General features: G+C 40.9%; 1 long non-coding RNA gene, 2 other non-coding genes and 4 pseudogenes across 6 annotated transcripts, besides 11 other annotated features; 1 reads left to right on the top strand and 6 right to left on the bottom strand.

Moving 5' to 3' along the window:
• Window positions 264–28736, bottom strand: GTF2IP5 (general transcription factor IIi pseudogene 5; annotated as a pseudogene).
• Window positions 25965–26464: an enhancer, noted in NCBI's record as "H3K4me1 hESC enhancer chr7:65240879-65241378 (GRCh37/hg19 assembly coordinates)". NCBI's record gives its function as "activates a minimal SCP1, AML or CMV promoter by ChIP-STARR-seq in naive H9 embryonic stem cells {active_cell/tissue: H9 hESC(naive)}" and the evidence as "EXISTENCE:reporter gene assay evidence [ECO:0000049][PMID:30033119]".
• Window positions 26465–26966: an enhancer, noted in NCBI's record as "H3K4me1 hESC enhancer chr7:65240377-65240878 (GRCh37/hg19 assembly coordinates)". NCBI's record gives its function as "activates a minimal SCP1, AML or CMV promoter by ChIP-STARR-seq in naive and primed H9 embryonic stem cells {active_cell/tissue: H9 hESC(naive and primed)}" and the evidence as "EXISTENCE:reporter gene assay evidence [ECO:0000049][PMID:30033119]".
• Window positions 31395–31644: an enhancer, noted in NCBI's record as "active region_26075". NCBI's record gives its function as "activates an Ori minimal core promoter by ATAC-STARR-seq in GM12878 lymphoblastoid cells {active_cell/tissue: GM12878}" and the evidence as "EXISTENCE:reporter gene assay evidence [ECO:0000049][PMID:35858748]".
• On the top strand, window positions 31546–155346 carry LINC03006 (long intergenic non-protein coding RNA 3006). 2 transcript variants are annotated; one of them, NR_038378.4, is made up of 8 exons: window positions 31546–31889; window positions 39339–39425; window positions 75248–75301; window positions 131117–131205; window positions 152806–152938; window positions 153375–153511; window positions 153936–154021; window positions 154315–155346. It is a non-coding gene; the product is annotated as a long intergenic non-protein coding RNA 3006 (long non-coding RNA). The 2 variants fall into 2 exon arrangements; NR_103527.2 differs by lacking the exons at window positions 31546–31889; window positions 39339–39425; window positions 131117–131205; ... (2 more) ...; window positions 153936–154021; window positions 154315–155346 and adding exons at window positions 51432–51473; window positions 75412–75585; window positions 86508–87745.
• Window positions 31891–32513: an enhancer, noted in NCBI's record as "NANOG-H3K27ac-H3K4me1 hESC enhancer chr7:65234830-65235452 (GRCh37/hg19 assembly coordinates)". NCBI's record gives its function as "activates a minimal SCP1, AML or CMV promoter by ChIP-STARR-seq in naive H9 embryonic stem cells {active_cell/tissue: H9 hESC(naive)}" and the evidence as "EXISTENCE:reporter gene assay evidence [ECO:0000049][PMID:30033119]".
• Window positions 32514–33137: an enhancer, noted in NCBI's record as "H3K4me1 hESC enhancer chr7:65234206-65234829 (GRCh37/hg19 assembly coordinates)". NCBI's record gives its function as "activates a minimal SCP1, AML or CMV promoter by ChIP-STARR-seq in naive H9 embryonic stem cells {active_cell/tissue: H9 hESC(naive)}" and the evidence as "EXISTENCE:reporter gene assay evidence [ECO:0000049][PMID:30033119]".
• Window positions 38681–51251, bottom strand: CCT6P1 (chaperonin containing TCP1 subunit 6 pseudogene 1; annotated as a pseudogene). Its single transcript, NR_003110.2, has 12 exons — window positions 51078–51251; window positions 47695–47829; window positions 46404–46576; window positions 45782–45887; window positions 44219–44373; window positions 44039–44120; window positions 43085–43181; window positions 42358–42496; window positions 41800–41932; window positions 40608–40710; window positions 39336–39409; window positions 38681–39075 (listed from the first exon to the last, which is right to left on the bottom strand). The product of NR_003110.2 is annotated as a chaperonin containing TCP1 subunit 6 pseudogene 1 (transcript).
• Window positions 42170–42304, bottom strand: SNORA15B-2 (small nucleolar RNA, H/ACA box 15B-2). The gene has a single exon (NR_145713.1). It is a non-coding gene; the product is annotated as a small nucleolar RNA, H/ACA box 15B-2 (small nucleolar RNA).
• SNORA22 (small nucleolar RNA, H/ACA box 22) lies at window positions 46697–46830 on the bottom strand. Its single transcript, NR_002961.1, has one exon. It is a non-coding gene; the product is annotated as a small nucleolar RNA, H/ACA box 22 (small nucleolar RNA).
• Window positions 51040–51109: an enhancer, noted in NCBI's record as "active region_26074". NCBI's record gives its function as "activates an Ori minimal core promoter by ATAC-STARR-seq in GM12878 lymphoblastoid cells {active_cell/tissue: GM12878}" and the evidence as "EXISTENCE:reporter gene assay evidence [ECO:0000049][PMID:35858748]".
• Window positions 51230–51449: a silencer, noted in NCBI's record as "silent region_18199". NCBI's record gives its function as "represses an Ori minimal core promoter by ATAC-STARR-seq in GM12878 lymphoblastoid cells {active_cell/tissue: GM12878}" and the evidence as "EXISTENCE:reporter gene assay evidence [ECO:0000049][PMID:35858748]".
• Window positions 51470–51739: an enhancer, noted in NCBI's record as "active region_26073". NCBI's record gives its function as "activates an Ori minimal core promoter by ATAC-STARR-seq in GM12878 lymphoblastoid cells {active_cell/tissue: GM12878}" and the evidence as "EXISTENCE:reporter gene assay evidence [ECO:0000049][PMID:35858748]".
• Window positions 51770–51879: an enhancer, noted in NCBI's record as "active region_26072". NCBI's record gives its function as "activates an Ori minimal core promoter by ATAC-STARR-seq in GM12878 lymphoblastoid cells {active_cell/tissue: GM12878}" and the evidence as "EXISTENCE:reporter gene assay evidence [ECO:0000049][PMID:35858748]".
• INTS4P2 (integrator complex subunit 4 pseudogene 2) lies at window positions 83668–154502 on the bottom strand (annotated as a pseudogene). Its single transcript, NR_027392.2, has 13 exons — window positions 154309–154502; window positions 142556–142676; window positions 127900–127971; window positions 125373–125547; window positions 116549–116754; window positions 112906–113048; window positions 110513–110628; window positions 109500–109633; window positions 107191–107348; window positions 95930–96010; window positions 86649–86708; window positions 84034–84193; window positions 83668–83815 (listed from the first exon to the last, which is right to left on the bottom strand). The product of NR_027392.2 is annotated as an integrator complex subunit 4 pseudogene 2 (transcript).
• Window positions 102386–102680: a silencer, noted in NCBI's record as "tiled region #6763; HepG2 Repressive non-DNase unmatched - State 2:TssF". NCBI's record gives its function as "represses a minimal TATA promoter and a strong SV40 promoter by Sharpr-MPRA in HepG2 cells {active_cell/tissue: HepG2}" and the evidence as "EXISTENCE:reporter gene assay evidence [ECO:0000049][PMID:27701403]".
• Window positions 162905–163463: an enhancer, noted in NCBI's record as "NANOG hESC enhancer chr7:65103805-65104363 (GRCh37/hg19 assembly coordinates)". NCBI's record gives its function as "activates a minimal SCP1, AML or CMV promoter by ChIP-STARR-seq in primed H9 embryonic stem cells {active_cell/tissue: H9 hESC(primed)}" and the evidence as "EXISTENCE:reporter gene assay evidence [ECO:0000049][PMID:30033119]".
• Window positions 183202–185279, bottom strand: LOC402279 (glutamate metabotropic receptor 8 pseudogene; annotated as a pseudogene).

Raw genomic sequence — 243793 nt, 5'->3', positions numbered from 1 at the left:
TTGTCGAGGCAGAGTCTCACTCTGTCGCCCAGGCTAGAGTACAGTGCTGTGATCTGGGCTCACTGCAGCCTCTGCCTCCCAGATTCAAGCGATTCTCCTGCTTCAGGCTCCCAAGTAGCTGGGATTACAGGCACCAGCCAACATGCCTGGCTAATTTTTAACATTTTTAGTAGATATGTTGGTCAGGCTGGTCTTGAACTCCTGACCTCAGGTGATTCACCTGCCTTGGCCTCCCAAAGTGCTGGGATTACAGGCGTGAGCCACCATACCTGGCCTGGAACTTACTTTTTAACAACAAACTTGGTTTTATTACTCCACAGACGATCCTTTCAAGTCATGGAATTCCAAACCAGGTAGGGCTTGGAAAGGAAATTCTGTCTGGCAAGCCTTCTACATACAGGAACTCGGGGTTTGATTCAAACACAGAATATGGTACTTTTACTGCCTCAGTGAGTCCAAGAGCTTGAGCTGAAAGTGCAGGAGAACATAATTTGTAGAAGATAAAATTTGACACACACATTCTTTTATTTGTATCTGCATTCTCAAGTACATTATGAACAAGTTCCCTACAATCGAGCAATAGTCACTTCATATTGAAGGCATTTTGCTTAGCATATTGGGCAAATCTGAAGAACAAGCCTAAAAGATAAGTACTTTCAGGAGGAATATTTTAACACTTTTCTTTGTTTTTTTTTTCTTTGAGATGGAGTCTTGCTCTCTTGCCTAGGCTAGAGTGCAGTGGTGTGATCTCAGTTCACTGTAATCTCCACCTCCCGGGTTCACGTGATTCTCCTGCCTCAGCCTCCCAAGTAGCTGGGACTACAGTCACACGTCAACACACCCAGCTAATTTTTTGTATTTTTAGTAGAGATGAGGTTTCACCATGTTAGCCAGGATGGTCTCAATCTCCTGACCTCAAGTGATCCATCTGCCTCGGCCTCCCAAAGTGCTGGGATTACAGGCATGAGCCATCGTGCCCGGCCCATGTTAACACTTTCAATCAAAAGGAGAGTTATGTTATCAGTCAAAATGACCTCTGTGTTCTAAGAAGAGATGACCGAAGGCCATTCCATACAGCAGTGGCCCTTAGCAGCCTTTGCATTCTCATCAAGAGGCAGGGTAGCTGTTCAAAGACAGGTGGTATCTATGACGCAACTAAGCAGTACTCAGTAAGTTCAAGTCATCAGACACAGAGTAGTCAGGATTCCTGATAAGGGGCAGGAAACGTCAGCACCAGGTATTGAGATAATGGACAGGAATGTCCGGGAATGCTGCAAGTGCTCCCCACTCCTTACTTCCTTCTCCATGACAGATACACCCAATCAACTGAAACACACTTTCTTGCTAAACCTCCTCAGAATTGTTCAAGACAGCAGTCCAGGAAACTGCTGTCAACAAATCTCAGTATTTTTCACACGTGTGTTAGCCAGATTAGAAGTACAGACGGTGGAATGACACTTATCCCAATGCCTCCCTTCCTCTCCCATTCTGACACATGAGAAAGCTGAATCCAAGAGAAATGAAGTTGTCTGCTTGGTTTCAATAGCAAGTGTAGTAGTAGAAATAAACCAAAGCCCGGTTTCTGGGACCTTCCTTTTTTAGGTCCTGAATTTCTATAATTCATTCAGACATGACCCTTCATTGATATGTTATTAAATTAAAGACATATTGTAGGGGAAGGACTATGAGTCCCTTCATGTCTACATCAAAGAGCAAGACTCTTGTCTCCAGAAAATAAAAAATACAAAAATGTTTTAATTTAAAAAAAAGTGTGATGGTTTTTGGCAATGTTTAAATAGAAGATAAGAGTATCACTTTCAAATAAGCTGACACTTTCTGAACATGTAATAACCAGGGTCACAGAATCACAGAGGCCAGTGAGAACATTAAAAAGTACCCCTGTGAGCCCCAGTGACACATACACCACCAGGAAAATTTCCTGTTCCTGTCGCTCCAACGAATCCACAGCAACATAATATCAGCAAGTAGCACGATCTGCCTCCCCTACCTCCAGGAAGCCACAGGGAAAGTGGAGAGCAAAGGGACCATTCCCTGTGTCACTGATAAGTGAGGCTCAATGGGAAACATGAGGCATGAGGGGCATCCAAAGGTAGGTGACAAGTTCAGTGTCTCCCCTTTGTCTTCCTGCTTCATGTATTATCGGCATCTTCTGCTCTTTTCATGATAAGGAAGGAGGCAGCAACAGCATGTCTACTGTGGAAATGTGGGACTACTCATCGGGCATCATGGAACTTAATGTAGAAGTTTATACAGCCCTGGGAAGCTTTCAGAACCTGGTCTCCTAAGGCTCCTGGTTTTCTAAGGCTCTTGAACAGGCAGTAGACTGTGAACCCCCAGGAGTTCACACTGGTTTTCTAGGGTCTTCACACTGCTAACCGCAGTCATGGCAACTCCCTCATTTCCTTTTTAAACAATTGTTTTCCCAATTATCCCTTTAAAATTGGGCAGTTTAGGCTGGGCATGGTGACTCACACCTATAATCCCAGCACTTTGGGAGGCTGAGGCAGGCAGATCACTTGAGGTCAGGAGTTTGAGACCAGCCTGGCTGACAATGTAAAACCCCATCTGTACTAAAAAATACAATAATTAGCTGTGTGTGGTGGTGGATACCTGTAATCCCAGCTGCTTGGGAAGTTGAGGCATGAGAATCCCTTGAACCCAGGAGGCAGAGGTTGCAGTGAGCGGAGATTGTGCCACTGTACTCCAGCTTGGGCAATAGAGCAAAACTCAATCTAAAAAAAAAAAAAATTGGGTAGTTTAGAGCCTCTGGTATAGCGAGTGTGCACAATGATTCGTGATGATGAGCTATTAAACATCATTAACTAGGCTATGGTGGTTTTTTAAAATCGTGACTGGCTAGGCGAGGTGGCTCATGTCTGCAATCCCAGCACTTTGGGAGGCTGAGGCGGACGGATCACCTGAGGTTGAGAGTTAGAGACCAGTCTGACCAACATGGAGAAACACTGTCTCTAGAAAAAATACAAAATTAGCTGGGTGTGGTGGCGCATGCCTGTAATCCCAGCTACTCAGGAGGCTGAGGCAGGAGAATCACTTGAATCCAGGAGGTGGAGGTTGCGGTGAGCCAAGATTGCGCCATTGCACTCCAGCCTAAGCAACAAGAGTGAAACTCTGTCTTAAAAAAAAAAAAAAAAGAAAAAGAAAAAAAAGAAAAATCAATACCCAGCAGATGGTGAGACATCCATAATGTGACCAGGTGCCAAGGAATGTCCATAAGGATGGAACTGCAGTCAAGTCTCCTGAATTTCCTTCCTTGGGCCCCTTCCCTGGGCCCACCCCCTACCCATATAACCACATCCTCACTTTTCTCCCCTAAACACAAATCGAGGGACACTCAAAGCAAGCATAGTACTCACTTCTTAACCAATCCATCCCTTCTTCCATCCCCAACACATGGAGAGAACTTATGTTAGCCTTGTAAATAAGAAATACTTACCATCCCACAGTTATTTTTCCAGTCTGCCTTTTTTTAACCACTCACCTGGCAGAAACTTATTCTCCTGGCCAGTAGCTATTTGTAAAACTGGTCTGCCTCCCTATTTTCACATCAAAGATACTAATTCTTTAGTAGAAAGGGGAGTATTCTAAATCAGACAATTAGCAGATCACCTAGAATTTCCACCCCCTCCACAGAGGCACACAAACAAGAGAATTAACCCAATTTGCTGTCTATAATAAACAGGATGTTCTACTCACCACTGAGCCCCAGAGGTTGTTACTAGATGACTAATCCCTAGCAGTAATGGCTACAATGGCCCAGTTCCCTATTGTATTACTGTGTGCAGAAATTTGAAAGGCACTCTTCTCCCACCCCCATCTTCCCTAACATACTTTTGCACATCAATCCATTAAGAATCTGAAGTGTAATTTATCTTATTCACTATTATCCTGTTAAATTGCTCTACAGCTGCCATGGGAGTAATTGCGGTGATTAGTGACTCAGACTTCTTGAGCAAAGGGCCTTAAGTAGGTTTCATTATTAAAACTTCCAAAGGTTTTATTATTGAAATAAACCTGAGATAGAGCAGTATGCCTCCATAGGGCAGTCATACTAATGATTCTTAAGTTACGAAGGGATGTCAGACCCATCAACAATGTTGCGCTTGTGAGTATGACTAACTGGGAATTTATCAACGAATAAAACCAACTGGCATTCTAAGAATGAAGAAGAATAATCTCATTTTAAGTAGCATATGAAGTGCTGTGCAACCCTTTAAAAAGCTGCCTTTGGCTGGGCGCGGTGGCTCATGTCTGTAATCCCAGCACTTTGGGAGCCTGAGGCAGGCAGATCACCTGAGGTCAGCAAATAGAGACCATCCTGACTAACACGGTGAAACTCCGTTTCTACTAAAAATACAAAAAATTAGCCAGGTGTGATGGCACATGACTGTAATCCCAGCTACTCGGGAGGCCGAGGCAGGAGAATCACTTGAACCCAGGAGGCGGAGGTTGCAGTGAGCCAAGATCATGCCATTGCACTCCAGCCTGGGCAACAAAAGCAAAACTCCATCTAAAAAAACAAAAACAAAAACAAAAACACCTGCCTTTGGCCAGGCACAGTGGCTCAGGCCTGTAATTCCAGCATTTTGGGAGGCCGAGGCAGGTGGATCATATTTACCTCCTAAATATCTCTCAAAACCTCGCTTCCCCTTCATATTCACTGGCACCTCCTATTCAGCATCTCATCACTCATTCAACAATATTTAATGAGTATGAAGCATAGCTAGGTGTTTTTAAACAGAATAAAAACAGTGTGATCTTTGTTTTCTGGTGGCTCAACATCTAGTTATTTCTTTTTTCTTTTTTTTCCAAGACAGAGTCTTGTTCTGTCACCCAGGCTGCAGTACAGTGGCGCGATCTCGGCTCACTGCAACTTCCGCCTCCTGGATTCAAGCAATTCTTCTACCTCAGCCTCCCAAGGAACTGGGAATACAGGTGTGCACCACCACGCCCAGCTAATTTTTCTATTTTTAGTAGAGATGGGATTTCATCATGTTGGCCAGGCTGGTCTCCATCTCCTGACCTCGTGATCCACATGCCTCAGCCTCCCAAAGTGCTAGGATTGCAGGCGTGAGCCACCGCACCCAGCAAACATCTAGTTATTTCTTATCTGAACTATTCACGTACACTCTTGTCTCTTACCATTCATTCACAGAGTAATACCCAGTCTGGGAATGGTAAGAGACAAAAGTATACCTGGGTACACCATGCCAATAGTACCCAGAGTGTCTCCTCCTCAAAACTGAGATTTTATTCAGGGGTCAGTAAACTTTTTCTATAAAAACCAGAGAGTAAATATTTTAGGCTTCTGGGCCATATGTTCTCTGTTGAAACTACTCAACTCTGCTCTTGTAACATTAAAAACAGCCATGGACAATATGTAAACCCATGGGTGAGACTGTGTTCCAATATGGTTTATTCATAAAAAAAGGCATCAGGCTAGATTTGACCCATGGGCCACAGAGTTTGCCGACCCCTGATTTAATTGCAGTGCTTCTTACTCCATTGGAATTATCCAGATTCCTTTCCATAGCCTAGAAGGTGCTCCATCCTCATCTGAGTATTACTTGCTTCTCCAGGATCCACTATGCTCCAGCCACCCTGACCATCTTTATGGTGCTTAAACACCGTGCCAAGTCCACTCACATCTCAGGTCCCTGCACTTCATGTTCTACCCATCACAACCACTCTTGCCCAGTGAGCTGCCTCAGCTCAAATGTCACCTCCTCAGAGAGGTCTTCACTGCCCACCCCAATAGGTCAGTGCCCATCCTAATGCCCAAACTTTCTAACTCCCAAAGCTCTATTTATTTTCTTCAAATTACTTATCACCGTCTGAACACATATCATTTGTTGCATGTATATAGCCTGCTTCTCCACCACCACACCACCACCACTAGAACGGAAGCTCCCCGAGAAAAGAGACTGTCTTACTCATTCTCCCCTTAGTTCCCAGCACCTAGATCTGTGCCTGGCACTTGGCAGGGGCTCAAAAAATATCTGTTATTGGCTGGGCACAGTGGCTCATGCCTGTAATTCCAGCACTTTGGGAAGCTGAGGTAGGCAGATCACCTGAGGTCAGGGGTTCGAGACCAACCTGGCCAACATGGTAAAACCCCATCTCTACTTAAAAAATAGAAAAATTAGCGGGGCATGGTGGTACACACCTGTATTCCCAGCTACTCGGGAGGCTGAGGAAGGAGAATCACTTGAATCCGGGAGGCAGAGGTTGCGGTAAGCCAAGATCACACCATTACACTCCAGCATGGGCAACAAGAGTAAAACTCCATCTAAAAAAAAAGAAAGGAAAGAAAGAAAGAAAGAAAAGCAAAGGAAAGAAAAGGAAAGAAAAGAAAAAAGAATATGAACAGTTGGCGAGATCAAGACTTCCGGCCCAAAGGGCCTGCAGCTGGTCTGACCATTCATCAAAAAATCTGAATTTAAATGGAGACACATTGGACTGTCACATGCAATAAAAGAACTGAAGCAGCAAATGGTCTTGATTTGGGTTTCGTCCACCCTACATGACTCCAGCAAATGGAGGAGTGAGCGTGCCTGCGGTGCTCCTGACACATCTAGGGTAGTTCCTATTCACAGTGGTCAACCTTTGGGATTTTCCACACCTCACAGGGTCATCATCCATCTAGGCTAACCTAGAATGTCCAGATAGAAGCTCCTGTTTAGAGACTGGAGAGAAAATTGTCAAACCTGAAAGCCCATGAACTGTCTCAGCCAGGGGAGAACTCACGTAGGAAAGACTACAGAGTGATGTCAGAAGCCTAATTTCAGATTGACCTGTACAGCTTTACGATTGTGAGTAATTAACTTACTTTTGCTAGGCTCTGTTAGTCTCACATCAATAATGAGAAAGCGAACCGAATAGTCTCCCAAATCCCTTTCAATTTTAACATCCTCTGACTTTATGATTAAAGAGTGATACTAATAAGGCTAAAACTGTGGCTTAACCCCAATAGGAGCCTGCTGGGATTATGCTAAGCAAAACTATTCCACACAGACAGAGCCATTCTGACCATGTCCCTCCCTACACCAGCTAACATACAGATATGCACCACTGGTGTGAGAAGTCCCTCCTACAGAGGACATTGACTGATTCAATAATAGGCTGATTTAGTCATTCAACCAAGAAATATTTACTGAGCACCTTCTAGGTATTTAGGGATACAACAGAACAAAACAGACAAAATCCCTTTCCTTATGGAGCTTACGTTTTAGTGAAGAAGAGTGGGGGAGTCAGACATCAAATAGGAAATGAGTTGAGGATACATTTTACGCAGAGCACCCTGGAGGCACTTTTGATAAGGTGATTTTTGAGCCTCAATCCAAAGCAGTGAGACAGTGAGCCATGCAGACACTAGGGGAAGAATGTTCCAGGCAGAGGGAACAGCAAGGCCCAGAGACAGGACAGGGTCAAGCATGCCTGGAATGTTAAAGGAAACGCCATGAGCTCAGTGTTTATACAGAGGAGTAAGAGCAGAATAGCAGGAAGCACAGTGAGACAGGTAGTAGGGGGCAAGATCATGTAGAAAACAGAAAGCCACTGGAGAGTTTGAACAGAGGGGTAAACATGATCTAAATTCCACTGAAAAATGACTGTTCTAGCTGTTGTGTTGAGAGTAGACAGGCTGGGTGCAGTGGCTCACACCTGTAATCCCAACGCTTTGGGAGGCTGAGGCAGGCGGATCACTCGAGGCCAGGAGTTCAAGACCAGTCTGGCCAACATGTCAAAACCCTGTCTCTACTAAAAATACAAAAGAATTAGCCAGGCATGGTGGTTTGTGCCTGTAATCCCAGCTACTAGGGAGGCTGAGGCAGGAGAATCGCTTGAACCTGGGAGGCGGAGGTTACAGTAAGCAGAGATCACAGCATTGTACTCCAGCCTTGGTGAGAGAGCAAGACTCTGTCTCAAAAAAGAAAAAAAAAAAGACAGAATAGACTGAAGGAGGCAAGCATGGAAACAAGAAAACCAGTTAGGAGACTACTGAGATAAACCAGGTGAGAGATGATGGCAGATGGATCCAGGGTGGCAGCAGTGAGGAATGAAGAGGGACAGACTCTGGGATATATTCTGAAGTTGAATCAACAGGACACTGGAGGACAGGATGATCTTGGAAAATCTTGGGACTACTGCAGAATTGAATGAGGCTAAATGGCACTAAATTCCAACATCCACTGTGAAATCCTGGGATTAGGGATTTGTTCATCTCTGTCACCTACTGTCCCACCCAGTACTTGGCACATAATGAAGATATAAAAAGTCCTCAATTCTTGAATAAATGTGGAACTGAATATATTACAAAGCCAGAAAACCCTGCAGTTTGATAGGTCATTAGGAGACCAAAAAGCATCTGGTACTAGACATATTTTACTAACAGAGTCTTGCCCTGTCGCCCAGGCTGGCAATGGCATGATGTCAGCTCACTGCAACCTCCGCCTCCCAGGCTCAAGCAATTCTCATGCCTCAGCCTCCCCAGTAGCTGGGACTACAGGCACTCACCACTAAGCCCAGCTAATTTTTTTGTTTTGTTTTGATTTTTGTATTTTAGTAGAGATGGGGTTTCACCATGTTGCCGAGGGTGGTCTCAAACTCCTGAGCTCAGGCAATCCACCCACTTTGGCCTCCCAAAGTGCTAGGATTACAGGTGTGAGCCACTGCACTCGGCCTAAATCTATTTCTTTTTATAAAAAATTTTCCTTACTATGGCCAGACACGGTAGCTCATGCCTGTAATCCCAGCACTTTCGGAGGCCGAAGCAGGCATATCATGAGGTCAGGAGATTGAGACCATCCTGGCTAACACGGTGAAACCCCGTCTCTACTAAAAATAAAAAAATAAAAATAAAAATTTCCCTTTATAACTCATTTCACAGTAGTAACCAATGAAGCTGACAAACAACTTCACATTATACAGGTGAGATGTGAACAACTTGGCCATTTCCCTGAGAGGCCAGATGTAGTCACCAAACCTCAGCAACTCCCACCTAAAATACAGGGATAAGTATTACACAAGTAGTAAGCCCATGTTCTTATAAATAGTAAATCATGGGCCGGGCACAGTGGCTCACGCCTGTGATCCCAGCACTTTGGGAGGCTGAGGCGGGTGGATCACGAGGTCAGGAGCTCAAGACCAGCCTGGCCAACATGGTGAAACCCCGTCTCTACTAAAAATACAAAAATTAGCCAGGTGTGGTGGTGGGTGCCTGTAATCCCAGCTACTCAGGAGGCTGAGGCAGAGAAATGCTGGAACCCGGGAGGTGGAGGTTGCAGTAAGCCAAGATTGTGCCACTGCACTCCAGCCAGGGCAACAGAGGGAGACTCCATCTCTAAAATAAAATAAAATAAATAAAATAAAATAAAAAAATAAAATAAAATAATAAAATAAAATAAAATAAAATAAAATAAAAAAATAAAGACAAAGGATGTCACTTACATGGACACGTGTTCAGGGCTTGTGTGGAGGAGTTGTGGATGATGACGAAAGTCGACCTGGAGACAATGGAGTCTGACTGGAGTTACTGGATGAGGAAAGGAGAGAAAGAGAGAGAAAAGGAAAAGGGTAAGGGAAGTGGAAGATTGCCTCAGTGTGAAGGTCATCTCTGATTGCTGACAAAGGCAGTGGAAAATGTTGGAGAAGGTCTGAAAATACTGCTAAAGGTTGGTGGTTTCAGAAAATCTTGTAACATTTCCTTTACTTTAAAACTTAGCATCTCAAGGGTTTTTAGTATGAGTTTTTTTTTGTTTTGTTTTGTTTTTCCCCATGGATTTCAGAGTAGTTGAACCATTCAGCCACAGAAAATAACTCCGGTATCAACCACATTAGAATATTACCAATAAAGACATGGGACTCTCCTCCTCTGAGGTCGAGCACGTCTATTCACTTGCTGCTCAGCCTCCTCTTCTGCCCACCCTCACCTCCTTTTCTGGCATCTGCTCCTCCCAGGGAGGACTTCACACCCTCCTCACAGAGCCAGCTGCCACCTCCCACTCTTCGAGGCTCCATCACATGCCTGGCTCCACCACCTTCTCGTGTGTGACATCTACCTTTCACCAAGCTGAGGACACAGTGCACCCATGGTGTGTTTAAGGAGACAGTTCTGATGGCCACAAAATTCTTTTGTTATGTGGTCTGTGATTTGAATTGCCCTGTCCAAAGACTAATGCATGGTTCATGGTCAGGCCAAGTAAGGTTATGCTGGAATGAGAAACCACCAAGCACCTTTAATTCCTTCCAAGATCTTTTAGGAGTGGGACAAAGTCAAGTGCTGGGTTAGTGATGGCAAGAGAGGAGATTCTCTCTGCTGCACTCTGGTGATGATGGCAGGTCCAGCACTGCTCCAGCACCCAATCCTTGCAGTGTCTTCTATGGCACTTGCACATTCTTTATATAATACGGGCTTTGCAGTCTCAGTTTCTGCAATCACTGTCACAACTGCCCCTAACAAAAGCAGTGACTGCATTCCTCACAACCTTGAATTTGAGCTTTGTCTTGAGAAATGAAGGTTTCTACAGGTTTCTTCATGTTCACATTAATCCAAACTGAAGATTTACCTCCAGGAATATTTTTCTTTCTCTATTACTTCCCTTAGCAAAAAATGTGTAACTTCCAATCTTCAATTCTTCACCAATGCTTTGATTCTTTGGCTAAATCAAACGCATGCTGAGGGCCAGGCACAGTGGTTCACACCTGTAATCTCAGCACTTTGGGAGACTAAGGCAGGCTGATCACAAGGTCAGGAGCTCAAGACCAGCCGGGCCAACATGGTGAAACCCCATCTCTTCTAAAAATACAAAAATTAGCCAGCATGGTGGTGTGCACCTGTAATCCCAGGTACTGGGAGGCTGAGGCAAGAGAACTGCTTGAACCCAGGAGGTGAAGGTTACAGTGAGCCAAAATCATGCCACTGCACTCCAGCCTGGGCAACAAAGCAAGACTCTGTCTCAAAAAAAAAAAAAAAGAAAGAAAAAACATGCTTAACCTATGAGTTAAGCACTGAGTTTTGTCTTCTCCACTGCAGGACTCCTGGACAAGGATTATTTTCTTACCCTACTATAGAATTTCTCAACCACTTTCCATGCCATACTCCACACAAAATCTATTTGGCACACTGACTGACCTTCACTAATTGCCCCAAGATACTGTGAGAGCTGAAGGAGCAGTATTTCAGGACACACCCATTAACCCAACTTGAGAACATTTATTCACTGTAGTATTAATGAGAATGATTAACTGCACAAATTTGTAAAGACCTAATATGCACACATAATTCATACTTGATTCCCAACACTTATTTCCTGACAATAAAAACCTTCATACTAAATGGCTAGTTATTGGTTCTTGGCAACTTAAATTCCTAAGGTGGTAGATAATCTACAAATTGTGGTCACTTACTCTGACAGTGCACAATGGCAAACAAAAAGATGGGAAAGAAAGAAAGCTCTAATAAAGAGCTCTAACAAAGAAAATAGGCTGGGCACGGTGGTTCACACCTGTAATCTTAACACTTTGGGAGGCCAAGGTGGCAGATCACCTGAGGTCAGGGGTCCAAGACCAGCCTGGCCAACATGGCGAAACCCTGCCTCTACCAAAAATACAAAAATTAGTTAGGCATGGTGGCACAGGCCTGTAATCCCAGGTACTTGGGAGGCTGAGGCAGGAGAATTGCTTGAACCCAGGAGGCGGAGGTTGCGGTGAGCCAAGATCGCACCATTGTACTCCAGCCTGGGAAACAAGAGCAAAACTTCGTCTCAAAAAAAAGAAAGAAAAGAACATTGTTTGTTCAGTGGGGACTTCTTAGATCTTTCCTATTAGGCTGTGATATTCGTGTGCAGGCCAGAGTTACAGTATTTGCCATTTTAGGAACAGGGCTCATATGAATAAACATTAAGGTCCAAATGCGGACAGTAACTGCTATCCCTGAACAGTTGTGTGGCTACTTGAAACTGAAATATGCTGTGAGTATGAAAGACACATCAATTATCAACAAAAAGAACATACGCAAATGAAGTAAAGAATGTTAAATACTTCATTGTGTATTTATTTATAATGATTTCAGGTTGAACTCGAAAATGTAAAATTATGTATGTGGCTTGCATTTGCAGCACACATTGTATTTCTCTTGGATACCACTGGCCAAAGTTCAAAGCTTAATGCTGGGTGCGGTGACTCACATCTATAATCCCAGCACTTTGGGAGGCTCAGGCAGAAGGATCACCTGAGCCTAGGAGTTTGAGACCAGCCTGGCCAAAATGGTGAAACCTTGTCTCTACACAAAATACAAAACTTAGCCAGGCATGGTGGCGCACGCCTGTAATCCCAGGTACTCAGGAGGCTGAGGAAGGAGAATTGCTTGAGCCTGGTTGCAGTGAGCCAAGATCACACCACTGCACTCCAGCCTGGGTGACAGAGTGAGACTCTGTATCAAAAAAAGGAAGAAAGAAAAAAAGCTTCAGTTATCCCTACACTGCATATGTGCATATTGATAAATCAAGAAGTGCCTGTATTGAGCTTCTGCAAAAGATTTTTTGGGGAGGTGAAGGAAGGAGCAGTTCCATCATTTTAAAAGATTAATTTTTAAAAGCTTCAAGATTAACCTGTGCTTTTAAAAAGGATTTCACAACTATTTTACCTGTTGTATTTGTTCTTGGCTGAGTAACTACAGTTGTATTGTGAGTAAGAAGTTCTGGACCATAAATACATAGTTGATATTAATATTATAATAAAGCATTTAGAAGAAATTTACAGGCCTTTCTCACACAGTTGTGCACTGCTAATTATTATTATTATTATTATTTGAGACAGAGTCTCATCCTGTTGTCCAGGCTGGAGTACAGTGGTGCGATCTCGACTCACTGCAACTTCCGCCTCCCAGGTTCAAGCAATTATCCTGCCTCAGCCTCCCGAGTAGCTGGAACCACAAGTGCACGCCACCACACCTGGCTAATTTTTGTATTTTTAGTAGACATGGGGTTTTGCAATGTTGGCAAGGCTGGTCTTGAACTCCTGACCTCAGGTGATCCACCCACCTCAGCCTCCCAAAGTGCTGGGATTACAAGCGTAAGCCACTGTGCCTGGCCAATTTTTAAACATAATCCATTCTGCCTTCATTTTATAGTGAAAATAATCATTTTGGTGACTTGAATTTTGAAAATAGCAATTTTCAGACATTCAGGTGAGACCAGCTGGATGTCTCCAAAGTCATCTTTTTTTAAGATAAATATGCAAAAGTCACTTTTCCCCCAAACCAGCTCAATTCTGTTTCTGAATCTTAGATGAACGGTCTCATAGCAGAGCCAGAAGCAGCTTGCTGTATCATCTTAAACCTTTCCCCTCCATATACAACTCAGTCCCAATGAATACACACAGATGCACAACCTCAATCAGTAAGCAAGACTCAACCCACTTCAACATTCCTTTCACGAGTAGAGAGAGGCCTTCTGTTCCTATCCCCAACACTCAAACTACCCATGTATTACCCTTCAAAATTAAGCCAGAATAACCTTTCTAAAGGGTAGATCCAAATTATTTTAAGAGGGAACTGCTATGAGACCATTTAATGACTGCCACTGCTTTTGTAGGATCTAAGGCCTTCCTCCATTTGGCCACCCAAGTCTATCTATGCAATCCCACCATGCCCACATGGCACTCCTCCCTCCACACAGAATGGGTGAGGTATGTGAATATGTGGGCATATTTGACATCTCCCTGCCTTTACTCATATTTGGAACACGTTCCCTCCCTTCTGGATGCACAAATGACTGATCTGGGTATGCCATCCTTGCCTTCTCCCCTAAAAATGCTCAATAACTCTTCATTGCATTTTTCATAATATTAAGCCTCCCAAGGACAGGGTTCTTGCTAGACCCAATTTTGCACATCTGATACTTATACTAAATACATGTTTGTTCAATAAGTGAATCTAAATGTTAATTGTAAATATAAGGAAGTCATAATGAGAGGGGAACAAAAGGCCCTTCCTCATCGAATTAATCTCTCCTTAGGGAAGACACTGAATTTGTTTCTGCAGATTATCATCTTACCTTTTAATAAGAAATTTAATTCGATTGCCCACTTGAATGATGTTTTCCAGCCTTGGGATTCCATACCACGAGGGACTTCTGAAAGGAATGTTTTCTGGTAGTCCTTCCGCATACAGATCATTCGCATGGCCTTCAAATTTTTGGTACAGTAGAACCTTGGCTTCAGTGCTCCCCAAGGCTTCAGCTGAACAAAACCAAAGCAATTCAGGAGACTATGCTTGTGTTGAAATCAGATTTTAGTACAATCCAAAGCAAGGTGCAGGTCAATTTTTTTAAATTGGAAAAACTCTAGAAACATATTTACTAACTATTGAAGCAGGCTTAAAGCAAAGGCAAGTATAAATGACCCATTATTAGACAGATCAATGAGACAGAAAATTAACAAGGATATTAAGGACTTGAAGTCAGTTCTGGACCAAGCAGACTTAAGACATCTACAGAATTTTCCACCCCAAATCCACAGAATATACGTTCTTCTCAGCACCACATCACACTTATTCTAAAACTGACCACATAATTAGAAGTAAAACACTCCTCAGCAAATGCAAAAGAATGGAAATAATAACAAACAGGCTCTCACTGCATAGTGCAATTAAATTAGATCTCAAAATTAAGAAACTCACTCAAAACCGCACTACATGGAAACTGAACAACCTGCTCCTGAATGAGAACTGGGTAAATAACGAAATTAAGGCAGAAATAAAGATGTCCTTTGAAACCAGTAAGAACAAAGACACAACATATCAGAATCTCTGGGACACGTTTAAAGCAGTGTTTAGAGGGAAATTTATAGCACTAAATGACTAATGCACTAAATGCCCATAAGAGAAAGCAGGAATAATCTAAAATATAATATTTATGCAGCTAACAAACATGAAAAAATGCTCATCACTGGTCATTAGAGAAATGCAAATCAAAAACAATGAGATACCATCTCATGTCAGTTAAAATGGCAAACAATAAAAAGTCAGGAAACAACAGATGCTGGAGAGGATGTGGAGAAATAGGAACGCTTTTATACTTTTGGTGGGAGTGTAAATTAGTTCAATCATTGTGGAAGACAGTGTAATGATTCCTCAAGGACCTAGAACCAGAAATAACATTTGACCCAGCAATCCCATTACTGGGTATATACCCAAAGGATTATAAATCATTCTACCATAAAGACACATGCACATGTATGTTTATTGCGGCACTATTCACAATAGCAAAAACTTGGAACCAACCTAAATGCCCATCAATGATAGACTGGATAAAGAAAATGTGGTACATATACACTATGAAATACTATGCAGACATGAAAAAGGATGAGTTCATGTCCTTTGCAGGAACATGGATGAAGCTGGAAACCATCATTCTCAGCAAACTAACACAAGAACAGAAAACCAACAACTGCATGTTCTCACTCATAAGTGGGAGTTGAACAATGAGAACACATGGACATGGAGGGGAACATCACACACCAGGGCCTCTCGGGGAGTGCAGGGTTAGGGGAGGGACAGCATTAGGAGAAATACCTAATGTAGATGACAGGCTGATGGGTGCAGCAAACCACGATGGTACGTGTAACAAACCTGTACGTTCTGCACATGTACCCCAGAACTTAAAGTATAATAAAAAATAATAATAACCAAATCCTGCCCCCAATCCAAGGCCACAAATAATTTAATTAAAGCCTATAAAATAGGACACACAGAAAAGTCACTCTGTTTCCTTGACTCCACAACTTGTATGTGTGGCTTATAATGCATTTACTTTATTATCAGTCTCGATAAACTCTGGGGGAGAAAGCCGGGGGTAACACACCTAATCCTTTCATGAAATGTCTAACATGCCATTGAGTGTGTGGGATCTTTTCTCAAGCCCCCATGCCTGAGTGCCATTTGCTGATGGCCCTTCCCCATGATTGAGGAAGCTGGGTCACTAGTTGAACACTAAGTACAAGACAGCATGAGAGTCATGCTTGCAGCTGCAGTTAGCTGGAGGGCTGGTATAAGGCACTGCTCCATGATTGTATATACTGAGTTCTGCCATCTTAGTGATATCTGTATATGTTTTCTATCTTTGAAGATACTTGCATTTTTACATATCAGAATCTCAAGGCTGAGAAATAAAAATTTTAAAAATTAAAAAAAAATAATAAAAATAAATGACCCATTATTACCAACCAGATTTTGGCAGATTTAAGTGTCCTGATCCTAAGACAATCTTAATAACTCTAAGATCTTAAAATATTAAACTTTGTTTTTCAATATTCTTAGGAAGAAGAGAAAAAAATTATAGACGATAAAGAACACAACCTGAATACTATTTGTTTTTTTTTGTTTGTTTTTTTTTTTGTTGTTTTGTTTTGTTTTTTTCCAAGATGGAGTCTCGCTCTGTCACCCAGGCTGGAGTGCAGTGGCATGATCTCGGTTCATTGCAAGCTCCGCCTCCTGGGTTCAAGTGATTCTCCTGCCTCAGCCTCCTGAGTAGCTAAGATTACAGGTGCCCGCCACCACGCCTGGCTAATTTTTGTACTTTTCAGTAGAGATGGGGTTTTACCATGTTGGCCAGGCTGGTCTCAAACTCCTGACCTCAAGCGATCTGCTCACCTTGACCTCCCAAAGTGCTGGGATTACAGGTGTGAGCCACCGCAGCTGGCCTGCAAATACTATTTGGAAGCAGCCTTTTGCCACTATCTGCTTGTGAAATTAATAACCCTCCTCCACTGGCTGCTGCAAACAGGCATATTTCAGGCTGAATTTTCATCCACACTGCAACCACAAGATCAATGTTCTTTACCCCTTCAACCTCATGAGCATGCTGTTTTAAAAGAAATAACTTTCCACAAAGAATTCATGAAATGGGAAATAAAAATAGTAAGCAGAGGCCAGTTTTGATTAAAAGAGGCATAACAACCAAAGTTAGCACATGAAGACTGTTTGGACCCAGATTTAAAGCAAAATTTTTCAGATAATGAGGAAATGAGATACTGTTCAGGTAAGAGTAAGGAAACTTGGCCAGGCATGGTGGCTCACACCTGTAATCGCAGCACTTGGGGAGGACGAGGTGGGCAGATTACCTGAGGTCAGGAGTTCGAGATCAGCCTGGCCAACATGGTGAAACCCTGTCTCTACTAAAAATACAAAAATTAGCTGGGCATGGTGGCGTGCGCCTGTAATCCCAGCTACCCAGGAGGCTGAGGCAGGAGAATTGTTGGAGCCCAGGGGGCAGAGGCTGCTGTGAGCTGAGATTGCACTCCAGCCTAGGGTGACACAGCAAGACTTTGTCTCCAAAAAAAAAAAAGAGTGAGGAAACTCAACTAAGGGTTACAGATGAGCTGACACCAAAAAATCATTGTAATTTTGTCAGATGTGATGAGATAGTAGCTGTGTAAGAAAATGTTAATGCTGTTCGGGGATGCACACTGAACAGATAAAATGATGGTGATGACTGATTTGCTTTACAATATTCCTGCAAAGGGAGGTAAAGGAATAGAAGAACAAAATGTGGGACAATCTTAATGATCACAGAAATTGAGGAATGGGTATTTTAGCGTTCACTGTACTATTTTCTCTACTTTTGAATAGGTATAAAAACTGTAATTTAAAAATGTAAAACAAGGGCCAGGAGCGATGGCTCATGCCTGTAATCCCAACACTTTGGGAGGCTGAGGCAGGTGGATCACTTGGGTCAGGAGTTCAAGACCAGCCTGGCCAACATGGTGAAAGCCTGTCTCTACCAAAAAAAAAAATCAGCCGGGTGTTGTGGCAGGCACCTGTAGTCCCAGCTACTCAGAAGGCTGAGGCAAGAGAATTGCTTGAACCTGGGAGGCAGAGGCTGCAGTGAGCCAAGATCGTGACACTGCACTCCAGCCTGGGCGACAGAATGAGAATCCACCAAAAAAAAAAGTAAAAATGAATTGACTAATCCCTGCTCTGAAGCCACATCCAAACAAAACTCTAAAAAGAAAGATTCAAGCAATTTATATCGTGCTATTTATATATAGATCTCCCTTGTACCTCTGTATGTAACATTTAAATATTTTGCAGCCTGATGGTTGGGAGTGGCTCAAAGCTGGGCATGGTGGCATGTGCCTGTAGCCCCAGCTATTTAGGAGACTGAGGCAGGAGGATAACTTGAGCCCAGGAGTTCTAGTCCATCCCAGACAACATAAGACCCTGTTTCTTTGTTTCTTTTCTTTTTCTTTGTTTTTTTTTTTTTTTGAGATGGAGTTTCATTCTTGTTGTCCAGGCTGGAGTGCAATGGTGCAATCTTGGCTCACTGCAACCTCTGCCTCCTGGGTTCAAGTGATTCTCCTGCCTCAGCCTCCCAAGTAGCTGGGATTACAGGTGCATGCCACCACGCCCCGCTAACTGAGTATTTTTAGTAGAGATGGGATTTCTCCATGTTGGTCAGGCTGGTCTTGAACCCCCCACTTCAGGTGATCCACCTGCCTCAGCCTCCCAAAATGCTGGGATTACAGGTGTGAGCCACCGCACCCAGTGGACCCTGTTTCTTTAAAAAGAAAAGTCGGGGAGCTCTCAGGGAGCTCACTGATGAATTATTTTGGTGATATCAACAATTGCTATCAAAACACAACTATAAAATCCAAAATTATAGGCTGGGCATGGTGGCTCACACCTGTAATCCCAGCACTTTGGGAGGCTGAGGCAGGCGGATCACGAGGTCAGGAGATCGAGACCATCTTGGCTAACACGGTGAAACCCTGTCTCTACTAAAAATACAAAAAAAAATTAGCTGGGCATGTGGTGGGCACCTGTAGTCCCAGCTACTTGGGAGGCTGAGGCAGGAGAATGGCGTGAACCCGGGAGGCGGAACTTGCAGTGAGCCGAGATCGCACCACTGCACTCCAGCCTGGGTGACAGAGCGAGACTCCGTCTCAAAAAAAACAAAACAAAAAAACAAAAAAACAAAAAAACCCAAAATCCAAAATTATATCTATTGCCAGATCTTTCTCCTTACTTCCAGACTTATTTATCCAACTGTCTCCTTCACCTCCACACCTCAACTTAAATGTCAACTTGAAATTAATTAATTAATAAATAATTTAATTATTTATTAATAATTAATGTCTTTGTTCTTAGATCGGCTTTCCTCTAACATCTCAAGATTTGTCTCAAATTCTTACTTCATGATATTAGCACCAAATCTGAAGGGCTCTAGTACAGGAACTCTCTGAGATCAGAAACACATGTATTTTTGAGAAACCACACAAAATGAAATAATTATCATAGCTGTAAAAAGAAATATGCCCATAAACAAATCATAGTAAAGGATTAGAGGCTTTCAGTCACACTAGAGAGTGATGTTAAATAAAATTATTCTGTTAATTCAACAAGGAAATATATAAGCCTAATTCTAACAAAGTTTTTATAAAATAAAAAAGAACCAATTGGAGTTGAGAGTAAAAAGTGAAGTTTAGAAAGAGGCGAGGCCAACTACAGAACGTGCTCATCACATATCATCAAGGCTGCCCCAATCACAACCCCTGCTTCCCCATTCCCCTTATTCTACTTAATTCTTTCCCAGACCTTATATCTTCTTACAGAGTAAATATCCCCTACTTACTATACGTTTCCCCAGCAGATTGAATGCTCCAGAATGCACGGGGCAGGGCACTGTCTTCTGCACTGCCCAGCTCCCCCCGCACCTGACTCACAGGTAACAAATGACTGCAGGATTATGAGGTTGGAAGTAGTGAATATTTCTTGAATACTTGCAGTGGTTCCCAGCAATGACAAATCTAAGATTTCCTCTCTCCCTTTCAGGAACCTTAAAGAAAGCAGCAATACTGTCAGAGGTGTTTGAACGAGAACCACTTGATCTTAAATAGAAGCTGGGTAAAATGAGGCTGAGACCTACTGAGCTGCATTCCTAGATGGTTAAGGCATTCTAAGTCACAGGGTGAGAGACGAGATCAGCACAAGATACAGGTCATAAAGACCTTGTTGATAAAATGAGTTGCAGTAAAGAATTCAGCCAAAACCCATAGAAACCAAGATGGTGACAAGAGTGACCTCTGGTTGTCCTCAATGCTACACTCCCACCAACACCATGACAGTTTATAAATGCCATGGCAACATCAGGAAGTTACCCTATATGGTCTAAAAAGGGGAACCATAAAAATAATCCACTCCTGGCCAGGTGCGGTGGCTCACACCTGTAATCTCAGCATTCTGGGATGCCAAGGTAGGTGGATCACCTGAGGTCAGGAGTTTGAGACCAGCCTGGCAACGTGGTAAAACCCCGTCTCTACTAAAAATACAAAAACAAATTAGTTGGGTGTGGTGGTATGCACCTGTGATCCCAGCTACTAGGGAGGCTGAGGCAGGAGAATTGCTTGAACCCAGGAGGCAAGGTTGTAGTGAACCAAGATCACACCACTGCACTCCGGCCTGGACTCCATCTCAAAAAAAAAAAAGAAAATAGTAAGAGAGGCTGGGCGTGGTGGCTCACAATTGTAATTCCAGCACGTTGGGAGGCTGAGGTGGGTGGATCACCTAAGGTCAGGAATTCGAGACCAGCTTGGCCCACAAGGTGAAACTACATCTCTACTAAAAATACAAAAATTAGCTGGGCATGGTGGCAGGTGCCAGTAATCCCGGCTACTTGGGAGACTGAGGCAGGAGAATTGCTTGAATCTGGGAGGCGGAGGTTGCAGTGACCTGAGACTGCGCCACTGCACTCCAGCCTGGGTAACATGAGCGAAACTCCGTCTCAAAACAGTAAGAAAAAACTGGAGCTGAGTCCTGCTCATTATATTTACTTTCCTAAAATAAAACAACATTATAAAAAACATTACTCAGTAATATACTTTAGTTGAAAGGGGAAAAAAGAGACTTACCAAATTTTTTTGCAGAAAAGCTGATCCACCATCTTTCTTCATTTAGTGATTCTGGCATACCATTCTTCCTTTACTGTCGAAATCACAGGAATACAAGTTTTCTCAATTTAATGGGTTTAATAGCTCGGGTTATTAAATATTGTTATTATAAAATAGTATTATTTTTTCTTTTCCTGTGACTAAAATTATTTCTAATATCCAGAATGTATTTATTACTGAAACAATGCTGACACACACTGCACAAAAAAGGAAGAACCAGACATTCATTAAAGCTGGGAAAAAGCAGAACTCAGTGTGCTCAAGAACCACTAGCAGGCCGGGTGCAGTGGCTCACACCTGTAATCCCAGCACTTTGGGAGGCTGAGGCGGACAGATCACCTGAGGTTGGGAGTTCAAGAAGAGCCTGGCCAACATGGTGACACCCCAGCTCTACTACAAATACAAAAATTAGGCAGGCGTGGTGGCAGGTGCCTGTAATCCCAGCTACTTGGGAGCCTGAGGCAGGGAGAATTGCTTGAACCTGGGAGGTGGAGGGTGCAATGAGTTGAGATCACACCACTGCACTCCAGCATGGGCGACAAAGCAAAACTCCATCTCAAACAAACAAACAAACAAAAAACAGCTAGCAGGTGCCATTTGCTATGGGGAGACTAGGGATATAATCTTGCAGCAATCCTTCCATTTCAGTAAATCTAAACAGTGTGATTCCATTCTGTTTTGTCCCCACTCTACTCCAGAGCCAAAACAAATAAGAAAATCCGTTATATTTCTATTTCTTTCAAAACACATCTAACAATTAAGAGATGATATGCATGGCTCCATACTCTAAAAGGAAGCCTCTTATGTCCTGGGTATCATGGACATTTGAGGAATGTTTGTTCAGTTGTCTGGTGCAAGCTTCAATAATAACCTGTTCAATGCATTATGCCAGACAACTTTTGCATCTCAAAAGTAGGAAAAATATTGTTCTTTTAGTTCTGTCTACCCATAAATGCAACATTTACATGTATTTATAATGGGTTAATACAAATAAAATGAGTTTACTGTTCTAGAGAGTATTAGAATTTTGACAACATGAATTCTCCTGTCCTGGCATGTAATTAAATGTTAGAGGAATATTATTTCATGTGGAAGATACCATTAAAAAATCAATGTTAAGCATTAAATAATTATTTCACATAATCTTCTAATCTGACTTAAGACTGAAGACCTACCTCCTGAAGCTGGTTTATCAAGTTGTAAATCTTCACGTGTTGAATTCACAAGTTCATGTCTGCAAGGTGAGAATAAATACTTAATATTCACTAGGCAATATTCAGCAAAGTAATATCCACTAGTACATATTTAACATTTAATCACCAAGGGTGGCTTTGGAAAGAAAAGACAGGCTGGGCACGGTGGCTCATGACTGTAATCCCAACACTTTGAAAGGCTGAGGCAGGCAGATCATGAGGTCAGGAGTTCGAGACCAGCCTGGCCAACATGGTAAAACCCATCTCTACTAAAAATACAAAAATTAGCCAGGCATTGTGGCAGGTGCTTGTATTCCCAGCTACTCAGGAGGCTGAGCTAGGAGAATCACTTGAACTTGGGAAGCAGGGGTTACAGTGAGCCGAGATCACACCATTGCACTCCAGCATGGGTGACAACAGCGGAACTCCAGCTGAAGAAAAAAAAAAAAGAAAAAGAAAAAAAGAAATATCCCATTACTTTAAGGCAATGCAGATACAGCCAGAATTTCTACAGAAATCTGAACCACATTATAAAGCCAAAAAAATACCAGCTAATATCATTTAAAACATATAGTACTAAATGGAATAGGTAATATTTTCATTTTTTTTTTTTTTTTTGATACAGAGTCTTGGAGTGCAACGGCACGATCTTGGCTCACTGCAACCTCTGCCTCCTGGGTTCAAGCAATTCTCCTGTTTCAGCCTCCCGAGTAGCTGGGACTACAGGCGCCCACCACCATGCCCGACTAGTTTTTTTTATTTTTAGTAGAGATTGGGTTTCACCATATTGGTCAGGCTAGTCTTGAACTCCTGACCTCAGGTGATCCACCCACCTCAGCCTCCCAAAGTGCTGGGATTTCAGGTGTGAGCTACCGCACCCGGCTGGAAAAGGTAATATTTTCCACACATAAACATTAGTGTAACTATTGGACTTAAAAAAATACTTTTTTTTAGTAAGAGAAGCAGAAGATGCTCCTGAACTGCATCATTTCAACTAGCATTTATTTACTCATGATTAAAATACTACAACAACTATAAAAAGTCAAGTGATGGCCAGGTGCAGTGACTCATGCCTGTAACCCCAACACTCTGGGGGGCCAAGGCGGGTGGAGCACCTGAGGTCAGGAGTTTGAGACCAGCCTGGCCAACATGGCAAAACCCCGTCTCTACTAAAAATACAAAAATTAGCTGGGCATGGTGGCTCTCACCTGTAGTCCCAGCTACTAGGGAGGCTGAGGCGGCAGGATCGCTTGAACCTGAGAGGTGGAGGTTGCAGTGAGCCATGATCACGCTGCTGCACTCCAGCCTGGGTGACAAAGCAAGACTCTGTCTCAAAGGAAAAAAAGAAAAAGTCAAGAGCATAGGGAGTATTAAAATCAGACATAACCAATGGTCTCTCATCTGAACAGCTCCATTTTTTTGCTATCATTATGTGTTAAGGTCTATTTGCTAAACATTACTATTTGTACTAAAGTTTCAAGTGTATCCTATAACACATTAGTGCTGACTTAGGTTTAATGTCCTTTGCTGTACACTATACTTGAATATCATACTTATATATCACAACAAAAGTATCTTTCTCTAAGGCAATTACCATTAATACTGCTTTAAAATTACAAAATGTGGGCCAGGTGTGGTGGCTCGCGCCTGTAATCCCAGCACTTTGGGAGACCAGGGCAGGTAGATGACGAGGTCAAGAGATCAAGACCATCCTGGCCAACATGGTGAAACCCTGTCTCTACTAAAAGTACAAAAATTACCTGCGCGTGGTGGTGCACACCTGTAGTCCTAGCTACTCTGGAGGTTGAGGCAGGAGAATCGCTTGAACCTAGGAGGCGGAGGTTGCGGTGAGCCGAGATTGCGCCATTGCACTCCAGCCAGAACAACAAAAGCGAAACTGTCTCAAAAAAAATATATATATATATATAAAATGTGAAGATTGTTTTTATAGTTTCACAACAACTGAATATTAATGTCTTTAAATAGTAAATCACCATCACAACAAAAGCCCCACAACATAATCTGTTTCATTTTATAAAAAGCACTGACATTTATAAAATTGTCATAGTCAATTTATAAAACTGTAATAGCAAATTATTTTTACTCAGAATAGTACTAAATTAACAATATAATAAAAACATAGGCCGGGTGTGGTGGCTCACACCTGTAATCCCAGCACTTTGGGAGGCCGAGGAGAATGGATCATTTGAGGTCAGGAGTTCGAGACCAGCCTGGCCAACATGGTGAAACCCTGTCTCTACAAAAATATAAAAATTAGCTGGGCCTGGTGACACACCCCTGTAATCCCAGCTACTTGGGAGGATGAGGCAACAGAATCGCCTGTAATCCCAACTATTCGGGAGGCTGAGGCAGGAGAATCGCTTGAACCTAGGAGGTGGAGGTTTTAGTGAGCTGAGATTGCACCAATACACCGCAGTCTGGGCAACAGTGTGAGACTCTAACTCAAAAAAAAAAAAAAAAAGGATAAAAGTAGAGACAATAGAGGCATCTTGGTGAATACCGAATTTAACAAAGCAGATTAAGAGAAACAATTAGTTTCAAAAAATAATATTCAATTAAATCTCTAAGATCCAGGGCTTTGCAATAAACATGTAAATAAATCCCCAATATCCATGCTGAAAGTTTAAAAGAAATGCTAAAGAAATAAAACTTTTCCTTAGTTTTGCAGTAATCTAGAAACAAAGAATGTTTCTAATATTTAGACAGAAACTACAAAGCACCTTACAAGGAGAGACGTGTAAGGATGGCAGGATTCACCAGCAGCCCTGGGCTTGTCCACAGTACTCCCATGATGAACAATAACTCCATTGTGTAAATGCTTATGAACAAAGTATTACAGGACTTTTCCAATTTAAACATACCATATTTTCTGTCAGACAATTCTTCAACTTGTTTACATAGATCAGCGATATGATTATTCCACTTCTCTGAAAACTGAGCAAAAGTTGATTCTCAATAATATGTCCCTATGTCAGAGCAGCAATAATATATAATGACTTATTTCCTATATTTTACATACTAACAGTCCATATCATTTTACTGCTTTCGAAAACATTTTTCCCTTTTTTGGTGGTTCTTAGAATTAGTTTAATAGGAGACTACAAGAGAAGTTTTAAAGTTTAATGCCTTTTTTTAGCCTTTAATTTCTGAAAAGGAGGGCAGAAAAGATCAATCAAATTAAACACGACAACAGGGAGGCCACAATGAGGAGGTCTCCAGAGGCCTTTTCGCAAACTTCCTAAAACATGTCTCAGCTGTGTGGAAATAAGGCTTTACAGCAGCTGGGTGCAGTGGTGCAGGCCTGTAATCCTAGCACTTTGAGAGCAGAGGTGGGCAGATTATCACTTCGAGCTCCGGGCAACAAAGCAAAATCCCCCCTCCCCTCCCCAACCCCCTGCCTCCGCCCCCGTCTATGCCAAAAATATAAAACTTAGCCAGACATGGTGGCAGGTGCCTGTAGTCCCAGCTACTCAGGAGGTTGAGGCAGGAGAATCACTTGAACCCAGGAGGCGGACGTTGCAGTGAGCCGAGGCCATGCCACTGCCAGCCTGGGTGACAGAGCAAGACTCCGTCTCAAAAAAGAAAAAAAAAAAAGATTAAGTAAGAGGGACACCAGACCTTAAAAATACAAGTTTAAGAGGGACCCTGACTCAGCGTGGTGGCTCATGCCTGGGACTTTGGGAGGCCGAGGCGGGCGGGTCACGAAGTCAAGGGATCTAGACCATCCTGGCCAACATGGTGAAACCCTATCTCTACTAAAAATACAAAAAATTAGCTGAGAGTGGTAGGTGCGCATCTGTAGTCCCAGCTACTCAGGAGGCTGAGGCAGGAGAATTGCGTGAACCCAGCAGGCGGAGGTTGCAGTGAGCTGAGGTTGGGCCACTGCACTCCAGCCTGGGCAACAGAGCAAGACTCTATTGAGGCAAGGTTTCTCATTCTCAGGTCCGAGGGGTTCAATAACTGGGCCCTTAGGGAGGTGTGAGCCCCCTGAAACGATGCAAGGTTTTGTGTGGAGAGTGTGCACATGCGTTTCCGGGAAAACAGCCCACAGTTCTCATTCTCAGCAGGCTCCACACTCAAAAAAGGTTAGACTCTTGCTACAGAGCTGTGGGAGCAGCTAGGTGAGGGGCCTGCCAAGGGCACTCTGGGGACTACCTGGGCAGTCTTGAGCCCACCTGGGCAGTCCTGAGCCCACTGTCCCCTAGGCAGGCTGCGCTGCTTGGTATTTGCAGAGCTGAGGGGGTGGGGCATGCGGGACTGTGAAATCGCCCTGAGATGACCCACAGCACTCAGCTGGGAAGTGAGGGGTGTGTATCCTGCAGCATCCTCCATCCCTAGGGCCATGGGGCCAGGAGAACTGACCCTTGCAGCAAGTGAAAAGCCTATCATTGACTCCCTCCCTGGCCATGCAGACAATGAACCAAAGGCACTCAAATCAAGTAAATGCCTTGGTCTCTGTGACCGACGTGACCAGTAGGCATTCCCAGGTGCAGGGAAGGTCCTGACACCAAGATATGCACCTGGTTGCCTGAGGAAAGCGAAAGGACTATCCAAGGGGTTGGGGCTGAGCTGGGTGTGGAGTGGTCCTTGTGGGTCATGGTGAGTGGGAGGGGGAGCAGCATGAGCCAGGCCTCGGGGCAGGAGGACAACCAGGAGATGGCCTGGAAAAAGTGCTGGACCCACGAGGGTTCAAGGCTGGCCAGAGAGGGAGGTGGGATAGGCTGGGAAGTCCCGAGGTCTGAAGATTGGCCCTGGCAGGCAGAAACCAGGAAAGGTGGGCAGTTACCTGCACCCTGGGGGCCAGATGCATCCTTAGCCTAGAGCAGGTGCCAAGATTTCTGGCTCTGGGTGTGACCTAATTCTGGGGAAAAGCCCCAACCCCCACCAGGACCACCTGCCCCCCAAACTACTTCAGATGCTGAGCCCAAGCCAGGAGCAGGAAGCTGGACTGATGCCTAGGGTAATCCCGACAAAGTCCCTGACTCCCCCCAGCTATGGGGCTGAAGGGGAATTACAGCCCAAACCCCAGATGCTGGCTCTCAAACTAACCCTGAGCCCTCAGTGCCCAAAGGGAGACTCAATCAGCACACTTTCCAGATGGGGAAACGGGCTCAGAGAAGTGCAAGAGCCTTGCCCAGTGCCCCAGACCAGGACTCTAGGCCCAGAGTGTTCTTTTGTCACTGTGTCCAGAGGGTAGCAGCTGCTCTGATATAGCCACCTGAGCCTGGCAACTTTCTCCAACTTTGGAAGCCCAGGAGCATGACCTGTGCCCACAGATGCACCTGGCATGAGGTGCACCCAGAGGGACAGAGGCAGATGAGTTTTGCCTCCTCCACTGGATTGTGAAGGCCTCCAAGGAGACAAGGATCTGCTTGAGAAGGCAGCAGATAGTCAGCAACCTGGGGTGGTTTAACTCTGGATGGATCTGCAGTGCCTGGATGGGACCTGGCTCAGACAGAGCTCAGTTCTGCAGGTCACTGAGGCATGGAAAGGTCACAGCTACCAAGTGTAGGAGTCTGGATTCAAAGCCAACAGCGTGACTCCAAAGTCCCTGCCCTAGCCCCTGGACCACCCACCTCTCGGAGTCACCCTTGCAAGCTCATCAGATGTTCAGGCCAGCAGCACAACCAGCCAGGGCCAGGGAAACTTGGGGAGCCTCATTCCAACATAATCCTTGCACCCTTGCCCCTCACCATCTTTCTTCCTGCGTTAACCTCACCCCCTACACAGAGCCTGGGCCACTTAACTTGGCATCAAACAGATGCCTCAATAAATCAGAGTCTGATCTTCTCGGAAAAAAAAAAAAAAAGACTTAACAGATATACAGTTGCAAGTTAGAATGTTAAAGAACATAAGCATACAACAACTTAATGTACATATAAATTCAATATGTAGCCAATCATTGTGACTATGACACAACAGAATATTAACATACTATTTTCAAAATGTATACAAGCTTAATGATCTATTTATATTCAAAATATGAATCATCAACATAATTTGCCATTAATATCTCATTCAGTCCCTTCACAGGACACATGATCCACTGGGAGTTAACACAATAGCAGCTGGCAGGCAGTGACACACAGCAAAAACGAAAACCAACAGGTGAAATAGTTCTGAAATAAAGAAGGTTTTAAAGCTAAGAGAAACCATTGAATTCCTAAGTCATTAGGACTAATTTTGAGCCAACTAATTAATATGAGATGAAACAATGTCCTATGCTTTGGTAAATTCAAACCATGTTTAAACAATGTCTATAATGGGACTTTCAAAAAGCTCCTGGCTTTACAAAGGTGAGATTATAACATAGTAATACATGCTAAAGCATTTCCCCCTGCAGATGAGCATGTTGTAACTTTCATCAGCCACATTGAGAGTCCAGAAGATGAGGGAAAAGGTTGTGGATTTCACTGAGAACTTACCAGAGTTGAACTCCCTCACTTTCCGTTGCCCATCATTGGCAGGTTCCGGAACTGGTGGCTGTGGTAGTTTGTTGGTCTTTGGTCTCTTAGAAGGTGGAGAATCATCATCATGTTGAAAAAGAAAATGGTCATTACTGAAGGAACAATTCTAGGTTACAGCCACCTCCTGGTAAATTCCCAACATTCAAAAGGTGAGCGGCTTTAAAGCTATTTTGAATATTAATAATTATTCCTGTACTATGATCTTCAGCATACATTTTTCTAGTTACATTTGAAATTTTATTCTTTTGGGATGTGCTCAAGTGAATACTGCTTTATCCTCTGTCTTGCTTCATTACTTTTTAGTTTGCTTCATTTGAATCATCATTATAAATCTCCCCTTGCCCTCAAATAACTCTGAAATTGCTGCCAATAACTATATTGTTTTAAGGCTTTTCAGAAAAAACTTTCAACAAAGACAGCCACCTAAAGTTATACAAATATAGAAGAAAGGGAATATAATAAAGCTTAGATTGGAAAAAATATTTAAGCTTATACAAAATTCAAACATACATAAACAAGGGAAGCTGGATAATTTTATGTTCAAATACTTTTAACAAGTGCAAAATGTATATGCTTAAAGAAATAGGGTTGGCCGGGCATGTTGGCTTATGCCTGTAATTCCAACACTTTAGGAGGCCAAGGCAGGCAGATCACTTGAGGTCAGGAATTCAAGACCATCCTGGCCAACATGGTGAAACCCCATCTCTACTAAAAATACAAAAATTAGGCTGGGCGCGGTGGCTCACACCTGTCACTTTGGGAAGCTGAGGTGGCCGGATCACCTGAGGTAGGGAGTTCAAGACCAGCCTGACCAACATGGAGAAACCCTGTCTCTACTAAAAATACAAAGTTAGCCAGGCGTGGTGGCACATGCCTGTAATCCCAGCTACTAGGGAGGCTGAGGCAGGAGAATCGCTTGAACCCGGGAGGTGGAGGTTGCAGTAAGCCGAGATGGCGACATTGCACTCTAGCCTGGGCAACAAGAGCGAACTCCGTCTCAAAAACAAAAACAAAAAGATATTAGCCAGATATGGTGGCGCCTGTAATCCCAGTTATTCAGGAAGCTGAGGCAGGAGAATCGCTTGAACCCAGGAGGCGGTAGTTATGGTGAGCAGAGATCATGCCACTGCACTCCAGCCCAGGTAACAGAGCAAGACCCTGTCTCAAAAAAAATAGGGCTACATTATTTATGAAACAGATACTGTTGACTCAGTCACCAGAAAGCGAAGGTCGCCAACATCAGACAAATTCACTGGAGGACCTATGTATGTGCTTTGAAAGACAACACTGTTTTGGTAAAGAATACTGTATTTCAGAAAAACATAATCATATTAACAACTAATAACACTGTAAAATGCTGATGTGTTGAATGCTACTTTAGAAAAACATGTTCAAGTCTAGGAAAAAGATTTCCGATAGAAAACTACGTATCAATTACCTAGCTAGCTAGCTATCTAGAGACAAGGTTTCATTCTATTGCTCAGGATGGAGAGCAGTGGGATGACCATAGCTCACTGCAGCCTTCAGCTCCTGGCCTCAAGTTATCCTCCTGCCTCAGACTCTTAAGTAGTGGGGCCACAGGTGGACACAGGTACACCTGGCTTTTTTTGTTTGTTTTTTATAAACAGGGTTTCACTACATGGCCCAGGCTGGTCTCAAGCTCTGGAGTCTTGCTCTGTCGCCCAGACTGGGGTGCAGTGATGCTTCTCGGCTCACTGCAACCTCCGCCTCCTGGGTTCAAGAGACTCTCCTGTCTTAGCCTCCTGAGTAGCTGGGACTACAGGCATGCACCACCACGCCCGGCTAATTTTGTATTTTTAGTAGAGATGGGGTTTCTCCATGTTGGTCAGGCTGGTCTTGAACTCCCAACCTCAGGTGATCGGCCCGCCTCAGCTTCCCAAAGTGCTGAGATTACAGGTGTGAGCCACCGCGCCCAGCCTAATTTTTGTATTTTTTTGTAGAGACTGGGTTTCACCATATTGGCAAGGATGGTCTCAAACTCCTGACCTCAGGTGATCCACCCGCCTCGGCCTCCCAAAGTGTTGGGATTACAGGCGTGAGCCACCGCACTTTCTTATGTTATTAAATAGCCTAGCCCAGGAGGGTACGGTGGCTCACGCCTGTAATCCCAACAACTCTAAAGGCCAAGGTGAGAAGATCGCTTGAACCCAGGAGTTCGAGACCGGCCCGGGCAACATAGCAAGACCCCCCCCATCTCTACGGAAGATACAAAAATTAGGCCAAGCGTGCACCGCGCCTGGCTAATCTTTGTATCTTTCGTAGAGACGGGGTTGCGTCATGTTGTCCAGGCGCATCTCGAACTCCTGAACCCAAGCCATCCTCCTGCCTCGGCCTCCCAAAGTGCCGGGATAGCACGGCCCAGGGAGCCTCATGTGTTCTTTAAGCAGTCCCTCCCGGTTGTACACTTGGATAGTTTTCTTTTTTATTTTTTTATACAGGGTTTACCTCAGTCTCGCAGGCAGGAGTGCTGTGGTGAGATCACAGCTCATTGGAGCCTTGAATCTTGGGGTTCAAGTAGCTGGGAGGCTGAGGTTGGACTACAGAGGTGGGGTTGCGCCATATTGCTAGGCTGCTCTTGGCCTGAAGGAATCCTCCTTCCTGGGCCGTGCCCGGACACATAGTTTTCCATTTTTGACCGACATAAATACTGTGCTGGGTGGGAGTTTGTCAACTACCCCTTTCCAGCCAGCAACACACAGGAACTGGCGGGGAGGTCGCGGTTACCAGGCTCCACTCTGAGAAGACTGCCCAGCTCCAGGAACTGTACAGCCCTTGTGACGTGGCAGAAGGCCCGCCCCTGTGACGTCACCGAAGGCGCCCCCAAGATGTCGCAAAGGCCCGCCCCTCACGCAGAGCCAATCGGAACTCCAGGTGCTGGGTCTTCCAGGAGCGCGCCTGCGCGGGAGGGTGACCACAGGCGGCCGGGCGGGATGTCCTGTCCGCAGTCTTCAGCCCAGCCGCCGCCACCCATAAGCTATGAGGAGGAGTTTACGACCACCTGGACTACTACCACCTGCGTGACTTCCCGGCCTGCGGGGTCCGCGCAGCAAAGGCTTGACGCTGCTGGAGCAGGCGCTGCGCACCTACTGGCTGGCGCCTGGTAGGCACGAGCGCAGGGTCGCCCAGAAGCTCCTCAATGGCCTGAGCAAGTACCAGCCAGCGCCAGCTGCAGCCCTGGCCGCGCACTCGCCTCAGCTGAGCCTGGGTATGTGCACCCCCCAACACTTCCCCCAGCCATGTTCCGGGGACCTCGAGAGCGTCCCCCACCGCCCGGTGCCATTCGTGCTGGGCAGGGTCGGCCCCCTTTGAGGCTGCCCCGCGTTAGGGAGCTGCACCGCACCCCCCCAGCTTGACCTCTGACTGCCGTTGCAATAGTATTAAAGCCTTTGGAACTTTGTAGGTGGGTAGAAGGGGCTAGGAAACGAAGAAAACATCTTTTTAAAAATTTATATAAGGGACTGGCCGGGTGCGGTGGCTCACACCTGTAATCCCAGCACTTTAGGAGGCCGAGTGGGTGGATCACCAGGTCAGGAGTTGAAGACCAGCCTGGCCAGCATGGTGAAACCCCGTCTCTACTAAAAATACAAAAATTAGCTAGGGGTGGTGGCGGGCGCCTGTAATCCCAGCTACTCGGGAGGCTGAGGCAGAGAATTGCTTGAACCCGGGAGGTGGAGGTTGCAGTGAGCCGAGACCGCGCCATTGCACTCCAGCCTGGGCAACAAGAGCAAAACTCTGTCTCTAAATAAATAAATAAGATTTTCAAGGCGAGGCATGGTGGGTCACACCTAAATAAGTAAATAAATAAATAAAATGGATTTTCGGCTGGGCATGGTGGCTCACGCCTGTAATCCCAGCACTTTGGGAGGCCGAGGCGGGCGGTTCACGAGGTCAGGAGATCGAGACCATCCTGGCTAACACGGTGAAACCCCGTCTCTACTGAAAATACAAAAAAAAAAAAAAAATTACCCAGGCGTGATGGCGCGCGCCTGTAGTCCCAGCTACTGGGAAGGCTGAGGCAGGAGAATGGCGTGAACCCGGGAGGCATAGTTTGCAATGAGCCAAGACTGTGCCACTGCACTTCAGCCTGGGTGACAGTGAGACTCCGTCTCAAAAAAATAAATAAATTATAAAAAATGAAATAAAATGGATTTTCAAGGCCAGGCATAGTGGGTCACACCTATAATCCCAGCACTTTGGGAGGCCAAGGCAGAAGGATTGCTTGAGCCCAGGAGTTCGAGACCAGCCTGGGCAACAGGGCAAAACCCTGTCTCTATCAAAAGCACAAAATAACCTGGGCATTATAGTGCACACCTGTAGTCCGAGCTACTCAGGAGGCTGAGATGGGAGGATGGTTTGAGCCCGGGAGGCAGAGGCTGTATTGAGCTGAGATCATACCACTGAACTTCAGCCTGGGTGACGAGCCAGACCCTGTCTCAAAAAATAATAATAATAATAAAAATAAATTCATATAGTTTGGTATGGTTTAGTAAGTTTTAGCAGGCAGATTGTCAGGGTAAGATGGATTGTTATATATACATTTATATATATAATATGTATATTTATATACTTATTTATTTTAGCAGAGATAGGGTCTCCCTATGTTGCCAGGCTGGTCTTAGACTCCTGAGCTCAAGCAATCCTGCCTCGGGTTCCTAAAGGAAGCTCACGTTGCAGGTGTGAGCCACCACACCTGGCCTATAAGGGGAATTTAAGGGACTCTCTACTATGATGTCCCTTCTCCCAATCCCTTTCCGCATGTAGAAGAGGGTTCTGTTGAGTGACTGGCATTTGCTTATATTTCTCAGTGCTATGCCCAGTGTAATGGAAAATGCACAGACTGGCTCAAGAGCCCAGGGATTTCAGTTCCAGGCCAAGCTCATCCACTGACTGACAGAGTCAGTCAAACTTGTTTGGATTTCAGATTCTTCATCTGAATAACGTAGATAACACTTATCCCATAGTACACTGCAAAGATGACACGTGACAGTGAAAAAGTTAGTTTCCCTTTAAATGTTAAGAATTAGGCCAGGCGCAGTGGCTCACACCTGTAACCCCAACACTTTGGGAGGCCGAGGCAAGTGGATCACAAAGTCAGGAGTTTGAGACCAGCCTGGCCAATATGGTGAAACCCCGTCTCTACTAAAAATACAAAAATTAGGTGGGTGTGGTGGCAGGCGCCTCTAATCCCAGCTACTTGGGAGGCTGAGGCAAGAGAGTCACTTGAACCCGGGAGGCGGAGGTTGCAGTGAGCGAAATTGCGCCATTGCACTCCAGCGCCTGGGTGACAGAGTGAGACTCAGTCTAAAAAAAAGAAAGGAAAAAAGAATGAGATTAGAGAGGGCCTTCATTCCTCCTGGAAGAACATCTGATGTACCTGAAATCTTTGTTGGTGACAGGAAATGTGTCGATAGCATAGGGTTTCACTGTCGCCTCCCACACAGGGCCTTCACCATCTCTGCCATCTGGAGAATTTGTTCCCATCAGGAATCTCCCACCTGGCAGTGGGACCATGCTAGTAGCCTGTCCATTTCCTGCAGATAAAAAGGAGAGATATCGGTAATACATGCATATATATAAAACAAGTGGTAATATTTGGATCGTATGCAATACTCATGATGGTATGACAAAACAAAACAAAAAATGTGGAGGCTTAAAAATCTGGCTTTAAATTCCTTTTGCATTTTGTTTGCCTTCACATTCTTGTTCTGCCACTTAGTTTGATGGGAAACCTTAGGCAAATTTCTTAATCTGAGATTCAATTTCTTTTCTTTTTTCTTTTTTTTTTTTGTGACAGGATCTCACTCTGTCACCCAGGCTGGAGTGCAGTCATGCAGTCTTGGCTCACTACAGCCTCTGCCCCCGTGGGCTCAAGCAATCCTCCCACCTCAGCCTCCTGAGTAGCTGGGACCACAAGTGTGCACCACCACGCCTGGCTAATTTTTGTATTTTTTGTAGAGATGGGGTTTTGTTATGTTGCCCAGGCTGGTCTCAAACTCCTGAGATCAAGTGATCCTTCCACCTCAGCCTCCCAAAGTGCTGGAATTACAGGTGTGAGCCAACACGCCCGGCTGAGATTCAGTTTCTTCATCTGAAAAATGAGGATACCTATGGACAACTGTAGCTTGTTCATAAAAGAAAAATAAGTATGAAAAATGGGGATAATATCTCACTATCTCTTAGGTAGTAGCTGTATCAATTAAAGTAACACGGAACCAGGTGCAATGGCTCAGAGACAGGGTGCAGAAGCTAAGGCAGGAGGATTGCTTGAGCCCAGGAGTTCAAGGTTGCGGTGAGCTATGATCATGTCACTGCACTCCAGCCTGGGTGACAGAGTGAGACCCTGTCTCAAAAAATAAAAAATAAAAAGATAGTAATAAAATAGCATGGGTGAAATGTTGCGCACATGATAGATTTGCACTTACCTCTTTCTTCCTCTACACAAACCCTTGCCCCAGCTAGGCGAATTTAGACACTCTACCCTAAAATACATCTAGCACTTTCTACCCATCCTTCTGCTCATGCTGTTTCTCTGCCTCTTCCTCTCCATTTACTGAACTCTTATCAGTTCTTGGTGATTCTCACCATTATATGCTCCAGAAGGGAAGTATATAATACATATATATTTTTGACAGTATATCCCTGGCCCCTGCCATAAATGCGCAATGATTATCGCCATATAGTTAAATGAGCACCTTTAGACTTGTTTGAATGCCTCAGAAAAATCATAGAATTAAAAAGGACCGGCCAGGCATGGTGGCTCACGTCTGGAATCCCAGCACTTTGGGAGGCAGAGGTGGGCAGATCACCTGAGGTCAAGAGTTAGAGACCAGCCTGGCCAACATGGCGAAACCCCGTCTCTATTAAAAATACAAAAATTAGGCTGGGTGCGGTGGCTCACACCTGTAATCCCAGCACTTTGGGAGGCCGAGGTGGGCGGATCACGAGGTCAGGAGATCAAGACCATCCTGGCTAACAAGGTGAAACCCCGTCTCTACTAAAAACTACAAAAAAATTAGCTGGGCGTGGTGGCGGGCACCCGTAGTCCCAGCTACTCGGGAGGCTGAGGCAGGAGAATGGCATGAACCCAGGAGGTGGAGCTTGCAGTGAGCTAAGATTGTGCCACTGCATTCCAGCCTGGGCAACAGAGCGAGACTCCATCTCAAAAAAAAAAAAAAAAAAAAAAAAAGCCAGGCATGATGGTGCACACCAGTAATCCCAGCTACTTGGGAGGCTGAGGCAGGAGAATCACTTGAACCTGGGAGGCGGAGGTTGTAGTGAGCCAAGATCGTGCCACTGCCCTCCAGCTTGGGGGACAGAGTGAGACTCTGTCTCAAAATAAATAAAAAAGGGTCTGTGCTTCAAACTCCTTATTCCACAGGAGGAAACCAAGACCCAAAAAATAAATATGACTTAAAGAGCTGGTTAGTAGGTGACAGGACTAGATTTGGGTCTCTTTACGGTACTGTTTCCAGTAGGCCACACTTCTTCAGCTTGATGCACCACTTCAGTGTCTTTCCAAGAAAGGATGTCTAAGCACTGTAACTTCTTTCAAGGCAGAGTCCTGGTCTTTTGATGTTCCTCAAGATCCTGTCTTTGGCTCTCTTATTCTGACACATTCACACTGATTTCATCCATTTTCTTTTTCTTTCTTTTTGTTTTTTTTTTTTTTAGGCAGAGCCTTGCCCTGTTGCCCAGGCCAGAGTGCAGTGGCATGATCTCGGCTCACTGCAACCTCTGTCTCCTGGGTTTAAGCGATTCTCCTGCCTCAGCCTCCTGAGTAGCTAAGACTACAGGTGTGTGCCAACACTCCCAGCTAATTTTTTGTATTTTTAGTAGAGATGGGGTTTCACCATATTGGCCAGGCTGGTCTTGAACTCCTGACCTTGTGGTCCACCCGCCTTGGCCTCTCAAAGTGCTGGGATGACAGGCTTGAGCCACCGCGCCTGGCCTATTTTCAGTTTCTTCAACAAATATATCACCAAGGGGAAAAAATGGATCATCCTGGCATGGTGTCTCAGGCCTGTAATCCCAGCACTTTGGGAAGCTGAGGCAGGGATTGCTTGAGGCCACAGTGAGCTATGATGGCACCACTGCACTCCAGCCTGGGCAACACGGTGAGACCTTGCCCCCCCGCCCCACCAAAAAAACAAATAAATAAAAGGAGTAAGTAGGGAAATAATCAGATTGAATCGGAATTAAGAAATAACATACAATTGCAATGTATGAGCTTTATTTTGTCCCTAATTCAGCCAGCAAACGTTAAAAACCCTTTATGGGATAATAGATGAATTTGAACAGATTGGATATATTATTAAGCAGCACTGCCAGTTTTTTAGTTGAGAAAGGGTAATTATTTTTTCGTGACTTCTTTTGACTATTCCAGCTGAAGGTTTAGAATAAAATGGGTTATGTCTGGACCCACTTCAAAATGGCTCCAGGAGACGGGGAGAGTGCGATTCCACAGGAGCAGGACTGGCCACAAACTGGCAGCTCTTTAAGGTGGCCCACGAGTACGTGAGGGCAGGGGTCGTTCCTCGTTACATTCTCCTCTTTCCCTTTTTTTTTTTTTTTGAGATGAAGTCTCGCTCTATCTCCCAGGCTGGAGTGCAGTGGCAGAATCTCGGCTCACTGCAGCCTCCGCCCCCTGGCTTCAAGGGATTCTTCTGCCTCAGCGTCCTGAGTAGCTGGGATTACAGGCCTACGCCACCACACCCGGCTAATTTTTTGTATTTTTGTGGAGACGGGGTTTCACCATGTTGGCCAGGCTGGTCTCCAACTCCTAACCTCAAGTGATCCACCCGTCTCAGCCTCCCAAAGTGCTGGGATTATAGGCATGAGCCACCGCGCCCGGCCTCTCTTTCCCTTTTATAAGATTGAAAGATTCCAGAGCAAGAAGTTGAAAGCACAAGGCGGTGAGGCACCCTGCGCACCGAGAGCGACCTCCCCAGCCGGCGGCTGCAGGCGCATCCCGGAAGCGGGCAGAGGGGCCTCAGGCTCTCTCCCGCCAGGGCGGAGGGCCCCATCCCCTTTCCCAGCGCCTCCGGCGTGGCCGGCGGTTCAGTGACCTAGCTTGAGCCACGCACCAACCAGGAGCGACAGCAGGGACAGCAGCGGTGATGAACAACCCATGCTGGCATCAGGACTGGCGCGCCACGCCGCGCACACCCACGGCCCCGCTGCTCATCCGCCCTCACGCACCACGGTGGCAGTCGCCTCCTCCACACATGCGCATGCTGCTCCACCACCGCCCCTCACCCAACGGTTCAGCGGGGGAAACTGACGGACACGAGGTGTAGGACTGGCCATACCACCTGCAAGGCTGCCCAGGGAAGTAAGGAAAAGCAGGTTGAGGGTCCCTAGAGGCCCCTTCACTACTTTTTGAACCTTTGGACAGCTTTCATTCCCTTTAAGATTGCTTCTGTGTGTCAAACCATTGCAAGACCACAAAGGAGGTTTCAACTTAACATTTATTTGCACACTCCAGGTCACTGCTGAGCCCCCAAAACCCACAGCCTAGTAACACCAACTTCACTTTCAAGGACCGCAGAGATAGACCAACTATATAAATCTTGTGGAAACATAGTAATTTGGGTGAGGAAACTATGACGCTAGAGGCTTTGGGATGAATATTTTGCATAAGCAAAAGTTCAGAAGCTTGAAAATATAGTCAGCCTACAAATCTCAAATTTCACCTGATAACCGTAGCCCTTAGCCACCATGCCTTCCAGCTCTCTCAACTCCCTTGCCTCTAGTTTACTCCTCTTCCCATTTCCTACAACTTTGTAGGGGGAGCATTTTAGCAAAGCTATTTCAAAAGCGTGAAAAGTCCAACTGATCAATAAATTTACTCAGAAATTTACACTAACGGGATGCTTCCAAAATTTTAAATTACTAAGCGTTATTTATATTAGCATAAAAATTTTAAAACCAGATGCTTAACAATAGGGTACTGCTGAATAATTTAACATATGTCCACATAAAATTAAACCATTAAAATCTGCTTTTTCAAGGAATATTTAATAAGGTAGGTAATATATGCTTATTTAACATGGAATTTTATGTCACTGCTGCTAAAGCAAAACATCCTGTTCACTGGGTGAAAGACCTGCTTTATCTGTGTACACTTCAGTGCAATTTTTAAAAAATACTGTGATTATAATTTCAGAACTTCCGAATTTCAACAGATGCCAGTGTTCTCTCCTTTTTTCACATGGGAAAATTCCCTTGAAACTCATTTGAAGCTTGGACAAAAATTCCACAGCTGTATTCTTCAGGATCACTTTGCAGAGTCTTCAAGACTCAGATACAGAGGAAGCTTCAATTCAACCTTTCAGAGAAGATTCCAGCTCGCATGATCTCATCAACCAAGAGAATGTTGGTGGCAACCAGTGCTGAAAGGGGGATAAAAATTAGATAGCTCAGATGATTAGGAGCCCTAATTCGACTCAACTTCCCACTTCCAACTAAGCTGCACACGTTAACATCCAATTAAATTTCCCCCTTCCCCTCTACACATCAGAGGGCTAGTTCGGTTTCCATACTTTCAGCTGATTACATTATTCATGGGGGAAAATGAGCAACTAAACAGAAAACACCAAATGAAGAGTATGATGATTCTCTAACAGTTTAGTTTTCATTTTCCCAAACTTACCAGGAATGAAGAAGCTGTTTCTTTACACAATCGTTATCCCATAATGCCTGCTTCTGCTGCTACCACGGGCTCACCTAAAAGGCAACCAAAGTAAATTCAGTCAATAAGAACCAACAATATTGTGTGTGGCTTTGCTTATCACCGATGACTCATTTCCTCCAGTATTAACTATGGGAATTCAAAGCTTCTCTGTTAGCCCAATTTTCTACTCTAAACCATGACCCCTGTCCACAATATTTGAGGAGTGTCTGACTTCTACTTAGAAGACCTGAACACCCCTCTCTCCTTCTGGATACATTTCTGTTTACCCATACTAAAGTACAGCACTGCAACTCTAATCTGGCTAAAATGGACTGATCATTTCCCTCATTCCAGAAATCTTTTTTATTAAATAATAATGTTGACAGCAATAGGTCTTGCACATACTGCATGGATGTACCTGTTATCTGTCTCCTACTTTGTACTTAATTTGTGTTGTTTTGTTACAGGGGCCTAAGATCAGGGCTGTCACCATTTCATTAGATTTCTAGATCCCCTCTTCTGGCATTATTTGCTATCTTTAGCTGTTTTTCACCCATGAATATAATCACCCAATCTATTTTCTTATCATAGTACTTGATTAAAAACTGAGTAAGGTGGCCGGGTGCGGTGCTTCACGCCTGTAATCCCAGCATTTTGGGAGGCTGAGGCGGGCAGATCATGAGGTCAGGAGATCGAGACCATCCTGGCTAACATGGTGAAACCCCATCTCAACTAAAAATACAAAAAATTAGCCAGGCGTGGTGGCAGGTGCCTGTAGTCCCAGCTACTCGGGAGGCTGAGGCAGGAGAATGGCGTGAACCTGGGAGGCAGCAGTTGCAGTGAGCCAAGATCTTGCCACTGCACTCCAGCCTGGGCAACAGAGCAAGACTCCGTCTCAAAAAAAAAAAAAAAAAAAGAAACAAAAAGAAACAAAGAACTGAGTTTAAGGCAAATGCAATATGAAAATCCTTCAACATTAATCTGAACCATCTACCACCACTCAACATCTCCAACAAAACTATACCAAAATTACTCAGTCTACTCTACTCCCTTAATTATTATACCTAGTCATTCCATTTTTTATTAATATCCTATTTTATCCCATTTTAGAACCCAGACTTCCCTAATAGTACTGGTGTCAAATTGCAAAGCAAAAGATTTTTTTTTTGGTCCCCATTTTGAATCTTTCCTGGCTTCAACTCACATGTACTACATCTAGTTTTTCCTCTACAAACAGTTGCATTCTCTTACCTGTGTTCAGGTCCACACCCACGAGCTGACCTGATTCTGAATGTTCTGCTTAAATTTTAACTAATGTTTCCTGAAGGTCAAAACCAGAATTCTGCGCAAGAACCTAAAGTAAACAAATTTAATTCCTGAGAAAACAGGAAGAATTGATATTTAAAAAAAAAAAAAAAGGGGCCGGGCATAGTGGCTCACACCTGTAATCCCAGCACTCTGAAAGGCTGAGGCGGATCACAAGGTCAAGAAATTGAGACTATCCTGGCCAACATGGTGAAACCCTGTCTCTACTACAGATACAAAAAATTAGCTGGGCATTGTGGCACGTGCCTGTAGTCCCAGCCACTCAGGAGACTGAGGCAGGAGAATCGCTTGAACCTGGGAGGTGGAGGTTGTCGTGAGCTGAGATCACGCCACTGCACTCCAGCCTGGGCGACAAGAGACTGCATCTCAAAAAAAAAAAAAAAAAAAAAAAGCAAAACAAAGTCTCGGCCAGATGCAGTGGCTCATGCCTGTAATCCCAGCACTTTGGGAGGCCAAGCCAGGTGGATCGCCTGAGGCCAGGAGTATGAGACCAGTCTGGCCAACATGGTGAAACCCCACCTCTACTACAAATACAAAAGAAACCTAGCTGAGTGTGGTGGCAGGTGCCTGTAATCCCAGCTACTGGGGAGGCTGAGGTTGCAGTGGGCCGAGATCACACCATTGCACTCCAGCCTGGACAACAAGAGCAAAACTCTCAAAATTCTTAAAAACAAAACAAAACAAAACAAGAATCTCATTGCATGAAGACAGAACATTTATGTTCCCTTCAGAGAATAACCAGACACAAGTTACTGATCAACTCTCTCATCTACCCCAAACCCAGCAGCAATACATCAGTCATAAACTATACTTCAAAATTAGTATATAATAAAAAACAATGATATCAGTTTAGCTAAAACCAAAACAAAAAGCAAGTTGGTACTCAAGTATAACCCCTAATACTGCAAATATTAAGCTACAGGTTCTCTCTTGCCATCTGAAACGTCAGCTATTCAGGCCTCCCAGAGAAACCAAATACGTTTGGATGTTTTATAGTCAGGAAGAAAACTGATCAAACCCGTTTATCCAAAATCCGTATTATGAATAAAGCCTACATTATCAAAAAGTTTTGATCAGCTGAATCTTTTGGAAGATTGACTGTTTAAGGCATACACACCTTGGGAATAACGAGCAACACATCAGCAAATGCTTGGACTCCAAGCTGTGCCTTGCCCTTTACACTGAGCTTATATTTATTCAGGGCTTCTGCCATTGCCACTTCCACGGCACCAGCACCGGAACCACACAGCCTGTTGGATGGGGGAAAAAGAAAAATGCTAAGAAAACTGTAGAACTAATTATGAATAACAAAATATACATATGAAAGCCATTAATTTCTTACAAATTCACTATGACCACATCAATTTAAGTACTGCATGTGAAAGCCACAATACAAGCGACTAACATATCAAATAGGAGAATGGTCCAACCAGAATGGCTTCACTGGCCACTGGCAGCTCTTTCAACAGATCAGTATTAGTTCATTTATTTGTATTCACCTTTAATAATGATATGCTATGAAAAACCTTAGCATACCATCAGTCATTCTAAAGGGAAGACTGCTTTTGCATGGTGTCTGGCTGTGTAAACTACTGATAAAAGAACACAGTATTCAGCCATGCTTTTCAGACCAGCAAAACAATTTAATAGAATTGAAATATGGTGAGGATCTTACCATCATCAATAGCATTTTTGACAGCCCTCAAGCCATCCCTTACTGCATCTTTGATCTAAGTGTGGGCTTATTTGGTCCTTTGATCAATAATGTGACAGAACGAGGGTTGTTACACTTCTCAATAAAGGTGAACTTCTCCCTTTGTGTAGAAGAAACATGATTTTCAAAAACACGATGTGTGCAAAGAGAGAAGAGGGACTTACAGAGAATGACAAGCAGCATATTAATAAGGAACAAACTTGATCACATCAAACCAAATTATCTTTTTGAAAAATCACATATAAATGGCTTCCCATTACTACACATAAACCTTCAAAATGTATATAAACAAAAATCTGATCCTGAATTTCAATTGATTTTTCTGCTAAAGACTTCATGAACCAGGCACAGTGGCTCATGCCTGTAATCTCAGCACTTTGGGAGGCTGAGGGTGAAGGACAGCCTGAGCCCGAGAGTTTAAGACCAGCCTGGGCAACACAATACCACCCTGTTTCTACAAAAATTACAAAAAAAATTTAGCCAGGCATGGTAGCACATGTCTGTGGTCCCATTTGCTCAGGAGCCTGAAGCAGGAGGATCACTTGAGCCCAGGAAGATGAGGCTGCAGTGAGCTGTGATCACACCACTGCACTCCAGCCCGGGCAGGAGTGAGAACCCATCTCAAACAAAACAAAAATAATTCATGAGCTAAAAAGTTCTATTACCCTCAGGAAGAAAATACACTTACCAATGTATACTCATATACAAGTCCTGCATGTCTCAAGCAGTCAGGACTTAGGTCCTCAAAAGAATTCAGGGCCACCCCACCACAAGCAAGAGTCAGCCTGAAATAGCATTTTAAGGGAAATGAATAAGCAATGTTACCAGTGAAGTTCAAAGAGAAGACCAGTAATTTCTAGGAAGGAATTTTTCAGAATTACACACAAAATTAGAGTTTAAAATGTACTTTAACCTAAGCCTTTTCATTTGCCATCAACCAACTGAAAACCAGTCTTTTAACCCTCCATTTAAACCACTCTCCCCAAGTCAGCAAATCTAAAGATGGACAAGAGCTCTTTAATGGCCAGGCATGGTGGCTCACGCCTGTAATCCCAACACTTTGGGAGGCTGAGGTGGGTGGATCACTTGAGGCCAGGAGTTTGAGACCAGCCTAGCCAACATGGCAAAACCCCATTTCTACCAAAACAAAACGAAAACGAAACAATTCAACGGGCATGGTGGCAGACACCCGTAATCCTAGCTACTCGGGAGGCTGAGGCACGAGAATCCCAAGAACCCAGGAAGTAGAAGTTGCAATGAACCACGATCATGCCACTGTACAACAGAGCAAGACTGTCTCAAAAAAATAATAAAATAATATTTTTAAAAAAACTTTTATTGTGGTGAGCTCTTTGGGAGAAAGTATACTGAATTCAGAGACAAAAAGTAAAATAATGTTTACAAGGGCATAGAGGGAATGAGAAATGGGGAGTAACTATTTAATGGGTATAGTTTCAGTTTGTGATGATAAAAAAAATCCTAGAGATGGACAGTGCTGACGGGTGCAAAATAATGCGAATATAGTTAATGCCAATTAATTGTACAGTTGAAAACCCAAAAATAAAGTATAAGGAAAAATAATCCCAATTCATTTGCAAAATAAGTAAAAGTCAAATTACTCAGATAAATCTGCTACTCATACCTCTCCATATTCCTCCTTTTAGCTCTGTGAAGAGCGACTATGCCTTCTTTGAAAGAGCATCTAAGGAAAAGGGGTCAATTCCCTATAACAAAAATAAAAATTAGTTTCAACATCTTTCACCTTAAAAGTAAAAAGGATGATACATACTATTTAGTTTATACACTGGATTTTCATTCTCACCTTTTGATTAATAACAAATCCTTTATCTGAATTACTACAGACTTTCCTTTTCAGTTCTATTATTTGTTTTAACTCTATCTTCAATGAATTTTCTTTCAGCTTTTATGAGTTTTTCTCTTTCTGCACTCTTGTAAAAAACGCCAGAATTCACTTCTCTATTAAGAAAAAAAAAAAGTTACAGAAAGCAGGGAAACATTTATTTTTTGAGAAAATAGCTTCTGAAACTGGATTAGTCCTAAGATTTAACAAACAGCTCACTGAGCTCCAATCCTGCCCCTTGCACATCTTCAGAGGCTGTTTCCTATAACTCTCCCAAACCAATTTGAGGATTATTGTCCTTACAGTGGGAAACGAAGTTTCACAAAAAAGTAACTCACCTAAAACACGAAGCTCCTCCATTTAAGTTAAGGGGCTATAAACTTAAGTTTTTTCATATTCTAATGACACGTTACAAATGAGGATATATGCATCCTCCACCCTTTTCTTCCTATCAAGATGCTATGCTCCATGGTCCAAAACAAGCCCTCTGATTAAGCTGTTCAAACATACACAAAATTATGGTTATTGATTTCCAGATGGGTGTACGTTAAACACCGAACTGAGAAGGCACTGATAATTTTCATGCAGTCAGCGTTGTTTCTTGAATTACTTGAAGATCCTATGCTGTACAGAAAAGTCTGCAGAGATAGTCTCCCTGGTAGGCTGTCAAACTGTGATGATATCTTTTAAAAACATGTTTTCTGCCAAGTGCCTGTAATGCCAGCACTTGGGGAGGCAGAGGTGAGAGGACACCTTAATCCCAGGAATTCAAAACCAGGCTATGCAACATAAGGAGACTCCATTCTCCATAAAAAGAAAGGAAAAATGAACATATACATGTTTTCTAACTAAGTCTTTAGAAAAAAAAATTTTTTTAATTCCTCTACTGCTTCTCATTATGCTTTGTACCTAGCAATTCAATAAACGCCAAATGACTGATGTTGTTCACCTTTCGGAATAATTCTACCCATAAATACAACATAACATTCACCTTATTTCAGGAGAAAATATTACTAAAAGTAAAAACAATCTTCACCTAGCAATTTATCCAACTTATATCTTTACCTAGCAATTTATCCAACTGATATCTTCAGGTAAATATACAATATTTTATATCCAAATATATTAAAAATTTTGCCAACAATATATATTGTACAAAGCACCCCTAAATTTCAAAACACACTTTATTAGTTTCTTTTTTTTTTTTTTTTGAGATGGAGTTTTGCTCTTATCACCCAGGCTGGAGTGCAATGGTGTGGTCTTGGCTCACTGCAACCTCCGCCTCCCAGTTTCAAGCAATTCTTCTGCCTCAGCCTCCCAAGTAGCTGGGATTACATGAGCCCGCCACCATGCCTGGCTAATTTTTGTAATTTTAGTAGAGACGGGGTTTCCCCATGTTGGCCAGGGTGGTCTCGAACTCCTGACCTCAGGTGATCTACCCACCTCGGCTTCCCAAAGTGCTGGGATTACATGCCTGAGCCACCAGGCCCGACCATTAGTATTTCATAGTCTTCTACCACCTACCTTGTATCAGTTTCAGATTTATGTTTCTTGTCAATGATCACAAAATCATGAAGAGATCAATAGGTTCATCTTTTCTTTTAATGGCCAAAATGGAGCCCACTACAGCCTGCAATAGGAGAAGGATAACCATTAAGTAAATTCAATTTGCAGCAGCAGAAACATGTTGCTTTTCAGAAGGCTAAAGTAGACAGTTTCTTCATTTTACAATCTCTACACTGATTTGTATTTTTCTATAAGCAGATAGAATACATTATATATGAACAGCTGTTACATTTCTGAAATCTCAATCTGTAATTCTCAAACATTAACATTCCTTAACATTAACATTCCTCCTGGTGTTTCATTAAAAATACTGATAACTGGAAGCTTTCTAATAACAAAATCTCCACTTTATAAACCTTTTAATGAAAGCTCCAATTTTACTTTTAAAACCCGGTTAGGTATACTATTATTTGAATTTCCTCATTTTACTTTTTAGAGACACAGATTAGGTATCACTGCCACAAAAATGAACCTACATAGCACCTTGTGATTGAAATTGGTAATTATATTCATGTTTCTACTATCAGAGATTTTCTACATAGGTGTACCATACCAGACACAGACAAAATTTAATACATACCTCTGTTAAGACATCTGCAAGTTCAGCATGAACTTTAGTACAAAGAGATGCCCTGGCCACATCTTTAAGTGTTTCCTTGTCCATCTCTCTGCTTACTTTGACTTCTTCCAAAAAATGAAGGGCTTTTCCTTCACAGCTTCAAATCCTTCAGTGATTATTCTGGGATGAAGGCCCTACAATAAACACACAATAACACTTGCATCTTCAATTAGGTGCAACTATAGTTCATGATAAAGTTCAGACAATTCTTGGAGGGATACTCTGATCATCCTATCTTTGAACACGAGGTAATATAATGTGCTGGCTTTCTGAATACATTTAAAAGGATAAATATTCCTTTTAATGCAGAGGAGAAGAGCAGGCAATGCTCTAGCACAGGGTCAAAGCCAAGGGAACTATAAAGCACACTTGGGTGTTCACTGTGCAAACCACTCCGAATCATGTCAAAACCGACACTGTGTCCCAACAACTCACAGATGGTAGCATTATTCTATCTTTTCTATAGGTAATCTCAAACTAATTCCATCATTTACTAATAAAAATAAATAAAGACTATCTGCTCTCTTTTACCCGAAAATTCTGACAATAGATTCGTAGTCACTGAGGTTTGTTTTAAACCTTGGAACTAGTCAGGGCTAAAAAAGTGGAATTTATCTAAATGTAAGCTTTTGGTTGTCTCTTTCCTAACAAATAAATATGCCTAGTCCTAAACATCCCATTTTAAAATCTCAATTATTAATCTAAAGACAGATACAAATCACATAGGCAATTCAACTTGATTACAAAATTATTTTCAGGCCAAAAAAGGTTCCATAACCTGTCCAAGCTCACAACAAATTTGTTTTAGACCAAGACAAAGACCCAGATTTAAGCCCCCTAATCCTACTGTATGGCCTCCGCTAGTATTAACACATCAATTTGTATAAATAAGTATCTGACACGTCCTATATACAATAATATATTACAGAAACAAGAGTTGTGTGCCGGGCGCGGTGGCTCACGCCTTTAATCCTAGCACTTTGGGAGGCCAAGATGGGTGGATCACCTGAGGTCAGGAGTTGGAGACCAGCCTGACCAACGTGGAGAAACCCCGTCTCTGCGACAAATACAAAATTAGCCGGGCGTGGTGGCGCATGCCTGTAATCCTAGCTACTGAGGAGGCTGAGGCTGGGAATTGCTTGAACCCAGGAGACAGACGTTGCAGTGAGCCGAGATGCCATTGCACCCCAGCCTGGGCAACAAGAGTGAAATCCCATCTCAAAAAAACAAAACAAAAAAAAGTTGTGCATACTTCAGAAATGTAGAGATCTGCCTGTTTCAGCAGCTCTCCAATGATTAGGACATTGGAAGTCGTACCATCACCAGTTATATCATCCTGGGCTGTTGCTACCTTTGCTATTAAGGAAGCTGTTGGGTGTTGAATTTGCTGAAAGTAGAAAAAGAACGAATCACTTAAAACAATATGAAACAGTCTAAAAATACCACAAATAAAATGCATGAAGGGCCTCTTTAAGTACTATCTACTTGAAAAAGCTACCCAAGTGTTTGGCTACAAATTACTAAGATTAAAAAGTCACAATTTGCTATCATGCGCATGCAATTATAATGATGGAAACATTTTCATGTGTAATTTATTTCCCAGGTTATCTCTACTTTACAGATGAGGAAGCTTGAGGCTCAGTGAAAGTTTACGCAAGATGACAGCTAACAGTTAACAGTAACGGATAATTTTACATCCTTGCCTCTTTAGGCAAGTGTAGGGCTCTACGAGAATAAGCCAGGTATCTCCTAAAATGAAAGCTCAGCAGCCTCCACTGTTACTCTGCAATGGCCAAGTAATTTAAAAGGAAAGGTCAGGTGCGTTAGCTCATGCCTGTAATCCCAGCACTTTGGGAGGCCACAGCAGATGGATCCCTTGAACTCAGGAATTCGAAACCAGCCTGGGCTACATGGCAAAATCCTATCTCTTAAAAAAAAAAAAAAGCGGAAAAAAATTGTATTTTAAAGGTAAAATGACATGTCTGCAGCTTACCTTCAAATGATTCAGAGGAAAAATAGAAAAGAAATGGAGCAACATGTAAACAATTGGTGAATCTAGGTAAAGGGCACACACAATATAATCATTATTTTCGTAGGTTTGTAATTTTTTCAAAGAAAACTGAAAAACAGACTTCTGGAGATTGGAGAGAAGTTCCAGTGGGAGGGGACTTCTGAGGTGGTAGCAACAATTTATTTCTTAACTACAATAGTGGTTGTGTGTGTCCACTTTATAATTATTTCCTAAATTGTAAATGTTCTACGTGCTTCTCTCTACTTATGCTGTATTTCTCACACACTAAAACCCAAATAAATTTTTTTTTTTTTTTGGTGACAGTCTCACTCTGTCACCTAGGCTGGAGAGTGCAGTGGCACAATCTTGGCTCACTGAAACCTCAGCCTCCCAGGTTCAAGCAATCGATTCTCCTGCCTCAGCCTCTGGAGTAGCTGGGACTACAGGCGTACAGAACCATGCCTGGCTAATTTTTGTATTTTCAGTAGAGACGGAGTTTCACCATGTTGGCCAGGGCTGATCGTGAACTCCTGGCCTCAAGTGATCCACCTACCTCGGCCTTCCAAAGTGCTGAGATTACAAGAATGAGCCACTGCACCCGGCCCCAAAACAATTCTGACGTCAAGTTTAACCGTGGCTCCACTTTTCTGCTAACACGAGCCACCACTGAACCCAGTAAAAACAAAAACACCTCCTAGATTAGCAAGTCTTTATTAAAGATATTTCATCTGGATGTTGATAGCATGGTATACTACTAGCAAAACCCTGATTATTCTGAACTCAAATCAGCAGGAAATCATTTCCCTTTCTTGGATTTGAACTGTTAAGTTTTGGGAATTTAGGGATGAGTAAAACGCATACTCCCTTCAATAATCTCATATTCTCCATCCCTAAGACTTTAAAAATGTTAAAGCAAAGAGATTTCTCTCCCCTCCAGTTGGAGATGGAGATGAGACATAACAGAGAAATTGCTGTTTTAAAAAGAGAAAAACCGGCCAGATGCTGTGGCTCACGCCTGGTAATCCCAGCACTTTGGGAGGCTGACTCAGGCGGATCACCTGAAGTCATGAGTTCAAGACCGGCCTGGCCAACATGGTGAAATACCATCTCTACAAAAAATACAAAAATTAGCTGGGCATGGTGGAGCAAGCCTGTAATCCCAGCTACTTGGGAGGCTGAGACAGGAGAATCACTTGAACCCAGGAGGCGGAGGTTGCAGTGAACCACTGGACTCCAGGCTGGGCGACAGAGTGAGATTCTGTCTTAAAAAAAAAAAAAAAAAAAACCCATAAAGAGAAAAACCATCCTCATGCATTTTGCCCATGTGATTGTGTCAACCACCCTTAATTTTTCAAATTTTATTATAATTAATGTACAATTACAGTCCTTTAGCCCAGACTGTGAATGGCAAAAAAGCAGGGATTCAAAGACAGGGCTGTCAGACTCCAGGCACAGTCAGTACTATTACTGTCACTGTTACATGTCACTTCTGAATGTTCTCCTACCTTGAGAATGGACATTGCAAATCTTTCTACAAAGCAAAAGTTCTACGGAAAATCAAGACATTTCTGACCTAGCAGAGCACCTCTCACCATTTCGTGAAGCAGCGCACTGTGCAGGACCGTGCCCGGCTAATTTTTGTATTTTTAGTAGAGACTGAGTTTCACCATGTTGGCCAGGGCTGATCGTCAACTCCTGTGTCTTTAGTAAGCTTGATGTCTCCAGCGCCAGAAACAAGACTGTTTAAGGGACAGAAATCAATCAAATTGTGACAAAAACGAAATTAAAACGAAAACTAAATTAAAAAGTCCCATTAGAAAATGGGCTTTTCCAGCCGGGTGCGGTGGCTCACGCCTGTAATCCCAGCACTTTGGGAGGCCGAGGCGGGTGGATCTCGAGGTCAGGATATCGAGACCATCCTGGCTAACACGGTGAAACCCCATCTCTACTAAAAATACAAAATAAATAAATAAATAAATAAATAAAGCAAGCTGGGCGTGGTGACGGGCGCCTGTAGTCCCAGCTACTCGTGAGACTGAGGCAGGAGAAAGACATGAACCCGGGAGGCGGAGCTTGCAGTGAGCCGAGATCGCGCCACTGCACTCTAGCCTGGGTGACAGAGCGAGACTCTGTCTCAAAAAAAAAAACAACAAAAAACCAAAACAAACAACAAAAAAGGACTTTTCCCAGATCTCAGGGAGCCAGGGATATGGAGCTAGTTATCAACGAAAACTAAATTAAAAAGTCCCATTAGAAAACGGGCTTTTCCCCGATCTTAGGGAGCCGAGAATATGGAGCTAGTTATCTCCCGCAGGCTGGAGGACAAGTGTAGTGCCCACCCCGTCCCCGCAGAGATTGTGCAGAGTCCTCAGGGTGTCTGGAAGCCCAAGAAGGCGGGGAACGCCGCACACTAGAGCCGCTTTTTTCTCCATGGAGACGGCATCGACGCAGGAAGAAATGGACGCAACGGTGGGGCTTAGCAGGGAACAGGACCGGCCCGGGAGGACGCGAGGAAGGGTGGCTGCGGAGCCCCGAGGCAGCGGGCTCCCATCTGCGGTCTTGGGCCCGCCAGGTGCGCAGCGGCGCGCGGTGCCCACCCAGCCCTCCCGCCAGCCCCACCTTACATCTTTATGGTCCCTTTGGGCCCCAGGTTGGTCCTCAGCACGTCCTGCAGACCCCGCGCCCCGCTAATGTTGAACGCCAGCGCCGCCTGCGCTCCGGCCACCTTGGCCTTGGGGTTCAGGGTCTTCGCCGCCGCCATAACTGCTCCAGAGGAAGAAAAGAAAGCGACGCGGCACGCGGAGAGCCCAGAGCAGGCGCGCCGTGGCCGGGATGCACTATCCGGATCTTCCGGAAAAGTCGGCGCGCCCAGCCCGCCCCTAGCGTGCCCGCGCCGCCGCTATTGGGCCACGGGCTGTCCGGCCCCCGCTCATTGGTCCGCGGCTGCACGGTGCCTGCAGTCCCACCCCTCGCCCAGCGGCCGCGACGCTATGGCGCACTGGAGTACCCTGTTCCTGGCAGTAAGTGCTTCTGGGTTCTGGCGTTGCTGCTCAGTGGGGCCCAAGTTTGCGGACCCGGGATCTCAGGATGCAGGCAGGGCTTATGCCCCGCGCCGGACAGGGCGTAGGGTGGGCCTCCTCCTGCCCCTACTCGCGCGGTTTGCTCCTCAGTCTCCTTCCCTTGCTGCTTTCACGACTTTCATTGGAGCTTTCTGGACCCTGTGCTTGACGGTGCTGTAGGTGCCGTGGGGACACACAGGCTAGTCTGATAAGCACCCTCCGCCGGAATCATGCGGTGCTGTAAGGACTAACGAAGATGAAGATAGAATGCAAGGTAGAAAGTGCTGGATGCCTTTAGAAAGCTGCAGGACTGGTGCGATGGGAGTTGAGTCATAACCTGTCCGTCATTAGGACTCAGGATGCTGCTGAGGCCCTAGGCTTCTATGGTAGATTTGAAAACTCACCCTTGTAGAGTGATGGTGTCCAGCCTTTGAGAGGACTCCCTTTTAAGGTAAATTTCCAAAGAGCTCCACAATTGTTTACAGTATCCGGTGCCCGCCAAATTCCAGGGATTCAGTTACACGTGATATTTTACTTCATTTTTTCTTTTTATAGACACACGGCCTCACCATGTTGCCCAGGGTGGTCTCAAATTCCTGAGCTCAAGTGATACTGCTGAGCTCAAGTGATCCTCCCGTCTCGGCCTCCCAAAGTGCTGGGATTACAGGCATGAGCCACCGTGCCCGGCCAGTATTTTATTTTTAATAGATAACGGAAATTGTTCTGAATTCAAAAGGCACCAAAGGGCATGTGGTGGAAATTAAATCTTCCTCCCGCCACTAGTTCAACACTAGAGACAAGCACAGTTACCCCGGATACTCGATGAATTTTCGGAATGCTTTCTGAATTTATAAACTTATATGTAAATATAATCATTTCCCCACACAAATGGCAATTCCTAATACACACTGTAGGGTGTGTTATACTTTAAATGTCTTGGAGAGTGTGCCATATCAAGACTAATGGGAAGTCCTCATTAACAGCTGCGTGATGTTCTTCGTAAGAATTACACAACTAGGAGCCGGGGCACGGTGGCTCACGACTGTAATCCCGACACTTTGGGAGGCCGAGGCAGGTGGATCACTTGTGCCTAGGAGTTCAAGACCAGCCTGGGCAATGTAGTGAGACCCCATCTATACAGAAAGTACAAAAATTAGCCGGGCGTGGTGGTGCATGCCCATGGTCCCAGCTACTCGAGAGGCTGAGGTGGGAGGATCGCCAGAATCTAGGAGGCGGAGGTTGCAGTCAGCTATGTCAGCTATGATATTGCCACTGCACTGCAGCCTGTCTCAAAAAGAATGATACAACTAACCAGTCACCTACTGACTGATGTTTAAGTTGTTCCCAATCTGCTATTCAGGCTGCAGTGAATATCGGTATATGATGCTTTTAGGAGGATTTGTGTATTTGAGAATCACAAAAACATCTATATATGTGACTAGAAGCACTGCACAATAGAAGACTAGTTATTAGTTCCATAGGCATTACATGGTGTGCATGCAGATTTATTATAACTGCTGTTAAAAATGTTATGAGGAGACCAGTCGTGGTGGCCCACACTTGTAATCCCAGCACTTGGGGAGGCCAAGGCCGGCGGATCACTTGAGGTCAGGAGGTCAAGATCATCCTGGCCAACATGGTGAAACCCTGTCTCTGTAAAAATACAAACATTAGCAAGACCAACAAGGTGAAACACTGTCTCTGTAAAAATACAAAAATTAGCCTGGCATGGTGGTGTGCATCTGTGATCCAAGCTACTCGGAGGCTGAGGCATGAGAATTGCATGAACTTGGGAAGGAGAGGTTGCAGTGAGCCAAGATCATGCCACTGCACTCTAGCCTGGGTGACAGAGCTAGACTGTGTCTCAAAAAAAAAAAAAAAAAGGCCGGGCCCAGTGGCTCACATCTGTAATCCCAGCACTTTGCGAGGCTGAGGCAGGCAGATGATTTGATTTGAGGTCAGGAGTTCAAGACCAGCCTGGCCAACATGGTGAAACCTCGTCTCTACCAAAAATATAAAAAGTTAGCTGGGTGTGGTGGCGCACGCCTGTAATCCCAGCTACTTGGGAGGCTGAGGCAGGAGAATCGTTTGAATTCTGGAGACAGAGGTTGCAGTGAGCCAAGATCATGTTTCTGCACTCCAGCCTGGGTGACAGAGCGAGACTCTTTCTCAAAAAAAAAAAAAAAAAAAAAAAAAAAAAAAAAAAAGCTGGGCATGGTGGTTCACACCTATAATCCCAGCACTTTGGGAGGCTGAGGTGGGTGGGTCACCTGAGGTCAGGAGTTCCAGACCAGCCTGGCCAACGTGGTGAAACCTGTCTCTACTGAAAATACAAAAATTAGCCAGGCATGGTGGCGGCCACCTGTAATCCCAGCTACTCAGGAGGCTGAGGCAGGAGAATCACTTGAGCCCGGGAGTTGGAGGTTGCAGTGAGCCAAGATCACGCCATTGCACTCCAGCCTGGGCGACAAGAGCGAGACTTGTTGCCAAGGTGACATAATGGAAGTATATTAAATACATAAATAGGAGTTATTGATAGGGGGAAAAACATTTTAAATAACATGTATAAGAAGTTCTCACTTTTGAAACATTCCCTATGGGTCTATACTGGGAGGGGAACATCACACACTGGGGCCTGTCAGGGGGTGGGGATCAAGGGGAGGGAGAGCATTAGGACAAATACCTAATGCAAGCGGGGTTTAAAACCTAGAGGATGGGTTGATGGGTGCAGCAAATCACCATGGCATGTGTATACCTATGTAACAAAACTGCATATTCTGCACATGTATCTCTGAACTTAAAGCAAAAAAAAAAAAAAAAAAAGCCTGGTGTGGTGGCGCACACCTGTAATCCCAGCTACTTAGGTGGCTGAGGCAGAATTGCTTGAACCCGGTAGGCAGAGGTTGCAGTGAGCCAAAATCGCAGCACTGCACTCCTAGCCTGGGCGACAGAGTGAGACCCTGTCTCAAAATTAAAAATAAAAAGAATTTGTAAAAAACAGTAAGAAGAATTGCCATACTCTACACACAGATCCCCCAAATGTAAACATCATATTTAACCCCAGAATAAGAAATTAACATTGACGCATGATCCAATCTATAGATGGCTTTCAAATTTTGCTAATTATATCATGATCTATCTCTGGCCCAGGAGTCTATTTATCCAGAATTACGCTTCGCATTTAGTTGTCATGTCCTTCAGTCTGAAACAGTTCTGCAGTTTTTCAGTCTTTAATGATCTTGGCATTGCTTTTAGTACTGGCCAGTTATTTTACAGAATGTCCCTTACTTTAGGGTTATTTGATATTTCCTTATTTTTTTTTTTTTTTTTTTTTTTTTGTTGAGACAGAGTCTTGCTCCGTCGCGCAACCTGGAGTGCAGTGGCACGATCTCGGCTCACTGCAAGCTCCACCTCCTCGGTTCATGCCATTCTCCTGCCTCAGCCTCCTGAGTAGCTGGGACTACAGGCGCCCGCCACCACGCCCAGCTAATTTTTTTGTATTTTTTTTAGTAGAGACAGGGTTTCACCATGTTAGCCAGGATGGTCTGGATCTCCTGACCTCGTGATCTGCCCGCCTTGGCCTCCCAAAGTGCTGGGATTACAGGCTTGAGCCACCGTGCCTGGCCTCCTTATGATTTTTTAAAAAATTTTTTTGAGACAGAGTCTCGCCCTTTTGCCCAGGCTGGAGTGCAGTTGTGCGATCTCCGCTCACTGCAGCCTCCACCTCCCGGGTTCACGTGATTCTCCTGCCTCAGCCTCCAGAGTACCTGGGATTACAGGCACCTGCCACCATTCCTGGCTAATTTTTGTATTTTTAGTAGAGATGGGGTTTCACTATGTTGGCCAGACTGGTCTGGAACTACTGACCTCAGGTGATCCGCCTGCCTTGGCCTCCCAAAGTGCTGGGATTACAGGCATGAGCCGCTGCGCCTGGCCTCATGTTTCCTTATGTTTAAATGCAGGTTACGGCCGGTCACGGTGGCTCACGCCTGTAATCCCAGGACTTTGGGAAGGCCAAGGCAGGCGGATCACATGATCAAGAGATCGAGACCATCCTGGCAAACATGGTGAAACCCCATCTCTACTAAAAATAGAAAAAATTAGCTGGGCCTGATGGCACGTGCCTGTAATCCCAGCTACTCAGGAGGCTGAGGCAGAAGAATCACTTGAACCCAAGAGGTGGAGGTTGCAGTGAGCAAAGATCGCACCACTGCACTCCAGCCTGGGCAACAGACTGAGATTCTGTCTCAAAAAAAAAAAAAAATGCAGGTTATTCATATTTGGCAAGAACGCCAGAGAAATTATGTGTCATTTCAAGGCATCGTAGGAAGAGTCACATGATGTCAGCAGTTTTTCCCATTCCTGGTGATGTTAACTTTGTTCACTTGGTTAATGTTTGCTAGATTGCTCTACTATAAAGTTGTTATTTTTTCTTTGTATTTAATAAGCATCTTGTGGGAAAATATGTGACTGTTCTGTTTTTCATCATAACAGTGCCTACTAATTTAAGCATCCATCGATGATTTTTTTTTTTTTTTTTGAGGCAGCGTCTCACTCTGTTGCCCAGGCTGGAGTGCAGTAGTGCAATCACACAGCTTACTGCAGCCTCAACCTCCTGGGCTCAGCCTCCTATCTCAGCCTCCTGAGTAGCTGAGACTACAGGCTTGCATCACTATGCCTGGCTAATTTAAAACGTGTGTGTGTGTGTGTGTGTGTGTGTGTGTGTGTGTGTGTGTGTGTGTGTAGAGATGTCATGCTTTGTTGCCTGGGTGAGTTTCAAACTCCTGGGCTCAAGCAGTCCTCCTGCCTCAGCCTCCCAAATTGCTGGGGTTACAGGCTTGAGCCACTGTACCCAGCCCATCAATAATTTTTGCCTGAAACAATTTTTATTGCGATCTTTGTGTTGAGAGTCCTCCATGGATCTGTTGTGTGCTTACATGTCTTGCTGGGTGTGCCAAGAATGCAAGGCCCAAGAATGCTCTTTATTTGGGCCTTTTCTCAGGGTTGTTTACACAGCTGGTAATCTTCAGAGACAAGTTAATGTTTCCTCTTGGACAAAGAGCAGGCTTGCCCACTGCTTGGTATAAAAACAATAGATTTCAGCCAGGCGTAGTGGCTCATGTCTATAATCCCAGCACTTTGATTTTTTTTTTTTTTTTGAGATGGAATTTCGCTCTTATTGCCCAGGCTGGAGTGCAATGGTGCGATCTTGGCACACTGCAACCTCCGCCTCCTGGGTTCAAGTGATTCTCCTGCCTCAGCCTCCTGAGTAGTTGGGATTACAGGCATGCAGCACCACACCCGGCTAATTTTGTATTTTTTAGTAGAGACGGGGTTTCTCCATATTGGTCAGGCTGGTCTCAATCTCCCGACCTCAGGTGATCCGCCCGCCTCAGCCTCTCAAAGTGCTGAGATTACAGGCATGAGCCTTGATTTTTTTTTCTCTTTTCTTTTTTTGAGATGGATTCTCACTCTGTTACCCGGGCTGGAGTGCAGTGGTGCGATCTCGGCTCACTGTAACCTCCGCCTTCTAGGTTCAAGTGATTCTTCTGCATCAGCCTCCAGGCACACGCCACCATGCCTGGCTAATTTTTGTATTTTTGTAGAGACAGGGCTTTGCCATGTTGGCCAGGCTGGTCTCGAACTCTTGACCTCAGGTGATTTACCCTCCTTGACCTCCCAAAGTGCTGGGATTGCAAGTGTGAGCCACCGTGCCCAGCCATCCAGCACTTTGGAAGGCCAAGTCAAGGATCCTTTGAGGCAAGGATTTCAAGACCAGCCTAGGCAACATGGTGAGACCCCATCTCTACAAAAATAAAACAATAAAACACCGAGGTGGGCAGATCACCTGAGGTTGAGAGTTCAAGACCAGCCCGACCAACATGGAGAAACCCCATCTCTACTAAAAAAATACAAAATTAGCTGGGCATGATGGCGCATGCCTGTAATCCCAGCTACTCGGGAGGCTGAGGAAGGAGAATCGCTTGAACCTGGGAGGCAGAGGTTGCGGTGAGCCGAGATTGCGCCATTGCACTCCAGGCTGGGCAACAAGAGCAAAACTCTGTCTCAAAAAAATAATAAAAAATAAAAATAAAAAAATATATAATAAAACAACAACAACAAAAACAATAGATTCCCTGAGCTGAGTGTTCCTCAGCTGTGATCCAAACCCACCATCTTTGAGGCATCCATCTGGGCCACGTTGTGTTACCCCATGGAAGTTGGAGGGAAAGGGGAACTGATGCAAATATCCTGCTGCCTACGCTGCTTGCCATGCTGTAAGCAATAAAGTCCTTTGTCTCTGACCCAGGAGTCTTGTTTGTTTGTTTGTTTCTTTCTTTCTTTCTTTTCTTTCTCTTTCTTTCTTTCTTTCTTTTTCTTTCTTTCCTTTCTTTCTCTCTCTCTCTCTCCTTCCTTCCTTCCTTCTCTCTTTTTTTTTTTTGAGATGGAGTCTTGCTCTGTCGCCCAGGCTGGAGTGCAGTGGCGTGATCTCGGCTCACTGCAGCCTCCGTCTCCTGGGTTCAAGCGATTCTTCTGCCTCTGCCTCCTGAATAGCTGGGACCACAGGCGTGCACCACACACCCGGCTAATTTTTGTATTTTTAGTAGAGGTGGGTTTTCACCACGTTGGCCAGGATGGTCTCAATGTCCTGACCTCGTGATCTGCCCGCCTCAGACTCCCAAAGTCCTGGGATTACAGGTGTGAGCCACTGCGCCTGGCCAGCAGTCTTGTTTCTTTGGCCACATCCATAAAACAAGCAAGAGGCTAATTTATTAGTTTGTAAGTAGGGTAAAATCAAATTTCAGACCTGACAGTTTGCAAGTGGTAATTTTCCATTAATTTTTTATTTTATTTTATATATGTTTTTGAGATAGGGTCTCACTCTGGTTGCCCAGGCTGGAGTGCAGTGGCGCAACCACTGCTTACTGCAACCTTGACCTCCTGGGCTCAAGTGATCCACCATCGTGCCTGGCTGATTTTTTTTTTTTTGAGACAAGGTCTTGCTATGTTGCTCAGGCTGGTCTTGAACTCCTGGCCTGAAGCGATTCTCCCACTTTAGCCTACCAAACTGCTAGGATTACAGGAGTGAGGCACTGCACCTGGCCAATTTTCTGTTTTCATCATTCATTATACATTTATTGGTTGGAATTCTACTGTAAAGGAGAACTTTCCCTTCTCCTCTATGAATGAGTGAATGAATGAATTTGTATCATTATGGATTCAAGAATTCTTTTTTTTTTTTTTTGAGACAGAGTTTCACTCTTGTTGCCCAGGCTGGAGTGCAATGAAGCTATCTCAGCTCACCACAACCTCAACTTTTGGATTCAAGCGATTCTCCTGCCTCAGCCTCCTGAGTAGCTGGGGTTACAGGCATGCGCCACCATGCCTAATTTTTTATTGTTGGTGGAGATGGGGTTTCTCCATGTTGGTCAGGCTGGTCTCGAACTCCCAACCTCAGGTGATCTGCCTACCTCAGCCTCCCAAAGTGCTGGGATTATAAGCATGAGCCACCGCACCTGGCCTTTTATTTTTATTTTTTGACATGGAGTCTCACTGTGTCACCTAGGCTAAATAAAGTGCAGTGCACAATCATTAGCTCACTGCAGCCTTGAAATCCTGGGCTCAAGTGATCCTCTCACCTCAGCCTCCCAAGTAGCTAGCCTCAAGTGATCCTCCTGCCTCAGCCTCTCAAAGTGCTGGGATTACAGATGTGAGCCACCGTGACTGACCTATTATCTGATTTTAGCCAACAATGTTGTTTTTCTTAATATTCTTTCACTGTTAATTAAATGTGATTTAAGTAATATCTTTTAACTCTCAGTTGTTATAGATGAAACAGCCAGCAAAAACTCACCCTACTTCACTTCTTCCATAATCTTTGTCCTCCTAAATTTTCTATTGCATCATTTCTATATTGTCGAGTAGATAACATTTACGTTCTGTTTTTTCTCCCCCAAACCTGGGTTTGTTTAAGTCTTAGTTTTGCAGTTATATACACTCAATGCTCCTGCTTGTCCCTTTGCTGAAGTTCCCTTTGCCATACATTGGTGGGTAAAGTTTATTCGTTAACAGTTTCCTCAAGAAAAATATTCCCATGGGAGGCTGGGCGCGGTGGCTCACACCTGTTAATCCCAGCACTTTGGGAGGCTGAGGCAGGCGAATCACCTGAGGTTGCGAGTTGGAGACCAGCCTGACCAACATGGAGAAACCCCATCTCTACTAAAAGTACAAAATTAGCTGGGTGTGGTGGCACATGCCTGTAATCCCAGCTACTCAGGAGGCTGAGGCAGGAGAATCGCTTGAACCTGAGAGGCAGAAGTTTGTGGTGAGCTGAGATGGCGCCACTGCACTCCAGCCTGGGCAACAGGAGTGAAACTCAATCTCAAAAAAAAAAAAAAAAAAAAAGAAAAATATTCCCATGGGCAAAATATACCCAGAATTCCTATATGTTCAAAACTATCGTTTGTAGCCTTTCTGTGTGAATAATGGCTTGGCTTGTTTTAAAACAAAAAATCACTGGCTCATACTTTATTCATTTGTTTTTTTGAGACAAGGTCTTGCTCTGTTGCACAGACTGAAGTGCAGTGGCATGACTACAGCTCACTGCAGCTTCCACCCCTGGGGCCCAAGCCGTCCTCCCACCTTAGCCTCCCAACATGTGTGCGCCACCAAGCCCAGCGAATTTTTTTTTTTGTAGACACAGGGTTGGGGTGGGGAGGGAGGAGTCTCATGTTGCCCAGGCTGGTCTCAAACTCCTGACCTCAAGTGATCCTCCTACTTTGGCTTCCCAAAGTGCTAGGATTACAGGCATGAGGCACCATGCCCAGCCTATATATCTTTAAATATTTATTTATTTATTTTTAGAGATGGGGGTCTTACTCTGTTGCTGAAGCTAGCCTTGAACTCCTGGCCTCACGTGATTCTCCTACCTCAGCCTACCCAGTAGCTGGGACTACAGGTTCAAGTCACTACACCCAGTTAAATACTTATTTGTTCTGATGTTTGGTTATCTTCTTTGGAAATTTCAGTTGTGCATATGTTGGCTCTCTTTGGTCTGTTTTGTATAGCTATCTTTTTTTTTCTTTTTTTTTTTTTTGAGACAGAGTCTTGCTCTGTTGCCCAGGCTGGAATGCAGTGGTGCCATCTCAGCTCACTGCAACCTCTGCCTCCTGAGTTCAAGCGATTCTCATGCCTCAGCCTCCCAAGTAGCTGGGATTACAGGCTTGTACCAACTCGCCTGGCTAATTTTTGTATTTTTAGTAGAGACAGGGTTTCATCATGTTGGCCAGGCTGGTCTTGAACTCCTGACCTCAGGTGATCTGCCTACCTTGGCCTCCCAAAGTACTGGGATAACAAGTATGAGCCACCGCACCTGGCCAGCTGTCATTTTTTCTCTAATTTCATTTAATTCCTTTTGTTTATACTGTTTGCTTTTCTCATTTTTATCCTCCATATTGGTTAATATATTTTTCATAGTGTCCACTTTTATTTTTGCCCTTTTTAGTTTCATATTCACTTCTGTGATGGTTATTTTACCTATTTGTTGGAGATGGCATCTCAATATGTTTCCTAGGCTGGATTTGAACTCCTGAGCTCAAGTGATCCTCTTGCCTCAGCCTCCTGAGTAGTTGGCATTATAGGCATGTGCCAACATGCCCAGCATGATAGTTATGTTTTTCCCTTCTACTTCCTTTTGATTTTTTTTTCTTTTTTTGAGACAGGGTCCCACTCCATTGCCCAAGCTGAAGTTCAGTGGCACGAACATGTTTCACTGCAGCCTCAACCTCCTGGGCTCAAGCTGTCCTGCCTCAGCCTCCCGTGTAGCTGGGACCACAAGCACTCGCCATCACACCTGGATAATTTTTTGATGTTTCATGGAGACAGTGCTTCACTTTGTTGCCTATGCTGGTCTTGAACTCCTGGCCTCAAGCAATCCTTCTGCTTTGGCCTTCCAGAGTGCTGAAATTACAGGTTTGAGTCACTGTGCCCGGCTTCCTTCTGCTTCTTTCCTGGATTTTGTCAGTTTTGTCTCTTCTCCTTGTCTTATTTTGTCATCTTTTCCATGAATTCCTGTATTTGTATTTTTGTTTGTCTTCCATGGAAAGAATTCATTTTTTTTTTCCAAACAGATCTTTTTGAATCTTGGCTCACTGCAACCTCAGCCTCCTGAGTTCAAGCAATTCTCCTGCCTCAGCCTCCCTAGTAGCTGGGATTACAGGTGTGGGACACCACACCCGGCTAATTTTTCTATTTTTACTAGAGACAGGGTTTTGCCATGTTGCCCCAGCTGGTCTCCAACTTCTGGCCTCAAGTGATCCGCCCACCTTGGCCTCCCAAAGTGCTGGGATTACAGGTGTGAGCCACTGTGCCCAGTGCACTCACATGTTTCTGATGTCTCTCCATGTCCAAATTTTCTCTTCTTACAAGGACACAGGTCAGATTAGATTAGGGCTCACTTTAGAGACCTCATTTTAACATAATCACCTCTTTAAAGACCTTGTCTCTGTGCCAGGTGAGGTGGCTCACATCTGTAATCCAGCACTTTGGGACACTGAGGTGGGCAGATCATGAGGTCAAGAGATCAAGACCATCCTGGCCAACATGGTGAAAACCCGTCTCTACTAAAAATACAAAAATTAGCTGGACATGGCGGCGGGCGCCTGTAGTCCCAGCTACTCAGGAGGCTGAGGCAGGAGAATCGCTTGAACCCAGGAGGTGGAGGTTGCAATGAGCTGAGATCACACCACTGCACTCCATCCTGGCAACAGAGTGAGACTTGGTCTCAAACAAACAAACAAACAAACAAAAACCTTGTCTCCAAATATAGTCACATTCTGAGGTATTGGGGGTTAAGACTTCAAGATATGGACTTTGGGGGAACACAGTTCATTCAGCCCATAGCAAAGGTGTCCCTTCCTTTTTTCTTTAATTCATTATAGAATGAGTTGTATTTTCCTGGACCGATCATTTGCAAGGGTCTTCTCTGAAGGAAAGACAAGAGGGACCAGGGTAGTTTTACAAGCTTCTCAATGCAAACGAAGGTTTTCAGCTGCCACAGTCAGACTGTGTCATTCAATGTGGCTCTTGGTAGTTTTTGTGTAGTTCTGCCTCCTTTGCTGTGTACTATTTTTTGTTTTGTTTTATTTTTGTTATTTTTTCTTTGCACTGTTCTAAACTGGCCCTGTAGGGCTTCGCCTCCCAGTCCAGTACTCCCTAGCATCACCACCAATCACTGCACATAGGGCACACAGCCCCTGTGTTTCTGGTGAGCTCTTCATCTACCTTTTTTTTTTTTTTGAGACAGTCTCTCTGTTGCCCAGGCTGAAGTGCAGTGGCACGATCTCAGCTCACTGCAACCTCCACCTCCAGGGTTCAAGGGATTCTTGTGCCTCAGCCTCCCGAGTAGCTGGGATTACAGTCGTGAGCCAGCATGTCTAGCCTTTTTTGGTATTTTTTTGCAGAGATGGGGTTTTGCTATGCCACCCAGGCTGGTCTCAAATTCCTGGACTCAAGCAATCCACCTGCCTTGGCCTCCCAAAGTGCTGGGATTACAGGCGCGACTGGCTGTCTCTCTCTCTCTCTCTCTCTCTCTCTCTCTCTCTCTCTCTCTCAAGTGATAGAGTCTTAGGGCCAGGCACAGTGGCTCACGCCTGTAATACCAGCACTTTGGGAGGCCAAGATGGGCAGATGATGAAGTCAGGAGTTCAAGACCAGCCTGACCAGCATGATGAAACCCCGTCTCTACTACAAATACAAAAATTAGCTGGGCTTGGTGGTGTGCACCTGTAATCCCAGCTACTCAGGAGGCTGAGGCAGGAAAATTGCTTGAACCTGGGAGGCTGAGGTTGCAGTAAGCCGAGATCGTGCCACTGCGCTCCAGTCTGGGCCACAGAGTAAGACTCTATCTCAAAAAAAAAAAAAAAGATTCTTGTTATGATGACCAGGCTCGTCTCAAATTCCTAGGCTCAAGCAATCCTCTTGCCTTAGCCTCCCAAAGTGGTTGGATTATAGGCATGAGCTACCGTGCTGGCCAAAATAGAATGTTAGTGACACACCCTACATTGAATTTACTTGGAAGGCTGATTCTTTTCCCATGCCCTCCCTAGGAGAGTGAGCTGGGTGTTAGGACCTTAACTCTGCCCATAAGATGCTCAGGCCAGGAGAGATGCCCTTCACCCCTTGGATTACAAGGGTTTCAACTCCCTTTCTGCTTGTTTGAGCCTTGCCCTCAGTTCTTTTTATCCCTGCTCTGCTGTGCTTGTTTCAAACAACACATTTTTGGACTGTGGCATGAACGGCTCATCTTCAGAGAGTCTGTTTTAGTTGTGTTTCCTAGGATCTGCATCTGCCTCTTCGCGTGTAACTTTGGTAGCCCTTGTGCAGGTCTTGGAGTCTCCAGTGACTTTTTGTCTTCTAGTTTTGCTGAATATGGGATTTCTGCCTCATTCCCCCCCACTATGTCTCCCTATCACTTTGCATAATTTCTAGGAGGAGGAAGGGGAAGATTCGGTCAAATATTGCTGCAGTTCTTATACTATAATCATATTGCTTTGTAATATAAATTTCCCCCACTTTTTCCATTATAAAGATAGCTGTAGGCCAGATGTGGTGGCTCATGTCTATAATCCCAGCGCTTGAACCCGGAAGGTGGAGATTGCAGTGAGTTGAGATTGCACCACTGCACTCCAGCCTGGACGGCGACAGAGCCACGCACTGTCTCAAAAACATAAAAATAAATAAATAAATGAATGTTTCATCTTTTATATAGCTGTATAGACATAGATGTATAACCATATACCATACCTGGATATAGACACACGTAGAGATTTATTTGTTCAAAAATGGGGGCTCACATTATATATATGTTCTGCAACTTCCTTTATTCATGTGACATATCATGGGCATATTTCCATGGTGTGACTTATTTTGAATGCTAATGTTTATATTAAATCACATTTCAAACTGTGTTCTTTTAAGACATTCATGCTATTTTAATGTATTGGTATTATTTGTTTATTTATTTATTTTGAGATGGAATCTTTCTCCGTCACCAGGCTGGAGTGCAGTAGCGCGATCTCGGCTCACTGCAACCTCCACCTCCTGGGTTCAAGCGATTCCCCTGCCTCAGCCTCCCAAGTAGCTGGGACTACAGGTGTGGACCACCATGCCCAGCTACTTTTTTGTATTTTAGTAGAGATGGGGTTTCACCATGTTGGCCAGGATGGTCTCGATCTCCTGACATCGTGATCTGCCTGCCCCGGCCTCCCAAAGTGCTGGGATTACAGGTGTGAACCACCGTGCCCAGGCAGCAATGTATTGCTATTTAACATATTGATATGAAATATTAAATTTGTTAGCAAATATTTTATACACACAGATACAAAAAGCATCTGTACACCTACTATCCTACTTAAAGGAACATTATTACTATAATGCCATTGATTAACTCTACATACCTTTTCTCAATCTCATTTCCTTTCTTACTTTCAGAAGTAACTACTCTCCTGCAGTTTATGTTGTAAGTTATCATTTATGACATTAAATGATATTCTCTTTTTAAAGTTTCCAATGGCTATTGGAGTATCACAGTAATCACAGTAACTGAGAATGTTCACAGTATTGCTGTAAAAATTCTTATATATGTGGCTCCTCCAATCATACAACTTTCTTTTTTTTTTTTTTGAGACAGAGTTTCACTCTTGTTGCCCAGGCTGGAGTGCAATGGCGTGATCCCAGGTCACCGCAACCTCTGCCTCCCGGGTTCAAGCGATTCTCCTGCCTCAGCTTCCCCAGTAGCTGGGATTACAGGCATGCATCAATACGCCTGGCTAATTTTGTATTTTTAGTAGAGACGGGGTTTCTCCATGTTGGTCAGGCTGGTCTTGAACTCCCGGCCTCAGGTGATCCGCCTGCCTCAGCCTCCCAAAGTGCTGGGATTACATGCATGAGCCACTGCGTGCCTGGCCTCTTTTTTTTTTTTTTTTTTTTTTTTTAGACAGAGTCTCACTCTGCCACCCAGGCTGGAGTGCAGTGGCGTGATCTTAGTGCAGCCTTAACCTCCAGGCTCAAGCCATCCTCCCAACTCAGCCAAGTAGCTGGGACTTGAGGTGTGTGCCACCACGTCCCACTAATGTTGTTTATTTTTTGTAGCGATTAGGTCTCAATATGTTGCCCAGGGTGGTCTTGAAATCCTGGGCTCAAGCGATCCTCCCACCTAGGCCTCCCAAAGTGGTGGGATTAGAAGCATGATCCACCACACCCAGCCTACTCATGAAAGTTTCTCCTGAGTGTCTCCCTCAGGTGGAATTGCTGGGTTGTATAAATTGCGTGTGTTTAGTGTTACTAACACCATATTGTTTTCCGGAGTGTTCGTTCCAATTTACTATACTTTAGAAGGCCATTATCAGTGAATAACTTTTTAAAAAGGAGTACATGATTCTAACACAATTAGCCATTAGAAAATTTGTGGCTGGGCACGGTGGCTCACTCCTGTCATCCCAGCACTTTGGGAGACTGAGGTGAGCAGATCACCTGAGGCCAGGGGTTTGAGACCAGCCCGTCCTACCTGGTGAAACCCCCGTCTCTACTAAAAACACAAAAATTAGCTGGGCATGGTGGTGCCTGCCTGTAATCCCAGTTACTTGGGAGATTGAGGCAGGAGAATCACTTGAACCCAGGAGGCAGAGGTTGCAGTCAGCCGAGATCACGCCACTGCACTCCAGCCTGGGCAACACAGAGAGACTCCGTCTAAAAAAAAAAAAAAAAGAAAAAGAAAAATTAAAAGAAAATTTGTTAGCTTAAAAAATGTGATCTGTAGAAAACCTTTCAGAGCCGGGTAAGGCGGATCACACTTGGGCTTGAGCCCAGGAGTTGGAGACCAGTCTTGGCAACATAATGAGACCCAGGCTCTACTAAACATAAAAAACCAGCCTGGCATGGTGGCACACACCTGTGGTCCCAGCTACTTAGATGGCTGAGGCAGGAAGATTGCTTGAGCCCAGCAGTTCGAAGCTTCAGGAACAGTAGTATGACGTGCATTACTTTTGACTAACCAATTGTGATTAAAAACTTTGCAAAATAAATTGCTAATATTTTTATTATGGCTTCATTTTGCTGTATTGTATTTGGTTCACATGTGCTATTATTCCAGTAAGAACAGCAATTAAACTTTTTTTGTTTTTTTTTTTAGAGAATCTGGCTCTGTCACCCAGGCTGGAGTGCAGTGGCGCAATCTCGGTTCACTGCAACCTCTGCCTCCTGGGTTCAAGTGATTCTCCTGCCTCAGCCTCCTGAGTAGCTGGGATTACAGGCGCCCGCCACCAGGCTCGGCTACTTTTTGTATTTTTAGTAGAGACAGGGTTTTGCCATGTTGGCCAGGCTGGCCTCGAACTCCTGACCTCAGGTGATCCTCCCACCTCGGACTCCCAAAGTTCTGGGATTACAGGCGTGAGCCACTCCGCCCAGCCTAATGAAGCATATTTTAATCTGTTTCATAGTTTTGCCTTGTCTGGCAAGATTACCTCCTGGTTGTTACACTATATGTGACCACTCATTAGTGTCTTCTAGGCAACTATATATATATATTTTTAATGTGATATGCTTTAGCAAAACAGCGTCTACAATACTGCCATCTCATGCCCACAAGTATTAATACAGGTGTGAGTGTGAGGTGGATTCCAGGACCATGAAGAGGTAACAGATTTTATTTTAATTAATTAACTAATTAATTTTTTGGAGGCAAGGGCTCGCTTTTTTACCCAGGCTGGAGTACAGTGGCATGATGACGGCTCACTGTAACCTGGAACTCCTGGGCTCAAATGATCCTCCTGCCTCAGCTTCCCAAGTAGCTAGGACTATAGGTATGCACCACCACACCCAGCAAGATTTTGGTAAATATAAATATTTTATCTGAAATCTATTTAATATTAAACATTTATGAAATACAAATAATAGGTAACTCTTCTAGCCATCCACATTTACATACTTGAGTTTCTTTTCCCCTCAAAACAACTTCTCAGTTACAACTTACACTTAGATACAAACATTTGGTGTTTAACATTTTGTTTCCTTTATTATGCTTTTAAAAAAACTACTTCAGGCTGGGCACAGTGGCTCATGCCTGTAATCCCAGAGCTTTGGGAAGCTGAGGTGGGCAGATCACTTGAAGTCAGGAGTTTGAGACCAGCCTGGCCAACATGGTGAAACCCCATCTCTACTAAAAATACAAAAATTAGCCAGGCATGGGTGTACGTCTGTAATCCCAGCTACTTGGGTGGCTGAGGCAGAAGAATTGCTTGAACCTGGGAGGCAGAGGTTGCAAGATTGCTCCACTGCACTCCAGCCTGGGTGACAGAGAACAAAAGCAAAATATATACAGGTTCTTGACTAGATTGTTATTTCAGACCCCTATTAGGAACCCCACCATGAATTGTATAATTTTTTAATCTCATTATTTCAAAATATCAGAATTCATCCTCTGAATCCTTTATCAGAACCACTTCCCACAGACTTGGTGTTATGGTAAACTGAGGAACAGAGATACTGATATGGGAACACAGGAAGATATTCATTTTAAGGTAAGCACTGGCTCAGTGGATTCACATCTAAAAAGCTGAGCCTAGAACAAAGACAGAGGTGGGGGGTTTATAAGCAGGCTTACAAAAGCAAAACAAAGGCAGTTAATCATATAGTGCATAACTTGTGGCCTTGCATAGCTGGTGGCCTTGTAGCTGCATCGAAAGAAAAACAAGAACTGGCTAAATACAGACATTTGTAAAACACAGTCACGCTTAAGAGGCTAGGGAAAGGAGTGGCTGGGCACAGTGGCTCACACCTGTAATCCCAGCACTTTGGGAGGCCGAGGCAGTGGATCGCTTGAGGTCAGGAGTTCCAGACCAGTCCAGCCAATGATGACACCCTGTTTCTACTAAAAAAGTACAAAAAAAATAGCCGGGCATGGTGGCACATGCCTGTAATCCCAGCTACTTGGGAGGCTGAGGCAGGAGAATCGCTTGGACCCGGGAGGCGGAGGTTGCAGTGAGCCAAGATCATCCCATTCATTGCACTCCAGCCTGGGCAACAGAGTGAGACTCTGTCTCAAAAAAAAACAAAAACAAAAACAAAAAACAAAAAAAAGCTAGAGAAAGGAGAGTAACAGTAAAGTAATTTGTCTTTCTCCTTTTTTTTTCTTTCAACCTTGCTCTGGAAGAGGGAGAGGTGTCTGGAGCCTGTTCCTTTGGTCTTGGCTTTTCGGACAGCGTTATTTTATAACTGTCCTTTAAGTGAGCTGCTAAGCAGAGGAAAACTTGTTTCTTTTCCTTTTAACCTTTGCCTTGCCTGCTACTTTTCTTGAAGTGAATGAATGCATATTTATTTTTAAATTTTCTGCCTCACTGGCAGATATTAAACTGGATGTCCCCAAAAACTTGCAACCATTTTCTTACTAATAAAATCTGGAAATATTATTTATTTAGTTTTATAATAAAGACAGGGCCTTACTTTGTTGCCCAGGCTGGTCTCAAATTCCTAGGCTCAAGCAATCCTCCTGCCTTGGTCTCCCAAAGTGCTGGGATTACAGGCGGGAGCACCGAGCCTGGCCTCAAAATCTGGAAGTATTGAATATAGGGCACATCCAATCCAAGAGCATCAGGCCTCTTGTTACCGGATAGAATTGTGTTTTGGTGACTAGGCACAGTGGCTCATGCCTGTAATCCCAGCAGTTTGGGAGGCCAAGGTGGCCAGATCACTTGAGGTCAGGAGTTCGAGACCAGCCTGGCCAACATGGTGAAACGCTGTCTCTACTAAAAATACAAAAATTAGCTGAGCGTGGTGGCATGCACTTGTAATCCCAGCTACTAGGGAGGCTGAGGCAGGAGAATCACTTGAACCCAGGAGGCGGAGGTTGCAGTGAGCACCACTGCACTTCAGCCTGGGTGACAGAGGGAGACTCGGTCTCAAAAAAAAAAAAAAAAAAGGATTGTGTTTTGGTGGGGAGGGTCCTGTAGCTAAGGGCAGGGATGCTGTGACCATGTGTCCTGCCCCAGGGATTGCATCCTCTGTGTGGGTGAGCAACTTAGAGTGAGCCTGGAGTGCAGACTGTCAGCCTCTGAGGTTTCAGGTTGTGTTTTAGAGTGGACCTTGATGCCCAGCTCCACCCAGCTAACGCCAGTGGTAAATGTTTGGGGGAAACACCTCTTATTTGTTGTAGTTAACATACAAGGAGCTGGGCAAGTGACACATGGGATAAATTTTTTTTTTTTTTTGAGAGGGAGTCTTACTCTGTTGCCCAGGCTGTAGTGCAGTGGCATGATCTTGGCTCACTGCAACCTCCTCTTCCCAGGTTCAAGCAATTCTCCTGCCTTGGCATCCCAAGTAGCTAGGACTACAGGCATGCGCCACCATGCCCCGCTAATTTTTGCATTTTTGTTAGAGACGGAGTTTTGCCATGTTGTCCAGGCTGGTCTGAAACTCCTGACCTCAGGTATCCACCTGTGTCGGTCTCCCAAAGTGCTGGGATTACAGGCTTGAGCCACTGCGCCGGGCCAGAAATTTTTGAAACAGAAAGAAATAGGCTGGGCGCAGTAGCTCACACCTGTAATCCCAACACTTTGGGAGGCTGAGGAGGGAGGATCGCTTCAGCCCATGAGTTCGAGCACAGCCTGGGAAACACAGTGAGAACCCCCCCCCCCCAATCTCTATTTAAAAACATAATAAAAATTAAAAATAGGCCAAATAGGTCAAACCTGGATTTCAAAAGAGGACCCCCACGGGGATTTCATTAATTGCAGAATCAGTGCCGCGGTCCCTTGCTTCCCTCACCTACTCTTATCCCAAGTGGCGGTGGCGGCAGCGCAGAGCAGCTTCTGAAGGTCCAGGAGCTCTTTTGTTCCTCCTCTGCAAAGCAAAGGTGCCACAGGGCGCGGCTTTCCGAGAAAGCGTACTCCGCACGGTGCACCTCTCCGTCTGCAGGCGCTGAGCCCCCGGAGGAGGAGGGGGCAGGCTCGCGGAGCCCCTACCCTGGGGCGGGGCCAAGGCGTCCTCCCAGCCCGGCTTTGCAGAGCAGAGATCTGGTGTCTCCAGTTTACGGAGGCACTTTCAGAACTGATCAGAAGCCACCCCGCTTATCAGCAGATCTCAGGAGAGTGTTCAGTGGAGGCCCTGCCGGTCTGCACAGCTCACCTCCCTGGGAACTGCTCGCCTGAGCGTCGGAGCCGGCCCTGGCCCCCTGCAGCCAGAAAGTTGCAGCCGCAGGAGCCCCGGAGGCCCAGGACGCAGGGTAAGTCCCTGCCTTGTGCCTTCCCTGTGCCCAACTTTCTGATTTCGCCGACTTTCCTTTTCCTCTTCCAGGCTTCCTGTCTGAGTCTACATTTATTCTGCTTAGTCGCATAGGCAGATCATTTCCTAGAATCTCCAGGCTTTCTTTTCATTGATTTATTTTTTGGGGTAGCTTCACTGTCTAATCTCTCAGCAGCTGCCTGTTTCCAAACAGCATGAATGAATGATGCAGTCCTGCGCAGGAGCACTCTCAGTGCAAAATTGGGGCCATCCCAAACTCAGAGTTGAAGTGTCCGACTTTGTCGTCTCCTTTCCCATTAGAATTAGAATTAGAATTTTAAAATAAGTACTTACCAGGTACATTGTTAATAACGATACAACTTCAAGTTGGGAATTAAGTTAATCATGCTTTCATTCATTAAATGTATTTACTATCTTTTTCTTTTTTTCTCTTCTTTTCTTTTCTTTCTTTTCTGAGACCGTCTCATTCTGTCGCCCAGGCTGAAGTGCAGTGGCGCGATCTTGGCTCACTGCAACCTCCCTCTACGGGGTTCAAGGGATTCTCCTGCCTCAGCCTCCCGAGTAGCTGGACGCATGCCATCATGCCCAGCTAATTTTTATATTTGTAGTAGAGACAGGGTTTCACCATGTTAGCCAGGTTTGTCTCAAACTCCTGGCCTCAAGCGATCCACCGCCTCAGCCTCCCAAAGTGCTGGGATTACAGGCATGAGCCACTGTACCTGGCCACTATATTTTCTTTACGTATGTTTGCATATTATTACTTTTTAAATATTTGATGACTGATATTGGAATGAGAATCAGGGAGGAAAATAATAAAATCCAATATTCCTGTATTACAGTGCCAGGTAGGTTTTCAATATCATGACCATAGTCCTGTCACTTTCATGTCGGTGAAACAAAGTAATCAGGACTTTTTAAAATTTTCAGATGATTTAATATATGCCTGATACCTACCTTCCTTCTTTTCTTTTTTGTTTTAAGAGACAGGGTCTCACTTGGTCACCCAGGCTGGAGTGCAGTGGTGCAATCATAGCTTATTGCAGTCGCAAACTCCTGAGCTCAAGTGATCCTCCCCTCAGCCTCCCAAGTAGCTGGGACTACAAGTATGCACCACCATGCCTGGCTCATTTATTTTATTTTTTGTACAGATGACGTCTCACTATGTTGCCCAGGCTGGTCTCAAACACCTGGGCTCAATCAATCCTCTCACCTCGGCCTCCCAAAGTACTGGGATTACAGGGGTGAGCCCCCATGCCCGGCCTTGTTTTATTTTATTTTTAAGAAAATACTTGGACTAGCTGGGCATGGTGGTTCACACCTGTAATCCCAGCACTTTGGGAGGCTGAGGCGAGCAGATCACCTGAGGTCAGGAGTTCAAGACCAGCCTGGCCAGCATGGTGAAACCCTGTCTACTAAAAATACAAAAAATTAGCTGGGCATGGTGGTGTGTGCCTATAATGCCAGCTCTCAGGAGGCTGAGGCAGGTGAATTGCTTGAACCTGGGAGGTGGAAATTGCAGTGAGCTAAGATCGCGCCACTGCACTCCAGCCTGGGCGACAAGAGTGAGACTCCATCTCAGGAAAAAAAAAAGAAAAAAAGAAAAAAAAAGAAAATATTTGGGCTAGAATTAGGGTGGAAGGGATCCTCAAGTTTGCCTAGACCAGCCTCTTATCAGAGACTTTTTTAAAGCCAGTGTTTTATTGCTATATAATTAAATGTAATAAAATACACTCTTTAAGTGTGCATTTTGATGAATTTTGACAAATTTATTCATACTTGTAATCATCACAATAACATTTCCATCACCCAGAAGGTTCCTAGGGCCTCTTTCCAGTCAGCCCCGTCCCAACCCCCAGCCCTACTGATCTGATCTTTGTTGTTAGGGCATTTGTATTTTCTAGTGTTTCATATAACTGAAACAGTATGTGCTCTTGTGTCTGGCTTCTTTCCATCGGTATAATTTTTTTTTTTTGAGATGGAGTTTCGCTCCTGTTGCCCAGGCTGCAGTGCAGTAGCGCAATCTCAGCTCACTGCAACATCTGCCTTCCGGGTTCAAGTGATTCTCCTGCCTCAGCTTCCTGAGTAGCTGGGATTACAAGCATGCGCCACCATGCCCAGATAATTTTGTATTTTTAGTAGAGACAGGGTTTCACCATGTTGGTTGGGCTGGTCACTGCTGACCTCAGGTAATCTGCCTGCCTTGGCCTCCCAAAGTGCTGGGATTACAGGTGTGAGCCACCGTGCCTGGCCTTCCATCGGTATAATTTTTTTTTTTTTTGAGACTGAGTCTTGCTCTGTCCCCCAGGCTGGAGTGCAGTGGCGCAATCTTGGCCCACTGCAACCTCTGCCCCCTGGGTTCAAGCGATTCGCCTGCCTCAGCCTCCTGAGTGGCTGGGACTACAGGCATGTGCCACCGTGCCCAGCTAATTTTTTGTATTTTTAGTAGAGACGGGGTTTCACCGTGTTAGCCAGGATGGTCTCAATCTCCTGATCTCGTGATCCACCTGCCTCAGCCTCCCAAAGTACTGGGATTACAGGCATGAGCCACCGCGCCCAGCCCTATTGGTATATTTTTTAAAATATTTATCCATGTTGTAGCATGTATCAGTAATTCATTTCTTTTTATTACTGAGTAGTGTTCCATCGTAGGGATATACCACAATTTGTTTAGCTATTTATCTGTTGGTGAATATTTGGGTTTTTTCTTGTGTTGGGCAGTCACAAATAAAGCTGCTATGAATATGTTTTCATTTCTCTTGGATAAAACTCCAAGACTGGGATTGCTGGGTGTCTTTTTAATTTTTATTTTTTGAGATGGAGTTTCACTCTTGCTGCCCAGGCTGGAGTGCAATGGCGCAATCTCGGCTCACCGCAACCTCTGCCTTCTGGGTTTAAGCAATTCTCCTGCCTCAGCCTCCCTAGTAGCTGGGATTACAGGCATGTGCCACCATGCCTGGAAATTTTGTATTTTTAGTAGAGACGGGGGTTTCACCATGTTGGCTAGGCTGGTTTTGAACTCCTGACCTCAGGTGATCCACCTGCCTCAGCCTCCCAAAGTGCTGGGATTACAGGCATGAGCCACCGCGCCCAGCCTTGGTGGGTCCTATGATAAGTATATGTTTAACTTTATAAGAAACTGCAGTCCCAGTGTGGTGGCTCACGGCTGTCATCTCAGCACTTTGGGAGGCCAGTGTGGGAGGATTCCTTGAGGCCATGAGTTCAATGTCAGCCTGGGCAACATAGCGAGACCCTGTTTCTACAAAAAATAAAAACTTAGCGGGGCATGGTGGTGTGCATCTGTAGTCCCCGCTACTCAGGAGGCTGAGGTAGGAGGATTGCTTAAGCCCAGGAGTTCTAGGCTGCAGTGGGCTATGATTGCACTGCTGCACTCCAGCCTGGGTGACAGAGCAAGACCCTGTCTCAGACATGCGCACACACACACACACACACACACACACACACACACACACACACACAAACTGTTGTCTTTGCTTCCTTGTAATTGGGCAGCAGATCCTTTCTCTGATTCATCTTGGAATGCTGTTGTCTCTGTCCCCTGTATTTATATATTTATTTATTTTTGAGATGGAGTCTCGCTCTATCACCCAGGCTGCAGAGCAGAGACACGATCTCGGCTCATTGCAAACTCCACCTCTGGCGTTCAAGTAATTCTCCTGCCTCAGCCTCCCGAGTAGCTGGGACCACAGGCATGTGCCACCACATCCGGTGAATTTTTTTTTCTTTTGAAACGGAGTGTCTCTCTATTGCCCAGGCTGGAGTGCAGTGGCGTGATCTGGGCTTACTGCAACATCTGCCCCCTGGGTTCAGCAATTCTCCTGCCTCAGCCTCCCAAATAGCTGGGCTTACAGGCACATGCTACTACCACTTGGCTAATATCTTTGTATTTTTAGTAGCGAGAGGGTTTCACCATGTTGGCCACGCTTGTCTCAGACTCCTGATCTCAAGTGATCCACCAGCCTTGGCCTCCCAGTGCTGGGATTACAGGCGTGAGGCACTGCGCCCGCCTGAGTCTGCTTCTGTGTCTATTCATTTAGTTCTCCCAAGAGATTCTCTTTCCCTCTCCCTCTGCCTCTCTCTTTTCTTTGTACTCTGCTAATCAGGTTTACATGATTTCCTATCAGACCTGAATCTTGCAGAATTGAAGCCACAGAAAAGAATATGCTGACTCTGCAGTGCTTGAAGGGGGTAAAACTAAAGCATTACCTAGAGGAAGCAGTCTTAGGAAATTTTGCCTCTGACTCGTTTTTGTGACAGTCCCACCAGGAGAGAGTGAAGCCAGTCTCCCTCTTTCCTGTTTTGTGTCTGGACTTCAATGTTCATTTCCTCATTCTCTCTTTCTAGGATCTTGCTCTTGCAGAATCTACAGGTCTTTCTTGAAGAAATCTGTAGTCATAATTTTGTGCTCCATTTTTATTTAGGGGAGGAACAGGAAGAGAAGAGTGTGGCCTCCTAGAAATCTAGCACGGAGAAAGGTAAGTCTGATTTGTCTTTTTTTGGTCTTGTTTTGTTTTTTTTGCTGTCATTGTAATTTTTTTTATGCATTCGACTATTATACGTTATACTGTTATATTATGTTGGCCAGACTGGTCTTGAACTCCTGACCTCGTGATACTCAGCCTCCCAAAGTGCTGGGATTACAGGAGTGAACCACCAAGCCCGGCTTGACCTCTTGGCTTTTACCAAAGGATGTTTGCTTCTGAGGAAGCTGGAAGCTGCAGCCACAATGTGCCTTTGCAGGGGAGCCTGAGAGCCACAGGTAAGGACAACTGAGTTAGACAGGAGGGATGGGGCCTAGGGGGAGGGCAGAGTGCATCACATTCCCCCACCCAGACCCACAGGCCACGGCATCACAGCCCCATGCAAGTCCCGACTCCTGTCTCTCTGATTGTGTGATTCCCAGTTATTCCCATTTCCCTAACAGATAAACCTCCCAATGGGTTCAATGCATACACTTTTATTAAATCTCACTCTGTCACCCAGGCTGGAGGGCAGTGGTGTGATCTCGGCTCACTGCAAGCTCCGCTTTACAGGTTCAAGCGATTCTCTTCAGCCTCCTGAGTAGCTGGGACTACAGGCATGCACCACCAGGCCTGGCTAATTTTTTTGTATTTTTAGCAGAAATAGGGTTTCACCATGTTGGTCAGGCTGATCATGAACTCCTGACCTCAAATGACCCACCTGCCTCGGCCTCCCAAAGTGCTGGGATCACCTGCCCACTCCCTTGGTGAGGAGCCCCCTAGGGCACCTCCACCTCCTGGAGCACAAATGTTGTTGAGATGAGCAGCTTGAGACATGGTATGGACCTATGCGGAGGTGTCCCTAGACAATGATGGCATCAGAGTGAGAGGCTGGATGAGGATGTGTCTGGGGGAGCTTCGAGGTGCTGTGATGTGTAAGAGATCATTAATTCCAGGATGCCACCCCAAGGAGAATATGCATGGACCAAAGATGAGGGGTCCCCAGGAGGGTGAACCAATAGTAAGGCCCCCAGATTCCATCCCTAGCCAGGCTCCCTGCTAAGTGGCAATTAGAAAAATTCCTCTTTACAGAAAACAGAGCATCAATTAGGTCCCCAATTACAGAGCCAGTCCTCTACCCTCTAGTGAAAGCTTCCAGTGGACAAGAAAAGCTTGAGAAAGCCAGAAGGAATAGGAACCCACAGCTCAGGCCGGGCCGAGGCTTCATAAATCAAAAGGACATTTTTTTTTTTTGAGAGATAAGGTCTCACTCCATCACCCAGGCTGGTGTGCAGTGACCCAATCATGGCTCACTGCAGCCTTGAACTCGTGAGCTCAAGTGATCCTCCCAGCTCAGCCTCCTGAGTAGCTGGGACCACAGGTGCACACCACCATGCCTTGCTAACTTTTATTTTTATTTTTGAGACACAGTCTCGCTCTGTCACCCAGGCTGGAGTGCAATGGTGCATTCTTGGCTCACTGCAACCTCCGCCTCCTGGGTTCAAGTGACCCTCCTGCCTCAGCCTCCCAAGTAGCTGGAATTACAGGTGCATGCCACCAGGCCCAGCTAATTTTTGTATTTTTATAGAGACAGTGTTTCACCATGTTGGCCAGGCTGGTCTTGAACTCCTGACCTCAGGTGATCCGCCCACCTCAGCCTCCCAAAGTGCTGAGATTACAGGCGTGAGCTACCGTACCCAGCCCATGGCTAATTTTTAAACTTTTTTGTAGAGATGGAGTCTCACTATGTTGCCCAGGCTGGTCTCAAGCTCCTGGCTTCAAGCAGTCCTCCCACCTCAGCCTCCCAAAGTGCTGGGATTACAGGCATGAGCCACCATGCCCAGCCGCAGAAGGGCAATTATTACACAGTGACAGTGGAAGGAAGAGAGAGACACAGTCGGTGGATGGTGGGAAGATAAGAACATTCACTCTGAGGGCTTCTAGTAATGTTGGAGAAGTGAGTGTCAGCTGAGCAGAAGGGAGGGAGGGAAGGAAGCACAGGAGGTTTGAGGAGAGAGAGAGAGGAAGTATGAAATCGCTGTTGCAAACCTCCTGGGGGAATGTAGAGGGGTTGCCAGGAAGCCCACTTGAAGTCTGAATTTAAAGTGAAAGTCCAGCCAGGCCAGGTGCGGTGGCTCACGCCTGTAATCCCAGCACTTTCAGAGGCTGAAATGGGTGGATCACCTGAGGCCAGGAGTTCATGACCAGCCTGGCCAACATGGTGAAACTCCATCTCTACTTAAAATATAAAAATTAGCTGGGCAGGGTTGTGGGCACCTGTAATCCCAGCTACTCAGGAGGCTGAGGTGGGAGAATTGCTTGAACCCAGGAGACAGAGGTTGCAGTGAGCTGAGATTGCGCCACTGCACTCCAGCGTGGGTGACAAGAGCAAAACTCCGTCTCAAAAAAAAAAAAAAAAGTCAAAGTACAGCCAAACATGGTGGCTCACACCTGTAATCCCAGCACTTTGGGGTGTTGAGGTGAGGAGGATTGCTTGAGGCCAGGAGTTCAAGAGCAGCCTAGGCAACATGGCGAGACCTTATCTCTATAGAAAATTAGAAAATTAGATGGGCATGGTGTGGTGCACGCCTGTGATCCCAGCTCCCACAGAACCTGAGATGGGAGGATCGCTTCAGGAGATGGAGGCTGCAGTGAGCTCTGATCACACCACTGCACTCCAGCCTGGGTGACAGAGTGAGACCCTGTCACTAAAATAAATAAATAAATAAATAAATAAATAAGTAAATGAATAAATAGATGAATAAAGTGAAAGTGCAGCTGAGTGTGTGCTTTCCCAGTGATGCTTGGCTGTCCAGTTGCAGATGCAAGAGATCCAGCCTGTTCATGTCACCCTTGCCCAGGGGAACAATGTCAGGAGAGAGAGAGAAAAAGGAGGTTTTTTTTCTTCTTTTTTTGAGATGGAGTCTCCCTCTGTCGCCTAGGCTGGAGTGTAGTGGTGTGATCTCGGCTCACTGCAACCTCCACCTCCCGGATTCAAGCGATTTTTCCTGCCTCAGCCTCCCTAGTAGCTAGGATTACAGGCGCCTGCCACCACACCCAGCTAATTTTTGTATTTTCAGTAGAGACAGGGGTTTTGCCATTTTGGCCAGGCTGGTCTCGAACTCCTGACCTCAAGTGATCCACCCACTTCGGCCTCCCAAAGTGCTGGGATTACAGGCGTGAACCACCTCGCCCTGCAGGAGTTGATTTTAATTATGAACCATGATTAAGGAAGGCAATGACCACAGAGAGAGTGACAATGAGGTGGGGAGGCCAAGTGGAGAGTTCTGGAGCAACAGAAGAGAGGTCAGCAGAGAGCTGTCTGAAGTCTCCTTTCTGGGTGATGGAGGGTCCCAGGTGTGACCGCAGGCAGGGAGTGGTGGCTGAGAGGCATGTTGGAAAAGCTCACTGGAGCTGCAGCAGTCTAAGTGCCCAGAGAGATGCGGAGTAGGCTGGCCTGTCCACGTGGGTGACGACACCAACGTCTTGTATGAAATCACTGTTGCAAACCTGCTGGGGGAATGTAGAGGGGTTGCTGCTCTACAAGACGGCAAGAAGGATGGAGAACGCAGTCAGCCAGGAACACAAGTCCTCAATGGATGACGAGGTGCAAGCGGAAGACCAGCAGACAGCAGTCACTGAGAGGGACAGCAGGTGACTCCGCTGCCTTTGAAAGAGAAAGGTCTTGGACACGACCACAGGAACCATGAAGGATATAGACCCTACCTTAGATTCTACAGTACGTGGGGTATAGGAGAAAAAAGAGTCCCTGCACCAGACGGTGCCGGGGGATGTGGGGTCCTGAGGGGCCAGTGGGGTTGGAGAGAGGGGACCCTCCTGCAAGAGGCTGAGTGGTGGCTCCAGAGCCGATGATGTCATCAGAGGAGCTGGGGCAGGATGGGGAGTGGGGAGGAGGGTCCAGTCATATTAGGCAATGCACAGATCTGGGGGGAGGCCTATAGCACAGAGGCTCTGTCCTTTGAGGGTGACTGAACCAACAGGGGAAAGCGAGGCATGGTGAAAATAGCCATGGATGGCCAGCTGTGGTGGCTCACACCTGTAATCCCAGCACTTTGAAAGGCTGAGGAGGATGGATCACCGGAGGTCAGGGGTTCAAGACCAGCCTGGCCAACATGGGGAAGCCCCGTCTCTACTAAAAATACAAAATTAGCCAGGCTTGATGGTGGGCACCTGTAATCCCAGCTGCTTGGGAGGCTGAGGCAGGAGAATTGCTTGAACCCAGGAGGCAGAGGTTGCAGCGAGCTGAGATCACATCACTGCACTCCAGCCTGGGCAACAAGAGCGAAACTCTGTCGGGAAGGGGAGAGGAGGGGAGGGGAGGGGAGAAGGAAGGAAGGATCGAAAGAAAGACAAAGAAGGAAGGGAGAGAGAGAGGGGGAAAGAAAGAAAGAAAAGAGAAAGAAAGAAAAAAAAAGGAAGGAAGGAACGAAGGAAAAAGGGAAGGAGGAAGGAAGGAAGGAAAGAAAGAAAGAAAAGGTAAGAAAGAAAACCGTGGATGACCGCAGACGGCCACAGGTGACATTTCAAGCTGTGAATTTGGAGAGAGAGGGCGCTCCAGGCAACTGTGGGGTGACTGCTCCCCCTGGTGGCCATATATGGCTAAAGCAAGTAGAAGTCCAGACACACCTGGAGAACAGGTGCCATCGCCTGAAAGCAACCGTAACCACGACAACAAGGCCAGGTGCAGAACCCAGGTCTCCCCCCTTTATTAGAACCTGTGGAGAGATCATGAATGTATTCTCCGATATGTTTATTTTCAGGGGTTAAAAAAAAAATCTCCCCAGTGTCACTTCTCCCAGGAACGTGTGTATGTGAATGGCTTAAAAACTGTTGCCCTTGACAAAGAAATGTACCAATCTCCAATGACAGAATATTTAATCGAGGAAAGGTCTCATTAACAGATGTTAATTAATCTCCTTAACAGATGTTAAGGAGAACTGCAAACCACTGTTCAATGAAATAAAAGAGAATACAAACAAATGGAACAACATTCCACGCTCATGGGTTGGAAGAATCAATATCGTGAAAATGGCCATACTGCCCAAGGTAATTTATAGATTCAATGCCATCCCCATCAAGCTACCAATGACTTTCTTCACAGAATTGGAAAAAACTACTTTAAAGTTCATATGGAACAAAAAAGAGCCCGCATCGCCAAGTCAATCCTAAGCCAAAAGAACAAAGCCAGAGGCATCATGCTACCTGACTTCAAACTATACTACAAGGCTACAATAACCAAAACAGCATGGTACTGGTACCAAAACAGAGATATAGATCAATGGAACAGAACAGAGTCCTCAGAAATAACACCACATATCTACAACCATCTGATCTTTGACAAACCTGACAAAAACAAGCAGTGGGGAAAGGATTCCCTATTTAATAAATGGTGCTGGGAAAACTGGCTAGTCATATGTAGAAAGCTGAAACTGGATCCCTTCCTTACACCTTAGACAAAAATTAATTCAAGATGGATTAAAGACTTACATGTTAGAACTAAAACCATAAAAACCCTAGAAGAAAACCTAGGCAATACCATTCAGGACATAGGCATGGGCAAGGACTTCATGTCTAAAACACCAAAAGCAATGGCAACAAAAGCCAAAATTGACAAACGGGATCTAACTAAACTAAAGAGCTTCTGCACAGCAAAAGAAACTACCATCAGACTGAACAGGCAACCTACAAAATGGGAGAAAATTTTCGCAACCTACTCATCCAACAAAGGGCAAATATCCAGAATCTACAATGAACTCAAATAAATTTACAAGAAAAAAACAAACAACCCCATCAAAAAGTGGGCGGAGGATATGAACAGACACTTCTCAAAAGAAGACATTTATGCAGCCAAAAAACACATGAAAAAATGCTCATCATCACTGGCCATCAGAGAAATGCAAATCAAAACCACAATGAGATACCATCTCACACCAGTTAGAATGGCGATCATTAAAAAGTCAGGAAACAACAGGTGCTAGAGAGGATGTGGAGAAATAGGAACACTTTTACACTGTTGTTGGGACTCTAAACTAGTTCAACCATTGTGGAAGTCAGTGTGGCGATTCCTCAGGGATCTAGAACTAGAAATACCATTTGACCCAGCCATCCCATTACTGGGTATATACCCAAAGGACTATAAATCATGCTGCTATAAAGACACATGCACACGTATGTTTATTGCGGCACCATTCACAATAGCAAAGACTTGGAACCAACCCAAATGCCCAACAACGATAGACTGGATTAAGAAAATGTGGCACTTATACACCATGGAATACTATGCAGCCATAAAACATGATGAAACTGGAAACCATCATTCTCAGCAAACTATCACAAGGACAAAAAACCAAACACCGCATGTTCTCACTCATAGGTGGGAATTGAACAATGAGAACACATGGACACAGGAAGGGGAACATCACACCCCGGGGACTGTTGTGGGGTGGGGGGAGGGGGGAGGGATAGCATTTGGAGATATACCCAATGCTAAGTGACAAGTTAATGGGTGCAGCACACCAACATGGCACATGTATACATATGTAACAAACCTGCACATTGTACACATGTACCCTAAAACTTAAAGTATAATAATAATAAAATAAAATAAAATAAATAGTTAATGAATGGAGTTCTGCAGGCTTTGCTTTAAAGAACAGATCTACAGTATTTTATTGGGGAATGTAATCTCAGTGTCATCTCTGAGGCATGTTTACTGCTATATCTCTATCGAGCACCTGAAGTAAGTAGTGCCTGGAACAGAGGAATGACTCAGGGTGTGGTGACTGGACTGGATGGCACTTTCAAAGCACTGGACCTGTCCCACGATGGGGCAGTGAGTTTCCCGTCCCTCTACCTATAAGGTACCTAAAAGGTTTAGCCTTGCGTGTGGTAGATGTGCTTTGAAGGGGGTTTAGGAGACAGTCTAGGAGATGACCCTTAAGTAACCTGCCTACAATCTCCTTTACACTCAGGTGATCAGTGAAGTTTTTTTTCAGGGACAATGTAAAACAGTAGTTCTGCTGGTATCACTGACTACGTATTAGAATCACCTATGAACTCTTAAACACTAGTGCCCATAGGCCCTATTCTCAGGATTTTGATTTAATTAATGTAGGCTGACACCTATTCATCTGTTCTTAATGCTTTCTGAGTAATCCTAAAGTGCAGTGAAGGTGGACAACCACTAATGTGGAAAAAAACAAAACAAAACAAAAACACTCCAATATGCAATACAACTTCACAGCTAGCTCAGAACTAGTTCTCTGCAGGTCTCATAATTTATAATAATTTCTGCTTGGAAGCCAGAAGGCCCGTTCCTTTATTGTCACCATAGCCGAAAAGCGTAATCTTCAAGGCCTGATTCATCCTTACCTCCTCCAGGAAGCCTTCTCTGCCTGTTCCAGCCTATTTTTCTGTCCCCTTATTGTACTTCCTGCCAGTGCTTGCATCCCTGCTTTGACTCATATCCCTTTGGCCCTTCTCTCATATCCCTTGTGCCCTTCTCCTTTCCTTTCCTGAGCCTCCACCACACTCCAAATTGAATACTCTAAAAGGTTTAGCCCTGCATGTGGTAGAGGTGCTTTGAAAGGGTTTTTTAGGAGACAGTCTAGGAGATGACCCATCCTGTGCATGTCTACTCACCAAACCCTGTTTTATAATTGCCTGCCCATTTGTATGTCTCTGAATGAAACTGTGTACACCCCGAGAGGAAGAACTGTGATATATTTACCTTGGCAACCACAGCACTTAGTGCATGCAATAGAGTAAACACAATTGCACAAATGGATGGAAGGAAGGATGAATGAGTGGACAGATGGATGAATGAAGGAGTAGTACTCTTTGTGGGGCTTAACTGCACTGTCTGAATTGATTAGTGTCTCTACTACATTTCTCATGTGTCTCTATTACATCTATGTAACTTGGGAAAGAATATTTCCTAGTAATCGCTTTTTCCCATCCATAAATTTTATCTGCCAGCTGACTGACTCACAGCCTGAAAGGAACTTGTTTATTATAGTTTTCTGTAATAAAAGACCAAATCTTAACGTCACATTACAAGATTAGAAAAGGTCTTATCATTTACTGAACCCTTACTGGGTCCTGGGGGCTTTAAATTCATTATCTCTTTATGTCAACTCCTCCTATTTGTCAGTTGTAGAATCTGAGACTCAGAGTTTAAAGTAACTTGCTTCAAACCACACTCAGCAGTAGTTGAGATTCAAGCCTAGGTTCTTTCCCACAGAGGCTCATTTCTTCTCCTGTCCCAGTTTCTGTCCCTCAAGTAGAGACTATAGGGGTACTAACATTAAATACTTCAACACAAGGTCAGTCTAGAAGCTCCACGAGGACCCAAACCCGACAGACCTGGACCTTAACAGTGTTCTGAGGATCCTGCACATGCTCCAGGGTTGCATCAACATCCAGGGCAACCACCAACCCAGAGTTAAACTGCAAAGGGTTGTCTGACTCGCCCGCTGGCTCAATGATGGTGGCTGAGGCTTTGTGGATCTGTAAGCCAGAGGAAAATCCTATGATTCTAAAGCCAGGTCATTCCTGGACAAGAAAACACATCTTTTTTCTGTCTCCTTATCTAATGAGTGGGCATGTGGGAGCCACTCAGAGGAAGAGCCTAGCCCAGCTGCTCCATTGGTCAAAGAAGATCACCAAGGTAAAGATTTTTGACCGTCTGGACAGATTTGGCCTACAGGGGCCAAATAGACCCTGACCTGCTCTGGAAGTGGGAGATGCAGAAAGGCACTCTGTCGCAGCATGGTCTGTAGAATTTTGACCACTTCTGCAGGTTTGGATGTCATGAGTCGGGGCATAAGGTCAAGGAGTTTGTCCACAAAGCTGTCCTGCAAGTGGGGCAAATCAGCGATGAAATACCTGGAGGAACAAACAGAAGCAACTGACTCATTCAACTGTGCACACATTCACCACAGGCTGGGCCCCAGACACCTACCAAACCCTGAAGTAGGAAGAATGATGAAGTGAGAAGAGCTTGCAATTTACGACCAAGATAGACTGGTACCTATACAATCATGCCTCAGTCACATGATCATCAGAAAGGCCTCTGTTTATTGATAACCATTATGTGCCAGGCATACTCTTAAGTGTTTTACATGATCTTATTTAACTCCCAGCAATCCTATGCATCATTAGAATTTTTATTTTCATATTATAGATTCATTAATTATTTTAACAAATACATTTTTAAGACCTACGAAGCACCAAGCACTATTTTAGGTTCTGGAAACACAGTGAACAAAAGAGAACAAAACGATTGCTTCAATGGAGCTTACATTCAAGTGGCAGAAATACTGAGACTCAGAGGGGATGATGCCTCACTGAGGCTCAGAAAAGTTAAGTACGTTACTCCTGTCTCAGACTGATCCAATTTTGGGCCTCGTGCCAGTGGATAGTCAAAAAATATCTCACTGAGGAGGTGATATCTGTGCAGGAACTCAAAGGATGAATTAAGAACATCAGATGAAGAACTTTGGGGATTCAGAGCTATCATCTTCCCAAAAATCTTTTCAACCCAACTGTGCAAAAACAGACTCTCTACTTTAAAGAATCTAAAGCCAAAAGTAAGGCATGAACTTATTTCAGATTCAAAACTAGAATTTATTTTTTATTTTCTTTTTGGGAAGGAGTCTCGCGCTATTGCCCGGGCTGGTGTGCAATGGCGTGATGTCGGCTCACTGGAACCTCCGCCTCCTGTGTTCAAGCAATTCTCCTGCCTCAGCCTCCCGAGTGGCTGGGATTACAGCTGCCCACCACCACGCCCTACTAATTTTTTGTATTTTTTAGTAGAGACAGGGTTTCATTATGTTGGCCAGGCTGGTCTCGAACTCCTGACCTCATGATCCACCCGCCTCAGCCTCCCAAAGTGCTGGGATTACAGGCGTGAGCCACCGCGCCCAGCCTCAAAACTAGGATCTTAAAAAGCTAAGCTAGATGGTACAGTTTGCTAGACAGCATTACCTGCTGGTGAAGGTAGCGTTGCAACTCAGCCCTGTAAGAAGCTATCATCACCCCAATGACAAGTACAGAGTCACAAAAACCTCAGGTTTGGTGAACTTCATGAGGGCAGAGACAATGAGCGGAAGAAATGAAACAGACTTCATCAGTGCTTTAAGATCCTATGTCTTCTCCCAGTATTATTCTGCCAGCATACCAGAAGTCTGGTCACTCCCTTGACTCCTATTTCTTCATCAAGCTTTCCATTCAACTACTGCATGTGCTTTAACAGATTCATTCCATATAAAACTCTGAAAAAATATATGTATTCTACAAAATAAAATTTACCTATAGAATTACAAAACAATTGTTTGTAGATTACAGAGAAATATGCAAGTATAAGAACAGTGTGGGCCTGGTGCAGTGGTTCACACCTGTAATCCCAATACTTCAGGAGGCAGAGGCAGGAGGATCTCTTGAAGCCAGGAGTTTGAGACCAGCCTGAGCAACACAGCAAGACCCCATCTCTAAAAAAAATATTAAAAATTATCCAGGCATGGTGGCACATGCCTGTAGTCCTAGCTACTCAGGAGTCTGAAGTAGGATGATAGCTTTAGCCCAGGAGTTCAAGGGTGCAGTGAGCTGTGCCAGTCTGGGTGACAGAGTGAGACCCTGTCTCAAAAAATAATAATGAGGTCAGACGCGGTGGTGGCTCATGCCTGTAATCCCAGCACTTTGGGAGGCCAAGGCAGGCAGATCACTTGAGGTCAGGAGTTAGAGACCAGCCTGGCCAACATGATGAAACCCCGTCTCTACTAAAAATACAAAAATTAGCCAGGTGTGGTGGCAGGCACCTGTAGTCCCAACTACTTGGGAGGCTGAGGCAGAAGAATCACTTGAACCCAGGAGGCGGAGGCTGCAATGAGCCAAGACTGCGCCACTGCACTCCAGCGTGGGTGACAGAGCAAGACTCTGTCTCAAATAAATAAATAAATAAATAAATAAATAAATAAATAAGAATGGTGTGAACGAACAGTGTTGAAAAAAACAGATGACTAATGATTTTTTTCAACAAACGTATTTACACGTTTTCTTCATATTACTTGTGTTTTTATGGCCTAGCTGAGTGCTAAATGCAAGTGATTCCTGGTAGGTTTAGTTTTGAAGCTCCAACTTCAAAGAAGTTTCTATAATATTAAGGAAAAAAACCAAATTAGTTTTTTTTTCCTAATTTAAGGTTAACGACATGGCCACAGATGATAGCCTGGCTGCACAAGCTAAACCAAGGAATGTGATTTGTGATTGTTCCTATTGCCTGCAAGTGCTATACTCCGTGTAACCAAGATTTTATAAGCCGGAAGAGTTATAAAATACTTACCTCTGAAAAAAGTCTACTTCCTGTAAAAATTTTTCACACATCCCAAATAAGGGGTAAAGTCTGTAGAAAAGAAACGTAAAATAATTTGCTTGTGAAATCTGCAAACTGAGGTGGACCAAAGTCCCAGAAACCTGAGCCTAAATTAAAGGAAAATTAGTATATTACACTATAAAAACGATCTCTAAAAGTAACAGAAGACTCCTAATGGACCTGGGGGAAACACCTGTCGGGATCCCAAGACCTGATTAAACCACTGCAGTGCCCATTAAGCTCAAAGAATATTAAAAATCAAAGACTATCACAGGCTACACTTGGCACTAGACTCACTACGAATACAGAAGAGAAGCATAGCATGTGGGCAGTACAGTGTCAAGTTCCCCTTCTTCAGGAGTCCTTGCTTCATTAACATCTCAGCTAGCATGGTCTCTATACCTATCTGATTTAGATCTCATCTCCTTGCACATGAGCTGTCAGCATTGGGATGAAAGCTCCCAGATAGCTGTGTGGACTGCTGCAAGATCTACCCAGTTTCAAGAATCACTGCACTCAATGAAGCCTACAGCCATTGTATCGGCATCTGGAAACTAGTTCATTTATATTTCCTTCTGGTCTACATGCAATTTACTCAGAGATCATTTTTTCCATAGCGGTATAGCCTACTAATGTAGTTGATACTGTAAGGGCTCCAAGAAACATACCTAAAAAGTTAACTAAATTCCTATGCGAGAGGTGAAAAGGTTTTGCTACTATTTTGCCGACAGACATGGATGGTGTTCCTTCCTCTCTATCTTGAATTACTTGGCCTCACAGTACTTGAGAACATTCCATTTCAGTAAAAAGTTATTGCATACCTAAATAATCCAGGCAACATGCTAGGTCAATGTGACTTACTAAGTTTTGACCTTTGTATATTTTCTTCCTATTTCTTGTATGTAATTTCTGCATGAAATTTCCCACTTGTTTTCTTTAATATATTATTCATTGGATGAATAAAAGTTCCCACCAAGATAAAACAAATACTCTTTCCTTATGTAAAAATATGTAAGAGAATGATGTCAAAGTTTAGTCTTTTTATTAAAATATAGTCTCCATGAGTAGACTTTGTATTCTTCATCATATATTTCCTAGCACAGGCAGCATTCAATAAGTATTTGCTGATGAACAAAAAATGGGGCCGGGGGTAGATGGCAAATGGAAACCTACTCTGGAAGCAACATTCATTCTAATTCTTTTCCTGAAAAAAAAAAAAAAAACAACAAAAAAAAGTAGCACTTGAAAGTTTTTAAACTAATCTTCTACCAGAAATGGAAGTGAAATTTCATAGTGAGGTTACCCACCAAACACCACAAGGAGTGAGAGGGCTAGAAGAGAGAATTCCAGCCAAGCAAGGGCACAAAGGAAAGCAATTTGGCCAAGCAGTGACATTTCCTCATTTGTTTGCCTGATTATATAGAGAATCATCTTGGAGAGACTCCAGGAAGTAAAATACAAAAAGATTTGGGAACTCTCCCCAGACGTCAAAAAAGAGCAGGCATCCTCATCAACAGGCCATATACATGAAGTAGGCCTCTAATACTAAGATCTCCTACTTTTCCTTTGGTGTGAGGGAAGGAAAGCTATGAAAGTGAGGCTCACTCGGGGGCTAACAATCATTAAAGAATACAAATTACCAATTTAAACTAGCCTAGACTTTCACTGTAAGTAGGCAAAGACAATGGAAAATGACTAGGTGTTATAAATGACAATCAGGAGCTGTAAAGGAGACCAAGCAGTCCTCAAAAAGAGTTAAGTCAAGGCAAGAAAGCACAGAAAACTTTTTAAAAAATTCTAATCAACAACCTCAGTGAGAGTTAACAGGGATTTAAAAGGATATTACATTGACAAAGCAAGAGAAACTGCTACAGAAACAGCAGATGACAAGAAGAGAAACTATACAGCAGAAAAAAAAGGAAAAAAATAGTAGAGAAGCACACTTGGAAATAAAACACATAATAATGAAATCAAACTCAACAGTTGAGAACAGCGGAATCAACAACAATGTAAACTGAAATGATAAACTAAAAAGAGCATATTAAAGAATTTACTGGCCAGGCACAGTGGCTCATGCTTGTAATTCCAACACTTTGGGAGGCTGAGGCAGGCGGATCACCCGAGATCAGAAGTTCAGGACCAGCCTGACCAAACATGGAGAAACCCTGTCTCTACTAAAAATACAAAATTAGCCGGGTGCAGTGGCGCATGCCTGTAATCCCAGCTACTTGGGAGGCTGAGGCAGGAGAATCGCTTGAACCCGGGAGGTGGAGGTTGCAGGGAGCTGAGATTGTTGAGATTGTGCCATTACACTCCAGCCTGGGCATCAACAGCAAAACTCCGTCTCAAAAAAAAAAAAAAAAAAAAAAAAAAAAAAAAAAAAAAAAAAAAGAATTTACTCAGAATATAGAATAGAAAAACAACGAAATTGAAATTACAAAAGAAAAGGTATAGGAAAAATAGATCCAGAAAATCCAACATTTAGTATGACAGACTAGAGTGTATAGAAGAAGTAAAGAAATAATGGAGAAAAAAAAAATCCCTGAGCTAAAAACAGCTGATACTTCAAACTCCCACCGAAGATCAGCAAGAATATTGAAAGAAAACACATACCTAGATATATCCTGGTGAAATTAAAGAAAGAAAGAAAATTTTAAAGGTTTGAGCATGAAAAATAAGCTGTAGGGAAGAGAACCAGACTGACATAAAACATTCAACTGTAACATTAAATACTAAAAGGGAACATAGCAAAGGCAGAGAGTCTCTATGAACCTATTCTGGTTTGGCGGGGGTTGCCCAATAAAATAAATAAATAAAGGCACCATAGCAATATGGAAATATTGGAAAAGAATTCCATTTATGTATGAGAGCAAAGGAATTTAAAAGGCGACAGAGAACAGTGGTGGCAAAGTTGGAGCTAAACTTATAAAGATCATAAGTGGTGGCTCACGTCTGTAATCCTAGCACTTTGGGAGGCCGAGGTGGGAGGATAGTTTGAGTTCAGGAGTTCAAGACTGGCCTGGGCAACACAGTGAAACCATGTTTCTATTATTTTTAAAAATAAAAAATATTTTATAAAAAAATTAAAAATAAAAATAAACAAGGATATACAAAGATTATGTACTTATAACTTTAAAAGATTATATTTATAAACATAAAAATTAATATAAGCTACATTATAAAAACATAATCAGCTGAAACAAACCTCCAAGTTATTATTATTATTATTATTATTATTATTATTATTATTTTTTTGAGACGGAGTCTCACTCTCACCCAGGCTGGAGTGCAGTGGTGGGATCTCAGCTCACTGCGAGCTCCACCTCCTGGGTTCATGCCATTCTCCTGCCTCAGCCTCCCGAATAGCTGGGATTACAGGCACCTGCCACCACGCCCGGCTAATTTTTTTTTTTATTTTTAGTAGAGCCGGGGTTTCACCATGTTAGCCAGGATGGTCTCGATCTCCTGACCTCGTGATCCACCCGATTCAGCCTCCCAAAGTGCTGGGGTTACAGGCGTTAGCCACCGCACCCAGCCATATTATTGTTATTATTTTTAAGACATAGGGTCTTGTTCTGTTGCCCAAGTTGGAGTGCAATGGCATGATCATAGCTCATTGCAGCCTCGAACTCCTGGGCTCAAGGGATCCTCCCACCTCAGCCTCCCAAGTAACTAGGACCACAGGTGCACACCACCCATGTCCAGCTAATTTTTGATTTTTATTTTTTAGAGACAGGGTCTCACTATGTTGCTTAGGCTGGGGTCAAACTCCTGGCTGGGCTCAAGCGATCCTCCTGCTTTCGCCTCCTAAAGTCTGGGATTACAGGCATGAGCCACTGCATCTAGCCCAAATTGCTATTATTATTTTTTGCTCAGTAAGAGACCTTAACTGGCCTGAATTATTATTATTATTATTATTTGAGATGGAGTCTCACTCTGTCACCCAGGCTGGAGTGCAGTGGCATGATTTCGGCTCGCTGCAACCTCCGCCTCCTGGGTTCAAGCAATTTTCTGCCTCAACCTCCCGAGTAGTTGGGATTACAGACGCCCACCACCACGCCTGGCTAATTTTTTGTATTTTTAGTAGAGATGGGGTTTCACCATCTTGGCCAGGCTGGTCTTGAACTCCTGACCTCGTGATCCACCTGTCTTGGCCTCCCAAAGTGATGGGATTACAGGCGTGAGCCACTGAGCCCGGCCAACTGGCCCAAATTACTTAAGCAGTAAGAGACAAACAAAAGCATACTAAAATCTTCATCTTCATCTTAGATCATCTTGATCTCAGAGAGGTGACCATAAATTCTGTTTAACTTTTTATGCTGATAAATATAAGTTCAATATGTTCATTAAAAATATAAGTAATAACAGTATTACTAAAACTAATATTAGTTAACATGTATCAAGTATTTATAATGGATGTGACAGACACTATTTTAAAGGCTTTGCATATAATAATCCAGCCAGGCACAGTAGCTCACGCCTGGAATCCCAGCACTTTGGGAGGCCAAGGCAGGTGGATCACTTGAGGCCAGGAGTTTGAGACCAGCACGGCCAACATGGTGAAACCCCATCTCTCCTAAAAATAAAAAAATTAGCTGAGTGTGGTGACATGGGCCTGTAGTCCCAGCTACTTGGGAGGCTGAGGCATAAGAGTTGCTTGGACCCGGGAACCAGAGGTTGCAGTGAGTTGAGATCGTGCCACTGCACTCCAGCCTGGGTGATAGAGCAAGACTCTGTCTCATAAATAAATAAAATAAATAAATGGTTTTGCATATAATAATTCAATAACCCTTACAATACCCCTGTGAGGAAGAGACAGGTACTACTATTATCTCAGTTTAACTTATGGGAACAAACTGAGGCCAAGAAGTGTTAAGTAACTTGTCCAAGGGTTACTCAGTTTGCAAATGGTAAAGTCAAGATGTGAACCCAAGCAGTGTGGCACCACAGCCCTCTTAACCAGTATGTTCTACTGCCTCTCACTTGAAGTGTTTAGAATTACGGTGCATAACTTTCAAACCCCTGGAGGACAAAAGAAAACAATCTAGCAAAACTTAAGAAAGAAAAAAAAGAAAAAAACAGGAACGCATACAAATGAAAAATATAGGCTGGGCTCAGTGGCTCACGCCTGTAATCCCAGCACTTTGGGAGGCCGAGTCGGGTGGATCACCTGAGTTCAGGAGTTCGAGACCAGCCTGGCTAACATGGTGAAACCCGTCTCTACTGAAAATACAAAATTAGCCGGGCATGGTGTTGCATGCCTGTAATCCCAGCTACTTGGGAGGCTGAGGCAGGAGAATTGCTTGAACCCAGGAGGCAGAGGTTGCAGTGAGCTGAGATTGGACCACTGCACTCCAGCCTGGGCGACAGAGCGAGACTTTGTCTAAAAGAAAAAAAAAAAGAAAAATATAAAATATTATAGCATGAATAAAGACCTAAAAACATTAGTATCTTTATATAATGACACGACAAGATAAGCATATTATAATGTTGGGTGAAAGGAATAGGAGGCAGAACAGCAAAGTATGGTAAGATCCCCTTTATGTTATTGTACACATCTTTATAACCTATGTTTATACGGTTTGGGAAAATCTGGAAGTATACACATGAAATGTTGGCAGCTGTTTTCGAAGTGGTAGATTACCAGAGAACCTTCACTTACCCTGTAATATTTTAATTTTTGTAACAATTATATATAAACTAAAAAAAATCTTTTTTAAAAAACAGTATAGATGCCATCACAAGCACTTTTGTTTTTTCAGCTATAACTGGCACATAGTAGGGATTAAACATTTGTTAAATGAATATATGAATATCTTTTTTTTTTTATAAAGATGGAGTCTTGCTCTGTTGCCCAGGCTGGAGTGCAGTGATGTGATTTCGGCTCACTGCAACCTCCGTCTCCCGGGTTCTAGAGATTCTCCTGCCTCAGCCTCCCGAGTAGCTGGGACTACTGGTGCATGCCACCACGCCCAGCTAATTTTATGTATTTTTAGTAGAGACAGGGTTTCACCATGTTAGCTAGGATGCTCTTGATCTCCTGACCTCGTGATCTGCCCACCTTGGCCTCCCAAAGTGCTGGGATTACAGGTGTGAGCCACCGCACCCGGCCACATATGAATATCTTTACGATTAAATGATTCTTTGACTTTATGAGGTCACTATCAAGATAAGTGAAGAAATAAAATATTTTATTTTTCAGGATGTTATTTCTGACCTAGTATGTTTCTGTGTTTAAACATTCATATTTATATCTCTATGCCACTTTTTTTTTTGACACAGCAGCTGAACTGAGCATCAAACATGTCTGTGAGCTGGCAATGAGTCACCTAAGTACTTTTTTGTATCAAATCTATGATGCCATCATTCTTAAGATGCACCTTTATTTTATGAAATAGTAAGAAACAAAAAACACTATAGGACACCATCAAAATATCTGATTTCAGAGAAGTTACAATAATAAAAAATGTGTATCTTGGAATCAATGAAATGTGGCAATTCCAGTTATCTGAAAGTCTTACAGCTATAATTACACTGAGCTCTTATTACGTATCAAGTACCATGCTAAGTGTTTTTATATTGTATTATCTCATTTATTCTTCATAGAAATGCCATGAGGTAGATGCTGTCTTCATTTTCATTTTGTACAGGGAAACAAGGTACAGAAAGGTTCATAACCAAACAACTAGTAAGTAGAAAAGACAAGATTTGAACAAAGTAGTCTGACTTCCCAGTACATCCTCTTAATTTATCCTTATTGCCTGAGAAAAAGCTTATTAGTCCCTTCAGAACAGAAAAAGTGGTCCCTGGCACTAAACTCTTGAGGAAATCTATCAAGTAGGAGGATACAGAATGTCCTTATTGCCAGATAAAGTCCAGTGTTGTGCTATATGTAATGGAGAGTCACCAGAGGGTTTTTAGCAAGGGAGACGCACAGTTGGATTTCCAAGGGTCTAATCTGATCCAACAACAGAATTTGTAATATCTGAAAAAAATGAATAGATCACACATTCCTTAGCTAGTCTATCCTAAATTTCATTTTACTTATCATTAACTTTCGTGTGATGTCTGAATGCATTTGAAGTATCTTTGAAAGGAACATGCCACATATTTTGGCCAACCCCACATCTTACCCTCATGTAGTTCGTGCTGTTATTATAAGTTGCAAAGCTTTGGCCTGCAGCCTCATGTGATGTATAATCACCACCTGCTTATTCTCCACACCACTCTACATGAATTCCATTTTGTAGGTCTCTTCCATAATCGATAAAGAAAAGATAATTAACAATCAATAAAAATATCATAGTCTTACTTGAGAGCAGCATAGAATTCTACTGTTAAATGACCTTAGGTGAAACTCTTAACTGAGATTTTACATCCCTATGCTTTTAAGTGTGGAAAGAAATTAGTATAGTATGCCTTGTAAAAAGAGAATAAATTATTTTGCCTATTTAAAAAGAAGACTGACCTGGTAATAAAATCATCTTAGTTGATGATGTGAAGATAAGAAAGTTTAATCACTAAGCAAACTGCAAAGCACTGAAAGCACTGCTTCTTACCCTAAATGAAGCCCACTCTGCTGTGGGAACAAATTAATATATATTATGTATGGAAACCCAATCCCCACAAAGTCCTCAAGAATTAAGCATCAGGAACTATTAACCATATGTTAGTTATCCTGACAGACTGTTCCATGGGCCTGGTCTGAGGGAGTTTGGGATGGAAATAAGTGCAAGAAAACATTGTCTATGACCCCAGATCAAGTCCCCGATCTTGCTTAGTTCCATCCAAATAAGCGATTTTCATCAAAATGATGCTTCTCTTTTTCTTCTGTGCTTGCCTCCCAGTGAACACTCTAGGGTCACGGAAACGACTCCAGACTCTCTTACAATTGGCAATAAGACAAGTTAAATTACATGAGTGTCTCAATCCCTTTCTGTAAACAGGGAAGAAACAGTACCAATATCATGAAGTTTCAAGTATCAAATGGAGCATGCAATGTGTTTATCACAGTATCTGGTATACAGCAATGGTAATTCCTTTCCTCTTTTCCTTCCAAATTATTGCTCCCTGATCCCATCCTTCCAATGTGGCTCAATTATCGGGTTCTAGTCATTAAATGCTACTCTTCTACAATAAGCCACATACCAGGTCTGAGAAAGAGTCTGGATCAGACAAGAGTTCAGCACTGTAGTAGAAAACAGATTCTGGGTATCAGAGGATCTGGTCTCAAGTCCTGACTGTATTACCTATAGCTCTATGAATTTAACCTTGCTGAGCCTTAACTGCCTCATCTCTAAAATAGACTTAATACTTATTCCTATCTAATGGGATTGTTATGAGGGTTAATTAAGCTAATAGACTTGAAATCATTTAGTGAACTGTAATGTAACAATAACAATCACCATCATTAGCTTCCTCCTGGGTCATTTACAGACTCCCTATCTGGAAGACTTGACCTGCCAGAGATCACCAAGTCTCAATACTTAGGTGCAAAGGGGAACGGCTCAAAGCTAAAAAGAAATAAACTAGAGACAAATAAAATTAAAGCCTACTTAATGAACTACCCAGGACCTTTTAACGTTGAAGAGATGGTACAGGCTAAAGATATAAACAACCTTAACTGAGTTGGGCTACATTTTCAGATGAAAGATTCATGACAGTAGCGACAGCGTTTCACCATGTTGGCCAGGCTGGTCTCAAACTCCTAACCTTAAGTGATGCGCCCATCTCAGCCTCCCAAAGTGCTGGGATTACAGGTGTGAGCCACCACACCCGGCCCAACTGCCACATTTTATAGAAGAGAAAAAATCCAGGGAATTTAAGTAACTTGCTCAATATCACTCAGCAAATCAGAGGAAGACCTGGGACTAGGACCCAGGTCCCCTGAGTCCACAGTGAGTGCTGCGTCCCCTAGTTATGCTCCTTCTCATATCACTAACTTCTGTCATAGCCTAAAATTAGGGAGGCCACAGCAGAGGTACAGAGCTACAGGAAGGCCTCTGGCTCCGCCTTGGACCAGACAATTCCTGGACAGAGACCTATTTGAAGGGAAGGTCTGAATAAGCTTACCTGTGTTGCTGCTGCTGAGGCCAAATCACTCTGCTTCAAATACAAAGGGGCAGCTACATGCCACAACTTTTCCTGCAAGGCCTACAGAGACAGAGCTATAGGAAGGCCTCTGGCTCTGCCTTGGACCAGACAATTCCTGGACAGAGACCTGTTTGAAGGGAAGGTCTGAATAAGCTTACCTGTTTTGCTGCTGCTGAGGCCAAATCACTCTGCTTCAAATACGAAGGGGCAGCTACATTCCACGACTTTTCCTGCAAGGCCTACACAGACAAATCAGGAGGGAACAGAATACCGACGTCACAAAGACTGGCATATCATTTGGAATTTACATTTTTGTTTTCCTTTGAAAGTCTACCATGAACAGGACTTCTCAATTAATCTTATTCTTTTAACCCAATAAGCTGTATCTATTATGGAGAAAGATGAGACTAATGGTTTGGGCTAAATGAATTCCCATCCATTTGATCCAATTCTTGGCCCAAAGGCTCTGTGTCCCAGATCAGTGCTTCTGGAAGCAGAGGACAGGAACCATGAAACCTTCACCAGAATGCGCAGGCAAGCCAGCTTCCGGGCTCTAGGCACTCCTTGTTCCCAGAGCCACTGGACTAACCCAAGCCACCTAGATACTTCTTCCTTGACTGTGGTTCTTTTTTCTTTTCCCCTATGCTCATTATGTTATAAGCCCCAACCACTTTACCAACATATTCAACTAGAAATCAAGCAGCTTTCCTAGATTTCTCCCTCTTTCAATCTTCTACATTCAAAACCACCACTAAGAGCCACGATTTTACCTTCCATCTCTCTCCTCACCTATCCATCCACATGACCTCATCTCTTGCACAAACTTCTGTGACAGCCTCTTATTTTCTCAGTCCTTCTGAATTACAGATGTAATCAAATGACATTACAGAAAACCTAGACTAACACTGTCCAATAGAAATATAACATGAGCTATATATAATTTTAAATATTCTCATAGCCACAGTTTTTAAATTACAAAGATGTAAGTTAATTTTGAAGATACAAAGACTAAGTTAATTTTTTTAAAAAGTTTATTTAACCCAGTATATCCAAGATATTAACATTTCACCACGCAGTATTTTTTAAATTATTAATTAGATAGTTTACATTTTCTTTTCATACTAAGTCTGAGAAATCCAGTGTGTATTTTGCACTTAATAACACATCTCAGTTTAGACTAACAACTTTTCAAGTGCTCAAGAGTCCCATGTATCTGGTGGCTATCAAACAGTGGTAGGTCTAAACTACAGATAAACTATAGGAATTTCTGGAATATTTACTTCTAATCATTTCTTGTATGCATGTTTTTTGACAGTTGTAGTCAGAAAGCAGAATTAAGTTTGGGGATTAGATCATAATCCCAAAACATACAATCACAAATGTTGAAATCCTGACATCCAAATTCTGGGGAAGTGATTAGTGTGTTTTGGGTTGCATGCAGGATAGTTGCATCATGTCAGTTGTATCATGTTAGGCACAACTATTACCATGTTATTGTCTTTATTTGGAAATTAAATATGGCTTAAGGAGATGCGTATGAGTGCCAAGCTGACAAGGGGTGGACTTGTGGACCTAATTTTAGGTATCAGCTTGACCAGATTAAGGAATATCAGAAACCTGGTAAAACATTATTTTGTTTTACACATTGAGGGTGTGTCTATGAGAGTGTTTCCAGAAGAGATTAGTGTATAAATCTGAGTGTACTAGGTGGAGACTATCTGCCCTCAATGTTGGCGGGCACCATCCAATCAGCCAGTGGCCAGGAGAGAACAAATACTTAAGACAAAATGGGCTGGGATCGGTGGCTCATGCCTGTAATCCTAGCACTTTGGAAGGTCGAGGTGGGTGGATGACCTGAGGTCAGGAGTTCGAGACCAGCCTGACCAACATGGCAAAACCCTGTCTCTGCTAAAAATACAAAAATTAGCCAGGCGTGGTGGTGCACACCTGTAATCCCAGCTACTTGGGAGGCTGAGACAGGAGAATTGCTTGAACCCAAGAGGCAGAGGTCGCAGCAGTGAGCCGAGATCACGCCACTGTATTCAGCCTGGGTGATAAGCTGAGACTCTGTCTCAAAAAAAAAAAAAAAAACAAAAAAAAACAAAAAACAAAAAAACGCAAAATAGCAAAACGGACTCTCTGGGTTCTGCTGCTTGGATATCAGAAATCTGACTCCATGAAAGTGCATTATCACAATACTGACTTTGTGTATAAGCATTGAGTGTGTACATAAAATGTTGAAACTTCCTCGATAAATGAGATATCCTTTTCGTACATCTGCATTTGTGAAAGATAAAATTTCTTGAGATCTCAGCTCTTTGGGTGACTGCATATGCAGTGGTGACCCAGCACAGTTTCCATCAATCTCATCAAAAGACTTGAGGTTGTTGGGCACAGTATTTCAGATGACCAGAGTTAAAAAGCTGGGTATACACAATTAACAACCAAAGTGATATGCATTTATACCTTTCCCTTTATGACCAATTTCTTTATAAATATGGCTCATCTGCTCATAACTGTTAGACCCACCCAAATGTTATTAGTAACCTGAGTGTTTATGCTTGCAAAAATGTATGTTATTATTGTCTGTTTTATTATATTAAGTGGTGTATAAAGTATTCTGTTGTGTTTTTATGTTTCTCAAATAAGTTCCCCTTTAAAAAATAAATATCTTTAAGTTTTTAAAACTATTTCTTCCATAATTATATTTTGGGGATTTTGATATTTTCTGGGCTGTGGTTTTCGGATTTTAGACTTTAGGGATTTTAGTCTTTTGGAATTTAAACACTTTAGGACTATGATGTTCTGGACTATCTTTTGGGATTATGATTGGCTCCCCTTCTTTTCGGTACATAACATTACACCCTAAGTATTTTGTCATGTTGTTGTATAATTCTTCATAAAGAATTAATGACTGCAGAATATACTGCTAGGTAGCTGTACCAAAAGTTATTTAGCTTTTTTCCTGTTATTAAACACACTTGCCTTGGGTTCTGGCTCTGGGCCCCTTACCTACACTGTCACTCCTTGTCATTGAATAACCAACAATTATATGTTCTTTTTAGGAGTAATCACTTCTCTTTCCTCACCATATTTTGCTACTATAGAAAAGTGGATTCTTCTCCATGGCCTCCTTGAATTCCTGGGGTTTCACAGAGGCTTGGAAAAGCCAAACAACTTTGCAAAGGGGCATGAAGGAACTTCTTGGAGTGATGAAAATGTTCTACGACTTTAAAGAACAGATGTTCTTTAAAAAAAAATTTAGTTTTTTTGAATAGTTAATACATACTTAAGGTATAGCATTCAAAGGATATACAATTAAATTAAATTAAATTAGTTCCCCTTCCTACGCCTGTGCCCTGTAGCCCTGCCACCCTGTATACCTTCCCAGAGGCAACTACTATTACCAGTTTCTTTTGAATTTTGAGATATGCCATGCATTTACAAAAAGTACTGGTTTTCTTTGCTTTCTTCTTTTTTAGGGGAGGAATGTGAGTGTGTGTGTGTTTGTGTATTACCTAACCATCTCAGCATTCATAGAAAGCTGCCTCATTACTTTTTAATAGCAACATTAAATTCTGAATAGAAATGGAAACTGTGGGAAACCTTAAGGTCTGAGTCACTTGGGAAGCTGTTTCAGAGCCGGCATAACACATCAGGTTTCACAGTAGCCTGGAAAAAACTGTCCACTGGACTATGCCACTTCCTCCCATCTCATGCTTGGTGGGTAACGTTATGATAGTTAACGATGCCTCCTGGGGACTTTGACATCAAGAAGGAGATGCCTACAAAGGGGCAAAGAGTAATTACTCTCAAAGTGATTGAAGAATTAATGTATGATATATATCACTTCTTATTCATTTGGGTTGCTTGAACTGGTCCTGGAGGGCCTACCCAAAGCATGGGAACCCAGCACAATGAAAGCCAAGACCATAGACTAGCTAAGCCCAACTGTGAAGTATGAGTTTGGTGGCCAGATGGTCTCTTCCTTTCACTTCTCTGATTTTTCTCTTGCAAGAGACAGCCCTGAAGTATTCTACTTCAGAAGCATTTGTGTTTCCTCTCCAGGAAGATTCTGCCTTCTACGACAATTATACAGAATACAGACCAACTGACTGTACATTAACTAACTGATTCCAAATGTTATTTTATTCCCCTGCCCCAGAATTGTAGCAGTTGTTCTGAAGTGCACAGAACAAGATGTAACCCAATCCAACACAATTAGCCATAAGAAATCTGAACTTCTGTACAAACAAAAATGGAAACTTGTTAGCTCTGGGAAAAATCCTGTGTCCCAGTGTTTCCTCTCTTTGTCACTTTATGCTCACAATTCTTAGGAAGCCTCAGTCTAGACATCCATCAGGAGACTACGGGCTCTAATGAGAAAGGTACACTGAGCACATTCTATGTGCACTGTACTGTGCTAGCTGTTTCCTTACTTGAGCTCACTTAATCCTCACAATATGAATTGCAATTAATCCTATTTCACTGAACAGGAAACTAAAGATCAGAATTTAAGTGGCTTGCCTAAGGTCACAGAATAAACAACAAAACGACATGAACTAGACAGAGTCAGCTCTGACTCCAAAAGTATTTTTTTAACCATATCATATTGCATCTCATTTATTTATTTGCTATTAAACTCTTTTCATTTATTTATTAATTACATCAAACACAGATGAGACCAAAACTAATTTAAAACTAGATACGGCTAGGCGCGGTGGCTCACACCTGTAATCCTAGCACTTTAGGAGGCCAAGGTGGGTGGATTGCCTGAGCTCAGGAGTTCGAGACCAGCCTGGGCAACACGGTGAAACCCCATCTCTACTAAAATACAAAAATTAGCCGGGCCTGGTGGAGTGCGCCTGTAGTCCCAGCTATTCGGGATGCTGGGGCAGGAGAATTGCTTGAACCTGGGAGGCAGAGGTTGCCGTGAACCGAGATCGCACCACTGCACTCCAGCCTGAACGACAGAGGGAGACTCCATCTCCAAAAAAGAAAACAACAACTGGATACACTGGGCCACTTTTCTTTAGATGCTATCAGGCAGAGCAAAACAGTTCCTCCCAGGAACACACACATTAGCAATCTATATGATGCCACTATGCCACTATGTGTAAACACATTTACATAGAGTGATTCTTTTTAAGCTTACACAATAGGCTGAATTAATTATTTAAATCACTATTAAAGATAGTCAAAAAGATTCTGGATGTGCAAATCAAATGCAGTTTATTTTTTTCAATCTCTTAGAATCTCTAAAAATCAAATTTATAATTATGTCTCTTAGTAGCTTAGTAGAGCAAAAAGGAATGTTAGGAAATACAACATAAATACAAAGTCTTGGTGACTTCTAAAACGCCATCTTTATTCCTGCACCTAGATGATGACAGATTACAAACGCATATTTCTACTCTTTAATTACTAGACCAGTTCCAATACTACACAATAGGCAGTCTCCCTAAAAGACAATAAAAGTTTCAAAGCAAAAAGAGGATTTTAAAGAATTCAACTAAAAAATCCCATGTTCTTCAATGGTTAGTGTGTAAAAGAATTCCCATAAGAAAAGTAGTACATTTCTTTCTATCTCTGATAAATGAAGCCCCTTCTGTTTCAGGTTATAATGAGCTATTTTACTCCAAAAGAACAATTCTCTATTATGGAACACTTCTAAGGTGATATGGTTCCTGAAACAACAGTGTGTATAGCAACAGCACTTTCATGGACTTAACACAAAAATGTAAACTTTGAAAAACAGGAGGTCACTATTCATACTGAGAAATAGCAGACAAATGACTGCAGCATTCCTTAAAAGACAATCCCCTTCAACCCTGCTAGTGAGTTTAAACATGATTACATTTATAAAATTTGATTTAGTTACAAAATGTCAAGAGCATGTCCAGTATGTTAAATAAGCCATAGTTAGTTTAAATTTTTTTTTTTTTTTTTTTGAGATGGAGTCTCGCTCTGTCGCCCAGGCTGCAGTGCAGTGGTGTGATCTCTGCTCACCACAAGCTCTGCCTCCCAGGTTCGCACCATTCTCCTGCCTCAGCCTCCCGAGTAGCTGGGACCACAGGCGCCCGCCACCACGCCTGGCTAATTTTTTGTATTTTTAGTAGAGACGGGGTTTCATCGTGTTAGCCAGGATGGTCTCCATCTCCTGAGCTCGTGATCCGCCCACCTCGGCCTCCCAAAGTGCTGGGATTACAGGCGTGAGCCACCGCGCCCGGCCAGTTAGTTTAAATTTTAAAGCAAACATCCATAAATGTCCAACTATTATCTATGTAACTGATATTCTCAAAATGCTTTTACCACATATCATTACAATCATCTTCACAACAGTTCTACAGGTGCGAGCCACAGCATCTGGCTCATAGGTGAGATCTTCATTGGGTTAAGTGGCTGTTTGGATTACAAAACAGGGCACTGTGTATGACAGTGAAATTTGTTTTACACTCATACTAACAAATACGTGGCTCCAGTCCTCATCAGAGAACCTTCTGTATGAAAGGCTAACATTTCACTCCATAACAACTCAGAAAGTGTAAGTTGTGGAGAACCCCAGGGGTCAACTGATCTAATCTCATGTGATACAGGAACCCCCTGTAAATCACTGCACATCACAGAATATGGATTTTAGAGTTGACAAAGCTGAACTCAAATCCTCGTTCTGCCTCTTCTTAGCAAATTACTTCATGTCTGCAATGATGGTTGTAAAGCATCGCAGGTGCCCTCACTGCTATGGTCCATCTGCTTCCCTTTCCAGATTTTTCACCATCCTGCCTGTGCTCCTGAATACACACTCAAGCTAGAAACACAGAGCCCCGAACTTAGGACAGTGATCTGGCCGGCCACTGCCTAGCAAGACTATCATCTCAGGAAACCCAGACCATGAAGGCGAGTACCTTCTAAGAGCCAGCACTGCAGCTGATCACCAAATTGGCTAGCTTTTGTGCCTTTTGCACTTGCTTTAGTGCCAACAGGATAAAACTGTCAAGGACAAAATCTAAATGTTTATTTACGTGGGGATGAGTCAGGAAGTAGACTTTATTTTACTGGGCTCAGGGCCAACAACCTCATTCAGTGGCCTCCAAAACTAAACACTTTGTTGAGGGAGAAGAGAAATCGCTCCACAAGAGATATAGAAAGGACTGGAATCTCCGCTTACAGAGCTGTGGACTGCCCAGAACTTACAGCAGGGTCAGCAAATTTTTTCTGTAAAAGGTAAAATAGTAACTTTATGGTCTCTGTGGCAACTACTCAGCTCTGTGATTGTAGCATGAAAGCAACTATAGACAATACCTAAACAAATGAGCGTGGCTGTGCTTCAATCAGATCTTACATACAAAAGCAGGCAACAGGCCAGCTTTGGTCCACAGGCTGTAGTCTGGTGACTCCTAGTTTAGAGTACTGTTACTGGCACATCACAGGCACACAATAAACATCAAGTATATGATTCAATGTACAGTGGCAAGAGAACAAACTGTCATGCTAAAATCATTTCAACCTTAAAAATAATTCAGCTTTCCCTATCTTTTATTGTTACTGATTACAGTGATGGTATTCAGGTGAACACTCTGCCATTTAGAATATCATTTAGCCTTAGCCTGTGCAGCTAATGCAGCTTCTTCACACCACACAGCCATCTTTGACATATTTCAACTTGTTAATGATTCATGTTCGCAGCCCTTTTGGCTGATGCTATCACTGCAAAGCAGTGATATGTGTGAGTCCATTCATTACGGTAACAAGCTTTCCCTCAAGCTTTGTTTCTTGCAATATCTATCATTTCTAGTGTGATCTCCTCCACTGATTTTTAAAAATCCAGTCAACAGTAGGATTTTCTTGTTGAACTGTGAAGGCCTGTGCTCGGTAGGGACTTTGTGAATCATCCCTGCTTGGGTCCCAGAGCTACTGGAGGGCCCATCACTGGAGTGGCTGGTGAGACCCTCCAGGGCATGAGAGTTGCTATGGGCCTCTGTGTGGCTTCTAGAGGCTTCCCAGGGGCACAAAGACTATGTGACCCAGGTGGAAGCTCGGGAGGCTCACGCTGGACACATGCTGCACACTCTGGCTCCCCTGTGGCTGCAGCTGCACCCACCTACCCAGCATTCTCCCCACGACCTGTCCAGCCCAAGCCCACGGCACTCCCAGGGGAGCCCAGGACACCCTCAACTTTTTAGTGGATTACTAGAGTATCAGACCACCCATTTATCTCTCAGTTCCTCACTCCCACCCCTGCACCCAGCAAGTCACCAAGTCCCCCAGGTGAGTAAACTGGAGCTAACAGCAGTTGGTACTTACGGCATATACTGGATTTGGCTCACTCACACGTGGTATTCCTATCTTCATCTACTGTATCTTCCTGGACTACATAAGCTGCAAAGTTAAAAACTGCATTTCTCAGATTCCCTTGAGCTAGGTTCCAGACGTGATTTATTATCAGTCAATCAAACACATTCGCATGAGTTTTGTATAGGGAACAATGTTAAGTCGGAAGAAAGGCAGAATGCAAGACACGGTTCTGGAGCCAGCAGCTTTATTGGTAGCATCCTGACTCAATAGGCAGCTTTCCTGATAATAGCAGGAACATCAGCCTCCTTGGTGGCCCACTCATTGTGTGGCTCTGGAAATCATTCCTGGATATTCCACCTAGTCTGTTTCTTTAGCTTTCCCAACAACTCTGTGAGCCATGTAACATTCTGTAATAAATTTCTTTCTGCTTAAATTAGTTAAAAGCCTCTTTTGTTTTCTGCAAATGAACCCTGAGCAATATAGTTGACTAAGATCAAACAACTACAAGTCATGCGTTGTTTAACGATGGAGATACATTCTGAGACATACACTGTTATGTGATTTTGTCTCACAAACATCACATAGAGTATATTTACACAAATCCAAATGGTATAGCCTACTACACACCTAGGCTATATGGGATAGTCTGTTGCTCCTAGGCTACAAATCTGTATAGCATGTTACTGTACTAAAGACTGTAGGCAACTGTAACACTGGTTACAATGGTAAATATTGGTAAATATGGTAAACAATGGTAAATATCTGTATATCTAAACATAAAAAAGGTACAGTAAAAATATAATCATGGGACCACCACAACGTTGTTATTCAGTGCATGACTGTATTAGCTCAGACGTTAACCAAAATGAGTCTGCCTTCAAAGCTCCATTCACTCAATCTCTATACTACACCACTGCAGTTCTGGGAGGCTGTTCTCCCTCAGGTCTCCCAGCTCTTCTAATGTCTGCTGAAGTTGGAATTCTCTTCTGCACATGGACTACGAAACTGACATGCTCAGTTATCATTTCATACTAGCTAAAGGATCTTCTCCTTTGTGAAGCATCCCTCACCACTACTACTGTGATGGGTCGGGGCCTTTCATCTGTTTTTCCACAGCATCTATGCTTCTCTTCACTGTATCATTTATCAAATTGATGATTTCTGCGTCCTGTAATAAACAGTGAGTACCTTAAGAACAAATGTCATTTCTTATTTCTCTCTACCCTCAGCAACTGGCTTATTAGAATAAACAAATAGTTAATGCTGCTAAGTGAATGAATGACCTAATATAATGGGAAAACATAACTTGGAGGATGGTTCAGTTGGCCGGCTTTATAACATGTTAAGATGCAATAATGGACAGGAAAGCATGAACAAAGTACAAAGCGCTGTTATCCACCATCATAAGTCTTTGTCTATATCCATCTTGTCTACATGGGCTCTCTAAGGGCAGAATCCTAGCTAGCTGATCTGTATCTAGCACAGAGCTTGTTTCTTAGTGTATGGAATGAAATCATCCACTAAAAATTATTAGTTGAATGTGGCTGGTGCCAAATACTCTTCCGGGCAGATCAAAAGAGATCTCAACCAAGATACAAATGATATAATATAATATTTTTCTTTCTTTCTTTTTTGTTTTGAGATGGAGTCTCACTCTGTTGCCCAGACTGGAGTGCAGTGGCATGATCTTGGCTCACTGCAAGCTCCGCCTCCCGAGTTCAAGCGACTCTTGTGCCTCAATCTCCCAAGTAGCTGGGATTACAGGCTACTATTTTTAGTAGAGACGGGGTTTCACTCAGCGGGGCTGGTCTTGAACTCCTAGCCTCAAGTGATCCTCCCGCCTCGGTCTCCCAAAGTGCTGGGATTACAGGCATGAGCCACTGCACCTGGACGATATAATATTTTTCTCTTTTAAGAGCAAACAATAAAGAATTTAAACTCATTTGCTTTTAGCAAAAGCAGTACTGTTTGCTCTTAAAAGACATAATTTTTTAATCTTTTAAGAGCAAACAATACTGCTTTTGCTAAAAGCAAATGAGTTTAAATTCTTTTCATATCATTCAGGCCATTTTGAGGAAGGTCTGGCAGAGCCTTTTGGTTGTTCCCCAATATCTTTCTCCCATTCTTCCTGAGTATTAGAGTCATCGCATGTAAACCAGGCATTAGTCACCCAGAATAAAGACTGCATGTCCTCGCTCCTTGAAGTGAGAGATGGCCATGTGACTTAAGTTCTAGTCAATGGAATGCAAGTAAAATTAGAGTGTACAACTTTTGGGAAGTGTCTTTAAACAAACCACAGGGTGGAGATGATACCTTTCTCTTCCCGTTTCCTTTTCCCCACAGGATGGAATACAGGGGGGACAGTTAGATTCTGAATTGTTAAGCAGAGCTGCTTGATGCAGAAGATGAAGACACAAGAAAGAATGAGCCTAGGCCGGGCACAGTGGCTCACGCCTGTAATTCCAGCACTTCGGGAGGCCGAGGCGGGAGGATCACTTGAGCTCAGGAGTTTGAGACCGGCCTGGCCACCATGGTGAAACCTCGACTCTACCAAAAAAAAAAAAAAAAAGCCAAAATTAGCCGGGTGTGGTGGCATATGCCTGTGGTCCCAGCTACTTGGGAGGCTGAAGTGGGAGAATCACTTGAGCCCAGGAGGCTGCAGTTGCAGTGAGCTGATATTATGCCACTGCACTCCAGCCTGGGTGACAGGGTGAGACCCTGTCTCAAAAAAAAAAAAAAAAGAATGAGCAAGCCTAGATCCTTGATGGTCATCTCAGCCCTGTCCTGCCTATGAGGAAGACTTAAACTTTGCTCCTGTTTTAGCCACTGTTACTTTGCATTTTGGTCACTCATCCTAATATATAAAATTAAAAAACTAAAAACAGGTTCTTTGTAACTATTTTGTTGTGTACTAATCATCAATCGAGTCATGAATATAAAGAGCTCTTTTAAAAAATATGTTCAAACCACAATCTAATCCAAATATAAACAGACCATAAAACCGTGTGTGAATGTAGACCAATAGAGTCAGAATATCAAGCCTAGTAACCAACACCAGAATTCAGAACAGTCAAGCTGAGTGTAACGGCACTAACTCTGTCAGATGAAGGGATGATTACCCTACCTGATGGTGAATTCCAGCAGCTCCTGGGCTCCCTGAGGGTCCAAGTGCTGAAGACTATACACTCTTTCAAGGCTCTGCTGCAGGAACTGCTGCGAAGGATCCTCTTGAGGTATGATGCTGGGAGAAACAGCTGATGACACCAGTTTTCTACCTGGTAACTAAGCAAACACAGTGGGATTATAGAGTCATTAAGTTTGGTGGCTCAGCTTTTGGTAACACACACACAAACACATAAAAGCACATTAAAAATGTGAGCTAAACAAAACAAAGGGGAAAAAAGGCTAGGAGATTCTATAAATAACATTTCTCCCCTTCCTCAGCAACAATTGGGAGTTAAAGAGAAAGAGACAAAATGCAAACATGGTCTACCCAATACAGCCACAGCTGCCAGGAGAAAAACAGAAAAGGTATAATATTTTCTATTGCTAACTGAAATAAATGGGCCAACCATAGGAAGGAGACTAAAAATTAAACTGTTGCTACATCTTTTTTTTTTTTAGACAGAGTTTCACTCTTGTTGCCTAGAGTGCAATGGTACCATCTCGGCTCACTGCAAACTCCACCTCCCAGGTTCAAGCGATTCTCTTGCCTCAGCCTCCTGAGTAGCTGGGATTAGAGGTGGCCGCCCCCAGACCCAGCTAATTTTGTATTTTTAGTAGAGACAGGGTTTCTCCATGTTGGTCAGGCTGGTCTCGAACTCCTGACCACAGGTGATCCGCCTGCCTCAGCCACCCAGACTGCTGGGATTACAGGCGTGAGCCACTGCACCCGGCCACATTTATCTTTAAAACACTATCTTATCTTTCACTTGAAGGAAGAGTAATGATTTATTCCCAAATAAACTTATATAGCATACAATTTTTTCATGAGAATAATTTTTTTTTATTTTTGGCCTAGCCCTTCAGATATTCTTACTGTTAAAAGTGGTTACCTTTTAAGATGGATGGGGAGGAGAGAGCAAAGAGTATTTCACTTTTCAATTTGTATCTACTTGTTTTTTGTTTTTTTTTTTGAGATGGAGTCTCACTCTGTCGCTCAGGCTGGAGTGCAGTGGCACAACCTTGGCTCATTGCAACCTCTGCCTCCTGGGTTCAAGCAATTCTCTTGCCACAGCTTCCCGAGTAGCTGGGACTACAGGTGCCCACCACCATGCCCAGTTAATTTTTGTATTTTTAGTAGAGATGAGGTTTCACCACGTTGGCCAGGCTGGTCGTGAACTCCTGTCCTCAGATGATCCACCCGCCTCAGCCTCCCAAAATGCTTAGATTACAGGCATGAGCCACCGCACCTGGCCTCATTTTGTATATTACTCCAAATAAAGTGATTTGGAGTCACCCAAGCAGGGATGAGTTAATGCAAATAGAGAGATTGGAAGAGTACCTGGGCCACAGCATTCACGAAGTGTTTGCTATTATTATTACGATCCATTTTTAAATTTTCTTCTTTATATCTCTAGGTTTTAAAAATAGTAAAGGTTTTATTTTTAAAAAATAAGCACTTCTGGAGAATCATGGCTATATGTAATAGTTAAAATATAACAATTTAGGCTGGGTGTGGTGGCTCATGCCTGTAATCCCAGCACTTTGGGAGGCCGAGGCAGGCAGATCACGAGGTCAGGAGATCAAGACCATCCTGGCTAACACGGTGAAACCCCGTCTCTACTAAAAAATACAAAAAATTAGCCGGGTGTGGTGGCAGGTGCCTGCAGTCCCAGCTACTCGGGAGGCTGAGGCAGGAGAATGGAGTGAACCTGGGAGGCGGAGCTTGCAGTGAGCCGAGATCGCGCCACTGCACTTCAGCCTGGGCGACACAGCGAGACTTCGTCTCAAAAGGTAATAATAATAAAAATAAATAAATAAATATATAACAATTTAAATTCTTGATCTAAAATATAATCTATTGTTCCAGGTTCCTTTCTTCTTGCCTAATATCAATAACCCAGGGACACCAAAAAAAATGAATCATCTTAAAAGGTAAAGGATACAAAAGCAAAAGTATAAAACAATGGCAAAGAGCCCAAGAGAGAAGGAGAATGAACAAACAAGTTTTCAGAGAATATATGGACTGCTTTCTACTATTTAATAACCACAAAGCACAAAAAATAAAAAGCCAAAAACAAGCTGCACACAATGGTGCTCACCTGTAATCACAGCGACTTGGGAGGCTGAGCCAGGAGGATGGCTTAAGCCCAGGAGTTTGAGACCGCCCTGGGCAACATAACAAGACCCCCATCTCAAAGGAAAACATGAACACAAATACCCCTACCCCATGCAAAATAAAAACAAGGACAACAGATGTTTTCAACATACCCTCAAGGCAGGAACAAGATGAGAAAGACTGTCTCGGAGGTAGGCATAGTGCCTGACGGTGTGATCTGAGAACAATGCTCGCATTGTTGGACAGGTTTTAGCAGCATTGAAAATAAGTACCAAAACTGCAATATCTGATAGATCACTGGGTTAAGTAAACTTGGAAGTATAAAAGGTTGGCCAGATTCTGGCACTCTCACTTTCCACCTCCAAAATCTCCATCAAGAGACTATGATTTTCTAATAATCAAAGAAATGCAAATACAAACAACAAAATACATTCCCCTACTCCACCCACACCCCCAATTACCAAAGGTTTTTAAAAATGCCAGAGACTGCCAAGAATACAAAAAAATGGAAATGATTTTGCCTATAAAGTAAGCAACTATATTGCCTATCAAAGTACATACTGGCCAGGCATGGTGGCTCACGCCTGTAATCCCAACACTTTGGGAGGCTGAGGCGGGTGGATCAGTTGAGGTCAGGAGTTTGAGACCAGCCTGGGCAACAAGGTAAAACCCCGTCTCTACTAAAAATACAAAAATTAGCCGGGAGTGGTGGCAGGCACCTGTAATCCCAGCTACTTGGGAGGCTGAGGCAGGAGAATCATTTGAATCCAGGAGGCGGAGGTTGCAGTGAGCTGGGGTGGTGCCACTGCACTCCAGCCCAAGCAACAGGTTAGGAATTTGAGACCAGCCTGGCCAACATGGTGATAACCCGTCTCTACTAAAAATACAAAAATTAGCTGGGTGTGGTAGCGGGCGCCTATAATCCCAGCTACTCAGGAGGCTGAGGCAGGAGAATTGCTTGAACCCGGGAGGCAGAGGTTTCAGTGAGCCGAGATCAAGCCACTGCACTCCAGCCTGGGTGACAGAATGAGACTCTGTCTTCAAAAAAAAAAAAAGGAAAGAAAAGCAAAGAAAAGAAAACTCAGACCACCCTAGCTACACTGCAGAAGGAGATGCCAAAGCTGCCTGCCAACACATCAGGGCCCATCCTAAGCACAGAGGATACAAGCTGGATCATCCATGTCTGGTTCAGCTGTGTCAAAAAATGGGTGGGTGCTCAGAAGCTCTGGCACCAAGGGAAGCACCAGGGTTGGATGCCGACTTCCCAGAAACTTCAAGCACCTGAAACAAACAAATAAGAATGCACATCAACAAATTAGTAAAGTTAGTCCTTTGAAAAGTACTAGGAACTGGAATCAGAAAACCTGAACTGGAATTGGAAATTCTCAACCATATACTTTTGCTAACTCTATGACTTCAGATAAGTCACCCAGTTATTCTGGAACTTGGTTAATTCATCTAAAAAAACTGGTTATTATAAAGATAAAAGAACTGTTTATTTAACCAACAGCCATTTCCCCCATCTTTCTTCCTGAGAGAGCCCTGATTTTACTCAGGTATCAGGCAGGCAGCAAAGTGCTCGGAAAAGGCAGGTCCAGCCCAAGAGCTGAACCACTATTGGTCTAAACCCATCATGGCAACCCCATTCCCATTTTCCAGTGACTGGTTTGCTGGTACGCAAGTAAGCCAGTTCTAGACAATGGAGCACGAGAGTATGCTGGCTGGGGAGCTTCTCAGGGATGTTTTTGCAAATCAAAAGAGCAATGCATGAAAGGGAATGACCCTTCCTTTCTGTCTTGAGATATTATCTTATGAGGCAGCCATCTTACAACCATGAGAAGAAAGCCGGCCGGGTGCGGTGCCTCACGCCTATAATCCCAACACTTTGTGAGGCCAAGATGGCTGGATCAGGAGGTCAAGAGATCAAGACCATCCTGGCCAACATGGTGAAACCCCATCTCTGCTAAAAATACAAAAATTAGCTGGGCATGGCGGCACGGGCCTGTAGTCCCAGCTACTCGGGAGGCTGAGGCAGGAGAATCGCTTGAACCTGGGAGGCGGAGGTTCAGTGAGCCGATATTATGCCAATGCACTCCACCCTGGCGATAAAGAGAGACTCTGTCTCAAAAAAAAAAAAAAAAAAAAAAGAGCCAAGAGAACTGCAGAGAAACCAAAGAGAGCCCTGGTAACCTGTTGAATGACCAATCCTGAAACCAACCTTCTGACCTCGTTATGAAAAAACAGACTTATTGGCTAAGATATTTTTAATCAGATTGTCTTTTTTATTTGTGGGCAAAAACATTCTAATTGATATCCTGGGTGAAGTCCTGAAATCACAGATCTGTCTGAAACTAAGTAGCCTTATGCAAGTAAATTTTTTCATCTACAAAATGAGATTAAAAGTCATTACTTCATAGAGTTGCTATATGCATTAAATAACTAACATAAAGTACTCAGCAAAGTGTCTGTCACATAGTAAGAACTCAATGTTAGCTATTATAACTACCTGAGGGCCCTTTATAAACTATAAGGAACTATACAAGCAAGGTAATTATACATTTTTATTATTGTTTATGGTTTTTTTTTTTTTTTTTTGAGACTGAGTCTTGCTCTGTTGCCCAGGCTGGCATGCAGTGGCACAATCTCGGCTCACTGCAACCTCTGCTTCCAGGGTTCAAGCGATTCTCCTGCCTTTGCCTCCCGAGTAGCTGGGATTACAGGCATGTGCCACTACGCCCAGCAGATTTTTGCATTTTTAGTAGAGATGAGGTTTCACCATGTTGGCCAGGCTGGTCTTGAACTCCTGACCTCAGGTGATCCACCCGCCCCAGCCTCCCAAAGTGCCGGGATTATAGGCGTGAGCCACTGCACCCAGCCAATTAAGTGCACCTTCTAAACCAGAACTTAATGAATAAAAAATAATAAGGCCGGGCACAGTGGCTCATGCCTGTAATCCCAGCACTTTGGGAGGCCAGGGCAGGTGGATCACCTGAGGTCAGGAGTTCAAGACCAGCCTAACCAACATGGTAAAACCCCATCTCTACTAAAAAAAAAAACAAAAATTAGTTGGGTATGGTGGCGTGCACCTATAATCCCAGTTACTCGAGAGGCTGAGGCAGGAGAATCGCTTGAACCCAGGAGGCAGAAGTTGCAGTGAGCTGAGATCACGCCACTGCATTCTAGTCAGGGTGACAGAGCGAGACTCCATCTCAAAAAAAAAAAGTAACAAAACAAAACACTATATAGGAGAAAGAGGAAATCTAATTAATTTATTTCTATACTTGTAACAGCTACCACAAGGGTTGGTGCGTAGTCAGCACACAGCAGGCACATAATATTTGCTAGGTGGATAGATGCACAAATTAGTAAGTAATCTAAAATGTGATATTCAGCTTAGGAATCAGATTCCTGAGAGCGGTTAAGTTCAATCAGGTTTCTAAAGTAAAGGCAAAATTCAGGGCCGTACCACCCTCAATCTATAAGGACGGAACAAATGTCAGCATTGTACATTTACCACATTATGCGACTCAGTGAGTAAATGGGCAAAAAAGTCATTACTTCCATATGGAGTCCCTATCAGTAGGGTACTTGGTTAAATTTTTCAGCAGCTCCACCAATGCAAGATGAATCCCTTCTTTGGTTGAAACATTAGTACAGCATAAGAGTTCATGAAGAGCCTCTCGAATATCTCTGGCTGAATCCTTTTAAAAAAAAGTAATAATAATAGTAGTTACTGTTGGTTAGCAGACTCAGCCTCTATCTACCATCCCCTTCTCCCCAGCCACCTTCCCATCTAGGGTGGCCATGTAACAAAGTATGTGGAAGTTTTTTGGATGAAATTCCTGAAATATCTTTCATTTTATTGATAAAGGACCAGAGGCAGTAGCTTTATCCCCTTTCTTCTTTAACCTTCCTTTTCCATCCTATCTGGGACTCAATCATGATGCTGAAGGTACAAGAGCCTTTTTGCAACTAGGAAAAAGGACAGGCTAAGAAGAAAGGCTAAGAGAGAGGCTGGGAATGGCCAGTTAGCAGAACACTCAGAACACACACACTTACTAAGTTTGCCATCTTATACAGGCACAGTTTGTGGCATCCCAAAGCAATTACAACAGTAACATCAAAGATCACTGATCACAGATCACTGTAACAGATGTAATAATGAAAAAGTTTGAAATATTGCAAGAATTACCAAAATGTGACACAGACATAAAGTGAGCACATGCTATTGGAAAAATGGCACTGATAGACTTGCTCAATGCATGGTTGCCGCAATCTCTCAATTTATTAAAAAAATACAATATCTGCAAAGCCCAATAAAGAGAGGTATACCTGTATGTGCTAAATGGAGGAGTGAGGGAAAGAGTCGATCTATCTGAAGTGAATTTCAAGATTTCAAGAATGAGAAATGTTAAAAGAGAGGCAAATCGAAATGTCACTCCTATCCATAAAATTCTGCAACAGTTTTCCATAATGTTAGAATAAAATCCAGACATCTTAAAATGGCCTACAAGGCTCTCCACCTCTCCCTAATCCCCTCTCAGACTTCATTTCATGCCACATTTCTACTTTCTCACTGTGGTTCACTCCTACTGGCTTTCTCTCTATTCTGCAAACACAACAAAGCTCACTTGTGTTTTAGAGCCTTCCCACTAGCTGTTGCCTCTACCTGAATTTATTCTCCCGGTCTTCACATAGCTAGCTTCTGTTTACCATTCAAGACTCAACTTGAACATCATCTCCTCAGAAAGTCTTTACTAACCACTCAAATTACAGAGAAATTCCCCATTCCTCCATCATACTGTTTATCTTCTGCAAAACATTTATCACCATCTGAAATCATTTTGTTTGTTTACTCCACCTCTCTTTAGAATATAAGTTTTATGACAGCAGGGATCCTGTCTGTTTTGATATCCCTATATTTCTAATACATAGACAGTGCTTGTTGAATAAAGAAGTGAGTTTTTCTAGGCAGGGTAGGATCTTGACATAGCAGGAAAAAAAAAAAAGGCAAATTCCACCTGGAAGGGTCAGCAAGGTAAGGCTCAAAGCAATGAAGCACAGTGACACAGAAAATATAAGGGAGCAGTGCACAGCAGGGTGGAAGAATAGTCTACTGTAAGTTTATATGGGTCTGAACTCCTGAAAAGAATTAAAAAGCAAGGATTCTTTGTGAGTTATATACATAAGTACTCACAAATAAGCATACCTGTGAACAATTCTGTACATCAAAACATAGCTTGGAACATAGCTCAGCTACTCAGCAAACACTTGCCGAGCACCTAATTGTGCCAGACACTGCTGCAAGACATTGGTAATAAAAAAATGAAGAGTCAGCTGGGCATGGTGGCTCACACCATAATCCCAGCACTTTGGGAGGCCAAGGTGGGTGGATCACTTGAGGTCAGGAGTTCGAGACCAGCCTGGCCAATATGGTGAAACATCATCTCTACTAAAAAAATATATATAAAAATTAGTATTGTAGTGCGTGCCTGTAATCCCAGCTACTCAGGAGACTGAGGCAGGAGAATTGCTTGAACCCAGGAGGTGAAGGTTGCAGTAAGCCAAGATCGCACCACTGCATTCCAGCCTGGGGAACAGAGCGAGACTCAGCCTCAAAAAGCAAAAAACAAACAAACAAACAAACAAAAAACAAAAAACAAAAAAAAAAAAAAAAAAAAGGAAAGGAAAGGAAAAAGGAAAAGAAAAAGGAAAGGAAAGGAAAACAAAAGAGAAAAGAAAAGCCAAGACACCTTGAGGAGCTCACAGTCTTATGAAACAGAGAATTACTGAAAAATGCTAGAGCAGTATACACAGAGTGCTATGGGAATAGAGTGGTGGCATTTAGCCCATCCAGGGCTGGGAGTAACAGTTAGGGAAGGCTTCCTGGATATGTTACCTAATATAGGCTGTGGGAATAAGTGGACGTCTCCTGGGTTAAAGTGGCAGTTTTGCAAACTGAGGGGGAAATTACATTGAAGGTAAAATTGTGAGGAAAAGCCATATGTGTAGGAAAGTGACTTCAGCATAAAGTTCAAGGTGAGGAATGGTGGAGAAGAAAGCTAAAAAGGAAAGGAGTGGCTAGGCTATGTATGAGGCCACCCATGAAGAACCACACATAGAATGTAAACTTATTTTTAGGAAAAAATACATGAAAAAATTATAAAGATTTATAATTCAGGAAAAATCTTAGTAGAAGTGCTAAGCAGCTGAGAGAATGGTAGGGACCTTCAAAACCAAAGCACCAGCTATTCTTTAAAGTATGCAGTAGAAATCTGTTACAAGTGTTCTAAAAACTAAGCACCTAATTACTATCCCTTTCACATCTGAACCCCATCTTCCCCAAAAAGGAAACCAGAGGACAAACCCCATTTATGAATACTCTGAAGAACTTGAGTAGTTGCAATTAAAATCCAGACATTTTAGAAAAATAATACAAGAACTACCTAGAGCTGTACGGCCTGGGAAGCAACTCTGTGTTTACATTTTGGTTCAGCCACTAACTCAGACAACTTATTTTTTTCTCTATAAAATTCTCAGGGTAGAATGAATCAATCCCTAAGAGCACTTGCTGCTATAACAGCCTATGATTCACTACAAGAATAAAATCAAATTAAAGGTTGAAAAGAACTCTTCATTATTTAGCCCCTACCTTATCTATAGCCACTTCCTCCACTCTTCCATCTCTTCAACTCTACGCTATCATTATAATAAACTCTTTTTAGTTCCTTGAATATATCATATTCTGTCTTATCTCTGCATCTTTAGACATTGCTCCCTCTGTCTGGTACCCTTTCATCCTACCACCAGTGTCACTTCTCCTTTAAAAAAGATGCACTTCAGCTTGAGTGACAGAGTGAGACCCTGTCTCAAAAGAAGAAGGAAAAAAAAAAGCCCAGTTAAGTCCTATTCCTCCTTCAAGTGTCCACTACAGCACTTCCTCCTTCTTCCCAACCTCACCTCAGCCAATTCAGGTTAGACACTATGTATTCCCTAGGCATCCTATCCTTTCTTGATCACAGAAAGACCAAGCTTATTCAAATTTCCTGTTTCACAGTCAATTTCTTCCATCTTAGGGGAGGGATATGGTGAGAAAACAGAACTGTGCTGCCCGATATACTGTTCTGTCACCAATACCTGATTTTAACGGGCGGGGGGGGGTGAGGGATGAAGAAATGAGTAACAAATTAGGAACACTCACCTCTAGCACAGCCAGGACAGTGTCAAGCTGATCTTCTCGGAGGGTGATGTTGTTAGAGATTTTTCTCATGGTATGTATGGACTGCAGACGTACTTCCTCAATTTCATCGTTGAACATGTCAACTAGGAAATCAAGGCACTTCTCAGCAAAAGAGGGTGAAGACTGGGCCAACATGCAGAGGGCCTCCACAGCAGCAATACGAACCTCTAGAAAAAAGAACAAATGAAATTGCACATCAGGCTGGGCACAGTGGCTCATGCCTGTAATCCCAACACTTTGGGAGGCCAAGGTAGGCAGACCACTTGAGCCCGCCTATGCAATGTGGTAAAACTCTGTTTCTACCAAAAATATTAAAAAATTAGCTGGCTGTGGTAGTGTGCGCCTGTTCTCTCAGCTACTTGGGAGGCTGAGATGGGAGGATCACTTGAACCTGGGAGGCAGAAATTACAGTTAGCCAAGGTCGTGCCACTGCACTCCAGCCTGGTGACAGAACGAGACCCTATCTCAAAACAAAACACACAAAAAACAAATTAGCCAAGTGTGGTGGCGCACGCCTATAGTCCCATCTACTTGGGAGGCTGAGGGAGGAAGATCACTTGTGCCCAGGAGTTTGAGGCTGCAGTGAGCCATGATTGTGCCACTACACTCCGTCCTGGTGACAGACTGGGCCCCTGTCTCAAAAAAAAAAAAAACTCCAAAAACAAAAAAACAAAAACTGCACATCAGCCAGGTGCAATGCCATACACCAAAGTCCCAGCTACTCAGGAAGCTGAGGTGGGAGGATCATTTGAGCTCAGGAGTTCAAGGCTGGCCTGAGCAACACACTGAAGCCCCATATTTTATATATATATAAAGTAACTCATATCAAATTAAGAGCCATGGGAAAAGTCCAAGATGGATTCATTCTCCTTCAGGCTGTCTTCTATTCTCTACTCCTCTCATTCTATAAACTCTCCCTGGGAGATCTCTATGCCCACAGTTTCACATACCACCCACCTTAACATCGATCTAAGAACATGGACTTTAGTATCACAAGGACTATGGCTTAAATCTGACTCCACATATATGTGATGAGTCTGTCTACATGTCTGTCTACATTAACTTCTTGAAAATTAAATTGTCTTACTTATCTCAGTATTCCGACCACAGTACTTTTTAAAAAGTCAGTTAGTAAATAATGTTATCATTATTATTAAGATTAAAGTAGACTAAATATCATTGTTCGAATTTTACAGGTAAGATTCAGCAACGTGGATTAACTTGCCTCAAAGTGAATGAGGGCAGGACTAGGACCAATACTCAGGTCTGTTGATTGTAGGCTAAAATCATATAGTGGTTAAGGATACATGCTTGGAATGATAGAGGTCTCAGAGCACACTGTAGTGAATGATCCCTCCACTAAGTTGGAGGGTGATCTTGAATAAGTAACTCAACTTCCTGGCACCTCAAATTTCTCACCTGGTAAATGGACATAATACTCATTTCCTTACAGAGTTGTTAGGACTAAATGAGATAATACAGGTAAAGCACATAGGGACTCTGCCTGGCATATTTTAAGGGCTCAATAAGTATCACCTAGGGTATAGGTTTGGGTTCTGTAAGCACCCTGAAAACAGAGGCATGTTTTCCACCCCTTGGCATGCTCAGAACATGTAAACAATAAAGCCACTGATCCGAGGAAGCCCTTTCTTCATTCACTAATAAATGGGTCCTGAACACGTACTATATGCTAGGTGCAGTACTAAGGGCTAGGATACAAAGATGAGAAATGAGTAAGACACAGAAAATGCTCACAAGACTTCTATACATGGTTGTTTTTTTCTAGTGATTCCCATATGCTTCTGTAACAAAATGGACTATTCCAAAACAAACAAAACAAAAAGTACCTAAAGTTGTGGTTAAAACTCACAAACACAATTTCCTCTTTGTATAAAGAAAGGTTTTATAGACATGTTAAAAGTAGAGTTACTACATTAAAGACAGATGATTCAGGTTTTTCTTGGTAGTTATGAATTCCTCCTTTTCATCAGAAGAGAACAATTTTCTTCATTTCACAATAATATAATTTAAACATGAAATTGCTAATTATAAGGCAAGCTAGAGATAAACCCAAACATGTTAAGTGCTGGCTCTTCCTCCTAGAATTTTAACCATTACACCACACTGACTCATATGTAACGTTTGCAAGTCCACCAAGGCAATCAGGAAGGAATTTCTGATCAGAAAGAGATAATCAGTGTGACCTCAGCTGATACAGTTCCAAGCAGAAGCAAAGAAATGTGGTATTTTACTTTGCCTGAACGGCCAGACTATAAGCAAGAAAATTGATATTTTCCACTGAACTTTTTGGAACGTTGAAGATACGTCGGCCAGGCATGTCACGCCTATAATCCCAGCACTTTGAGAGGCCAAGGCAGGAGGATCACTTGAGCCCAGGAGTTCAACACCAGCCTGGGCAACATAGTGAGACCCCATCTCTATAAAAAAAGTTAATTAAAAATAAATAAATAATATGTCACAGATTCCCCATGGGTACAGAGCAGAGAAAAGGAATCTACTATACTATATTTTAAAAAAGACTGATCGTCAGCATCTGCACATGTATAATTGGGTCCAGACTTAGCTACCTATTAGGTTTGTACTTAGTACTAAAGACACAAAGATGAACAAAAGCAAGACTATCCCCCAGGCTTACAAATAAGAACAGTTAATTGCATTACAGAGTGATGACTGTTGCCATGGAAAAGCACAGGGAATGTAAGAAAATGCATATGAAGAAATATAGCCCAATCAATGGGATCAGAGGTGGCTTTCTGTAATACGTGATCCCTAAAAACAATAACTAAAAGAGCTGCTAAGCCAAAAGAAAGAAAAAGGCCTTTCTAGAAGAAAAGCTGCATGCACAAAGTCCCAAAAAGGAGAGAGAAGATGGATAAATTAGAAGACTAGAAGTATGTGAGGCACTACACTAGAGTGAACAGCCAGCGAAATAAGGCTCCATTTCATTCCCAGCAATGCACCCCTAAAACCCAAATTTTCCCAGAATTGTATAAATGTGATAAAATTAGAAAGCTGTCATACCTGATACCTGGTTATGGTATACTCACTTTTTAAACTTAAGTTAATTTGATTACATCTTAATAACATTTGCAACACGAAGGATAAATCCTTGAGGAGATGGATACCTATCTATATGATGTGATTATTTCATATTTCATGCCTGTATCAAAACATCTCATGTACCCCTTAAATATATATACTAGTATGGAACCAAAAAAGGGCCCACATAGCCAAGACAATTCTAAGCAAAAAGAACAAAGCTGGAGGCCTCACGCTACCTGACTTCAAACTATACTACAAGGCTACAGTAACCAAAACAGCATAGTACTGGTACCAAAACAGATATATAGACCAATGGAACAGAACAGAGCCCTCAGAAATAACACCACACATCTACAACCATCTGATCTTTGACAAACCTGACAAAAACAACCAACAGGGAAAGGATTCTCTATTTAATAAATGGTGTTAGGAAAACTGGCTAGCCATACGCAGAAAACTGAAACTGGATCCCTTCCTTATACTTTATACAAAAATTAACTCAAGATGGATTAAAGGCTTAAATGTAAGACCTAAAACCATAAAAACCCTAGAAGAAAATCTAGGCAATACCATTCAGGACACGGGCATTGGCAAAGACTTCATGACTAAAACACCAAAAGCAACGGCAACGAAGCCAAAATTGACAACTGGGATCTAATTAAACTAAAGAGCTTCTGCACAGCAAAAGAAACTATCATCAGAGTGAACAGGCAACCTACACAATGGGAGAAAATTTTTGTAACCTATCCATCTGACAAAGAGCTAATATCCAGAATCTACAAGGAACTTAAATTCACACACACAAAAAAGAAAAAAACCATGACCCCATCAAAAAGTGGGCAAATGATACGAACAGACACTTCTCAAAAGAAGACATTTATGCAACCAACAAACATATTAAAAAAAGCTCATCATCACTGGTCATTAGAGAAATGCAAATCAAAACCACAGTGAGATACCATCTCACACCAGTTAGAATGGCGATCATTAAAAAGTCAGGAAACAACAGATGCTGGAGAAGATGTGGAGAAACAGGAACACTTTTACACTGTTGGTGGGAGTGTAAATTAGTTCAGCCATTGTGGAAGACAGTGTAGCGATTCCTCAAGGATCTAGAACCAGAAATACCATTTGACCCAGCAATCCCATTACTGGGCATATACCCAAAGCCTTATAAATCATTCTACTATAAAAACACATGCACACATATGTTTATTGCAGCACTATTCACAATAGTAAAGACTTGGAACCAACCCAAAGGCCCATCAGTGATAGACTGGATAAAGAAAACGTGGCACATATACACCATGGAATACCACGCAGCCATAAAAAAGGATGAGTTCATGTTATTTGCAAGGACATGGATGAAGCTGGAAACCATCATTCTCAGCAAACTAGCACAAGAACAGAAGACCAAACACCGCATGTTCTCACTCATAAGTGGGAGGTGAACAATGAGAACACATGGACACTGCAGGTGGGGGGGCATCACACACTGGGGCCTGTTAGGGGGTGGGGGGCTGGGGGAGGGATAGCATTAGGAGAAATACCTAACGTAGATGACGGGTTGACGGGTGCAGCAAACCACCATGGCACATGTATACCTATGTAACAAACCTGCACGTTCTGCACATGTACCCCAGAACTTAAAAGTATAAAAAAAAGTATTTAAAAAATCTTAATGGCAAACTGAAAACTGTATAACTAAATCATATAAATGTTAAAAGTGATGAAATTCAGTTGTAGAAACGCAACAAAGCAAAAATGCTAATAGAAACAAAATAGGTTTCAGTTACTCATTTTAGAGTAAAATAGGTTTTAATAACTGGACTTCCTTATTATCCAATATTATTTAAATTGTAATTCATATTTTAAGTTCATAGAGAATCAAAAAGCAGAGGTAGATTTACTTTCTATACATATGGAACATTTTAGAACAAATGATAGGATAACCCAATTCTTACATCTACTGATGAAAAACTTTCTTTCAAAAATAATATTCTTGCCCTTCTAAGAAGCAGTTCTATCCTGAGGTATGATTGTATAGGCATTTTTAAGACCTGGCACAGGTCTCTGGCACAAATTTACTGTAAAACGTGGACAATCAACATTACCTCACCAGGTCTGTTACCCTTGCTGATAATGAAGAGGCTGGAGTCAATCATCTCAAAGCACTGAAATTCTGAGATGTACGTGAGACAGACAGCATACGGAAATCACATGGGCTTTATAGGATGTCTATTACAAGATGGAGTAATGAGGACCGGCTTTTTCCTCCAAGGATGAGACAGAGACAAAATATATGAAACAACAGCATTCCAGACACTGGGCATCTGGCAATAAAGGACTGCAATCCCTGAGAGATGGGAAATAAATGAGGTGATCTCAATGATTACAATTCCGTTTAGAGAGACTCCAGGCACTAGGTCTTCTCTCCCTGAGTTGAGAAGATTGAGCTAGGAGTTTGGGAAGTCCAATGTGGCTAGAGTTCATAGAGCAAATTTCTGGAAAGGAGAGAACTACACAGAGAGACAGAGAGCTTGGGAGATCTGCAGATGGTCGCCTCAAGTCTTCAGCTGAATTCTGATCTGTGCGACAGAGACCATCTGAGGCCTGGAAAAGAACCACTCAAAACAATGAGAGGAAACAATCTCCAGAGGTCACACAGGGCCTATAAAACCACAGTTAACTTAGAAGAATTTTGCAGCCAGGTGTGGTGGCTTATGTCTGTCATCCTAAAACTCTGGGAGGCTGAGGTGGCCGGATTGCTTGAGGCCAGGACTTCAAGCCTGGCCTGGGCAACATGGCAAAACCCATCTCTACAAAAAATACAAAAATTAGCCAGGTGTGGTGGTGCCCACCTGTGGTCCTAGTTACTCAGGAGGCTGAGGTGGGAAGGTTGTTTGAGCCCAGGAGGTCAAGGCTGCAGCGAGCCGTGACTGTACCTTGGCACTCCAGCCTGGGCAACAGAGCAAGATCCTGTCTCAAAAAAAAAAAAAAAAAAAGAGAGAGAGAAAAAAGAAAAGAAGAGGTTTTGTGCTTCAAGTAGTGAAAAAGAAGAGTTTTTTGCTTCACTAGTGGAGAAAAGTAAGCTGTAGGCTAAATGCTACTCTAATCCTGCCTAACAAAGTATAAGACCTGAAAAAATGGATCCCAGAACAAAGCTCAAAAATATTTATAGGAATAAAATAATGTTCAGTATCCAATAAAGTGAAATCTATAATGTCTGGCATCCAATTAAAAATTATCAGACATGAAAAGACACAGGATGGAATATACACAGGATGAATATATAATACTGGAAGAAAAAAAATCAATCAAAACCAACCTAGGAATCACAGAAATAATAGTCCTAGTAAACAAGGATAGTAAGACAATATAAACATATTATCTGTTGACAAAGCTAGAGGAAAGATTAAGTATGTTAAGAAAGACATGGTAGATACTAAAAAGACCCAAACTCTTTCTTCTTTTTTTTTGAGACAGGGTCTTGCTCTGTCACCCAGACTGGAGTGCACTTGTGTGATCATGGCTCCTTGCAACCTCTAACTCCTGGGCTCAAGCAATCCTCCTGCCTCAGCCTCCCAAGTAGCTGGGACTAAAGGCAATGCACAACCATGTCTGGCTAATTTTAAATTTTTTGTAGAGATAGGGTCTCCTTATGTGGTCCAGGGTGGAAAAAACCCAAATTCTAATCAAACTTCTAGAGACAGAAACTACATGTCCGAGATGAAAAATATACTGGGTGGGATTAACATCAGATTATATCTTGCAACACTCAAAGACAAAGCAATAGATACTATCCAAAATCAAACACAAAGAGAAAATAAAAACTGGAGAAAGAAAGGAAGGAAGGAAGGAAGGAAGGAAGAATAGAGCATCAGTGAGCTGCAAAACAATGTCAGTATCCTAATGCATGTGTAATGAAAGTCGCCAAAGGGCCTGTAGAGTCAGAGAAATTTAAAAAAATAATAGTGGCTGGGTATGGTGGCTCACACCTGTAATCCCGGCACTTTGGGAGGCTGAAGCGCGCAGATAAGTTGAGCTCAGGGGTTTGAGACCAGCCTCGGCAACATGGCAAAACCCCGTCTCTACTAAAAATACAGAAATTAGCCGAGAGTGGTGGCGGGCACCTGCAGTCCCAACTACTGGGGAGGCTGAAGCACGAGAATTGCCTGAACTCAGGATGCAGAGATTGCAGTGAGCCAAGATCACACCACTGCACTTCAGCCTGGGCAAAACTCTGTCCCCGCCACACCCCCCGAAAAAAAAAGAGAGAGAAAGAAATAATAGCAAAAAAAAATTTCCAACTGTGATGAAAACTATTTGATTCAAGAAGCTCAACAAACTCCAAACAAAAGAAACATGACATGAACTATACTATACCTAGGCATATCATAATCAAATTGTTTAAAACCAGTGATAAAGAGAAATCTTAAAAGCAGCTTGAGATAAAAAGACACATTATATACAGAGGAAGATAAAAACGACAGCAGATTTCTCAACAGAAAACTATGGAGCAATATCATTAAAAGACTGGTAGAGGCCACGCACAGTGGCTCACGCCCGCAATCTCAACACTTTAGGAGGCCAAGGCAAAAGGATCACTTGAGCCCAGGAGTTCAAGACTGGCTTGGACAATATAGGGAGGCCCTGTCTCTGCAAAAAATTAAAAAATTAGCCGGGCATGGTGACATGTGCTTCTGGTCCCAGCTACTCGAGAGGCTGAGGTGGGAGGATTGCTTGGGTCCAGGAAGTCAAGGCTTCAGTGAGCTGTGATCACACCACTACACTCTAGCCTGGGTGACACAGTGAGACCCTGTCTCAAAAAACAAAAAAGTCTCTTGGAAAAAAAAAAACTTATTAATCTAGAATTGGATTCCCACAAAAATATCTTTCTATATTTATTTATTTATTTATTTATTTTTTGAGACAGAGTTTTGCTCTGTTGCTTGCCCAGGCTGGAGTGCTGTGGCACGATCTCAGCTCACTGCAACCTCTGCCTCCTGAGTTCAAGTGATTCTTGTGTCTGAGCCTCTCTAGCAGTTGAGATTACAGGTGCATGCCACCATACCAGCTATTTTTTGTATTTTTAGTAGATCCAGGGTTTCACCATGTTAACCAGGCTGGTCTTGAACTCCTGGCCTCAAGTGATCCTCCAGCCTCAGCCTCCCAAAGTGCTGGGATTACAGGTGTGAGCCACCACGCCTGGCCCAAAAATATCTTTCAAAAATGAAGGTGAAATAAAATATTCATCAGTCATATAAAGGTTTGGCAGTCAGACATACCTAGGTTTAAATCTTGCTCTGTCTCTTACTAGCTGGGTAAGTAATATCAAGTTATTATTTTTATTAATATCAATTTTAATTACCAATTATTAAGTGCTTATTATAAATAGGCACATGTATTATGCCAAGTGCTTTATGTATACAGAACCTCATTTAATTCTCACAACTCAGAAAGATAGTTATTATTATCCCTGTTTTATAAAAATGCTGGAATTTAAATATAGATTGACTGAACCCAAATCTCTTGCTCTTTACCATTGTCTCATACTACTGGGGCCTCAGTCTCTTCTGTGTGTAAAATAAAAAGCATAGTAAGTACTTCCCAGAGTTACTGTGAGGACTAAATGAAACGATACATGTGTATCACCCAGTACAATGCCTGACACACAGCAGTCACTTAAAGAGTGCTATTGCTATTATACAGTCATACTTACCATACATCTCATCTTCCAACCCATGAACAAAAGCTCCACAAGCTCCTGACTCAATCAAGTTCACAGCCCCGGTATCTACTTCTTCCTTGGGAGCATCATCTTCCCACTTTCTGCCACTGGAAAACTCCCCTGAACTGTAAAGTTCCTTGGCACGCTCATGTGCAGTACGTTTCCTCTGCAGAGGACAACAACAATTACCAATTGTAGGAGGTTCATGAAGGAACACTAAGATGAACCCTGAGAACATGGGAAGGCAGAAAATAAAACTGCTCTTTGAGAGTTACGTTTGTAAAAATTATCAGTAGTTCATACAAGAGAAATGCAAATTCAACTTAAAATGAAACCAAAGCCTTGCTGGTCTATAATAGCTGAAAGTACCTAATTAAAGAGGATAAAGATAGCTGAAGAATGTGTTAAGAAAGTTGGTTATGTTTGCTGTGGCAGCAACATAGGAAAAGAGAGAGCCAGAGAGGCAAATAATGGCAGTGCCCCTCCAAAAAACCATCTTGGGTAGACAATACAACAATTATCGGGCAGGGAGCAGGTGGCTCACACCTGTAATCCCAGCACTTTGGGAGGCCAAGGCAGGCTGATCATGAGGTCAGGAGATTGAGACCATCCTGGCCAACATGTTGAAACTCCATCTTTACTCTAAGTACAAAAATTAGCTGGGCGTGGTGGCACGTGCCTGTAGTCCCAGCTACTCAGGAGGTGGAGGTTGCAGTGAGCCGAGATCATGCCACTGCACTCCAGCCTGGCGACAGAGTGAGACTCTGCCTCAAAAAAAAAAATTATCTTCAGTCCCAGTAAAAGTATTTTTCTATTTGGCAACATTGCGTTCTATTTCAGCTACAGTACAGTCACTAAATAATCTAGTAAACTCACTTTACACAGAGATTGCCTAAGGTGGAATATACCGGTTAGTGTATCCAGTCCACTTGACAGTTATGGTTCTCATCACAAATGAATGACCTGGCACTCTGCTTTATACATCAGCCTCTCATGAAACCCCATCTCTAAAAAACTACAAAAAATTAGCCGGGTGTGGTGGTACACACCTGTAGTCCCAGCTACTCAGGAGGCCGACGTGAGAGGATCACTTGAGCCCAGGAGGCAGAGGTTGCAGTGAACCAAGATCGCACCACTGCACTCCAGCCTGGGCGACAGAGCGAGACCCTGTCTCAAACAAAACAAAACAAAACAAAACAAAACAAACAAACAAACAAAAAAACCACGCACCAGAAAAAGAGCTGAGAGACATATACCAAAATGACCAAAGTCATTATATTAGGGTAGCAGGCATATGGGTAAATTGTTTTCCTTTCCCTTATCAAAAATTCTACAACTCTATAATATCACTTTTATAATTTCAAAATTGAGGTACTAACAATGAATGTACATATTATTTTCTCAGACTCAAATTTGGTTCTGCAAACCACGTTAGTGAACCATCACAATCAAAGCTTAAGGGCATTTCATAAGAGGCATTTGGGGCCGGGCACAATGGCTCACATCTGTAATCCCAGCACTTTGGGAGGCAGAGGCAAGAAGACTGCCTGGGCTCAGGAGTTCAAGACCAACATGAGGAACAGAGCAAGACCTCATCTCTACTAAAGATAAAAAAAATTAGCTGGGCATGGTGAGGTATGCTTGTAGTCCCAGCTACTCAGGAGGGTGAGGTGGGAGGAATGCTTGAGCCCAGGAGATCAAAGTTGCATTGAGTAATGATTGTGCCACTGCGTTCCAGCCTGGGCAACAGAGTGAGACCCAGTTTCAAAAAAAAAAGAAGAAAAAATGGCGTGGGGTGGGGGGTATTTTGTTACTGTTTGGAGAAAGGCTTTACTCAGTCTTCCATGGTAACTGCTGCTGAAAAGGAGTCCTAAAATGTCATACCATCTCACAAAATGAGAATGGGCCTTTGTAGTTCCTAACAAATAGAAAATTAATCTTTTGGGGTTTTCTGGGGGTTTTTTGTTGTTGTTTTTTGGGTTTTGTTTTTTGAGACAGAGTCCCACTCTGTTGCCTAGGCTGGAGTGCAGTGGTGCGATCTCGGCTCACTGCAACCTCTGGTCTCCAGGGTTCAAGTGATTCTCTGCCTCAGTCACCCAAGTAGCTGGGACTACAGGCACATGCCACCACACCTAGCTAATTTTTGTTTTTTAGTTGAGACGGAGTTCATCATGTTGGCCGGACTGGTCTCAAACTCCCGGCCGCAAGTGATCTACCTGCCTCAGCCTCCCAAAGTGCTGGGATTACAGGTGTGAGCCACTGCACCTGGCTTAGAAAATTAATCTTGCCTCTTTTTTGTAAAGCATAACCTGTGCAAAGTATTTCATTACAATAATACGAAATTTAATGAAGTCACTTGTTATTTGCTTCAATTTACTAAGATTTTAAATTAAAATGTAATACAGTTCTCATACGTTAATTTAACAAATGCTGCTAAGTTAAATCAACACAACTCACAATACTGCCCCCCTACATTGGTTACAGAAACCCAGTTTAAACAACGAAGAATAAAAGGTACCCTCAGATCTGACATCAGCTTCTTGTCAAGGGTCTGCTCCAAGAAATGAGAACTGACTTGCTCCATAGAGCCCTATAAAAAGAAAAATCCAGAGCATATAAAACAACTTTTATGATTTGAACATTATCTTAAAATTCAGTCTATAGCCAATTTAAGTGCATAAAGATAATATTATTCATGACAGTAAAGATGCTATGGGTTCTGAATCAGCAGGAAAATAAAAATATTAGCAGCAGCTAACACCTAAATAGAGCTTACTATGTGTCACCTACTGTGCTTTCTTTCTTTTTTTTTTTCTTCCTGAGATGGAGTTTTGCTCTTGTCACCCAGGCTGGAGTGCAGTGGCATGATCTCAGCTCATTGCAACCTCCGCCACCCAGGTTCAAGCAATTCTCCTGCCTCAGCCTCCTGAGTAGCTGGATTACAGGTGCCCGCCACCATGTCCAGCTAATTTTTTTGTATTTTTAGTAGAGACGGGGTTTCACCACGTTGAGCAGGCTAGTCTCAAACTCCTGACCTCAGGTGATCTGCCTGCCTCGGCCTCCCAAAGTGCTGGGATTACAGGCGTGAGCCACCACGCCCGGCCACTATGTGTCATGTACTATTCTAAGGGCTTTAGACGTATATTAACTCATTTAAATCCTCACTATAACCCTGAGAAGTAAATACTATATTAGTCCCATTTTATATATGGAGAAAAGACACAAAAAGATTAAATAACATATTGACGGTCACAAAGAATAAATTCCAGAGCTAGGAGATAAATCCAGCCTCCAAAATCCTTTCCCTTAACGACTACTCTCCACTCCTTTTCATTCTTCTTTCCATTCATCTGTTCATTCATTCATGCATTCAATTAAACAAATATTTAGCAACCATTCAATTATATGTCTACAGTTACCAGGAACAAGAATACAAAAATAAAAAGACAACAGCTGTACACTCAACAATCTCACAGACTAGTAAGGGAAACTGACAAGGTATGCAATGCTGTAATACACATCTATGAATGATGACACGGGAATGGAGAGAACAAGCAGTATTAAGGTACAGGCAGGGAGAGGTATACTTGGAGAAATGAAAATCACAGTGCAAATGCCAAGTGGGAAATATTAAGTGGTTTTACGAATGGAACGTAAGATAGGGCTCCTGAAAATGAGGCAGTAGAGATAGGATAATAAAGAGCCTTATTTGCCATAGTAAGGGGTTTGCCTTATAAATAATTATTACATAATCCCTGTTAAACATCTAATGAGCTTAACAATGTATAAAATATTTTACTTATATTTTTCCAATTTATTCTTCCCAATAATCCCATATACCTCTTATCCCCATTTTCTAGATGACAAACGAGGCTGAGATTAGGCAACTTACTCATTTTAAGTAAGGGAGAACATAGATTTATATTTCATAAAGCCCATCTTGCAACAGTATGACTAATGGACCATAAGGAATCAAAATGAAAGCAAAAAGACTAGTTTCAGAGGCTGTTGGAGCAGGTCCTAGACGTTAAGAAATTTATCTGAGATCTTCTCTAATTCCTAAGTTAATAAATGCGGAAATGCTTATACAGGCTCAGATCTTTTCTCTAACCAAATTTTTCATAGAAAATTACATGTTCCTGGGGAATGTCCTTACTCAAGTTAACACCTTTCCTATGATTCCACAAAAACAACTGCTGTACTATTTTGACTAAAGTAGTTTCAAAACCACTTTTTCTTTTGTTACACAGATCTGAGTCAATGTCATATCTAACATCCATTTTTTAAATCCCAACAACAATTTTATAAATAAGAACTATAAACGCTTAAGACCTCCTAAATCTCTCTCTACTTTTACCACCAGCATTAGCTGTTGGCTTTTTTCTACTAGAATAAAAGTTTTCATGACTTCACAGTAAGTTGCTTCATCCATAATTCCCAGTGCCCTCCTCCAATGCCCTCAGCTGCACGCTCAACCAACACAGCAGCACAGAGGGAGTACTATGCAAATTTGTGCCCCCCAAAATTAAATATCATTACTTGAAATAAATTTTCAATGTCACCTAAGAATAGGTGAAGCTTTCCATTTTAAGTCCACAGACACAGAGTCCTATAGCATAGTAATCCACTTGAAAAATGGTGAGATGTCTATTACTGCAGGACCAGTGGAAATGGAGAAGGGATGGATTTAGGGGATGTCAAGAAGGAAGAACTGATATGAGTTGTGACTCAATGGATGTAAGACATAGAAAAACTATTCCTAAATTCCTCTGGTTCATGACTTAGCAGATGATAGTATCACTTACGAAAACATAGAGAAACAGATTTGGACCAAAAAGATAATGAGTTCATTATAAAGTGCACCTCACCAATGAGAAAAAAAGCTACATTCTGGTATACTTTAACCAAGACAAATATGTTTAGATTAAGATGGAATCTCTCCAACTGTACTACTAGCACTACTTAACAACCTAAATTTAGGTAGTTAATGCTATGAAAACCTTACTTAACACTGAGAAAACCATTTCACTTGAGAGCCTTATTAAATGTATGTGAAATTTAGATACAAGATATTTAACAATTATCACACCTGCTTGAAGAGCAAAAACTGCTCAACTGGTATAAATAACATAAGTCTATGCAACTGGGTGATAAGTACATCAGACATAAAACTGCCACTAACTAGGAATATCTGCATTTACCCTGGGAAAGACCAGTCATGGGCAGACTTACAGGCATAAAAGTCTATAACCTAACAGTCTGAAAATGTTGTAATTTTCAAGGTCAATGACTTCTTAAGGCTTATAAAAGTAGTGATTGTATTCTAAATAGTCCCATGAATCTGCTTACTGGGACCTCAAGTTTCTTTGCCCCACAAAGAGGGCAGTTATAAATAAGTAAAAGCTAACCTCTTTTACATGGTTTTGAATTTTCTGATATAACACATATCAGAAAATTTTTCATACGCTATAAGCCAAAGGGATTGGAAACTATTCACTTTTTAAGCAAGATAGACTCGAGGCTACAAAGCTAAGTTGTTGCAGAACCTGGCTTCTGTTTTCCTCTCCAACTTACCTCATTACAGATCCCCTATATTGAACATTACCCCCCAACTAGAAAGCACTAGACTGCTTGTAGTTTAGTATGATATTGCAGCTTAGTATATTGCTATGCATGATAATGTACTGCTTTTATATCCCTGCTCATATTTTCTCTTTCTCTGCATTGCTACCTAGTTACTCATCCTTCAAAACTCAGTTCAGAGATCAGCTCCTCCAAGAAGGCTTCTGTGGTTGTGGTTGGTGCTCTTTCCTACCAGTACCAGGTATTGTTATTCACTGATTAGCTATCCCTGGCTACCTGACTGTCAACTTCGTTGCAGACAGAAACTGTCCTCGGTGTTTGTCGATTTGCTGAACAGGTGATCTAAAGATTATACAGGTTGAACATCCCAATTCCAAAAATCTGAAATCCAAAATGCTCCAAAATCCAAAACTTTTTGAGTACCAACATGATGCTCAAAGGAAATGTTCACTGGAGCACTTCAGATTTTGGATTTTGGAGCATATTTCAGATTTGGGATGCCCAACAAGTAAGTCTAATACAAATAAAATATTCCAAAATCCAAAAACAAAACAAAACAAAACAAAATCCAAAACACTTCTGGTCTCAAGCATTTTGGATAGGGGATACTCAATCTGTATGCAGATTTGTTTAAAAAAAATGGCTCACCAGAGTTACCTGGCACACATCACCCACAACAAAAAGAGACCAAAATAACAAATAACTATATTTCAACTAAAATGACTGTAGATATATGCTGCAGAGCACCAGAGAAAGGGCAAAATCCCTGTGGAACATGGAAGCCTCAGGATAGCACCACAGGGTGAGGCTTCCTACCTGCCACATTGTCTCCCTTGCCAAAATCAGCTTAAAATCAGAGGAACTTCTTACAGGGAAAGAGTAAGCTGGAGATACCTATCAGTGGTCCCCACTGCTGCCACAGGCACCAGCAATTCTTGATAAAGGACAGTCCTTAAGTCCTCAGTGGCCACAAATCCAGTCTGGAGAGTAGCCAAGAGATCATTCAGCTGTATTGCCTCAGAGTGGGAGCCCACCTTGTCCTAAGCTGCTGTAGCATGGCACCAAGTTGAAGCTAGACTCACTACTAGTGTGCATCCTGCCCTGGGGACCAGTAGCAACTGACTCTCTTCATCCCTGAGAACCAGCCATCATTCTACCGTGATCACACGATGGCCTGCAGCACCATAACCCCATCCACATAGAGTCTAGGTCAAACAGAGTGACGATGATTTCAGCATCAGACCCCACACAGCGCTACCAACCACCCAGAAAACAGGCAGACCTGCACAGCAAGGAAGCCATCAAATAGATAGCTGGCAGCGCTTTACCCAACACCCCTGTTCCATACAACCATCTGGGCTGCCAAGTATGCATGCGCCAGTACTCAGCCAAAAAGCCAATCCTGCGGCAGCCCTACTTCCTCACAACCCATCACAGAACCACCTGCCCACGCCCTGCCTGATAGCTGGCAATTCAGTGGTCCTGTCCCCTAAAACAGGCCACAATAGAGTCCCACAGTCCCACAGCACACAGTCCAACTGGTCCTGTGGTAGCCCTGGCCCCCTACCATAGACTGCTGCCAAACTGCCCAGCCCCACTGCACAAAAGCATTTGAGCCTAGCCCAAAGCAACAGCCAACCAGGCAGTAGCCCCATCTCCCTACGTAGCCACAGAGCTGCCCAGCAGGCCGCTGCAGCAAAGGCCTGAGCCCAGCACGACAGCCACCACAGCAGTAACTACCGCCTCCCTGGAAAACCAGATAGACAGCCTGGCAGCCATTTTAGCCTGTACATGTCTTGGCCAAAAATCAGCTCGGTACCCTCATCTTATAGCATTGCCATCACAAACTCCCACAGCCTAGGCAACTGAGGCAATTGCAAACATCAATGACTAGGATTATAGCTGAAGATTACAGCTGAAGCTGACAAGGATTATTACACCACCCATTGAGTCCACCCAGAACCAAAGGCAACACACCATACCCAGCTAATACCCTAAAACCATCTACAGAAAAAGACTGTTACTATATACTAGCTACTCAATAAAATTGAAAAGAGCAACTACGCTACTAAATGCACACATATCAACATCCAGTATCTTGCACACGATAAATGAAAATCAAGGAAACATGACACCCTCAAAGGAATACGGTTAAGTCTCCTGGCTGGGCGCAGTGGCTCACATCTGTAATCCCAGCACTTTGGGAGGCCAAGACAGCCAGATAGCATGAGCTCAGGAGTTCAAGACCATTCTGGGCAACATGGCAAAACCCGTCTCTACAAAATATAAAAAAATTAGTCGGGTGTGGTGGCATGCGCCTGTAGTCCTAGCTACTCAGCAGGCTGAGGTGGGAGGATCACTTAAACCCAGGAGGAGAAGGTTGCAATGAGCTGAGATCATGCCACTGCCCTTCAGCCTGGGTGACAGAGCAAGACCCTGTCTCAAAAAAAAAAAAAGGAAAAAAGTCTCCAATGACAGACCCCAAAGAAAAGGACACTTACAAAATGCCTGAAAAGGAATTCAAAATAGTGATCTAAAGGAAACTCAGTAAGATACAAGAGAATACAGACAAACAATTAAATGAAATCAGGAAAACAATTCATGATCCGAATGAGCAATTCAACAGAAATCAATATCATAAAAAAGAACCAAACAGAAATCTTGGAACTGAAGAATTCAATGAAAAAAATAAAAATAGTATACAATTGAGAGCTTCAACAATAGACTAGGATCAAGCAGAAGAAAGAATTTCTGACCTTGAAGACAGGTCTTTTGAAATAACCCATTAAGAGGGAAAAAAAAACAAATAAGAATAAAAAAGAAAGCCTTGGAACATATGGGACATCAATAGGCAAACAAATACTTGCATTGAAGATTGCCTGATGGAGAAGAGATAGAGAAAGGCGCAGAAAACCTATTTGATGAAATGATAGCTGAAAACTTGCCAAGTAGTGGGAGAAATACGGACATCCAGATTCAGGAAGTTCAAAGGTTCGCAATTACATTCAACCCAAAAAGATCCTCTCCAAGGTGCATTATAATCAAACTATCGAAAGTCAAAGAGTAAGACTTTCAAAGCTGCAAGAGAAAATTGTCAAGAGAATCTCCATTACTATCAATAGATTTCTCAGTAGAAACCTTGTAGACCAGCAGAGAATGGGATAGAATTAATATATTCAAGGTATTGAATGCTACAACTAGAAACAAAAGGACAATAATCACTATCATAACAACACACAAAAGTATAAAACTCACCAGTAAAGGTAAACTCATAAATCAAACAGATCAAACCCCAGTGATACAATATGTCATATAAAATATTCAATCTGCTAGTATGAAGGTTAAATTTAAAATGGTCAAAAACTACAACAGCTACAAATAGTAGCTAAGGAACACATAACAGATGAAGAAGAAAATTAAGGCAACAAAAATATAAATTGAAGGGGGAGGGAAAAAACCTAGGGTCCTTTTATGTAACCAAAGTTGAGTTGCTATCAGCTTAAAACATTCTATTGTAACTGCAAGACTTTTTTTTTCCCCTTTGAGACAGTCTTACTCTGATGCCCACGCTAGAGCATAGTGGCCTGATCATGGCTCACTGCAGCCTCAATCTTCCAGGCTCAAGTGGTCCTCCCACCTCAGCCTCCTGGGTAGCTGAGACTACAGGTGTGTGCCACCATGCCCGGCTGATTTCTTTTTTCTTTATTTAGTAGAAACGAGGTCTCACTATGTTGCCCAGGCTGGTCTCAAACTCATGAGCTCAAGCGATCTGCCTGCCTCAGCCTCCCAAAGTGCTGGGATAATAGGCAAGAGCCACCACACCAGCCTAACTGAAGACTCTATGTAGAAAAAAGTTACAGCAGATACACAAACAAGAAAGAGAATGAAAACAAAGCTTGGCCCCACAGAAAACCACTAAATCAGAGGTAAACAACAAGAAAGGAAGACAAGAACAAAGGATCTCCAAAACCACCAAAAAGTAATTAACAAAATGGCAGGAATAAGACCTTATCTATCAATAACAATCCTGAATATAGCTGGACACGGTGGCTCATGCCTGTAATCCCAGCACCTTGGGAGGCCAAGGCAAGCGAATCACTTGAGGCCAGGAGTTTGAGACCAGCATGGCCGACATGGCAAAACCCGTCTCTAATAAAAATGCAAAAAAATTAGTTGGGCATGGTGGCACATGCCTGTAATCCCGGTACTGGGGAGGCTGGGGCACGAGAATCACTTGAACCCAGGAGGTGAAGGTTGCAGTGAGTTGAGATCACACCAGTGCATTCCAGCCTAGGTGACGGAGTGAGACCCTGTCTCAAAGAAACAAAAAAAAAAAAAAAAGAAGAAGAAGAAGAAGAAGTAGAAAAAAATCTTGAATATAAATGGATTAAGTTCTTCAATTAAAAGGTACACTACAGCCTGGGCAACAGAGAGACACCCTGTCTCAAAGAAAGAAAGAAAAAAAAGGTATACATTGGTTGAATAGATTAAAACACAAAATCTAAGTATACATTGCCTAGAAGAAACACGCTTCACAAGCAAGAATCAAAACATATACCAAAACCTATGGTATGCAACAAAAGCAGTTCTAAGAGATAAGTATACAGCAATAAATGGCTACATCAAAAAAGAAGAACAATCTGGTTTTTAATTTTTTTTAGGGACAGTTTCGCTGTTGTCCAGGCTGGAGTCCCCAGGAGTTTGAGGTTGCTGTGAGCTATGACTGTGCAATCGTGGAACCGCACTCCAGCCTAGGCAACAGAGCAAGACCCTGACTTAAAGAAAATAAAAAAAGAATAAAATCTTGTAATTTGCCACATCGATTAACCTGGAGGACATCATGTAAAGTGAAATAAGCCAGACATGGAAAGACAAATACTGCATGATCTAAGACTTAAACATAAGACCTAAAACCATAAAAACCCTAGAAGAAAACCTAGGCAATACCATTCAGGACATAGGCATGGGCAAAGACTTCATGACTAAAACACCAAAAGCAATGGCAACGAAGCCAAAATTGAGAAATAGGTTCTAATTAAACTAAAGAGCTTCTGCACAGCAAAAGAAACTATCATCAGAGTGAACAGGCAACCTACAGAATGGGAGAAAGTTTTTGCAATCTATCCATCTGACAAAGAGCTAATATCCAGAATCTAAAAAGAACTTAAACAAATTTACAAAAAAAAAAAAAACAACAAAACCCCATCAAAAAGTGGGTGAAGGATATGAACAGACACTTCTTAAAAGAAGACATTTATGCGACCGACAAACATATGAAAGAAAGCTCATCATCACTGGTCATTAGAGAAATGCAAATCAAAACCACAATGAGATACCATCTCACACCAGTTAGAATGGCAATCATTAAAAAGACAGAAAACCACAGGTGCTGGAGAGGATGTGGAGAAATAGGAACACTTTTACACTGTTGGTGGGAGTGTAAATTAGTTCAGCCATTGTGGAAGACAGCATGGCGATTCCTCAAGGATCTAGAACCAGAAATACCATTTGACCCAGGAATCCCATTACTGGGTATATACCCAAAGGATTATAAATCATTCTACTATAAAAACACATGCACACGTATGTTTATTGCAGCACTGTTCACAACAGCAAAGACTTGGAACCAACCCAAAGGCCCATCAATGATAGACTGGACAAAGAAAATGTGGCGCATATACAGCATGGAATACCATGCAGCCATAAAAAAGGATGAGTTCATGTTCTGTGCAGGGACATGGATGAAGCTGGAAACCATCACTCTCAGCAAACTAACACAAGAACAGAAAGCCAAATACCATATGTTCTCACTTATAAGTGAGAGTTGAACAATGTGAACACATGGACACAAGGAGGGAAACATCACACACCAGGGACTGTCAGAGGGTGGGGGGCTCGGAGAGGGACAGCATTAGGAGAAATACCTAATGTAGATGATAGGTAGACGGGTGCAGCAAACTACCATGGCACATGTATACCTATGTCACAAACCTGCACGTTCTGCACATGTATCCCAGAACTTAAAGTATTCAGAAAAAAATTGATATCATAGAGGCAGAGAGTATAACAGTGGTTAGCAGACACTGGGGAGGGGAGGGAGTAGGAGAGAATGGGAAGAGACTGGACAACAGATACAAAGTCACAATTAAGAGAAATAAATTCTGGTGTTCAACTGCACATAAAGGTGACTATGATTAACAGGAAAATATTGTATATTACAAAATATACAATATTATAGCTGTAAGAGAGGCTGTTGAAAGTTCATGACAAAGAAATGATAAATATATGATGTGATAACTATACTAACTATCCTGATTGGATTAATATTCAACATAGATGTGTATCAAAACATCAACTTGTGCCCCATATATACAATGTGTCAATTTTTGTTTGTTTGTTTTATTATACTTTAAGTTTTAGGGTACATGTGCACAATGTGCAGGTTAGTTACATATGTATACATATGCCATGTTGGTGTGCTGCACCCATCAACTCGTCATTTAACATTAGGTATATCTCCTAGTGCTATACCTTCCCCCTCCCCCCACCCCACAACAGGCGCTGGTGTGTGATGTTCCCCCTCCTGTGTCCATGTGTTCTCATTGTTCAATTCCCACCTATGAGCGAGAATATGCGGTGTTTGGTTTTTTGTCCTTGCGATAGTTTGCTGAGAATGATGGTTTCCAGCTTCATCCATGTCCCTACAAAGGAAATGAACTCATCCTTTTTTATGGCTGCATAGTATTCTATGGTGTATATGTGCCACATTTTCTTGATCCAGTCTGTCATTGTTGGACATTTGGCTTGGTTCCAAGTCTTTGCTATTGTGAATAGTGCCACAATAAACATACGTGTGCTTGTGTCTTTATAGCAGCGTGATTTATAATCCTTTGGGTATATACCCAGTAATGGGATTGCTGGGTCAAATGGTATTTCTAGTTCAAGATCCCTGAGGAATCGCCACAGGTACCAAAACAGAGATATAGATCAATGGAACAGAACAGAGCCCTCAGAAATAATGCCGCATATCTACAACCATCTGATCTTTGACAAATCTGACAAAAACAAGAAATGGGGAAAGGATTCCCTATTTAATAAATGGTGACGGGAAAACTGGCTAGCCATATGTAGAAAGCTGAAACTGGATCCCTTCCTTACACCTTAGACAAAAATTAATTCAAGATGGATGAAAGACTTACATGTTAGAACTAAAACCATAAAAACCCTAGAAGAAAACCTAGGCAATACCATTCAGGACCCAGGCATGGGCAAGGACTTCATGTCTAAAACACCAAAAGCAATGGCAACAAAAGCCAAAATTGACAAATGGGATCTAATTAAACTAAAGAGCTTCTGCACAGCAAAAGAAACTACCATCAGAGTGAACAGGCAACCTACAGAATGGGAGAAAATTGTTGCAATCTACTCATCTGACAAAGGGCTAATATCCAGAATCTACAATGAACTCAAACAAATCTACAAGAAGAAAACAAACAGCCCCATGAAAAAGTGGGTGAAGGATATGAACAGACACTTCTCAAAAGAAGACATTTATGCAGCCAAAAGACACAGGAAAAAATGCTCATTCATCACTGGCCATCAGAGAAATGCAAATCAAAACCATAATGAGATACCATCTCACACCAGTTAGAATGGTGATCATTAAAAAGTCAGGAAACAACAGGTGCTGGAGAGGATGTGGAGAAATAGGAACACTTTTACACTGTTGGTGGGACTGTAAACTAGTTCAACCAATGTGTCAATTTTTAAAAATTAATTAATTTTTAATGAAAGATTATACACAAATCACTTGATCCCAGGTTTATCTACTGGAGAGCTGGAGTAGGGCAGCTTTACCTCTTAGCTTGCACAGAGATACTAATAAACCAGCAGGGCCTTAACTGGCCAATCCCAATGTGTAACTGGATACTCACCAGGAAAGGATTATACATGGGCTTTAGATTATGAAGTTTGAAGTCCTCATCTATCATTTACTATCTGTGCGGTCTCAGAAAAATTATACCACATTCCTAAATTTTAATTTTGCTATTTATAAGTAATACATTTACCTCAGAGAGTTTAAAAAGATTAAAAGTTACTTGCAAAAGTATGCAAATGAGTTAGGCATGTGTGCTTGTATATAAAGAAGTGGGTTAATATTTATGTGTGAATATGTGTGTATTTATGTGTGTATGTATGACTAAAAATGCCTCACTTAGTAGGCCAGGAACTCTATACATAGTAGTAATTATTATTATCAGCAAGGTAAGAATGATTATTATTTCTGAATACAAACATAATTACTTATATAATTTGAAGCTGTTTGGATTTAACATGGAATTATAACACAAGGCATGTGACTCAAGTTAGAGTCATTCAAGTAGAAATCCTTTCAATGTACCATATGTTATACATACAACTTTATGCAAATAAATTTCAGATCCTATAGAGTACAAAATTGAAAATTTTGAATGATTCTTACTTTAAGGATTACTTTTTAAAACTGCCTATTCAGGTAAAGATATATCATTAATTTACTCCTCTAAAACATCTTTCTCTTCCCCACTCCCACCTAGAGTTCGTTGTAGATCCTCTGTAAATGCCAAATGAAAGGATCTGATGAATGATTAGACTGTTCTGAATTTTAAAACATTCATAACCCAAAAGAAAGTTTTAAAATATGAATTCAGAAATAAAATCAGTAACAGCTGGCTTGTTTAACTCTAATATGCACAAGAGTGGAAATACTCCAATCATCCATTACTATATCTCATGAAAATGCTTCACACAGGTTTCAGCAAGTACTCCCATAAATACTGGTCACAGGACTAAAGCTATCACTGGATCAGTGTCCAGTACAGTCAGAAACAAAGCATTCAGCCAACAGTCTCACCAAGAGTGGCAGGGCTGGGGGCACTCAAAGGGGAAGTGTCCAAAAAGAATCACAGATTTTCCTGCTGTGACACGTATACAAATTTTTATAGATACTTACACACACATATAGTTATATACTATGCCCCCATCCACCCTACATAGTATAGTACTTTTTAGTTTATAAACATTTTCATAGACTGTATCTCATTTGAGCATCATGACAACACTGTCAGGTAAATATGAGAGATATTAGAACCCCACTTAACAGATGAGGAAACTGAGACTAATATCAAGTGACATATACAAGGTAACACAGATATAAAATAAGGCTATTAGGCCAACACTCTATTACAAAACAATTTTATCCCTTAAAAGTTAAACAATTTTTTTTTTGAGACAGGGTCTCGCTCTTTTGCACAGGCTGGAGTGCAATGGCACAATCTCAGCTCACTGCAACCCCTGCCTCCCAGGTTCAAGTGATTCTCCCACCTCAGCCTCCAGAATAGCTGGAACTACAGGTGTGTGTCATCACACCAGGCTAGTTTTTGTATTTTTAGTAGAGATGGGGTTTCACCATGTTGGCCAGGCTGGTCTCGAACTCCTGACCTCAAGTGATTTGCCCGCTTCGGCCTCCCAAAGTGCTGGGATTATAGGTGTGAGCCACTGCGCCTCTGCCTCCCGGGTAACCTCTGCCTCCCGGGTAACCTCTGCCTCCCGGGTTCAAGCGATTCTCCTGTCTCAGCTTCCCAAGTAGCTAGGACTAGAGGCGTGCACCACCACGCCCAGCTAATTTTTGTATTTTTAGTAGAGACGGGGTTTCACCATGTCGGCCAGGATGGTCTCAATCTCTTGACCTCGTGATCCGCCCACCTTGGCCTCCCAAAGTACTGGGATTACAGGCGTGAGCCACAAAAGTTAAAAATTTTCAATAAATGTGCTGAGTCCTCAAAAAGAAAACAGAAAAGTACCAGGCTAAAAGATGCAAGATCAGGATCTGACCTCACTCTACAATTTTCTGTCTGTATAAGCTGGATAACTTACTTAACTCCTCAGAGCCTTAGTTTTCTCATCTAGAAAATGATAACAGCATTTAAAAAAAATTTTTTTAAATTTTATTTTTTGAAAAATAGAGATGGGATCTTGGTGTGTTGCCCAGGCTGGTCTTGAACTCCTGGGCTCAAGTGACCCACCCACCTCGGCCTCCTAAAGTGCTAGGATTATGGGCATGAGCCACCATGCCCCAACTGGATAATGGCATCTATCTTGCAGGATTACTGTAAAGAGAAAATGAGAAAATATATGTAAGGGGCCTCCTTCAAATTATCTAAGATAGTGGTCCCCCACCTTTTTGGCATCTGGGTTCAGTTTCATGGAAGAAACCAGAGAGGGTAGTGAAGCAGGGTGGTTTTAGGATGAAACTGTTCCACCTCAGATCATCAGGAATTAGACTCTCACAAGGAGCATGAAACCTAGATCCCACACATGCTCAGTTCACAATAGGGTTCACACTCCTATGATAATCTAATGCAGCTGCTGATCTGACAGCAGGCAGCACTCAGGCAGTAATACTTGCTCATCTACCACTCACCTCCTGTTGTGTGGCCTGGTTCCTAACAAGCCATGGACCAGGACTGGTCCACAGCCTGGGGGTTTGAGCCTCCTGAACTAGGACATAACAAGTGCTTAATAAATGGGAAAAACTTTTTTTTTATTGTTTTCCTTTTTCTCTAGGCTCCGGCTATCTTAATTCCTAGTAGGGTTAATAGAATTATGTTTTAAGATTCTTTCTAGTTCTAAAAGTGAACAGGAGAGTGAACTATTTCTTTCTATATTAAGAAATTCTGGGGCTGGGAGTAGTGGCTTAAACCTGTAATCCCAACAATTTGGGAGGCCAAGGCAGAAGGATCACTTGAGCCTAGGAATTCAAGACCAGCCTGGGCACAAAGCAAGACCCCATCTCTACAAAAAATACAAATTAGCTAGGCAGGGTGGCACATGCCTGTAGTCCCAGCTACTCAGGAGGCTGAGGTGGAAGGATCGCTTGAGCCTGGCAGGTCGAGGCTGCAGTGAGCCGTGACTGCACCATTGCACTCCTGCCTGAGCAACAGAGGAAGACCCTGTCTCAAGAAAAGAAAAAGAAAAAGAAATTCTGGGGTTTTAAATTCAGGTCACACTGCCCCATCTGTAGTTTCTCAAAATGTTTGTAAAAACTTAACAAGCAATGTGTTCATTTAAAAAAAGGATTATTGGCTGGGTGTAGTGGCTCACATCTATAATCCCAGCCTTTTTTTTTTTTTTTTAAGATGAGAGTCTCCTCCTTGTCACCAGGCCGGAGTCCAGCAGCGTGATCTTGGCTCGCTGCAACTTCCACCTCCGGGTTCAAGCGATTCTCCTGCCTCAGCCTCCCAAGTAGCTGGGATTACAGGCGTGCGCCACCATGCCCCAGCTAATTTTTGTATTTTTAGTAGAGACGGGGTTTTACCATGTTGGCCAGGATGGTCTCAATCTCCTGACCTCGTGATCCACCCGCCTTCGCCTCCCAAAGTGCTGGAATTACACCCAGCCTATAATCCCAGTCTTTTGGGAGGCTGAGGCAGGAGGACTGCTTGAGGCCAAGAGTTTGAGACCAACCTGGGCCACACAGGCCTCATTTCTACAGAAAAGAAAACAAATAAATATATACATGCATTCATACATACATAAAAAGTATAACTTACCAACAGTTTTGCTGCCTGAACATGAACCACCCAAGAGCCATCACTGACCATGTGACAAATTTTTCCAAACGCATCATCAACTAAGCGTATTTCTTCATTAGAAGAAGGAATTGGGACAATGCTAAATTAAAAGAAAAGAAATGAAATCACTTAGAACAAAACATGAACCTAAGTCTGCAGATTCAGGCCATGCACAGTGGCTCACATCTATAATCCCAACACTTTGGGAGGCCCAGGCAGGTAGATTGCTTGAGCCCAAGAGTTCAAGACCAACCTGAGCAATATGGCAAAACCTCATCTCTACAAAAAAAATACAAAAATTAGCTAGGCATGGTGGCATGCGCTGATAGTCCCAGCTACTTGGGAGGCTGAAGTGGGAACATAACTTTAGCTCTGGAGGTGAAGGTTGCAGTGAGCTGAGATCACACCCCGGCACTCCAGCCTGGATGACAGAGCAAGACCCTGTCTCAAAAAATAAATACAGTCTGGGTGCAATGGCTCACGCCTGTAATCCCAGCACTTTGGGAGGCTGAGGCAGGTGGATAACTTGAGGTCAAGAGTTCGAGACCAGCCTGGCCAACATGGTGAAACCTCCTCTCTACTGAAAATATAAAAATTAGCTGGGCACAGTGACACATGTCTGCAATCCCAGCTACTCAGGAGGCTGAGGCAGGAGAATCGCTTGAACCTGGAAGGTGGAGGTTGCAGTGATCCGAGATAGTGCCACTACACTCCAGCCTGGGCAACAGAGCGAGACTCCATCTCAAATAATAATAATAATAATAATAAACAAATAAATACATAAGTAAGTAAGGCTGCAGGCTCAATAAACTGAGAACAGTCAATGAAGACTGACACACACAAAAATGATAATTGAATAGTTCAAATCCTAGAATGATTAAATACAGTTTGAAATAAACAAATCACTCTAGGAGTACAAACCAACTCTTTCAGTTGCATTGCAAATTATGCTTTTTTTTTGAGACAGGGTCTCACTTCTGTCACCCAGGCTGGAGTGCAGTGGCATGAGCACTGCTCACCGCAGTGTCAACTTCCTGGGCTCAGGTGATCCTCCCAGTTCACTCTTCTGAGTAGCTGGGACTACAAAAGCATGCCACCACACCCAGCTAATTTTTTATATTTTTAGTAGAGACGGTTCACCATGTTGCCCAGGTTGATCTCAAACTCCTGAGATCAAGCAATCCGCCCGCCTCAGCCTCCCAAAGTGCTAGGATTACAGGGCTGAGCCACTGCAATCAGGTGCAAATTTTCAATGTATTGAATAAAAGTGTGTAACTCACCAAAGGTTCAGCCAGGCGTGTAATCCCAGCACACTGAGATACTGAGGTGGGCAGATTACCTGAAGCCAGGGGTTCAAGACTAGCCTACCCAACATGGCAAAACCTCATCTCTACTAAAAATACAAAAAATGAGCTGGGTGTGGTGGGGCACAACTGTAATTCCGGCTATTTGGGAGGCTCAGGCATGAGAATTGCTTCAACCCAGGAGTTGGAGGTTGCAGTAAGCCGAGATCACATCACTGCACTGCAGCCTGGGCCACAGAGCAAGACCCTGCCTTAAAAAAAAAAAGTACGTAACCCACCAAAGGTTCAAAGATTTATGAAATTATCAAAAACTAGCTTCCACCGAATATTTCATATCCTTAAGTTTATTATCTTCTGTAACTGAAATTCTTCTTCTTCTTCTTTTTTTTTTTGAGAGAAAGTGTCTTGCTCTGTGACCCAGGCTGGAGTGCAGTGGTGCGATCTCAGCTCACTGCAATCTCCACTTCCCGGGTTCAAGCGATTCTCCTGCCTTAGCCTCCCTAGTAGCTGGGATTACAGGCGTGTGCCACCATGCCCGGCTAATTTTTGTATTTTCAGTAGAGATGAGGTTTCACCATGCTGGCCAGGCTGGTCTTGAACTCCTGACCCGAGGTGATCCGCCCACCTCGGCCTCCAAAAGTGCTGGGATTACAGGCACCACCGTGTCCAGACTGAACTTCTATAAATACATTAAATCTCAGAATAAATCAATATAAAACTTACTTATCAATCCAGTCCTAAAAGAAGAGACAATTTCCACTTAGCCCTTTTCTTTGTATGTGTCTAAGTCCTAAAATGGAGTCTACTACAAATGGAGCCTACTCCTACAGGTTTATTAATCCATTCTGGTTTTCAAATTTTGGCAGTTTAATGAAGAGGAAAAAACACCTCTTTTTCCTATACAAGGAAAAATAAAATATTCTATAAATATTTATAAATAAAAGATAAATATTTATAAATGTAATATTCTATCTTACAAAATATAATAAATAATATTGCCTACCTCCTCAAAGAATCACTGTGGTTAACTTAATTGCTGTGAAAATATTTTTAACCAGGAAAACTACATAAGAGATCATTATTCTCAAACTCATCTGGTATCTTTGTCTGGCATTTGGCGCAAGCCAAACTAAAATGGGTCCCAAACAATTTTAAAGATTTTTTTGTAAAGTACTGAAAACCATTTAAGAAAGATATTCCAATTTCTTCACTTATGGATGAGAAGATTAGGACAAAAGAAGTGTCTTTCCGAAGGTGTACAGAAAGTTCCTATCAGAGATGAAAAATGAGGACCAGGCAATCTGATTTTCAGGGCCTGTGCTTTTCCCTTACTCCCCATTGCCTTCCAAAAATCTAACCAACATTTCTTTTCTAGAAGTGGGCTTTTTGCATGGTGAGAGGAGAGGAAAACGGCTTCACAATCAACAAAAGCCAGCTTACACCCGCACTGACCTTTCAGGATAGAGCTGACTGACAACCCAGATAAGCTAGACTGCAGCACTGCGCACTTGTTCATAGTCATCAGAGAGTAATTTACAGGCCTGCAAAGAAGAATTCCAAAAGTCTATTAGTTCTGTGTCCTCTCAGGCAATGTTTAAACTATTTTCAAAGTGAAGATATAGGGTAGTTGGATAAGGATGCCCAGTAAAACACTTGTGTGTGGTTTTAACTTCTTGAATCTTTGCTTAAAAATGAATCTTGACCTCTGTCAGCTGCTCTGGCTATATTCTGACTATGCACTCTACCCCACATCTGGAAGGAGAATCACAGACTGACGGCATAAAAACATCTAGAACAGATCAAACCCAGCAAAGCATGCTGGGAGCCCACAGTACTGTTCTCACAGGCTCAAACACCAATTATGGGTTTTTCCTCCCCCTGTAAAAATCAAAGCGCACACTTCTGTTTACCTTGGTCTGAAATCATTGGCCTCTGTTTCAATCCACTCACTCTTTCTGGGTAGCCCCATACTCCCTAAATACTGATGGCTCCGAATACCTACCCTTAGCTCTGATTTCTCCTGATCTCCAGACCTTTATAACTACTTATGGCTGGAATTCTCTTCACGGATGTCCCATCAAACTTTTGTACCCAACACACGCAAACCTGAACTCATTAAGGAAGCAAATTCTACCTTATATCTTAAATTCTACACTATCAGTCCATCCTCACTCCCTTGATGCTGTCATTACTGCTTGCCTAGATTACTAACAGAGTCTTATGCCACCAAACATCTGAATCAGCCAACTAACTTCCGTTCCTCTGAGTCCTTACTATCCAAGTTTCCTTTAAATTACTTGGCTTCCCACATAGTATCAAAAAAAAAACCAAAAAAAAAAAACGAGGAAATAGTACATGAAAAAGCAGAATTAAAACAACTGAGTATATGTTTAAAACTGCAAAAGGTCACTTTTTCAGAAAAATATTAAAATATTAAATCTAACAAATATCTAGGCAGATTGATGGAGAAAAATACAGAAAATGCACAAAAAAACCAATTACCTGGAATGTGAAGGATACAAAACGTCAGCAGTTGTAGATTTTAAATAAGCAATGACTTTGAGTTCGACCATGATTGGGTATATTGAAAAGAATCTCTCAGAAAAAAAGAAAAAGAAAACTGTTATAAAGCTATGTACAAAATGTTAAGCACTATTGAAGTCTTCCAATTCTACCAGTTATGGAGTTATTGGTCTTGGACTAATTCTCCTGAAAAGAAAAAAACAAAACAAAACAAAAAAAACTAAAAACTGGGATAAAATAGCCTACCGTGGGCACTGGCAATGCAACCGAGCACGTAGGACATGGGTGCTACATTCTCTTTGTCAGAACACAAAGCATTCATACACTCTTCTCACCCTCACTCTCACCTTTTAATCTTAGATCTACTATTAAAAGTATTCAACATTACTATCAATCCTTTGGTCAAAATTTCTTTACTCACATTTTGCTTGATGCACTTGGATAGACTGTTCAAGAAAGTGTGAGTAGTGAATTCCTCAAACTCTTGCATATTTAAAATTACATTTTTGAGCCTTGATGCTTGAAGTGTAGCTTGGGTAACGGGTGGGCTTTAAGCCAATTTTGGCATGCAAGGGGTTGAGTTTATTAGGCATCAGCACCGCTGAAAATCGTGGGGATGCAGGCTTAATTTCAACACTATTCTAAATACTTGAAAGATATTATATAACTCTTTAATAAACTCCTGTGTCTACAAATGGTTCACATTAACTCAATATCCAAGATTAAACATCTATAAAATCAAGGCACTGTTATTTAGTGGAGACTTGCTGGTTATTCTATGAGAGGAGGTATTGTTATTGTAATCTCATCCTCTCATAAAAGTGTATCATATTACTCATAACCAGCCCTTCATATTCTATTCCTATTTTGGTATTTAAAAATAAGATATCTTTGAAACACTTGAATTCAAAGAGGGAATCTGAATAGTTTTTAAAATGTCAATGAAATGCCATTTCTTCATGCTTGAACAAATACAAATTGACTAAAGTGCTTCTCTTCAAACTTTCTGGAACATTTTTTATCTAAATTCTAGGAACAATCACAATAGGTTTTAACCACAAATGTGAGAATGTTCTAAACGTTAGGGTGGAAAATTTTTAAAATAATTTTATAGTAATTTTTTCATCATAGTGACAGTGTGCTAAATTTTTTTCAGTCAAATATTACTGTGGACATTTAAGTCAAGATTCTAAGAAGCTGTTCTACAGTCCAAAATTTAGTTTCATATACAATGATATTATACATATATTTGCATATAAAATTAATATATGTGAGCCATGTTTCAAATAGTTGAGAGATTATTATATCAAAGATTCTTGATTATATAAAATGCCAATTACTTATAGGCACACATGCTTTTAATAATTACAAAGGCAGCTGTGGTTGATTCTACTCTTGCTACTGGCATTTATATGGACATAACATTATGGTCTGAAGAATATTTAGGCAAATTTATCCCTCATATGATCAGAAGAACAATGCAAGATAGTTTATATCTGAAAGGAAAAAACCTTTATATGGTTCTGAAAGCCTAAATCCTTAACAACTTGCATAATAATTAGCATAAAAATACACAAACATGCCCTCTTCCTAGCAGTAAGTACACAGTGATAACAGAATCAAAGCATGTGGCTATGTGCATGTTTATATTTCAAGACGCAGAGCACTCTATTCCTCTTCTCTGTCCTTTCTAGATGGCACAATTCCTCATGAATCTAAGTGCAGTCATAGGGTGGATTAGGGTGACCTGCCATTTGTATGCAACTGATCTCTATTTTGGAAGCAATTAATGTAAAAATATATTTTTACAAGATAATTTCAAATTTCAGGGCAAACTAGCATGGTTTCACTCCTTTTCTTTGTAACATTTTTTCTAAGGTTGGAAAAGTAAGGCTTTAGTACGATTTTTAATAATAAGTTTTCAAAGTGAGACGCAAAATGGTGGCGCCAACACATTTCAAGTCTGCTACATTTTGAATACACTTATTGGAGAAAAGACCTTCTCATCATTTTTCTCTTACAGGAAAGGAAATAACATGTACAGTTGACCCTTAAGCAACACGGAGGTTGGGGTGCTGGCCCCCCTACACAGTAGAAAATCCACTATAACTTTGACTCCCCCAAAACTTAACTACTAATAGCCTACTGTAAGCCTTACAAATAACACAAGCAGTCAATTAACACATATTTAATATGTTATATGTCTTATATACTGTATTCTTAACAAACATGCCAGAGAAAAGAAAAAGAAAATCATAAGGAAAATATATTTACTAGTTATTAAATGGAAGTACATGATCAAACAGGTCTTCATCCTCATCCTTTTCATGGGCAGGGTGTGGAGAAGGATGTAGAATTGTTGGTTTTGCTAAGTGGACCTGCACAGTTCAAACCCCTGTGGTGCAAAGGCCAACTGTAAAGCCATTGAATAGCAATTTAGTTTTAGAAATTAACCTCACTAAAATACTCTTAGAAGGATGCCAAGAAAAAAAATGAATAAGTATTTTTGGTTCATCTATTTCATCATTTCATTTAATTTCCTCATTTCATTTCATCCTTTCATCATTTCGTTGCATCATTTCATTTCATCATTTCATCTCATCATTTCATTTCATTCTTTCATCATTTCATCTCAACATTTCATTTCATCATTTCACTTCATCTCATCATTTCATCATTTCATCTCATGATTTCATTTCATCTCATTTCATCTTTTCATCTCATTTCATCTTTTCATCTCATTTCATTATTTCATCCTTTCATCATTTTGTTGCATCATTTCATCTCATCATTTCATTTCATTCTTTCATTTCATTTCATCCTTTCATTTCATTTCATCATTTCATCTCAACATTTCATCATTTCACTTCATCTCATCATTTCATTTCATCTCATTTTATTTCATCTTTTCGTCATTTCATTTCATCATTGCATCTTTTCATCTCAATTCATTTTTCATCAATTCATTTCATTTCACTTATTTCATCATTTCATCATTTCACTTCATTTCATTTAATATCATTTCATCATTTCATATCATTTCATCATTTCATCTTTCCATTTCATCATTTCATCATTTGACTTATCATTTCATTTCATCATTTCATTTCCTCATTTCATCATTTCATTTCATTGCATCCTTTCATCATTTCATCTCATTTCATCCTTTCATTTCATTATTTCATTTCATCATTTCATCTCATCATTGCATTTCCTCATTTCATCATTTCACTTCATCTCATTTCATAATTTCATCTCATGATTTCATTTCATCTCATTTCATCTTTTCATCTCATTTCATCATTTCATCTTTTCATCTCATCATTTCATCAATTCATCATTTCATCATTTCGTTAATCATTTCACTTCATTTCATCATTTCATATCATTTCTTCATTTCATCATTTGATCTTTTCATTTCATTTCATCATTTCACTTCATCATTTCATTTCTTCATTTCATTTCCTCATTTCATTTCACCATTTCATCATTTCATTTCATCATTCCATTTCATCATTTCATCATTTCATTTCATCTCATCATTTCATTATTTCATCAATTCATTTCATTTACTTCATCATTTCATCATTTGACTTCATTTCATCATTTCATCATTTAATATCATTTCATCATTTCATTTCATATCATTTCATCATTTCATCTTTCCATTTCATCATTTCATCATTTGACTTATCATTTCATTTCATCACTTCATCATTTCATTTCATCCTTTCATCATTTCATCTCATTTCATCCTTTCATTTCATTATTTCATTTCATTTCATCTCATCATTGCATTTCCTCATTTCATCATTTCACTTCATCTCATCATTTCATAATTTCATCTCATGATTTCATTTCATCTCATGATTTCATTTCATCTCATTTCATTTCATCTTTTCATCTCATTTCATCATTTCATCTTTTCATCTCATCATTTCATTTCATCAATTCATCATTTCATTATTTCATTAATCATTTCACTTCTTCATTTCATATCATTTCTTCATTTCATCATTTGATCTTTTCATTTCATCATTTCATTTCATTTCATCATTTCACTTCATTTCATTTCTTCATTTCATTTCCTCATTTCATTTCACCATTTCATCATTTCATTTCATCATTCCATTTCATCATTTCATCTCATCATTTCATCCTTTCATTTCATTATTTCATTTCATCATTTCATCTCATCATTTCATCATTTCACTTCATCTCATCATTTCATCTCATGATTTCATCTCATCATTTCATCTCATGATTTCATTTCATCTCATCAATTCATAGCATCTTTTCATCTCATTTATTTCATTTCATCTTTTCATTTCGTCATTCATTTCATCATTTCGTCAATTCATTTCATTTCCTTATTTCATCATTTCATTATTTCACTTCATTTCATCATTTCATTCCATCATTTCATATCATTTCTTCATCATTTCATCATTTCATTTCACTTCATTTCACCATTTCATCATCATTCCATTTCTCATTTCATCTTATCATTTCATTTCATCATTTCACTTCATCTCATGATTTCATCATTTCATCTCATGATTTCATTTCATCTCATCATTTCATCTTTTCATCTCATTTCATTTAATCATTTCGTTTCACCTTTTAATCTCGTCATTTCATTTCATCATTTCATGTCATCAATTCATCATTTCATTTCATTATTTCCTCATTTCATCATTTCACTTCATCACTTCATTACATTTCATCTCATCATTTCATATCATTTGTTCATTTCATCATTTCATCTTTTCATTTCATTGTTTCACTTCATCATTTCATCATTTCATATCATTTCTTCATTTCATCATTTCATCTTTTCTTTTCATCATTTCATTTCATTATTTCACTTCATCAGTTCATTTCATCATTTCATTTCATTTCCTCATTTCATTTCACCATTTTGTTTCATCATTTCATTATTTCATTTCATCATTCGATTTCATCATTTCATTTCATCATTTTATCATTTCATTTCATCTCATCATTTCATCATTTCATCATTTCATTTCATTTCATCATTTCATCATTTCGTTTCTTCATTTGATCATTTCATTTCATCATTTCATTTCATTTCAGTGATACATGTATTTAAGTGCTAATGTGATGCCCAGGAGACACCCTATTTCCCTTTGTAAAACACCTCCTTCAACAAAAGGCAACCTCTCATGGCTGGCTAAGTCTACAGGGATACCAGCCTCTCTTCAACCACCCAGTTTGATTTAGAACCTCAAACAGCACCTCAGTTTCATAAAAACCTAAAACATAAAACACAACACTTGGTTGTAAGTGAGCCAACAGTTTCTTGTCTCTTTCTCTGCTCAAGGCTTAAGGCCGTGTCTCCCCAACTACGTTCAGTGGAAGAAAAGATCCCCTGGACAAATAAGTTTGAGAACTGTTGTTGCAGGACTTCTCAGAACCTTTAAAACACAAATCCTCATCCGCAGGGATCTTCAGGAGGGAGATGGCTGGTGCAGCACAACTTTCTTTCACAGGAGCATCTTGCAGAATACAGTATGAGATACAGAAAGGCTGCACTGAGTCTTTTTAAGGGCCCGGGCCTTGGTGCGGGTGGGGAAGGAGCTCTCCAGATAGCATCTAATGAGTAGGAACATTCAGGTGGCTTTTTTTTTTTCCTTATTGGCAAAACTGTGTGTGCACCATGAATGAAGCTGGACTCCCTTATCCATATCAAAACTAAACCCAAATTAATTGGCTAAATTGGGACTCAACACCTCCAGGAGCCACATGGAAGAAAGCCCCACCACACTTTAAAGTAGCTTACCTCATCATATTTGAGGAAAGCAAAACGCTTATGACCAGTATGCTGCTAATACAAGTCTACAGATAATGCTGTATGAAAAATTATTTTTCCCAATCATGGCTGGCATAGTCCACATTTTGCATTACACTTTCCCCCCTTTTTTTAAATTTTAAGCACAGGTCTTTTTTTCTTCTTTTTTTAAATTTTAATTTAATTATACAAGACGGAGTCTCAGTATGTTGCCCAGGCTGGTCTTGGACTCCTGAGCTCAAGTGATACATCCGTCTCCGCCTCCCAAAGTGCTGGGATTACAGGCCTGAGACACTGTGCCCGGCCTTAAACACAAATCTTAATTCATTCTTACAACTATCCTGAGGTTAGAAAAATGGAAGGGGAAGAAAAATGGCAAGCAGGCAGGCTGACTTCGGCTTCATTATTTGGAAGGACAGTTTGCTTGGTTAAAACACACTACTGCCCACAAAGGCCAAGACAACAGAAAAATACAGACTTATATAAATAGATTTTATATGTGACAGCAGTTTGAATGGAGACTTTTTCAATGCAAATGACAAACAGCTGTCCTTGGGAATAAATGACAACGAATTTTTTTATCTCAACAGCTGTCCTGAGAGCACGTCTCTACATCTCTACCTGCATTCTGGAAACCGGGAGAAAGCCAAAACGGATGACAAGACACTAGATCAGCCGTGTCCAACCCTGTGACTACAAGGACTTTTCCGCCTATCTTTGGTGGTGGGTATCATCAAAATTCTGCACAAACCTTTTTTTTTTTTTTTTTTTTAAGCTCATTAGCTGTTGTTAGCATTAGTGTATTTTATGTGTGGCCCAGGAGCATTCTTCTTCCAATGTGGGCCTGAGAAGCCAAAAGACTGGACACCTGTGCACTAAATCAAAAGGCTATTCCTTCTGGAAGCAATTGTAAAGAATTTCTCACATTATCTTGACATGAAAACCAATGCATAGTGGGACAGAATGCAAAATCTTCAAGAATTTTTGTTGTTGTTGTTGTTGTTTTTGAGTCAAGGTCTTGCTCTGTGGCCCAGGCTGGAGTACACTGGTGAGATCACAGCTCAGTGCAGGCTCAAGTGCTCCTCCCGCCTCAGCCACAGTACTAGCTGGGACTACAGATGCGCACAGCCACCCCTGGCTAATATTTTATCTTTTGTAGAGACGGGGTCTCACTGTATTGTCCAGGTTGGTCTCAAACTCTTTGACTCAAGGGATCCAGGACAGGATAACAGGTGTGAGCCACCACACCTGGCCATGTGCATGAACTTTTAAGACAAACACAAGGCCCCACAAAAGGTAAGGTTTTCCCACCTAATTTCCAGGGGATCTTTTGGTGCAAGGATGAGAAGCCCTTAAAAGTACACAGACAACTCCAAAGATTCAAGACAGTTCATTCGGGCTGAGCCAGCCCACTGGGCAGACAGACCTTCAAGAAAGGCCCACGCATGACATACACCAGATGGCTCTCCAAGAATCGCTTCAGTCCTCAGGGTCCCTAAGGTACTGGACAGAGCTAGGAAAGCAAACCCATTTGCTTCTTCCTGCACGAAACCCCTTGAGGTCAAGACCCCACAATCAGACGAGGATGGAGTGGCTCACCCTCAGTCAACAGGCCAGACTCAAGGTGGTATAATGACTTAACCAAGGGTGTGGGACTCCAGGTCTGACTCCCAACTCAGTTCTCCTTTAATAACCACACTTTGGTAATTCTCCTTAACAGGGGTTCCTGGCAAGTCAGTTCTCCCTCAGGCCTTTGGTTTCCTCACCTACAAGATGAGAGGGCCGGACCAGATGGAAATTCGGGGGGTAAGGGGATGTCCGCGCGCAGCCCACCCCCACCCCCCCGACCCGCCCCACGGGACCCTAGCGCCTCCATCCCAGTTCCCACCAAGCACCCGCCCCACAAATCCTGCCCAAGGTGAGGGCTGGTCCCGGGTCTCTCGGCTGCCGCATCAGCGAGTGCAGGAGGGAGGGGAAGCCTCCAAGGGCGCGACGCGGGCTCAAGGATGCAACTCGGCCAGGAGTGAACTGGGGCCTCAAGGGAGGTGTCCGGGCCGCTCCTCGAGCCCAGCCCGGGTCCCCAAACCCCTTACCTCCAGGGTCCGTATCTCCTGCTCGGTGAGGTCGTTGGACACAGCGCACTTGGTGCCCAGCCCGCGCAGGCTGCCAATGGAGATGCCGATGAGCTTCTGGAGCTGTCCGCACTGCTGCAGCCCCGGGCTGGCCGGGGCCCCTGCGCCACCCTCAGCGGCCGCTGCATCACCCCCGCCACCGCCCTCCTTCTTCTCTCCCATCGCCTCCGCGCGCAGTGCCGCCCTATGCAGGCCACAGCGGCCGAGGCAGGGAGCCCGGGGCTCGGGCGCCTAGGCAAGGAACCCCCGAGCCGGGAGAGCTGGACCGGGAGCGCCCCTCGGCGCTGCCCTTGCCAGGACGCCAGTAGAGCTGGCAGCGGAGTCTGCCGCTCCCGCCCTCAGAGCCGCGGCGGCGGGAGCAGAAAGCCGCGGCGGCAAAAAGCCGCGGCGACGGGGGGCAAAAAGCCGCGGCGGCGCAGGCAAAAAGCTTAGGCGGCGGGGGCAAAAAGCCGCGGCGGCAAAAATGCGCGGCGGCGGGGCAAAAAGCCGCGGCGGAAGAAAGCCGCCGGGGCGGGGGCAAAAAGCCGCGGCGGGGGGGACAAAAAGCAGTGGGAGCTGGGGCAAAAAAACCACAAAAAGCCGCGGCGGCGGGGACCAAAACGCCGCGGCGGCGGAGGCAAAAAGCTGCAAAAGCCGCGGTGTGGGGGCAGAAAGCCGCAGCGGGAGAAAGTCTCACTCCAAATTCCCTTGCTTCAGTAAGCTTCTCTAGGCCAATGTTCCTTCGGCATTACCCATTTTCTTCCTGTGAATGCAAATCACATAAACATGGAAGTACATTTGACCATTTTAATTGTTTAACATTCCATGTCACACGACCTTCCACAATAGAATCAATGTATTAAAATGTGTTAACGACCACACATTTTACACAAATGCCATGAATCCTTAAGGTGTTCCAATTTATAAAATATGTCTGCAAATCATACTTTATGATGCTTTGTATTCTGTCGGTAATTGGATGTCATATATTTAAATTCTATTAAACTGCTTATTAAAATGTCCAGTGCCTCTTTTCTTGCATGGCCACAAATATTGTCACTTTAAATCAGCACCTTTCAAAGTTAGTTTCATGACGACTCAAGATACTTTAAACTATTTTAGAAAGTCTCAAAATAATTCAAAAATAATTCATTTAGTTAACATATTTTGTAAATATACATATTCTATGTATTAATTTAAATTTGGAATAAGTCAAGGAAGAGATATAAAATGTCTTTAAAAGGTATTACAACTGTAAGTAATCAAAGAAGGAAAAACAAACAAACAGAATAAACTGTTAAAGGGCCAGAATACTAGGAAGAACTTAAAAAGTAGTAAGCAATACATACTTCCTCACCTATATAATATCAAAGAGTTTGGGATACCCACAGAAGCGACTGTGAAAACCTCTGAGACCATCCTCTGTGTTGGTGTCTCCTTAAATCAATGGGATAAATACTGAAAATCTTGTCCAATAGCAATCCAATTTAAGAAGTCACCATAGGTATAAATAGCAAACAATTATATGTTCCCCATCATGGCCAAATGTATCATGTGAGCCATATGTGAGCCATCTACAAAATCAATTATTCAGCAATTCAGTTCATTTCATTGAGACAATATTAATAAAAGGATCAAAAGAACTATCGTCTGATTATGTCATACACAATAAATCACCAACTATTTATCAAAAACTGTTCTTTCCATTCTACCTCTGTGGTTATTGCCTTAGGTCAGACACCATCACCTCTCACCTGAATTAATGTATTAAGTTTTTAATGGGTCTCCCTATCTCCAATCTCACCAACCCCAGATTACCCTTTAATGATTTCACATTACCTTGAAAATAACTAGGCACTTATTTTTGTGCTCTGGTACAAAAATGCCTTTGTCTGTTGCCACACAGGCCATTATCTCATGGAAAACCTGTTTTCCAGCTGTGTTGAATTCAGTAGTATTCATAGACCCAACACAATCTCTTCTTGTCTTTAATGTGACGTTTATCCTGAAAAGAGTGCTTTTCTCTCACACTCCCTGTATATCTGGTTGGCTTATCCTTGAATACCCTACTCAAACTTTACCTTCCCCAAGCACAGTTTTCCATGGTCTCCTCAATGCTGAGCTGCCCTTCTCTGTGGTCCTTTTGCAACAGCTACCAAGCCATTTCTTACATGGCATTTACTGTCTCCTCTCCTAGAACAATTTCTTAAGACTAGAAACCATGTCTTAATTATCTTTGTGTCCTAGTATCTGAATGTCTGCAATATGGAAAAAACACTCCACTGGTGTTTGTTCAAAGGATGAATAAATAAACATTTCCTAAAATTGCCTGATACTAAGAATCGCTCAGGTGCTAATTAAAAATTCAGATCGCCAAGCTAAGATTTATATTGACCAGTATGAATTGAGGCAGAAGATTTTGTACATTTATCAGGTATCCCAAATGATTTTCATAATGAGGAAACTGAGAGAATTTAATCATAAGAGATAGGAAAATCTGTCTTTGCATGAAATTTCTCTGTCCTCCGTCCATGGGTTACTTGTTTTTGAGGTATCCATGAGGATACTCCTCCCCCTTTATCTGATACCTAACTGTGCTGTGCAAGAAAAACAAAACAATTTTTCATCATATAAGGGCATGAGGCTAATCTATCCTTAGCTCAGAATATAAACTCAGCAAGGGGCTTAAATATGATTTCAACATTGTTTGTATTCTTTCAGCTAGCGTTTTCAATGTGGCCTAAAAATGTCATGACTCAGAGTACTTATTTGTAGAATTGCTTCAAAATTTTATCTAAACCATTATAATTTCACACCTGGCATTGAAACTACCTAGTTTGCCTGCAAGAACTCCACTTACTTGGCAAATATACAGTACTTGCTGAGACTAACTTAGTGTGTAATGCTTTATCCTATAACTCTAGGAATACAAACATTTAAAAAAAAAAAAAAGGCTGTTCCATGTTGCCTCTATTCAGCATACCTTACTCCTAATTTCCTGCAATACTCTCTTCACCTCTACCACTCAGGGGAAACTTTTTTTCTGAAAGTCACAAAGAAGCTCTGAATTACCAAATCTAACAAATTTTCTTCCCATATCCATTGGCTTCTAACTAACAGTACGAGGCAAGTCTTTCTTCAATGCCCATTCCTTGTTGGATTCCTGGCCTTCCTATTTCTCTCTCTGCAACTTTTTGGTCTCCTTCATAAACGTATTCTTTTGTTTTGCCTGCTTCTAAATATGTTTGTTCTATTTTGGAATCTAAACGTGTTGGCCTAGCAGTAAAGTTCTTCGAAATTTGCCAATCTGTTTGGATCTTATCACACTAAACTCCTCTCCGTGTATCCTATGATTTGAGCTGGCACTCGTCAGATGTGGTTTTAAAATGTATACTAATTAAAATTAAATAGAATAAAAACTTCAACTCCTCAGTCACACTATCCACATGTCAAGTGTTCAACAGCCACTAGTGGCTACCATATTGGACAGAACGTTCATACAACATTGCCTTCATGGACAAAAGTTCTATCGGACAGTGCTAGTCTAGACAACTGGAGTACTCAAATTTCTCATCTCTACACTTTAGCTCATTCTATTCTCTGTCTACCTAAAATGCTGTCCACCAATCATATCTCTTCCTATTGAGGTATGACTCGTTCTTCAAGATTTATTCTTAATATTTACCTGTCTCCAAAGTCTTTACTTATCACTCTAGCTGAAAGTATGGCAGCCCACCTATGAACTCTCAAAGTTGTTTATACTACTACTCTCCCCCATGTTGTTTTGTTCTGTCATTATTGGTGCAAATGCCTGCTTTCCTTGATTAGAGATATAATGTGTGAAGAGTTGATTGATAGTTGCCAACTGTCATTGAGCACTTTGAACATGTGAAGTTAAGTGCTTGATCATAGTTCTCACATCCTCATAACTCCCCTGTGAAATATATGGTGTTTTTTCATATCCGCGTTAAAGAAACTGGGATTTACAATGATGTAACATTGGACAAATTAAGGTCTCAGGACAGGAGGTCACGGAGTGATGAGCCCTGAATTACTCTAGGTGGGTTTAACTCCAAAGCCCATGCCCTTACCCAGGGGAACACACTGCTTCTGAAGATCTCATTCACCATGTTAATGACCACACCCCCGCCAACCCCACCACGTGCCTCCTAACACTAGGCATGCTCCATGTGTGATGAGTGAATAGATGACTAATACTTCGTATGCTTAAGGTCATTTACAATTCACAAAACTTGTTGACAGCTATACTTGATTTCCATATGATTTCCCCAACATCTCTGACGCAGCTCCACAGGAAATGTTATCTCCATTTCACAGAGGCTGAGAGAGTTCAGAGTCCTCCAGAAGCTCACATTGCTATTTAGTAACAGGCATAGACAGGACTTCAGCCCACGTGTTCTGCCTTCAAGTTCTGCCAGCCTTTCTTCAAAACCCTCTGTGAGTTTGAAACTCATCAACAATCAGCAAAGGCTCAAAGTGTTATTGTATCTTAATATGTCTTTTTTGTTGTTTTTTTGAGACAGAGTCTTGCTCTGTCGCACAGGCGGGAGTGCAGTGGCGCCATCTCGGCTCACTGCAACCTCCATTTCCTGGGTTCAAGCGATTCTCCAGCCTCAGCCTCCCGAATAGCTGGGATTATGGGCACCCGCCATCATGCCTGGCTAATTCATTTGTGCTTTTAGCAGAGATGGGATAGGGTTTCACCATGTTGGTCAGGCTGTTCCCGAACTCCTGACCTCAAGTTATCCACCCATTTTGGCCTCCCAAAGTGCTGGGATTACAGGCATGAGCCACCGCACCCAGCCTTAAGATACTGTCTTCTAAAACTTGCCCTTTTTATTGTTTAAAAAACATGATGAGGCCGGGCACGGTGGCTCACGCCTGTAATCCCAGCACTTTGGGAGGTGGAGACAGGTGGATCACCTGAGGTCAGGAGTTCGAGACCAGCCTGGCCAATATGGGGAAACCCTATCTCTACTAAAAATACAAAAATTATTTTTAGTTTTTGTATTTTTTGAGATTGCAGTGGTGGGCCCCTGTAATCTCAGCTACTCGGGAGGCTGAGGCAGGAGAATTGCTTGAACTCAGAAGGCGGAGGTTGCAGTGAGCCAAGATGGCGCCATTGCACTCCAGCCTGGGCCACAGAGTAGTGAGACTCTGTCTTGGGGTGGGGTGGGGGGAGGGGGCGGCGGGGAAGAAAAAACAACATGATGAGGCTTAATTGTTTATGTCTAAGGGAGGGGGAGAGGCAATTTAGTCAAGTTTTCAGTGCTTTTAAATAGCCACAGATTTCAATCTTTATCATATTGTTTTTGCCCTAACCCTATTAGGATAACTTGCTTACATTAAACAAAATTCTGAGAATGTTAATTAGCAATTCAGTTATGAATATGCATGATTATTTTTAAGTCCACTAATATTATGCATAGGTCTTTTCTGTAATTATATCTAAATGTTCTCTTTTTTTCTCTCCCTCTCTATTTCTCCTTCAGGAAAGCCATTTAAAACACATTTGGGAAATGTCTGAAAAAAGTAATTCTATTACTCTTATTTCCAGAATTTTCTTAAATATTTTATGGCTATAATTTTTTCCTTCTCAAGGCAAAACAGTACATCACCACATACATTATCATATTTGTTGACAAATATGAGAGTCAAGGAATTAATTTTACACCAGTTAAATAACAGAAGAAAAAGTTATTCTGTATTTTCTTCTTTATTATACTAATTTTCTCACATCCGTAAATGGTTTTATATTTTGTGGCTATCTGCAATTATATTTAAGGGCGAGTATTATACCACCATTTGTTTCACATCCAACTTGGAGCATTTTGTATTTGTGTATACATATAAGGTTAGTCAGGAGTGAGAGATAGGATTAAACTCATCTAGTTTGCGTGCCCTTTCTCAGTCACAATGCAGTCTTTACAAACAATTTTTCCTTTAACAGAAAAACTGAAAACATGTCTAAAAAAATAATTTGCCTTAAGACAACCCTTCTAGGAAATGGCGAAGATCTGTTTCAAACCCAGGCCTGCCTCATGCCAAAGCCTGTGACCTTTTCACTATTAATGACCAAATGGTTGAATGACTGTTAAATAAGTCTCTTGGGTAAAACATAAACGTGCCTGATACCCCTTCATTAAAATGTTTATTAGATAAATAAATAAATTGGTGGACGGAGCTCAATATAATCAGCTCATTTGCCTCCACACCAAAAGAGAACATTTTCAAATGAACATGCAGGAGGAATACATGATTACAAAAATGCTTCAGCAATGATTTTGCTTTTATAGGATTACTCGTCCCAAGTTCGATAGTCTTAATGCACATGCAATTTGCTTGAAGTCTATAATGCCCTTGCATTTCAAGCTGAGGAGTCTGATCATCTGGAAACTAAAAATTAAGGATCTGAAATATTGTTAACTAAATAGATTGAACTAAAATTAGCCTCTTAGGACTTAAAGTGCTTCCACATAAAGTCCAAGAGCTAGAAACGAGAATGATGTTCCCTACAACCAAATATTGCCTTAATTCCAAATTTAGCTTCTGCCACTTGATCTAATGTTACATCAAGGCACATGAGCCCTCTGCATGTGAAGAGCTTACACCAATTTGAAGCAAATGCATCACATGAGCAAGAATGCAAATTCCAATAGTAATAATGTTTCTTTCACTATTTATTTCATTCCTTATTTTTCATACTTGTTGCCACTTTGTGAACCTGCCTCCAATCACTTTACACTGGCTTATTTTAAAAGCCTTTTAACTGTTCTCCTTACTGTCACCCTTTTTTCCTAATTCCACTGCTCCTACAAATGGTTGCTAGAAAAATCTTCCCCAAACACAGCTTTTATCACAGGCTCAAAAACCTATCACAATTCTCTAATGCCTGGTCTATAAGACTCTTAAAGTCTTTCCCCCTTCTCACCAGCCTAGTCTCTCCCTGAGGCAGTTTCTCTATTAAGAAGAAACAATATTTTGCTATGCCCTGTATTTTCTTTTCTGTGCCTTTTGGCATGCCAGTGCTAGTGATCCTAACGTAGAGCTTTCAAACATGCTTTGCAAATTATCTTTGATGTATTTTCATATGGGTGTAGTATCAGCCTCTGTATTAGTCAGGGTCCCAGAAAAAAACAGAATTCATCCCAGAGTGTTCAAATAAAGAGATTTTAATAAAGGAGTTATTTGCATTAATTGTAGACAGACTTAAGGAGCAAACAAGGTGGCAGGGCACCCAAAGGATAGCAATGGTGAGAATATAATACTACCCCTAGGGATAAACAGTCAAGGAAAAGGAGCAGTGTTTCCTTAGGAGCCCTGCATCAGAAGAGGTACAGAGGAGAACAGGGCGAAGGGAGTTATATCCTGAAAGGACATGATCACGGCCAGCGCACAGGGCCGAAGTAGGACCTGAAGAAGAAATACCCTGACTTCTTTCTCTTCCTGCCCTCCAATATCCTGCTAAAGCCTTCCATAGGCCCCACCCAAGACAAACACAGAGAGCAGAGAGTCCCAGTCATGCAAATGACAAGGGTCAGCTTCCCAGAGCACACGGAAGACATGGAATAGTGTTGAGTGCATGGGGGCATGGCAAATGGAGAACAATTTGCACAGTCTGAGCTAGACTGTAGCCTTCTGGAGGATGGCAATTTCTGAGATACCCCACATTTGGAGTAAGAGAACAGCCGCAGACCTCACTCTATGTGCCACTTTGAGCAACTTTGCTTAGTTAGAAGCTATTTCCTTACCTTTAATATAAGAGTAATACTCAGTTTGTATAATAGTCCTGGACATCCAGTGAAAAAATGTGTATAAAATATCTTGTCCCATAAGTGCTAAATAAATTGTAACTACTGCTGTGACTGACTAAATAAAAATTATATATGTATAAGTATAAAACCTCTTACAAAACATGTAATAATAAAAGAATGAGTCATAAAAGACAAGAATCAATGAGTGTTAATGGTCACCTTTGTTGCTCACCTCTACCCTCCATCCCCTGGCCTTAACAAATATGGCAGGACATCTTCAGGATTTGGCAGGCAGATGATTTATTTTACACTAGTGACTTGGATGCCATTCCTCTTCCTTCCACTCAGTAACAGACGGCGCCCTGGACAGCAGTGACATCTGCAGCCCCAAGGGAGAAGGGTCAGCACAAATTTTAATTTTGCTTTTGGTTTGGGGCTTTAAGTACACAAAGAGGTTTTTTTTTTTCCCTGTCAGTTTGCATCTAGCTTCGCATCTGACATTTTTTAATGCTTTATGTATTTGGATTGACCTAGAAATTTATAGCTTCAGGTTTTTGCTTATTTTGCTCTGTCTCTAATTCAACCTCCTTGATTTAAAAATAAAAGCCAAAATATAACATGAACAAATACTCTATTTGTCTGTATCACTAAGGGGGTAAGGAAGAGGTCATTCTGCTCTTTTTGAGCTACTTCTTATTACCATATATTAACATTTGAATATCTTCAATAACAAGAAACAAGAATACTAGGGATAACCTATAAAAATCTGAGTAAAATTTGACTCATCGCTAAAAAAAACCTTAAAAGCTAAGAGGAGAACATTTACAAAAATTGTTATGTTCACTGACAAGGCATTAGATTTCAGACTAATTGCTGCTATGAGAATAATAGATAGATACACACATACATAAAGCTTTATTTTCAGAAGGTCAAGTATCTACACCAAATGTTTCATCCTCCAGAGTTCAGTTTCAGGGAAATCTCTACAATAGCAGAGCCTCCTGATGTTTGTTGTGGCCACATTTGGAGCCATCAAAATTTCCTACTCAGGCATCCCACAGAGAAAAAGCATCTACCCCTAAGAATGTGAAATAGTATCCTCATTACTGAGTTGATTACTCATCAACCTTAATAGTATTTGTAATTCGCCTTTACCCTGGGGCAGTTTTCAAAGGTCATGGGGAAGGCTGAAGGCTGTGTCTATAAGACAGTTTGATCAAAATAGAACTAAAGGCTGGCCTCAGGTAGCTGTTTCTAATCTGAGTTGGTCAGAGGACAATGAAAACTACAGTTCATGCCCAGATGTTCTCCTTGGTCAAGGGGAGACTGGCTAGACAGAGTCAGATCTTAAGGGTCATTTCTGATTGGCCTCCATCCAGAGTATGATAACAAAACTCAAGAAGCTTCGCAGATAAATAATGATGTAACTAATTTAGGTGTTTAGATAAATCATTCCAAGTCTCCTTTGTCTGCTTAGGACTGATTTTCCTGGGCTAGGTAAACACCCTGAATTTACAAGAGAATGTTCAGCCTCATTTTAACTCTGCAACTGGTAGAAGAAGAAGAAATAGGCCTTCTTCTATTTTGATGGTAGAAAGACAAATAAAATGACATGCATAAGTCATTTAGAGTAGTAAAGCAAATAATCAACAATTCACAGGATTGAATTGTATGATAAGAAGACATATGGAATTTCTCATCCTGGTTCTTTTCTTTGTCCCTTTTGTAAGTTACTTACTCCAATTGATTCCAGCTTTTCAATCTGTAAAAAAGGGATATAAGATAAATAATCTCTAATATTCCTTCTAACTCTATAAAAATAGCTATTGTTATATGTATCAAGAATAATCAAAGTATATTTTTTTAGATTGTAGACCTATGTTCTCATGAGACTGCATTTCAGATGGATTGGAAGCAGCCTAATATGTATTCAAAAACCAGCACCAGATGAAAGGACTCAGCCAGAATCATGCAAAGCAGAACAATCAAATTCACAGAGACAGACTAAACTTTTTAACTAAGACTATCATGCAATTATATTGTTGGTATATCCCACGTCTATTGGTTGTATATGTATTCAAAAATTAGGTTTAGAGATGGATGATACACAGATTAGATAAACTGATAATCAATGGAGAAATGGAAAAATAGACATTTTTTAAGCACATTTTCTGAAATATCAGATGTATAAAATATGTGTATTCAGGAAAGAAATAAAATTAGACAGGAGACAATACAGATAACTTAGCAAGAAGTTATTAAGGGTGAATAATAGTATTCGGATATATCTGTCACAAGGCCCTACAAATACTAAAATTAGCTGTGATTTTTTTCTGTTAGTTCCCTAGGATTCTGCTAAAATCAGCATCCTCAGGAGCACTGGTTAACACTATGGTGTAAATCACTTGCTGATGCCATAAATTAAAAAGAAAACAAAAAACTATATTCAAAGTAACTGAGCTATAGGAACATCTCCTTAAAAGATGGAGGCATTAAGAGCATTTTCCACAACCAAGAACTAAATGTCATTCACCTGTGAATTAAAAAAAGGAAATCAAGGGGGAAAAATGAGCAGCCAGATCAATTGCGTAAACCTTTGTCAAAGATAGAAATGTTTATATGGGAGTTCTGTGGCTAAACAAAATGCAAACAGCCACATATTTTTTCAACCAACAACTGGATATCAGTAGCTTAAATAAACTCTTTCATCGTTTTATTTTTTTCATCCTTATCCTTGCTTTAAAAAAATGGAACACAGTATTTGTTGAACATTTTATGCACATATTGCGTCATAGCCCAATTTCTCAAACTCAAAGTCAATTTAGCAAATAGAAATGACAGTAGAAAAAACATATAATGTCCTGTTGGGAAGAACTGTCTTTCATTGTAGTGTGAACTTAATGACTGCATCACCTACCTTGAAGTATTTTTTAGGTCTAGTTATTCATTTAACAAAGGATTATCCAGTGCCTTCTATGTGACAGGCGCAGTGGCCACAAAGATAAGCAAAAAGATATGCTCCTTATCTTCATGGAGCTTACAATTTAATAAGAGATAAATATCCATCAAACAACCCCACAAATAAATGTACAACTGTAACTGTAATAAAAGCTAAAATGAGTATGGTGCACTATGGGCATACAGTAGGGAGATCTGACCTAATCAGAGAGTTAAGACAAGTTAGGGGCCTTGTATCCTATTCCTGGAGTCTTGCTCATCGGCAAACAGGTGAAGGAAGTATTTGTAAGGATAATATATCCTCCTGTACATCCCAAAGTCCCGTCCTGTGCACAGCCACTGACTACGTACCTCTGCATCCAAAGCAGACTCAGCTTTCAGCTGGCCTTGCTGAGAGTGAGCCCAGCATATCATGGAAAATGAATTCACCACACTGTGGCACAAACCCCGTATCATCCAACAGCTTCTTCAACCAGAGCAGCTCAGTCTTGGTCCTTATCCGTGAATGATGGTTGCAGAACCACGCTGGCTTTACAGGGATCTGGGTAGGATCCATTGCCCCCACCCTGAATGTATTCATAGTGATGTGCTATATGGTTTAGGAGCCTTGGTAAATAAGTCAAGGTAGAACTGTCTCAACTCAGAACTTTCTTCAGGTAAGAAGTATGCTTCCAACAGAAGTTCCTAACAGGAAGCAGCTATCAACATCAAAGGGGAGTATAGAAATCAATCCAAGACTAACCCCACGGTCTACTCTTTTCTTCCCTATCATCTGTGCCCCTAAAGAAGTCAGGGGAGTTCCCTGGCCAGACCTAACTCAGTACTTAAATATCTTTGATAGGCCTGGGAAACAGAACACAGGAAGAAAAGTCGTGGCTTTTCACCCCAGCAGTGGAATCTATTCTTGTTTTTTGTAGCTTGAGGTGTTTACACCTAAGGAACAGAAAGTGAACTTAAAATGCCTTTAATTAAGAAATTAGGTTTAAATGATTCCATATAACAAATCTGATTTAATTTTAAATTTTTGAATACATTTACTCATTCAAGAATGGTTTCAAACCCTCCGGGGGTGAGAGAAAGGGCAATTCTAGCTATCTTCTACAACTTTCCTGAAATAAAGACAGGAAATCCAATTTGTAATCACAATAAAGTTTCTTATCTAAATCCAAAGGCCAGTTTCTTTTTCCCCTTGGAAACATAAGTGCCTGAAGCAGGGGCTGCATTTTGATATTCTTTGTGGCACTTGGCACAGTATCATTTCTGTGAAGGTGGCTTGTAAGTAGCCTGGGGTGATTATGGTGGTGTAATTTTCATCACAACCACAGATAACCCAGGTAACTGTGCAGGTACAATGATGTTCAGCTTAACTTAAGTGGCTTTGTTCCAAACAAGGGCCTCTATTGTAAAAACACAGCAGGTGTTAAAACATAGAGATATTGAAGATAGGGGTCACTTTACATACTAACATGCACTGAAAAGTAAATCTGAGCTGCCCCACATTATTGCCAGGAATTACTGTATACTTAACATGAATCCATTAAGTACACAACTGGACAAATGATGAAATTTTATGTTAGTAAAATTCCTGACATATTTCACACCTCTTACTCTATTAAATTACGCTTTTTTAACAAAGAAAAGCTTGCCTACTTCTACACATTTTCAATTTTTTCTCCTATGTATTTCATATTAAAATTTCAAAATAATTTGATCAGAGATCCAGTGCACAAAGGTGCCTAAGTGGATAATAATCACCAAAAACACTTGCAATGGCTGCAGTAGTGGGATTCCCATCAGTGATGTCAACAGTGATGCCAAGAAGACAAAAGAAGAGGGAAGGAGCTAATAACAAAATCCACAGAATAAACAGGCTTCATTAATTTCTGAACAGGCTACATAAATCCATTAATGCCTACCGATTAATAACATGGTCATATAAATGAAGTTACTGCATACGTGTTTTCTGAAAAGCATCATTGCTAATTCATCTTATACTATCAAAATTTCTTTATCCAAAATGTATATATTTTTGAGTAATATCTTCTCAAGAAAGTAATACTTTCTTGTAATACTCAAGAAATACCCTCAATTCCCAAGTACTATAGTTTATATGTGACCAGTTTTTGATATAATAAAATATATAAAATGTAAAGTTAAACCTTAGACGTCTGTCTAGTGCTTATTCTGAGTGGCAATGAAATAATGTAATAAAACACAGCAAAAGGCCGAAAGAAGGAAGAGCTATATTTTGGGAGTGCAGAGAAGCATTACTTCAGAAATGTGTCCAGACAAAGAAAACTCATTCAAGGGATGTGGATAAGGGCCAGGTGGACTAAGGAAGAGGTAGTCTATCTGGGTGTCTCAAAAAGGAAGTTTTCATTCTGGAATCTGAAAAGAGGATGAATGCACCCGAAAATCAAACCAGCAGAGAGTGTTTCAAGAACTAGAGTTAGAGAGAAAGAATCAACTAGAGATAGGTACATCAGACATAGGAAAGGAAACCTGTAGCTAACTGATAGCTTCCATAAAGACAAATTGAATAATAAGACTGTGTATGGTTTACAAAGGCAGGTAGTATTTTTCTCGAAGTGTCCTTGTAGTGAATCTACTATCTTTATATTTGCCATGTTAAAGATACTACTGAGCTGCCCAGAGAACAGTCAAGGAAAAAAGATTTTTGGCCACAGGGCTGTGGTCCTTCAGAAATCCTGGAGCTCCTGTGTGATTAGGAAGTTATCAGAAACAGAACATGCTGTGAGTGTCTGTGTTTGAAGTGAAAGAAGGGAGATATTGAGAACAGCAATGAGTTTGCCCCTTTTTGACAAATCTTACTCTCTGCTTATTTATATCAAATTATCATCATCATCACCCTTATCTCCAGTGATTACCCAAGTCTCTTGTTCACACTCCTCCAAACTGTCTACATATACCTCCCCGCCCAAATACACACTGAAGTTATTAAGAATTAAAAGAACAAATTGTTTGCCCATCCTCATAATCATCTGTCCTAAAATGTCATTTAAACATTTAATCAAACCTGCAGTCCTCCAGGGGAATGTGTGAGTCATGCCGTTCATCCCACACGCTCGAGCGGGGCTTTGTGTCAGTCTTAGGAATGATGCAGACTGGTCCCACAAAGAAATCAGTCACAGGGACATTTTCTGTCATTAGGCAGAGAACAAAAAGCTAACAGTTTCCTGGACTCTACTGAAATAAACTTTTGCACCAATTAATGAAACCCCTATGGAAAGCATCATGCCAGAATCCAAGGAGGCTGGCCATGTACTGACACGCAAACTAACACTCCTGCAAAAGAGGGGGTAGGTGAGCATCCTAAGTCAATATGAATTGTTTGTTTTTCTGCTACTTTGGATCAGCTATACCACTGCTCCCTTTCACAGGTACAAATACACAAAAGAGGGCTTCTGTTTCATAAAAGTGGCTCCGACAAATGACACTCCTCAGGGTGCTGAACCCAACACTGGCAGCCAGCCCGTTCTGTGCCCTCAGCCTGCCAGTACTTTTCACTTCCAAAGCTATCAGCCTGCTTCAGACCTATGCCTTCACTCTGACTAGGGACAAAGAAAAGATCACAGTGGAAATCCTTCTGTGTGCTGCTAATAAGCCTATTTAGAGTCAATGAGAAAGCCTCATTTTGCACCACCAATAACGGCCTTCAAGAGTACTACTGAATCAGAAAAACCGAAATGTTTCTATGTACTCCCTGTCCTCATTTTACATCAGCCAGAGAGGTGACGCTCAGCAAAATATCGGACACGATGACCTCCAAGTTTCCTTCCTTCTCTAATGTCCTCTGGTTCTCTGTTGGCGAGTAGGATTCAAATTTTATTTAAATTATCTCATATTCTGATGGATTCTTGAGCCCTTTTTCAGTTTTAGATAGTCTCCCTGAGGTTTGCTGAATTGGCGTATCCGGAGTCTAGGATCTCTCTTGGCAAAGAACTGAATATTGCTCCCATCCAACGGCTTAGCTAGCACTGTCTATTTTCTTTCTGAAAAAGATCTGGGTAGGAGGCAGGTGTAGAGCATCTTTCCACCTCCCACAGAAGGGCTAGGGAAAGCTTTGTTGTGCATGAACCATGAACAAAAGGATAATTCAAACCAGCAATAATGTCCTTAATAAAAAATAATCATCATTTTCCCAAATGAAAATCTACAGTTCTAACCATTTGATCACAGTGATGTAAGCAAACAAACCTGCAGCTAAAGGTTATATACGGGTCGAAGATTTAATGGAAAGTGATACATGGGTGGAATGACATCACCTATTTGTCAGAATACTAACTCCTCTACCATATCCTGTGTCGGCCCACCGTTGGGGTGTAAGGGAAAGGTGCATAAAGAGATAAGTACCCATTTCTAAACATAATGCAAGTTTGACATTTAAGCTCAATAGTTTAGCTATAGAGCATTTTGGTAACATAAAAAGAAACCAGAGCAATTTGAGTGACCTTTGTGAAAGACAGGCATAGAGGTAGCAACCACCAGTCTCACCACCAAAATCTAAAAACACGGAAAATTAGCATTTATCAAAATTTCTCAGAGACTATGTTACCTACCCAAGATTCCACAGCTAGGATGCAGTGTTTGAGTGTCTACTAACAAGGCTGGGAATTATTAAACACAGAAAGCGTAACAGAAACACTTAGTTCCTCTTGGGTCTTATGGTCCAGTTGATAAAACTTCCAGCACTTTGAACAGATTTTCACTTACTGCAAAGAAAAATGCTTAGCTGAATTATTGTCTGTCTGGGTTGCAAGTAGCACACCCCCACCATCTGTAAAATAATATTTTGGTAGACTAGAGGGCATGTTGTTAAAGGAACCCAAAGGAGAATTATTTTGATAAAGTTAGGGACAATCTCTAGTATGTGTGTTTTATAATTCTGCAACTTATGTAGAAATATATCTGAATGAAATGTTGTTGAAAAGCTGTATATCATTTTAATTTTAATAAATCGAGTCACATTTTATATTCACTGACTGAGAAGTTGGTATTTAGGAAACCTGTGAGAAATTACTTTAATAATTTGTGTGTATGGCAAACATTCACCTTCTGACTTAATTCAGAATTTCTATATAAAAACAAAAATTTAATTCTTTAATATCATCTTAAAATGAGGGATGTTCATGCCATGTTAAATAAATCATTTCCACTTATTTTTAATACATAGTATTAGTTAGGATGCTTGCAGCTGCAAATGATAGAAAATCCAATCCAAAATGGCTTTAAAAATTGTTGTTCTTTAGGTCTATCACCCTAGACTTCTGCTGTCCAATATGATAGTCATTAGCCACATTTAAATGTAAAGAAATCAAAGTTACATTTACATTTAAGTGTAAAGTAATTAAAGTTAAATACAATTTGAAATTCAATTTTTTCAGTTTGCACTAGCCATATTCCATCAAGTGACCAATAGCCACATGTCACTAATGGCTGCTCTATTAAACAATGCAGATATGGAAAAATCTTCTTCACCTCAGAAAGTTCTATTAGACAGTGCTGGCTTCAAAGAAAAGGAAGTTGTTAAATCAGTAGGCAACAGTATCTGTTATATTCCCTATGTAGCAGGCAATAATCTTTATGCATATTATTTCCTTTAACTTCCCAACCGCTCTATGAGGCAACTATTATTATAATGTACTAGTCTGGACTCTAGGTTGCTAGCTAAAAATGGGAAAACATAATTAGGAGAACCTTGAACTATCTCACATATCTACAAGAAAAGCCTGGTTAAGGTCCTCATCACCATCAGAACTCTTTCCATCTGCCACCTTTATTCTGTTGCACAAGTCAGTATTATTCTTCCAGGTCAGCTTCCCCCTTGTGGTGGAAACTTCCCAGCCTCATATCTCACAGCCTCAAACTACTGCCTCCCACCCCCTGAGAGAGAATGATCCTCCTCCTTTCACTCCCATTTTAGATATTACTCGGAAGGACTCTGATAATTTAGCTTTAGTGAAGAGCTCAGTGTTAAATCAATCAGTTGTGGCTGAAGAGACACCAGGGAGAGGATCAGGGTTGTAGAATAGAGACATGGCCGGAGGGGCTCCACTTATGGACAGGGAAAACGATTTCTAGAGAAACTGGAATGCCAGGGTCCTCTCCTTCAACACATTTCTGAGTCCTCAAGGCTCTATCTCAGGCCCTCTGCAATTTCCACCCCACATACTTTCTGAATCTGTCTCACCAAGTCCCATTAATATACTAGTGAGGCCCCAATTCTCTGTCTCAGCAAGACCTTGTATTCTTAGCTTCAGACTCACATAACCAACTAACCTTTCCCAGACATCTGCAGCTGTATATCTCATAGGCTCCTTAAACTCAGTATATCCCACAAAATTCATCATCCTCCTTCCCCCTCTTCCCCAATCATTCATTATATCAGGAATGCTCTTTCAATCAATGACCGAATTTCCCATGCCAAGAATCAAGGCATCATCCTTGATTTGTCCTCTCCTTAAACATCCAATTAATTGCCAAGCCCTACATATATCCCTAAAATGTCTTTTTATTAATATGTCCATCTACTTCTGTCCATTCCTAGTACAGTGCAACCATCATAGGCTGGGCCACTATCATTTCTGGAAAATTACTGTAGTATCTCATGGGTCTCCCTTCCTCCAGTGTTATGCCTCACCAATACATTATCCATACTACAGCCAGAATAATCTTTCTAAGATGGTGATTCTATTATTCTGCTTAAAACCTTCTGGTGCCCATTCATTGACTTTCAAAACATTTTTCAACTGCCTCTTGAGGCATATAAAGTCTTATATGATCTGTCCCTTGCCTAGGTCTCTATCCTTACTCTCCTACTATCCCCCTCTCCTAGTCTCTACAACTGCCATCCTTTCTCTTGCCCACTGCTCTTTGTGCCACCCTCTGGTTAAAACAATACTACTACTGATAACCTCTTTTTCTTAATTCTGCTCATATTTTAGTCTCAACTTCAATGACACCCATCTTCTCCCTTAGGCTACATCAGTTCTCCCTGCTATATGCTGACTATTCAGTTAACATAACACATTGCATTGCAGGAACTGTGCTAAATTATTCACCTTCCCAATTAGACTATAAGCCCCATGAGGACAATAACCATTTTCGTTTTGCTCACGAACATGTCCTTGACATCTAATAGCTAGTGCTTGACAAAGAGCAGAAAATAAGCTGAATTTAATTCTTTCATTTATTCCACAAATATTTTAAGGAAGCCTGTTTGTGCCAGATGCCACCCAAGGCACTGAGATGCAGCTGTGAATGAAACAAAATCTCTTCCTACATGAAGCTCATGTTCTTGCAAGGTAAAAAAAAAACAAAACAAACAAACAAACAAAAAAAAACCAAACAAAAAACCCTAATAAACTAATAATTTTTTAGAAAATGCTTAAATTGTATAAATAAATATAGTTTTAATATTTGTATAACTTTTTACATTTTTATTTTTACTTTTTATTTATTTATTTTTATTATTATTATACTTTAAGTTTTAGGGTACATGTGCACAATGTGCAGTTTAGTTACATATGTATACATGTGCCATGCTGGTGTGCTGCACCCATTAACTCGTCATTTACATTAGGTATATCTCCTAATGCTATCCCTCCCCGCTTCCCCCACCCCACAACAGTCCCCAGAGTGTGATGTTCCTCTTCCTGTGTCCATGTGTTCTCATTGTTCAATTCCCACCTATGAGTGAGAACATGCGGTGTTTGGTTTTTTGTTCTTGCGATAGTTTACTGAGAATGATGATTTCCAATTTCATCCATGTCCCTACAAAGGACATGAACTCATCATTTTTTATGGCTGCATAGTATTCCATGGTGTATATGTGCCACATTTTCTTAATCCAGTCTATCATTGTTGGACATTTGGTTTGGTTCCAAGTCTTTGCTATTGTGAATAGTGCCGCAATAAACATACGTGTTCATGTGTCTTTATAGCAGCATGATTTATAGTCCTTTGGGTATATACCCAGTAATGGGATGGCTGGGTCAAATGGTATTTCTAGTTCTAGATCCCTGAGGAATCGCCACACTGACTTCCACAATGGTTGAACTAGTTTACAGTTCCACCAACAGTGTAAAAGTGTTCCTATTTCTCCACATCCTCTCCAGCACCTGTTGTTTCCTGACTTTTTAATGATCGCCATTCTAACTGGTGTGAGATGGTATCTCACTGTGGTTTTGATTTGCATTTCTCTGATGGCCAGTGATGGTGAGCATTTTTTCATGTGTTTTTTGGCTGCATAAATGTCTTCTTTTGAGAAGTGTCTGTTCAAACAAATTTACAAGGAAAAAACAAACAACCCCATCAAAAAGTGGGCAAAGGACATGAATTTTTTACATTTTTAAAATTGTATAAATGAAACCTTTTTAAATGACATTTTCATTATGTACTCCAAGTTGTCTTTTCATTATTCTGTTACCTCATTAGAGGTAGTGTGGAAATAAAGTGCTTTCCCTCAAATAGTATAAATGTAATTTTATTTTTTTAGAAAAACAAAACACTATGGAGTCATGGCATTTATAATGAAGTAACCAAATATTCCAATTAAATATTCAGGTAACCAAATATTCCAGTTAAATATTCAGGTAACCAAATATTCCAATAAAATTTGACTGATTTTATAGGACACAGGCCTATATGTGTTTCTAGAATCATATTCCCATTTAAATTAGCATCGCAGTCAGGAATTTAAAGACAAACTATCAGAATAGTACATTTTCTTCTTAAATTACAGTAAAAGCCCTTTTATAACTATGTTGAGCTTTTTCTTTTATTAAAAAATATCATTCCAACAATTAAAATATTTATCAAATGCATGCCAAGCTAGGCACCATGCATCATATCTACATCACTATGATGAAGAACAGGGTGACTATCTGGCCATACATTATAGACCAATTAATTAACTTAACAGATATATAATGCTAAGCATATGCTAAGTCTTGAGGATACAGACCCTGCTTACTAGCAACTTAGAAACTATTGTCTGACTATTATCTTTCCCACAAAAGATAAGCTCCTTGAGGGCAGATGTTTAGCACAATATAGAGTTTAACAAATGTCATAAGTAATCAAAAAATAATCAAGACTCTTCGGTAGTCTTGATTTCTCAATTAGCCTTAGTAAGCTCTAATCATACTTTATGTCTCCTTTGCCCTACTGTATCCAATCCTTTGTTCAGCTAGTTCTTTTGTTTAGCTATGTTCCTAAGAGTTTGTGGTAATTCTCTTGTATTTCAGCAAATCATATCTATGAGACTCTCTCAAATCCTCTGAGTTAAAAAGAATCCCAAGATAAAACACAGAGAATAAATACTATTTTTGAAATATAAATAGTCTCCTGTATTTATCTGCTTTGTATCATTTTTAGAAAAGAGGAGAAATCAAGTTTTCCTGATATTGAATCATCTATACATTGTTCCTTTTTAAAATTTTGTTTGGTTTTAATGAATTGGTTCCTTCAACTGAAGTTTAATAGCCATTTAAAGGAAGACAATTTATCCTGATGTTTCTGTATTTTTCTAAACTTTCTCATCCTCTCTGGCCCGAGCCTTACCATAGTTTTTCAAATAATTGGTGATCAAAAATGCTGAACTGTCACCTGTTTGCCTATACACTCTTTTCCATTTCTGAGTTCTTCAGTGTAATATTCCAGAGATTGTGTTTATTCAGATACATTCATCTTCCAATCAATCAAGCTAATGCCAGCTTCTGTTGTGGGTTTTGCAGAAAGGATTTCCTAGACTCCTGAATTCATTTTTTCTCTCTGTAGGATGAGCATTTTTGTTTTAAATTATTGTCTGAAAAAATGTGAGCAGTTACGTACTCGAAATTTTAACTAGAATTGCTTCCCTTCTAAACATGCTAGTTTCTCAGACCAAATGTATCAATCTGACTCCCTTAGAAGTCAGGCGCTTCACAAAGAGGGAATACTTAACCTTAGGTGGCCAACAAAAAAACATACAGGCCCATATACCAGGAAAAATAGTAGAATGGGTCAGTGCAACTGAGCCCCACTTTGGTAAAGTTCTTCAGAGCAGGAAAGGATGAAGGAAAGAAGCAAATATCAAATCAGACTTCAGTCCTATCATCGTTAGGTAGCTACAGGGCTTTAGACAACCAACCTGACCAGAGGAGCCTCAATTTCCCTTTCTGCAAAGTGAGGAAACTGAGCTAAATAATCTCTAAGGACCTCTTCAACTCCTCCACTCTATGTGTATTTACGATTGACAGTACAGTTTTCTAAGTGTTCAGAATATTTTTTGTTTCTGACATGGCAAACTTTACAATCTGCTTTGCAGACTTTGAAGATACAGGTGCATCTGTGTATGTTTCTTTAGATTTAGTAATTTAGTAATTAAGCTTCCCACTTTCAAATTTACTAATGAGAAAAACACGCACACACACACATATACATATTACTCTGTCATTATACTTTACTGATTTGAATACATACTCGAGTAAGTATATAAAGCTGGCTACTTATTGCATGTTTTTGCATTGATAATGTATAGATCAAGTCTTGTTTAGACGGTCTTCTGTAAGACAGCTTGAGTTTATCAGTAACCTTTAGCACAGTTGAATGTTTATTTTGCTAATTTAGCTTCAGGTGCTATGGTTATCATTATAAACTAACTCTAATATTCTCTGTTACTCAAAGCATACCCTAGAGCTCACCAGGATCCATGTCACCTGGAACTGGTCAGAAATGCAGAATGCCTACCTCCAGAGTTACAAAATCAAAATCTGCATGTTAACAAGGTACTCAAGTGATTTGTGTGCATGCTAACATTCTAGAAATGCTGTTAGACATAGTGCTGCCCATATTGCTTTAAAATAGATTTTTTCTTTAAGAGAATGAATAAATGAGTAAACTAACTATAATTTAGCAACGTGAACTGCTATAATTCAATGTCATTGGACTTAGAGTTATAGAAACTTCTAGTTGATAGTTTCTCCTATTTTGTTTTTTGCTTAATGTAGTCATAGGTCTACTCTTATACAAGGCAAGAGGCCAGGGAACTGGATGTAAAGGTTTATGCTGTTCAAGACCCACTAGCAAAAACTACATGTATAAATGAAAATCAATGTGAAGAATATTAAAATATTTACTACTTTATAAAGGATTAGGTAATAACCAATATGTTATTTTTGCTTCACTTTATAGTTGGTGATTAAAATTCCAAAATGTATTCCATCACACATAAAGTATCATAAAGAGCAAAACAGGAAAATATTTTTCAACTATGTGGTAAAATGTCTAATATAAGTAAATAATAAATGGAGGATATAAATGTCAAGGACAAATCCAAATAAAAGAAACCAGGATCCTGGCTGCAGCTCTGAGATTAACACTGTGATTTGTCAGTAATTCACTTTACTTCTCTGGGTTCTAGTTTCTTCACTAGAAAACAAGAGATTGATTCTTATTTTACATCCCAGCTCTAAATTCTGAAATCTAGTATGTCTGAAATCAATGCCTGTTTTGTCATCTCAGATGGATCTATTGAAATTCACCATGAAATCTCAGAAACAGCATAAATAAGTCATCCTTGGATTTCTGCTATTTTACTTGCGAAGAACAAGAGCATATGGATGCCTACCTCATAGTGCTAACGTAAAGGCATTCTCCCCAACAGAGTTTTACTCTAGGCAAGGGGACAAATGGGGAAGGCAGAACACATTTTAATTCAGGGGAACCTACCTGGGTTATCTTTCACTCTGAATCACCAAATCCAATTATGTAAATTCATCCCCCTTGATGACTACCTACTTCCTTCATATGGTCTCTATGTGTCCTGAGTGAATACGGGAGAGCTTATACCTTTCATAACTTCACAAAACAAACAGAGGACTGCTGAGAGGTAGTTATACCTGAAGAGTTACATAGTTAATCTAGCACCAGAAAATAAACTGACAGGTCTTTCAGGGAGCTAATTATTGAGCCTGCTATTTGGTTCACTGACAGGATTGCTTGTTTGTGGGAAGAAACATATTTGTGCATTGCTTTTTGCATTACCGCTATTTCTATCATCATAAATAAGAATCAATAGGCCATTTTGCATAGCATATGCTCACCACTATTTTGTATCTGAGTGTCAGCTGTATGCAGGCTAAGCAGCAGTGCCCCAGCCTCCTGGCTGAGAATTAAAACCCAGCAAAGAAAACACCTCAAATTCCACAAGACAGTGTATATGTCTTTGTGAGCTCCTTGAGAGCAAGGGAGGTCTGTTGTTTGTCTCTCTATCTGAAGCACAGTGCCTGGCACATGGGGAGCTTCAAAATGTATAAACAACTAAATGAATAATGAATGAATGGATGGATGAATGAAACAAAGGAAGGTTTTAAGATAGGATATGGAATCAACTGTATTTACTGGGTCAGTCAAGGGATGTCGTTTCGATAAGCGCAGAGCTATTTACAATTCGTGATGGAGACAGGAAGGAAAAGACCCGGCCTGAGTCCAGAGGGAGCTGGCTTTTGTTTAGCAGCTTAACCCACATACTCAGGTCTCTGCAATATTCACTATCGGGTCCTCACTACAGAAGACAAGAAATCAGAATGACAGTCATTTAAAAAGTAAAGCAAAACTTCTGAAGAAAGACTCTACTGCCAATGAGAATATTGCTGGACAAAACAAGGTCAAGTAAGGGACTGATCAGAGAAAAGATATGAATGAGAAAAAATGAGGCAATGAAGGGAGAGGAATTGTGGCAGAGGCCTGAGTGGGGAAATAAGTGTGTGAAAAATGTGTAAAGACTGGGAGAGTATGAAGATGCAATTCTCAAGAGAGTCTGTGGATGTCTGGGTTTTGGAGAGTGGAAAGACATTAAGCCTGAGAGTACAATGAGGGAGGGAGGAAGGGAGGGAGGGAGGGAGGGAGAGGTCAGATAAAAGTCTATAAAATAACACCCATCACCACTGATAACAAGTATAAAAGAGTCCTTTTTTCTTCTAGAGAAAGACAAAGGGAATTTTAAGTAGGATTAAGTAGTAGTAGCTTTCAGAACTCAGCAGCTCTCAGAAGCAATAATAACTACATAAATAGCTAAGTGGATGGTAGGAATTACCTCACTTGGAATTTGGCCAGCAAATCAAAAGTTAGCAGTAATATCACATCTTTTTGAAAGCTTTCCTGAGATTCTAGAGGGGAAAATTATCAAAGAAAACTGTTTCTACTGAGTAAATTTCAGGAAGAAATGCTCCTCACTGCTTGAAGATGTTCTATCTCTGGAAAACTGCTAAGACAGAAGTCCCTCCCTGCTGGGAAGCACTCTCTCATCCATGTAAATACATTGCCAATTTTGCCCCCAATGGTAGCAAATAATTACGTTCGCAGATCACCATTGCCTAATGTAAAATGTTACTCAACACGTATAACCTAACCTACCAATGATGTTCTGAATGAGCAAAAAGGGCGTCATGGATATCTCACTTTCAGAGAGTGTCTTAACTTTTTGACTCATTGCAGGTAGTTAAAATGTAAACTTTTTACGGCCACATTTTAAAGCACTTTGCAAACGCTGGACACCTCTACTCGTGAATATCCTGTAAATTTTTCCTTTCAAGTACATTTGACCACTAACATGCCAGATCATCTTCCCTTCTCCCCTAAAACAGAAATGAAAACTGGGTAAAATGGTAATTTGGGGGACAAATATCTTCTCTCATCATCTGAAAACTGTCATATGTTGCTTTTTAAAAAAATTAAATTAGTGTTATTTGTTTTCCACCCAGAGACAAGTTATTTTGGTATCACCCACAATGGAATTTGCATGAAAATCTGTTTACTGACCCAGTTCCCTAGGGGTGCATTTGCCCTAGCACTTGGAGTAAACACCATTTTCACTGCACTAGAAATAGTTCTAATTGGACAAATTGTTATAATTTTAGCAACACCCAATTAAATCAAAGGAATTGGAGGCAGAGATGCCACAGAATCTGGATTCGGCCACAAACCAGTTCAGTATTTGTGCCTGAAATAAAAGTCTAATCATATACCATCTACAGATGCTAAAGGAACAGCTACATACCTCGGCTGAACTTAGAAAATATGATTTTTTTTATTGTACTTTAAGCTCTGGGATGCATGTGCAGAACGTGCAGGTTTGTTACATAGGTACACATGTGCCATGGTGGTTTGCTGCGCCCATCAACCCATCGTCTAGGTTTTAAGCCCCGCATGCATTAGGTATTTGGCCTAATTTTCACTCTCCTTTTGCCCTCAACCCCCTGACAGGTCCCACTTGTGATGTTCCCCTCCCTGTGTCCATATGTTCTCATTGTTCAACTCCCACTTACGAGTTAAAAAAAAAAAAGAAAGAAAATATGAGTTTGGAGAAACTGGTTATTCTGAAAACAGCCTATTAAAAAGTTATGTGACTGGTTAACAGTGTGTGTGTGTGTGTGTGTGTGTGTGTGTGTGAGTCCATCCATTTCATTAACTGGGGTATTTTCACCAATACAGTCTAAATAACAGGAAATGAATTTAAAGAGAATCAAACAATAACATTCAGAACTCAAAGTTAAGCATAGTGTAAAATATATCTCAGTGGAAAGCATGTAAGTGTCTTAACTCTCCTTCCAAACCCATCTATAAATTGCCACTTTGTATTTTCCATTCATGTATCCTCCTCTCCAAGAAGCTGGACCTTTTTACTGCTGTTCACGCACCTACACATCACGTCCTACTCCATGCCTTTGTCCTGCTGACTCCCCATTTCTTCTCATCTTGGATGTCTTTCCCAAATCCTTCTTGTCATCAAACACTCATCTCCTCCACAGAGCTTTGGATTTTACAATGTGAACTTACATACATTTTCTGAACTTCCCTAATTATCTATATCCAAATTTAGCATTTAATCATAGAACTTTCCTCTCTGATTAAGTATATGTTTGTGTGTACCTTTTTATCCCCCAACCAAATCACATGATTTAAAGGTAACATTGGTCTTTAATGCCTCTCCTTAAAGTTTCCATCAAGATCCTACTCTGCATTTATTCTCTTTCACTAGTTATCCCTTCTCTTTTTTTTGAAAACATGCTTAAACGTGCCCTATCCTAAAGAAATCTCCAATTCTTTCTCAAGCTCTCCCACCATATCTACTTTCTTTCTCTCAAAACTTCTTTAAACAGCATCCCTTCCTCCACTTCTATTCTGTTCTCTCTCAACCCCTCTAATTTGGTTACCCAGGCACACCCTTATCTCTCAGCTGCAAGTCCCTGCAGCACTGAAACCTCACGCACCTGTCTTTCTCCTGGAGACTGAGACAACCTTGACTCCCGGTTCATCTCCTTCCCCCAAGCCCAGCATTCTCAGTGTCCTTTCCTGGTTCCTGCCCTTGAATTCTCAGTCATCACTCCTCATCTTTTCTCAGTCTCCCATGGCAATTGCATTTCTGCTTTTGTCTTTAACTTCAAAATCTCCAAGACTTCCTAATCTCAAATTTTAGTGAACTGTCTGTGGGGTCCCAGACCTTATGCTGCCACCTGCTGGCCAGTTTCACGGGGCTATCTCAGAACAAAATTCAAGTTTATTCCCAAACACCTAACCATTCTATTTATTTTATTTTTCCTCTGTTAACTAATTACATCACCATTTTCCTAGACCTCCCCGATAGAGGTTTAACATCAGCATCCTCCATGATTTAACGATCTTCGCCCCAGCATCAACCACTCAGCTGGTTGTTATATAAATACAACACTATATAGCGTTAGATAAACATAACACTACCTACCAGAGCGTCTGTCCTGTGTGTTACATCCCTAGCTAGCTTTTTTTTTTTTTTTTTTTTTTTGGAGATGGAGTCTCACTCTGTCGCCCAGGCTGGGTGCAGTGGTGCAATCTCGGTTCACTGCAACCTCCACCTCCCGGGTTCAAGCAATTCTCCTGCCTCAGCCTCCCAAGTAGCTGGGACTACAGGCGCCCGCCACCACGCCGGGCTAATTTTTTGTATTTTTAGTAGAGATGGGTTTTCACCATGTTGCCCAGGCTGGATTCAAACTCCTGAGCTCAGGCAATACGCCCACCTCGGCCTCCCAAAGTGCTAGGATTACAGGCGTGCATCACCGTACCACCGTGCCCGGCCCCTAGTTAGCACTTCTTAGACCATGACGGCCTGTCCCCAGGATACTGGATGAGTCCTCATTGACCTGCCTCCATTTTCTCCCCTGAACCCCAATCCTCCTCACACTTCTGCCAGGCAAATCTTCTTGAACCGAGTGTCTGAGCAATTCTCTAGATGAAGAGCCTCAAGACATTGTGTCCTACTGGTAGAATAAAGCCCAAATTCCGCAACTCTGGAACTTCTGGAAAGAACTTCAAGACCGTGCATGATCTGGCTCCAGACTATCATCAAAGCCTCAGCTGTCATCACGCTTCCTCTCGCGATATTCACTCTTGCTCCAACCTCCCTGAACTATTTTTTTTTTCCTTTACTTTGAACAAAAGAGCCTTACTCTGGCGCTAGAGCTTGTCATGCACTCCCGTCATATCTTTACACAACTGATCACTTCTTGTCACTCAGGTCTTATCTCAAATGTCACCTCCTCTGGCGAGGCATACTTGGACCACACAGTCTAATTACCTTCCTCCTCCTAATACCCAGGTTAGTCTTTCACAGTTAATCTGTTGTATTTCTTCTAAGCACATCTCAGCATCTGAACACATCTGTTCATTTATGTTTATTATGGAGTGTCCATCTCCCCACACTCAAATGTAAGCCCCGTGAGCATGAATATTGCCTTTCTTCACTCAACCCAGCTCCTGGAAAAGTGCCTGGCACATGGAAGCCTGAAATCAGATTCTTCCACAGCGTGGCACCCATTTCCACCTCCTTGTTCTGTCTCTGTTTATACGTCTGTGCTAGCTTTTAGTATATTACATCTTTTATTTGAACAGCTATTTCCAAAGAAAGTGAGGAGGAGGGAAAGGAGGACATATCAAAGTCTGGGGGTGGCGGGGTAGAAGAAGGAATGAATCATTTCTAAAACACACATTCAAGTTGTGTAGTTTTCAGTGTAAAGGATTTGCGCATTTTTGTTAAAATTGACCCTTATATATGTTGTATGTTTTTGATCCTACTATAAGCAGTATTCTTTAAATTTCATTTTCTATGTGTTAGTTTCTAATATGTACATTAAAAGTGAATGTTTATATTGACCTCATATCTGTAACCTTGCTAAATTTACTACTCATTTCTAAGTAACTTTTAAAATTATGTGGTTTTGGGCCAGGCATGGTGGCTCACGCCTGTAATCCCAGCACTTTGGGAGGCCAAGGTGGGTGGATCACGAGGTCGGGAGTTTGAGACCAGCCTGGCCAACACGGTGAAACCCCATCTCTACTAAAAATACAAAAATTAGCCAGGTGTTGTGGCATGCACCTGTAGTCCCAGCTACTCAGGAGGCTGAGGCAGGAGAATCGCTTGAAACCAGAAGGCAGAGTTGCAGTGAGCCAAGATCGCGCCACTGCTCTCCACCCTGGGTGAAAGAGCAAAACTCTGTCTCAAAAAAAAAAATTATGCGAGTTTTTTTTCTATGTGCACAATCATCTGAAAATAAATATAGTTTTAATCATATATTCAAAAATGCATATTCAATATCATTATTATTTTCAAGCACAAGCTATGGAAAGTAAAGCATCAAAAAATCATACATGTTCCAAGATAGCTGCTATGCAGGATTTAAGAAAATAATAGTATTATAGGAGACAGGGATTAAAATAGTTGAAAAATACTGTCTTATAGCAACTTATTATGATACATATTACATTTTGAACCCCTGGAGAGCAATACCATGTCTTATTTGTCTGTATTCCATCAAACCTAATAAAGTACATTTTCCAAAGTAGACAATAAATGTTTCCCAGATACCTCAGTACTGTATGCATGGTATATGTTCAATAAAAACTTGCTGATCAATTGAAAGAACCAATAAACAAATTTAAGTTTTTTGAATGATCAGTGTATGCTGAGCCCTGAGACACTATAACAAAAAGACACAAAAAATAGAAAATACATTCATCATTGTCCATATAGAAAAACATAATTTATCAAGTAATGAAAACAAATGAAAATGAAACAAATGCACCACAGGAAACATTTGAGTGGTTACCTGTGCATTTCTTTATATGACTGTTCCTTTTCCCATGTGATCCTAACTTGCAGCCAAAATTCTCCTCCCAAAATTCTGCAAACCACACATTTCTTCGATTATTGGCAAGAGTTTGGCTTCTAAAGTATTGATCAAATCCTATTTCAAAGGAGAAAGGTATGATTTTAATATTCTTTCAAAATTAAATATTGTCAGAACTTTCAAATGGACATTATATTCTGATCACTGCATGAAAAGAAAAAAAAACACATAACAAATGAGAGAAAGCCAGTAGCCCATAAATAAGGCCTCTCTTATGGCAAAAGTCAAGGAGGATCAATGGACAATCCCCCCACACCACCACCAGTACTCAAGCACCTGGCTCTGTGAATAAGTACTACAGGAAAGCCTGGTGTCAGCGTCCTTCTTATACCCTCTCCTACTCTACTTCTCCCAGAGGCAGCAACCAGTGACTTCATGCTGAATCCTGAATACTCAGAACCCAACTTAAACTTCCCTCATTCTTTTCTCTTTCCTAGCATGGATCAATGTTCCAGACTTTCCTGTGTTTCCACATACTTCAAAATTTCTCCTTCCCATATGTTGTTTTCAGCTAATTCAATAAAACAATCATGTTAATGTCATCTTATGGAGTCATGAACTCAAGTGTTGGTTTACTCAGGTAACTACTTTATTGAAGGGAGACCCCCTGGAAATAATGCCTTACTCCAGAGGATAATGTTAAGATGGGAATTTCAGTTACTGTCAAACCGACTGGAAAAGATGTTTAGAAGACAGACTGCCTTTCAGGATGCTCCAAGCCTTTCCTGTTGCATTTATTTATCCATAGGATAAGCCCAGCATCATATATTCATTTTCTATAAATCAAGCATTTCCCTCCAACAATGCTATAACCACCATAAATACCCACAGAAATATGCAAACTCAAACTCAAAGTGCAATTACTAACATAATGGAAATAACTGACTACGGTCTTTTTCTTAAAAAAATATAATGGGTCCTCTTTCCTAAATACACACACACACACACACACACACACACACACACAAAATACATATATATATGTGTGTATATATATGTGTATATATATGTGTGTATATATATGTGTATCTATGTATATATATGTGTGTACATATATGTATATATATGTGTGTGTGTGTATATATATATATATATATATATGCATATGCATGCTGGCTTAAATACTGGTCTTGACAATTCTGCCACCAAAGCTAAAATTTGTATCAAGTCATCAGTAATGAGTGCATTTCCTCATATTATGATACTCCAGTTTTGCCTTTGAGTTCAGATCCAAGTGGAATAAAACAAATTCTCTACGGTGCATTCTTACCATCAATTGATGCTCGTTTGGGCAAAATTGTCACAGCCCCTTCTGCAATCTCCTCTTGCTGATAGACAGGTGCTATTTTGGATCCCCAACTATCTGAGCCAATCCAGAGAAAATGGCCACTTTGGTTTAGTTTTTTTGCTGCTTCCAATATCCTCCTGTAGGAATAAAAATAAATAATGCATGTCACATGTATTAAAAATACCACAATTATGAATATTACAATACCAGCTTTAGGAAGTTTTATACACTCAGTAGGTCACTGTTTAACAATTAAGACAATCATTCTAACTGCCCGAGTCTTATCATCTCCTAAAAGCAATATAGCAGAGACTAACTCCAACATATGTTAATTAGCCTTATCCTTAACCTCATTCACATCATTCTGTCTATCACCTTTGTTTGTCTTATCTCATTTAGTCCCCAAGTTTTACTCTGTACGTATTTCAGATTTACAAACTAGAAGGCAGCAGAAAGCAGTCTGTTGTTGGAAGGGAATTACAAACTTTTATGTTGAACATGAAATATGTTAGAAAGAGGATATGGGACACAAATCTGACCCTGCATACAGAAGAAAAGTAATCAGCACCTGATGTCATCCTCATTGGCAAACATAATCACTGCTCGAGCATTAGGTGTTTCTAGCAGGCATTTGATAATTTTTTCAAATTCTCCAGGTCTTGGTTCACGTGGGATTTTCTGGGACTGAGCAATGCAAACACCATCCATTTAAAAAAGAAGGGAGGGGGTGATTCAGAAAGAGCATTTATTTAATTAGCAAACCCAATTAGCTACTTTATAAAAGCACATACTTCTGTATGAATATTATTTCTCAAACTTTGTGTCACTCTCACCTATTAAGAGCAATTATGTTTGTTTGCATTATAATATATTCACCAAATAAATGACAACAATTATTAATCAGACATGGGTTTCTTTCCCAAAATTTAAACATTATTTTTGTGGATATAGCTAAGAAAACCAAGGTGTATAAGATGTGTGATGAGAGTGAAAAGGTGGAAAGAAGAAGGGCTCTTTTGATTTATGCAATATAAGCCAAAGGACAAGTGACAGAATTAATAAAAGTATGAGTATGTCTTATAGTTGAGACCCTTATTAAGTAGCACGGTCCTTTTGTTACTTTTATTTACTGGTAGACTTCTTTTAAAGTTAATTTCATTGTATAGCTAATAGAACTGCAGCAAGATCCTCATGCATCAGCATAGCAATGTCTTATGAGACAAGTGGTCTTCAAGGCTATATAAGACACAGGCAAACCCCAAAGATGCCAACTTTGGATTGACATACATCTCCACTATGAAAATCGATATGGCAGAAATACCATCGCATTTTCACTGCAAATAAAAAGACAGAACCGTTCTTTTGGCCTCTCCTTCTTAGGCAATGAAGGACAAAAGAGAAAAGTATAGAAAAGATCTCTGCCTCTGGGCTGGGGTAGGAGGAGAAGAAAGAGTTTCCCCCAATTGCAGTGAAACAGAGATAACATTCTGAAACTAGATGAGAAAGCAATATTAGCAATAGGTTTCAGTTGCATTATGGTATAAACAGTATTTTTTTTTTTAGTCAGCTAAGAATTAAATCACCATTTATAGCATTGCTTCAGTAGGCAAAGGCATTTTTACTTCCAAACAATTGACAATGCACTCAGTCATCCAACTGTTATTGGATGCCATTATATTCTACACACTGGGCTCAACATTGGAAATGCACAGTCTAATCCAGGAGTTACCACCTAGTCTGGGAAACAGGCATTTGAATAAGTTACCATGGAATAGATAATAAAGTATATAATTAATAGGATACCCAATACAATCAGAACACAGAAGAAGGAGTAACTAAAGTGCTTGAGAGAGCTGAATTTTAAAGAGCAAATATGCATCCATATGGGGACAAAAGTGGAACATGTCTGGTGGAGGCCAAAGTATGTAAAAACCTAGCAGGATCATGGCCTATGGTAGACACTGGCTGGGTTTGAAGTTGGAAACAATGACCAGGTCCAGCTTGAGAATGGTTTTGTTAGACATGCCAAATTCTGTAGGCTGAGTGTTCATATGTTAACACTTAATCCCCAGTGTGAAAGTATTAGGAGATGGGACTGTTGGGAGGTGATTAGGTCATGAGAGTGGAGTCCTTATGAATGGGATTAGCACCCTTATAAAAAAGACTCCAGAGAGATTTCTTGCACCATCTGCCATGTGAGGACACAGCAAAAAGACACTGAACCAGGAAGAGGGCCCTCATCAGCTCTTGGCCACGCTGGCACCTTGCTTTCAGACCTTCAGCCTCCAGAACTGTAAAAATAAATTACTATTGATTAAGCCATCCAGTATATGATAATTTTTATTTTTTATTTTTTAGATATGGGGGTGTCACTCTGAGATCCAGGCTGGAGTGCAGTGGCCAGATCATAGCTCATTGTAGCCTCAAAGCCCTAGGCTCCAGTGATTTGCCCACCACATCCTCCGGAGTAACTGGGATTACTCCGCACATGCCACCACACCGCACTGGTCTCCTATAATAATTTATTATGGCATCCCAAAGAGACTAAGACATCACATAACTTGGACTTTATTCTGAAAACAATGGGGATCCATTAGGTTCATCAGCAGAAGTATGTGCTGAGCTTTATGCTTTAGGTAGACTTTCAAAGAAGAAACGTCTGGTAGCCAAATGATAGATTTCCAGGGCACTGTGATAGGACCTAATATGTACAGCAGATGTATGACTAACTGGTGCTAGTATATAAAACTATTTTTCTTTTAAGTTAGAGAACATTCAAAATTATGCCTGCAATAGCAGGACTCTTAGTAACCTTACAATTTGCATCCCAGGGGTGGGGATTGCCTATAATACACAGATTGGGCTGTCACTACCCGCAGTTAGCTAGTCTACCGATATACCACCACTAGTTGTGATACTCGATTCATTCCTTCAGTAAATATTTCTTGAGTGCCCAGTATCTGCTAGATACTGTGTGGGTGCTGTGGACACAATGGTGAATAAAAGAAATTCTCTAAGTTCACAGAATTCAGAAATATTGTGGGTATATCAGGCTTAATGCAAAATAAAAAGAAAGAAGAAGAAGAGAAAAAGAACAGAGAGGAGAAAGAAGAAGAGCAGGAGAAGGAGGAGGAGAAAGAGGAAGAGGAAGAAGGAGGAAGAGGAAGAAGGAGGAAGAGGAAGGAGGAGGAAGAGGAAGAAGGAGAAAGAGGACAAAGAGGAGGAGGAGGAAATGGAAGGAGGAGGAGCAGATGGAAGGAGGAGGAAGAGACGGAGGAGGAGGAGGAAGAGATGGAGGAGGAGGAGGAAGGATGGAGGAGGAGGAGGAAGAGAAAGAAGGAGGAGGAGGAAGAAGGGGAAGGAGGAGGAGAAAGCAGAAGCAGAAGAGGCAGAAGAGGGTGAGAGGAGTGGGCAACAAAAATAAGATGGAGATAAGGGTCCGATTGTGTGTGGCTCTGCAGGGCCTGTGGAAGACTATGAACAATTAAATGCTTAATTTTCTCACTAAATGTTTCTACTTCTTCGATCTTTGAGTGGCCCATAGGAATATGTCTCATGTATGAGCATTGCACTCCATGGAAGAAAAATGGATGAGGATCGCTGATACAGAGGGCAGCCTGAAGTGGGATGAACAGGAGGCAATGAGCCCAGCAAGGAGGTATTGGAATAGGCAGTGGGAAATGATGACTGAGCCAGCGCTACTGGTGCTGGGGAGGAGCAGCTGGAGCTAAGGCAGAATCTCTGAGTTAGAATCAATGGGGCTTTGTATTGATTTGATGTAAGCAGCGAAGCAATGGGAAACCGCTAAGTATGACTCCAAGGATTTGGTCTTTGTGACCAGTTATGTGATGGTATCATTAAACAAGTGGGAAATCCAGGAGGATAAGGAGGAGGAAAGAATGATTTTGATTGGAGGCAGGTTGTCTTCAAAGTATGCATGGAATGTCAAACTGAAAAAGTGAATCTGGAGCTAAAGAGAGAGAAGGAAACTGTAATACTTTCGTCAGGGGCTGATAGGTTAGGTATTTGAAGTGTTGTGGGGCAAAGAGGTCACTGAGAGAGAATATTTAAATCAGCAATAGAAAAGGTGAATTATAGAACTCTGAAAAAAATCAGGTTTGGAGAAGGAGGAAAGGAGTGATTACATATTTTGAGAAAACTTTTGGAATGAAGTCTAGAGGTAAGTTGAAGACTATGCATAATTTCTTTAAAATGCAAACAAGCAAACCTCCGTGAGTGGAAACATTAGGTAACTGCAAAAATGTAACATGAAGTAACACTCTCTAGGGAATAATAGCTGTTTCAAAAGATGACTGCCCTTTTAATTAAATTGCCATGATTACTTAAGCATCTCATTAAAGACATGTTATATGCTGAGCATCATTCTGAGACTGTTACTGAATCTGTAGCCATAAAAAATTAAGTTCTGAAAATTTTTATTATTACTGTTTCAGAAGAAGCAAACAAGCAATCCAAACATAGTTTAGTCTGAATTCATTGATTTATTTATTCACAATGGACCTATTAAACATTTTTGTTTGTAAAGAGCTGAGTTAGCTGAGTTGAATTTTAACATAGCTTAAATCCATTTCACTTTTTGCTATTCCTGCATCTCACCTCATATCTTTCAACCTGGTCAGTTTGAATTTTCCTGGAAAGAGGCACTGGAAAGAGGCACTGGACTATTAAGCTGAACAAATGCTTGTAGAGAACCTGTTCCACATGGCATTGTGCTGTTTGGTGCCTGTGGATATTTTATTAAAGTGTAGATTAATTATTTCTCAAATGATTGTAGTTAGAAGACTGGGATTATTTCCTTAACCCTGATACCCATTCACACTTTCTTTCTTCATATCAGTCAAAAACCAGACAGCTAATCTATTCATAAGCACTCATGGTCTACTATGTTTCAGGAGCTACAGACAAAGACCACCAGTCCTCAGCAGTTATGATATAATTGAATGACAATACGTACACATAAGAAATGTCAGACAAGGGTGTAAATTAGGTAACACAGATAACAGCATAAGATATACCACAGTTCAGTCATAAATGACAAATAGGTCATCCCCTAAAATAGTCCTATGACTTCATAAGAGGAAGAGGTCATTACATACTGTTAGAATTTGGTTTTAAAAATAAAATGAAATTCAAAGATTCAGACCTCAAAGATACGTTTTCCATACAATACTCCACATCCATTGCTTGACTTTTTAAAGAGACTCTCTGTCTTGATTTAAGTTCCTGGGGTGGGTGGGAGGAAGAGAAGTTGCCCTTCATCAAAGAATGTGTCCACCACATCTATTCTTCCATGTCTCGGTCTGAAAGATTACTAATTGTGTACAATTCAAGGGACTTTAACTTTCCTATTCTGCAGGGGTGTTCCTGTTCTGTAATTTTTAAAGCTCAGTACTTACAGGCAAAATGTTGTATGAAGGAATTTATAATTGACTGTTTTCTAGAATTTCCTGGCTAGTTTCATTGCAGCCTGTGTATTTTTTTTCCTTCTGGTTACTTAACAATAATTTAAAGATCATTTGTTGAATTTAACACTTTATGTATACTTTACAATATACATGATCACTCCTTTCCAGTCTCATTTACTCAGTGACACCATCTCTATTCCTAATGGCAGAACTTGAAGGTTTGTATCATGACCATCCTTCTGATAAGGAAAATGAGAAACAGGGGTACCAATGGCTTGCAAGATACTGAAATCCAGCTTCAAAGCCAGATTTGTCTGCCTCTAAGTCTAGACTTCTTGCATCATCTTGCCCATCCACAATTGACTATACCTGTGGCTTAATGGTTTAGTGGCTGCAAATGATTGATGGATAAGATAAAGCAAATTTAAAGACTCTTTTTTTAAAACCCTGCCAGTTGTCCCTTGTAAATCTAATTGACAGCTACATAAATACAGTCCTTCTGTTATCCTAAATAAGAGCTTAATTAAAATACTTGGAATCCATGCAGATTATAGAAGTGACTTAAAGTTCTTCAGCAAATAGCCAGTCTACCCTTCAAACTTTCCAGTTGTTTCTGTTGATGCATGTTCTCAGGAAGACTTTTCTGAGGTTCTTGTCTTCCACTTCTTTCATGCTGCAGCAATCATAATAATTTTAATTTTACTTTTTTTTGTTACTTCTTTTTCTTTTTCTTCTTCTATTAGAAATCCATGAGTATTGAACCTTGTCTTTCAAATTTATCAGTATACCCCAACACGTATCACTGTGTTTGGTACATAGACTTCAACAAATATTTGTTGAATGAATAAATGCAAGACTTGTGACAGGTACTGCTAGGATAGAGAAATACAAATGAGACAGTGCTGCTTTCAAAGACTTCTCCATCAAGTAGGGGAACAAATAGCTACATGTAAATATATGTTTAAAAGTAGATGTCATTAAAAGAAGTAAAAAAATATTTGGGCCATGACAATTCAGAGGAAGTTGTCACTGAAATGGGATCTGCCTCCCAAAATAGTTTTTATTAGGGTGCCATGAATTAGAATACTACCTAGGTCTTAGTGTATTCATCTGTAGAGTGGCATTAGAATTTCTTCATATTGATACAAGAGCAAATTTGTAAACAACGCCATTTCAGAATTTTTACCTCTTTAGAAGGCTGAGACTTGTGGGTGAGTGGTCAGGTGTCTCAGATATGAGAGATAAAAGGCTTGTATGTATGATTTGCTAGTGCAGAGAGATGGTGGAATGAGAAAGAAAATAGACTTGTCAGAAGACCTGAGAGTGGCCCCCCGTAATCTTGAAAAGTCTCTCATCTCTCAGTTTCCTCATCTCTGTAATGAGGTTCATAATAACTATCTCTCAGGTATACTGTGAGAATCCAATTATAAAGGGTAAATTCGTATGCCAATGTAGCACATTATTATTAGTGTTAATAACACTAATAATCATAACCAGACAAGAATCATCACCAACACTGAGAGATACTTGACATTCAGCCCCAAAACACAGGTTTTTCAACAGATCATATTTTTGAACCTTCACCATTTTATGTGTAATATTATCAAACATCCTCAATTCTGAAAAGTGATACTTACTCACTTGCCTGTGCCAGTAGATGAAATGACTAGATTTCACTCTTCATCATTGTTGATTACAATGTGATCTGGGCAATTTTAAGGTGAGAGAATGAGAAAAGTTATTTACATTCTTCTCCCATCCCCCAGTTCCTACCCCCAAGAATTATTTCTCCTTTCAAATGGATTCCATAAGTAGTAAAGATTTGGCTCCAATATCTGAGCTGAAATTAGAATTTAACTCTTTAATAAAATGGTTAAAACCATTAAAATATTAACGGGTGCCAATTGTTAAGCAAAAGTTGTTATGGAAACAACCACATGTTCTGTTTCATTCAAACATTTGTGCTACCTTTTTAAGAGGCTGGAATCTAATGTGTTGAGATAATACTGTTGGACTGTCCTAGAAGCAGACCTCAGAAGGAGTTTGAAATGCACAAAATTTGCTCTTGGCATCTACCTGATGGAGGGCTCAGGGGAAGCAGAGAAATCCAGCTGGCTGTGGCCCAGTGAGAGGCTGCTGACACCACAAGAAGTTCTGAGGCTAGAGTGGCCTTCAGAGTTGCTTTAAAACAGGCCACAAAGGCCAGGCCATTATACCTCCACATCAGTCAGTGCATTGATTCATTTTATGTATCAGTTTGACTGGGCCACAAGCCGCCCACATAGCTAGTTAAACATTATTTCTAGGTGTGTCAGAAAAGATTGGCTGGGCGGGGTGGCTCACGCCTATAATCCCAGCACTTTGGGAGGCCAAGGCGGGCAGATCACGAGGTCAGGAGATCAATACCATCCTGGCTAACACGGTGAAACCCCGTCTCTACTAAAAATACAAAAAAAAAAAAAATTAGCCGGGCATGGTGGCAGGCACCTGTAGTCCCAGCTACTTGGGAGGCTGAGGCAGGAGAATGGCGTGAACCCAGGAGGCGGAGCTTGCAGTGAGCCGAGATCACGCCACTGCACTCCAGCCTGGGCAACAGAGCGAGACTCTGTCTCAAAAACAAACAAAAAAACAAATAAAAAAAGACAGAAAAGATTAGCACTTGAATTAGTGGACTGAGTAAAGCAGATTACCTTCTCCAATGCAGGCTGGGATATTGAGGGCTTAAATGGAACAAAAATGTAGACCAAGGTTGAATGAACTCAGCCTGACTGCTTGAGCTGGGACATTGATCTTCTCCTGCTCTCAGTGCCTCTGGCTCTGAGGCATTCAAACTACACCACTGGTTTTCTTGGGTCTCCAATTTGCAGACAGCGATTGTAAAACTTTTCAGCCTCCAAAATTATGTGAGCCAGTATCTGACAAAAAATATCTTTGGTTCTGTTTCTCTGGAGAACCCTGACCAATACAATGAATCATCAGATCTGGGCCACTCTGGAAGAGGGGAAGGTGACCTTGGGCAAGGCAGCTCTCTGTAGCCAGGGCATTCCCTCACAGGGTTCAGAGCTGAAGGTTGTCTGCCGATAGCACTCCCAGAAATAGGAATAACAGGTCATGCACTGATGGGATCTTGAAGGTCAATTCACCATATATACATTAGTGTTAATAATGTATAATTGAAATGTATACAAAAATGAAGATATCATTTTTCTGAAACAACCGTAGATTATTGTTTGCCTTATAAGGCAAATAATTAATAGAATGTTATTATTTAATGTTAAAACTTCCTTTCAAAGACGTCTTGTTGCACAAAGAAAGGCAATCTATACAAATGGTAGAAAACTGGAATTGTAGCCAGCACAAGTAGGAGAAATAGGACCTTCATTCTTTCTGGTATTTCAATAAAAAAGTGTTGTTAAAACAATCTAAAAGGATAAAGAATTGTGTTTTTAGTTGTTGCTCATTTATAAGACAAAAATCTCTATTAATAATATAGTAGGAGAAAAATAAAACAAGAAACAATGTCACAGCACCAAGTTCCAACTGTGATGGAAATTGAGGATTAACTTATTGGAATGAAATTACTTACAAAGCTGTGTATAGAATACTAAGTGTGCTTTTTAAAAAAACAACATGACTACAGTATTATCAGTATCTCAAGTTGGTTCACAATTTCCATCAAATTAAATTCTACATAAATCAACTCAAGTCTGTGGTTATATAATTTGTTAGAGCTACATGACAGACCTTGGTTTTGGTGTACAAATAAGCAAACAAAATTACCATTTTATCAATTGTTAAAGAGAATGACTAGACTATTGGTTAAAAATGATTAGACTTACAGTTTGACCATAAGAAATTTGCCTAGAATTAAACATTTTTTGATCTAATAAAAATGTGATACAGCCCATCCACCATTATTTATTTCTTATGAACATGCCTTCAGATAATAGTAATGAGCAAAACAAAATAACCAGTTTTTTTTAAGGCAATAGAAACACATAAACTCTCTACCCTAAATATCCTTAGCATAATTTATATTTCCATCTTTCTGAAGACATAAGTAAACTAACAATTTGACCTAAAGTAATTGGTCCTTTAGTGGTAGTTGAGTAAAATTTGTTCTATGGTTTAAATGAGTGTAATCACGCCTCCTGTAGCAATATTTTCGCCTCCTCATGTGGTGTACAACTGGGACTTAGCAGGAAAGTGCACAACATGAAACTGTAAGTTTATCAGCTTAAAGTGTACTTTGCAAAAGAGAAGATTTATCTCGCACATCACTGTAAAGAAAAAGTGTTATCTCTACCAACATGGATTAAAAGAGCAAAACTGCACTTATATTTGTGTTCATTTTCTCCTTCTCACTTTCAAACATTTTATACTTTTTCCTCTATGAAATGCCATGTGGAATCTTAAAGGGACTCTGAAAAGCAATGCAATGAAGGAATGGTACAGAAGAGGCATGCACTACCATGCATAGGGAAATAAAGACAATCCACTGTGAAACGAGACTGCAACAGAAGCAGACACTTCTCAAAAGAAGACATACAGGTGGCTAACAAACATATGAAAAAAATGCTCAACATCACTGGTCACAGAGAAATGCGAGTCAAAACCACTATGAGACATCATCACACACCAGTCAGAATGACTATTATTAAAAGTCAAAAAATAACATGTTGATGAGGCTACAGAGAAAAAGGAAGACTTATACACTGTTGGTGGGAAAGTAAATTAGTTCAGCCACTGTGGAAAGCAGTATGAAGATTTCTCAAAGAACCAAAAACAGAACTACCATTCAACCCAGCAACCCCATTACTTGATATCTACCCAAAGGAAAAGAAATTGTTCTACCAAAAAGACACATGCACCTATATGTTCCCCATAGCACTATTACAATAGCAAAGACGTGGAATCAACCTAAGTGCCCATCAGCAGTGGACTGGATAAAGAAAATGTGGTAGATATACACTGTGTAATGCTATACAGCCATAAAAAAGAATGAAGTCTTGCCCTTTGCAGCAACGTGGATGCAGCTAGAGGCCACAATCCTAAGCAAATTAATGCAGAAACAGAAAACAAAATATTTCATGTTCTTACTTATAAGTGTGAGCTAAATCTTGGCTACACACAGACATAAAGATGGGAACAATAGACACTGGAAACTCCACAAGGATGGAGGGAGTGGGGCGAGGGCTGAAAACTTCCTATTGGGTACTATGTTCATCATCTGGGTGATGGGATCAACAGAAACCCGATCCTCAGCATCACACAAGTATACCCTTGTAACAAACATGCACATGTACCCCCCCAATCTAAAATAAAAATAGATACTTTTTAAAAAAAGAAAATCATAATTAAAAAGAAAAGAAAAGGACCTTGGCACAGAGAGCCCCTCTCCTGCCTGTCTGCAGATGTACTCTCAGAGAGATGCTGTGATCTGGAGGTGGATCGGGTCTAGGTAGGTTCACAGGGTCAGCGTCCACACTGGGCTCTCACTCAGCCACAACTCACCACTGATCTGGAGGTCTGCTCAGAGGAACAGAGGAGTGGGGTGAATATGAATCTCATCTCTAGGGTCAGACTTCCTAGGTCCAAATCCTGGCCCTTCTCTTCTTAGCTATGTGAGACTGGGTAAGTGAGGTGGCTTCTTTGTACCTCTGTCCCTCATCTGAAGATTGAGAAGATGTCGCCCAAATGGGCTTTGTGAAGAGATTCAATAGACACTCAACACATTATGTTTTCCTCAGAAAACACCTGCTAGTTGTAAATTGTTTAAAATCAAAATCAACAGCCCCCACACAGAAACAGTGATTGTCTTTCATCAAGTGATATTCACCTGCATTATTTCTAGAAACCTCAAATTTCATTCCCCAAGTATACACAGAATCACAACTCATACTAGAGATTCCTCAAGGGGGATATAGAGTCGGCTGCAGAAAGCTGTATAGTTAGAAGAAAAACTTATGCTCACCACAATAGAAATGAATGTCTGATATGTTGCCTCTTCTTACCTCTTCCTTTGAATTAGAAATGTCTAAGGAGACATGGGTACAGGAACTGGGAAAGATTCAGAGAAACAAAGAAAGAAATATAAAAGAAGAGAACCAGGAAGGGGAAAGGGGAGAAGAGAAATGGCGTCGGGGGAGAATGAAAGAGAATAAGAGTAGAAAGAGGAGAGCTGAGAGAGAACACCCAGTCCAGAGGTATCTATGGAACTGGGCAGAAAAGGAATTCTCTGTAGGGTCAAAAAAGCAAGTGCAAGGTGAGGAACAATTGGAGAAGGAGCACTTGACTAGGTTTAAATGAATTTCATTAATGTGTTGTGTGCATTTGTATTTTCTTTAGATTATTTTTTGGTGAGTGATTTGTGACCTTTATTTTGTTCTGTCTATTTGTTTTTGCCATTTCAAATTAGGTTCCCAGACTCCGCAGCAAAAAATACGACAGGAAGTTTTCAAAAGAGAAAACTAACTCCCTCTAAATGCTCAAATGACCAGTATGAACAGACTCTCTGACATATTTTCCAGCCCATTGCCTGGAAAAACCATTATGACAAAGACAATATTGAAATCAAAGTGAGCACTGTTTAAATTTCTTACCTGTTCTGGACTTTAAAACAGCATTAGACTTTGAATTAAGCCCATTACAGAATTAATAATTTCATTACAGAACTGCAGCAATTAAACACCCCAGTGTATCTCTAAGTCTAGTGAAGCCTGATAGCTGTGAATACTCATTGGATGTGTGACAAATACGTGAATAAATGAGAAGCCACTGTTTCCTGATACAGTGAAATTATCTAATAAATAGATAAGCATATCCACATTTTAAAACCACCATCATTCAGAAAAAGGCAAAGTATCCTGGTATCTGTGTTATATGTGTACATATCATAAAGTCATTTCCAAATACCTTCTGCAGATAGGACATTCTCAACAGTATATCAACAGCAGGTATTAGAGCTTATAGTCTATGTGCACTCTTCTACCTAGCACCAAGTAATATCTGATTCTACTTATCAGCATTACCCGAATTCTGCTATGTATTAGCTTTCAAACAGTGAGGGGTCTTTGCTCAAAGCAGCATTTTCAACAGATACAATGGCTGAGATTCTCAATTTAAGAAAGAATAAACTGATAGCAGAAAGGTCATTATTATTTTAGCCAAATAACCCTTCTGAGCAAGGGTTGTACAATGACCAATGTATGGCAGTAACCAAACTAGGAAATGAACTTCAGAGAACAAACATCAGCACCCAAAGCATTTAAAAACTCAGTCTTTCAAGGAAATGCAAGTAACATGTAGTGTTTCCCTAGGTAATGCAAGATCATTCCCTATAGGAGGATTTGATCCATGTGTTTAGTACATAAAAAGGTTAAAAATGCAGTTATGTTTTTAACTTTTTGGATTCAGATAGTACTAAAAAGAAAGGATAGTGAATAGATATGTTTTGGATAGCAAGCCATCTAACATTTTCTTGGGCTCCAGAGACGATCCTATCCTGGCCTCCCAAGTAGCTAGGACTACAGGTGTGTGCCACCATGCCTGGCTAATGTTTTTGTTTTTTGTGGACATAGGGGTCTTGCTATTTTGGCCAGCTGGTCTCGAACTCCTGGCCTCAGGCAATACTACTGCCTCTGCCTCCCAAAGTGCTGGGATTACAGGTGGAAGCCACCATGCCCAGCATAATTCTTTGAAGGACTCTTGTCAAAATACATTTTGGACTAGATTTTATTCAAAATAGAAGATAATTAGTAGCTTGAGATGCAAGGACCTCCTCCAACCACACACACACATGCACACACACACACGATTCTATTACCTTTTCCTTAATGAAATATCTACTTTTAGAACAAATAGCAAATAATAATATATTTGAACAGAAAAATACTATTTCACTAATGCTTTAATATCTAATTTCAGCCTCATAATATCCTAATACTATCAGGTTAGTAGGGTAAACATTATAAATTTCTTTTTACATGGAAAAAACTGTCCCCAAGATCACATGGCTATTGAGGAGTCAAATGCAAACCTTGTCAACCTAATCCTAATAGCAAATAATTACTGTACTTTACTATTATCTCTCAATAATTGTCTCCTTGGTCATTAGGTCACCTCAATGTACATAATTAAATACAACATCAACAGGTAAGGTGGTATATTCAAAATGTGAACTTCAAAGTTTTACATCATCAAGGCTGCACAGTTTAGATAAATGTTTTTTGGTCTGGTTCAAGTTGGATAGAAATTTCATTGACTGACATCCTCTCAAAAGAGCCTATTGCAAGCTATTTTCCCCATAAACCTGGGTCTGCCTGTCATCACTCGTGGAGCATTAACTGAGCTCTTGCTACATGCTGAGCTCTCTGTTAGAATCTGGAGTTACATGAATGAATAAGAAGACACAGTCCCTCATCTTCAGGAGATAACAGTAAACAACACAATACGTAAACAAATATTACAATTTGATGTGAGAAATGCTATCATATAGGGCAGCCTAGGGACAAAAGACCAAGAAAATGGAATTTGGCAACTGTAAGTAAGATTTACTGGCTCTTGCCAGCGGCCTTGGAATTACGTGGTCAGAGAAGCATAAAAAATAGTTGTATGATACATTGATATGCCTCGGAATCAACAAGTCAGAAAACATTTCAGAAGTGAGATTATGCTTGATTCAGACAGCCAAAAACCAGCAAAATCTATTTCTAATGGATACTACCGTCCACAGAGATGCATATTTCCTTTGACAATGTTGTCATTAAATATGATGTAATAAACACCCTGCTTTATGTACAAAAGGAGATTTAATCTCACTTTTCCACGATAAGAAGCAGACAACTCATGTTACTGCAGAAGGAATACAGAAAAAAAATTAACCATTAAAATGACCACTGGAAGAGGAAATAGCAACACATCAATCCTAAGAATGAAGGATTTCAGCTGGACTCAATAAAATGTAATCACAACTAATCAAACAGCTATCTACAAGGCTTTATTTTAATGTTAAAACACATCAGAACTTGTGAGAATAGGTTTTTAAAAATTTATTCCTATTATTAGAAATTCTGAAAATGTGCAAGCCAGGTCAATATTGCATAATTTAAAGATGCACTGTCAAACAATCTTTTACTGAAACCAAAAACATCTACATTCTCAGTGTTATAGGAAATATAGCAGGTGTTTTATAACTTTCTGCATTAAATGGTATTGTTTATCTAACGGAGTTCTTAGAAAAGAACATTAAGCTTCCAACAATCCCAACATCATCCAAGCACAAAAATGAAAATCGATCAGAATTGCAAATGACAAAAGGATAACAATTTGTTACTTCATAAATTTCTGTGATATAATTTCTAATTTCCGTTCATGCAGTGACTTCTAGATAAAATTCATTCTCCTTGCAAATGCATTATAGCTTAACCATATATAACATGTAAATATCTACAAATGAAAAGCAGCTTAGCTTGTTTAATAAAAAAAAGATCCTGGAATATAAACAGAGTAACAGAAGCACTCGTTCAAGTTCACTCATGGCATGCTATCTTCTTCTCATCCCTGCAATGGAGCACACCCATGTTCCCTCTGCATGACCCTGGGCAAGATGTGTAACATTTGTGGCTATCAGTTCCTTCATTTGTAAAAAGAAGGGTGCTTGACAGGATGATCTCAAGATGCCTTTGAATTTCAACATTTTGTGTTTCTATGAATATACCACATAGCTCCCTCCCATGAGTACTGTGAATTATGTAAATTCTAATATGGGAATAGAACATCATGTAAAATACAATAAATTGCTTTTTGAAAAGCCTACAGGAGATGAACTAGAGGGTACATCAGAAAACTTTTCCAATTCAAAATTATAAATCCTGACTTCACAAGTCAAAGCATGACTGGGGATCTTAAAAACTTATTTTTTGTTAGAGTATTGGAGCCTTGGTCAGGTGCTAGGGGTCTGATGACCAGTTCATTGAAGCATTATAGTTCTCTTGTCAGTTCAAAAAAAAAAAAAAAATGAAAGGAGTGTTGGGGATGGGCTGAAGATGAAGACAACAATGGCTTCCATTTTACTATTCAATAATAGCCTCGCTTTTCCTCTCCTCATCCATTTCTCTCTCCTATTTCTTGATCCTGCTCAACTTTCCCTTTCTCTCCCTTCCCCTTCCCTTCTCTTACTCTGTCTTTCCCATTTTAAAAACCTGAAAATGGAGATGAGCCACCTGATACAGCACCCTTTCAATTACTTCCATCCTGTTACTGAGACTCACTAATAGCAGCAGCAAAAAAAGGACTGTTGCATGGCCTGGCCTCTTGTTGAGCATGGAAAATAGAACACATTCATTCACCTCCATGTTATAAACTGAATGTCTGTATACCCTTAAAATTCACATGTTGAAGCCCTACCCCTCTGATGTGATAGTATTACCTTTAGGAGGTAATGAAGTTTAGATGAAGTCATGAGAGTAAGACTCCCACATGGGATTAGTGTCCTTATTAGAAGAGGAAAGATCAGACTGATCTCTCTCTGTCTCTCTCTGTCTCCATTCACCATGTGAGAACACAGTGAGAAGGCCGTCGTCTGCAAGCCAGGAAGACAGCCCTCATCAAGAACCCAACCAGGCTAACATCCTAATCTCAGACTTTCCAGCCTCCAGAACTGTGATAAATAAATGTCTCTTGTTTAAGGTACTCAGTTTATGGTATTTTGATTTAGCAACCTGAGCTAAGACACTCTAATTCCTCCAAATACCCAACTAAGTTGTCTACTATAAAAAAAGCAGAGAAAAGAGGAGGGAAATGTCATCAATATTTTGAAAGCTGAAAAGCAGATGATTACCAAGTTGCAACTGACTTACCAGAATAGAAAAAGCTCAGTGAGAGCCCACAAGGAGTGGGGCTGGGGATGAGGCCAACAGAAACAAAGCTGGTGTTCCACTTAACATGATGAAGGCCCTGGAGTGGAGGTACCAGAGGCTGCAGAAGGTGGGGTTGAAAATGGAGTTGGTTGAAAATCTCTAAAGTCCCTTCCCTCAACTCCAGTCCCTCTGCACAGAAGATCAGAGAGTCATTTTCTATAGATGATGAACTCAGGGACATCAAACACAGCTGAAGACATAGCGAGTTTCTATAGAATAAAAGTCTGCATGCTGAATGGATAGTCCCTGGTCCCCTCTCCCTGTTTAGCATCCAGACTGCAGTAGCCTAACTTATCTCCCCCCATCCACCCCTGCCCCCACTAAACCCCATAAAGAAAATTGGAAGAGTCTTCTCTGGAGAATCTGGTCCAAGGGTAATGACATAATGATACTTACATGGATGTTTCCCAACTAAATGACCAATTCCACCTGCTCGAGCTAAAGTAAAGCCCACTGGCCAATGAATTTGTCCTCACTTCCAAGTCTCACAAACACCATGTCAGCACCTCACTCTTAATATCACAGCAGACATTTGAGAGGAGCCTCTACCGTGAAAGTCAGGAACCGAAACAAACAGAAGAGATAAACTTAGAGGACATAGAAATAAGACATACGTAGATAACTTCAAGATTATTAATATCCTCAGAGACAAGAAGTGTGTCCATGCAACAAGAATAGGAGGCTAAAAGAATAGAAACATTCAGAGGGCAAGAAAGAGCTCCTAGAAATTAAAAAGGAAAAGATAGAAATATCTCAATAGATAAGGTATAAGAGCAAGTAGAGAAAACATTTCAGAAAGTAAAACAAATGAAAATGACCATAAAATTGGAGAATTCATTCAAGTGGCTTAACTTTCCAATTTTGAAATCCCCAAAAGAGAAAATAAAGAGAAGCCATTACCAAAGAAAATTTTAAGAATATTTCTCAGAGCTGAAGAATAAGAATTTTTGGATTGAAAATACTTATAAAATGCCAGCAAAAAGAAAAGGAAAGGAAGGGGAAGGAAGAAAACCTATGTGAAGGAACATTAACACAAAATTTTAAAACACTCATGAGTAAAAACTGATTACAGGGAAGGATTAAGGCTCAGAATGGTTTCAGGATTTTCACAGCAATAATGTGAAGTCAGAAGAAAATGGACAACGCCTTCAAAATTATAAGAAAAAATGAGTTTTATTTGAAATGAAAAGAAAGCAAGCTAAACCATATATCAAGTGTGTGGGTAGAATAAAGTCTATTTAAAATATGAAGAAAACTCAAAAAAATCATTTACCTTCCATGCATACCTTTTTTATGAAGCTTCTCAGGGATGGAAGGAAACTTTCCAAACCAAGAAAGGAAACAAGAATGAACAAGACCCAGAATCCAAGTAGCAGGGAATTCAGCACAGGAGAAGGAAAGGGGATTTCTCAAAGTGATGATGAAGAGAAGCAGAGTTAACAGCCATCAAACGTCCAAAGATCATCCCACCCAGATTAGAGCAGGGAAATGGAAGCCTCCAGAAGAATCTCCAAGAAGAAAAGAAGCTGAATGGATGGGCTGTTTGAAGTGTTTGGATATACTGAAAGGATACGTATAGTTCTGTCAAAGTTTGAGGATGAATTGATAAGTTATACAGAAATCTAAGCATATGACAAAGCAAGAAATGATTAATTTCAGGAAAAACCAAATGTTTAAGAATAGAAATGGTATTTTAGTACACTAGATTAACTGCAACATCAAATGCAGAATCATGATAATACAAGCACTGAATACTAATTAAATCAGAATTATGATACAATCCTACTGGAAAGATTGGAGGAAAGGAAGTGTATGTGTGTTCATGCACACATCCATGTGCAATGTGTGCACTGTGGGGAGTTAAGTCATCATATTCTGTAGTAGACAGACAATCAAAATGAAAGCTAAAAAAAAATCAAGAAATTGCAACATAAAAATGTTATGTGAAAAATGGAGATGAATACCAGAAAAAGAGCTAAAGGGGTTGGAAAAAATTGTTCTTGGGGATCAAGATTCAAAAGTACGGGGAGCGCAGTGGGTTTTTGTTAAGTCCAGTAGCATTATATACAATATCACTTGGGTAAAATACATGTTTGGGGCCCTGATTTTTAAGGTCATTAAGTGGGAGTGGGGATGATATGGTTTGGATGTGTCCTCACCCAAATCTCATATTGAAATGTAATCCCCAACGCTGGAGGTGGGGCCTGGTGGGAGGTGATTGGATCATGCGGGCAGAGTTCTCATGAATGGTTTAGCAACATCCACCCTTGCTACTGTACAGTGAGTTCTCACAAGATCTGGTTGTTTAAAAGTATGTAGCACCTCCCCCTCCCTCTCTTGGTCCTGCTCCTGCCATGTAAGACACCTGTTCCCACTTTTCCTTCTACCATGAGTAAAAGCTCCCTGAGGCCTCCCCAGAAGCAGATGCCACAATGCTTCATGTTCAGCCTGCAGAATTATGAGCAAATTAAACCTCTTGTCTTTATAAATTACCCGGTTTCAGGTATTTCTTTATACCAATGTGAGAACAAACTAATACAGAGGAAAAAAGAGTTTAAAGATAGCAAGATAATTTTAGTCCTATACATTAGGGAAGCATCTTCTGTAACCAGCTTTCTCTTTAAAACATTTCTGCACCTTTATGCCTGTGACTGTATTATCTTATGCTGATTGCTTATTTGTTTGTTTGTTTTGGTGGCATAACAGGTGCTTGTTTAATATTTTTAGGAACGAAATCCAGAAAACAACACGCATTGACTAAAATAATAAGAACCACATGAAAATCCATGTTGCCTGGGTTTAAAGCATCTGCTTTTCATGTAAGTCAACACTAACCTACTAATCTGTCCCTAATTCATCTGATATCCAAACTTCAAAGGTTCTTTTCAGATATATCAGTAATTGGTTTTAATAACAAATAAGACCTATCATTTAATCAAAACCACTACTGACACTTTATCTGGATATTGTTTGCAATATAATATTATGTTTGTTGCTATAATAAAGAAAATAAGAGTCCTCTCACATACAGACATAATTATTACCCAAGTAATCCTTTTTAAGCACTTCAAGGGACACGAGAAAATGAAATTCAGCTGGAGGCATCATGCTACCTGACTTCAAACTATACTACAAGGCTACAGTAACCAAAACAGCTTGGTACTGGTACCAAAACAGAGATATAGATCAATGGAACAGAACAGAGCCCTCAGAAATAATGCCGCGTATCTACAACTATCTGATCTTTGACAAACCTGAGAAAAACAAGCAATGGGGAAAGGATTCCCTATTTAATAAATGGTGATGGGAAAACTGGCTAGCCATATGTAGAAAGCTGAAACTGGATCCCTTCCTTACACCTTATACAAAAATTAATTCAAGATGGATTAAAGACTTAAACGTTAGACCTAAAACCATAAAAACCCTAGAAGAAAACCTAGGCATTACCATTCAGGACATAGTCATGGGCAAGGACTTCATGTCTAAAACACCAAAAGCAATGGCAACAAAAGCCAAAATTGACAAGTGGGATCTAATTAAACTAAAGAGCTTCTGCACAGCAAAAGAAACTACCATCAGAGTGAACAGGCAACCTACAAAATGGGAGAAAATTTTTGCAACCTACTCATCTGACAAAGGGCTAATATCCAGAATCTACAATGAAGTCAAACAAATTTACAAGAAAAAACAAACAACCCCATCAAAAAGTGGGCGAAGGACATGAACAGACACTTCTCAAAGGAAGACATTTATGCAGCCAAGAAACACATGAAAAAATGCTCACCATCACTGGCCATCAGAGAAATGCAAATCAAAACCACAATGAGATACCATCTCACACCAGTTAGAATGGCGATCATTAAAAAGTCAGGAAACAACAGGTGCTGGAGAGGATGTGGAGAAATAGGAACACTTTTACACTGTTGGTGGGACTGTAAACTAGTTCAACCATTGTGGAAGTCAGTGTGGCTATTCCTCAGGCATCTAGAACTAGAAATACCATTTGACCCAGCCATCCCATTAATGGGTATATACCCAAAGGACTGTAAATCATGCTGCTATAAAGACACATGCACACGTATGTTTATTGCAGCAGTATTCACAATAGCAAAGACTTGGAACCAACCCAAATGTCCAACAACGATAGACTGGGTTAAGAAAATGTGGCACATATACACCATGGAATACTATGCAGCCATAAAAAATGATGAGTTCCTGTCCTTTGTAGGGACATGGATGAAACTGGAAATCATCATTCTCAGTAAACTATCGCAAGGACAAAAAACCAAACACTGCATGTTCTCACTCATAGGTGGGAAATGAACAATGAGAACACATAGACACAGGAAGGGGAACATCACACTTCGGGGACTGTTGTGGGGTGGGGGGGAGGGGGGAGGGATAGCATTAGGAGATATACCTAATGTAAATGATGAGTTAATGTGTGCAGCACACCAACATGGCACATGAATACTTATGTTACAAACCTGCACATTGTGCACATGTATCCTAAAACTTGAAGTATAATAATAAAATAAAATAAAATAAAAAAACAAAGTATACACTAATACAGATTAACCAACTAAAAAAAAAGTAGAGAAAGGTCATTTAAAACATATAAAGGATACAGTAATAATCTAACACGTTGAAATCTAAGAAGGAGAAAACAGCTGGTCTGAACAGAATTTTAAGTGTCAATGTTAGAGGTTTTATCAAAATTGACCAATAATATTAAACCACAGGTTCAGGAGACTTTGCAAAGCAAAGGAAACCACATACAGAGGACACACCTAGAAACATAATGGGACAATTTCTGAAAAGTAAAAGAAAAATATAAAGAGCACTTGATAAAAAAATTGGGCTAACTGCAAAGAGAAAGAGTTGACTGATAACAACCTTCTCAAATGAAACGATGAAAGCCAAAAAGTGAGGTACTGATATCGTTCAAGTCCTGAAATAAAATAAGTGCCGACCTAGAACTATCTACTTGGTGGACATATCCATCAAAAGCAAAGATACAATAAAGAATTTCTCCCAAGCAGACCCACAGGAAAGGAAATACTAAAGATTATTCTTCAGGTAGAAGAGACATGATCCCTGATGAAAGTTTGCAGTTAGAAGAATGATTTATTTTAATGAAAGAAATAAACATGGAGAGAAATTTAATTGGATATCAACTGTATAACAGAATGCTATCTCATAAAGTTTAAAATGTATCTTCCATACAACAGCAGAAGCATATAAGTTGTGAGTCGGATAAATTAATTTTAAAATATTGTCAAGTTTTTTTTGCAAATAGACAAATGTACCAATTATATTAGACCCTGGAGTCAAGAATGCACATTGTAATAAACCAGTGAAAACGTATTCAGACCAGACTTTTTTAAATGGACTCTCTTAAAGTTTTTATAATTTATATTTATATTTCACAGATGTTGAAAGTAAATAATGGAAAAGCATGCAATGCAAATGTTAACCAAAATATAGCTTTAGTTGTACTTATATTCACATTTAAAAAGTTGGACACAATTAAGTCTCAGTGATTTTTTAACACAACGGAGGCAAGCTGTGCAGTTATGACTAGTATTATGCTCTTGGCCTGATTACAGAAGGGAAAGGGGCGATCATACCAGACAATGGCAGAATGAAGCAACAAGGAGTAGAGTTACAGAACATGATGCTGTAACTGGGACTGGAGTTACACTTTTAGAGTTAAAGAATAGTAAACTGGACAAAATATATGAAACATTTTTTTGAAGTACTGAACATCAGGCAGCACAGGACTGTGCTCTGCAAGAGAAGAGAAGGAACCAGAATGAGTCCTGCTTTATTCCCAGGTTCTCCGTGACAGCAGTAGAGTGGAATCCCAGAGACAGCAGACATTGTCATTGCACTGAGGAACCAGATAAAAATCAAAAAAAGGTTAAGCAGCTGGAATGTGTAGTAGAAGAGAAAGTTTACGGAGAAAGGAAATAAGAATCAGCATAAGGTTTCTCCCAAGTCCCTAAGCCAAATGTACATAGGATGAAATTCTAAGGAGCTCAGCAAAGGACTCTACCAGGGAGTTGGAAGAAGAAGACTTCCCTGGCATCACATGACAGGAAGACATGTTAGCTCTGACCAGCCAGAGAAGGGAATCCCCTCTGTACCTCCAGGATATTCAGTAAAGACCACTGGAGGTTCATGCCCTAGTGACAGTGCTCATTTAGCTCCAAATTACAGATGGCTCTAGACTAACTCAACAAAGTTTAAAGAGAAGATTTAAAACAACAACAGAAAATTACTCTTCCCGAAGTTACCGAACTGCCTGCCACAACATTGTTCAAAGGTAGCCAATAAAATCTAGATATTCAATAGCATAACATCAAAATATCCAAAAAAAAAAAAAAAAAACTCTGACCTGCAAAGAAGCCGGAAGATATATATTCTTAAGATAAATATTAACAGGATAAAAATAAGTCATTTATAAATGACAGAGAAGAAGGAATTTTCAAGGTCCTTAAAGTAAATATATTTTATAAATACATATAGATAAATACATATATATGTCAAATTACTTAAATGAAAATTGAACATAGGAGAAAAATAGAAGTTATAAAATGAAAAATGTGACATGTGTAGATGAAAAATAAATATTTGAAATAAAAATTCCATGAGATAGAATAAGTAATGGATTTTACCCTAACATCAGAAAATTTGTAGAAAAAAATAGAAGCTTTACAAACTAAAGGAAAATGGGTAAACTAAAATAAGAAAGCCAAAAACTCATTGATATGTGAGACCATATGCAGCAGTGTAACATACATGTAATTAATACCTCAAAAAGGATGGGTGGGGGAATTATAGTTGAATAAAGAACGGTACACTCTTTCCTGAGGGCACCGAGGAGGGAGGATAGCTTGAGATTCCTAAGGGAGGGTATTATCCATTCATGAAGGTCTATCCCCATGACCCAACACCTCCCAGTAAGCCCCACCTGCAACATTCGGGATCAAATTTTAACATGAGATTTGGAAGGGGCAAGCATTCAAACCATAGCAAGAGTTAAATTTCCTTTTAAAGAAAATCACTGATATGATTCCATTTCACCATAGATAAAAACTAGTATTTCAGCCTACCATTGAGTGTACTTATAGCTAACCAAAAGGGCACTCTGTCTCGGGAATACAGATTTGCCTAGAGGTATCCTATTGCAGTCAAAAAAAGAGCAATGAGGGATACCAAATATTAGTGATGGAGACACCAACGCTGCATTTTACAACAAACAATGTAAAAACTTTATGGATTGCTTCTGCTAACTTACTACAGTTTACATTCCTCTCAGGTGGGAGAATTGTTGAGTTTTTTCTTAAGATAGAAAAACAATTCAGATAATCTGAAATCTCCACAAGAAGGATAAGAAGCACAGCAGAAACTGTTCTAAGCAGGAAGTCAATCCTTTCAACTGTCTGTGCTCCATAGAAACAATTGTCTGCACTGGGAGTCATATGTGGTACAGACAACAGCCAGATCTCTGATCCTCTCATTAGTGATTTCAGAAGAAATTACCAGTCAACTGAGTAATTCACTGAGTAAAGTAAACATTTGGCACTGACAGAGGTTAGATGGATAACTATTTGTATCACCATATTCATGAAGCTGGAATATTTTCCATTACTGGTATCACATCCGAATGGAAGATGTTAAAAGGTCTCTCATCTTGTAAGATGGCTATGAAAGAACATTTTCTGAGAAATGAAATTATTAACACACCTGCGAGGTGGATGGAAGAGAAAAAAAAAGAATAATCAGCTTGAGTTCTTCTCCTTGATAAGACAACTCACTAAAAACATAAAGAGAAAAATACAAGTTTAAAATAATTAACCAGAAGAAGACAACTCTAGAGTTTTTAAATTGCTGATAAGATTTTAATTTGCTAAAAGTTGAAAATAACTATATTGCTTGTGTTTTAAGGCACATAATGAGCAATTATATCACACATGATAGATTCAGCAGTAAAATATTATCCGTTAACAGCTGGAACTCATAAAAGCATAGCACAATCTGAAGATGGAATTTGCTAAAATAAACCATCTGCTGAAAACTACTATTCTACAAATTTAAAAATAAAGTTTAAATGTTATTTGTCTTATTTAATAGGTCTGTGAAAAAATGTGATATTTGAAAAGTAGGTGCTACCTTAATTAGTTCTTTATATTACACAACTGGTTACAGTAATACACAGTAAGGTGCTACATACAAATATTGCTAAATTTTCTGCATATACTATGTATTTAGCTTAAATTATTTGAAATTTTAGAGTTAAAGTAACAAATGTATATTTAAATGTTTAGACAGAAATTGCAAATATACCTTTAAAAAGCATCTTACACTCTAAATATTATTTGTCACATATATATTTGTCTTTTCTCTATAGGAAAGTTTAAATTTTTCCCTTGAAGCTTTAATTATTTGAGTCTATAAAACAAACTGATAATGTACAAATTAACAGAAAAAAATGTTTACAGATATAATTATGTGCACAAGTATGCACTTGGAGTTTACATAATATATATAAATATATATACAAATATTTGTATATTATAAATAGATATGCAAATATATACTATATATATAAAAACTCCAGGAAAGGCAAGGTAGTCAACATGCCTATGCTGTCTTGAGGTTACAGAAAACACAGAGCTGTACGTTGGTCAATCAGGCTTTGCGGAAGACAGGTGACGACAAGGAAGAAAGAGGAGCCTGGCAGCAGAGGTGGTCTTGTTACATGGATGAAACCTCACAGGGAGCAGCCCTCCTCTTGGGAAGTATAGATAGGAAATGGTTTTTAGAAATGTAAATGTGCCAGACTCAGTTAATCTTTCCTAAACCCAGACAAGGGAGTATCTCAGGGAAAGCCTGTCTATATCAATGCAGATTTTCTCTACAAATGCAAATCTCCCCAACAAACACAACTTTTCAGCTATTCTTGTAGAAGAAGCTATTTCCAGTCTTCTGAGTAGCCATCTTGAAATATGTCAAAAAGTTGGCCAGGCGCATGCCTGTAATCCCAGCACTTTGGGAGGCTGAAGTGGGTAAATCACCTGAAGTCAGGAGTTCGAGACCAGCCTGACCAACATGGTGAAACCCCGTCTCTACTAAATACAAAATATTAGCTGAGTGTGGTGGCGCATGCCTGTAATCTCAGCTACTTGGGAGGCTGAGCTGGGAGAATTACTTGACCCTGGGAGGCTGAGGTTGCAGTGAGCCAAGATTGTGCCATTGCACTCCAGCCTGGGCAATAAAAGCAAAACTCCATGTCAAAAAAAAATGTATTTTAGGGTAATATTTTGACTATCTTTACCTCCATATGTACAATAAATATTATTGTGATTTTTAATCTTTACTCTTCTGTGGAGAAAACACAGGTGTGATTTCTAGTGTAGCTGAACATCACATTTATTTGACAATATTGCACTTGTGTGTGGGTGTGTGTGTGTGTAGCTACTCTTTACCTTTGTTCTCACTTAATGATTAGATATTAACAATTAATTCAGTAAAATGTATGTTTTGCAATATTTCTCCATGTTATTATGCTTTAAATTAGTTTAATCATGCCCCTATAATGTGTACATTTTAACCTTTGACTATAGGTCTCAATCTTACTTTGGTTCCTGTATTTGAATTTATGCTAATAAAGTCCTAGAGCTAAAAAGGATTATATAAACTTATCTGCATTTTTACTAGCATTCTGGTGTCATTTTAAATTATGTAATTAAATCCAATTTTAATTTGGATTATTGTTATCTGAGTTAAGGATCTAAATTTTTAATTTTCTTATAAATATTACATAATTATTTCTGAACCATATATTGACTAATCTGCCCTTTATATGATGTGCATTATAAGAGCTTGGAATTGATTCATTTGCAAAGATGAATGCTTGAGAAGTAGATATTTAATCATAACATTTCAAAATCTACTGGATAACCTAGAATTGAAAATAGCCTATAGGTTGAAAAACTCCTGTAGTGAAGAAAGAAAATAACTAATATACACTGACAATATAAATATTATAAGTATTAATTTTATTATCACCCTGAAATTTGATAATACAAAGATGTAATATCTACATATCACCCATATATCAGGTCATAAAAAAATCAATACATTCTTCAAAAATTTAGCATAACAGAAAATGCACTCTCTCTCCTTGATGGAATTAAGTTACAAATAAAAGTAAAAATAAGTAGATAAGTAGATGGAAGTAGATGTTTAAAAACAAAGAAAAATATTTGTTTTGGATAAGATAAAAACTCAATTGACAATTCCAATATTTCAAGAAGTTTGGCTGTCAACTGGTGGAGAGTTTTCCCCAGGAGACATTTGTCAATGTCTAGGGTTATTGTGGGGATGTCAAGACTGGTGGAGGTGTGAAATTTAGGGGTCAAACGAAATACCTAGCATTGCTAGGGCAGCCTCCCACAACAAAGAATCCTCTGGTCCTAAAGGTAAGTAGCACCAAGGTTGAGAAACCATAATCTAGAAAGTAGACACTATGTAGCTATTCCAAGTGCTCAGGAAAGCACATCAATGCCCTCGAGGGGAAAAGCGTAAACATTTTAATTGCTGTACATGGTGACACAAATCCATGTTGTTAATCTAAGTGGAAGAGGCTGAAGCACAAAACGTAATTCAAAGAGTTTACTTGAGCCACAATGAGGACAGCTGCCTGGAAGAAACAGAGCCAAGTATCCTTGGATATGAACTCCATTTGGAGCTTTGCAACAAGCAGTTTCTTAAAGGCAAAAAAGGGACAAGAAGTGGGATGATGCAAAGAAGTTTGTCACAAATTCTCATTGGCTTATGGAAATAACATTTATTAGTGACTGGCTATACACTGTTACACTATTATTGGGTGTGGATTATAGTGTCTGGTGTGGCATTATTGGTTAATTTATAGCTACTGTGGGAACAGCAAGCAGCCTAGATGAACACACAGCTCAAAGAGGAGCAGGACAGTACTGCTGTCTCATTTGAATATCTCTCTGGGCCTGATTATTTAAAAGGACTTGCATTTCTCACATGAAAGTTATTTTCTTTTCTCAATGTCAATAAATGAGAATAAATAGACATAAAATAGATCTTTTCGAGGATGAAGTAAATGGAATAAAAAACAAAACCCAAGCTGACCAGAAATCATAGAGGGAAGAAAAGGTTATAAATATATGGATTTTTCAAAGTGATTTTAAGCTATTAGGAATCAGTTAAATGTTGGGGGATTTTGTCTGAGTATGGGCTAAAGGAGAATGTCCCTTTTGCCTTCTGAAGTTTCCCTGAAAATCACTAATGGGAGGCAGATAAATAGTAGAAAAGGCATACAGGTTTCTGCAATGTGTGTACACTGGAGCCCTTAGAATGAAGACCCAGACACACGATGGGTGCAGAAGCTTATCTACCACATGAAGTTTACAGAAAGAATGGGGTCCTGGATCACAGGGAAAAAAAAAAAAAAGGTTATGTGAGAAAAGGACCCTGGCTAGCAACAGTGGACTTATTACCTTATTACGTAGGTGAAACCTCACTGGGAGCAGTCCTCAGAGAGAATAGACAGAAAATGTTTCTTTCAGACCTTTGGAGACCTCAGACTCTCAGTTAAACTTTCCTAGATCCAGACAAGGGGACAGACCTCAGAGAAAGCCTGGCTGCATCAAGGCAGATTCTCTACCGATGCAAATCTCCCCAAGACAGCTTTGCAGCTATGTTTGCATTTCCAGCCCTTCTGAATAGCCATTTTGAAATATATCAAGGAAATATATTTTGGGGTAAAATATATTTGTTTCCTTCATACAGCTGTAAAACATACAGGAATAATTTTTGTCAATGTCTACTAAAAATCCAATATAGCAGTAATTATAAAACCCACCAGATATTGAAGAAAAAATAAGTAGAGTTCATCACTTACAAATATTGACACTAAAATGCCAAATAAAATAAAAATAATATCCAACAATATTTGAAAGAGTAAGACAAGAAATTGGCAAAAAAAACCCACAAATATCCACCTTGGGGATGAAAGTGTGATTCTAAATTTGGTAATCCAATAATATTAATAATCGTATTGATTAGCCCAAATAAAAAATAAATAGGGTATTCTCAGTACATGCAAAAATATATTTGTCAAAAGGTAATATTCATGTCTTTAAAGATTTTAAATGCTATAAAGAGTCTGATATTCTATATGCAAATATGTGTATGTCCATTAGAAGAAGAGAGGCCTGATTTTCATGTTACTACATAGAGATAGAGAAGTGGATAGATTAATTTGCATATGCATAGAGAAAGCATAAAATAGAAATTTACTATCATACTTAAAGGAATTTAAATTCAACAATAAAATAATTCAAAGGTACAATTTTAAATATTTTTAACAGTTCCGTTATTAATATTAGATAATATTTATAATAATTGTGAAAATATTCAATGCTAAAATAAGATAGAATGTCTAAATCTCAGTATTAAAACTAGTATAAATATTTGTTTGTTTATACAAGGAAAATTCAAGCTCAACCTAAAATTATATAGGAAATAAAAGAAAAATTTTAAGGGAGCTCTTTAATAACACAAACAAATATATATACACACACATATAACATGTATACATGTTATATGGGATAGATATAGATTTAACATGTTATATCTATATTTGTATCTATCTATAACTACAGCTGTATGTATCTACATTTCTATATATTTACTCAGTGATATAAATATAGACTGGAATAAATATAAAGGCACATATGATTCTTGGATAAAAAGGATTTAGTATCATAAAGACAAATTCTTTCCAAATTCACCTATGAATTCACAACAATATACAGTTCCATTAGTATAATTTAAAATTTTTAAATAAATTCCAAGATTCATTTAAAGGAATATACATGTATACCAGCAGTAAAGAAAGAAGCAAGAGTGCACTAAACTAACTTGCTATTAAAATACATTTTTAAACTTAGTAACTAAAACTGAGCAGTACTGATTTGGAGTACTGGAATTTAGGTATATGGGATCTCAAAAGCACAGAGCTCAAAGGAGACCCCTGTATGCACCAGAGCTTAGGATGTGCTTTAGAAGGCATTACCAAACCACGGGCAAAGTTACTTTAGTGTCTTAGTCTTACTAGGTTTGAAAAGCCAGAGAAAAGACTCAAGGCCACCATATAAGAGCAAAACAAAAGGACAGGGAGAGAATGTGAAGATACTGAAACATTTTACATAAAGTTGTATAAAACATACTTTAAAGAAAATGTAAAGTTTAGGATATACATCAAAATCAGCAGAACCACTAAACAAATAGGCATTGTAAAATAGCAAGAGAAAATTTAAATGGATTTCTAAAAAATATTGACACCTATGATTTTTAAAATATGTTTAAGAAATCCCATATTTCACAGGGCAGCCTTTCACAACATAGAAATATTAGGACATAAAGGTCCTACTGTTTTTAATTTACTAGTGTTTATAGGGTTAAAAATGTCTTCTACCCTTGTCTTTTGTCTGATGGTGCAAAAAATTTTCATAAGCATGTAATTCTGAATGCCTGATGGATTGACATATATAATATGCTGCCAGTATTAAAATATGTGACAGAAAACGCATCTAATCTTCTCACTGTTTACATAAATTCTAGGTTTCTCCTATTTACCTCAAGCACGTATGGAGCGAATTCTTACCTTTTAATATTGCCATGGCATTCACATTGAATGTAAGTTGAACTCTCTCATGTGGTAGCTGGGTTCAGATTCCCTTGACAATTTCCAGTTCTAACCCTCACAGTTCCTCAGTGTGGCTGGCCCAGATACTGACCCTACACAGTTGCCTCCCCCTGGTGACTACCCGCTATGGAACCATTGGATACAATCTGCATGACTCACCCCACAGACCTCACAGCCCACTTGGACAGCCCCCACACGCCAGAGTGACCTGCTCAGTTGCAGCGGAAGCCAAGAAATGTGCCTGCTGGCACTCACCCCACCGACTAGAGCCCCGTGGAAAACTTATTTGGGTACTGTTCTGGGCCCAATAAAGGCTGGAGTCCCACAGACCCCTTTTCTCTCTCTTGCTCCCCACTCATCTTCTCCGTTTTGTTCAGCCCTATGAGGTGTGCTACTGTATTTGTCCATTTTCACACCGCTGGTAAAGACATGCCCGACTGGGTAATTTCCAGAAGAAAGAGGTTTAATAGATGCACAGTTCCACATGGCTGGGTAGGCCTCACAATCATGGTGGAAGGTGAAAGGCAGTCTCACATGGCAGCAGACAAGATGAGAGAGCTTGTGCAGGGAAACTCCCCTTTATAAAACCATCAGATCTTGTGAGACTTATTCACTATCAGAAGAACAGCATGGGAAAGACCTGCCCCCATGATTCAATTACCTCCCACCTGTTCCCTCCCACAACATGTGGGAATTCAAGATGAGATTTGGCTGGGGACACAGCTAAACCCTCTTCTCAGCTACCCTCTTCTCTCTGGATCTGTGAGTAATTAAACTACTTCTGTGATTTCCCATGTTTGGTCCTGTGGCCTCCATGTGTCTGATCTGACCTATACTGGAACCTAACTCTCCTCCTGGCTAGGGTCTCTGAGAGTGGCTCTTGTCAGAAATACACAGGACACAGGTCAGGCAACAGTCACCAGGCATCTCCTAGTCTCAACAGATGTTCTGTGAGAGGGAGGCCTGGTCGTGGGATGCACACCTGGCCACTGCTGGGGTAAGGAAGTGTCCTGTGAAAGGCACATGTTAAGCATCCACAACCCCCTGCCCAGAACCCCAGAAAGGCAGGGCTCCAATTGACAGTCACTCTCCAGAGACAAACCTCAAGCCCTAACTGGAGGAAAATAAAACAATGTAAAAATTTGAATTTATCTTACTATTTCAATGATCCAGTAAAGACATTCTATGCCTGTACACCACATATTTTCGTCGATTGTGGATATATTTTAGATAGAATTTTATGTCTGGCTTTCACTTAAGCCTGGTCCCTATCTCAAGCATAAGGTAAAGATTTTCCATGGGTTCTTTTCTGGTACTACTACCTGCCAGTGTGGGGTCATGTCCTAGTCTATCTTCAGGGAACCCCCCTATTCATTATTGTCAGAGTGAGACTGTTAAGTCTTGATTTCCCTGGACAACTTCATTGCATGACTTTTAATATGATTTTTAAATATAACCTTTACTGGACAATAAATTATATAGTTATCTGAGTAAGAGATATGGTCAGGAAGAGGCATTGCCTCATTCAGCTTTTCTGTTTGGTGAACTCGCATATGTTCTCCTCACCCACCAGTCACCTCTAAACCGTATTGTTCCAAGACAACAAACAGAACTCGAGTGTGTATCTTTCACCACTGGATTTGTCTTTGCTCCATAAAGCTTAATGCTTAATAGGGTTTCTGTTAGCATTTTCTCTATTTATTTTCCCATAAAATATCACAGGCCTTCTTAATGTGGAATTATGGGTGATTTCCTTCAATCTGCATCATATCAAGTTGAGGTTCATGTTGATGGAAAGTAAAACATCCGTTTAAAATATCAGTAATGATGTTTTCCCCTCCTTTTTAGCACATGTGCTTGTGATACAAGCACATTGTAATACAATTCTAGTCTCATGCTTTGATCATTCCTAAGATGAAAATAACATTTTTAGATAAAATATCTGAGTTTTATGAGGACTTTAGTACATGATGCGATAGAATATCAGAAGACCATACTTTTTTCTAGTTTTCCATGCAATTCTATCAGTTTCATCTTTTCTCCTACCAGAGTAATTTTCCAAAATAGATATCTTGTCATTCTTCATGTTGTTATCAGTAAATAAGTGAAACGAAAAGCTAGATTATATAATTTATGTAGAACAAGAAAGTAGAATTGAATCTATATTCATTAACAAGACTAACCAGTCAATTACACAGATAGGCATTTTACATTTTGAAGATCATATGGGCCCGTTGTCAGATATATTATTATTTATGTCTATATGGACATCACCTGTGCATATTTATGCAGAAATCAATGAGAGCTGATTTTTATTTTTATTATATATATTTTTTGAGATAGGGCATTGCTTTGTTGCCCAGGCTGGAGTGCAGTGGTGCAATCACTGCTCACTGCAGCCTCAACCTCCCAAGCTCAAGCAATCCTTCCACCTTGGCCTCCCAAATAGCTGGGACGACAGGTGCACATCACCATGCCCACCTTTTTTTTTTAACTTTTGATAGAGACTGGGTCTTGCTACGTTGCCCAGGTTGCTCTTGAACTCCTGGGTGCAAAGAATCCTCTCATTTCAGCCTCTTCAACTGCTGGTATTACAAGCATGAGCCACCATATGGGCTGGAAGCTGATTTTTAAAATACTGAGATCATATAGATGACAGCACCTGAAAAGTAGACAACACCAAGCTTTATGTTAAAAGGTGTGAGGGTATAAATATTGTTGTGGCTATTGGGGAGGAAAACATTAGTAAAACCAGTGAGTTAAAGCTGTTGCTTTAAACTTTGGTTTTAATTTAACAAATGTTCTCTGGGGCGACAGTATATATGTAACCATGCTATGGCCATTTACAGATGCAGTAGAGGGAAGAATTTCTCAAAGACAACTGTTCTAAGATTGAAATTAAACCGTACTGGGTTTGAAAAGAGAAAGTCCAGGAATTACCAAATATTTTAGATATTAGATAAAAGAGAATGCCAGGTATGCGATGATAATCAGCAATGGTTGTTCACACAATACATCAAATCAGGATTTGAATTAGCTTTTGAATTACAAGGACAAATGGATCAATTCTTGACTCTTTAGTAGATAAATCTTATTAGGCTGAGATGTGTTTTCCCCTGTTTTTCCACAAGGAGATTACAAATTTGCAAACCTCAGCTGCTCTCATTTTATGCTCTCACCAAGCCAAAAGCCAAAGTTCATCAGTGTGTCTAAGTGTTCACCAGTTATATACCATTTTGTAGTTTAAGCTAGCTTTCCAACTTCCTAAATCATCACCTTCATCTGATCTTGTTTTTTTCCACTATCACTTCTTTATTGACCACATAAAGAATATAAGTTCTTATTTTGTTATTGTTCATTTTAGTCTAATTTCATCAAAATATCATAATCCTTTAATTTCATTTTAATTTCAAAGATTAAATGAAACCTACATAGAAATGAGTGTAAGATTTGCATTTGCGTTATTTTGGCATCAATTTGCTATCCTCCCTCATTCAGATAGAGATCATTTCCATGTACGTGATTTCAAACATCCAAGTGCAGTATTAAAAGCAGTTGTAAATTATGGTTCTCATTTTCATGATACAATTACTATATAAACTTCCTCTTGCTGCTGTAACGAATTACCACAAACTTCATATCTTACAATAAATTGACTGTTAAGCCTACAGTTCTGGAGGTCAGAGCCTTAACTGAGACTCACAGGGCTAACATCAAGTTTTGGGCAGGGCTGCAGTCTTTCTGAGGGCTATGTGGCAGAATCTATGTACTTGATATTTTTCAGCATCCAGAGGCCACCTTTATTCTTTGGAACATGACCTCATTCTTATATCTTTTTTTTTTTTTTTTTTGAGATGGAGTCTCCTTCTGTCACCCAGGCTGGAGTGCAGTGGCACGATCTCAGCTCACTGCAACCTCTGCCTCCCAGGCTCAAGTGATTCTCCTGCCTCAGCTTCCTGAGTAGCTTGGACTACAGGCACGTGCCACCATGTTCAGTTAATTTTTTGTATTTTTAGTAGGGATGGGGTTTCACCATGTTATCCAGGATGGTCTCAATCTCCTGACCTCGTGATCCACCCACCCCGGCCTCCCAAAGTGCTGGGATTAGGCATGAGCCACCACGCTGGGTCCTCATTCTTGTATCTTAAAAGTCAGTGATGTTGAGTAATTTCTCATGCTACGACCTCCATGGTTGCCTTTCTTCTGCCTTCTTCTCTCACTTATAAGGAAGCTTGTGATTTCGTTGATCCCACCCATTTAAGATAATCTCTCCATCATTTTATTGCAACCTTAATTTCACTTGAAATCTAATTTCCCACTGCCATGCAACCTAACATATTTGTATGTTAGACTCTGGGAATTAGGACATGAACATTTTTGGGAGGCCATTCTTTTGTCTGCAGCAGACATAATCTATTTACCTGCAGATTAAAGTGTTCTTTATTTTTCTGCCTCCCCCTCTTAATTTTTTTTAAATAATATGAATTGTAGTAAAGAGAAAGAAAGAAAAGAAAAGAAAGAAAGAAAAAAGAAGGAAGGAAGGAAAGAAAGAAGAAAGAAAAGAAGGAGGAAATGAGAGAAGGAAGGGAGGGAAGGAGGAAGGGAGAAAGGCAGGAAGGGACTAAAAAGAAAGCAAGAACACAAGAAAGAAAGAGAAAGAAAGAAGAGAAAGTGAGAAAGAAAGAAAGGAAGGGAGGAAGGAAAGGAGGAAGAGAGAATGGGAAAAGGGAGGAAGGCAAAGAAACAAAGAAAATAAAGAGGAGAAGGAAGGAAAAAGGAGGAAAGGAAGGGAGCGAGGAAGGAATAAAAGGAGGGAGGGAGGAAAGGAGAAAAGGAAAAAAAACAAGAAAGTGAGAAAGAAAGAATAAGAGAAAAGAAGGAAGAAAAGGGAGGGAGAAAGGAAGGGAGGGAGGAGGGAAGGAAGAATAAGAGAAAAGGAAGGAAGGAGAAAAAAGAAAAGAAAGAGGAAAAGAAAAAGGAAAAGAAAAGAAAGAGGAAAAGAAAAAAGGAAGGAAGAAGGCAAGGGAAGGGAAGAGAAGAGAAAGGAAGATGGAAAGAAGGAAGGAAGACCGCAAATATTAGAAATTCTGGGTTTGTTAGAGAATATGCCATACTGTTTTTTTTTTTCACTTGAAAGAGTATCTGCCATTGAAGATTGGATGTCTTGTTGGTGATATTGTTGTTCTTATCTTCCATATGATTACTGAGTTTGTGTCTAGTCTGTCCATTACTAAGACAAAAGTGTTGAAGTCTGCAAATATAATTTTGGATTTTTCTAGTTCGCCTTTGATTTCCTTCCTGTTTTGCCTCATGTATTTGGAGGTTCTGTTGTTAGCTGCATACCCTAATTAGTAGGATGTTTACAACTTCTTGAGAATTGATTATTGTATTATCTATTATCTCTCATCTCTGATACTATTTCTTGTTCTGAACTCTGTTGTGTCTAATATCAATGTAGTCTTTCCACAGCTTTATTTTAGTGTTTCCATGATATGGCATTCTCCATATCTTGATGATAACCTATTTATATCTCTATATATTTGGAGCAAGATATAAAATTTAGACTTGATTTTTTAAAGATTTTTCAAGATGTAATTCTTATTTATTTTTGTTCTATTTGACATTCTCTGAGTTTCCTATATCTGAAGTTTGATTTTCTGTCACTTCTTTTAGAATATTTTTGGCAGTTATTTTGAAAAATATTTCTTTTGCTCCGTTATTTTTTCCTCTTTTCTTTTTGGAATTTCAATTGTAACTAGGGTAGGTAATTTCATCTCAGTCTTATGCAGGTGCTTTTTCTCAGGGTCCCAGGAATGTAGCCTTCTCACACTTCTGTTCTTTTCCTGGCTGTGTTGGTGAGCTCAGTGGTATTCCTCCTTCACCTTCAAGAGCAGTTTTGTTTTTCCTGTTTTCATACTCCCAGCATCAGGAGTATTCTAAGTGTGGCAGTTTTTGTTGCCTTCCCCTATATATTAAGTGGAATATCTTGGTCTATTTGGACTCTTATAACAAAATAACATGAACTGGGTGACTAAAAAACAATAGATATTTCTTTTTTCACACTTCTTGAGGCTGTAAGATCTCAGGTCAAGATGCTCACAAATTCAGTGTTGATGAGAGCCCATTTCATGGTTCATAGATGGTGCCTTCTTTCTATGTCCTCACATAGTGGAAGGCACACAAGAACTCCATTGAGCTTCTTTTATAAAGGCACTAATCCCATTCATAAGGGCTCGGCCCCCAAGACCTGGTCACCTCCCAAGTGTTCTGCTCTCCCTGATCTGTATCATATACAGACTCTCTTGGATTCCTTACCAATTGCTTGAGAGATCACAGTGGGTTTGGGGGGAAAAGTTTTCAAGATGATGGATCTTTCCCAACTTCTGCAGCTGTCAGCGGTCTCCCAATCTGACCGGCCCCACTTTGTCTTCAGGAATTTATTGATTATTCCAGCTTTACTTGTCATAGTGGTGTCTATTTGCATCTGTCCTATGTAAGTGCATCTGTCCTCTTTCTCCTTGCAGGTGCTTGTTTTCCCTCACATTTTGACTCAGTTCTTGGCAACCTGGTTGCTATAAAAATAAAGTCATGACTTTGAAGTTAGTTGGGTTCTTTCATTGTTGTAAGGTTAGGAGCCCTATTCCATCCCAGCTCTCCAAAACCCAGAATTTTTGGGGGGTTGAAATTTTAGGCTTTCTCTTTGAATTGTAGTTTTATCTTATTTCAGTTACAATTTGCATTTTCACAATGATTAATGAGACTAAGCTTTTTTTGTGTAGTTGACTGTACCTTTGGATTTTTTTCCCAAATCCCTTTTCATTTCTTATTTTCTTTATGGTTTTAGAAAATGTAGTTTACATAATTGCAGCTGGATTTTTTCCTCAGTTAATGGCATGCTTAGTGGAGAGAAAAAAGATTAACTATATTTCCCTTTTTAATTACTGTGCTTTTTTCTTTTTTAAGGTAATATTTCATTACATTAAATTTTAGTGTTATTCTACTGAGCTATTCCTTAAATATTATAGTATTTTGGATTTCACATATAAATTTGTAACACATCTTGAGTTTATTATGTATAGAATAAGGCTATTTTCTTTTTTTGTTTGTTTTTTAAGGTAAAAATCACATAATATAAAATTAATAACAACCATTTTAAAGCATACAATGCAGTTGCTTTTAGTATATTCACAATGTTCCAGGACAATTTCATCATGTCCCTTCTAAAAACCCATTATCCATAAAGTTGTTACACCCTATTCTGCTTCCCTGAGCCCTAATGACCACTAATCTGATTTATATCCCAATTGATTTGCCAATTCCTGATGTTTCATCTGAATAAAATCAGGTAATATTTGTCTTTTTGTGCACTTAATGCTTTCAAATTTCACCCACATTATACCATGTATAAGTACTTCTTTCTTTGTTATAGCTAAAAATTGGGTGTCCATTTATGAGTCAACAAGCCTATGGATTGTTTCCACTTTTTGACTGTATGATTATTACTGCTGTAAATATTCATGCACATGTTTGTTATTTGAGCACCTATGTTTTGTAAGATTAACAGCTGACTTAACAGAAACAATGGAAGGCAAGAGGCAGTAGAATAATATATTCAAAAGATGCAAAGGAAAAAAAACTGTCAGCCACCAATTCCTTATCCAGCAATTATTTTTCAAAAATGAAGATAACACAAAGACTTTGCCAGATAAACAGAAATATTAACTGAAGTTGTTGCTGCCAGACCTACCATACCAAAAAAAAAAAAAACCAAAAACACCAAAATAAATTCCTAAGGCTAAAAGCAAGTTACACAAGACAGTCATTTGAATCCACATTTTTAAAAAAGCACTGGTATAGGTAATATTAACATTATAAAAGACAGTAGAAATGCATGTTTTCTCTTTATCATAAATTGTTTATAAAATAATATGTGTATAATGGCCGGGTACGATGGCTCACGCCTGTAATCTCAGCACTTTGGGAGGCTGAGGCGGGTGTATTACGAGGCCAGGAGATCGAGACCATCCTGGCTAACACAGTGAAACCCCGTCTCTACTAAAAATACAAAAAATTAGCCGGGCGTGATGGCGGGCGCCTGTAGTCCCAGCTACTCAGGAGGCTGAAGCAGAAGAATGGCATGAAGCCGGGGGATGCAGCTTGCAGTGAGCGGAGCTCACTGGAGTGGCACTGGAGTGCCACTGCACTCCAGCCTGGGTGACAGAGGGAGACTCCGTCTCAATGATAATAATAATAATATGTGCATAATGTATTGCTGAGTATTTGACATGTAGAAATGTAATATGTCTATAACATATTTCCCAGTAACATCAAAAAGGAGGTAGTTGGAAGAAAAATGTATCGTGATAAGATAATCACTCTAGATGGTAAAGTCATAATTACTAAAATGTATTGTTGGCTTTGTAACTTTAATAGATGTAATGTGTAAAGTGATAATACTTTCAAATGGAGGAAATAAAAGAGATTTGTATAAGAATGATGTTTCTATGTATTACTAAAAGTTTACTAGTATAAATTGGAAGATGATTTGAGTAATTAATTTTCCATATACCTACATGGTAAACTTACAACAACAACAAAAATTCTCAAAAATATATAGTAAAATATTTCGTTAGTAATCTAAAGTTCCCTATTTTAGAAAATATTCATTCATTGCAAAATAAAGCAATAAAGAAAAATATTTGAGAAATATACAAAACAAATAGTAAAATGGCAGACAAATAGAATTATACCAATTATAATATTAAATGTGAGCAGATTAAAATCCAATCAACAGGCAGAGATTGTCAGACTGGATTAAAACAAGTGATCCCAATATACGCTGAGATGCAAGGATACTAATGGATTGAAAGTAAAAAGATGACAAAAAATATGCAAAGAGCAATCGTAAAAACACTGAACTCATTATACTCATAACACAATATAGACTATTAAAAATGTGAATAGGATTTTTAAAATTTTTATTGTAGGAATAAGGGGGTCAACGCTTTAGGAAGACATAGCTATTACAATCATGTATGCACAGATTTGAGCTAAATTGTTTCCTCTATACAGATGCTGAAATCCTAACCACTGAATATGACCTCATTAGGAAATAGGTTCCTTGCAGGTGATCAAGCTAAGATAATATGAGATGAGCTTGAATTCAATATGACTGATGTCCTTATAAAAAGAAGAAATTTGAGTAGAGGGAGACATACACACAGGGAGAGTTCCATGTGATTATGAGGGCAGAGGTTAGCCAAGGAATGCCAAAGACTGCCACAAAACCACCAGAAGCTAGAAACAAGGCATAGAACAGACTTTCTCTCATAGCCCTTGAAGGGACCATCCCTGCCGACACCTCAATCTCAGACTTTTAGCTTCCAGGACTATAAGGCAATAAATGTATGTTGTTCAAGGCACCCAGTTTGTGTTACTTGGTTATGGCAGCCCTAGAAAACTAATACATGAACTAACAACAAAGCATAAGAACATGAAGCAAAAATTCACAAAAGAGGAGCATCAGCAAAATGGCAGTGGAGACAGCTGCAATCTTTCATTTCCCCACAGAAACATCACACAACTAAGAGAAACTGTCCGAATAAACTTTGCCAAAACTCTGGAAAATGGTCAAAAGATTACAACAACCAAGTGAAAGCAGACTCAAGGAAAAGACAACTGGAAAACTTTACGACATTTTTAACTTGCCTTTGCCCCAGCAAATTGGCAGTTCTGAAGTGTCAGAAGCCCACGTTCCCAGTGAGGAAGCCTGGTCCATCGCCCAAAGGAACAAGAGAAGATCTTACCCGCAAATTATTATGTGTCTGTTCTGACTGGTCTGGGGGATACCTGAAGGACTAGTGAAAGGCTTTTTTTTTTTTTTCTGTGTTGCTAGAATACAGAACAGATAAGGAATGGACATTATTAAGAAACTCAGCAAGGAGACCTAACAAACCACAGACACTTAGGGCAAAAATTAGAGTTTACACATATAGTAGATCACCTTCGGCACAGGAAGAAAAGTTGGAGAAGAGTATTTGGAAAACTAAGACATTCAAAATCATTCACGTACATGGGAGAGTCTAGAAAGTCACATGTATGCATAGGTTAAGCCACATGATGACAAATGTCATAAGAAGAGCCTACACTTTTACCTTGGCCGATCCCTCCCCTCAGTGCAAGCTCTGTGCAAGAGTGAACTTGAACTTCACTCAGTGCAAGAGTGAACATACACTTTGTGCCGGCTTTAAAGAACCCAGCACAAAGCCAGTCTGCATGGCCTAGAGACATATTTTGCTGGCTAATGATTACTTGTTTTTCTTTTTGTTTTTGTTGTATTTGCCTGTTTGCTTAGTTCCTGACATACAAGAAAATCACTGTCAAAACATTAGCTTAACATTTGTTAAGGAAACAAAAAGACTTTGGTGACCGCACCTTATAAAGCAAACAGTTTTGTAAATCACTTTGGAAAATTTCACTAAAAATAGAAACTTTAACAATATAATAAGTAAATAAAATTTAGAACCACAAAACATTAGTGTGTTTGTAGGGGGGGGTCTGCCCAGAGTAACCACATAGTAATTATAATTATTATAATGTCCAGTTTTCAAAAAAAGTTACAAGGCATACAAAGAATGGGAAAGTATGGCTCATTCAAAGGAACAAAATAAATTGACAGAAAATATCTCTAAGGAAACCCAGACATCAAACTTACTACACAAAGACTTTTAAACAACTCTCTTAATTATACTCAAATGTCAAAAAGAAAACATAAACAGAGAAATAAAGGAATTAGAAAAAATATTAAAAAGTAGGAATATCAACAAAGAGATAACAGAAATTCCTGAGTGGAAAACTACAATGATAAAAATTAAAAAATCAACAGAGGGATTTAAGAGTACATTTGCACACGCAGAAGAAGTCATGAACTTGAAGATAAGAAAATGGAAAATACTGACTCTGAGAAACAGAAAGAATAAAAAATAAAAAATGAGCAGAGACTAAGGAATCTGTGGGACACCATCAAATAGACCAACATTCATATTCCAGAAGGATAAATTATGTTAAAAACTTTACCATTCTTTCTTTCCACCTTTCTTCCTCCCTCCCCCTCCTCTTTTTACTTTTCTTCCTCTTCCTTTCTCTTCTTCTCTCCTTCATTATCCCTTTCGCTCTGTTTCTTTCTCCCTTTCTCTTTTTTCTTTTCTTTCAACTTTCCCAATTACTAAGAGATGTTTAAATACCCTTACCATGTTAGTAGATATGGTTATTTCTCCCTTTAGTTCTCTTTTGAGATTTATAGTCATTCTAAGTAAAGAGATAACCCAAACATAAGCCTCACAAACAGGCTTCCATACCATTCTTAATTTGGTCCTGTAATTCTTCATTGCTGTATTAACTTTCTGATGCTTTTAAGGATGTTTTATAACAAATTGTTTAGTTTTTTCCAATGGAATGTTTATTCTGAATTCTCTAATTCATATTGTACGTATATAGGGAGTTTAATATAAAATTATTCAACTAACACTTCTGAAAGAATGTATTTGTGCATTTAACAAATATGTTAATCCTCAAACTGTTATTGGGCAGCTGAGCATACAGCAGTAAAAATAGCATAATTTTTAGGTGTACAATATTTATGGAATACATTACTGGAACAAATAAATAATTTAGTTAATGACATGACAAAAAACAGTTGTATACACTATAGAGCATAGTAATGGAATAATGAGTGATTACAGTTATTAATATTAGGTAGAAAATGAAGGGTATCTTTGAGAGCAGAACTCAAGGAAGCAAGCAATTCACCTTGTGAGGAAAGAGTTACCTGTGGATAAAGAAGAAACTGAAAAATTTACAAGTCAAGACTTTTTGAACAAAAACAAAAATATGACTATTAGTCACCAATTCAGTACAGTGAAAAAAAATTTGAAGAGATATCTTGGAAGTAAACCATGTTGTGGAAGAGCATGTAGGGTTTTGATAATCATGGGATGATTCTGAATTAATTTTAAATGCGATAGGAATGTATGAGATAATTTCACCAGAGAATAACATGATTGCGTTTGCATTTCAAAGGGGTGTATCTGGTGCACTGTGTAGAATAAATGGTTATGTGAGCAAATAAATTGGGAGGCTATTGTAATCCAGAGAAAAAAGGTAGTGACTTAGGTGAGAATGCTGTGAGTATGAGTGGTATTAGTGGTGAGAAGTCGTTAGGCCAGGATGTATTTCATAGGACTGGCCAAAAGAACTGCAGCTAAATTGGAGTGTAGGGAGTGAAATGGAGAACTCAAAGATGACTCTCAGCACTGGAAGGTGACATCTGTCACTGAAGCATGCTGATGCCTCTTATTAAGAGTGTTACTTGGGAATGGCAAGATCAAAACTTCTCACTTTCAATTTTATGAAAAATATTGTTTTCAGAATGAATGACTTTGGGATCAGAAAGCCATCATTCTAATTGATGGTTCCACGACTACACAGGCTCACACTCCTAAGAGCAAAAGTAAATCATCACAAAGGTGCTTCCTGATAATTCTAGAGAATGGAGAATTACTGTAACATCTTTCTGATTTTAGGAGAGGTAGCAGTTCCCTTTTTAGCCTAAACGCTATTTTTTTTAAAGCTCAGCCAAGAGACTCCATTGTAATTTTCAAATGTGTGTAACTTAAATTCTCATATTAAATACCACTATGCTTAAATTAGTCAAAACATTTTCCCCATCTACAACTCTATCTTTTCACTGCAATCATTTTCACAAAAGTGACTGCAGCTAACAGACCCTAAAAGGGGAAAATCTAGGGTAGGTTATCTGATCTAGTTAGTTTTGAAGACAGGATCTAGAGATTATTTCACATGAAATAGGTCACCTGAAATGAAGTGTTTACTGAAAACAGCTTGGATCAGCCCAGTTTTCTACCACTGAACCATGCATTTGGTTTAAAAAACACAACAACTCTAGGGAATATTTGCTGCTTCCAACTGTGTTGAAGGTGTAAAAGAAAAGAGCATAAAATTATAAATGATCGTCTGAGGGCTTTATAGTCTTTGCTCAAGAGACTAGAGTCTTCCATTCTTAACGAAACACCCAAATATCTTAATAATCGGGCAAAATCTAAATATCAGAGAGATAATTTTATCTTGAAGATTGTTAAATTATAATGGTGATTCACTACCTTGCCACGTCTCTGAGTCAAAAATTAGATCTTTGTTTAGGAATCAATAGTACTCTGCAACTTGGAAATAGGAAGATTTTAGAAGACTCAAACATTGACTTTCTTGTGTGCAAAAAAAAGACGTATTGAGATAAGACAAGTCTTTCCTTGCAAGGATACCTCTAATGCTCATACACCACCTCCCCTGACGTTAATATAACTTCCAGATCACTAACCAGTGTCAGAGAGCAGCCTATGCAACTACAAATTCAAAAGATGTCGAACACAGGGTCAAGCCTAGAATAAGAAGTCTTAGCTAATTAAGTATGCTTTTTTCCCCAGATCCATATTAACAAAAACTTGGATATGTCAGAGAATGCATTCTAAGTTCACTCAACCTAGGAGGGACAAACATAATTTTAAATTAAGAGCTGAAGCATTCTTGTCCTAACAAAAAGCAAGGAAAACGAAATATCACACCGCAAGAGGGATTTCACAAGTTAGTGTCAACATCCAAACCTTAAAATAGGCAAGGAAAATGCAGATTCACAATTAACTCTTGTACTTGTTTTGTTCAGAGAAGAGATGGTTCTGAGAGAATGACAGTGAATTAACCCTAGCTGGTTTAGTTGGTACTTTCAATTGCTGCTTCTGATAAACTCCTTTAGCTAGAATAAATCTATGAGGATTTTGGCATGTGGTATTAGAGATGGTTATTAATTTTTTCCTCTTATTTGCATTGTTCAATGTAGTAAATACTAGCTGTATATGGCTACTTAAATTCAAATTAATTACAATGAAATATACTTAAATATTGAATTTTTTAGTCACTGTCGGTTCATTACTGAATATCTTCAGCTAAGATTTCCCAACTAAATACACTAAGAGGTGGCTTAGTTAACTGGTCCTCCACAAATATCGAGGCTGTTGTTAACTCCTGATATATTCTCTGCAAATAGTATATTCATGAACAACCTCCTGAAACCAGCAGCCTAGAGATAATTTTATAAATTGGACACAAGTTGGAAATCTATACTCTTAAAGTTTTTGAAATATCAGCTTCCCAGGGAAGACAATCAAATTCATAAGATATGTTAGGACAATTTAACTCAAGATGTTCAAAACTGAAATGACATATTCTACAATTTGTGATAAAACCACCCCCTAACAACTTAAAGCAAAACAGGGATTGACCTTAAAGACCTGCCTTTTCCTCATCCCCTAGCCAATCAGTTTTCAAATCTTGCATTTTATTTTGAAAGGTCTTTATTCCCCTAGTCTCTTGTTTCTAGACTTGGCACATGTTTAAGTTTGTTACCTCTATCTACTGACTTTCCTCTCTTCAAACAGTATCTATGCCTGCCAAATGTGAACATACAAAAAACAAATCAGAATGTGCCATTCGGATTTAAACTGCTTATTAGTTAATACCCTCAAGATAACATCTGGGTTCTTAGCTGCACTGAGTCAAGCCTACTTACATCTTTTTTTGTCTTCGGCTGCACTTTTCCTATCACATCACACTCCAGCAATGCCAAGCCGTGCCGGCCTTCTACCCCATTTCCACTATTTTGCCCCCGCCGCCATGGCTTTTTGCCCCCACAGCCGCGGCTTTCTCCCGCTGCGGCTTTCTGCCCCCACACCGCGGCTTTTGCAGCTTTTTGCCTCCGCCGCCGCGGCGTTTTGGTCCCCGCCGCCGCGGCTTTTTGCCCCCGCCGCCGCGCCTTTTTGCCGCCGCGGCTTTTTGCCCGCCGCTGCCACGGCTTTCTGCCCGTCCGGCTTTTGGCCCCCCGCTGCCGCGGCTTTTCGCCCGCTGCGGCTTTTTGCATTTTCTAAAAAATTATTACCTTATTAGGGTTTTTTTTTTTTTTTTACCCTGCAAGAACATGAGCTTTATGTAGGAAGAGATTTTGTTTCATTCACAGCTGCATCTCAGTGCCTTGGGTGGCATCTGGCACAAATAGGCTTCCTTAAAATATTTGTGGAATAAATGAAAGAATTAAATTCAGCTTATTTTCTGCTCTTTGTCAAGCACTAGCTATTAGATGTCAAGGACATGTTCGTGAGCAAAACGAAAATGGTTATTGTCCTCATGGGGCTTATAGTCTAATTGGGAAGGTGAATAATTTAGCACAGTTCCTGCAATGCAATGTGTTGTTAACTGAATAGCCAGCATATAGCAGGGAGAACTGATGTAGCCTAAGGGCGAAGATGGGTGTCATTGAAGTTGAGACTAAAATATGAGCAGAATTAAGAAAAAGAGGTTATCAGTAGTAGTATTGTTTTAACCAGAGGGTGGCACAAAGAGCAGTGGGCAAGAGAAAGGATGGCAGTTGTAGAGACTAGGAGAGGGGGATAGTAAGAGAGTAAGGATAGAGACCTAGGCAAGGGACAGATCATATAAGACTTTATATGCGTCAAGAGGCAGTTGAAAAATGTTTTGAAAGTCAATGAATGGGCACCAGAAGGTATTAAGCAGAATAATAGAATCACCATCTTAGAAAGATTATTCTGGCTGTAGTATGGATAATGTATTGGTGAGGCATAACACTGGAGGAAGGGAGACCCATGAGATACTACAGTAATTTTCCAGAAATGATAGTGGCCCAGCCTATGATGGTTGCACTGTACTAGGAATGGACAGAAGTAGATGGACATATTAATAAAAAGACATTTTAGGGATATATGTAGGGCTTGGCAATTAATTGGATGTTTAAGGAGAGGACAAATCAAGGATGATGCCTTGATTCTTGGCATGGGAAATTCGGTCATTGATTGAAAGAGCATTCCTGATATAATGAATGATTGGGGAAGAGGGGGAAGGAGGATGATGAATTTTGTGGGATATACTGAGTTTAAGGAGCCTATGAGATATACAGCTGCAGATGTCTGGGAAAGGTTAGTTGGTTATGTGAGTCTGAAGCTAAGAATACAAGGTCTTGCTGAGACAGAGAATTGGGGCCTCACTAGTATATTAATGGGACTTGGTGAGACAGATTCAGAAAGTATGTGGGGTGGAAATTGCAGAGGGCCTGAGATAGAGCCTTGAGGACTCAGAAATGTGTTGAAGGAGAGGACCCTGGCATTCCAGTTTCTCTAGAAATCGTTTTCCCTGTCCATAAGTGGAGCCCCTCCGGCCATGTCTCTATTCTACAACCCTGATCCTCTCCCTGGTGTCTCTTCAGCCACAACTGATTGATTTAACACTGAGCTCTTCACTAAAGCTAAATTATCAGAGTCCTTCCGAGTAATATCTAAAATGGGAGTGAAAGGAGGAGGATCATTCTCTCTCAGGGGGTGGGAGGCAGTAGTTTGAGGCTGTGAGATATGAGGCTGGGAAGTTTCCACCACAAGGGGGAAGCTGACCTGGAAGAATAATACTGACTTGTGCAACAGAATAAAGGTGGCAGATGGAAAGAGTTCTGATGGTGATGAGGACCTTAACCAGGCTTTTCTTGTAGATATGTGAGATAGTTCAAGGTTCTCCTAATTATGTTTTCCCATTTTTAGCTAGCAACCTAGAGTCCAGACTAGTACATTATAATAATAGTTGCCTCATAGAGCGGTTGGGAAGTTAAAGGAAATAATATGCATAAAGATTATTGCCTGCTACATAGGGAATATAACAGATACTGTTGCTTACTGATTTAACAACTTCCTTTTCTTTGAAGCCAGCACTGTCTAATAGAACTTTCTGAGGTGAAGAAGATTTTTCCATATCTGCATTGTTTAATAGAGCAGCCATTAGTGACATGTGGCTATTGGTCACTTGATGGAATATGGCTAGTGCAAACTGAAAAAATTGAATTTCAAATTGTATTTAACTTTAATTACTTTACACTTAAATGTAAATGTAACTTTGATTTCTTTACATTTAAATGTGGCTAATGACTATCATATTGGACAGCAGAAGTCTAGGGTGATAGACCTATAGAACAACAATTTTTAAAGCCATTTTGGATTGGATTTTCTATCATTTGCAGCTGCAAGCATCCTAACTAATACTATGTATTAAAAATAAGTGGAAATGATTTATTTAACATGGCATGAACATCCCTCATTTTAAGATGATATTAAAGAATTAAATTTTTGTTTTTATATAGAAATTCTGAATTAAGTCAGAAGGTGAATGTTTGCCATACACACAAATTATTAAAGTAATTTCTCACAGGTTTCCTAAATACCAACTTCTCAGTCAGTGAATATAAAATGTGACTCGATTTATTAAAATTAAAATGATATACAGCTTTTCAACAACATTTCATTCAGATATATTTCTACATAAGTTGCAGAATTATAAAACACACATACTAGAGATTGTCCCTAACTTTATCAAAATAATTCTCCTTTGGGTTCCTTTAACAACATGCCCTCTAGTCTACCAAAATATTATTTTACAGATGGTGGGGGTGTGCTACTTGCAACCCAGACAGACAATAATTCAGCTAAGCATTTTTCTTTGCAGTAAGTGAAAATCTGTTCAAAGTGCTGGAAGTTTTATCAACTGGACCATAAGACCCAAGAGGAACTAAGTGTTTCTGTTACGCTTTCTGTGTTTAATAATTCCCAGCCTTGTTAGTAGACACTCAAACACTGCATCCTAGCTGTGGAATCTTGGGTAGGTAACATAGTCTCTGAGAAATTTTGATAAATGCTAATTTTCCGTGTTTTTAGATTTTGGTGGTGAGACTGGTGGTTGCTACCTCTATGCCTGTCTTTCACAAAGGTCACTCAAATTGCTCTGGTTTCTTTTTATGTTACCAAAATGCTCTATAGCTAAACTATTGAGCTTAAATGTCAAACTTGCATTATGTTTAGAAATGGGTACTTATCTCTTTATGCACCTTTCCCTTACACCCCAACGGTGGGCCGACACAGGATATGGTAGAGGAGTTAGTATTCTGACAAATAGGTGATGTCATTCCACCCATGTATCACTTTCCATTAAATCTTCGACCCGTATATAACCTTTAGCTGCAGGTTTGTTTGCTTACATCACTGTGATCAAATGGTTAGAACTGTAGATTTTCATTTGGGAAAATGATGATTATTTTTTATTAAGGACATTATTGCTGGTTTGAATTATCCTTTTGTTCATGGTTCATGCACAACAAAGCTTTCCCTAGCCCTTCTGTGGGAGGTGGAAAGATGCTCTACACCTGCCTCCTACCCAGATCTTTTTCAGAAAGAAAATAGACAGTGCTAGCTAAGCCGTTGGATGGGAGCAATATTCAGTTCTTTGCCAAGAGAGATCCTAGACTCCAGATACGCCAATTCAGCAAACCTCAGGGAGACTATCTAAAACTGAAAAAGGGCTCAAGAATCCATCAGAATATGAGATAATTTAAATAAAATTTGAATCCTACTCGCCAACAGAGAACCAGAGGACATTAGAGAAGGAAGGAAACTTGGAGGTCATCGTGTCCGATATTTTGCTGAGCGTCACCTCTCTGGCTGATGTAAAATGAGGACAGGGAGTACATAGAAACATTTCGGTTTTTCTGATTCAGTAGTACTCTTGAAGGCCGTTATTGGTGGTGCAAAATGAGGCTTTCTCATTGACTCTAAATAGGCTTATTAGCAGCACACAGAAGGATTTCCACTGTGATCTTTTCTTTGTCCCTAGTCAGAGTGAAGGCATAGGTCTGAAACAGGCTGATAGCTTTGGAAGTGAAAAGTACTGGCAGGCTGAGGGCACAGAACGGGCTGGCTGCCAGTGTTGGGTTCAGCACCCTGAGGAGTGTCATTTGTCGGAGCCACTTTTATGAAACAGAAGCCCTCTTTTGTGTATTTGTACCTGTGAAAGGGAGCAGTGGTATAGCTGATCCAAAGTAGCAGAAAAACAAACAATTCATATTGACTTAGGATGCTCACCTACCCCCTCTTTTGCAGGAGTGTTAGTTTGCGTGTCAGTACATGGCCAGCCTCCTTGGATTCTGGCATGATGCTTTCCATAGGGGTTTCATTAATTGGTGCAAAAGTTTATTTCAGTAGAGTCCAGGAAACTGTTAGCTTTTTGTTCTCTGCCTAATGACAGAAAATGTCCCTGTGACTGATTTCTTTGTGGGACCAGTCTGCATCATTCCTAAGACTGACACAAAGCCCCGCTCGAGCGTGTGGGATGAACGGCATGACTCACACATTCCCCTGGAGGACTGCAGGTTTGATTAAATGTTTAAATGACATTTTAGGACAGATGATTATGAGGATGGGCAAACAATTTGTTCTTTTAATTCTTAATAACTTCAGTGTGTATTTGGGCGGGGAGGTATATGTAGACAGTTTGGAGGAGTGTGAACAAGAGACTTGGGTAATCACTGGAGATAAGGGTGATGATGATGATAATTTGATATAAATAAGCAGAGAGTAAGATTTGTCAAAAAGGGGCAAACTCATTGCTGTTCTCAATATCTCCCTTCTTTCACTTCAAACACAGACACTCACAGCATGTTCTGTTTCTGATAACTTCCTAATCACACAGGAGCTCCAGGATTTCTGAAGGACCACAGCCCTGTGGCCAAAAATCTTTTTTCCTTGACTGTTCTCTGGGCAGCTCAGTAGTATCTTTAACATGGCAAATATAAAGATAGTAGATTCACTACAAGGACACTTCGAGAAAAATACTACCTGCCTTTGTAAACCATACACAGTCTTATTATTCAATTTGTCTTTATGGAAGCTATCAGTTAGCTACAGGTTTCCTTTCCTATGTCTGATGTACCTATCTCTAGTTGATTCTTTCTCTCTAACTCTAGTTCTTGAAACACTCTCTGCTGGTTTGATTTTCGGGTGCATTCATCCTCTTTTCAGATTCCAGAATGAAAACTTCCTTTTTGAGACACCCAGATAGACTACCTCTTCCTTAGTCCACCTGGCCCTTATCCACATCCCTTGAATGAGTTTTCTTTGTCTGGACACATTTCTGAAGTAATGCTTCTCTGCACTCCCAAAATATAGCTCTTCCTTCTTTCGGCCTTTTGCTGTGTTTTATTACATTATTTCATTGCCACTCAGAATAAGCACTAGACAGACGTCTAAGGTTTAACTTTACATTTTATATATTTTATTATATCAAAAACTGGTCACATATAAACTATAGTACTTGGGAATTGAGGGTATTTCTTGAGTATTACAAGAAAGTATTACTTTCTTGAGAAGATATTACTCAAAAATATATACATTTTGGATAAAGAAATTTTGATAGTATAAGATGAATTAGCAATGATGCTTTTCAGAAAACACGTATGCAGTAACTTCATTTATATGACCATGTTATTAATCGGTAGGCATTAATGGATTTATGTAGCCTGTTCAGAAATTAATGAAGCCTGTTTATTCTGTGGATTTTGTTATTAGCTCCTTCCCTCTTCTTTTGTCTTCTTGGCATCACTGTTGACATCACTGATGGGAATCCCACTACTGCAGCCATTGCAAGTGTTTTTGGTGATTATTATCCACTTAGGCACCTTTGTGCACTGGATCTCTGATCAAATTATTTTGAAATTTTAATATGAAATACATAGGAGAAAAAATTGAAAATGTGTAGAAGTAGGCAAGCTTTTCTTTGTTAAAAAAGCGTAATTTAATAGAGTAAGAGGTGTGAAATATGTCAGGAATTTTACTAACATAAAATTTCATCATTTGTCCAGTTGTGTACTTAATGGATTCATGTTAAGTATACAGTAATTCCTGGCAATAATGTGGGGCAGCTCAGATTTACTTTTCAGTGCATGTTAGTATGTAAAGTGACCCCTATCTTCAATATCTCTATGTTTTAACACCTGCTTTGTTTTTACAATAGAGGCCCTTGTTTGGAACAAAGCCACTTAAGTTAAGCTGAACATCATTGTACCTGCACAGTTACCTGGGTTATCTGTGGTTGTGATGAAAATTACACCACCATAATCACCCCAGGCTACTTACAAGCCACCTTCACAGAAATGATACTGTGCCAAGTGCCACAAAGAATATCAAAATGCAGCCCCTGCTTCAGGCACTTATGTTTCCAAGGGGAGAAAGAAACTGGCCTTTGGATTTAGATAAGAAACTTTATTGTGATTACAAATTGGATTTCCTGTCTTTATTTCAGGAAAGTTGTAGAAGATAGCTAGAATTGCCCTTTCTCTCACCCCCGGAGGGTTTGAAACCATTCTTGAATGAGTAAATGTATTCAAAAATTTAAAATTAAATCAGATTTGTTATATGGAATCATTTAAACCTAATTTCTTAATTAAAGGCATTTTAAGTTCACTTTCTGTTCCTTAGGTGTAAACACCTCAAGCTACAAAAAACAAGAATAGATTCCACTGCTGGGGTGAAAAGCCACGACTTTTCTTCCTGTGTTCTGTTTCCCAGGCCTATCAAAGATATTTAAGTACTGAGTTAGGTCTGGCCAGGGAACTCCCCTGACTTCTTTAGGGGCACAGATGATAGGGAAGAAAAGAGTAGACCGTGGGGTTAGTCTTGGATTGATTTCTATACTCCCCTTTGATGTTGATAGCTGCTTCCTGTTAGGAACTTCTGTTGGAAGCATACTTCTTACCTGAAGAAAGTTCTGAGTTGAGACAGTTCTACCTTGACTTATTTACCAAGGCTCCTAAACCATATAGCACATCACTATGAATACATTCAGGGTGGGGGCAATAGATCCTACCCAGATCCCTGTAAAGCCAGCGTGGTTCTGCAACCATCATTCACGGATAAGGACCAAGACTGAGCTGCTCTGGTTGAAGAAGCTGTTGGATGATACGGGGTTTGTGCCACAGTGTGGTGAATTCATTTTCCATGATATGCTGGGCTCACTCTCAGCAAGGCCAGCTGAAAGCTGAGTCTGCTTTGGATGCAGAGGTACGTAGTCAGTGGCTGTGCACAGGACGGGACTTTGGGATGTACAGGAGGATATATTATCCTTACAAATACTTCCTTCACCTGTTTGCCGATGAGCAAGACTCCAGGAATAGGATACAAGGCCCCTAACTTGTCTTAACTCTCTGATTAGGTCAGATCTCCCTACTGTATGCCCATAGTGCACCATACTCATTTTAGCTTTTATTACAGTTACAGTTGTACATTTATTTGTGGGGTTGTTTGATGGATATTTATCTCTTATTAAATTGTAAGCTCCATGAAGATAAGGAGCATATCTTTTTGCTTATCTTTGTGGCCACTGCGCCTGTCACATAGAAGGCACTGGATAATCCTTTGTTAAATGAATAACTAGACCTAAAAAATACTTCAAGGTAGGTGATGCAGTCATTAAGTTCACACTACAATGAAAGACAGTTCTTCCCAACAGGACATTATATGTTTTTTCTACTGTCATTTCTATTTGCTAAATTGACTTTGAGTTTGAGAAATTGGGCTATGACGCAATATGTGCATAAAATGTTCAACAAATACTGTGTTCCATTTTTTTAAAGCAAGGATAAGGATGAAAAAAATAAAACGATGAAAGAGTTTATTTAAGCTACTGATATCCAGTTGTTGGTTGAAAAAATATGTGGCTGTTTGCATTTTGTTTAGCCACAGAACTCCCATATAAACATTTCTATCTTTGACAAAGGTTTACGCAATTGATCTGGCTGCTCATTTTTCCCCCTTGATTTCCTTTTTTTAATTCACAGGTGAATGACATTTAGTTCTTGGTTGTGGAAAATGCTCTTAATGCCTCCATCTTTTAAGGAGATGTTCCTATAGCTCAGTTACTTTGAATATAGTTTTTTGTTTTCTTTTTAATTTATGGCATCAGCAAGTGATTTACACCATAGTGTTAACCAGTGCTCCTGAGGATGCTGATTTTAGCAGAATCCTAGGGAACTAACAGAAAAAAATCACAGCTAATTTTAGTATTTGTAGGGCCTTGTGACAGATATATCCGAATACTATTATTCACCCTTAATAACTTCTTGCTAAGTTATCTGTATTGTCTCCTGTCTAATTTTATTTCTTTCCTGAATACACATATTTTATACATCTGATATTTCAGAAAATGTGCTTAAAAAATGTCTATTTTTCCATTTCTCCATTGATTATCAGTTTATCTAATCTGTGTATCATCCATCTCTAAACCTAATTTTTGAATACATATACAACCAATAGACGTGGGATATACCAACAATATAATTGCATGATAGTCTTAGTTAAAAAGTTTAGTCTGTCTCTGTGAATTTGATTGTTCTGCTTTGCATGATTCTGGCTGAGTCCTTTCATTTGGTGGTGGTTTTTGAATACATATTAGGCTGCTTCCAATCCATCTGAAATGCAGTCTCATGAGAACATAGGTCTACAATCTAAAAAAATATACTTTGATTATTCTTGATACATATAACAATAGCTATTTTTATAGAGTTAGAAGGAATATTAGAGATTATTTATCTTATATCCCTTTTTTACAGATTGAAAAGCTGGAATCAATTGGAGTAAGTAACTTACAAAAGGGACAAAGAAAAGAACCAGGATGAGAAATTCCATATGTCTTCTTATCATACAATTCAATCCTGTGAATTGTTGATTATTTGCTTTACTACTCTAAATGACTTATGCATGTCGTTTTATTTGTCTTTCTACCATCAAAATAGAAGAAGGCCTATTTCTTCTTCTTCTACCAGTTGCAGAGTTAAAATGAGGCTGAACATTCTCTTGTAAATTCAGGGTGTTTACCTAGCCCAGGAAAATCAGTCCTAAGCAGACAAAGGAGACTTGGAATGATTTATCTAAACACCTAAATTAGTTACATCATTATTTATCTGCGAAGCTTCTTGAGTTTTGTTATCATACTCTGGATGGAGGCCAATCAGAAATGACCCTTAAGATCTGACTCTGTCTAGCCAGTCTCCCCTTGACCAAGGAGAACATCTGGGCATGAACTGTAGTTTTCATTGTCCTCTGACCAACTCAGATTAGAAACAGCTACCTGAGGCCAGCCTTTAGTTCTATTTTGATCAAACTGTCTTATAGACACAGCCTTCAGCCTTCCCCATGACCTTTGAAAACTGCCCCAGGGTAAAGGCGAATTACAAATACTATTAAGGTTGATGAGTAATCAACTCAGTAATGAGGATACTATTTCACATTCTTAGGGGTAGATGCTTTTTCTCTGTGGGATGCCTGAGTAGGAAATTTTGATGGCTCCAAATGTGGCCACAACAAACATCAGGAGGCTCTGCTATTGTAGAGATTTCCCTGAAACTGAACTCTGGAGGATGAAACATTTGGTGTAGATACTTGACCTTCTGAAAATAAAGCTTTATGTATGTGTGTATCTATCTATTATTCTCATAGCAGCAATTAGTCTGAAATCTAATGCCTTGTCAGTGAACATAACAATTTTTGTAAATGTTCTCCTCTTAGCTTTTAAGGTTTTTTTTAGCGATGAGTCAAATTTTACTCAGATTTTTATAGGTTATCCCTAGTATTCTTGTTTCTTGTTATTGAAGATATTCAAATGTTAATATATGGTAATAAGAAGTAGCTCAAAAAGAGCAGAATGACCTCTTCCTTACCCCCTTAGTGATACAGACAAATAGAGTATTTGTTCATGTTATATTTTGGCTTTTATTTTTAAATCAAGGAGGTTGAATTAGAGACAGAGCAAAATAAGCAAAAACCTGAAGCTATAAATTTCTAGGTCAATCCAAATACATAAAGCATTAAAAAATGTCAGATGCGAAGCTAGATGCAAACTGACAGGGAAAAAAAAAAACCTCTTTGTGTACTTAAAGCCCCAAACCAAAAGCAAAATTAAAATTTGTGCTGACCCTTCTCCCTTGGGGCTGCAGATGTCACTGCTGTCCAGGGCGCCATCTGTTACTGAGTGGAAGGAAGAGGAATGGCATCCAAGTCACTAGTGTAAAATAAATCATCTGCCTGCCAAATCCTGAAGATGTCCTGCCATATTTGTTAAGGCCAGGGGATGGAGGGTAGAGGTGAGCAACAAAGGTGACCATTAACACTCATTGATTCTTGTCTTTTATGACTCATTCTTTTATTATTACATGTTTTGTAAGAGGTTTTATACTTATACATATATAATTTTTATTTAGTCAGTCACAGCAGTAGTTACAATTTATTTAGCACTTATGGGACAAGATATTTTATACACATTTTTTCACTGGATGTCCAGGACTATTATACAAACTGAGTATTACTCTTATATTAAAGGTAAGGAAATAGCTTCTAACTAAGCAAAGTTGCTCAAAGTGACACATAGAGTGAGGTCTGTGGCTGTTCTCTTACTCCAAATGTGGGGTATCTCAGAAATTGCCATCCTCCAGAAGGCTACAGTCTAGCTCAGACTGTGCAAATTGTTCTCCATTTGCCATGCCCCCATGCACTCAACACTATTCCATGTCTTCCGTGTGCTCTGGGAAGCTGACCCTTGTCATTTGCATGACTGGGACTCTCTGCTCTCTGTGTTTGTCTTGGGTGGGGCCTATGGAAGGCTTTAGCAGGATATTGGAGGGCAGGAAGAGAAAGAAGTCAGGGTATTTCTTCTTCAGGTCCTACTTCGGCCCTGTGCGCTGGCCGTGATCACGTCCTTTCAGGATATAACTCCCTTCGCCCTGTTCTCCTCTGTACCTCTTCTGATGCAGGGCTCCTAAGGAAACACTGCTCCTTTTCCTTGACTGTTTATCCCTAGGGGTAGTATTATATTCTCACCATTGCTATCCTTTGGGTGCCCTGCCACCTTGTTTGCTCCTTAAGTCTGTCTACAATTAATGCAAATAACTCCTTTATTAAAATCTCTTTATTTGAACACTCTGGGATGAATTCTGTTTTTTTCTGGGACCCTGACTAATACAGAGGCTGATACTACACCCATATGAAAATACATCAAAGATAATTTGCAAAGCATGTTTGAAAGCTCTACGTTAGGATCACTAGCACTGGCATGCCAAAAGGCACAGATAAGAAAATACAGGGCATAGCAAAATATTGTTTCTTCTTAATGGAGAAACTGCCTCAGGGAGAGACTAGGCTGGTGAGAAGGGGGAAAGACTTTAAGAGTCTTATAGACCAGGCATTAGAGAATTGTGATAGGTTTTTGAGCCTGTGATAAAAGCTGTGTTTGGGGAAGATTTTTCTAGCAACCATTTGTAGGAACAGTGGAATTAGGAAAAAAGGGTGACAGTAAGGAGAACAGTTAAAAGGCTTTTAAAATAAGCCAGTGTAAAGTGATTGGAGGCAGGTTCACAAAGTGGCAACAAGTATGAAAAATAAGGAATGAAATAAATAGTGAAAGAAACATTATTACTATTGGAATTTGCATTCTTGCCCATGTGATGCATTTGCTTCAAATTGGTGTAAGCTCTTCACATGCAGAGGGCTCATATGCCTTGATGTAACATTAGATCAAGTGGCAGAAGCTAAATTTGGAATTAAGGCAATATTTGGTTGTAGAGAACATCATTCTCGTTTCTAGCTCTTGGACTTTATGTGGAAGCACTTTAAGTCCTAAGAGGCTAATTTTAGTTCAATCTATTTAGTTAACAATATTTCAGATCCTTAATTTTTAGTTTCCAGATGATCAGACTCCTCAGCTTGAAATGCAAGGCATTATAGACTTCAAGCAAATTGCATGTGCATTAAGACTATCGAACTTGGGACGAGTAATCCTATAAAAGCAAAATCATTGCTGAAGCATTTTTGTAATCATGTATTCCTCCTGCATGTTCATTTGAAAATGTTCTCTTTTGGTGTGGAGGCAAATGAGCTGATTATATTGAGCTCCGTCCACCAATTTATTTATTTATCTAATAAACATTTTAATGAAGGGGTATCAGGCACGTTTGTGTTTTACCCAAGAGACTTATTTAACAGTCATTCAACCATTTGGTCATTAATAGTGAAAAGGTCATAGGCTTTGGCATGAGGCAGGCCTGGGTTTGAAACAGATCTTCGCCATTTCCTAGAAGGGTTGTCTTAAGGCAAATTATTTTTTTAGACATGTTTTCAGTTTTTCTGTTAAAGGAAAAATTGTTTGTAAAGACTGCATTGTGACTGAGAAAGGGCACGCAAACTAGATGAGTTTAATCCTATCTCTCACTCCTGACTAACCTTATATGTATACACAAATACAAAATGCTCCAAGTTGGATGTGAAACAAATGGTGGTATAATACTCGCCCTTAAATATAATTGCAGATAGCCACAAAATATAAAACCATTTAAGGATGTGAGAAAATTAGTATAATAAAGAAGAAAATACAGAATAACTTTTTCTTCTGTTATTTAACTGGTGTAAAATTAATTCCTTGACTCTCATATTTTGTCAACAAATATGATAATGTATGTGGTGATGTACTGTTTTGCCTTGAGAAGGAAAAAATTATAGCCATAAAATATTTAAGAAAATTCTGGAAATAAGAGTAATAGAATTACTTTTTTCAGACATTTCCCAAATGTGTTTTAAATGGCTTTCCTGAAGGAGAAATAGAGAGGGAGAGAAAAAAAGAGAACATTTAGATATAATTACAGATAAGACCTATGCATAATATTAGTGGACTTAAAAATAATCATGCATATTCATAACTGAATTGCTAATTAACATTCTCAGAATTTTGTTTAATGTAAGCAAGTTATCCTAATAGGGTTAGGGCAAAAACAATATGATAAAGATTGAAATCTGTGGCTATTTAAAAGCACTGAAAACTTGACTAAATTGCCTCTCCCCCTCCCTTAGACATAAACACTTAAGCCTCATCATGTTGTTTTTTCTTCCCCGCCGCCCCCTCCCCCCACCCCACCCCAAGACAGAGTCTCACTACTCTGTGGCCCAGGCTGGAGTGCAATGGCGCCATCTTGGCTCACTGCAACCTCCGCCTTCTGAGTTCAAGCAATTCTCCTGCCTCAGCCTCCCGAGTAGCTGAGATTACAGGGGCCCACCACTGCAATCTCAAAAAATACAAAAAATAAAAATAATTTTTGTATTTTTAGTAGAGATAGGGTTTCCCCATATTGGCCAGGCTGGTCTCGAACTCCTGACCTCAGGTGATCCACCTGTCTCCACCTCCCAAAGTGCTGGGATTACAGGCGTGAGCCACCGTGCCCGGCCTCATCATGTTTTTTAAACAATAAAAAGGGCAAGTTTTAGAAGACAGTATCTTAAGGCTGGGTGCGGTGGCTCATGCCTGTAATCCCAGCACTTTGGGAGGCCAAAATGGGTGGATAACTTGAGGTCAGGAGTTCGGGAACAGCCTGACCAACATGGTGAAACCCTATCCCATCTCTGCTAAAAGCACAAATGAATTAGCCAGGCATGATGGCGGGTGCCCATAATCCCAGCTATTCGGGAGGCTGAGGCTGGAGAATCGCTTGAACCCAGGAAATGGAGGTTGCAGTGAGCCGAGATGGCGCCACTGCACTCCCGCCTGTGCGACAGAGCAAGACTCTGTCTCAAAAAAACAACAAAAAAGACATATTAAGATACAATAACACTTTGAGCCTTTGCTGATTGTTGATGAGTTTCAAACTCACAGAGGGTTTTGAAGAAAGGCTGGCAGAACTTGAAGGCAGAACACGTGGGCTGAAGTCCTGTCTATGCCTGTTACTAAATAGCAATGTGAGCTTCTGGAGGACTCTGAACTCTCTCAGCCTCTGTGAAATGGAGATAACATTTCCTGTGGAGCTGCGTCAGAGATGTTGGGGAAATCATATGGAAATCAAGTATAGCTGTCAACAAGTTTTGTGAATTGTAAATGACCTTAAGCATACAAAGTATTAGTCATCTATTCACTCATTCACACATGGAGCATGCCTAGTGTTAGGAGGCACGTGGTGGGGTTGGCGGGGGGGTGGTCATTAACATGGTGAATGAGATCTTCAGAAGCAGTGTGTTCCCCTGGGTAAGGGCATGGGCTTTGGAGTTAAACCCACCTAGAGTAATTCAGGGCTCATCACTCCGTGACCTCCTGTCCTGAGACCTTAATTTGTCCAATGTTACATCATTGTAAATCCCAGTTTCTTTAACG

The sequence above is a fragment of the Homo sapiens genome, chromosome 7 (assembly GCF_000001405.40).
Source record: "Homo sapiens chromosome 7, GRCh38.p14 Primary Assembly".
Classification (NCBI taxonomy): domain Eukaryota; kingdom Metazoa; phylum Chordata; class Mammalia; order Primates; family Hominidae; genus Homo; species Homo sapiens.
Note: the sequence above shows the minus strand (reverse complement) of the source record. Positions and strands in the feature narration are given on the sequence as shown.